Source organism: Chiloscyllium punctatum, chromosome 8, assembly GCF_047496795.1.
Source record: "Chiloscyllium punctatum isolate Juve2018m chromosome 8, sChiPun1.3, whole genome shotgun sequence".
Lineage (NCBI taxonomy): Eukaryota > Metazoa > Chordata > Chondrichthyes > Orectolobiformes > Hemiscylliidae > Chiloscyllium > Chiloscyllium punctatum.
The window spans coordinates 50,944,043-51,163,069 of NC_092746.1; the positions used below are offsets into that span (position 1 = coordinate 50,944,043).

General features: G+C 40.7%; 1 protein-coding gene across 2 annotated transcripts; it reads right to left on the bottom strand.

Annotated features, from left to right (window-relative positions):
- Nucleotides 1-6,310: 6,310 nt before the first annotated feature.
- sema5a (sema domain, seven thrombospondin repeats (type 1 and type 1-like), transmembrane domain (TM) and short cytoplasmic domain, (semaphorin) 5A) lies at nucleotides 6,311-215,917 on the bottom strand. Of its 2 annotated transcripts, none has more exons than XM_072575518.1 (22): nucleotides 215,727-215,917; nucleotides 140,642-140,857; nucleotides 129,842-129,941; nucleotides 126,936-126,981; nucleotides 101,880-101,942; nucleotides 100,820-100,918; nucleotides 97,915-98,128; nucleotides 93,848-94,133; nucleotides 92,077-92,212; nucleotides 91,688-91,892; nucleotides 82,939-83,146; nucleotides 78,295-78,412; nucleotides 75,263-75,444; nucleotides 74,848-74,991; nucleotides 47,703-47,850; nucleotides 30,668-30,896; nucleotides 29,479-29,697; nucleotides 22,139-22,309; nucleotides 18,809-18,964; nucleotides 12,826-12,867; nucleotides 12,513-12,724; nucleotides 6,311-11,329 (listed from the first exon to the last, which is right to left on the bottom strand). In XM_072575518.1, the coding sequence occupies exons 2-22, from the start codon at nucleotides 140,793-140,795 to the stop codon at nucleotides 11,210-11,212; spliced, it is 3,252 nt and encodes a 1,083-aa protein (XP_072431619.1). In that variant the 5' UTR covers nucleotides 140,796-140,857; nucleotides 215,727-215,917; the 3' UTR covers nucleotides 6,311-11,209. The 2 variants fall into 2 exon arrangements, with proteins under 2 accessions (XP_072431619.1, XP_072431618.1); XM_072575517.1 differs by having other exon boundaries at nucleotides 12,826-12,870; nucleotides 215,727-215,916.
- Between the last annotated feature and the right edge of the window lie 3,110 nt (nucleotides 215,918-219,027).

The following is a 219,027-nucleotide window of genomic DNA, read 5'->3' on the forward strand; positions in this document are numbered from 1 at the left end:
CAGCAGTGAACACACAGCTCCTGTTCCGGATGAATTGGAGGGCCAATGATGTCAGAGAGACATTTAAGACGTTTGAGCAGTAGTGAAATTTGACATTCTGTAGTTTTCTAAAAGGCACCAGTGAAAAGGAAAAGGTCAGCTGTATCCTTTGTGTGGACAAGAGAGAAAAAGGTTCAGATCTTTACAAATATTGCTAATTTAAAATGACATGCTGTTGAAGCTTTTTTTCTTACACTCATCAGGACAGATGCAAGAGTGCATTTCAAAGGGAACAATATGTACTGCATTAGAAACAGTGTGCTGATGTTTTTAGCAAGTACAAAACAACCTTGATTATCCTAATGAGATGGGCAGGGGGTATTCTGTTTGGATAACTGATCTGATCATAAACAAAGGAAGCCATACTGAACATTCAAACTGAACTTTCTGTCCACTCAGGAGCATCCTGTGTTTGTGCTAACTCCTGAGCAACGACTGATATCAAATGTCTTTCACCCCCCCTCAACATTTTGGATTGGGACAAGAGAAAACTGAAGGTTCGTTGACTCATCCATGGAGTTGTGTGTGTTGCACAACGGTAGAAGACAAAGCTAGCAAGGATAAAGCAACTCCTGTTCGGGTGCAACGAGCAAATGTCAGACCTGGCCCCACTCTCTTGGTGAAAGTGACCAGCAGAGAGAGGGAGAGGAGAGCACAAGCAACCAGGGAGAAAAAAAAAATCCAGCATTAGTCTGTGTGACATTGCAGATCGGAACAGGTACTTAAGATTCTGGAAGAATTGGAAATACAGGTTGCAGCTCAGTTTTTTTTTGTATTGTTTGCTGTTATTGTTAATGTGCAATTACAAAAGAATTGTTTTTGTTCTAGTGGATGTCCTGTGTGTGATTGTGGGTAAGTGTCTCTCTCATAGTGTGTGTTTTTATATAGAGTTCCTAACAATTTACCTTGAGATCTAGTTTGCATAATCCAAACTTCGGATAATCGATGCTTGGATAACCGAGGTTGATCTGCACTTTGATTGCTTGAAGATTCATCCTGGAGAGTGTACCAGGGAAAGCTTTTGTGCCCCGAAGCTTTTGATTAAATTCAAAAATGGCAAATTCAGTCAAAACTTCAATGAGTGATATTATTTGACAATTACTTGATATGACAAAAACTTGAAGAAGAATGACAATACTGAATCCAGGCAGAAAATTAGGAAGCTAGCTGTTTAATACTATGTTCTGAATCTCATGGTTTTTTGGCTAAGTCAGAGGTGCATCAGATTTTTGGAGGAATTTCTGCCACAAGACTGCAAGTTTTCTCACCCTATCTTACCAAACTCTCTTCAACTATCTATACTGCCCAAATGGAGTCTGTTATATCCAATTCCAGGCCCAACCTGCCACATGCCAATCCCAAAACAACTAGCCATTTAGCAGATACACTGGAATTCACCAGCATCTTCTGTACCCACCCCACCTTTAAAAGCCCATTATGCGACCAGACAACCACTGTCAGATCAGAGCTGCCCTGTACAATTCGTGACATTTGCCCTGGTCATAGCAGATGGGTAAATCTGTGCTCTGTATTAAGGTCAAGGACCTGGAGACCCTGCTTGTCTGGCAGTGTAGATGCAGGACTTTGTCTTCCGAGGACCAGCAACTGAAGCAACCGCATCATGCCAGGCTGGCTCAAGGTTGCCACCCAGGTTAAAAGTAGTCTCAGCTGTCTGAAAGAATGCACAGTGCTGTAGATCAATGATCTTCTCCACTCTGAGAGCATAAGTGCTCCCATCTTCTCTCCAATACCTCACATTTATTCTATCTTTGCAATTGTGCCACCTCCCAAGTCACATGTTCTACAATTCTTAATAATACTTATGATATCTTCCATTACTCATTCTCATCCACCTCAAACCCCGACAACACTAACACTGAATGCCCTCTGCACTAGCTACTGAGATCATCTCCTCATCTGCACCAAAAGTAACAGTAATACCACCCACCTTCACCTCCTGTGATATCTGTTTTTCTCCAATTCCAGGAATGAAGTAACTGTCAATAAGGCAGAAAGAGTCAAGAAGAGTGAAGGACTGCCTGACATTCGGCTCCTCACCCCTCATACGGAAGCTATTCTGCCTCTAACCATCCCAAGTGACTGACTGACCATTTCTAAGTCCCCTGGGCTGGTGCTGACTTGACTTACTATACCCAAACTCTCTAACTGCAGGCCATACACCATGACTGAGGTCTGATTTAGGGACTATATAGTCATCTGTATATGTACACAAGTTAATATACAAAATATCACATCAGTGAGCAACAATATATCTGTCTGTAGCACATGGTATAATCTAAGAAATATATGTGATGGCATAGGAAGAGACCCTTCCGTCCAACTTGTCCATGCTGACCATTTAGGGTGAGATTATTTTTAACTTATAGGAAATACAATGCAGAGCGTGCCTGGCCTTCTTTTGAGTGTTCTTTCTCTGCTGTAATTCTCTGCCATGCTGCGGTTTGGGCAGTACCATTTTCTGATGACGGGCCTTCAGATTCCTGTGAACACTGTGGAAAGATGTCGTACCACTTTTCCAACATTGAACAGGGTTCCCCAAGTGTGAAGTGAAAATATTCTGCAAAGTTTAGGTACAGTGGGTACCAGGAGGATGTGGGTGCAGCTGAATTCAGGTCACCAGCAAGTCACAGGGGCAACATAAGCTCCAAAATAGAAGCTTGGAGATCTTTGATGCGTGCCAATATCTCAGTTTGCTCTCCGCAAACTTCCAGTGTGCAAACAGTCCATCACCCCCTGCCCCCTCAACTTGCATACAGTCTACCTTCATGTCACCCCAGTCCCTTCCCTGTCCCCTCCCCATTCATTCAGCCCTCCCCCCAGTGTCCTTCTCCTCTCCCCTCCCACTCTGCCCCTCCCCTCTCTACCCCTTTCCCCTTCCTCTCCCTCCTCCCCTCTCCACTCCACTACTCCCCCACCCGTACCCGCTCCCGCTCTCCAATCTACTACCCCCGACTCCCTCCCCATTAAAACAAAGAACTGCAGATGTTGGAAAAGTGAAACGTTCTGACGAAGGGTCGCTGGATTCTACAGATGCTGCCAGATTTGCTGTGTTTCTCTAACAAGCTGTTTTTGCTCCACTTAATGGACTATTGGCCCAGTTTTAAAGATGAATATGAGGCCCACAACACTGACCCCTGCCCATCCAATCTTGGCCACATGCCCCCTCACACCTCCTCATATGCCCCATGCTCCCTATGTATCCTCTAAAGTCACCCCTTATGCACTACCCACAGTAGGGAAATCTTAAAGTTATGTCTTCAAAATTAACATTAAACATAAACTAAAAATCCAACACATCTGTCATTCAAACACTTATTTAAATATTCATTCAAAAATAATCCAAAAAATGTAAATCCCCTTAAATTGTCAATCAGTTGCAACAACAAACATCTATTTATTAACTGCAAAGACTGTTAGATGTTTAATACCCTCTTAGAACTAATAATCAAAGTATCAACACAGATCCCCACTGGTAAGTGGTCCTGTAACCTTTGAAACTCAGGGAAGTATTCAGAATGGGCTTAGCTGTAATAACAAAATATTTCAGATCACAGAAATTGAAACCTATGGAAATTGCAAGAATAGGTGTCTATGTATTCAGCACTTCCTCTCATTAGACTAGGTTTTCTTTTCTCTGAATGAAAGGTGCATATTGTTTGTCCGTTAAGTTTTAGAGGATTGGGGATTTAAATCACTTCAGGTCTTGAGACTTAACAACTGCCAAGTAGTGTTTACTTAAGTTTTGAATACATACTAGCATATTCCCAGGGTAGAAAGTACTCTAAAGCATCCTAACACTTGCATAATGCCGTTAAATGTGGTGTTACTCTTACCTTTTCAGAAAAGGTATAACCAACTTTAATCAACCTATGATCAACTAATGGAGTAAAAGTACATCTAATTTACAATGCAGCATCTAATTTTTGAAAATGAAAGGACTTTGTTTTTGCATTTTGAAAACTCAACGAAAACATTCAAAAAGCTGATGACTTTTTTGGCTCCCCATTTGTAAATGTGGTCTCCCAGGAAATTCAGTGTGAAACAAAATATCTTTCTCAATCTTGCCCATGGAATTGAGCCAATAAAGGCAGTAGTGCTCCATAGAGGAGTGCTTCCAGCACCCCTATCCTCTGCTGGCAAAGACTGACAAAAACAGGAATAAAATCTGAATTTAGCTATCACCTACTATTTTTAAAAGCACTGCTGAACTGACCCAATTTGGCAAAAATCCAGGTAAGAGTCATTAATTCAATGTTCTGGACAATGAATCTTGTCAGGGATGATGTGCGTGTCTTGGCAGATACTACACAATTACGTTAACTATGGTTTATGAAGGATAAAATAAAGTAAGCCAGCAAAGCCGAGGACTCAAGAAACCATTTACAGAGGTACTGAAGTCATAAGAGTAAAATAATGTCTACCAAATACAATTGGTGCCAATTGTTTTGTCACAGATGAGTCACAGATGTTTAAACTAACGTTTAAAACAGATTTCAGTCAATCCCTAACCATAGCACAGTAATGCTGGGTCAGTGTGAAGATGTGAGTCAAGATTGAGAAAGATATTTTGTTTCACATTGAATTTCCTGCTGGCCTTTAAATTAAAGAAGGCTGTGTTGTACGATGCACCCTGTCTAAATGTCACCCCCGTATCATCCTCGCTTTCATATTCCACAACTTAACCTGGTAGTTGGTGTCTGTTACTGAAAGATAATGGCAATGTTGATAATGCTAACCACTTTGAACAGTAAGTAAAAATAAATTACATTGCTTTAATAAAATAGTACTTATAAAGGTGTAATCAGGATAACTGTTATGAACAATTCTATTTGCATATGCTCCTGGTTGATCTTTTCTGACATTACACAAAGACATAAAAAATACCTATTTCTGTTCCATTCACAAATCCATTGGTTAAATATAATAGCATGTTAATGATAGCAAAAAGCTTTTCACTGTGCTTCGGTACACGTGATAATAAATTAAGTTCAAATTCAATTGATGATGCATGTCATGTTTGTGGAAATTGGCCAATAGATTTGAGAATTAAACAGTATACCAAAAGTTGCAAATGTTCTGATCATTTTACATGACTATGTTTTCTTTAATATTCATGGCATCATGCCTCTTCTCTCAAAAATTGAGAGGTTTCTGAATTTACACATTAACTGCCCTTTATACCGACTGCAACATTGAGTCTTGCATAAGCAATCTTTGAATGATATAATAGTTATGAATGCAATACCAATCAATTTGTTTGCAACTGTAGCTGAATAAAATGAGTTGCATGTCTTCAGATAGTAAATTGGTGTTAGGGATTTTATATATGTCAAATTTTAATTTAGTCTCAACTCAAATTTGCCCTTCTCAGCCAACCATCTAATAAGTAGGCATGCTAAGATGTTGCCATACCCTGAGTCCTCAATGTCCCACTGATCATATTGATGCCAGCTCACTCTCAGTGGGAGATCATTGGACTATTGAAGGCTTCTGTCCATTCTGAGGATCCTCAGACATCTGGGAATAGTTTTTAAAGGCTGTTTTTGAACCTTTCATTAGGACGTTGAGGCAGTCCAAAGGTCTCCCCATGTTTGAGCAGAGCTTACCTCTCTTAGTGGGGCTGCCAAATAGACATCGCTGCAGTCTTTTCCGTGTTTCTGTTCTACCCACCAGGACTGATTGTCCACTTTGTGGAAGTTCCTTATTGCCATTGCGCTATTAACTTAGGGGATCATGATCCAAAAATCATCTGAAAGCCTCAAAATGTTATAAGTGCAGTTGATTCTGGCCCATGTGACAGAGCACCAATAAAACAAACTCTTTTATTCCTATTCTTTTGCCTACATTCTAACCAGTTACTGATGCATGTCACAAGGTTACCTCCAATTCTGCGTGTTCACACTTTTGCTGTCATCAGCATTTTGTTAAGAATTTTCTACACGTACCTTTACTTGAAAAAGTATAGAAAATTATTCGAAAATCTAGAGTATTGTTAGGTAGCTAGCATTCAAAAACAGAAATTACTGGAGAAACTCAGCAGATCTGGCAGTATCTGTGGAAAGAAAACAGAGTTAACATTTCAAATCCAGTGACCCTTCTTCAGAGCTTTTCTGAATTTCTGTTTTTGTGTTTTCGACCATCAGCACATCTTTTGTTTTGTTTTAATTTTTAGCACTGTTGTCCTTTGACATCCACATTTCATTTCTTTCACATCTGACTGCTTCTTGCTCATGAGACAATGATATATATTTACAAACACTTTTATTTCTGATGGTCACAAATGTTTTTTGTTGAAGAAACAGATTATTTACACTGAGCTAAAGTACAAAAATATAATACAATTATTTTACATTATGAGGACCTGCTGAAAAACACTGAATACATATTACATCGTACACAAATCACACTCGATGGACAGAGTATTTACCATTTTTCAGTAAAATTTTCCAGTCACCCAAAGTTCTTTAAATATAGCTCTCATGGTATCTATTCAGGGGAAAAACTATTTCCTCACTCAATTCTTTCCCACAGATACCTGTTGGGTCTCTGCTGCTTTAACCATTAATGAATTTCCTTGCTTAGCTGGGAAGGTGAGTTGTCAGTGCCATAGTTGGAGAGTACATCTGCAGGATAGGGTTATATCTAGAATCATCACTCAAGAGCTGGATTTGGCCACTCCACACTGCCTGATTCAGTATTCTGGCACCGAGTTAGCAAACTTCACCCACATACGAGAAATCAAGCTAAAAACAAACATCTTTATTACGATTCTAAAATAACCTTTATGAATACTGTCACCTGATGCTCAATTGTTGCAACTGCTAGGGTGCCCACAGAAAACAATCTAGAGTAGTGTCTTTTTCAAGGGAGTTTTTATATTGGAATATTACATCTGAAAAACAGCACAGTGCCCTTTCATATGAACTTGTTGTTGCTTTTGCTCTAATCTTTTTTCTTCAAAGATCTGTTCTAATGTCAGTGCATTGTCTGTTCACGAGTGGCTTTGTTTCTGAACTGTCAAAGAAAATGATAGCTCATTTGACATTTGAGAAACAGGATGCTTGAAATTGAAAACTATGACTTTTGGAACAAAAGCTTTGGATTCTGATCATTTTTCTTTTGAAAATGTGATTTCAACACGACATTAGCATTATTTTGATGCTATGAAAATTTACCAGTATTTAGAATTTTATAGTCAGACTGCGAGTAATTGTTATGATTTCAAATCAGTCAATCTGAACAAAGGCACCAAAAGCGTTATTTTTGGTATGCTCATTATGTTCACACAACTGTAAACTGGTTAGAATTTTTCTCCAATATATTTTAACATTAATGCTGTCACTCATAAAAGCAAAACTTCCAGTGTCAGTCACAAAGTGATGGCTTAATATACACCCCTGTCCAATTTCACTTTCTACTGACATCAGCTTCCTCCTACCAGCTTAATGTGCAATGCTGAAAGCTAACTTAGCCCACTAAGTAACATATCATTTTCCACTTAAAGTTCTAATAATAACCTGAGCACAGGACAGCTAATGTAGCACATTTTATTTGTAGATAATTAAATATCCATAACAAAAGAGTTCTAACCAAGAAAAATGTGTGGCATTAGAAAGCAATTGTAAATCTGTTGTTCAGTGGGAACATGAGAAAATCTGAAATCACTGTTCCAATATATTCAGGCAATTGCAGCTATAACATTTAATGGAATTGAAATGTTAATTAATTTAATCTAATTGTGGCCCTAATTAAAGATAGATTAAAGAATTGCCTCAAAATTAGTCACATACAGCCACCAATAATAATTGTCAACACCTTAAGGTTTGGCAGGACATCATGCAATATCCATGGATTTAAGTATTTATATGTGTGGCATTTCAAGCAGAAATGCCTCTATCTAACCCCTACCAATAGCTTCCATGAGCGTCAACTCATTAGATAACTACTTGCCCCAGCAAGAGTTCTCCAAAAATATCTATAGGCGCTTTCTTCATTTACACAGAAACCATAGTACTTACAATGGTTAACTTAATGATAACATTTAATGAGGGGTAAAAATTAAGATAAAAATTGAATTGATTGGTGACAGGAATTTAAAATATTAAATAGACATTTAAAAGAATATTAAAAACTTTTAAAAATAACATTTGCTCAGTCAATTAATCATGTTCTCCCTACTTTCACCCACATTATTGTTACCTTTGTATCATATCCTTCTGTACAATCTTTAGCTTTTTGTAACAGCTGTTCATGTAAAATTATCCTGAAGCTATTTCATACATCTTAAAATGTGAAAAATTAGCATCTAAAAGTTCTTAGTCATATTAATGGGAATTAAACTCCTGTTTATTTTAGTAAAAAAATAAACAACTTCTTACTTAGTAACACTAATGAAATTGTAGGAATACACAACTTTGAAATGTCATTTCTAGGAATGTTTTTAGCAAGCAGATGTTAAATAAGACTGAAGCAAATATTCTTTTGTCTTCTATTAATAAATTTTACCCCCACTGATACCAATATTTTCCTTAAGAATTCTGAAAAGTATTAACTAGGTCTCACTAAAATATCAAAACTAGAATTTTCCTTCTGCATCAAAATGCACCACAGTGAGATAATTAATTTGTCTAGTTTACTTCAGCATCTATAAAGGTTTGAATTCCCTCTTTTAGTTTAGAAATATTACTGACTCATGTCTAATTCACTCGTAATGAATGATGCTGTAATGAACCTGAGAATGTAGGACTTTGAAGGATGCCAACATCACCGATTGGTTCAGAACAGGAAGGCCTTTCAGCCATTTGCCTTGTCTCAATCATGATTACTAAAACCATATACTAGCTGCTGACTACTCTCTGCATAAAAGGATTTTTTTGGCATCTGACCTAAATTTCACCTTTTCCAGAACACCTTTACTCCCACCCCCAATCACCCTGAAACTCACAAATCTTGGACAAAATACACCTTGCAGCCTTGTTTTTTGCTTAAAGGCTATTTGCAGGTTAATTGTGTTCCTGTGCACTGTGTATAAGGTCTAGATGGTCCACTTGGCCCATACAGATAGATTTTAGAAACTGGTGCTAATAATAAAATTTAATGAGAATTGAGGTGTACATTGGGAAAACGTGTGGAGGTCATCACTCCCAGGCACAGTTTTCTTTCTTTAAAAAAATGTACAGGTCTCAGTAATGTCTGAGGCCACTTCTAATACACCTCCCATTGCATGCTTGGAGTGCTACTTTCTAACATTTACTTCAATGTTAAAAAACCATTTAACCATGACACTAATAAACCATGCCAATAGTAAAGCTAAAAATAGATCATTGAAGCTGCATTTGTTGCAGCAGAAGAGAACAATCAATGCAGATCACTTTTTTCAAATACACTTCCATCAGTTACATTTTCAAGTATTCAAAGACTGATGAAAAATAAAACCATAAATTTTAGAAATTCACATGCTGCTCAACCAACATACAGAAGAGAAAAAGGTAGTTTAGAGATAGATTAGTATTCTAGGATGTGACTTTTCTTAATTTTAGAATGCAATTTTATTAGTGGATTGTTGCTGAAGGAGGGCAAGAAATGTTACTGTCTGAACTTGTAACGAAATCGCCCATTTTATCCCCTTTTGCACTGCAGCATTTTTAGGGAGGAAAATGCCGTAACATATATGTATTTCTGTTACAGTGAGATAAATAAACAGCAGCCTGTTTCAATTGCTGCTGTAATTATGCTGACATTTGTCTTTTCAAATTATGACAAATAGCTTAAACTTTGATATCTGGCAGCATGTTGCCTAATACTTTCACATAAAATATCCATATGAATTATTGAAAACATTTATTAATCCAATTAAAATAAACATGTAACAAATTGCACTAATGTATGGGACTGTGATGTGAATGCTTTAAGTAGTGTTAATTGAAGAAAGCAAACATTTGCAAATGGTCAAATATCCTAGATAGTGGATGATGAATGCCAAATGATATCTTGTGGTTTTCAACATCAGGTAATTCATTTGTTAAAGGAACTGAATCTTACAACCTGCTCTTGGCAAAATAACAGCAAACAGCTGAGAGCAGCCTTACGAATCTCAACAATCAAGCAGAAAATAACTTTAACTATTGTAATATATCATATGCAAAAGACTTCAGTTGTGAGAAACCATTCAAATCTGCAATTAGCAAAGGAACTCAACATACAAAGCAACAACAGGATAAATTAACAGTTTAAATCCTGCACAAACTGCAAGTATTCACAGCTGATGGGCTCTGTACAAAAGCCATTGTTTTTCAAAATTGCTGTTAATAATGCTGTTGACAGTGGGGCATTGAGTTGCCTAATGAGCTAAACATACCTAGTTAATCATTTGTACTATTCATATGTTCAGTCAATTATTTACAGTTTTGTAAATCTCACACTGAAAGTATTTCATGATTGTCTGAATTTTCAAACAGCAAAGGTAAACTGGTCAATAAGTATACAACAGACAATGGAGATTACCTAGGAAAAAAAGTAACACAGATGCACTTAAGGTCTACCTTCTAACTATCTTGAAAGTAATGTAAAAAAACAGATTCTGCTCTACAAGTTGCAGTTGGCTGGGTCTTTGGAATGGTACGAAGTGACGGACAGTCAATACAGTTGAATATTCCTGACCACATACAACATAAAATGCAACAGTCTCATTGGGGCAGCTCTGCAAGTCACTCAGAAACTCAATTTGTTAGGACTTGATTCCCAGCCCTATACCACTTACATCTGAGTTGAGTTTTACTTTTCAAATGTTCTCATTGCTTTAGTAATAATTGGATAGGACTGGTGAAAACACAAACACACAAATTCTTTAAATGACGATCTTCTGTCCACAGGCACTGTTTGTGTTTTTTTAGTCACTGTAAGATAAACTTCTTTAATAGAAGGTACAGTCCTTAGTTCTAGCACAGCAGAACAGAACAACTAAATTCCAACATAGCTGGAATCCATTTCTGTGTTTGATCCTTTCAAGTGTTGTCATTGGCATTTAGTTTTAGACAGGCAAAAGGTAGGAACGAAAGTTGGTAAGTATTAGTGCAGCCTCATCTCCAATCCAGAATGAAAAGAGGGATCTTTAATCAGTAGACTAGTCTGCTTTGAGCAATTTACCAATCTAATAGTCATCGTACATATTGAAGTCTGTGAAATAGGTATTGGAAAAGGACTTTGCATGAAGATGTGGATTGAAGTATTTATTTCGTTCCTCAAGGATTAAATTGTTTTTGTTGAAAGCCTGGAAAATAAAGTTATTACTTATTAATACATCTATAAATATTATATCATTTACTATATCAAACTTCCTGGGGTTTCAGCTTTAACTCTTGAAATGACTGCACTGTTCACAACCAGAAATTCAGTTTTCAATCTTGGTGCTGAAGCAGATCTGGAAGGCAAGTGGCTTTGCTCAAGGTATAAAGGCACATGAAATTTCGGGACCAGCCCTAACTATTTGTTCATGGCTAAAGTGATCCAACAAATGTATTGCTACCATAGAGTTGATCTTACACATACTAGACCGTAGACTCTTTCAAAATCCCTTTGTTTATGAACAATCTTATTGCCTGCATAATCCCTGCATCTCTTCTTCACTACCAACTGATTAATGCATTTTCCAATCAAAACTTTGAACAGTAATCTAGTAAAACAGATTGATATCTGTTTCAGGTATCTAAAAATAATTCTCTTCATTTCTCTAATAATTACAGGAAGAAGAATTTTCAACTTCAACCATCTGAGACATAATGTGGCAGAGTAGAGAGATCATTCATCATTTTAGAATTTGTCTGACTTTCAAGACATTCATTTCCATGGCATGTTAACATATACGCGAGATAACAGGAAGCTGATTGGTTCTGCCACATTACTATCCAGGTAGTGAAGTTAAAAATTACTGCCATGGTACTATAAAGAACTAATTTAGGCAGAAGTTGAATCAAGCTTCCTGTAATAGACATTATTAGAGTTTTCAGTGCTACTGTTAAGTTTTGCAAAACATTTCCAATCAAATGATTTTCTTATCAAGATGAAATGCATATTTTAGTTTTTAAAAAATCACCTCTTCTGCTTCATTGCTACCAATCTACAAGCATATGGCTTTAGTAATGTAGGTTGCAATTGGTATATGGTTTGTTAATTAGGAGAAAGACAAGCATTTTCCCATTTTGTTCATGGTGGTTTTCATGCTTAAGAATTTCTGATAAACCTACCTACTCCAGTAATTCTAATATTATTATGTTATTTTTTAACCTCATGTTAATGGAAAAATGTTGACATTAGCTGGTAAGTTTCACAGACTCTACTTTTTAGTAGAGTCCACTTGTCTACTTGCTAAATTATACTTCTTTAGTTATGTGACAATATGTATACTAGACAATAGTAATAAATTCAACTTATGTTTTAAAGTTATAATGTCCTACCTTAATGGCTTCCACCGAATCATATTTATCAAGTTTATTGACATGGTTTGTGATGCTCGTGTTGAGGGGAACTGCAGAAATTGGATGGATGACAGTGGCATCATGGGACTGCCGCTGATATCGCTGGCAATAGGTATATACAAGTAATGTTAAAAGACAGCCTAAGATAGAGCAGCTCAATCCCACTGCAATCATATGGAACATGTTGAATTCTGCAAAGAATTTCAGAAACAGGGAAATAAATACCCATTAAGTAAGTGTGAACTTAGTCAAGAATCTTCATCAAATGCAGGATTAGAGAATCAACACTTACCACCACATCTTCTGTCACCCAAGCTGGACTTAGCAATATGCACTTCTAAGGGAATAATTTTTTAAAAAAAGAAGTTTATGTTAATTAAAATGCTTACTGAAAATTTGAGTAAAGAAAATGTTTTGGAATATTGTCAACTCTCGTAAGTTTATTTAATTGAGCCATAGAATCATAAGACCTAAACCTTGATCTATGTCAACCCACTAATCCCAAACAGGCAGCTGGTGAAACATTGCTCTCAACATTCGAAATTGTAGTGTGGATATTTGGGCAACATCACCACTCCTGTTCATTCTCCAATGACACTTTTTAAAATGAAAGAATTTACTTAATGTAATGCCTTTCACAATCTTGGGGTGTTCTAGAATGGTTTACAGCCAATCAAATACTTCTAAACTGTAGCAATGTTGTAACTTGGGTAAACATGGCAACCAATTTGCTCACAGCAAAATACTTCAATCATCTGTGAGGCTGTGGCTTTAAGATAAGCTATTTTGTCCTTTTTTTGAAGAGAGGTTGTAAGGCAGAGGTGCTGAGCAGTTTACCAAAACCAATAGAATAAAGAGATTGTGAGGCCTTGGAATTTTGTTTAAGTTGCAACAATAGAAGCAGCCTGGATGGGTGTGGCCAGCTGTCACAGACCAGGATTTCTAGATTTTTCATAGTTTTTAGGCTTAGCTTTAAGCAACAGGTGCTGTTGTCTTGAAGAAATGGAAGCTATTTTCCCTCTCTTCATTACAGCCAAAAGCTGGAGGTTCTCTTCATAACCTGCTAGATTGCTGTTTTTTCTGAATTTGCCTTTTTGCCGAAGGGTGTGTTTATGGGATGTTACTATATTGGAACTGTTAATTAGTAATAGTTACTGTATCCCTTATTTTGTTACATTTTCCAGTAGAGTTAAGTTATCCTAAAGTCTCCTTTCTTTGGTCGCATTTTAACTGTAGTGTTTAAATAAACTATGTTTTGCTTAATGTCGAGTAATTTGACCAGTTGCAATGCATCTGAAACATGGCACGTCACATTTGCCTTTAAAATAAGAAAAACGTTAGGATCTAGGCTATTTCTTAAAATATTTGGAGGATGCTTGGTTTGGTCCATAACACATCAATGAGATTGTGACAACATGATTTTAATTTTATAGATGTTGGTTATGGCACAACTATTGGCCCATGCAAACTTTGGGGAAAAAAAGTCTTGTTTGAATACTGCTAAAGTAGGAATGACAGAGGTTACTATTAGTAGATTCACAATAATCTTTGTTACAGTTATTCGTTAAAGCTCAGACAAGGAAGTTGAGTTACCCTTGGAAACTAACAGACCCAAGGCTGGAGGTTGAGATAATAGTGAGCCAACATGGGGTTCAGACTTATGAATGTGGTGCTGGAAAGTTCTCAGATAGCAAAGATAAGCGTTTTCCTTACATATGCTCACATAAAATATTTTTTTGCTTAAACCATGCAGATCCCAGGGTGATTATTTTCACAACACTGCATTGGGATCTTTTACATCTTGAGGTCTAAATATGAGGACATTAGGAGAGAACAAATTTGGGCTTGGCTGTGGTAGGCTGCTCAAACAATCTGGTGGCAGTGCTAACTGAGAAGGTGCACACATTAACAGTAGTCATTTAGATGTGGTTTGCGAATATAACATCATATCCCAACAAGAAATGAACACAGTTGAGAAGTGGGCAAATCAGTGGTAAAGCTGCCAAGAAAATAAAACTAGACCAGGAACCTAACATTAAGTAAACTTTATTTTATGGTTTTCATTCTCTAATACACATTTACTAATAATTTGTTTTTGTTTTTAAAGAGTTGCACCAGAAAAAAAAGTATAACTAGCAATGCATATCCTTCTTTGCAGAATGGGTGTTCCATGACTGTATGAAACTTGATTTATTTTGTCATCATGAATTAATTTGTTGGTATGTGGTTACAAATAAAGATTACTAAGTACAGCGGAGTTATGAGTTGTAATTCACTGAAATAGCAAAACAATTGTTCATAACCAGGTTGGTTGAATCAACGTTTGCCAAGTTACAATTAACCTGAGCCAAGAAAAGATATATTTACACTAGAAATGTATTTGTGTAGGGTTTGAACTGATGTGGATTACACTGCAGTCACTTGAGAGTATTGAGTTTAATGATCAGCAGCATTACTTTGTAGTTAATTCAACATTAACAGAGACATGAAAATGAAAAATTCTCGAAATCACAGCGGGTCACAGAGCTCTGATGAAGAGTCAGCTAGATTTGAACTATTAGTTAGCTCTGACAAGTGGTGTTCCACAAGGCTCAGTGTTAGGACCACAACTTTTCACTTTATACATTAATGATCGAAATTAATGTATTAATACATTAATGAAAAAACTGAGGGCATTCTGGCTAAGTTTGCAGACAATACAAAGATAGATAGAGGGAGAGGAAGTATTGAGGAGGTGGGGAGGCTGCAGAAGGATTTGGATAGGTTAGGAGAATGGGCAAAGAAGTGGAAGATGGAGTACAATGTGGGAAAGTGTGAGGTCGTGCCCTTTGGTAAGAAGAATAGCAGCATGATCTATTTTCTAAAAGGGGAGAAAATCCAGAAGTCTGAAGTGCAAAGAGACTTGGGAGTTTTAGTCCAGCACTCTCTCTGGATAAGCTTGCAGGTTGAGTCAGTAGTTAGGAAGGCAAATGCAATGATGGCATTTACTTTGAGAGGACTTGAATATAAAAGCAGGAATGTACTTTTGGAGCTCTATAAGGTTCTGGCAAGACCACATTTAGAGTATTTGTGCACAATTTTGAGCCCCATATCTCAGGAAGGATGTATTGGCCCTACAATGGGTTCAGAGGAGGTTCACAAGAATGGTCTCAGGAATGAAACGCTTAACATATTAGGCACATTTGAGGACTCTGCGTATATACTTGGTGGAGTTTAGCAGAATGAGGGGGGATTTAATTGAAACTTACAGAATACTGAATGGCCCAGACAGAGTGGATGTTGGGAAGATATTTCCATTGGTAAGACAGACGAGTACCCAAGGGCACAGTGTTAGAGTAAAGAGAAGACCTCATAGAACTGAGATAATGAGTAACTTCTGTCAGAGTGGTGAATCTATGGAATTCATTGTCACAGAAGGTTGTGGAGGCTAGGTCATTGAGTATATTTAAGACTAAGATAGATTGGTTCTTGAGTATCAATGGGATCAAGGGTTACAGGGATAAAGTGGGAGAATGCTGTTGAGAAACTTATTGGCCATGACTGAATGGCAGAGCAAACTCAATGGGCTGAATGGCCTAATTTCTTCACCTATGTCTTATGGTCTCTCTCCAAGGGTGCTGCCTGACCCACTGTGATTTCCAGCATTTTGTTTTCAGTACAGATTTCAGCATCTCCAGTAATTTGTTCCAATATTAATGAGATATCTCTACTCTGCTAGTGTTCTTATTTGCACTTGTGTGGATAGATTGCCAGATTTAACTGAAGATGATATTATTGTATGTAGATAAATGGAACAGGTAATTGGATGCCTGATGCTGTTTCCTCTTTCTGTGTAGCTGCAGTATTTTTCTTGTTTCTTCATTCTTCCTTTACATTGTCCTGTGGATTTCAAATTAAATGCCATCTACTAGTTTAAGTAAAATATAAAAAAAAATTCTTGGTTTCCATATTGGCTAATGAAGAACCACTTCAATCCTTGTATCTGTAAATCCCGATTTCTGTATTCCAAAACTTTGTCTGTCTGCAGTAAAATTACCCACACAACAAAATGTGTATTTGTGCATACCACGTGATCGTTTGCTAGTAGTACACTACACAGGTAAGCATTTCTGAACTCTGCTCTTAAAGTAACCACAAATTACTTTAGTAGGAAGTCGAAATTTCTTGTCCACATTTCTTGTCTGAAGTGATACCCAGCTATTTCTCAACTTCTCTCCACCATATCATGGCTATAATCAAGAATTCAGCACCATAGTAGCAGCAGATGGGTGGGTCTTAGGAGAAGGCTTTGCTGTGGACCAGTATTATTCTTTAGTCGGATTTGGTTAAATACCAAATTTTAACAACTTTCTTTTTTTAAAAATTGTTTTCAGAGTGGAGTAAAGAGCAAGAGCATTAAATGCCAAACTTAGTTCATTGAAAAAGTGTTTTGGGTAATTCATTGTCAGGATATTTGTGTCACTGACCTTTCATGCCCATCCCTAGTTCTCTTGAGAAGATGGTGGTGGTGTTCCCGCTCAGTGAACATTTCAGCATGAGATAATGATACCTTCAGGCATTGGTTGGCAAGGAATAAAAACAGATCATGCTAGAAATACTGCTCAAGACAGGCAGTAACCGTGGAGAGAATCAGAGTTATCATTATCAACGCTGACTTGACCAGAGTTCATGGATTAACACTGACCTGAAACATTATGTTCGCTCTCTTTGTAAACTCTCTCTTTGCTCCTCTCTTTTGCACTTTCCCTCTGAATTTTCTCCATTCAGTCTGGTTTGCATTTTTACTACAGCCTCCTGTTAGTACAATGCTTTTATGCTCCCACCTTAGTCACAGTCCTAACTCTGGCTTTGCTTGCTTTATGTTTTTCTTATTCTGAATATACCTTGACTGTGTCTGTATCTGAACCATCTTCACTTCTTTATGATACTTTGTGACCAATGTTCTTGATATGTTCCCCAGCAGCTGCTTCATTCATTTGACCTATCCCATCAGCCAGAATTTCCGGAGAGAAATAAATCAAAACTCGGTGAAAAGTTCTTCACGCCTGACTGAGTTTCAGTACTTGTTGATAAAATGTTAATTTTCTCTCAGACTGTCTTTGTTTATCTCACGTTGGTTTTCACGAGCTTGTCTCAATCTGGTCAGGTTGACGCTGCGACCATTTGAAGTCAGTATTCTTTCATTTCAAAAATCCTTTTCAGTCCAGTGAAATCTCAGATAATCCAGTCAGATAACAGGAGTTTAAAATTGATTTTTTTACCACTATTGTGCCAATATGGAATACATAAACTTGACTAAGACTTCTGATTCAAAACAGACCACCTGAGTTCAGCACACATAAGAGTTAATTGTGTATTCTGATCTGATACATTAACACAAATTTTTCGACCAATTTGCACATAATCTTTCTAACCATTTGGTCAAAACCATTTGAAGCTTCAGTGTTAATACCCAATGCATGTTTCAAGTTATCAACATAGAATTTGAATATTACCTCTGTAATGTCAGCTAACAATCTAGTGCAGAACTGTGGTAGGGTTGCATTGTTGGAGTTGATATCATTCGTAATACTAATATGCTGCCTGAAGGTTCAGACTAATAAGCAATTGGATTGTATAGTGTAATTTGAACTGTAGGATATTTTCACCAGACAAACACTATTGATTGTGTCTCTTTGGAGCTTTGTATAGTACTGAAAGAGTAATTCAAAGGCCTGGACTAATGATCACCAGACTATCAGCCTACATCAGCAAAGGGTCCAGACAAAATCAATACAATTAGACCTAAGAAACAAGAGGACTGTCATTACATACCAACTACTAGAAAAGATACAGAGGAGCAAATGTTATGGAAATTAGAATGCAAAAACTAAGCCTTGCATTTTCAATCTCATGTGAGGAGATTACAGCCAGGGAAAGTTCAGCATTGAAAACCAAATTCCTGAAAAAAACTTCCCCTGATGTTCAGGTTTTCATTTCATGATTTTAGGTGTGAATGGAAGTGAATTGGGTTCTGAAAATTAATCAGAATATTTGCTGGTTGCGTATTCTGAAGTAGTACACAGACTTTGGTGTAAAGGAAAATTGAGTGAGTATAAATGCGAAGGAGGAGATGGTCTGTTTTGTATACTAGCCAAAGCTGAATTTCACCTCTCAAAGTTTAGACAGTTCAGAATGATACCATCATTCAACATTAACAGAGAAGGCATCACAAAATATTTATGAGCTGTGTCTGCAGTAAACCCTAATCAGTTCTATTCAATGAGAATACATACCAGGAATGAAGTTGTTATCAAAGACACAGGTTCGGCTCTCACTGCTATTCTCAGAGCACTGGTAACCAACAGGAAATAAGATTTTACAGTGACGAGTGCGATGCTGTGAACCTGAGACCTCACATTCTGACCACATGGACCACTCTGACCAATTATCTGTATTAAAAAATAAAAATTGTCAGCACTCTCTCAGGATGAACACAATGTCTTCAAAAGTACAATAATTAATCATAATTTGAGTACTGAAGTTGTGAAACCTTTGTCTTCAAGCATCTTCAGGTATCCCGCCTTTTTATGACTGAACAAAGTGGAAAAGACTTAAGATAGGTTTAGGGTTATGCTTTCACAAGCAAGAATAGGAATTGAAATAATACAGATGAATGTATGAATTAGGAGCAGTAATAAGTCAATCAGCAGCTCAAAGCCTACTCCGCCATTCACTATGATCATGGTTGATCCGACAACTCCATATTCCTGCTTAAACACCTTAATGTTTCAATCAAAGCAGTAATTGCTGACGAAAATCAACAGGTCTGGCAGCATCAGTGGTAACAGAAACAAAATTAATGTTCCACTGCCAGTGACCCTTCTTCACAAACTTAATATTTTGCCCACTTAAAAAGAATCTATTTACTTCTAACTTAAAAAATATTCAAAGACTTGGCTTCCATATTTTTGAATCTGCTTTTTTAAGGAAAAGAACTCCAAATTACAATATTGTAAAAGATGATCCCTTTAAAGATCGCTGGACATGATTAAACACAGTCATCATGGTTTCATGAAGAGGAAATCTTGCCTGACAAATTTATTAGAGTTCTTTGAGATGGTAACAAGCTGGCTAAAGAGATGCAGTGGATGTAATACATTTGGATTTTCAGAAGTGTTTGATAAGATATCATACATTAGGCTGCTTAATAACAGCCATGGTGTTGGAGGTAGTATATTAATATGAATAGAGGATTGACTAATGAACAGAAGACAGAGAGTTAGGATAACGGGATGCATTTTCAGAATGGCGAGCCTTGACTAGTCAAATTCCACAAGGATCAGTGCTGGTACTAGAATTATTTACAATATATATTAATGATTTGAATGAGGAGATTGAATATGCTATAGCCCAGTTTTCAGATGACATAAAAACAGGTGTGAAGGCAAGTGGTGAGGTTGACACAAAGAGGTTGCAGAAAGATACGGGTTAAATCAGTAGGCAAAAGTTTATCAGATTAAATATAACATAGGAAAATGTGAAGTTATGCATTTTGGCAGGAAGAATAGGAGCTGAAGACAACTTAAGTGGAGAAAGACTGCAGAAAGCTACAAAACAAAGGGATATGAGATTCCTCTTGCATGAATCACAAGAATCCAGCATCCAAGTTGAACAGGCAATACAAAAGGGAAATGGAATGTTGGCTTTTATTACAAAGGGAATGGAGAATTAAAGTAGGGATGTTTTCCTAAAACTAAACAAAGCACCAGTCAGGCCACAGCTAGAATACTGTGAGCAGTTTTTAAGGAAAAATATACTGGCATTGGAGGGAGTCCAGCAAAGGAGTACACAGTTAATAGTAGGTAAATGAGGAGAAGTTGAGGAGTTTGGCCTGTACTATGAAATACATAATATGATAACTTATATAGATACATTATGATTCAATTTTATTCTTTCTGCCAATCTAGACTGTTTCGTTTTTTTCCCACATTCTACTCTACTTTCCAGTTATTTGTCCACTCACTTAACCAATCTACAAAGGAACCTTGATTATCCGGCATTCGATTATCCAAATTTCGGATCATCCAGCAAAATCTCAAGGTCCCGATGCTTGGCTAAACTATGTTATCCGGCATTTGATTATCTGAACGAAATACTCCCCGCCCGTGTCCTTCAGGTAATCGAGGTTCCTCTGTATATCCTTATGTCCTCCTCACAAATCACCTGCCTATCTATCTTTGTGTCATCAGCAAATTTACCAATTTAGGATAGGACCCTATCCTAAGGGATGTGACCACTTCCTGGATTAAAGTGTTCAGATAGCTCTCCTCCCTTCCCTGATGTACTGCAGTGTCGATAGTTCAGCCTCCAATCAAAATCTGAGCCAAAGCTGATTGAGCTGCAGATACTGCAAATGTGTTTGTCCTCGGTCACACCGCCTTCCAGGAGATCCCACATGTTTTAGAGGAATGATACATCTCCTATCCTTTTGTTTTTGTTATATTTTAATTAACTAATTATCTCATTCAATTAGATAATTCACTTTTTCTACATTTTGTGAATCTTAGTGGCAGTTTCTGCAGTATTTTAAACCTTAGGAATAGACTAGGCCTTAACTATATACTGACCAACCAGCTAGCTTCTTCCATTTAGTAGCATAAGAGCCAATTCCTACAGGAAGAAAAGGTTAAAGAAAAGATTATCTCCTTCCCCTAACTTGCTTACTCACAAAGTTCTCAGTAAGTCACACTCAGTGCTAAGTTGCACTGAGATGCCTCTGTTTATTTACACCAAATCCCAGGTACAAAGAAAACAGTTTAAGGTGGTTTCTTGAATTTTCTCAAGTAAAGAACTTGCGTGCACATGCGTAACTCTGATTCCATTGAGAATTTAAATGTTAAATTACAGTTAATATTAAATATGAAATATAAACAGAATTAGATTTTTAGAAAAAACAAAGAAACCCTCGTCACCCAACTCAGTCCTCTATTCAACACATCTCTAGCAGTGAATTCACTACTCTAATTTGATCACTTCAGTCAAATTGACCAGCTACAGGTTTCCACTCTCCTTCCTAGTTGCTTGCTTCCTAACTGAAACTAATTTAAGTCATGCCAACTAATGTCCTATTTATATTCTGGTCAATTTGAGAGTCATCAGGCTAAGTACTATAACTAGAATACTATCTTACATTTTCTAGTCATTATAATTCAATACTATTCTTACTATAGCAAACACTGTGACCAAGTAATGTACTTAATGATCTGTCATTATGTTTTTAAAACCAATGACATATCAACAATTATAAAGAATTATGAATCTGGTTAGTTTTAGCCGATGATTAAGCAGATTTAAAAAAGCTGCTGTTAGAAGGTTTTTCACTGGTATTGAAAATTAACACTTAACAAGAATATAATTTAGTATTCCTCCTCGCTACAGGAGAAACACAGAAATAAGCAAGCTATGAGCTAAACTTGCCCAAGAAATTTGCTAGGAGCACCTTTTTTTTGCAAATGAATTAAGAGGAAATAAATGCAATCACTTGACAAGGGAATTTTAGTTCTAAACTGAGCGCTTAATGTATGCATTTATTTCTGTTAAAGTCCAAATTCTGTCCTCCATACCTGGACAGGCTTGTGTGTTGCACAATGCTTCTTCAGTATGAAGACCCAGACAGATGTCTCCTCCATAGGCAGGTGGAGGATTGTTGCAGGAGCGTGTCCTCATGTAATGTCCACCCCCACATGTGACTGAGCATTTCGACCAGGAAGACCAACAGGACCAACCACCATCCTCTAAAAAGGAGAACAGATAATAACTTACCAGGCCTTTTTCAAAAGGTTTCTGGTGCATTGATTTTACATATCCAGCTGGGTTAATGCTTTTTCTAATCTTCAATTCACAAGCAAAATATTCAAAAGCTCAAAACGAAGTTATCTGGTTGGTGCAATTTACATATATAGTTAATTCATTCACAGTTATTTTACTCAATCCTAACTGTCCTTGAGGAAATGATGATGAGCCACCTTCCTGAATGCAACTGAACAGCTTGCCAGCTTATTTCAGTGACCAGTTAAGAGTCAATAACATTACTGTGGTCTAAAATCCTATAAACAGGTCAGGAAAGCAGACTTCCCTCAAGGATATTAGTGAACCAATTAGATTTTTACGATGATCCAGTAGCATTATGATCAACATTCCTGTTACTAAATTTTTATCCTAGACTTTATTTAATTAATTTAAATTCTTCAGCTGTCTTAGTGGGATTTGAACTTTGTCTCAGAATATTTGCCCAGACCTTTTGATTACCAGCCCAGTAACATCACTGCTATAATGCTATACCTACTTGCCCACATTTAACCTAACTTAAATTAGTTTGCCACTTTAAAAAGATATTTTTAACCCTAACCAAAGCATGTGTCCCTAAAAGGACTATTATTATATTATGGAGAAGTTCTGCTGCTAGCACTGGGCTAATACTGCTTGTAATATAAATGCAGCAGATCTAATGTCTTCCAACACATGGCAAATCAATTCTGAAGTGGTATCACCATTTGCTACAGAAGCAAATGTTAAATGACGACAGGAAACCATCACAGGCTATCAAAAAGGAAACAAACCTGGAGGCCTAAATTTCTCAGGTGTCTTTACACACCTGTAGTACCTGCAAAGATCTTTCTCCAACATAGGAGTTAGTTAATTCAGCTAGGTGGATGGCTGGATTGTGATGCAGAGAAAAAGCCAACTGTGTAAGTTCAGTTTCCACACCAGCTGAGATTAGCAAAAAGGACTCTTCTTCTCAATCTCTCCCCTCACGTTCAGGTTAAAACCACTATCAGTCATCCCTCTCTAATGAAAGAGCAGCTCCATGATCTAGTAAGACTATGGTAACTTTACTTTGCCAACATCACAAGGGTTCAGTTCCTCAAAAAAAAATCTAAAATCACAACTACACAAACACAAGTCTAAGTTACTTTAAATCTGTGATTACAGCATCTGAAAAACCATACGCCATGAGTACTCTGAAATCCATTCCACAATGGAAACAGGGCAAAACACAATGTTCCGGCAGTTTAGCACATGGTAGAAGGAACTCCATGATATAAACAAAGCATAATGTGCTCTTTTATTATAAGCAGGCATTCAGGGAGGCAGGCAAGGGTTACACCACAACAACAAAAATTTAAAAGCAGCCAAAATGCTCAACAAAGGATGAGAATTGGAAAGATAAAAGCATCTTATAAAGTGGGAGAGAGATGTTTTGTTAGTCTCAGCAAATCTGGAAAATGACTCATTCTTTCTGGTGGACATGTAGAAACTTTCCAAAAATAAATTGTTATAATTGGTTCATCCCGAATACCAAAATAATTGGCATCTAAACAAAGCACCCATCTGTACGCATATGTAAATCAGATACCCTACATTGAATCCTTCCTTACCAATCTATGATGCAATGTCAGATTACACACTATTCATTCTGAAGACTTTTTATTTCCTCAAACATTAACCACCCTCACCAACTTTGAAGCTATGACACAAAATCGTTCAATTTTTTTCCCCTTAAGTTGCTGATAAATTTTCAATTATTCATATAGACTTGGAGCTGATTTCTAAGTTTATTTTTTGATATTTCCTGGTAGATTCAGAATAGTTTGACTCTACAGAATAAATAAAACAGCAATATAAACAAAAACTGAGGACTAAGTGACATCTGGGAGCCAGTTTACTCAAACTTTAATGTAACTTGTGTTGATCGAAGAAATCGTGCTAAACATGCACAACCCCGAAGGTCACCCGATGATAGACCTCAGGATTATAGATCATGTCAGTCTGAAGTTAAACTTCAGATTACAATTAATTGTGTTCCATTCTGTTTCAGTGTCTTACTATTAAAAAAAATGTTTGGGGACTAAGTTCCAAAACACAAACAGAAATTGCTGGGAAAACTCAGGTCTGGCAGCATCTGTGAACACAAAGCAGAGTTAACATAACCAGTAACCCTTCCTCAGAACTGACTGTCGTAAGGAAAAGGTTGATTAGATTCCCTATAGTGTGGAAACAGGCCATTCGGCCCAACAAGTCCACACCAACACTCTAAATAATAACCCATCCCCCTAACCCGTTACCTTACATTTACCCTGGATTAATAGACCTAACACTATGGGCACTTCACCTGATCTGCACATCTTTGGACTGGGGGAGGAAACTGGAGTACCCAGAGTAAACCCATACAGACACAGGGAGAATGTGCCCAGGGCAGGAATTGAACCCAGGTCCCTGGTGCTGTGAGGTAGCAATGCTAACCCCTTAAACCACTGAAAGGGGAAGAAGGGAAGAATAAATGATGGGTGGAAATGGAGACCAGGGAGCAACAAAGAGAGAACAAAAGTTGGGCAGACCAAAGGAATAGATAAAGTCCATCTGGGAGAAAGAATAGCTGCTAATTGGGACCAATAGTGTCTGACAATGGGTTGGTTGTGGTAGCAGCCCAAATGATGACAAGGCCTGGTGTGTGGGTTGGAGTAAGGTCATGGGAGAAGGTGGTAAGGCCCTAACATTATTGAACTCTATATTGAGTCCTGAAGGCTGCAGGAAATGAGATGGAAAGTGGAAAATGAGATTCTGTTCTTCCAGCAACCGCTGGACAAAATAGCAAGCCTGAGACAGAAATGTTGGCCGGGGAACACAATGGTGTATAGAAGTTATTTCTGCAGACAGAACATAGCTGTTCTGTAAAGTGGTCATCCAGTCAATGTTTCATTCCCCAGTATAGAATAGACCACATTATGAGCAGCGAATATTGTTGACTAGATTGAGTGAAATGCAGGTAAGTTGCTCCTTCACCTAGAAGATGTATCTATGGCCTTGAATAGTGAGGAGGGAGAAAGTAAACAGGCAGGTGTTGTACTGACTGCGATTTCAAGAGAAGGCACTGTGGGAGTGTGGGGAGATATTGGAAATTGAGAAGGAATGGAGCAAGGTGTCCCAGAGGGAATGGCCCTGAAGAATGCTGACGAGGCAGGAGATGGAAACATGTGTCTGGTGGTGGCATTCCGCTGGACATATTGGAAATGGTAGTTAATGATCCTTTGGTTGTGGATGCTGGTGGGGTCGTAAGCGAGGAACAGGGGACCCTATCATTGTTGTGGGAGGGAAGAGAAGGGGTGAGGGCTGAAGTGGATGAGATGGGTTGACATGCCTGAGGGCCCTATCAAGCATGGTGGTGGGGAATATTTGGTTGAGGAAGATGCTGAACATATCAGACGGTCCTTTGCAGAAACTGGCATCATCGGAACAGATGCGATGGAGGTGGAGGAATTGGGAAAATGGAATGGACTCTTCACACGAAGCAGGATGTGAGGATATTTAGTCCAGGTAACTGAGGGAGTCAGTGGGTTTGTAGTGGATATTGATGGCCATCCTATCCCCAGAAGCAGAAACAGAGACCACCTTATTACACACTGTTTGAAATTTGTCACTGGCGAACATACTGTAATGATAAATTTCTTTTATAAATAGGCTTAATTGATTAGGCACACATTCTTGAATTTTAGGTAAGACTTTAAAATTATCTAATGGACTATTTTAACATGAGGGAGATCAGGAGTCTCAATCATCAATCAAACTATTAACAAATAAGTAATTTCCTCTCTTACATAAAGTATTTTATAAAATTGGGTACGATAGTTTCCTTTTAATTGTTTTTATAGAAGATTGGTCACCAAACAGCTGCCTTTGAAACTTGTTGAAGTGACCAGTACGGAAATAGCTCCACAGAGGCCAGTATCCTGTCACCAAGTCACCCTTTATTTACATGTGCGGAGTCCTTGGCACTGATCCAGCTCCCTCACAGCCAGGTCTACTGGTGAGCAGCCATCCTGACACTCTTGTTTATATCCGTCAGCCAGGACTACCTGATTGGATAAAAGTAACAGCCCCAATCGGGGGCATTTTAGCATCAGGTCAGGCTACTCCAACTCTGCCTCTAATACGGGCAGTGTGTAACACACAGTAGCTTGTCTCTTGCGCCCAAAGCATCTCGGAAGGAAGTCATTCCCTAGCTTGGGCAGCAAAGGCGTTGGAGTGGCAATATCCAAAGTGTCCACCAGAGATTCTGAGGAACCTTCATTGGTGAAGGAGAGGGAGAACCCAGGGTTCCAGAACAGTCAGAAAGGTGTTGAGGAGCTGGGCACATTTTGCTCCCATACTATTTGTGGGATTGCAGCTTCCATGTGGTTCATGTGCTTGTTCAGGACCTTTGCACCCACCCAAACATCATACATTAGTGGACCTGACCTCACGTTGGCCATGCCTCCTACTCATGCAAGGCCATTCCCATAATACCTATACCAAACGTCAATCCTTAAGTAAGTTGTCTCCGACTTAGCGGAATCTTGTGTTCAGCACTGGCATTCCTGATGCTAAAACATCCTCCCTCCTCCTCACCTAGGTCTGGGAAGATCAGATTTAACCTCGTGTAGAGTCTTCTTCCCATTAGCAACTCCGCTGAACATATCCCTCTAGTTGCAATGAGGGGTGGTCCTATAATCAAATAGGACATAGGGTAGTTTTGTATCTACTGAAGCTGTAGGCTATTTCTTTAAGCCTGCCTTCAAAGTTTGGATTGCTCTTTCTGCAAGAACATTGGATGATGGATGGTATAGAGCCATCCTTTAGCTGCCCACAGCTGAATTTGCTCTGAAGCTAAGGGCAGCACTGCCTTCTCCTCTTTAAGTAGACCTAGCGGGGGTTTATGGTCTGTTATTATTCCCAATTTATGTCCACAAAGGTATTGGTGGAACTTCCTGATTCCAAATATGATTGCCAAACCTTCGTTCTCTATCCAGGCGTATTTACACTCTGCATCAATCAAAATCCTGGATGCATATGCTATTGGACATTCTTCTCCATTAGGCCACCTATGAGCTAATGCCACAGGGTATTAGTCGCATAATGCTGTACGGGGATGTATCACTTGGGATTCTAGTGTGCCAACAGCTTAGAGGATGATAACTGTTCCTTCACTTCCCTGAAGACTATGGCTTGGCCATGCAACCAATTCCAAGGCTTACACTTTTTTGAGAGATGATGCGAAGATGCCAGGATGGAGGCCGGGATATCTATGAACTTTCTGTAATAATTTACCAGCCCAAGGAAAGACCAAAGCTCCAATACTAACTGAGAGCCGAGGCACCTTTGATCACCCTCATTTTACCTTCCAAATGGTGTGACCAGGTCTTGTTGATTCTACAGCACAAGTAGGTCACTTGGGATGTCTGGAACACCAGTTTTTTCCTTCCAAGACATACACCTACTTGAGGCAAACATCCAAGGACTATGTCCAAGTTCTCTAAGTGTTCCTTATTGATCTTTCCTGTTATTAACCTGTCATTTAAATAAGTGGTAACATGTGGCAGAACTTGTAAAATATTCTCCATCGTCTGCTGAAAAATTGCACAGGCCAGTTTTTAGTGCCTGTCTGAAGTCCAGCTGGGCTTCAAGTAGTAGGTGCTTTTGCATGGTTACATCATTAATCCTACGTATCAAATGGTCTCACAGTGTCTCAAGGCTAAATCAAAGTTACATGCCTCTGCCAGTCACTTTAATCTAGTCAAACATCTCCTGTTTCTCGAGTTACTGAGTAAAACCGATACCATCTCAGAATTAGAAGAGAATGTTCCTTTTCTTAATCCAATAACTCTTGAAAGGTTTTAGTATCTGGTGCTTCCGGGAAAGTTAGGCTCCCAATAACCAAAAAAGCTGCAGGTCCACAAACTGGAGAATTACTTGTTACTTTTCATCTGCCCTAATGTCATTTGCCTAGAAAGTATAACTTATTTTTTCCACATATTGGCCCCAATCTTCAATAGCAGGATCAAATGAGTTAAACTTCCCAAATAATTGCATAGTGCCAGAAAATGTTGCCTCAACTCAGGGACATCTGTTATGAGCGATTTTCTTCAGCAGCATGTTTTGCTCTTGTCACTACTGAAATAATTCCACAGAGGCAAGTACCCTGTCACCAGTCACCATTTATTTACACATGGAAAGTCTTTGACACTGACCCAGCTCCCTCAGAACCAGCTCTCAGAGTGAACAGAACCTCTAACATTCCTGTTATATCTGTCAGCTAGAGCTACCTGATTGGATCAGATTAACAGACTCAATCAAGGAGCTCATATTCTATGAAGTCCACCTGGCTGACTTCATTACAGCCACTATACAGACAAATACAAGAATACCAAATTTCAAAGGATGTACATTCTTCACTACACATCCCGATCATAGCAAACATTTTTCATGCAAATGCTTCTTTTGAAATCTAGCATTCTTGAGTCTGTCCTAATGAGTGCACAATGAAAAGCTTTGTGCTATACTCAAGTTCTGTGCTATCAAATGACAATTTAAATGAAAGTATCTAATATATTTTATTCATCTAAGCTATTAAATATAATGAGAGAAATATTTTAAAAGCTGTTGTACCTTCTACAGCGGGTATTTCAATGGCCCAAAGCCACATGCCGTTTAAGGTTATTAATCAGTTTAGCAATATGTAATAAACAATTCGTGCTGATCATAAGTCTATTTCGTATAATGTAAACAATCATAGGTCAACTGACTGTGTTGTAGGCCAGAGTCCTGAGTTTGTATCCTGGCTTGATTTCCTTAACTCCTCACCTTCTAAAATGGATAAATGTGAATTCTGTCAGAGGAGACTTTATAAGGAACATGAACATGACACTGCCACAAGTAATGGGTACTCATGTTGTCAGAAATAGAATTAAAGATCAACATTCATTAATACTAAAATCTGTTTCCTCACTTTCCCTCCTCTTCTCTTTATTTATAATGTGTAAGAAAGAAGCATCCTTATATGCATAAGACCAGATATGTTCCGTTTAATTACCAACAACAACTGTACAATGTCCAATTGCTACGCACCTCGAAATCCTCATTTCCGTACCTGGGCAAGGCATGATATTACATTCCTGATATTCCAATGATTGTCCTAGACAGGGAAGCCCTCCATTCCTTGGCGCAGGATTATTGCACATTCGCCTTCGACTTCGAATTCCCCGGCTGCAGTCTCGGCTACACTGTGTCCATGATAGCCAGGCAGACCAAGCACCATTGACCGAATATGCAGACGTTCTTCCATACCGTAAGATATTTCCAGAAAACCCTGTTGGAAACAAGAGAGTAATGTCAAAGATCTGAAGTACTGAATTCAGAAAAAAAACTGCTTTGCTCTGAGTAAAAACAAAACTGATGGTGGAACTTATACTTTATTAAGTCAATGAAACCTTTTCTACTCATTGGGCAAAGTTTCTAAAATAATAAGTTTCCAACTATGTAAAGTTATGTTCTTTCCACATGTAGAACATTTTAGCCAGAGATCAAACTTGACTAAATACTGTTTAAGGAAAATCACTTCCTCGTGTAAGATCCATTTTAGATGGATTCCTAACTGAAATTGTAGTGAAAAAACAAGATCAGACATTGGTATCAGTTTAATATTATCACAAATGTTCAGTATGGCTTCAGTTTAGAGTTTAACAATGTATAGTGCTTTAAAGAAGACTCTATTTCCCACCATTAAAAGTAGAAAATATTTCACGAGTTACATTTGATCAACGAGCACAGGCTGGATTCTACAAATAACATTTTTTCTAAAAAGTAAGTATTTTTTAAAATACAAATATAGTCAACAGTTTCTCCTAGCCTTTAATCAATTGTAAATGAGTAAATGAACAATTAAGTTTAAACCAAAGAAAAATGTCACCACCTTTACAACAGCAATGGTTCTACATAAGAATGCAGTGTTCAGAGGGAACCGCTTAAAGAAAATGCCATTTTAACTAGCATTTTCAGACAACTATTAAAATTAAGGAAATAGATGCAATTTTTGGAGTAGATGTTATCAGAATGTCAAGCTCAAGCATGGCACTGCCATGGTCATTTCTGGGTCACCCTGCTCTAAATATCTCCTTAGATTGGCCACAGTATCATGTCCAAAGGTTACAGAATAATTTTTTTTCAATCTGTGATCTTGTAAGCAAACCTATCCATCTAATATTCCTAGCATTACCAATTAATTTTTTCAATTGAAGAACCAAAATATTTCCAAAACCCAACATTTTGTTTGTCCTCACCACCACTTGCAGAGCAGCCAGTTGATCCATCACTAGAACAGTAACGCATTTCTATTCTTTGACGGCCAACATCCAGGAAGTTTGGGTCAGCCAGGCGGGCTTTGCATGTGTATCTAAATCTCTGCTCATAATGACCTCCATTGTCCGAGATATTAACAGGCGTCCAAGGGGTCCAAGGAGTGGTCTTCTTGAGTTCAGGGCACAGGTTAGTATTACAAAGTTGGTATTCCTGTACAATCACAAAATAAATGAGAAGAGGAATTTGAATGTTATCACAATATTCTGTTTCTAGAAACAACAGTGAGTAAAGCATCAATGTCCATTTAACTTCAAATCTGTGTACTGTTTGTGCTATTGGTTATAAGATGCAACTTTTTCAGGTTATCTGATTCTATTCCTCTTAGAAAGGGAGAAGAAAATAAGATCACTGCAGAGGTTACTGAGTTTTCAAAACTAAAACAAAAAGACATGCAAACCACTTGTTATCTTCACTCAAGTTGTCAAACTCAATTAAAGAACAGTTCGAGAAAATTGACTTAATTGTAATTGTTACAGGGATGGGCATTCTACCTTGGCAACTTAAAGCAAATGCAACACCAAGAAAAATCAAATGATCTTAATCGTGCTGCACTGTACTACAGTTGCTGATATGAATTCCTGTCACCATGCCCCACAAAACTATTGCCAAACTGATTTAACCAATCTCAAGCAACTACAAATTAAAATCCAATATGAACAACCGAAGAACAAATCATAACTTTAGACAACTGAAAACATAATTATAATCTGGCATTCTTACTTTCTGACAAACAGTACCTGAAAACTTAACATAACACAATTTCCCACATATCTAATAACAAGTAATGTAAATTAAACAGAAATTCTAACTGCAAAGACCTGAAAATAAGTTTTCACCAAGTTAAATCTTGCTAATCCCTGCAGAATATAGATAGCAATCCAAAGTAGACAACTTGGAGCATTTTTAGGATGCTTATCCTCTTAAGAAGACTTTATGTTACCCCATCATGTGGCCCTCCCTGTTCTCTGCCCAATAATATTTGTGTGCCTCAAAAATTAACTAGATCCTGCTGAATGGCATTTCACTGAAACAACAGAGGTCTATTCTACTGTGCCAGTATTTTTTGTGTCTCTTTGTGTTGATGCAGTCTATCCCCCTTAATAAGCATGAGCATTGATTATGTTTCCTGAATATCTTTGCTCTGCAATGCCTTTGAACATCTGCACAATGATATATCTGTTCTAACACTGGCTTTTGTAGTACTGATCATATGAAGGAATTACATTATTTTGAGCTAAACTGACTAAGTTAGATATGAATTCAAGAATAGCACTTGAGACTCCTCGGTCCTGACATCATGGGGAATTTTTTATGATGGACTGAAAGTAATGCAGGCTATAAATTGAGACCGAGCTCCCAATTTCAAATATCAAAAGCCTTTGCATTACATGATGTTCCACCTTAGGAGCATTAAATTGTAATATCGACTCAAGTACCTTATAAGCTTTGGTAACCAAAGAAGGTCGGTCACTGGATTCTGTTGCTGAAAGCAATCCATCAATCATTTTCTTGTTTGTGGGAGCTAAACTGATCCTAAATAACCTCATACAAGTTTTAAAAATATGCAAGTGTTGAGAAACCATTTTAGTGATCAGAAACTCATGGGCTGTGATGACAATCATATCACAAATACAAAATGAAAAGTATATCCTCTAATATACTGGAAACTAACAACCGATCATTCAGCATTCATAAAGAGGAGACAGGTTAATATTTGGGTAAAGACTTTTACACCAGATGACAGGTTACGTATAGCAATATTTTTCTCCTTTCTGCACAGATACTGACCAATATATAATTCACTTTCAGCAAACATTCTTTGATTCAAATATCCCTTGCAAATCTACATCTTCTCTTCCTAATGATGTCTGCATTTGCTGCAATGTTATATTTATAGTTTTGTTATATTTATAAATGAAAACTTGTAGGTATTCTAGATGTTATAATGGTCAATATGGTCTCTTGCTATAAAGCTGCAGACACGCCGGCTTAACAGAAAAGCTGTCACTCAATATGAGGGATCTGTGATAATTTTGCTTATGATGGTCTAGCTTTATAACATCAATTTCCAATAGCAAGACTCATGATGGTCAGGGAAGAAACATATATACACTCCCTTCTTTCACATTTTATGTACCTGCTTTTCAAATTTGAATGATGTAGCAGCATTAATTAATTAATAGCAAATACTATGAAGATGTGTTGGAAAAATAGCCCACTAAAACTGTCCTCCAAGGAAGTTAGTCATAAATTTCTTTGCAACTATTTCGATAAAAAATTTCAAGGCAGTGAAAGGATTAGAATACTTCCAAGTGGAAGGCGAATTGAGTTGGATAGGTTGGAAAACATAGGACTAACTTAGATATCAGTTAACTTATGTTGAAGATACAAGACTCTTCCAATGCATCACCAACTCCACCACATGTCAGGAAACTATTTTCATTGCTTATACATGAGATCGATGCTCCCTGCCTGATTGAAACCCAGGCCTCTGGCATTTTGACCTCGGAGTTCCTCAGCTGACAGCAGTAGTTTCTTGACAGAAGGGCAGGTGACTGAGGTGTCAGTGGGGCAGCACTTTGGGGCCAGCGACCATAATTCTATTCGTTTTAAAATAGCGATGGAAAAAGATAGACAGATCTAAAAGTTGAAGTTCTAAATTGGAGAAAGGCCAATTTTGACGGTATTAGGCAAGAACTTTCGAAAGCTGATTGGGGGCAGATGTTCGCAGGTAAAGGGATGGCTGGAAAATGGGAAGCCTTCAGAAATGAGGTAATGAGAATCCAGAGAAAGTATATTCCTGTCAGGGTGAAAGGAAAGGCTGGTAGGTATAGGGAATGCTGGATGACTAAAGAAATTGAGGGTACAGTTCACAAAAAGGAGGAAGCATATGTAAGGTATAGACAGGATATATCACATGAATCCTTAGAAGAGTATAAAGAAGGTAGGAGTATACTTAAGAGGGAAATCAGGAGGGCAAAAAGGGGACATGAGATAGCTTTGGCAAATATAAATGAGGAAAATCCAAAGGGTTTTTACAAATACATTAAGGACAAAAGGGTAACTAGGGAGAGAATAGGGCCCCTCAAAGATCAGCAAGGCGGCCTTTGTGTGGAGCCGCAGAAAGTGGGAGAGATACTAAATGAGTATTTTGCATCAGTATTTACTGTGGAAAAGGATATGGAAGATATAGACTGTAGGGAAATAGATGGTGACATCTTGAAAAATGTCCATATTACAGAGGAGGAAGTGCTGGAGGTCTTGAAACGGGTCAAGGTGGATAAATCCCCAGGACCTGATCAGGTGTACCCAAGAACTCTGTGGGAAGCTAGGGAAGTGATTGCTGGGCGTCTTGCTGAGATATTTGTATCATTGATAGAGGCAGGTGAGGAGCCGGAAGACTGAAGGTTGGTGAACGTGATGCCATTGTTTAAGAAGGGTGGTAAAGACAAGCCAGGGGACTATAGACCAGTGAGCCTGACCTCGGTGGTGGGCAAGTTGTTGGAGGGAATCCTGAGAGACAGGATGTACATGTATTTGGAAAGGCAAGGACTGATTAGGGATAGTCAACATGGCTTTGTGCGTGGGAAATCATGTCTCACAAACTTGATTGAGTTTTTTGAAGAAGTAGCAAAGAGGATTGATGAGGGCAGAGCAGTGGATGTGATCTATATGGACTTCAGCAAGGTATTCGACAAGGTTCCCCATGGGAGACTGATTAGCAAGGTTAGATCTCATGGAATACAGGGAGAACTAGCCATTTGGATACAGAACTAGTCTCAAAGGTAGAAGACAGAGGATGGTGGTGGAGGGTTGTTTTTCAGACTGGAGAGCTGTGACCAATGGATTGCCACAAAGAACGGTGCTGGGTCCTCTACTTTTTGTCATTTACATAAATGATTTGGATGCGAGCATAAGAGGTATAAGTTAGTTGTTTGCAGATGACTCCAAAATTGGAGGTGTAGTGGACAGCGAAGAGGGTTACTTCAGATTACAGCAGGATTTTGATCAGATGGGCCAATGGGCTGAGACGTGGCAGATGGAGTTTAATTCAGATAAATGCGAGGTACTGCATTTTGGGAAAGCAAATCTTAGCAGGACTTATACACTTAATGGTAAGCTCCTAAGGAGTGTTGCTGAACAAAGAGACCTTGGAGTGCAGGTTCATAGCTCCTTATAAGTGGAGTCGCAGGTAGATAGGATAGTGAAGAAGGCGTTTGGTATGCTTTCCTTTGTTGGTCAGAGTATTGAGTACAGGAGTTGGGAGGTCATGCTGCGGCTGTACAGGACATTGGTTAGGCCGCTGTTGGAACATTGCGTGCAATTCTGGTCTCCTTCCTATCGGAAAGATGTTGTGAAACTTGAAAGGGTTCAGAAAAGGTTTACAAGGATGTTGCCAGGGTTGGAGGATCTGAGCTACAGGGAGAGGCTGAACAGGCTGGGGCTGTTTTCCTTGGTATGTCGGAGGCTGAGCGGTGACCTTATAGATGTTTACAAAATTATGAGGGACATGGATAGGATAAATAGGCAAAATCTTTTCCCTGGGGTGGCGGAGTCCAGAACTGGAGGGCATAGGTTTAGGGTGAGAGGGGAAAGATATAAAAGAGACCTAAGGGGCAACTATTTCACACAGAGAGTGGTACGTGCCAGGAATGAGCTGCCAGAGGAAGTGGTGGAGGCTGGAAAAATTGCAACATTTAAGAGGCATTTGGATGGGTATATGAATTGGAAGGGATTGGAGGGATATGGGCCGGGTGCTGGCAGGTGGGACTAGATTGGGTTGGGATATCTGCTCGGATGGACGGGTTGTACATGTTGTACAACTCTATGACTCTAAGTACAGATTCGGGTCATAAACATCCCTCCTCCCACCTCACCGTTTGCTCACTGGTGCTTGATACATATTTTTCTGCTAAAGTCTCTCTCTCTGTTTGTGTTCAGGGGTGAAAAGTCTTCTGATGGGAAGCAGCCTGATTATAGAACATGAAGAGAGCAAGGTGGTGACTCATTGGGCCATGGATAACATTCCTGCACCTTTTGTAAAGGCATTTTACATATATTCAGATCTTTCATCACTTCTAAGCTGTCAAATTTCACAGAAAACCTATCCTCCCGTCGTTAAAAAGAGAAATGGCTATTAAAATGAAGGTTGAGTTAGATGATAGTGCAACTAGAGAAGACAAACTTCCTCGCAATGTGATACACAATCTGTGATGTCAAAGCCGATGAGTGAAGAGTTGATTATTAAAATACAACAGATCCATGTTACAGCTGAAGCAGTTTAATGAAATCCTCTCTAAATTGAAGTGTCACGTTAGCCCGAATAGAAACAACCTTTTGCTTGCAAGGTTATACTTAACTGTGCAATTATTTCCCAGACTGCGAACATATTCACATGTGTTTACGCTATATAATTTCCAGCAAATGCTGATTATGTATGGAAAATGGCAAGACTATCACGCAGGGGGTGAGGTGTCACGAACACTGAACTTTGCAAGACAATTATGTTTTAAAATGTAACTTTAACTCAAAATAAAAACAGTGGCAGTTTGAAGACATTTCATAGTATCACACAGAAAAAGACAGCTGTGGCTGAGACACAGGAACAAACAAGCTACTGCTGTGGAAGAGCAAGAAGAATAGTTTTGTGTTAATGACCAAGCTGGATGCTTTTAAAAGCTGGGTGACTGTTGGAAGAAATTAAACAGAATAGGCTCTTGAAGATTTTAAAAATGGACAGTCATCAAGAAAGTGCCTTGCTGCTGATAATCACATCAGGAAAACTCAGGAGGAACAGAAGAAAAATGAAAGTTTTGACCTTGGATGGCAAGCAGAAGTGAAGTCAACTCATGACTTTGGGATTGCCTCTTTAATATTACTTATCTCAATAGGGTGAAATATAATAAAGGATTTTGTGAGGCATATTGCATGAGTTAGTTAATGCAAATACATCTTTAGTTCGATGTATTAGTTGTCTGTTAATTAGCATTTGACCTTGTTCATTTTAGACTGTTGGCTGCAGTAAAAAATTTTTAAAAAATCTTTCAGTTCTTTTGTTCAGTCACTGGGAAATTCATCTCTATTTAAAAAGGTTATTGGCATCTGCAGCGATTGAATTGTATTTTTTTGGCACATGGAAGTAATTGATAGTCAGCATCGCTGGATAGACTGCAGTTTGCAATAGTTAGCAACTGGAAGCATCAGGCAGTGAAGACCTAGAAGACAGTGATGAGGACCAGAAAAGGGGTACGAGGACCTGGGAAAGGCTGATGGGTGCCTGGCAAGGGAGAGGGTGGTGAAGGCTCAGGAGAGGATGGCTGGGGACAAAGAGGTCAATGGTGACCCAGGGAAGGACGATGAGGACTTAGCAGAGGCTGACGAATGCATGAGAAGACAATGAGGGCTGGGGAGAGGGTGATGAGAGCTCGGGGAGGGATATCTGGGATACAGGAGAGGCTTTGGTGTGGGGAAGGGAGCGGGCCAGCAGCAAACAGGATATACTGCAGAATGTGGCTAAGTGAGTGCAACATTGGAACCAGCAGATAGCCACATGCATATGACATCCGAGATAGGAGAAAACACACAGACACCAGACGGTGTAGTGCAAGCCCTGTGTATTGGCACAACCGTCCATGATCAATCAGCATGTGAAATGAATGTATACAGAATCGTTATAATATCTAAACATCCAAATCACTCCCTGCAAGTGGATTGATTGCACACCCTTTGGTGCATCTCTGTTAGAAGCAGTTTCACATGGGATTTGGTTCTTGTTTCAGGTTTTTTTAGCAATGTAATCTCTTACATGATCCCCAAACGACCTAGTTTTAGGAATTAAAAGTCAGCTCGCCCATTGTGAACACCCAATTCAGCTGCTACCCGTGGAAATAAATTCCATTTGGAGGAGAAACACAAACAAAGGGAAGAAAAGAATATAATATTTTCTAGGATTGCATTTGTGACTGGAGAATGTGTGCTGCACATCTGTCATGACAAGTTGAAATAAAAACAGAAAGTAGTGGAATGCCTTTGTCAAATATTATGATACAGAGATATACCTTGACTATCAATTTTATATCAAGTATATAAACTTCTGTACATTATATCCTATTCAACGTGCTGCACACACTTCAATTCTTCAGTCATTTCCCAGAAATTCTGCATACTTCAGTGCAATTACTATTTCTGTGTGATGCCTGGTGTAAGGCAGAATTGATTGGAACATCAATCATAGCTGTTGCGTGAAGCACAAATATTCCCACCTGCCACACTTTGATAGACATATGAAATCAAACTTTAAACAGTGTTAACATGAATTATATTGTGAAAATTGAAATATGGGTAGTATACATTCAGCTGGATGAAGGTATAACGTTTTTCTTTCCTCATATGCAGCAAGCTACATTTGACAGCCCTAATAAAATAAATAAGTAAAAGGATGCTCAACCATTTTTAATATATGATCTGATTGATTCAAGACGGTTATGTAATGCACTGTCACGAACAATATCCTTGCCATAACCTTTCCTAAATCCAAGAGGGAGTCATTAACATTTTAGCTGCAGATACTCATGGCAAGAGTTATTGCAGTTTCTGAGCAGTTTCTTCCCACTCCACTGATGATGGAGATGACTCTGCTATAATTCTTTTGCACTGAAAACAATAAAAACATCTAGACTCGAAATATTAGCTTATTCTCTCACCATGGATGCTGCCTGACCTGCTGTGATCTCCAGCATTTGTGTTTTTTTTCAGTACAGATTCCAGCATCTGCAGTATTTTATTCCTCCATAACTCTTTTGTATCTCATCATTGTCAGGTCCAGAATCAAATCAGAGGTTGATTACTATTTGATTTATTTTCTGCACGGCGCTCACTAATGTCTCAATACAGCACCTAATTCCTACAAGTATGGCTGTCACTGAGCATTATTGGTTAGATTTCTGAGGGAGCCTGGCAATTCTTCTAGACAAGCTCCCAAGTCAGGATTTATTGCGAAATTCATAGGGCAATGTCTAGATAGATTCATAGTCATAGAGATGTACAGCATGGAAACAGTCCCTTCGGTCCAACCCGTCCATGTCGACCAGATATCCCAACCCAACCTAGTCCCACCTGCCAGCACCCAGCCCATATCCCTCCAAACCCTTCCTATTCATATACCATTCAAATGCCTCTTAAATGTTGCAATTTTTCCAGCCTCCACCACTTCCTCTGGCAGCTCATTCCATACACGTAACAGCCTCTGCATGAAAAAGTTGCCCCTTAGGTCTCTTTTATATCTTTCCCCTCTCACCCTAAACCTATGCCCTCTAGGTTTAGGGTGAGAGGACTCCCCTACCACAGGGAAAATATTTTGCCTATTTATCCTATCCATGCCCCTCATAATTTTGTAAACCTCTATAAGGTCACCCCTCAGCCTCCAATGCTCCAAGGAACACAGCCCCAGCCTGTTCAGCCTCTCCCTGTAGCTCAAATCCTCCAACCCTGGCAACATCCTTGTAAATCTTTTCTGAACCCTTTCAAGTTTCACAACATCTTTCCGATAGGAAGGAGACCAGAATTGCACGCAATATTCCAACAGCGGCCTAACCAATGTCCTGTACAGCCGCAGCATGACCTCCCAACTCCTGTACTCAATACTCTGACCAATAAAGAAAAGCATACCAAGCTCCTTCTTCACTATCTTATCTACCTGCAACTCCACTTTCAAGGAGCTATGAACCTGCACTCCAAGGCCTCTTTGTTCAGCAACACTACCTAGGACCTTGCCCTGAAGAAGGGCTTATGCCCAAACCGTCGATTCTCCTGCTCCTTGAATGCTGCCTGACCTGCTGCGCTTTTCCAGCAACACATTTTTCAGCCCTTACCATTAAGTGTACAAGCCCCGATAAGATTTGCTTTCCCAAAATGCAGCACCTTGCATTCCAGCCTACAGTCTGTATATTATCATGACATTCAATTCTCAGGGATTGTTGAAGTATGCTAAAGTTCTGACACGTGATACGAATTTCAAAAAGCAGCTCTCAATAAGTGTTAGTTCCCAATTTTGCATATTAAAGGAACCAAATACCTGTTTTAAGTCTTTGGTTTAGACACCAAAAATGTGTATCCCATTAAGTTAGGAGTCAAAGAACAAAGAAAATTTACAGCCCAGGAACAGGCCCTTCGGCCCTCCAAGCCTGAGCGGATCCAAATCTACTGTCTCAACCTGTCACCCAAATTCCTCGGCATCTGTATCCCTCTGCTCCCCACCTACTCATGCATCTGTCCAGACATGTCTTAAATGAATCTACCGTGCCTGCCTCTACTACCTCTGCTGGCAACGTGTTCCAAACGCCCACCACCCTCTGTGTAAACTACTTGGCACATGTATCCCCCTTAAACTTTTCACCTCTCAACTTGAAAACATGACCTCTCATTATTGAATCCTTCTCCCTGGGAAAAAGCTTATCTCTATCTACCCTGTCTATACCCTTCATTATTTTGTAAACCTCAATCAGGTCTCCCCCTCAATCTCCTTTTTTCTAATGAAAACATGTCTAACCTACTCAACCTCTCTTTATAGCTTGCACCTTCCATACCAGGCAAGAACCTCGTAAAGCTTCTCTGCACCCTCTCCAAAGCATCCACATCCTTTTGGTAATGTGGTGACCAGAATGTACACAATATTCTAAATGCGGCCGAACCAATGTCTTGTACAATTTTAACATGATCTGCCAGCTCTTATACTCAATACCCCATCCAATGAAGGCAAGCATACCATATGACTTCTTGACCATTCTATACACCTGTGCAGCAACCTTCAGGGTACAATGGACCTGAACTCCCAGATCTCTCTGTTCATCAACTTTTCCCAAGGCTCTTCCTTTTACAGTATAATTCACTCTAGTCATACCTGCACTACTGGGCACAGGCTGCCCCACTGTCAAATTGGGATGACAGTGTGTCTATTTAATACCTGAAAAAGGGACACAGCACCACCCAATTGCTACCCTAAATGTTTTCAGCACTTGCTACACTAGTTAATTTCTTTGTGGTCATCTGTGAGAATCTACGATCCAGGTTTAGACATGTGTTTCCCAGCTGCTTTTCCAAAAAAAAGGAGCTGAGTATAGAATGTTTATGGCACATGGGTGACACTACTTAAGTCAATGTTTTCAGCTTTCTGAACAAGACTAAAAGCCATTCATTTCGCTTATTATTGTAGGAATCTATGAAGGAACATTTGCAAGATGAAAGAGGCTTGTAAAAACTTTTTCATTTAGGTTATTACAGGAGCCAATTGTTCTGTTCTGAATTTGTCTTGAATGATTGCCAGTTAATGAATAGTGTGCATTTAAATATTCCAGTGCTGAAGGTGGTTAGTATCTAACTGTGTAAAGGTGACTTTATGGGGAAGTAAGATTCCTCCTGCCTTACTTTTGACTACTCTGGTGTCTTATGTATGAACAAAGTTCAAACAGATGACAGCGAGCTGAGGTGGTATATGAATGTTCATCTTGTTAGTCATTCCTCTTTCATCATTTTAATGATAATAGTCTAAAAGTTGCTATCAGCAACATCACTGTATGAACATGTCATTTACAATAATTAAGTTTGTGAAAAACGAATTTACTACAAATAATTTGATGTTTGTATTACAATATAATTATCTGTAAGTTCTATCCCAATGAATGGAAAAATTAGTCTGATTTTGCAGCAATTTGCATCTGAGAAAAACTACAAGAAATAGAGGAATAAGGAGCAATGGTAACATGCAATAAAAACAGAAAATGCTGGAGAAACTCAGCAGGTCTTGCAGCATCCACGAAGAGAGAAACACAGACAATGGTTTGAGTCCAATACGACGCGTCTTTAGTGTTACATTGGAAATGTTAACTCTAACTGCCAGTCCAGATGAGTTTCTCCAGCACTTTCTGTTTTTATTTCAGGTCTCCATCATCTGCAGATTTTTCTAACATCAAGTTTCCTCATCGCTTTCTTGTCTCTGTGGGGCTTCCAGGGTTTTCCTTGAGGACAGGTGAATTTATAAATGAAAAAAATGGGGCTGCAAGAAGATTCCTGACTTTTGTGGATAATTTTCTTGTTTCTTCCCCAAGTAAACATCCACTTTGCTAGGGAGTGGAAAAACTGTAACTCAGACCCTACATTTGGCTCCTCTTCAATCAGAGAGGAAGAAGGTAACCATGTTTTTCCCTGACAAGGTCATTTAGCTAGAGATCACTTGGAAAACTTCTGGCTGCTCTATTCTGGGATAGCTATAACAACCTGCATTTACTTACCACCCACAGTGTAGAAAAACATTCCACGTACTTCAAAGGTGTAATTAGAATCATAATATTGTTACAGTCCAGAAGGACATTGTTTGGTCTGTCATTTATTTGACAATTCTGCACAGAAGCCAGTCCCACTCCCTCATATCATTTCTCTGTAGCCCAGTCTTCATTTTCCTTCAGCTGCTTATCCAATTATCTTCTGAAAGCCATGACTGAATGCATCAAACCTACAGGCATTGCATTCCATATTGTAACTAATCTCTAAGAAAAAAATGTCCTCGTTTTGCCTTCAGTTCTTTGGGAATCAGCTTACATCAAATTCTTCTGGTTCTGGATCCTTTCAGCAGTGGGAAGAGTAGCTAACCCTAGTCTGTATATACCTTTCATAATTTCTGAACACTTATGAAATCTCCTCTCAAATTCTTTTCTAAGGATAACAAGGGGTTGATAAAGTATTGCACTGGAAAAGCACAGCAGGTCAGGCAGCATCCAAGGAGCAGGTGAGTCAACGTTTTGGGCAGAACCCTTCTTCAGGTCTGGGGAGTGGGAAGGGGCTGAGAGATAAATGGGGCTGGGAGAAGGTGGGTGGGATGGCGATAGGTGGGCGAAGGTAGAAGGTGATGTCATAGGTTGAGGGAAGTGTGGTGCGGATAGGCAGGAAGAAAGATGGACAGGTAGATCAGGTCAAGAGGGTGGATCTGAGTTGGAGGGTTGGATCTGGGATGGGGTGAGGGAAAGGGAGATTTGAAAACTGGTGAATTCCATAGTCATGCTGTGTTGTTGTAGGTTCCTGAGGCAGAAGATGAGGTGTCCCTCCTCCAGATAACAACCCCAACTTCTTCAGTCTATCAACATAACTAAATTCCTTCATCTCTGGAACTATTATCACAATTCTTTTCTGCACTGTCTCTAAAACTTACATATTGAAGCTAAAGTTTGTTGTCCAAAATTGAACACATGCTTCATTTGAGGCCAAGCCAGCATTTTATAAAGGTGTATTGTAATATCTAGACATTTGTACATTATTTTTCTATTTATAAAGTCTAAGAGTCTGAATTTTTAATGTAATTTTTAAACACTTTCTTAAACTACATTTCAACTTTAATGATTTGTTCATGAAAATTGCAGAGTTTTGTTTTTGCACCCCTTTAGAATTTTCTTTTATATCCAGTACGTTCAGTCTGGTTCACTAATATCCTTGAGGAAAGTAAATATTTGGGAATTCATATAACCTATACCAACTGTATTAGCCTCATTAATCCTGTCAGTAATTCATCAAAAATTAAATCAAGTTAGTTTAAAAAAATTTACCTTCAACAAATCCTTGTTTTCTTTCATTAATTAATCCATATTCATCCTGTTATTCTTGGCCTAGACTATCTTCCCACTTTTCATCGAAGAAAGATTTAATATTGGTATTGTCCACTCCTCTGGAAACACTCTTCACTCCACATCTAAGCAGCGTTAAAAGATTTGGCAAATACCTCTTGCAAGTGGCACTTTCACTTTCCTCAGGATCATGATTTGCATCCCATCTCGATCTGGAAACCTATCAACTTCAAGCACCGCCAGCCTTCCTGACATTTCCTATTTATCAACTTTCAATCCATCAAATATCTCAACTGCCTTTCATTGTGATTTTTGTAGCATCTTCTTCCTTGGTAGGCAAATGTGAAGTATTCATTTAGTATTTCCTCCATATCATCTGTCTCCATGCATGGCCCCTAAGTGATGACAACCCGCCTCTTCCTTTCCTTTATCATTTGCAAATCTATAGGAGGCTTCTAAATTTCCTTTTGTGTTAGCTGCAGTTCTCTTCTCATCCACCTTGCATCGATTATTTTCTTTTTCAATTCCACTCTGAACTTTTGATATTCAGCCCAATTCACAATATCAACCTGATATCTGTCATCTGCATCCCTTTTCTGCTTTAGCTCACTCTCTACCTTTTTCACTTGCCTTATGTTTTTTTCATGAGAATATAGTTCAATTATACTCAAACAGTCTCCTCTCTAAAGGCAACCCATATTAAAGTTTTGCATAGCAGTCTTTGATTCCAGTTTATAAGGGAGAGATATGTTCTCAGCCCACTGATACCAGAGCTCATCCAACTAAGTATTTTATTCTAGGTCCCATCTTGTTTTTTTTTTCATGCTTAATCTAAACCTTATGATAACTGTGATACCGTGATCACTATTCTCTCAATGATCCCCTAGTCAAACTTGATTCAATTCACCCATCTCAGATCCAGTAATGTGATCTCCTCACCAAAATCATACTGATCAAGAACGATCTTCTGAACACTCTTCAAATTCCGTTCCCCCTTTCTGCCCTTTACACTATTACTGTTCTAGTTTAGAACATGATAACTGAAGTCCCTCATCTTTACTAACTATGCTTTTTGCACTATTTTGTTATTTTCTTGGAAATACCCTTTGAACCTAATTTAAACTCACCCCAAAATCACCAGCAAACCATACATGGTCTGGTCTTTGCTGGTCTCACAATGGTGTCTTCTGTGTTGAGTTGCAAGCTGACTGGATTTGGCCTAGTTTGTGTACTAACTCATCGTAAACTGGTCTTAATGCCCTAGGAGTTTATATCCCATTTGCAAATCTATAGGAGGCTTCTAAATTTCCTTTTGTGTTAGCTGCAGTTCTCTTCTCATCCACTTTTGCACCATCTCGCCATCCATACTTTTAGCGACATAGAATCTTAGAGATGTACAGCACGGAAACTGACCCTTCGGTCCAACTCATCCATGCCAACCAGAAATCCTAACCTAATCCAGTTCCATTTTCCAGTACTTGGCCCATATCCCTCTAAACTCTTCCTATTCGGACACCCATCCAGATGCTTTTTAAATGTTGCAATTCCAATAGCACTTCCTCTGGCAGCTCATTCCACACACACACACATGTGAAAAAGTTGCCCCTTAGGTCCCTTTTAAATTTTTCCCCTCTCACCCTAAACCTATGCCTTCTAGTTCTGGACTCCCCTACCCCAGAGAAAAGACCTTGTCTATTTACTCTATCGATGCCCCTCATGATTTTATAAACCTCCATAAGGTCAGCCCTCAGCCTCAACTCTGCAGGGAAAACAGGCCCAGCCTATTCAGCCTCCCCAATAGCTCAAATCCTCCAACCCTGGCAAGATCCTTGTAAATCTTTTCTGAACCCTTTCAAATTCCATCCTTCCGATAGGAGGGAGAATTTATCTGCAGAATCACCATATATCTAGCCTCACGAGGACGTTTCACCAGAAGCAGTCCTGAGACTAATACTCATGATGCTCTGCATCTTAATCTTATTCCCCTTCCTTCAAGATCACTTCCCTCTTTCTGAAAACTGTAAAAACGTGCATGATATTATCAGCAGAAGATGATGCATTGCTATTAAGATGGATGCAGGCAACTTTTGTGACACACAGTAAAGACAGTTTGAGGCTCTGGCCAAGAACCAGGGCAGAGTCTGTGGAACAGGGATTCAGTAGGCCAAAAACAATAACAGCTGGCTTCTTTATGTTTAATACTACAAGCCCTGACCATTGTGGTCATCACTTTTTCATCAGGCCTCTCAGACTGCACTAGCAACTAACTTTCCTCCAGGTTCCAAGTACAAGAGCTTGCCAGGAGCAGACAGGCACCAGGGAGTATCTGAATAATTTAAATAAGCTTATCTCATAAATAAAGTTGGATAAAGTTAATTTTGTGCACTTTGGTTGCAATTCATTTGTTTCAAACCTAAGTTCAAGGCCCAGGGAAAACCTGACTCTTACATTTTTAAAACACATGAAAGCAGTCTTTGATATTTTTGACCAAATGCTAATTTTTTCAACATTCTTGATTTGCCAGTCAATTTTATGTTAAAATGAAGGATTGCTGACATGTTATAGAGTCATTGTAAATGAGAAGCAGCTCTGTCAGCCCTAAGGCACCCAGATCTATAAAATTTTTTGTCCAAATGTAGCATTAATTTCACAGCCCTCAAAACCAACATATTTATGCAGTTTGCACATCAAGACTGAACGTTTGGTTTTTGGAGATCTGGTGGTTCAAAGTTTGTGCAGGACTTGATGGTAAATTATTGTTACATGGGATCGCAAGCAGCAGCCCAACTCCATTTGTCTTAAAATACTGTTATAAAATCAAGGCTCCCTGCTTCCAAATAAATGTTCACAGATTTTATTTTAACACTGATCAGTTTTTAATTCACTCAAATGTTTACAGTTTTATACTGGGCATGCCTAGACTCTTGACAACAATATGTTTGTTGACTCTCAAAGCCCATGCTTAACTCAGTATGAGTAAGCACAACATTACCAACCAACTCCCTACTAGTATCAATGGCAGATGTTTAAGGTTAATGCTATGTCTGAACAATGGCCAACACAGAATCAATAAAACTCGTAAGATGAATCACCAGCCTCGAACAGGTCTGGAATTTTCAACAGGAATCCATCAATCAAGTATTCAATCACTGCTGTTCTGAGCTTTGTGATGAGCAAAGAAAATAAGTGGATCTGGGTTTATGAATTTCATACATACATTATGCTGCTGGTGCTGCAAAAAAGGCTTCAAAACGTCATTAATTGTGTCTATTGAACCAAAGTACAAAGGGATCTTGGAGTGCTAGTTGAGGATTCTCTAAAGGTCAACATGCAGGTTGAGTCCGTGATTAAGAAAGCGAATGCAATGTTGTCACTTATCTCAAGAGGGTTGGAATATAAAAGTACCGTTGTGCTACTGAGACTTTATAAAGCTCTGGTTAGGCCCCATTTGGAGTACTGTGTCCAGTTTTGGTCCCCACACCTCAGGAAGGACATACTGGCACTGGAACGTGTCCAGCGGAGATTCACACGGATGATCCCTGGAATGGTAGGTCTAACATACGAGGAACGGCTGAGGATCCTGGGATTGTATTCATTGGAGTTTAGAAGATTAAGGGGAGATCTAATAGAAACTTACAAGATAATACATGGCTTGGAAAGGGTGGACGCTAGGAAATTTGTCTCCGTTAGGCAAGGAGACTAGGACCCGTGGACACAGCCTTAGAATTAGAGGGGGTAAATTCAGAACAGAAATGCGGAGACATTTCTTCAGCCAGAGAGTGGTGGGCCTGTGGAATTCATTGCCACAGAGTGCAGTGGAGGCTGGGATGCTAAATGTCTTCAAGGCAGAAATTGATAAATTCTTGATGTCACAAGGAATTAAGGACTACGGGGAGAATGCGGGTAAGTGGAGTTGAATGCCCATCAGCCATGATTGAATGGCGGAGTGGACTCGATGGGCCGAATGGCCTTACTTCCGCTCCTATGTCTTATGGTCTTATAATGTATATCTTTCTAATTGCCATGTAATTTTTGTGTGTCATGGAAATTAATTCAGCTGACACCTCGATTTTAACACTGGTGCCTTCCCTTTACTATATGATCTCAGAAAGGTTTCATGTTATTGGAGATTTTCTTCAGAGTGAAAGTAACTTTGCAGCCAATACACTCCATGATATTTGCGTGAGAAGTTACAAGTAAAATCATGTTTTCATGTCATAAACAATGGAAGGTATTTTAGGCATGTACCGAAACCTTTGTGCATCATATAAACTCCAAGCAACAACATCAGATTTTCCTATTAGAAAGGACACATAACGCCTTTGGTGACCCTCAAAGTTATACTCACCATCTTGCAGCCTGGACAGTCATTACCATTCTGACATGTTCGCCTGCGGGCCTGGACACCTCCCCCACACTGTGCAGTGCAGCGTTCCCATGGGCCCCAAGGCGTCCAGAATGTGTGTGATGGACACTGAAGATGCTCATTGCAATACCTAGAAAAGCAGCAGAGTGACTAGTATAAACATACTGTGTAGTAGCAATCACAGGAAAATATTGCCACTGGTCTGGATTTTCTAAATAGTGGTAATCTCACAGACTAATGCCCCAGCCTTTTTATTTAAAGGAAAGGGAGATTGGAATATGTGAGAGGAAATTCAATCAGGGCTTCTTCAGGAATGCAAAGACACACCTCCATTCTGAGAATTCTTGTGCAGTGCAGAATTGCTGATGGGCTGACAAACCACACCATCTAATGGGTGCAGTCAATTATTGGACTCTGAAATTTATAGACCCTCATAGCCACTTTGACACCTGCTATCAAACTGTAAGTACATAAGGTAAGTGTGATATTAGGGTGCCAGGTGGATAGGGGAAAGATTAGGGGTAGGGGTATGCTGCCAGATGGGTACCTTGCTACATGGGTGCAGATAGAATGCCAGGTGGCAAGGGTGCCAGGTAAGTGATGTAGTGTTAAGATAGGTCAGAATAGGGGAGAAATGGGTCCATCGGGGGCAGCGAGGGTGAGTGTTGGGTCCCAGGTTGATAAGGGATGTGTCAGGCACAATGGTGGTTGTGTGGGTCGGATCCAGCTGTGGAAGGGTGGAGGGAATGGACAGTCAGGCCCAGCAGTGACAGTGACAGGACATTGTGTAGTGGGATCTGGAAGTGATGTAGTTGAGGGTGTGAGGTAATTAAGGGGTCTGATCAATAGTTATTCAGGACTAAGACTGTACTTAAGAGACTAACTTTTCCTGTATAACTACTTTTCTTAATTATACTGGAACCTTCCAAATTCTCTGATTTAAACAGAGGGCATGTTCCAGACTTAGAGAAATTGCCCAGTGGAAAATTCAATTTCCTGGGTAATTCCTTCAGAGTCTGCAACAATGGGAATTCCATATGTCCCCATGCACAATTCCGAACAACATTAGATTAATAACTGTCTGGCCATCGGGAAACCTCGGCTTGTGTGAGCATTAACAACATTTTTGACTAAGACCTAAGATAATGAGTAGGATTCACAAAAATATTACAAGATGGACATGTCAGAAAAATAATTTATGTTACAGGTCTAAATGAAACCTCATTATGAAAAGAAGACATACTTATTTCAAAAACATTTCACAACCCCAGGAATTAAACACAACAGTAAAAGTGCATTACTACAGTTGATTAAAATTTCTAATGAATGAATGACAACCATGCATTTCTGCTGGGAACAGAGGACTGCTTCAAGCTGTATTTCAGCACCTGCAATACCATAACAAGTTGGCTACATTTAGGATTTTGCTGACTGCTGTGCGTGACATAACTTAAGTACATGATATCTGATTGAATACAATGGTGGCGTGATAATCAAATGAATCTCTAAAAGGAAATTTCACTGAACCTGGCAGCATTTTATGAAAGTAATTCTCACATACATTTACAGTGCTCAGCTGTGAATGCTTCTGAGCGATGTTTAGATGACAGATTAACAAATCATTGTGCAAACTCAAAACAACCATATGACCATGCCTCCACTAGAAATGTACTGTTAGTACATATTAAGCGTCCCTAATTGTTAACTATTTTCAGATGCTTTTTTCTTTGGTTTTTCCTTCACTCCTACCCGAGTTTTCTAACAGCACTTCTAACAATACTTTAGAGTAAGGCATCAAGTCTACATCAACTCTCCAAAGAACATTCCACTCTCCAACCCTATACCTGTAACCCCGCATTTACCATGGCCAACCCATGGTACAACCCTGGACACTACAGGGCAATTTAGCACAGCCAATCCCTCTGATGTGCACATCTTTGGGCTGCAGAACGAAACCAAAGCACCCATCAGAAACACATACAGACACAGGGAACACTTGCAAACTCCACACAGTCACCCAAGGCTGGAATCAAAACTGGGTTCCTGGCACTGTAAGGCACCAGTGCTAACCACTAAGTGACTGTGCTATCCCTAGTTCCATTAGGAAGGTGTGTTGCTTGGATGGGATATTTCATGGAGTAGGGGTGTTTCCATGTGCCTTCCGCCCTTGTTCTTCTCGGTGGTAGAGGTCACAGGTTTTGAAGTTGCTGTCAAAGGAGAATTGTTAAATTTCTGCAGTACGTCTTGTCGATGATACACACAGCCACCACTGTACATTGATGGTGGAGGATGTGACTATTTAAGATGGAAGGTAATGTGTAAATTGCACAGACTGAACTGTAATCTGCACTCATGCAAACAATTAGAGAATGCAAACACAGTCCTAACGTGTCTCAACACAGTGGTGGACAGGCTAGTCAGGGGTTAATTTCTTGCAGCAGAATTCCCAGTCTCTCACCAGTGTTATATCTACAGTATTTATACTGTTGCTCCTGTTCATTTTCTGGTCAATTGCTACCCCAGAAGGCTGACAGAGCAGAATTTGACAATGATAATGCCATTGAACATCAAGAGAAAATTTGTGGTTCTACTCTGTCTCTTACTGTAGGTAGTCATTGCCTGTCACTTGTGTGGTATGAATTTCACTTCCCATTTATTAGTCCAAATCTGAATATTGTTTAGCTCTTGGTGCATGTGGGCATAGACTACTTCAGTATCTTAGGACTTCAGAATAGTACTGAAAAGTGTACAATCATCAGCAAACACTCCAACTTCTGACCTTAAGGAGGGACATTCATTGATGAAGTAGCTAAAGATGGTTGGATCCCAAACACTAGGAACTTATGGTGAACTCCTAGGGCTGAAACTGTTGACCTCCAATAAACACAACCATCTTTGTTGATACAAGATATAATTCAAGCCAGTGGACTGTTTCCTCTCTGATTCCCACAGTTTTCAGTTTCTCTGGGTCTCTCTAATACAGTACTTGGTTGCCCATCCCTAAATCTCCTGGGGTAGCTGGTGGCGAATTTCCTTTTTGAACCACTGCAGTCCATATATCACAGGTACAACCGCAATGCTATTAGGAACAGAATCAGAAACATTTGTTCCTCATGTTAATGGCAGTTACTCACATCTCATCTTTGAATTAACTTCATCTTTTTGTCCATGTTTGGACTACGACTGTAATGAGGTCTGTAGCTGAATGGTGGAACCTATCTGAGCAGCAGCAAACAGTTCATTGCTGTTCATATGCTGCTTAGTAGCTTGGTAGTATTGATGACACCTTCCTTCACTCTGCTAGTAGCCTGAGTGGCAGTAATTGGTCTGTTGGGTTTTGTCCTGCTTTCTGTGGACAGGACATGCCTGGGTAATTTTCCATAATTTTATGAAGGTGACAACATTGCAATTGTACTGGAACAGCTTAGCTAAGGAATGGCTAGTTCACGAGTACAATTCTTCAGCATTATTGCCAAAACGTTGTCAGGACCCATAAGCTTCAATAGGATTGAGTTTATTTTTCAACAATTAGTTGTAGTTTAGTTTTGTGTCATGATTAGTGATATAATATTCTGATCTGTTTTATTGTGTTCAATGTGAGGTGTTGACATCACTCGATGAACTATTGTCTGTCGCTGCAGGATGTCAGGCTGCATGCTGTCAAAGCTGAGATTGACCATCTGGTCCCAGACTAACATAAACTCAGTGCTGGGGAAAATGTACTTTTATAGCTTGCTTGATTGTGGCTAACAAATGTGAAAACTCTTTGAAGTGAGACAGGCTTAGTTTGAAGCCATACAGTTTTGCATTATAATTGGCTTAGCTTTTAATTTAGAGAGCTTTAAGGATAAAACAGCATTTTCTTGTAAAGTCTTTAACAGGCCTATGTATATTGATGTCAGTGGAATGAAGTTACAGTTCAGTATTGCGATCAGGTTCGAGTCTTGGTAATGTGACCCCTTATTTCTTTGGGAACAAAAGAAGGTAGTATTATTCTTTCAGAGTGACTTTTTAGTTCACTTGTTCCAGGCATCTGCAATCACTGTAAAGCCACACCATAGACATAGAAAACTTAGAAGATAGAAGTAGGCCATTCAACCCTTCAAGTCTATTCCACCATTCAGTATGATTCTGGCTGATCATGGATGTCAATAGTATAATCCTGGCATCCACCCATATGCATTGATCCGTTTAACAACAAGCATTATATCTACCTCCTCCTTGAAAATGCAATGTTTTGGCCTCAACCACTTTCTGTGGTAGATTAGAGTGATGCTGGAAAAGCACAGCAGGTCAGGCAGCATTCGAGAAGCAGGAAAATCGACATTTCGGGCAAAAGCCCTTCATCAGGAATGGAGGCAGAGAGCCTCCAGGGTGGAGAGATAAGTGGGGTGGGGGGGGGGGGGGGGGGTGGGAAGGCTGGGGAGAAGGTAGCAAAGAGTACTTGGGGGTTGCAGTGAGAGAGAGAGAGAGACTCACTGAAATTCTTGTGGAGAGAGGAGGAGAACTTCTTCAAGGTAGGCATCTTTGCACAAGGATTCGCAGTAAGGTTAAAATCAACTAGGCAAAAGTGAGGACTGCAGATACTGGAAACCAGAGTTTAGATTAGAGTGGCCACTTACTCTCCACCCTGGAGGCTCCCTGCCTCCATTCCTAATGAAGGGCTTTTGCCCAAAACATTGATTTTCCGGCTCCTCCGATGCTGCCTGACCTGCTGTGCTTTTCCAGCACCACTCTAATCTTGACTCTGATCTCCAGCATCTGAAGTCCTCACTTTTGCCCACTTTCTGTGGTAGCCAATTCAACAGGCTCACTACTCTTAGTGAAGAAATCTTTCCTCATCTCAGTCCTTCAAGGTTTACACCTTATCCTTAAACTATGACCACCGGTTCTGAACTCCCTCGCCATCGGGAATATCCTTCCTGCACCTAGCCTGTCTAGCCTAGTCAAAGTATTATAGGTTTCTATGAAATTACCCCATCATTCTTCTAATCTCGAGTGAATAGAGTCCTAACCGACTCAATCTCTCCTCAAATATCAGTCCTGTCATCCCAGAAATCCATTTGGTAAATCTTTGCTGCACTCTCTCTACAGAAACAACATCCTTCCTCAGATAAGGAGACCAAAACTGCAGGCCATATTCCAGACATGGCCTCACCAATGTCCTGTGTATTCCAGTAAGACATCCTTGTTCTCTTGATTGCCTCAATTGAACCTGCCTCCACAACATTCCAAACCTTAACTACTTGCTGTATGAAAAAATATTTTCTCACATCACCCTTGCTTCTTTTACACATCGCTTTAAATCACTGCCATCCTGTTATTTTATTCTTTTTTAAGGGGGAATAGTTTCTCCCTATCTACTCTTTCTAGCTGCTCATGATTTTTAAAACCACTTTCAAATCTTGAACTGACCTTGTACTCACCAAGACATTTACAAGAATACCAATGTAAAGAGGAACAACATTTTACACAGTATGAGAATAGCATGTTGATTGGTTTGCATGTGGATTCTGATTGGTGGCATTTCCATATAACTTGTATGATGGCTGACGATTACTGCCAGCTCTTTTAAAATTTTAAATCAGACAGACTGACTCAGGACATTGTACTGAGGACTGTACCAGATAATGGCTGTCACAGATTTTATTGCATTAAATAGATGCAATGTGCGTACACATTCTTTTTATCTGCAAAGACATTACGCTACAATGTTCAAAATATGTCACTACCCCAGACCATGCGGTCAAATTAACTTTACAATCTGACTAGGGACTACTAACATTTGTGTTTAAAGTATACGAATTGAGAGATTCAGAGGACTTAATAAGGATCTAAAGTCACAAAATTCCACAGTTTTGAACAAACAATAATTTTTACCAAACAATGTAAAACATTAATACAAATTAAAATTTAAGTTACACATGTATCGTCACTACACAATTAACATGTGGTAAATGTGGATTATAGGGTGTGGTCAAACACTCCACAGCACACATCAAATTGCAAATACATTCAAGATAGATCCCATTGATTTGTCAGCAATTCTCGCCCAGACATTAATGACACAGTGGGTCTTCAAATCGTCTTAAACTTTGCAAGTATAACACTTCTTAATTTTTGTCAATCTGACAATGAGTGCACCTCAAGAGCCGTTCTATTAACTGCCTCAATGACTGCTTCCATTTGGGTCAATCACTCTCCCCTATGCTCTCCATGGACAATTCTGCTATCACAATGGTCCACATTGTCGCCTAGTTTTATACTGCTAGACCTGTTCTGAAATCAGCCCATTAGACACTGTGGTAGTACGACCATCAATTTGATTATGTAACTTGGTCTTCAAAGAGATTGCGCAGTGGTCACAGCTACCAAAACTGTCAAAGACACGCCTGTGACAGGTAAATTCATCCAACAAGATCAAGGTGATTTTTCCCTCTTCTTGGTTCTTTCATTATTGGTTTGCAGTCCAGTCTGGCTGATACATCCTTCAGGACTCAAATACAGAAACACACAGAAATATCAACAAGAATCTGGACTTCCCAATCCACAGAGATCTTCAAAATATTCAAACGCACCCCACAGCTATTCAAAACTGTTTCTGGACACAAATTAAGAACCTCCAACTTCGCAGTACGGATGAGAGTTGAAGGAAGCTTAGGTAGAAACATCTCTCGCAGACAAACACATTGGGTCAAATTTTCCAACCCTGAACCAGCTAGCAGAAATCAGGGAAAGTCTCATCTTTGGGCACATCTTCAGAAAATACCAGCTGCAATCTTGCTACCCTACCTCAAGAAATGTTCAGACACAGCCACATAAATCTATGAAGACAGGTTATTGAAAAGGCCCAACTCTGGGCTACAACAAAGAACAAAAATATCCTGCAGGACTCTCAAATTTTCCCTGTTTTATGCATGTCACCCCATGTCTATTAAACATGCTGCATGGACTCTTTTGCCCACCCCATACCAAGGTATGTCACCTCCTTGCCCATGCTGTAATGAACCTTATTGTTGTTGTCAGTTAGTTGCTTGGGTTCTCAACTGAACTTTATCATGTGTACATGGCTGAGTGCCCAGACAACCATTAGAATACTGAAGTATCTAAGCCCCTGCTTGATTGTCAGCTCTGGCCGTCTGATCTCCATCAATATTACAATGTCTGTTTACAAAGATTTAAATGATTTCAAATGGCTTGGGGTTTCAGCTATTGAAAGGGTTTGGATTACCAACAATTTTGTCACATTCTAATAGAGTGATACATTATAGATTAACCACTTTTTAAGTTATTTTTAAACACAAAATTGGCACTTTAACTCTCATTCCTTCTACACACAGCGAATGGGTATGGAAGTTGGCATTGGGGGAAGCAATAGGGGTCAATAAAGAGTGTCAGAAGGGATATACCATTGAATTGGGATCGTGAGGGACCAAGGGTGTGTTTGTGAGCTACCCTTGGCATTGGAAACTTGAGAATGACCTTGTGAATGTGTCTTTCATAAGGTTCCTTCATGCAGCCTATACTTGAGGTCATTTCTGAGGAGCTGTGAGTGACGATTCTTAAAAAGCTGACCCAACTCCAGGGAAACTGTGGGGGAGTAGGTCTTCACCAGTGAGACTGGGATTGCTGATTGCAAACTTGTGTCCCAGCCCATCCCATTCCTTTGAAAATAATTTCTGAAAATTGCAAAACCTGGGAATGGGGTTAGTAATCCCAAACAACATCAACTGTTTGAAAATCTGGCCTTTGTCTTAAACAAAACATCTGAACAAACAAACTTCACTCTCCCCAGAGCATGGCGATAATCTTTAATAGAATACAGTCTGGACATGGCCAATTTGGTGTAACTTGGTATAAAGTGAGACTTCGAAACTTCATCTGGCTGTGGCTGTGGAAGCCCTAATCAAATCATGGAACACACAGTAACATTTTGTCTAGATTCAAATTTAAGGGCAATATCCCACAGTTATAATAGTTGTGCATTTTACATTAAAACTGTGGCAACAGTTACTGCTCCAAAAGCCATATGAAAGGAGAAGTAAGGTGCATTTCCTTCCAGGTTTGCAGATACAGATTCAGTAACCTTTAAAAAGTAATTGGATAAATACTTGAATGAGAAAAAATATGCTGGGACTTAGAGAAAATGTTGGGCCATAAGGGCCAACTGGACTGTTCTACAAAATGGCCAACATAGATTTGAATTATTCGGTGGCCTCTTTTGCTGTTGTCCTTTTTAATGATTCTATCTGGAACCAGAAAGAGGCAGCAGTGCTATTTTGAAAGAAGAGGTTTTAATTTGCTGAGTGCCATATGGAATGACTTGTTCCTGCTTATCTCTGTGTCAACATATTCTTGCCTATCTCAATTTTAACAAAACTATGTTGGTTCTTGCATGAACCTTTCTCTCATATACCAAAGGCATAATCCTTCCGAAAAATCAGAAAGCTCGGATTACAAGCGGCACTATTATTACGTCCCTTTTTATACTTCTGTACAGTTTACTACAGACCAGTGATATCTAATTTCATTCACAGGAGTTCACTGAATCTGAGAGGGATCTATGACACCCTCAAGTTAGAAACATGAATTACTTTAGAAAAGAAAAATGCTGCAAATTTAATGTTCACTTTACATAACATGTTTTAATGGGGCAGCCATTGTAATAATTCAGGAATTCATATGCTCAGCAGAATTCTATTGCTTTATCCGCTGTCAATTTGGTACTTAGAATGATGCTTTAAGTGATACAAAAAAAAGGTCAGCTATGTACATCATCCTGTCCACCTACCATATGCTGCCCATTTTAAGGGTAGGTGCTTATATATGAAAATTGTACAGCTCTGTTCATTTTAATAATGTCCATGTATGGACAATAGAATAGTAAGAATAACTAGCAACAGAAACAAAAACTTAGAGCTGACTTTTACCAGCTGTTCAATCTAAATGACGTAGAACAAGGACTAACAATCACAGACTTTGGCAAACGTCACTATTCAATTGGTCCATGGGGCCTCAATGCTGTATAAACTCTGCTGTCTGTTGTGGTTTATGTTTTGTCAATGTGCCAAGCAGCTGCACGCAAAGGCTGACTTAATTTTGCTAATCGTGTTGATCTGACATGTGGAAACATGGTATAGTACAGGTCTTTTAAAACAGAATCATCGTACTTTACAGTCTCTTCAGAGAAAAAAAGTGGAGTCTTCATTACAAACAATATTGAAATCGAAATCTAATCAGGGAGGATAGCCTTTTAAAAAATGCATGAAAAAACTCCAGTTTTTAATGTGTCTTACAAAATTTGCTTTCTTTCAAGCTGCTGAGCTAGTCTTTTAAACAAGTTCAGCTTTATTTCAAAAATGTCTAGGAAAGCTCCAAAAACGTCAGGTATGTTTTTTCAGCTAGGACCTATTGCTGAACAAGTTAAAAAGCTGTGCTTTAAACTCATGAACTAAGGCCAACTACTGGCTCTATTGGCAGCACTTCAAGATAGACTTCAGTGCATGCTCTTTTCTCAGTCCTAAACCTCTACTTCTCCTGTCCCACTGAAATACACTTATTTTCTTAAAATCTGTTAAATTTATTGAATTCAAGCATGGGAATTAAGTGGTTGGTTTTGTGCATTAAAAAGTGACTGCTTCCTTTCACTTTATGAGGAGAGTTCAAACAAAATAGTCATGCACAATGTAAGCTACAAGGAAGAATTCTCCCCAAGCTACTGTGCTTTTTTTATTAAAAGGGAATTTGACCTTCCAAAAACAAAAAAATAATCAGTAGTAAGTCTCAAAGGTCTGTTATCAAAAAATACTGCTGTGTCCAAAGCTCTGCTGGCGCACAGCTGTATTATGAAGCGAACCACCTGGGCTACCATTTTTCACCACCTATTTTATGTTTTTTTTCCTTATTATTGACAACTTCTGCAGCTTGACAAAAAGACAGGTTGTAAATATCCAATGTACTGAAGTTAAATAGCTTGAATAATCTCTCCCACCTTGGTCTATTTATAATTGTCAATCTATCTCGAATTAATCAAGTACAGAAGTGGGTGTGCCCAAATTGGCAAATACTTAATTTTGGCATTTTGCAAAAATTAACTTAAATTGGGTAGTCATACTTAAAAAAATTTAATACATACAGTCTATCATTGTACAATTCAACCAAACCTCCCTCAGAATGTTAGTATTCTGAATGCTGTTACTTTTCCAATTGTCTTCTGTCTTTGCCTCTTAATGTCAATGAATCCCGTTGGAACATTAGTCAATAAATTCTGAGAGAATCCTGCTGCTTTTTAAAGTATGAGTCCAGGCAGTGAAATTCAGTAAACTATTTGACAGTAGTATTTGCAGGTACCAGTGAATAGGAAGTTAATCTCATGTTCCATACAACACACTAACTGGACGTGTTATTCACACAACATCTTTTTCAGCAAATCCTGAGCCACTAGCTCATAGATGAGACAGCCACATTTATCAAAGCAATATTTATTCCGCAGATTCTTCATACGTGAATTTTCAAGAACTTTGTAAGCTGTGTTTTATGTCCTCTCCTATGATGAGATATGATTAGGGAAAAACATTTAAGTGGGTGAGATGATGGTTGGTACATACCAGCCACCTTCCCTCCACCACTCTGATTTAACTCTGAGACCCAGGGGAAAGCCCATGGACGGACCTCCCACCCTGGTGCCAACCAGGGTTCATAGGGAGCTATTAAAGACTGCTTCCTGTCAAAGCTGCATTAACCCAGTTTTGGCCAGGCCTGATGACATGCAAGGAACACAAAATGTAAACTCGTGAGTTGCTTCCAGTCAAGTCTCCTTCAAAGTTGCAGCGTCTGATCAAGGGGCCCAGCATCGTATGTGGGGCAGGCATACCATTGAGACTAACCTAGCTGTCCTTCCATGTTGGCGTTCCTGCATCCCCCTCACTGCAACTACCCACCTGCAAATTGTTCTCACCATCAGTTTTCTCTAGCCTGAATTGCTCTGGGAACTTGAGCTTCTGATGCATCTCACTCCAGCAGCAACCATTTCCCCAGTTAAGGACAAAGAAACTGCAGATGCTGGAATCTAAGGCAGACAAGCAGGAGGCTGGAAGAACACAGCAAGCTAGGAACCATCAGGAGGCTGGAAGAACACAACAAACGAGGCAGTATGAAGAGATGGAGAAGTCAATGTTTCAGGTGTAACCCTCCTTCAGGACTTCTCAATGCTGCCTGGCTTGCTGTGTTCTTCCAGCCTCCTGCTTGCCTACCACTTCCCCAGTGGCACTGTTGAGCAAGAGAGCTGCCAGCCTCCGAGTGGTCATTCTCAGCATGTGGGATATGATTCCTGCCCCCAGATATTTGCTCTTATTACTTCCCTATCTCCAACAAACTTTCTTCTGTACAAATTCTCTAAGCTCCCAGAGTTGCTTTTAATATTAATTCTACATTCCAGCCTCATCACTAATTCGCTGAACCATGGAAATAGGCTTCACTACTTACCATCATAATCCTTTCAGGGTTTGTATATCTGTAATATTCTCTCTGACCATGACCGCAATCACCCTCTACATTGACCCTGGAGAAGGCCCATCAGTGACCTCTCAACTGTGTGACTGGCAAGTAATATATCAATAGGCCTTCCCAGAGAAGGCAGTTTGGAGCTTTAGCTGACACTTCAGCCATTGGTCTAGAACATGATCACCACCATAAAATTCCTATATTTATCAAAGGGATACAATGTTGTGGGTAAATATGAAATAGTTGCACCAGTTCAAAGACATGAAGACAACATGTGAAAGCCACTAAGGTAAATAAGTCAAATTATTAAATTAGCTCAATAACCATATGATGTAGGAACAGATTGAGGCCATTTGATCATGGCTGACATGTTTCTCAACCCAATTCTCCTGCCTTCTTTCTGTAACCCTTGATTCCCTTACTAATCAAGAACCTATCTATCTCTATCTTAAATGCACTCAATGCTTTCTTTACTTATTGGTTTCAAGTTGACAGTTCCCACTGAAACATAAAAAATTGCACATCACCCACAGCCACTCATGAATCAGTTACATGACTTTCATATAACATACACAGGAGGGAGGCAAATTATTTCCTGAGTCCAATTTTATTGCTTCTAAGTAGCACAAAACTAGATTTTGTAACCATCAATGTCATTACTATTTGAGGATACTGGTACCAAAAGTGTAGTATATTTGCCATAAAACTCCCATGACAAAAAAAACAGAATTTATATTAACGGCTTATGCTCAGAGACTCAGTACAAATTTTCAGACAGTGTCAACTCCAAAGAGACTTATAAAATTCAGTGAAACTACCGAAGATATTTCAGGTAAAATTTAAAAGTGAATGAAACACTGCAGCAGCAAGTTGGATAAGGCCAGTTGTACCACACAGAGGAAGAAAGAATGGGTGGCATAAGATATTCAAGTATGGTGCCAAATTAGCTGATCTCATTGGGTGACTCAACACTCAACTTGTCCAATCACTGTAGTTTGCCAACTGACAAATTAAAGAGAATTATGAATTATACGGTAACATTTCCTCTGAAATGCAATTACTAATAGATATTTGCTCTTATTACTTCCCTATCTCCAACAAACTTTCTTCTGTACAAATTCTCTAAGCTCCCAGAGTTTCTTTTAATATTCCAGCCTCATCACTAATTCACTGAACCGTGGAAACAGGCTTTCACTACTTACCATCATAATCCTTTCAGGGTTTGTATTTCTATTATATTCTCTCTGACCATGACCGCCATCACCCTCTATATTGGGTCTGCTGTCGTGAACAGAGACTTAGTATACTGGTCTCCAGACACACTCCTCTGGATGAGTCTAAGGTTTCAGTGAGTGGCACAGGGAGGGGTGGGGATAGGCAAGTGGATTCTCATTTGTATGTGCTGTGTTAAGCAGCCAAAGTTGCAGGGCAGGATCACACAATAAATCATCCTTGGTATCACTCTGATAAATCTGTCACTAATATTTTCCAGAGCTTAATATTCTTTAATATACAGAACAACCTCAGTTATCCAAACATCAATTATCCAAATTTCAGATGATCTAAACAAGATCTCAAGGTCCCGTAAAAATGTTACATCAAAGAGCCCTACCAACACTGGTGCGACAATCATGTGTTTTGTTTACAATGATTAAAAGTGAATTCGGAATACCTGTACTAAAGAACATGTGAAAACGCTGGCAAAAACAACAACAAAAGCACTTCAAGCAACAGCGACTTGATCATTTTTTACAAAAGGGTTAGTTACACAGCCCAAAACAAAAGTAAATGCTTCATTCACTTTACTGGGCTGTTCATGAAAAAAAGTTACAGAGGTAGTAAACACATGAGTGAGGCAGTGCTTCTGTCTTTCTATCACGACATTGTGTTCATCAGAAATTGACAAATGCTCTTGTGATTTTAGAAGCTGTTTGGGACCTTGTTTAATGCTGGGATTTCTATATTTATGTGATGGTGAGGGTTTAGTCCTTCTCAGTTCTCCTTGCAGCCTGGAACGTTGCTCTAGTTATTGTTTCTTGCCAGTAAAATACCAAGTTACTTCTGAACAAAACATTTAAAAATCTACAATTTACAGAATGCAAAGATGAGCTTATTTAAATAGCAGATTCATCAAAATTACAGTCGAGAATGCGGTGCTAGAAAAGCAGAGCAAGTAGCATCCGAGGAGCAGGAGAATTGATGTTTCAGTTCCTGATGAGGGGCTTATGCCCGAATCATCGACCCTCCTGATCCTTGGATGCTGCCTGACTGGCTGTGCTTTTCCAGCAACACACTCTACAGTCTAATTTCCAGCATCTGCACTCACTTTCTCATCAACGTAATTATAGATTTAAACAAACTCTCCAGTAAAGCATAGCGTTAGATCCTCAAATTTCCTCTGGAAATACAAAGAGTACTGAAAGAATATTCGAGGATTTGGCCTCCACCTCAATGAATTTTATTTACACAAAAAGTGATTTTGTTTGTAAAATATAATGTATTTTTAAGTAATACCCAGTGTTTGTACACATTTTATCGAATGAATGAAATAAAACATGCTTTTTTGACATTTTGTGTTCAGTGTGGCTTCCTTTGTTTACGATCAGATCAGTTATCCAAACAATCAGTTATCCAAACAAAATACTCCACACCTGACTCATTCAGATAATGAAGGTTGTTCTGTAATGGGGGCATGAAGCTACACAGTTCACCCTGAATATGTCTGTGGCCTACGGGAAGACCCAGGGACAGATTTCCTGCTCTGGAGCCTTTTGAAATCTTAAGGAACAATTAAAGGCCTCTTCCTGTCAGATGATGGCCAAGTCTTGGCAATCAAGTAGCACAAAATGCAAACTTATGTGAGTGTCCTGCAGAGGGCAGGGGAATGGGGCTCCTCGTTCAAAGTCACAGTGTCTGATTGCAAGACCCAGTGTCAGTAAGTGGAGGAAGGGAATGTAGAGCCAATGCTTCCCCTTATGGGTCAATCTAGAATGAGAGTGTAATAATTCCACAGAGGCCAGTATCCTGTTACCAAGTCAGCCTTTATTTACACATGCAAAGTCCTTGACATTGATCCAGCTCCCTCAGAGCCAGTTCTCAGTGTGGCAGGATGTCTGACTCTCCTCTTTTTATGTCAGCCAGGACTCCCTGATTGGACCAGATTAACAGCCCCTATCAGGGAAATCATATTCTATGAGGTCCATCTAGCTGACCTTGTTGCAATCACTACAGAAAGGTCATAGTTTTAGAATAATGGGCCACGAAATGTGGTCTCACCAGTGTTTCAACAGGAAGTCATAACAGCATAAGAACTAAGAGCTGGAGTAGGCAATTCAGTCCCTCCAGCCTACTCCTCCATTTAATACAATCATTGCTGTTCTCATTTTGGCCTCAACTCCAATTTCCTGCCCACTCCCGATAATCCCTTTATTAATTAAAAATTTCTCGCTGTTCTGTTTAAATTTATTCAGTATCTCAGTATCCATTGCAATTCCAGATTGATGACAGATTAAGAGAAGCAATTCCTCCTCATCACCATTTAAATCTGCCACCCCTCAGCCTAAAATTGTGTCCTCTCATTCTAGATTATCCAATAAAGTAAACCATCCACTCTACATCTACTTTGTCAGTCCCATTTAGCATTTTATATACCTCGAATAGAGCTCATCCTTCTAAACTCTAGCAAGTATAGGCCTAAACTGTTCAAGCTCTCCTTATAAGACAAGCCTTTCACTTCTGGAATTAATCGAGTGAACCTACTTTGAACTGCCTCCAATGCAATTACATCAGTCCTCAAGTAAGGATATCAAAACAGTACTCAGTACTCTAGATGCAGCTACACCAATTCCTTGTGCAGTTACATTATTAAGCTCCATCTGCCAAATTTTGGCCCATTCTCCTAACTGAGGTTTCGACCTCAGTGCTACAGCGGGCGCACAGAGAGGGGAGCCGGAAGATAAGCGGAGACCAGTTTAAATTAACGTTTTTCTTTTCGCAGTCTGTTTTTTTTCAACTAGGAGCAGGAACCCGGAAGTCGTCAACAGAGGCTTCTGGGAAGGTAAGAAGTTTGAGTGGAGAAGGAACCCAAGACACTACATGTGTAGTGTCTCCCACCCTCTCTCCTCCTCTAACCTAAAAAAAAGGACTCAGTCGGCTGAACAGCTAAGCTACTTAGTGTTCTTATTTTGGAGACTAAGTGTAGAGTTATGACAGTGCAGGCAGTGGAATGTTCCTCCTGCAGGATGTTTGAGGTAGGGGTGACCACTGATGCTCCTGCCAACTTCACCTGCAGGAAGTGCAGCCAGCTCCGGCTCCTCACAGACCGCGTTAGGGAACTGGAGCTGGAGTTGGATGAACTGAGGATTATTTGAGAGGCTGATAGATAGAAGCTACAGGGACATAGTTACGCCAGAGAACAGAGGTAGCTGGGTAACAGTTAGTGGTGGGAAGGGGAGGAAGCAGGCAGTGCAGGGATCCCCTGTGGTCGTTCCCCTCAACAATAAGTATACCGCAATACAGGGGTAAGCTGCAGTGACCGGGTCTCTGGCACGAGGTCTGGCTCTGAGGCCCAGTAGGGAAAGGGGGAGAGGAGGAGAGCGCTAATTATAGGAGACTATAGTTAGAGGGACAGACAGGCGGTTCTGTGGACATGGGCGAGACTCTCGGATGGTTTGTTGCCTCCCGGGTGCCAGGGTCTGAGACGTCTCAGACTGTGTCTTCAGAATCCTTAACGGCGAGGGTGTGCAGCCAGAAGTCGTGGTGCACATTGGCACCAACGACATGGGTAGGAAGAGGGGTGGGGAGGTCATTCAGGAGCTCAGGGAGTTAGGCTGGATGCTAAAAGCTAGGACGGACAGAGTCGTCATCTCTGGGTTGTTGCTGGTGCCACATGACAGTGAGGCAAGGAATAGGGAGACAGTGAAGTTGAACACATGGCTGCAAGGATGGTGTAGGAGGGAGGGCTTCAGGTATTTGGACAATTGGACTGCATTCTGGGGAAGGTGGGACCTGTACAAGCAGGACGGGTTGCACCTGAACCAGAAGTGCACCAATAACCTGGGAGGTAGGTTTGCTAGCACTCTTCGGGTGGGGGGGGGGGGGGGGGGGTTTACTAATTTGGCAGGGGGATGGGATCCGGACTTGTAGTCCAGCAAGTAGGTTAGCTGTTTTTCAGGATGTAGGGAGGCTGTGGAGAAGGTAGCACTGACAGGGAATACTTGCGGACACAGAGATGGGCTCAAGTGTGTATACTTCAACGCAAGGAGTATCAGAAATAAGGTAGGTGAACTTAAGGTGTGGATCGGTACTTGGGACTATGATGTTGTGGCCATCATGGAAACGTGGATAGAAGAGGGACAGGAATGGTTGTTGGAGGTTCATGGTTACAGATGTTTCAGTAAGATTAGGGGGGGTGGTAAAAAAGGAGGGGGGGGGTGGCGTTGCTAATTAGAAATGGTATAACGGCTGCAGAAAGGCAGTTCGAGGGGGATCTACCTTTGGAGATAGTATGGGCTGAAGTCAGAAATAGGAAAGGAGCAGTCACCTTGTTGGGTGTTTACTATAGGCCCCCCAATAGCAGCAGAGATGAGGAGAAACAGATTGGGAAACAGATTTTGGAAATGTGCAGAAGCCACAGGGTAGTAGTCATGGGCCATTTCAACTTCCCAAGTATTGATTGAAAGCTCTTTAGATCAAGTAGATTGGAAGGGGAGTGTTTGTGCAGTGTGTCCAGGAAGCTTTTCTAACTCAGTATGTAGATTGCCCGACCAGAGGGGAGGCCATATTGGATTTGGTATTTGGTAACGGACCGGGACAAGTGATGTGCTTGTTAGTGGGTGAGCATTTTGGTGATGGTGACCACAATTCTGTGACTTTCACCTTGGTTATGGAGAGAGGTTTTACAATTGGGGGCATAAGACTGTTTTACTGAGGAGCAGAAGGCTGTCAGGGAAGGATGGCGTTGAAATGGGGAACTTTTTCAAGGAACAGATATGATGCGTCCTTGATATGTATGTACCTGTCAGGCCGAAAAGAGATGGTCGTGTGAGGGAACCTTGGTTGACGAGGGAGGTTGAATGTCTTGTAAGGAGGAAGAAGGAGGCTTACATAAGGTTGAGGAAACAAGGTTCAGACAGAGCATTGGAGGGATACATGATAGCCAGAAAGGAGCTGAAGAAAGGGATTAGGAGAGCTAAGAGAGGGCATGAAAAATCTTTGGCGGATAGGATCAAGGATAACCCCAAGGCATTTTATGCGTATGTGAGAAACATGAGAATGACAAGGGTAGGTCCGATCAAGGACAGTCGTGGGAGACTGTGTAATGAGTCGGAAGAGATAGGAGAGGTCTGTGAATGAGTACTTTTCTTCAGTATTTACAAATGAGAGGGACCATATTGTTGAAGAGGAGAGTATGAAACGGACTGGAAAGCTAGAGGAGATACTTGTTAGGAAGGAAGGTGTGTTGGGCATTTTGAAAAACATGAGGATAGACAAGTCCCCCGGGCCTGACGGATATATCCTAGGATTATGTGGGAAGCAAGAGAGGAAATTGCAGAACCGTTGGCAATGATCTTTTCGTCTTCACTGTCAATGGGGGTGGTGCCAGGGGACTGGAGAGTGGCGAATGTTGTGCCCCTGTTCAAAAAAGGGAATAGGGATAACCCCAGGGATTACAGGCCAGTTAGTCTTACTTCGGTGGTAGGCAAAATAATGGAAAGGGTACTGAGGGATAGGATTTATGAGTATCTGGAAAGACACTGCTTGATTAGGGACAGCCAACACAGATTTGTGAGGGGTAGGTCTTGCCTTACAAGTCTTATTGAATTCTTTGAGGAGGTGACCAAGCATGTGGATGAGGGTAGAGCAGTGGATGTAGTGTACATGGATTTTAGTAAGGCATTTGATAAGGTTCTCCATGGTAGGCTTATGCGGAAAGTCAGGAGGCATGGGATAGTGGGAAGTTTGGCCAGTTGGATAGAGAACTGGCTAACCGGTCGAAGTCAGAGAGTGGTGATAGATGGTAAATATTCAGCCTGGAGCCCAGTTACAAGTGGAGTTCTGCAGGGATCAGTTCTGGGTCCTCTGCTGTTTGTAATTTTTATTAATGACTTGGAAGAGGGAGTCGAAGGGTGGGTCAGTAAATTTGCAGACGATACGAAGATTGGTGGAGTTGTGGATAGTGAGGAGGGCTGTTGTTGGCTGCAAAGGGACTTAGATATGATGCAGAGCTGGGCTGAGGAGTGGCAGATGGAGTTCAACCCTATCAAGTGTCAGGTTGTCCATTTTGGAAGGACAAATAAGAATGCAGAATACAGGGTTAACGGTAGGGTTCTTAGTAAGGCGGAAGAGCAGCGGGATCTTGGGGTCTATGTTCATAGATCTTTGCCACTCAGGTGGATAGAGCTTGTAAGAAGGCCTATGGTGTATTAGTGTTCATTAGCAGAGGGATTGAATTCAAGAGTCGTGAGGTGATGTTGCAGCTGTATAGGACCTTGGTAAGGCCACATTAGGAGTACTGTGTGCAGTTCTGGTCGCCTCATTTTAGGAAAGATGTGGAAGCTTTGGAGAGGGTGTTGAGGAGATTTACCAGGATGTTGCCTGGAATGGAGAATAGGTCGTACAAGGATAGGTTGAGAGTGCTAAGCCTTTTCTCAGTGGAACAGCGAAGGATGAGGGGTGACTTGATAGAGCTTTACAAGATGATCAGGGGAATAGATAGAGTAGACAGTCAGAGACTGTTTCCCTGGGTACAATAGAGTGTTAGAAGGGGACATAAATTTAAGGTGAAGGGTGGAAGGTATAGGGGGGATGTCAGGGGTAGGTTCTTTACCCAGAGAGTGGTGGGGGCATGGAATGCACTGCCTGTAGGAGTGGCAGAGTCAGAATCATTGGGAACCTTTAAGCGGCAATTGGATAGGTGCTTAAGCTAGGACAAATGTTCGGCACAACACCGTGGGCCGAAGGGCCTGTTCTGTGCTGTATTGTTCTATGTTCTATGTTCTAACCTACATATGTCTATTGGTAAATTTCTTATTTTCTTTCCACCTATTTAACGTCATCTGAAAACGTGGCTATTGTACTATGTATCTCTGCATCCAAGTCATTAATATAGATTGTAAATAGCTGGGGCCTAAGGACCGAATCCTGTGGCACCCCACTGTTACAGGTTCCCAATCAGAGAAAAGAAACATTTTCCTCATCTCTCTGCTTTCTGTTGGCTCGCCAATCCTCTAACCAAGTTAATATATTACCCCTACCCCATGTGATTTCATCTTATATATCAAGCTTTTTGTGACACCTTATCATGTGCCTTTGGAAGTCCCAATGCACCACAGCTACAGGATACCATTACCCACTTTACTTGTTACATCTTCAAAGAACTCTGGCAAATTAGTCAAACTCAATTTACCTTTCATAAAATCATTCTGACTGATGAATTTTATTTTGACTTTCCAAAAGTCCCATTACTGCTTTCTTAAGTAATGGATTCCAACAGTGTCCCAATGAGAAATGTTAAACTAATTGGTGTCTAATTTCCAACTTTTGGCCTCCCTCCTTTTTTAAATAAGAGTGTAACACTATAATTTTTCAAATCTGCTGGAACCTTTCCAGATTACAGAGATTTTGGAATATACAACCAATGCATCCACTATCTCTACTTGTACTTCTTTCATTAACATCAGATAAGGCCCTCAGCACCCGTCTGTTTTTAATCCCAATAGTTTACTCATTACTTTTTTCCCTAGTGATCATGATTGTTTTAAGCTCCTTCTTTTCTTAAGTCCCTGCACTAGTTGTTCCAGTTGGGTACAGTTTCTGAATTACCTGTTACTATTGTTGACTACTGTCATTGTCACTTTATCTGAACCTAATTGAATTGAGCAATTTTCTGGACCATTTCAGAGAACAGTTCAGAGTCAACTACATTGTTATGGATCTGGAGTCACATATAAGCCAAGTAAAGATGGCAGCTTTCATTCCAAAAATAATATTTTTGTGAACGAGTTGAAGTTTTCATACCAATCAATGACAGTTTCATGGACATGATTACTGAGACTAGATTTTAAATTCCAGATATACACTGTACACTGAATTTAAATTCCAAAGGCCGTCACTGTGGAATTTAAACCTGTGTTTCTACAGCACTAGATTAGGCCTTCATTTCACCCTAAATTTAAAGACACGGTTCCAAAGCATGATCTTATTACCATTCATGCTCTTCTGCAATCATTTCATTTAAAAATAATAGGGATCAGAGTATAATTATAATAAAATCTATTTCTTTCAAACATTATGTTGAACATATTCATCCTGTCTTGCCCTTTAGTTTGTGCTTTGTGCAAACTCACTGCACAGCCTACGAAATGAAGCAGTTAACTTTGTTAATGGTGCAAAAACCAATGCAATAACATTTACAAATTTATTAACTGCAAATGAAAGACCCTACGGATTTCAAAGAAAAATGATATTGAATTCAAAACATTAACTCTGTTTCTATCTGCACAGATGTTGCCAGATCTGCTGAGTTTCTCTAATACCTTCTGTTATTATTTCACATCTCAGCATACTTACTTTGATTTTATTTCAACTTATGAGTGAACCTGATTCAAGCAGCTTCAGTGCTACAGTTAACATGAAATTGAAGCAATCAAACTGCAGGATCTGGACTACAGATTAAATGCATTGCATCCAAAAATCTGACAGTATTTTGTTATTTATTGGATTTGCAAACTAATACTTTTGTCATTTTCCCATTTGGTTGTTCAAAATATTTACATATCCATCAAGAACGCAATTAATTTTAAATGCTCCCAAAATTGGAACATTGTTGAGAAACATGAGCAGGTCATGCTGCTTTTCTGAGGTTTGTTCCCAGTTAAGAAGCTCTGTGCTGAATGCTAAAGAATGCTGAAGAGGAAGGTTTATCTACTCCTGAGTGAAAACTGAAGCTTTATTTTCTTCATCAATATAGCAATTAAAAATACTTCAGTACTTCCACAGTTTACAATGTGGTACAATTATTAGGTTTATAAGATCGTGCTTTGGAACTTTAAATTTACGGTGAAATGAATGAATATGAAAGTCTGAAGTCTGAAACAAAAACAGAGTGCTAGAAAATCAGCAGGGCTGGCTGACAGCATCGGTAGAGAGAAAAACAGAGATAATCTTTCAAGTCTAGGGACCCTACATCAATACAGACTTATGAAGGGTCTCTGGACCCATAATAGTAACTCTATTTTATCTTCCAACAAATGCTGCCAGACTTGCTGTTTTACAGTCGCAGAGATGAACACCACGGAAACAGATTCTTCGGTTCAACTTGTCCATGCTCACCAGGTATCCTAGATTAACCTAGTCCCATTTACTAGCATTTGGCCCATATTCCTCTAAACACTTCCTATTCATGTACCCATCAAAATGCCTTTAAAACTGTACCAGTTTCCATCATTTCCTCTGGCAACTCATTCTAAACGCAGTTGTGAAGAAGTTGCCCCTTACGTCCCTTTTAAATCTATCCCCTTTCACCTTAAACCTAAGCCCTCTAGCTTTGCACTCCCCTACCCTGAAAAAAAGACCTTGATTATTCACCCTATCCATGCCCCTCGTGATTTTATAAACCTCTATAAAGTCACCCATCAGCCTCTGAAGCTCCAGGGAAACCAGCCCCGCTGATTCAGCCTCTCCCAATAGCTCAAATCATCCAACCCCAGCCACGTCCTTGTAAATCTTTTTTGAATCCTTTCAGGTTTCCCAACGTCTTTCCTATAGCAGGGAGACCAGTACTGAATGCAGTATTCCAAAAGTGGTCTAACCAAAGTCTTATACAGCCGCAACATGACATTCCAACTCTTCATAGTCAGTGCACTGACCAATAAAGGCAAGCGTGCCAAACATCATCTTCTCTACACTGTCTACCTGTAACTCCACTTCCAAGGAACTATGATCCTGCACCCCAAGGTCTTCTTTTTGGCAACACTCCCCAGGATCCCACCATTAAGTGTAGAAGTCCTGCCCTAATTTGCCTTACCAAAATGAAGTACCCCACATTTATCTAAATTAAACTCCATCTGCCACTCCTCAGCCCATTAGCCCATCTGATCAAGGTCCCATTCCACCCTGAGATAACCTTCCTCACTCTCCATTTCATCACTAATTTTGCTGTCATCTGCAAACTCTGTAATCATTCCTCCTATATTCACATCCAAATAATGACAAAAAGCAGCAGACCCAGCACTGATCCTTTTCCCACATTGCTTCTTCAGCACACTGTTTTCGTTTCAGATTTTCAGCATCCACAGTTTTTTGTGTTTATTTTCATATACTTAATTCCTCCTGACAACAGTGTGAAAGATGGAGCTGATGATTTTATTTTACAAGCCAAGATTATTTTACTGAGAAAAGGGTGCAATACATTTTATTTTATTGTTTTTGTTTTAAGAGTCGATAATGATGAAAATGACTATGATGTTGGTAAATGTACTGTGAGTTTCCAAGATCTACAGAAACATTAAAATAGTCCACTTACAAAAAAGTACACTTTAAATTGTCTACTTGATTTCAGAATAGGATACAGTTGAGGTTTAAAGAATACATGATCGGCATTTCTACCCATGTCATCGCTATGTGAAGGTCATTATAAAGATTGGGATAAAGACTGTCTAAAACATCATTGAATATGACAGACAGTGGGTTAGTCTGTTATGATCCAGGCAAGTAAGAGAAGCTACAGACAGCAAGACGCCTTGGTTCATCAGGCAAATATCTGGTTGGGAGCTTGGACTCAGATAGAAAAACAAAAATCATGAATTTCAATAGTGCTGGAAGATTTGCCTAGATTTAGCCAAAAGAAGAAGTCACAAGGAAAATTCATACCGAAAGAAAGTTCTGGAGTTAAACATTTCTAAGCTGGGTAAAGAAAATTTTGGAAATAAAAATTGGGAGCTAAGAACCATTTGGACTGAATCTGGAAGAATTACGTGCTTACTTAATGCACATGTAACAGATGGTAGGTTTTTCAGTTGTGTTAAAAGTTGTCCTGTTGAAAAGTATAAATTGCCTAAAATGTGACATATAAACAATGGTTCTTTGAGTTTGTTTGTTGCAGAAAACATTTTAAATTATTAAAATTTGTTGTGTCATTTGTTCAGTTATAAACTGAAAGTTCACATTTCGTTTTCTGTTTTTGGTCTTCTGTGGAGATCATAACAGGGTTATTAAATTGGGCCAAAATTTGGGAGTAGGCCACAGGTCCAGCCATGGGGCCTGGAAGCAGGAGTGCAATTGCTTGGATGGGGATTAATTGCCAAATTAAGGGTGGGTGGGCGTGGAGTCTGACCATTAAAGGAGTAAAGGTGGGTCCAAGGCGACATTATATCCAGTGCTACTGTCATGTTTGAAAGGCTGTCAGCACTCCATATCGTGGAGACAACTGGGACATCTTCAGAGACAATGGTAGGTGGAAGGTTGAGATGGATGTTCAGCACATTGCAGGCCACCATGACACGTGAGACACATACTGGGGCATATTGAAGGATTCCACAGGGTCAGTCTAGGCAGCTGAATTATACATTCAGAAACTAAGTAACCTGCTCGATATTCACTCAGATGGCCTTGTGGCAGATATTATTCTTCAACACTGCATCCATTCATGTATTCTTCATTGACGATAGTCACCATGTCCTGAGTGGATAGTCCTCATCTGCAATTAAACGTTCCTTAACCAGACTGGTGAGTAGTTGGAAATGTTGCATCACCTGTGATTCCAAAGCCTGTACGGGTCCCGACTGCTTTCCGTCAACTGTGCAAGCACCGAAGGATCCTTCTGCAATGGTCACAAACCAGTTGGACATTGATAGAATAGGAGCCATTCCTGTTGAGAAATGCTAGTTGCTGGTGTACCAGAGACTTTGCAGCGACATTTATGCAGTCAATCACACATTCCCCTGTAGAAATTCACCAATGATCCAAAATTCAATGGTTCTTTCAGCTTGACTACCAGTCAGTCTAGGAATGTGTACACTTACTGGCCCGATTGAAGATCTAGGACATTGGTTACCACCTTATAGCATCGATGAGTCATAGACTGTGAGATCCCACACATCTCTGGTAGATCCCTGGAAAGATCCAGAGGTGCAGATGGACCCATGCAGATTAGTTCATCCTCCACCATGGCACAAATCAATGACATTCCAGGAAAGATCAAATGCAACTCCTGTTTCCTACCCACCCCTCCATTTCCTGTGCTCAATCATCTATTTCCAATTGGGACCCCATCGGCATTTCCCTTTGGTGGTATCTTTCCCTCTCTTTCAGTAACACTGCCGTTTGGACATTTCAAGGGAACTGACTTTCTAATGGTAGGTCACCTCTGTTCTCAGGAAGCAATTTGCAGACCCTCTTGTATTTTTCCTTGATCTCTTAGCTGAGGCAGATCTTCCTGTCAGCCCTGAGGTTGCAGCTGTTTCCCTGTCTGTGTCTGCATTCCTCTTTATTCCTTCTCTTCCTCACTAAAGGTTCTGAATGTTGGGTGAATAAGGCTCAAAGCATGTGATCTTTTTCTGTTTCCAAAGCCTCACATCCAAATGGAACTCCTATTTCCTACCCAATCCTCCATTTCTTGTGCTCAATGGTCCATTTCCAATTGGGATCCCGTCAGCATCTCCCTCTCTGTCAGTATTTGTTTGCCAGTGTTTTCACTGTTCCATTCTCCCTGACAAGGCACACTCATCCAGTTCCTGGAAAAAGCCTGCACTAAGCTCTCACTCACATGCCTTCTCCATTTACCATTTGTAAAGTGGAAAAATTTCCATAAATTTGCTGTCAATGGGCTAAATAACAAGCTTAATTATATTTCTGTCATGTCAGGCATCATATCTTCCCTCCAGGTCGGTCGGTCGCTGTCAGGAATATTTGGCTTTGATGCAAAGGCATCAGGCTTTAGGCCCACTTCACTGTCACCCTGCTACTTCTCAGAGAATACAGAAAGTTCAGGCTTCAACTGTACACAGTGGAACATAACTATAAAATTACTAGGAATAAAGTGTAAAACTAATGCCAAATCCAGTTTAGTGCATTTGCAGAAAGGCAATTTTTGGAGAAATAAAACATATGGTCAAGTTTGTGAAGCATCCAGGTTAGTAAACTGATTTATAAAGAACAGTATATAGTTTCATTGATCAAATCAAGGATTAACACACATAGATAATTCAGGGATCAAGTATCAGTGAATGTTAGGTTCAATGTCTTCCTGAACTTTACAAAATCCAGCAAATTCAAACACTACTGTTTCTGCCTCCCATAAAGTAGGAGACCTTCACATCATTAGTGTACTGATACCTTAATCAATACAATTTTCTCCTGTCATGCACAGAATAAGTAACTAATTTAAGTAAACACTGGGATTGTACTGTAATCCAGAGTTTTAAATAGTGGTGATATCAATCAGATATATTTTAGCCCTGATAAGTGGGCCATAGTTTCTCCTTCCACTTATGCATTGATATCACTCGCTACCAGCCTAATTTCCTTATAACCTATCATTACCTTTGCTGTGAAGGCATAAAACAGAATCATAGAATCTCCATTCTTTATGTCTGTCCCATTTATATCTCTCTAAATCCCATTCTTTTTCTGTTATTTCAGTTTCAATATGTTTTTAATCCAATTTATATTACTTGGTTTAGGTTCTGCACGACTCAAGTCTACATTTACGCTATGACAGAGACCCTCTTCACCATGACAGAAGAATTGGATATCCTGAGTCTCGCCCCAAACCCAGCATTTTCCATTTTGAGAGGGACAGGGTTAGGGGGCAAGCTATTGTTCACAAATTTGTAGTTCATGGAGATAGCTGGCCATTAAATGATCAGCTGCCTCCACTCAATATGGATTTCAGGGTCAGTGATGTGTGGATCCGACAGCATGGAGATTAGAGCTTTGATTTGTTTTGAATAATCAGGGATCCATTTGGATAGCTCTGGATGCAATCTCAGGACATCTTTCAGCTGAACGGCAGGGATTCTCTGGAGGGAGCAAGTTAACTATTCTTTGGGAGTGGGTGAGAATACTTACTGGGGAAAAGACTGTGCATAAAAGGCATATAAACCCCTGGGAACTGTCCAACTTGTCAAGGCATGAAAGGTACCTTTCAAGAAATATCAAACTTGTCAAAGAAGTGTTGGATTGTTAAGACATTTCAAGAAGTGTCAAAAAGGTCAACACTTGCCAAATTAGATTTTATGAATGAGAGTACTTTTCTTAATAGTGTAGTCTGCAATACATAATAAAACAGTACTTTTTTTTGCCTCTGTGTATGGCTATCGTGGATAGTAGGTAAATTGACGTTTTAGGTGAAGGGGAAATGTCATGGATGGAAGTAGGTACTAGAGAGGCATAGCAGGTTTTTCATGGATGGGGCATTGGGAGTGTGTGGGTGTAAAGTGAGTGTGGGAAGGTGAAGCCTGGAGGAATGTATATTTTGTACTTTTAAAAGTTTCTGGACACATTGCTGGAGCCCCAAGATAGGCCTTATGTCCTGACTTGAAATGCAATGAAACGCAACCCAGAACACATATACGCTAACTACTTTTTCCTCAATATAGTAAACCTGTGGGAGTGTTTTACATACCGCTCTTCACGGTTCTGTCCCACGCAGACACGCCCACCATGCCGAGGAGTTGGGTTACTACAAGACCGCTGTCGGACCTGAAATCCTATTCCACAACTTGTACTGCAAGGAGACCACAGCGTCCAAGGCGTCCAGCCACCATTCCTATTAAACAATGTGATTAAATTTCAGCTTTCTAGTTTGAACAATTACAGTCAATAAGCAGAAGACTGAAGATGTGTATCGCTGTTTCCAATATCCTGGTCTGTAACATGTAAGATATAAATCAGTTATCTCTTACAGAGAACGATCTGTACTCATACATCTTAGGTCACACACTAGGACAAGATGACGGACATTTAAGAGGAATGAGTCAAATAAAATTTGACTGGAAAATAATACCTGAATCATGGTTCTCCCTGTTCTTTTTGCTTACCTAGAACAGTTTGCAACCTCCATGCTGGCACCCTCACACTGTCGTCCTCCACACTGTGGAGATGGACTATCACACAGACGGGTTCTACAGACACATAACCCAATGGTGTTACCATCAGCATGGCTGCAGGGTTTCCACGGCAACCAAGATCCAAAATTCCCATCCGTAGTCATGTTTCTTGTCTAAAAGACAAACAACCAGTAAAATATTAGGGCACTGCAAAATAAGATTGAAGTTGGTTACTTTTGGTTGCTCATTCCACAAATACTGCCAGGTTGTTTCATACTTTGAAATCAATACACTTCTGTCTGTGTATCACCTACATTATGATTAGTGATGATGATCATTGTGGCTAAATTAGACAAATGTTTGGTCAACAAGGGGTTGAGGGTCATGGGGACAGGCAGAAAAATGCCTGAGCATTGAATGGCCTACTCGTGCTCCAATTTTTAATGCTCTAATACATTCCAGTGATAACATATTGGCATAAACGCAAGGTTTTGTATTCAATCATTCACTGATGGTGGATATTGTTTCTGATATAACTCTGAAAATAAAATTGCTGGTTCAATCCTACAATATGCAGAAAGTCTGTTCTGAAGAAGGGTTACCAGACCTGGAACATTAACTCTGATTTCTCTCTACAGGTGCTGCAAGACCGGCTGAGCTTTTCCGGCAATTTCTGTTTTTGTTGTAGAAGATTATGTTGGGAGAAGGATAAAATGACATTGTAAAAATTTGTGACAAGGTCAGCCAGGTGGACACCACAGAATATGGTCAGCCAGGTGGACATCACAGAATATGGGGCTGTTAACCTAGTCCAATCAGGGAGCCCTGGCTGACAGATAAGAACAAGACTGTCCACACTTGCACATATACAACATAGGTGCGAGGGGAAAAAAACACTACTATAGTTAGGCGGTAGTGTAGGGGTAAGGAAATAAAAACAAATGTTAGAGGTTCTGCTCATCCTTAGGGCTGGCTCTGAGAAAAAAAAGAATAAGACTGTCAGACATCCTTTTCACTCTGAGAGCTGCCTCTTAAGGAGTGGACCAATGCAAGGACTCTGAATGTGTAAATAAAGGGTAACTTGGTGATGGGATACAGGGCCTGTGAGGAGTTATTTAAGGCATCTTTCAATTTAGCTTTCTCAAATTGAGTTACAATAGGAGTAACTAAGATGAAGACATAAGACAGGACTAAAGTGAGCAGTATGGAAAAAATAATGACAAAACTTCCATTTGTAGACTCTGTGGATTAAATGTCATAATAGCACGACTGTAGGCTTGGATTTTGTAGTCAGCAGCATGTAGTAATGCTCACCTCTGACCTTGAAGAAAGCTGTTCACAAACATCTGGTGATCTCTGTGGTATAGCTTTCCTATTTCCTGATGTTAATTGGAATCTGGTGTCAAATCAAGATGATCTCCAGACATCCAGGAACAGTGACATCATCAAAATGCCATCAAATTACAGTTACAACTTATTCAACAAGATGTTACTTTTTCAAGGCTTTTTTTCATATTGAAATTCATAGAATAAAAATTGACATTCTTGTCAGTTCAATAGTTTCTCATTGATTGCAGTCTGGAGGTATTTCAACATCTCACCATTTGGAGAAACACAGAATCACTGAGAGTATCTTCTGGATTTCCACATTAAATGGCACATAAGCTGATTCCATACGTTGCAATCAGTCTCAGAGATACAATGACAGCAAACAACAACAGCTGTGTCATTATTAGTATTTTGAAGTCTGGGTCATAGACTCGAAGAATGCTTCCCAGATAACTCAATTTTCCATCACATTGAAAGAATTGCTGTTTGATGGATTGACAGATCAACAAAATATCCCAATTAATGAATAATGCTGAATGCTCTGCCTTTCTCCAGCCACTCAACTTAGACATTTCTTGTAGCACTCATCTTCACCATTGTTGCTGTAACCTCAACTGAATTACTGCATCAGACAAATTGCTTCCTTACTCACAATCCAAGATGCCAGGGCTGCCACTGATTTCCTGTACGTAGGTACATGTGACTATAATAAATCAAAAATCAAAATCAAACCAGTGTCTTGTGAAGTCTAGAATACTCTGTCTCATTAAAATCTCTCACTATCTCTCATGTCACCTTTAATGACTGATGTACACACACCCATGTTTATCTGCCCCTCCACACTCTTTTAAGCAAGGGTAGTATTCTTAACTGCCTCTCCATGTTTTTTGTAACAAAGTGCATCACCTCACAAGTTGTTTTGTGGCACTGTTTAGAACACCTTTTGGAATTCCATGTACGCCACATCAACAGTCTTCCCTTCAATGAGACTATCTGTTAGATCTTTAAAAAAACGCAGCAAATTAGTTATATATAATTTTCCCTTAAAAGAATATATGCTGACATTCCCAAAATACTCATTTAATATCTTAGCCATGCTAAGATACCATAGTCTAAATGCCCTTTTGGTCCCTAACTGCCCCTAAAATCAAAATTTGGTCCCTAAAATCAATCTTTTACTATTGATGTGCTTATCCAAGTTTTTCTGATTTTCTGCTATGTTAGCAGCCAACCTTTTCTCATGAATCGTCTTTACTTCAAAACTAATCACTGTGCTGCATGCCTGTTTGATGCTGCATTTTTATTAAATTTTTCTTGAAGTTCGTAGATAATAAATTCCTCTTCGTATTATTGAAGAAAGCCTTGGTAATTTCTAGCAACTACGTTTTATTTGAAATGTGATAGCTACACACTAAAAGTAACAAAACATTTGATGCGACCAACCAACGGGTTTAGAAAGAGGTCAGACAATTTTCTCACCTCACCTGGTTGTAACAGTGGTTACAGTGCATTATAAAATTTAAAACAGTTCTCCGCATTAACGATTGATAGAAATCTTTACTGAAAAAGTAAAGAACAATAAAGAATCAGCAACATGTAAGCAATGGTTTGTATCATCCAATTCAATAGTCTGTTTCATCAGAAATATTCGATGTTTTAAAGAAAGTGGGAATTCTGAGATTGAACATACTCACTGGGCACAAGCTGATTTCTTGCTCCCACTGGGTCATGCTCATGCTTTCTTCTAATGTTGTGCATTTCTTTAAGACCAAGTCCCAGCCACAGTAAGGGTCTCGAGCTCCCATACATGAACTGTAAGCACAGGATAATGAGGTCAAATCTCAACTTTAACCCATTCATACAACTGCACAGAACATCACTAGATCATATTCTATTTTGCAACATTTGTTATCCACTTATGCATATCTGCATTTGAGTCAACTAGAATTAAATTCTGTCTTCTGTCTTTTCTCAGGAAGCCATAAGGACAGAAATTTGAGACAAAAGCAGTCCATGACAATCTAGAATCCTCATTTGTTTTTACACTTGGAGTCAACAAGAGCAACACATACTGCGAATGTTTATTCTGTTTGCTTTTGATAATGGCTTATTTAACAAATTGATCCAGCATATCTATGAACATAGAATCCCTACAGTGTGGAAACAAGCCCTTCGGCCCAACAAGTCCACACCGACCCTCTGACGAGCAACTCACTCAGACCCATTCCCCTATCCTATTATCCTATATTTACGCCTGACTAATGCAACTAACCTAAACATTACTGAACACTATGGGACAATTTAGCATGGCCAATTCACCTAACCTGCACATCTTTGGATTGTGGGAGCAAACTGGAGAACACGGAGGAAACTCACGCAGACAAGGGAAGAATGTACAAATGCCACATAGACAATCGCCCAAGGCTAGAATCAAACCTGGGTCCCTGGTGCTGTGAGGCAGCAGTGCTAACCACTCAGTTGCCGTGCCACTCCTGAGGTCCTAATCCCAACAGTTACACTGATTGTGCCCTCTTGTGACCTCCATCAGCCAGAAGCCTGGACTTCTGCATAGCCAATGACGTTCAAGTGAGGAAACTAGATGGATGGATAAGTGGGCAAAAATTTGGCAAATGGAGTACAATGTGGGAAAATGTGAAGTTTTTCATTTTGGAAGGGAGAACAAAAGAACAGAACATATTTAAATAGAGAAAAACTGCAGAGAGCTACAACGAAAGGAACTTGGGGCTACTCATGCACATATGCTAGCACACAGATGCAGCAAGTAATCTGGATGGTAAAAGGGGTTTAGAGTATTGGAGACGGGAAGTCTTTGTGGAACTATACCAGATGCTGGTGAGACCACATCTGGAGTACTGTGAGCAGTTTTGGTCTCCTTATTTAAGATATCATTTCATCGTAGGCAGTTCAGAGAAGGTTCACAAGGATGATCTCTGGCATGGAAGAATTGTCCTATGAGCAAAGGCTAAACAGATTGGGACTCTACTCACTGGACTTTAGAAGAATCTGTTTGAAACATATAGGATTCTGAAAGTGTTTGACGGGGTTAATGCTGAGAGGATGTTTCCCCTCATAGAAGCGTCAAGGACTAAAGGGCATTGTCTCAGAATAAGGGGGTGCCAATTAAAGACTAAGATAAGGAGGAATTACATTTCTCAGAGGGTTGAGAATCTTTGGAATTCATTGCCTCAGAGAGCTGTGGGGGCAGAGTTATAGAATCATAGAGATGTACAGCACGAAACAGACCCTTCAGTCCAACTCGTCCATGCCAAACAGATATCCAACCCAATCTAGTCCCACCTGCTAGCAGTTGGCTCATATCCCTCCAAACCCTTCCTATTCATATACCCATCCAAATGCCTTTTAAATGTTGCAATTGTCCTTGTGCATTTTTAAGGCTGAGATAGATCTTGATCAGTAGGGGTATCAAGGATTATGGGGAAAGGGCATGAGGAATCTCGGATCAGCCATGATCCTACTGAATGTCGGAGCAGGCTTGAGGGGCCCAACAACCTGCTCCTGCTCCCGCTCCCATTTCTTATGGTCTTATGGATTTCAATGGGAGCTAGCAATTCCTCCTGGAGCTACTTGGGGTGAATTAACGAAAACCTAGTCAGAATATTTCAGAATACTTCACAGTGAAAGGAAACTGTTCAGGTTAAATCATTATATTGATCTTAATGGCCAATGTTAGATCAGTGGATGTGTACACATGAAGAATGGGGTGATACTGGTATGATTTAATACAATGCAATGTTAAACTTGAATGGAATTGTAGCTTTGAGAATATCCAAAATAAACACTTTGAGGTGCAGATTCCATGGACCCTTTGAACATGGGGCGTGTATAGAAGCAGAGGTTCCATCTATTTCTTTCATGCACCATGACCTTGGCTAAATCCCACAACCATTGCCATTCAAACAATAAAAGTGAACACCAAACCTGTAAATGCACAACAGAGAATTTCACTCCATTATCAGCTGGAGTACTGGAGCATTGCCTAGCCATGAGGGTGACCATTAGCCTGTCAAGTCAAAGATCCTGAAGCAGGGAGACAATTTAGTTTGTCTTCAAGAATAATTGGCAAGAACATCTGTACCAGATCTTTAACATCTACCTTGTCTGTGCCGCAGAAGGTCCTGTTTGGCTTATGAAAGACCCCCTTTCAGAATTCCAATGTGACAGCACTCCCAATATCACTCCATCCCCAAAACAGGTATTGGCCTGAAAACAGGAGGCTAGACCCACATCCCTCCACTGTTCCCTCTTCCGCAGATTGTGGTTCACTGTCTTCTCTGTGACTGAGATGGTAATTCACCAGATCTAGAGCCTGCTGCTGCCAGAATTATCCCAGAATTGGGCAGTGTCATTTACTTTCTGCTGTTTTTTTATAACATGATCATTAATGTTAACATGGCGGAATGAATTAATGGTCTATGGTCAACACTGCATATTTATAGCAATATCTATTTCACAAAAACAGAGTCAGCAAGCAATCTCCATTAGTGTAACAATTACCATGGATTCAACTCTTGCTGGTATAAAACTAGCTCGTTTTCTCATTGGTTTAATTAATGCCTGCACCAGGACAATAACAAAATGCATTACGTAACAAAAGTGCGAAAGTTTCAATGGAATAAAAGCTAGGAAACTCTAAACACAACCTACAGTATTATCAAAGATTTTATCAAGGTGCAGTAGTACACAATTATCTTATCTTGGTTATTTCTTATTTTAAAACTACCAAATAATTCAGAGATGAGGTAATACTCTACAGTATTAAGGCTACTTTCGACAACATATGAAATACTGCCATTGGAATTCTAACCTTTGTAAAGTTTGTTTTTCATAATTCTCTCACTTAATCTATAGTCTTAACAATTCTGCTGATAAACTGTGTTAGCGCAGTCCAGACAGAGCCTTTGTGATCCTTGCTTTGAAAACGCTAATCCAAATGAGGTTTAACTGCGACAAAACTGTCTGACATAGAAAAGACAAAATGTGGACTGCGATTAAAAACCTACAAAGCTGCTTTGATAAGAAAGTGGCTGGATAGGTGAAATTTGATGCAAGATCGATGACTTATCACTATATCATTAAGCACCTTTGTGCGCTGGCTCAGTCAGAATGTCCTGTTGAGTGGTTCCTGACTTCAGCTTCCAAATAGCTGAGAAAAATTGAAAAGAGGGAAATTGAAATCATCAACCTCTGGTTTTAGTGTTTTCCACTCAATACCCACAATCCCCTGAGCAAACAAATGCATACAGTGACTGTCAGTATTGATCCATAGCAGACAACAAAAAACAAGATAAACTCACCTATTACTGGAGCACCAGACCCTTCAATATACCGCTGTGTAACAACTGCAACTGCACTACTTAACGCTACTGTCATTGCAAACTGCCAACACCTCTGACCATGATTTAGGCAATGCTTGCAAAGAACTTCCTTTCCCCCGTTGCTATTGCAATAGAATGGCATAGGTTTTCTGTGAGTAATTTATTTTTCCATCACTGATGCACACAATTTACTGTACTTTCATTTTTGGAGTGATTGGGATAAACTGCAGAGAACTTTAACATTATAACCCCTGGATATGAACCATATAGTTTATGGAGACATACAGAGCAAGGTTGAGGTGGGCTGAGCAGGGACTTGGGGAAGGGAGCTTTGCACACAAAGACTTACAGCCTTCTTGTATATCTACACAGCATGCATCTAAGGCACTGGGGTTGCTCTCATTGTGCTCACTCTCTTTTCGCTTACTTGGAGGTGGCTTGCTTCTTTGTATTTTACATTGTTTTCGTAGTGCACACTCACCGACTTCAGCACTGACATTTTTAGTTCATTCATGGGATATTGGGTGCAGACTGGTTTGATCAAGTGGGATGGCCTCCTGTGCAGTCCACAGGAAAAAGGATGGTCTTCCTCTTTACCACTCCATCCACCAGCCCCTCCGGAATTCTGCCCCCAAAGTGGGCCATGAGCCTTTCCTTGATCTACGCCATATTGGTCAAACACCATAGTATGAAGGGCAGTATGTCGCCTGCAGTGGTATGCAGTGAGTGATATTTCCACCTCTCCTGTCTCATAGTTCCCAAAAGCCAGCTGCTGAATTAATGAGGTAGAGAGCAGCTTGTGAGATACGTCACTCCAAACCATCATGGACTGGGTGCCATGAATCTCACTCAACAAAATACTCCCTGAGAAAAGGAATATTGTACCTTATGTATGATTTGTCATTAGTCAGATAAGGTGGATACAATTCTATCACAATGCAGCCAAGACCTTCTTCATACTCCAATGTTCAATCATCTTACCTCCGACTTCTGTAAAAGCTGCAGCGTTTCAGAGGGAGTCTTATCACATGCTCCTGTAGTCCAACAAACAGAACACTCTGACTGTGTAGGATTTGAAGGTTCCTTACACGGTCTCTCTGATTGATTGGAAAGAGTTCTATTTCCTCCAACAAACAACCACTCCCACTTTGATTCAAAGGGGCAAGAACCTTCTTAATCGTTCCATAGTCTGAAAGGGAGAAACATAAAGAAGCTGAACATAAGGCACAGCAGAAATAATAGCTGGCTAGACAAAGATATTACCTCACTTTCTTTTGTAAAAACACTTTAAAACCAATAGTCTTAGAAGTATTACGTATTTTTACAGGCAAAATTAAATAATATGTCATTAACTAAGAGACCAGGATACTCAACAGATAAGATTTGCACAATCACTTAATGACAGTGACTAAATAAATCCAACATAAGAATAATGGATGAGAATGTGTATTAGGTGATAAGACATAGGAGTAGATGTAGACCATTCAGCCCATTGAATGTGCTCTGCCATTCGATGAGATTATAGCTGACCTGATAATTCTGAACTCCATTTTCCTGCCTTTTCCACATAACCCTTTATTCTCTTACAAATTAAAAGTCAGTTTATCTCAGCCTTGATCATACTTAACAAGCCAGCCTTGGAGGCTCTCTGTGATAAAGAATTCCAGATTCACAACCCTCTGACAGAATAAATTCCTCCCCATTTCTGCATTAAAAGTGCAACATTATGCCCTGTGGTTTTAAATGCTCCCATAACATTTCCACATCCCTCCTGCCAAGTCCTCTAAAATGGTGTAAGTTTCAAGAAGGTCACCTCTCATTCTTCTGAATTCCAGCAAGTACAGACCCATCCTACTCTACCTTTCTTTATAAGGAAGTCCCTCCATAGCTGGTATCAGTGTAGTGAAACTTGTCTGGTCCACCTTCATTGGAAGTATATCTTTCCATAATCAAAACTATTCACAGTACTATATTTTTGCAAGGTTTGTAGCTCAGGTTGATGTTTAGGGTGTAGGTTTGCTCACTGAGCTGTAGGTTTGATATCCAGATGCTTCATTACCTGGTTAGGTAACATTATCAGTGGCAACCTCCAAGTGAAGCGAAGCTGTTGTCTCCTGCTTTCTATTTATATCTTTCTCCTGGATGGGGTTCCTGGGGTTTGTGGTGATGTCATTTCCTGTTCGTTTTCTGAGGGGTTGATAGATGGTATCTAGATCTATATGTTTGTTTATGGTGTTGTGGTTGGAGTGCCAGGCCTCTAGGAATTCTCTGGCATGTCTTTGCTTAGCCTGTCCCAGGATAGATGTATTGTCCCAGTTGAAATGATGTTTTTTTTAAAATAACAGAGAATGTTATTTATCAGGCATGATTTTCCCTTCATGAAGCTATGCCAAAACTGTTTGATCATATTATGTATTCAAACTGCTCTGCAATTACATCCTTTATAATGGATTCATAAATTATAACATTTTTCCATTAACAGTGTGAGAGTAAGCTTGAAGGAATATATAAACTGATTGTAAAGGGTCCAAGGCCTGATTTATGAAGTCAAATGAACTTCTCCCACAGTCAGAAAGAGAGAAAGTGAGAATGGGGAACAAATTATTTACCTGAACAAAACAAACTGATCAGAAAATTCACAGGTGACAGTGACTTCAACTAAAAATATCTGTTATATTATGTGGCTGGTTGCGACAGGTTTTGCTTAACATTAATCCTCCATAGCATTGCAGAGAGGCAGTTAAGGTTAAGTAGGTTCTGCAGTTGGAAATGGGTTAGAAAGCACAGGAAGTTGGAGAATAGAGCCTAGTAAAGCACACAGGTGAGTTTGTAGCCAGGAAAGAGGGTGAGGAACGAGAAAGTGAGAGCATAGGACTGAGACTCAGACAATTAAAGCAGTAAAATCCAGGCAGAAAGAAGCCAGAGGGATGGTAAAGGAGGAAATGCCAAGAGGGTTACAGAGTTGGATAAGATAGGTGAAAGAGAAGTGAAAGAAAGAGGCAGAGAGAAAGAAGAAGGAACAAGAAAGGGTCCAGAGGGATGAGGATGGGATAGAGAAAACAGAGGAGAGGAAGGGAGAGAAAGCAATCGGGGTCGACTGGAAAAGTAGGGACAGAGTGTGCAGCAATCAGCATAAAACTTCAGGAACTCAGAGAGAGGCATCCAAATTTTCCAAAATGGCACCGACAGTCCTACCAAAGGTGGGAGACAGCAGGAGGGATGTCCTCTACTCACTGTAGTAAAGGAGGTCACAGAAGCAATGGATACCATACATGAGGGAGTTGACAATCAGGAACCGTCCACGTGCCACAAGGCATTTTATAACTTTACATAAGTGGTCAAGGTGAGATCCCCACCTCACAGAAAACTTCTCAATTTTACCACCATTACCAGAACCACATCACAAATCAGCTTTCATTTACCAATACAAGGACATTCACTCTCCTTACACTGTTACATCTTCACAAGCACTATTCCATGCCTCAGGTACATTTCACAAATCACATAACAGAAATATCCCTGTGAATATGCTAATCATCATCACCCACTTCCTGTTACAGAAGCAAATAACATATAACTGGCAGGAGGTTTAGCCTGGGAAGGTCAACCACACCATCATGACATAATACTTTCAGGTGGACAGTGGGAACTGTCATCAGGAGGCTTTCATCAGGAGACCTCTGGAAGACACTGCACCAAAGGCACAGTAGGAGGGGTACTACCAGAGGGATGGCAGCACTGCAGGTTCTTTATAAATCCACAAATATCACTGATCCCACAAACCAATCCTTACTCCCTTATCATGTCTGTACTCATCTACAGTCCACTTGGTATCTGAGGGTTCCTAGAGGTAAAAGAGGAGGAAGTTGGGGAAGAATGCACTGACTCAATGACTATCACTGCTTTAGACAACAGTTCAGAGTTTGGAACCAAGAACAATATAAAAGCTAGAATAGAACAAACATCTTCTCTCGTAAGCAACAAGCATACCAGGTTGTTGGGAGCAAGATCAAAAATGTGTTCCATAGTAGCATAGCCAGATGAAAACCTCATGGAACCAAGTTTCAGAAGGACAGAGGAGTCACATCCAACTTAGGCAATGCCTTGATGAAAAGTCTGGAACTGATCATCTCGAGTATGAAGAGACTGGCTAATACCCCCAGTGACCTGGGAAACCCAACGTTATGCAGCATGTTATGACTGAGATTACAAATCACACTGCAGCCACAACAGCTTCTACTGAATGACAAAGTACTGCAATGGAAGCTCAACAAACTGCCATGTAAGACTACCATCAATGGCCAAAGGAATGTTCCAACAGATCACAAAGTGGACTCAACAAACACACCCAGACAGTGACCCAGGCATCATGGAATCAGAACCTACTGGTCTCTCTCCACATACTTCTTTTCCTGCACCCTTGGCCAATGTTTCATGTGGCACTGCCTGTCATTAATGAGGGAGATGGTAGTGTCATTAAATGTCAAGGTGAGGTAGTTTGGCTATCAGTTAAAATGATTATTGCTTGGCTCTTGTGTGACATAAATATTATTTGTCAGTTATCAGCCCAAATGGTGTCCAAATTTATTTGCATGCAGACACAGTCTAATTCATTATCTGGTTATGAGTGGAACTGAACACCATGGAATCATCAGCAAACATCTTAATTGCTGATTGTATAATGGAGGTAACGTCATTGATGAAACAGTTAAAGGTGCAGGATTAGGCCATTTGGCTCTTGAAATCTGTTCTGTAATGTTCTATATCAGCACCCACTTTTCTACACTTTACCCATATTCTTTGATTCCTTAGGTATCAAAAAGTTTATTAATTATTATCTTGAGCATGCTGAACACCTAAACATTCACGACTCTCCATGCTGGATGACTATTTGTGTAGAAGGTACCTCCAGTGGGAACAACTCAAGATTCAAGTGCATTCACAATGCTGAAAGGTTCATGAGCATGGATTTAGCAGGTTAAGGAAGCATAGACACAGCGCAAGTAGGTAACCTCCAGAGAGAAGAGGTATTCCAGGCACGTAGTGAGTGAATACCATGAGTGCATCTCACTCGCAAATTTTTTTTTGGTTTGGAAAATAGTACGGTTGACGAATCCTCAGTGGAACCAAGCCAGACCCAAGACCGTGGCACTTTTTTATTCAACTTATTTGGGCATTTTAAGTTGGGCCAGCAATTATTGCCCAGCTTTAGTTCTCTTGAGAAGATGGTGGTGAGCTGCCTTCTTGAACCACTGCAGGTCATGTGCTGTAGGTGGATCCACAATGGAATTTGGGAGGGAATTCCAGGATTTTGACGCAGCATCAATGGAGGAACAATGATATATTGCCAAGTCAGGATGGTGACTGACTTGGAGGGTGATCTTGCAGGTGGTGTTATTCCCATGTATCTGTTGCCTGTTCCTTCTAGCTAGTAATGGTTGTGGGTTTGGAAAGTGCTATATGAGGATCTTTGCTGAATTTCTGCAGTGCATCTTGTGGATGGTACACACTGCTGCTCCTGAGTGTGAGTGGTGATGGGAGTGAGGTGCTGCCAATCCACCTGCATGCTTTGTCCTGGATGGTGTCAAGCTTCTGGAGTGTTGTTGGAGCTACACCCATCCAAGCAGGTGGGAGTATTCTCATAGCAACCTGACTTGTGCCTTGTAAGTGGTAGGAGGCAGGCTCTGGGGAGCCAGGAGATGGATTACTCACTGTAGGATTCATAGCTACTGAGTGCTCTTGTAGCCACTATGGGAGATCCCAGTGCTCAATGTAGGGGGTGTGTGGAAGATAAAGGTTTCATTAGTGAGAGGAGTAGACAGGTGCTTTTGAAACTGCAACCTTGTAAGGTCAAGAGTGTCACAGAGCATTTTCAAATGGGAGGGTAAATGCCCAGACATCATGGTCCGCATTGGGACCAATGAGAAGAAGGATGAGAGGAAAGAAGTCCTGCAAGCAGGACCTTCAGGAGTTTGGTAGGAAACTGAAAAGCATAACTTCAAAGGTATCAATCTCCAAATTACTCCCATTGTCACATAGTGGTGTACAGCAATAGACGGATAGAACAAAAGAATGTGAAAAGAACAAAATAAAGTATCTCGAGAGCTGGTAATGAAGACATTTTTTTAGATTCTGGAGAGATGGGACCTGTAGTATTTGGACAGGTTACATTTGAACAGGTATGGGACCAAAGTCCTGGCTGTGAGATTGGTTCTTACTGCTGTCAGGAATGATTTAAACTACACTGACAGGTATCCTGACAGATAGTTCAGAGAGGGAAGAAAGTAAGATGGAATTAGAAGTTAAAATACTGTTAAGTAAGTCTGGAAGGCAGAGGGAAATTAAGTTAGATATCAAGGAAGTGAATTTAGCAAGAGGAAATGGAATATATTTTAACAAAAAAAGGCCTGAGGAATAAGACAGGTGAGGCATATGGGACTACGATTTTATAGCTATGACTGAGGCTAAAAAGTGGAAAGGATTGGGCAGATCAACATTCAGGTGAGGTAGAGGATAGAAGAGGAGGGGACTCACAATATTGATCAAGGAAACAAGTGTCGGAATGAAATGATATCTTGGAAGGATTATCAAATGAGGCCATACGAAGAAAAGTTAAAAGGTCAAAATGGGCAAACATTCTGCAGGATATATGCTTTAGCTCGATGATCAGGAAGAGGTAGATCAGGGAAAGAGTGAGGATGATACATGCAATTAGGTTTCAGAGATGTCTAAGAATAATAAGGCAGCAATAGCAGATGATTTTAATTACTCCAAAGTGGGGAGGGAGCAAGATTCTTAAAATGCATCCAGGACATTCTTTTTTTTAATCCAGTGCATAGAAAACCAAACAAGGGAGGGGCCAGTTCTGAACCTAGTATTTGCAAATGAGTCTAAGCAGGTGGAGGGGGTAGGGGAGCATTTTGGAGATAGTGAGCATAACTCACTTAGATTTAGGATATTATGAAAAATGATAAGGATGGATCAGGATAAAGGTTCTATATTAGGGCAAGGCTAATTTTACTAAGATGAGATTTGGCTCAAACTGAACTGGGAACGGTTATTTGCAGATAAAACTATGTCAAAGCAGTGGGGTGTATCCAAGGAGGAAACAACAAACATTCGAGGAAAATATGTTCCTGTAAAAACAAAAGACAGAACCAAGATGTAGATGTCAAAAGGTTAGGATCAAGAACAAAAGAAAAGCTTATGGCAGATACCAAGGACTCAACATGGCAGAATCCTTAGAGGATTATAATATGTTCAGGCAGAATCTTAGAAAGGAAATTAGAAAAGCCAAGCAATGGAGTGAGAAATCATTAGCTGGCAGAATAAAGGAAAACACAAAGGGGTGTTTTAAATATATAAAGAGAGTCTACCTTTAGCTGTGGGGAAGCTATTGGAAAGAATTCTGAGGGGCAGAATATATCTGCAATCGGAGAGATGTGTATTAATCAGAAATAGTCAGCATCAATTTAATAAGCAAAGCTCATGTTTGATGAATTTTATTTAATTTCTTGAGGTTGAACCTGGCAGCATTGATGTGGTCTACATGGATTGTAAGAGGTTTTTGATATGGTCCCTCACAGCAAACTGGTCAAGAAAAAAAACAGTTCAAGGCAAAATGGCACATTGGATCCAAACCTAGTTGACAGGCAGAAGCAGAGGATGATATTAAAGAAATGTTTCTGAAAGTCTGTTTCCAGTGGGATTCTACAGGGCTCAGTGCTGGGGCCTTTGCTGTTTGTGGAATACATTGATAATTTTCAATTAAATGTTGGGGTATGATTAAGAAGTTCACGAATGTCATTAAAATTGATAGGATGATAAATTGTGATGAGAATAGTCATAAGCTGCAAGAAGATATCAAAGGACTGATCAGTTGGGCAGAGTGGTGCTAAATGAAATTGGGAGTTGAGGAAAATGTATCTGAAACCCATTGCCTCAAAGGATAGTTGAGTCAGAAACTCTTGTAACATTTAAGCAGTAATTAAAATATTCACCTATGTTGACATTGCCTACAGAGCTATGTGCCCAGAGCTGGAAAATGGGATTAGTGAGTCAGATCTTTGTTGATGGGCGCCAACACAAGCAGGCACATGCCCAACTACTGTGCTATAAATTTTATCTATAAATCTGTCAAACACAAAAAGTTCCAAAGATTCCCAACACTTTCAATTAAAACTTTTTGAAAAAGAGCAAACAAGTTCTCCTAGTGTTCGAGCTAATATTGATTTCTCAGTTATCACAATAAGTTATCAAGTCATTACCCCATGGCTGTTTGTGGAAGTTTGCTGTGTGCAAACTGGCTGCTGCATTTTCTATATTACAACAGTTGTTTAAGACATCCTGGATCTTTCTCTATTCTAGTGAAGACAAGATGCTTTTAATTTGAATTTTTCTGTTTCACAAATTAAACTATTTGTAATCAGGCATGAATCTGTTTTGCTTGGGCTGACGCATATAAGAATCTTTAATCCAGGTGATGTAAAACTGGAGATTCTACTCTAAACTAAATCTGCTGTAAATTTACATCCTTCTATAAATGACAAAGTTTTAACTGCAATTTAATGTTTTGCTTTACCCTGGATGTACTGAGCAATGTTCAAACAGAAGATTATGATGGGATTGCAGCCATAAGTAAAATACATTGGGGTAAATGTACAGTTGGATAATAAAAATGACTGGTCTTGTGATTTTGACAAAACTAGCAAGACCAGGGCTCATTTTATCTTTGACTGATAATGTAAATGGGCAATACTGCAAAATTATCAGAAGAGAAGCATAATCACAACTGAATCAATATCTCCTTTTTTCCATAACTGGCCGAAGTTAAAAATATTCTACCACATGTCATGCCACGTTTTTCCAACCCACAGCATTTTATGGAACATTTTCTTGGCTCATGCAGAACAGACACGGTCACCAGTGATGGAGCAATTAAAATCAAAAATCAGGCAGTCAGAATTAAAAGATAGGCAGAAACTTCAGAAGATTTTGGGCTGGAGGAGATTGCATCGAATGGGATGGAGGAGTTCAAGGCAGCGGAGAGATTTGAAAAAACGATAATTTTATTTTTGTATTGTTGCTTAACTAGGAGCCAATGTCAATCAGCAAGGCCGGAGATAATGATTGAAGAAGACATGATGCACTTATCACAGCAGAGCTTTGATGCTGTCAATTTTATGGAGTGTAGAATGTAAGAAGCTGGATAGGAAGGTGTCGAAATTGTCAAATCTAGAAACAACAATAAACGAATGAGGGTAAGGTCGTGGGAGTAAAAATAGCTGTTTTAGTGATCACATAGATATGTGGTTGTAAGCTCATCTTGGGTAAAGGTGACAAGAAGGTTGTGTGCAGTCCGCTATAGCCTCAAAGACAATTGCCAAAAAGAGGAAAGTAGTCAGTAGCCAGAGGGCAGCGTTTATAGTAGGGACTGATGACAATTTCAGTTTTCCTAATGTTTAATTGGAGGGAATTTCTGCTCATTCAGTCCTGGTTGTAGGAAAAGTAGTCTGATAAACTGGCAACAGTTTGGGAGTCTAAAGTGTTGTTAGAAAAGGTCGAACTGGATTTCATCAGCATATATGTGAATACTACTGTTGAGTTTTGTACTTCAACAGTTCCATGTTTTACAGAAGTTTATTAAATAATATTAATGCCAATCATTGATACAGTAACATGAACTCAGATCATGCATTTTATTCATGCACTGAGAATTAACATATGTTACCTGTGGCCAAGTACATAACATGGAAAAGCATGTCCTTTCCTTGCACAACATCCACCACTATGTGGGAAAACCGACTGTTGTCTTCCAGGAAGAAAGGCATTGGAAAAACGGGCTGTACCACTTCATGCATAAGAATAAACTTTTGAGCGTCCTGGAGGCTCCTGTCTGTGAGATTCGCATAAGGACCAGAATTGATAGTACCACACTAATAAAGCATAAATTTAATAATGTAAGTATGTGTTGGAAATCACAAATAAAAGAATAATGAGAAATCAGTGAAATACATTAAGAATAAAAACTAAATCTCACAGAATCTTCCAGCAGAATCTGAAAAATGATACTACAAAATCATGGAAAGTTTCATATCAAAAAATGAGAGTCATCAATACCTGAAAATTAGGATTAGGATTGGAAAATGGCAGCCACGCTGAATGAGAATTCTCCTGGAACTTGAATGGCCCAGCAAAAACTTGAGTAATGGCACTAAGATTAAACATGCAGACAGCTGAAGCCGCTATGCTATTCCTGTAGGAAATATGCCCAAGTATAATTAGATAATCTTGACAAATATCATTTTATTTTAGTCTATGCCAGTAAATATGGGTGCAACATCTGAAAGATAAAGATGCATCATAAGGAAACACAATGAAGAGTAGCTACGACACACAAAAACAGAAACCATTGGAGAGACTCAGCATCTCTGTCGGTGTTTGTGGAGAGAAAACAGTTTACGGTTCGAGTCCAGTGACCCTTCTTCTGAGTGTTTCAGATCTCCAGCATCTGCTGTTCTTTGTTATATTTTAAGGAGTATCTTCAGTTGTCTGTTATGAACATTAGAACTAAGAGCAGAGGATGCAATTTGGCTCTCAAGTCTGCTCTGTAATTCAAAAGATCAGAGCTGCACTTTCCCTCTTGCCATCCATAACTCTTGACTCCCTCATCAAGTAAAAATCTCTCCAACACAGTCTTGAATGCATTTAATGTCCCAGCCTCCACTGCTAATTTGGGAAAACAACTCAATATACTAACAATGTTCATAGAAGATATTCCTCTTCATCTCTCCTGAATGAGAAACCCCTTGTTCGCTCATTGCAGATACTCCCACTGCATGAAACCTTCATTCAGCATTTACTGTCAAGGCCCCTCAGAATCAGATATGTTTCAGAAGATTCCTTTGCATTCTTCTGAACTCCAATGATTGCAGGTCCAACATTTCCTCAAACGACAAACCCCTCACTACAGGAATCAGTGTAATGAACCTACTCTGAACTGCATCCAATGCAAGTATGACTCCCTTTAAATAAGCTGATCAAAACTACATATAGCACTCTAGATTCAGTCTGACCAATGCCCTGTAGAGCTGTAGCAAGACCTTCTTACTTCTGTATTCCAGCCACATTGCAGTAAAGGGTAAGACTCCATTTGCATTCCTGGTTACGTGCGTGCTGATTTTTTTTTAGATTTATTTATAACAGCATCCAAATCCCTCTGTACTTCAGAATTCTGTAATCTCTCTCTCTAGTTAAACAGTCTTCTGCTTTACTATTCTTCCAGCCAAAGTGAACAATTCTGCTTTCTCACATTTTCCCATATTATACTTCAACTGCAAGAAACTTGCTTTAAACTTAAAACAACCTATAATTCTTTGCAGACTCTTTGTACTCTCCTCACAAATTCTTCCCTACCTTTGTCTTGTACCTTTGGTTACAATACTGTCTGTGCCTTCATCCTTAGTCACTAACGAATGATAAATAGTTGAAGCCCCAGCCTTCCATTCGTTACAGTTTACCACACTAAATAATGAAGCATTCATCCCGTTTCCTGCTGGTTAGCTAGTCCTCTATCAATGCTAATATATCACCCAACACTATAAGCTTTTGTCTGGTGTAATATTTTATGCAGCACTTCGGCAAAAAGCTTTCTGGAAATTCAAACTGAATACTTTAACCTATTTATTACATAAATACAGAAAAATCTCAAATAAGTTTATCAAACCCAATTTTCCTGTCACAAAGTCACATTATCTGGGACAGATTGTGTTAGGTCTTTCTAATTGTCCTACTATTATGCCTTTCATAATGAATTACAGTATTTTCCCAGTTACAGATATTGGGCTAAATATCCCCACACAAATATGGTGAAGGCTTTATAGATACTTACACATTAGTAGTGAAGATTCCATACAGCATGTCTTGCTCAGGTAAAAAGAAAGTGCTTAGCAGCTCATTGTAATCAAAAGGAATTTCACCAGGGCGAGAACAATTTAATCGAGCTTTCATGAAAGTTGTCCAGGTATCCTCCAGGAGAAATCTCCCTCCAATATCGTTTTTACACACTCTGGCCACTCTGGAGAAAATATTTTTTCCACAGTCATGTTCCACTGCATTCTCCCGAAAAAAGAAGTAGGTGAAGTTTCCAATGTCATAGGATGACACAAAATTTGGCTCTGAAAAATTGTAACAAAAATCACAGTAATGACACCTTTTTGACACAGAATCCCTACAGTGTACAAGCAGACCATTCAGCCCATCGAGCCCACACCAATCAGAAAAGCATTCCAGCCAGGCCCTACCCTATCCTATCCCTGTAACCCTGCTTTTCCCATTGCTAATCCACCTTATCTACACATCCTTGGACACTATGGGCAACTTCGCATGGTCAATCTACCTAACTTACACATCTTTGGAGTGTGGGAGGAAACCGGAGCACCCAGAGGAAACCTACACAGACACTGGGAAGCAAACTCTGTCACTAGAGGGTGGAATCAAGCCCAGGTCCCTGGCACTGTGAGGCAGCAGTGTTATCCACTGAGCTACCTTGCTGCCCATTATAATTTTGGTTTTTTTTCCATTCAAGGAACAACATGAGGAGGCTAAGGCCTAGTGGTATTAATTGAAAGACCCAAATCCCTGCCAAGACAGATGTGAAACTCAAGAAGGTGATAACATATGCCGCAATTAGCCTTTGACATCTTTCTGGGATTCTGCAAAAGTAAAGAATTCTGCTAATTGAAAACTTTATGGCCACTGTGCTTAAATAAGCACAATAGGTAACCTTACAACTAAACCATATAATTTAAAATAATATTCCCAGAGGGGGGTATTAGTTCTTTTTTTTAATTCACTAATGGGACGTGGGCATCGCTGGCTGGCCAGCAGTCATTGCCCATCCCTAGCCGCTCCTGAGAAGTTTGTGGTGAGCTGCCTTTTTGAACTGTTGCAGTCCATAAGCAAGGGAGGGAATTCCAGGATTTTGACCTATTTGACTCTGTCATGAGTCTAACAAAAGCAGCCAGCTGGACCTCACAGAATGTGAGTTCCCTGACCAAGGCTCTTAATCTAGTTCAATCAGGGAGCCCTTGCTGACATAAAAAGGTTGACTGTCAAGAGATACTGACACTCCAGAGCTTGACTTGATATGAGACTGCACTACAGTAAGGGGCTGTTCATGTGTAAATAAGGGGTGACTTGGTGAAGGGATACCAGCCTCTGCAGAATTATTTCGGACACTGAAGGAATGACAATGTAATTCCATAGCAGATGGTGAGTGGCGTGGAGGGGAACTTGCAGGTGGTGGTGTTTCCATGTATCTGCTAACCTTGTCCTTTTAGGTGCAAGTGATCATGGCCCTGAAAGGTGCTGTCTAAGATTTGTGGAAAATTCCTTAAGCACATCTTGTAGATTTAACACACTGCTAATACTGAGTGTTGGAAGTGGAGGGAGTGGATGCTTGTGGTTGATCTACAGTCAACTCACTTTTGACTTATGCCTTTTAGATGGTGGACAGGCTTTGGGGAGTCAGACAGTGAGTTAGTCACTATGGTATTTCAAGTTTCTGACCTGCTCTTATAGGGACAGTGTTTATATGGCAAGTCCAGTACAGTTTCTGGTCAATGGTTATCCCCAGGATGTTGATAGAAGGGTATTCAATGATGGTGACATATTTGAATGTTAAAGGGTGGTGGTTAGATCATATCTTATTGGAGATGGCCATTGCCTGGCCTTTGTGTGGCACGAATGCTGCTTACCATTTGTCAGCGAAGTCTGGATATTGTCAGACCCTGTTGCCATTTGAACATGGGTTGCTTCAGTATGTGAGGAATCATGAATGGTGCTGAACATTCCCACTTTTGGGAAGGTCACTAATGAAGCAGTTGAAGATGGTTGGGCCTCTGATATTACCCTGAGGAAGTCCTGCAGTGATGTTCTGGAGCTGGATGACTGACCTCCAACAACCGCAACTAACTTTCTACGTGCCAGGTACAATTCCAACCATTGGACAGCATTCCCCCGATTGTCACTGACTCCAGTTTCAGTTCTGGCTCCTTGATGCTACACTTCATCAAATGCAGCCTTGATGTCAAGGGCTGTCACTCTCACCTCACCTCTGGAATTCAATCTTTTTGTCCATGTTTCAACCAAGGCTGAAGTTATGGTGATGAAGTAAGAAGGCCCCCACAGATAGTAATCCCAATATTAATTTTAAGCATTCAATAGTGTCACTGTACTTTTGTTAATTTGCAGCACCATGTTAAACTTGGGCAAGCTGAGCAGTCTGTACTTGGCCACTGCCACAGACATGTTGTCTGGCCCTGACAATACACGCTGCAGTGACTCCAGAAAATAATGTGCTGGATGCAACAGAAAATCTGCTAACTAACAAAAAAAATGAAAGAATTTACAGATAGTTGAAGCAACTATGCCTAAAATCTTAAACTGAAGTGAAGCAAAACTTTCCCACTGCACTAAACCCACTGTAAACTGTGATTTTCAATCTAATTAACAAATGAAAAAATGGCTTTGGAGTAAAAATGAAAACTTCTAATACCCATGTTAGTAACATCCACCACAAACTGCAGTCATTCAACGCCCTACTTAGCTGATGCCTTCTTCCTATGGCAAAAATAATGAAGATGTGGTTGCTTGATACAAGTGTATTCTGTAAACCACCCAATATGGCAGGTACCCCCTCTAATAAGTTGAAAAGATGGAATGGCATGAAAGTTTCAAGTTGCAGTCGTCTTCCTTTCAAAACAAAGAACAGTCCCTATTCTACATACTGCCTGCACAATAGATGATGTGATTTGACAACGGCCACTTTTCAGATGCAAAGATCATGAAACACTCTAAAAAAGCAAAATCAACTACTGAGTCACTCAAAATGGAACTAAAATTGCAAAGAAATTATAACACAGACATTTTGAATTGAATTGAATTAGCTTTGTTGTCCGGCTGATTAAAAGAGCTACATCTGATACAGTTGTAAAAAAGAGGAAAGGAATTAGTGCAACTTACTTCCCCGATGCAGTAATTTCATGAGATGTAATCATTATAGAAATGAAATTTCTTGTCTAAAGACCTTTAACAACGATACTGCCATTTTAATCAAGTACCAGGATTATATTGACAGGGTGCATACAGACTTCCGCTCAAAGTTGGAACATTCACTCTGATTATTTTTAAACTTAATTTCATATTTATTTTTCATATCGAAGTAAGTCTTGTGCATGCTGGAATGGGCACATATTGGTTCCCAAACCACTGGGCGTCTCGCTGTTCAATTACAGAACATAGAACAATACAGCACAGTACAGGTCCTTCAGCCCTTGATGTTGTGCCGAACTTTTATCTGACTCTAAGATCAAACTAACCTGCATATCCTACATTTTACTATCACCCATGTGCCTATCCAAAAGTTGCTTAACTGCCCCTAATGTATTTGACTCCACTACCACTGCTGGCAGTGCATTCCACACACCCAGTACTCTCTGTGTAAAGAACCTACCTCAGACATTTCCCCTAAACCTTCCTCCAATCACCTTAAAATCACCCTCATGATAGCCATTTCCACTCTGGGAAAAGGTCTCTGACTATTCATTCTATCTATGCCACTCATCATCTTGTCCACCTCTATCAATTCACCTCTTTTCACCTCAATTCACCTCAATTCACCTTATCAATTCACCTCTTATCCATCTTTCCTCCAATGAGTAAAGCCCTAGCTCCCTCACCCTTTGTTTGTCAGACATGTCCTCTACACTAGTAGATTTGCACTAATAAATTGCACTAGTTCACTGGTGAGATGGCCTCAGAAAAATGATCCTTATATAAACTTGATATCATTTTCCAATCAGTTTTGCACCAGTCATATTCAAAGGCTTTAAGGATCATTAGGTTCATATTCTCTTTGTTATAATACTACAAGAGCATATCCCCGCCCGTGCTCACCATTCAGCCATTTTGAGTTGTACTGAGCCGTGCGCAGAGGAGGAAGCCCACCCAGGCTCCGGTAGATGGCAGGGTCTCTCCCTGGGAAATCCATGGCTGTGGCAGCATACAGTTCTCCAGTGGATGTAATTAGAGCAGTGGAATTGTGTTGAGGATTGTATGGACAGCGAGCCATGCCACTGATGCGATCATGGATTTCTGTCAAGTCAGTTAGCTGCAAAAAGTAAACAACCCAATTAAGATTTAAGAATTGACCACTTCCAAGACAATGATAATACTTTTAACATTCTTGATCATAGCAGGACCTCTCCACAATGGACATGTTCCAAAATGTGAATGCACACTCCTTTATAACATTTCAGATAGAAGCTTATATACTAAACTTCTAGCCTTCATACTGTTGTGTACAAAATAGATGTTACAACAGAGATTCCACTAAAGCACAAGAAAATACACTTTAAAGAACAGCAGCTGACCAAAGGTCTCTGACTACTGGTTTCAGTCCGAGGAAGGGGTAGGAGGGAGCATGGAAAGGAAGTGAATCTTTTGGGAATCTGTGTTCTGTTCCTGAAAGGAAGTGATCAGTAGTAGCTGTGCAATGAATTAGCTGGTCAGAATGATGAGAAAACGATAAGTCCCATCGCTCAAATATGCTCTCATTTACTGCCAATTTACACTTGCTTTTGGGCAGGACTTCAGAGACAACTTTTATGCATCGTGCTTGTTTACTTGCCAGAGTAATTGCAATCTTCAATTACAATATCGTCTTTATGTTTAAAAGAGTATTGATTAATTAAACCTTAAATAAAAGTTTCTGTTACATATCTGCATCTGTTTGTTAGGGATGGGGTTGATAATTTTGATGGACACCAAAGAAAAGAGCACTTGCCCGATTTGTTCCATTTGTAGACTATATCAGTCATGTCTATCTTCAGTTTGGGTCCAAATTCAGAAAGGTACATAATTAGTCCATGCTGCAATCTCAATTTGCAAGCCAACCATGCTAATGGGCATTCTGTCTGATAATTCAAGACAATCTTGTGTTACGAAACTATCCAAACAAGTTTCATGTTGTACTTCATGGATGACACAGAGACCAGATCTTCACTGCTCTATAAATGAATCTGACTCCAGCTTCCAGAAATGAAAAGTATGTTAACTAATCTCTCAATCACAATTTGACTTTCAACACAGAGAACAGTATGTTAAAAGATAGCCAATAATTAAATATATGTCTTCAAATAAAGAACTCTTTGAAACTGCATTGCAGGACAGATAACTACCCAACTTATGATTTTATTGGTTAGCTTTCTGATTGAAAAACTATCCTAAAATGTCAAGTTTGCTAATTAAAACAAACATAGTCCCAGATCCACCTCAATTTCATCAAGTACCTTGCATTCCTTCATGGCATATTAAATTACATTACCTGGCTTTTTACTATTGCTAATCCCTCTTGTTCCAGGCACTGAAGTAACTCCACAGAGATCGGTATCGCGTCACCAAGTCACCATTTATTTACATGTACATAGTGCTTGATACCAGTCTGGCTCCCTCAGAGCCAGCTCTCAGAGTGAACAGAACCTTGAACACTCCTGTTTCTATCTGTCAGCTAGGACTCACCGTTTGGATGAGGTTAACAGCCCCAATCAGGGAACTCATTCTATGAGATCCACCTGGCTGACCTCGTTACAATCACCACAGCCACATTTCATCATATTACATCATACATCATATATACAGCCACATTACATCATTAAAAGACACACACAGTCTTTTTGTTTTACACTTACCAGGACTAATCAACCTCTTTGAAAAGGAACAGCAATTTACAGCGTGAGAAGTCGCTGTTTGTCAGAAACTTGGGGAGCATGGAGAAGAAGCTGGATCTGTTAACTGATAATTTTAGCTAGCTGATTACTTCAGACAAGGCAGGTTGCCACTGAATGGTCAAGGTGTTGCTATGGGGAACATAGCAGGGATTTGCAGTCTCTTTGATCCTTTCTCAGTGCAATGTACTTACAAGTTCCTTTTGCCTACACAGAAAAGGGCCCTGTGTATTTTCTGCTACTAAAACACCAGAAGAAAGAAAGTTAGGCAGACAAAGGGATAGTTGATAGTAAGCCAGTGAAGGAGTAAAGCTGATAACAGGAATAATGAGTAGGTGAAAATGGGTTAGCTGTGCTCAAAACAGCTCAAGTCATGACAGGGCCTAGGGTGTGACTGTGGTTATAGGACGCAAAAGATGGTGTTCAGGCTTTAAGTCATTGAACTTGATATTGCGAACTGAAGGCTGCAGGGACCCTTGGCAGAAGACGAAATGCTGTGGTAACCTCAGCTATTGCAAGAATAGAACCCATACTGTTGGTGTAACTCTGCTTTGCAAACCAGGCATCCAGGTAAAAACAATGACTGCAGATGTTGGAAACCAGATTCTGGATTAGTGGTGCTGGAAGAGCACAGCAGTTCAGGCAGCATCCAGCCAATTGAATTCACCAAGCTCCTCCTAAGGGGCTACATGTATCACACAAGGGACCCTGTTTTTTTTTCACTTTATAACTAAATGTACTACACTTAATAATTGTATCACTAATGTCTATATCATCCCATAAGACACTTCAACTGTTCTGTCATGGATGATAACATTATCAGATGCCTAACTTATTAAATTACTGTCATCTGCTAATATGTTCTTGCATCTTTTTAACCTGTTAAAACGGTACACAATTAAAACTTATTTGAATTATATTTTACGGAAATTACACAAAGGTACAAATTAATCACATTCTGGAAAGATTTGTGATATATTGGATAATATTTACAGAATTTTATAGAATCCCTACAGTGTAATTTAATTGTAAATAATGCAATTAAAAAATGCAGAGAGCAAATTGATCGTAATTACCGTCCGATTGGTACATATTGGAGTAAATGCATTTGTACCACAGGTGAAGATCCTGTTGCTGTTTACGAGGAGGACACGAATATAATTCTGACATTGCTCCTGAAATGAAGTTTTAATACAAAATAATTCACAAAAACATAAAGCTCAGCATGCATTGCAGTCTTTGAACAGTTGTATAATAGCAGACCATAAATGATAATTATTGTTGAGCAATTTAATAGACTGAAAGAATCACATGTCAGTTATTGGCATTGACTGATCATTTAAACTCTAGTGAATATGAGTCTAATCAGCCAAACCTTTACTCATATGACAATCCTCCATCCCAGAATTTCTTTCTTTCATATGCTTTTCCTGGGATAAGGATGGCCTGTATACCCCAGGCTGTTGGCAGTTCACTTGTGGTGGGCATAAATTTTCTAGTCAAAGAATTTACATGGTAGTGAATTCAAATAACTGGCTTTTAAAAACATGGCATACAATGTGCAGAATCATAAACCTTGATTTTGAAACTGTCACAGTTCTTCCTTTCCTATATCTAAAACAGCTTCACCCAGCGCACAGTCACAAACTGAGTTTCTTTTAAGGAGTGAAGTATTGCTATCCAAAATGATGAAGAATCTCGGTTTGAGGGAAAATCAAGAAGAATAACAAGTACTACTTTCTATAAATAGCTAATTACAAAGGCTGAGATATTTAGACAACAAATGTTACATGCCAGTGATAATTATTTCAATACAGACCTGTAACCACCATACCCAGATTGGAAACTAACTCTCACACCAACGTATTAAAAAACCATGCAACATGGGTACCCTGTAACAGGTGCTGTTATGTTTTTTTCTGAATTCTAAAATTTCAGAAATGTTACAATCATAAATTGTTGATATTCTTGGTATTAAAATGCAGTGTGGCGCCTTTCTAAATGTGTCCCGGTTCTGACTAGAAATCGTTAAATGGCTGCTGGCACAATACCAAACTGTGAAGAAGCAGCCTGAGCTCCCACTCACCTCACAGTACAAAATCTTGCCTTATTCCCTACAGCATAATCACCACCTACCTCCGTTTTTCCTTTACTGAAACAACTCTTTTTTGTTGTTTCATCTGAAAGCCATTCCACTCCCTGAAGAGAGGAGGAAAAATACCACAAGGTTATAATTAAGGCAATATCCAGTACAGTAAGACATTTCTCAGAGCCTCCGCTGAATGTACCCTGACCAATGATTGTTGTAATTATGAAATATTTCATTGTCTTTGTGAAAAGTAATGCCACAAATTTAAGATAGCCACACACACACATTGAGAAACACTCCAAATTAATTGATGCAATGGTATGGTGTGGCAGGCTTAATTTATTAACTTCAATAAGCATATACTTCTAACAGATGTTTTTTTTTAATTCTGACACAGATGGCATAGCTGAGTTTTGCAAGGGAAGTCAAACACAAGTGTTGATGCATATTCATTGCAAATGTACATAAAATAAGGTTCTATACACTTCCATAACTTTTCCATTCTGAAACACTAACAGCCACCACTTACATGTGCTCAAAAATGGTGTAAATGTTCTTACTCTTTTTGCTTTGGGCTTTGTGGACAGTTCAATATCCTCACAAAAAATTGACAATGAAAATCTGACATTTTGAAGAGTATTATCTATTGAGGAATAAGCTTCAATTTGACTCAAGACGTTAAGATTTATACACATATTACATTTCACCTTCATTAAAATTCCAAAATTTATCAGTGATGAAATCGCTGATGGTTTTCATTCAAACCTCTCTGGCAGGACCTGGTCTGGACCCTTCAAGAAGTAGCCCAGAGTCAGTAGCTTCAGGCCTTTGCCAATTCCATGTGTTCCCCACTTATACTGTAAGGGTGAGACCTCTGCTGACTTCTTATTAGGCAAATGAAGCACAACCTGAATGCATCTTCTTTAAGACAATCAGTCCCTGGCATTATCAGAGGAAGCAAGTGAGATGAGATAAACTGCCTCAACAGTGGTTCACGTACCTTTCTGGTTGAAGGGCACCTTTTCAAGTGGATTAGTGATAATGGGCTGCCCATCTAAATTACAATGCTATACAATATTCATAATACAATAGTGTTACACATACAATGTACTTTAATAGTGTTTAAAAAAAGGCATGTATTTAAATGTATCAATTTAAGTCTAACTCAAAGATCTAGATGATACAGACCAAACAAACCAGAGATAAAGGATTTAAGTAATTTCAATAACATTCCAGTACACAGTAATTAAAAACTTTTAATGAATATCCAATCATAACCAATAGGACCAGTATTAGCAGTCTTATCCCTTGTAGATGTTATTACATGAAGTTTAAAAAAAACTTTGGATAAACATCCAAATGTCCCGTCCCCTCCAATTTAATTACAGAGTTGCTGACATGAAGGTATTACTATCAAGAATATTTTATTGTCTTGTGCAAATCAATCCAAATTCTAAGTGTTATTTAATAATTTGAGGAAATAGCTTTATTGCTACATGGAGAAGATTTTAAGTAGCCCAAAATGACAGCTTTGAATATAGACAGAAATACTCAACAGGCTAGGCAGCATTATAATGACAACTGCTCACTGCAGAATTCCACATTCAGTATCATAGCAGCCTGGCCTCCCCTCACCCCCAATGGAACCGGAGATCAATGTAAGACCCACCACTAAAAGCCTGGGCATCTGAGGTGCTCACTACCAAGAGGAAGTCAGAGTATTTGCAAGCTTTGAGTGGACTTCTTGGTATTACTTGTGTGGGTCCATTCAATTCTATTAATTCATACAAAGATTGTTGTATTTTCCTTCTCCTTTCCCCACTTTCTGTTTTGTTACATTTCGTGATCAGTGTGAATATTGAAAGTCTCTGCAGACCCACTGCTGTAAGAACTGGGGGAAGCTGGCTGAGGAAGCAATCTAGATTCTCCAGAAAAATGTACTCAAAAAAATTATTTAAAATATTGGTTCCTATTGAGATCACAGAGTGAATTAACAAGAGTTGAGGTTGGCCTGGGTAATACACCTTCCTTCAGAGAAATGCGCACCTTGCGGCCCCATCTGACCCAAGGCACCCATCCTCCTGCCAACTCCACACCATCTGATGGGATCGGCCCTGGAGGACATCAACGGACAAGATCCCAATGCAGATCCTCAACTTACCAATTTCTACAGAGTCAGGATTCTGAGCCATTTAGTATTGTAATAATTTAAGAGCAGTAATCACCATGTTAAAAAAAAAATAAGTGTTTCAATGAAGAGAACTAATTCAGCCACATTGCTGATGCATTGCTGAGTGGCTGCAAACCTTACCAAGGGCCCAGAGCCATTGAGCTAGTGTGAAGCGAACACTATGAACATATAGCTAGCCTTCATGATCTTATAACTAGGCTGAGTCACTAGAAAACAGTCCCAGGTGGCAGCTCACTACCAGCCTACCACCAAGAACCAGGATGCTGCACGTAATGTCCTATCACATGTCACTAAGGTGAGTCAATGCATACTTACACGCCTTATCTATCCAACTGCACCATTAGCCTCATGTACCACTCTATTCACCACATCTCCTTTACAGGCCAACTAATTATAACTCAAATCTCCCATTCATATTTCACTTCTTATATATTTAATATTACTGCAAGCTACACACTCACATCCCACAGCTTAGACACTGACAATACATTCAACTATGGCAAGCATATCACTGGTACCACACTCATAGAGTCTGGAGATATACAGCACATCTCCAGCAGGAAGCAGACCATGCGGACCAACTCCATTGCCATACATCCTCTCTCTCTAGGACTACGTCAGCCATAATACACAAGAGCAGTAGCAAAACAGTTTGGGAGGAGTGGGGAGGACAGAAGGGACAGGCACGGTTGACTGTACTGAGCCCAAAGCAAGATATGGTGTTTGGAATAATGAGAGCAGCCAACACTGAGGCAGTGACCAGCAAAGTAGCTAAAACTGTCAAGGATGATGGAATTTCCTGCCTAATTCACTTTCGCAAATCCCATTTCACCCTCAGCTCATAATTTATGTATGGTGCGGCCATTCATTCAACTCTTGCATTCTGCATCCTTCCCTCACTCCAAACCTGTCATTGTTTAGTTATGTTTTGACATCCCCAAGTATTGACACTTAACCAAGCAGTGATGACTGAGGATGTCAGCCTCCTCCAGGAGAACAGATATTTATTTGGAAACTTGAGCCTGGTTGTCTTTCAGAGTGTCAGAGCTGAGCAGTAATCTGTCCTACAACAACTTATTGGGATTACTGAGATCACCGCACCCACAGGAGGCTGACACTGCCTCTGTGAAGCACCAACCTGCTGCTCTCTTACAGAAGGCCAGGCCTTGTGTTCCCAGCACTTTTAGGAACATAGCTCCCAGAAGAGTAGCTCCCAGCTACTCTTCATGCTCTTGTTGTTCTGGATTAGTGGTGCTGGAAGAGCACAGCAGTTCAGGCAGCATCCAAATAACTTCGAAATCGATGTTTCGGGCAAAAGCCCTGATGAAGGGCTTTTGCCTGAAACGTCGATTTCGAAGCTATTTGGATGCTGCCTGAACTGCTGTGCTCTTCCAGCACCACTAATCCAGAATCTGGTTTCCAGCATCTGCAATCATTGTTTTTATCTCTGTGCTCTTGTTGTTGCCTGGCACCTAGTGAGCCCGTGTCAAGGCAGTACAATCTAAAATTAGACACTCAAGATCAACTTGTAGGTGTCCTGTAAAGCCACTTGCTGTCTCCACCTGTAAAGGTCAGCACCTTCCAGGACCCACACTGTAGGCACTGAAGTAACACACCACAGGAACACTAGGACAGATAAAGACACCTAAAATACAGTCACAAATGGAAGGTACAAGGGCAATTAATTGGGCACTACTTGGAACATTAGATGTTGTTGTGGAAAGTTTGTTTAGTCACAGCTTTTATGTCAACATTGTCACTGTGGGGAATAGAGCAATGGTCCATCACAGGAAGATGGATGAGTGGAGAAATAGTGAACAATGGTGCTCTGGGTTTTCATGAGGGAGAACTGCAGTTTAATGGTGTTCTTGTGGAATGCCCATCTGAAAAGTGGATTCCTCAGCTGCCTCCTCCTCCTCCTTATGTGCAAAATGCTAGTGACAAGGCAGTGCCCTCACAGTAACCAGGTTTTACAGAATACAACACACCACCAGGAATCAGGCCACATGGTCCAGAGAATCCTGGACTGCTTCTCCTGAGCAGTGATGACAACAAAGTTGTTGCTTCCTGCCTCTGATGACCTGCTTAAAGGTGCGCCTTGTTGCTGGCCATATATGGAGAAATTGTGGAGCTGATTCATCAACCGGCTGGACAGTGAATAGCCCTTACCCATTCAGCTACCTTCCAGTTCAGCATTCTGCTGGAAGGATTACTGGATCAGTGGACTGGCACAGAATGAATGTATCATGACTGTTTCCAGGATAAGGTGCATTCTCTAGCATGATATGCTGGATGTGGTCATACAACAACTACAAGTGAGTGGTACACTCTGTGGTTTCAATACATTTCCCATTGAGATGCAGCTGCCATAAAGTAAAGGAGGTCCAGGTGATAGCTCCTCGTTTTGTGGGGAAGTCTGTTCTCTTGAAAACATCATGTGTATACTTTGCCTGCTTCTCTCTGTCCAGAGAAAGCCCTTGTCTGCAATCAAAGCTTTGATGATCTCTTGCATTCGGCACCAGCTGAAGGTCTGGGGATGTGTCACTTGCTCCAATCTGAAAGGATCCACTGGTGAAAACAGTCTAAGCCATGGTCAATGTGCTGTCCTCATACTACTCTGTAACCACATGTTCCAAGGGGCAGGACAGTTCCATAAGCACTTTCCTGGTCAAGAATAGGCACAATGGCATTGCCTTAGGTGCAAGGAGGAGAAACACTGTCTAAAGACCCTCGGCAGGTAAAGCCTCCTGCTGAAAGTTCTCCCTGTCCTCCTCTGTGAAGAGATTATTTTCTTCTTACTCTCTACTCCAGATTTCTCTCATGTTGCAGCCAAGTCCCCTTCATGTCCTTGCAGGCTTTTCAGAATCACATAGCACCCACTCAGCACTCATCAGCATTCACTGCAAATTTAAGCAACTCTGTGGAACTCTTCCAGAAATCCAGCACTTCCACTAACACAGTGAAAAGTAAGTGGATGGTAGAAAGCAATTATTCTGTAATTTGGATGGGATAGTTTAAATAATGTTGGTGGATGGGGGAGTGGCTGAGTACTTAAAAGAAGGCATTCACGAGAGAGATGTAGTCAAAACTGACAGGTCAGACCTCAAGGAGAAAGTGAGGACTGCAGATGCTGGAGATCAGAGCTGAAAATGTGTTGCTGGAAAAGCGCAGTAGGTCAGGCAGCATCCAAGGAGCAGGAGAATCGACGTTTCGCGCATGAGCCCTTCTTCAGGAATAAGGAAAGTGTGTCCAGCAGGCTAAGATAAAAGGTAGGGAGGAGAGACTTGGGGGAGGGGCGTTGGAAATGCGATAGGTGGAAGGAGGTCAAGGTGAGGGTGATAGGCCGGAGTGGGGGTGGGGTCAGAGAGGTCAGGAAGAAGATTGCAGGTTAGGAAGGCGGTGCTGAGTTCGGGGGATTTGACTGAGACAAGGTGGGGGGAGGGGAAATGAGGAAACTGGAGAAATCTGAGTTCATTTCCTCTCCCCCCACCTTGTCTCAGTCAAATCCCTCGAACTCAGCACCGCCTTCCTAACCTGCAATCTTCTTCCTGACCTCTCCGCTCCCCCACCCCCACTCCGGCCTTTCACCCTCACCTTGACCTCCTTCCACCTATCGCATTTCAAACGCCCCTCCCCCCAGTCCCTCCTCCCTACCTTTTATCTTAGCCTGCTGGACACACTTTCCTCATTCCTGAAGAAGGGCTCATGCCCGAAACGTCGATTCTCCTGCTCCTTGGATGCTGCCTGACCTGCTGCGCTTTTCCAGCAACACATTTTCAGCACTGACATCATAATTTGTCAACTTCTACAACTCTGACGCTTACAACTAACAACATTAAGAGGCTGTTCAAGTGCTGTGGTAGTGCCAATAACTCTGAGCCAAGAGACCTGGGTTCAAGTCCCACCTGCTCCAGTGGCATGTCATAGCACATCAGAACAGGTTCAGTAACAAGATCTTAAAAGCACCCACTGTAAAGTCTTCAACAACATGATGTTCAGCAAATACTAGACTGAAGGTCAACAAGAGTGCCGTAGACACCATTTTCATCTAAAACAGTTTCCCCTATGCTGTAACTACTGGTGCTCTGGAACCAAATAACATTTCAAACACTGTCTGATTGAAGACTGTAAAACAGTTCTGAAGAAGAGTAATTTTGGACTTAAAACATTAACTCCTTTCTCTCACCATTGATGCTGTCAGACCTGCTGAATTTCTCTAGCATTTCCTGTTTTAATCACAAAAACACTTGCTCATCTGTGCATATATTGCATATTAAAATAAAGGAAGGACTGAATGCGGGGACTTCGCATTCTTGGTCGAGGGAGTTTAAAAAATCAGCCAGTTCTCCTGCCCCTCACCACTACTTAGTGCTCCTGCTAGAATGTTTCGTTGGAGTTATTCTGGAGTGAGAAGTGGAAAAAGGACAGTATAGGTTTTCTGATAATTACAAACACATACTTAAAGCTAGAAGATGTGAACATGTTATGATATGATTGGATAACATAATCATGTGTTCTGGTTTGAAAATGATTAGATAATATGGTCATGTGCACTAATCTGAAATGTGGACTACATGAACACAGCTGAATAGAGATATGGGTGAATAAATGTATGATATACTGATTGGATGCTTGTTTTCTGCAGACATAATATAAAACCATTGCTTTTGTAGTATAGTTTGTGTTTTGTGCCATCTTTGATGGAATACGCCACCCATGCACACATCAACAAAAGTTTTAACAAAGGAACCTGAGTTTTGGTTGGTCTGAAAGAGGGATCAAAGGGTTAAAATCACTATTTCAGAAGGAGTCCTCCTCCAATACAAGTCACAAATCAGCAGTCTGTTCACTATCTAGGTCTACATGTGAATGGCTAGCTGCCTTCAGTATTGGAAGCTGTCTATTGCCCGAGAAAACTGCAACCCAGTACCCATCAGGAAAGGACAGGAGAACACAACCTGAAGAAGTTCAAAGCTTTTCCCATCTTGAATTCCAAGAACATTAAGGAAGGTGTTGTTGCATCAGTTTTACACTGATCTGTGGGTTATCAGTGAACTTTAGTGTATCAATTACTGTACCAAAAACATTACATTTTTCAAACTTTGCACAAGTGTCAAAATATATAGAAATTACATCATTGAGATTTTTTTTAAAAAAGACAACACAAAAACATTTTTGTGAACACATTTACTGAACTCATGAACAGTATATCAAATGCAAGACTTTCCTTTTTATAGACGTATAGATACGTAACAAATGCATAGAATTCATGTCTGCTCTGCTATTCAATACAATCATAGCTGTTCATCTAATCCTGTTCCCACTTTCTCCTTAAAGTTTTGATTCCTTTAACTCTTAACAACAATACCTAGCTCCTTCTTGAAAACATTCAAAACTTAGAACTCAACAGCTTTCAGTTGCATAGAGTTGCACAGGATCACCACTCTCTGGAAGCAAAGAATTCTTCTCATCTCACTCCTAAATGGCCTATCCTGTATCCTTAGACTGTGACCACTAGTTCTGGATTCTATGTTCATTGGGAGCATCCATCCTGCAATTACATTGTCTAGTCCTGTTAACATTTTATAGGTTGCCCCCCACCCCTCATTTGTCTAATCTCAATGAATATAGTCCTAACTAATTCAGTGTCTCATCATATGTCATTCTGCCATCCAGAAATCAGTCCCTCTGTAGCCAGAACATCCTTCCTTAGGTAAGGAAACCAAGACTGAACACAATATTCCAAGCATGGTCACATCAAGGTTGCGTACAACGTCAACAAGACATCCCGGTGCCTGTATTTGAAACCTCTTACTATGAAGGCCAACAAACCATTTGCCTTCTTCACCACTAACTGCACAGGTCTCATTGTACCTCACCCTTACTCAATCTATAATAATCTGCTGTCTTGTTTTAAATCTCACATTTATCCACATCATACTTCATCTGCCATGCATTTGCCCACTCAAGTTGTCCAAATCATACCGAAACATATCTGCATCCTCCTCACCCTCATCCAGCTCACTCTCTGATATAGGTTTGTGTCCTCTGCCTACTTTGATTTGATTTATTATTGTCACATGTGCCGAGATAGCAAAAACTATTGTTTTGTACACTATCCAGATAAATCATATCTTACATAAGTACTTAAGAGTAATAGAACAGAATGCAGAATATAGTGTTATAGCTACAGGGAAGGTGCAGAGAAAGATCAACTCTGATATATGAGTGATCCATGTATAAGTCTGATAACTGTGAGGAAGAAGCTGTTCTTGAATCTATTCGTACATGTTTGCAAACTTTTGTACCATCTGTCCCATGGAAGAGGGTAGAAGAGAGTATAACCATGGTGGGTTAATTATATTGGCTACTTTGCTGAGACAGTGAGAAGTATATACAGAGCCAATGGAAGAGAAGCTGGTTTGCATAAACAGTTGTTGCACTTTCTCCATCGTTTCTGAAATGTTTGCCATTGTCTATTCACCATCATGCCTTTAGATAACATCCCTCAATCTATCACAGCTGGCTTGTATCTCACACAATTGCAGTTTCCTTTATTTAAATTCAGCACCCTAGTCTCAGAATTAACTACGCCATTCTCCATCTTAATGAAGAATTCTATCATATTATGGTCAGCCTTCAGCCAGGGCAATTGCCAATCATTTCTTTCTCATTAGCCTAGTTCTCTAGTTGGTCCAACATATTGTTTAGAAAATTAGCCCATACACGCTTCAGGAATTACTGATTTGATTTGCACAATCTATACGCAGACTAAAGTTGCCTTTAATTATAGCTGTACCTTTATTACTTGTATCTCTAATTTCCCATTTAATGCCTCCCCCAACGTTGTCACTAAAGCTTGGGTGTCTACATACAATCCTACCATCATTTTCTGCCCCTTTGTATTTCTAAGTTCTATCCATAGAGGGATGTTGCATTAATTTTCTCTTTAACCAGCAATGCTGCTCCACACATTTTTCCTTTTTATTTGTCCTTCCTTAAAACTGAATACCAATGGATATTCAGTTCCTATCCCTGGTCACCCTTCAGCCAAATCTCCAAAATCCCCAATTATTTCACACCTGATCATATCTATTTATATGTTTGACTCGTTCAGTTTATTGCGGAGCTTGTCTTTATAACATTCTTCATTTCATTTGCATTCCAAAGCGATTCTTGCTCTGTGAACCGATCAGTGTTCTGGGCTGTTTTTTTGGGCCCAATCTGACAAGAGAGATTTACTGCAGCTTGATACACAGGGTCGTAAAAACTGAGAGCAAGGCTCTACAGAATGAGGCCGGTGCACAGCGTGTGCTGTACAAACTGCACTAACTGCTGGAAGTGGCTACCTGTGAATTCAACAGCTGTTTGAATTACACAGAATGCAATTGACTTCAACAACTGGCTGTCAATAACACATTGATAACTGACTTCCAAGAAGGTCATATCATAAAAATATTAACAATAATATTGTGGATAATGAAACCGATCATACCATGTCAATGTTCCTACATCTTTCAGGGAATGTCAGGCTTGCTGTAGTCAATCCTGTTCTCTTCACAGCTATGTTGCTTTTTTTTGTCAAAATGCCACAAATTCAGTTTATAGGTGTATGTTGCCTTTGGTATTTTAATGCCTTGTCAATGTTAAAAATTACCAGCAAGTCAAAAAAAATGAAAACCAATTAATCTACTTTATTTTCTCTGAGACACTCATATAGCGTGTAGTTCACTACAGATCGCTGCAATCCTTACTGCCATCATTATACAGAAACATAAGAACAGGAGAAGGCCATTCAGCCCCATCAGCCTGTTCCACCATTCAAAAAGATCATGACTAATCTGTGTCTAACTCCATATATCGAATTTGGGCCCATATCACTTGACACCCTCGCCTCATAAAAACTTGTCTATCTCAATTTTAAATTTCACAGCTGAATTATCATTAAATGCCATTGGAGGAAGAGAGTTCCAAATCTGCACTGCTCTTAGCATGTAGACATGTTTCCTTGCATCTCTCCTGAATAGCCTGGCTCTAATTCTCAGACTATGCCCCCTGATTCTAAAATCTTCGACCAGTGGAAATAGTTTCTTGTTATCTACCTTGCCTTTCCCTGTTAATATTCTGAAGACTTTGATTAAATTACCCTTTAGCCTTAACTCAAGATAATTAAAGCGTAATTTGTCTAATCCCACATCCTAACTTTACCTTTGCAGGCCAGGTATCATCCCTGTAAACCTGCACTGAACTCCCTCCAGGACCAAGACATCCTTCCTAAAGGGCAGTGCCCAGATCTGCTCACAGCAATCTAAATGGGATCAACTATGGTTTTGTATAACTGCAGCTTAAAGTCTGCATCCTTATCTTCCAGGAGAAAGTGAGGATTGCAGATGCTGGAGTATAAGGATCGAGAGTGTGGTGCTAGAAAAGCACAACAGGTCAGGCAGCATCTGAGGAGCAGGAGAATCAACGTTGCGGGCATAAGCCCTTCATCAGGAATGAGGCTTGTGGGCCAGGGGCTGAGAGATAAATGGGAGGGAGTGGGGTGGGGCTGGGGGCAAGTAGCTGAGAATGTGATAGGTAGATGAAGGTGAGGGAGAAGGTGATAGATCCTCCACCCTTCGACCTATCACCTTCTCCCCCACCAACGACCTATCACATTCTCAGCTACCTGCCCCCCAGCCCCACCCCCTTCCCATTTATCTCTCAGCCCCCAGCCCACAAGCCTCATTCCTGATGAAGGTCTTATGCCGAAACGTCGATGCTGCCTGACCTGCTGTGCTTTTCCAGCACCACACTCTCGATCCTTATACTCCAGCCCTTTAAATTTGAAGACCAGCATTCCATTTACCTTCCTGACTATTTTCTGCACCTGTTCATGGCATGTTGAAGAGCAATAGACCTGAATCCCCAAATCCCACAGGGCATCCACTGTACTTGTCCCTTATAAAAGAATGCCCTATCTAACCTTTTTTGGTCTGAAATGAATAACCTCTTACTAGCTTGTCTTATAATCCATCTGCTGCAGCATTGCTCATTCCCCTAATCTATCGATTTCCTGTTGTAATTCTCTGCTGCTGTCATGCTAACCAATTTTGAGCCATCAGCAAATTTGGATATTTGACTTTTCTTGCTATTATCCAAGTTGTTAAGGAATATTGTGAATAAATGAGATCCCAACACAGATCTCTGTGGGACACCATGAGTCACGTTCTGCCAATTTGAGAACTTACTCATTATTCCAACTCTTTCTGTTTTTTGCCACTCGATCAATTTCCTGTCCATCTCAGTAATTTCCCTTCAATTCCCTGGGTTTCCATCTTAGCTAACAGTTTTACTGAAGTGTATGCGGCTTCCTTTACAGCTTAGCGCTGCACAAGATTGTGATCTTAACATAGACCAAATTAATTAGAGGCAAGGGTATAATTAAATATCTTCATGAACTTCATGAAATTTCAAATTATGCCATTTAATAGCTGTCATTGTAAGAGATGCTATTAGTTGTAACTGTCAGAAATTGCCCCATAATTGCTATTCTTTGTATTCTCTCCACCTGCAATGCTGTTTTGATACATAACAAAAGTTTGAAGGTACTCAGTTCTGTTAATCTGCTCCCGGCACTCCCCAACACCACCCCCACCATCATCAATTGAAATTAATCAGAAGCATTTTCTCAGGTCAGTACATCTGTGCAAATTACTTCCTTACGCTTCTGTCTCTATCTCTTGCCTGACATAATTTATTTTCTTGCTCATTATTTCTGCAGTGGTTCTCATGAACTTGTCTGTACTCAATACACTCAATAAAACTGTTTTGGAAGAAATTGTATCTAGGGAGGATCGAATATTTCATTTATATAATTAGTTATCTGTCGTCCATTATACTGTAGAAGGATCAAATATAATTTATTAAATAGAGCATAAATAACCATAATGCATTGGTGATAATTTGTTTCAATTTCCACCTATTTAGGAACATATTACATCCTGATTGTATCAATAAACATTTGTAGACACAATTATAGTCACTTACAATATTTAATGCAGCACTGACCTCATACATATCAAAATGCAAACCCCTCAGCCAAAAGTTAATTAAACATCACATAAATCTCTCCACCACTGACTACATTGAGTAAACATGGTCTGATAATGTTTGTCACCAACTCAGTGTGAATGCCACTATATTTGTGATGAAGGTTGGTTCTTAGGCTGCTCTCAAGTTAGCATACATTAGAATGAAGAGGCCATCTGCAATACAGACGGTTACAAATCATCCCAATACATGTCAATGGCAGGCAACAAAAACAGGAAAGATTCCTGGTCAGCCACATGACAGAAAGAATGTACAGATTCTGCTCTGTGTTCATAGACCCAGACTGCGACACATTCAGAAGTGTAGGCTGACGCAACAACTTGAACTCCTTGAGTGATCTGCAATTCACCAACATAGTCCTTAGAATTCCATCTTCACTACCCAGTTTAAATTAGTGATCCTAGTGGCAAATCTTCCCAAAATGCCAATTTTAGGGAGTTTCATGAAGGGTTTCTCTCTGTGAGCTCTAGTGAATTATCTCACACAATTCTCTGCTGCTCACCTTATTATGTATGTATCATACCTTTATGCTGTCTTGCTTGCAATTTCATGTACTTAGCCCAGCAGAGGGAGTGGCTGCCACTGACAGGACCTTTAGCAATTCCTAGCACCAGTGCCATATGTGAAGCCCATCTGTGCACCAGGTCAAATACTCCCAGCCACAAATAACCCTTTCACAGTACCCATGGGAGGCAAATGAAGAGAAACGCTTCTGAGAGCACAACAGTGCAAACAGAATCTCATATTCATGAATGCATTGCCATTTCACATCATCATTGTCCAATCAACTGTCTTTGTAACTGCAGCTATAGAATCAAGCCACACTAGCTACCTATACTTAATGCCATTGCCATGTTGGAACCCTGTTTGAAAAGAGTGCAGAAAGTGAGGACTGCAGATGCTGGAGGTTAGAGCTGAAAAGTGTGGCGCTAGAAAAGCATAGTTGGTCAGGCAGCATCCAAGGAGCAGAAGAGTCAACATTTCAGGCATAAGCCCTTCATCCGGAATGTCATGTTGCTGCCTGACCCGCTGGGCTTTTCCAGTGCCACACTTTTCGTCTGTTTCCTTAATGCCCAGCATAATATCTCATCATTGTTCCGGACTTATCATGGCTCACCACCACCCCCCCCCCCCACCACCCCCGATGGACTCAGAGTGACTGATGAATGACCAGGCTCCTGACTGATCTCTGTGTGGATCCCAACGAAACTCCTGTCAGGTTGCAGTAGACGTGCAGGCCTGAGCATGACCCACTCCTCAGACTGTAATGGTATAGAACCCCTGATGCTGACTGCCTCAAGTTCCCGACTGTCTATATCCAAATCCCTGGACTGCTTGTGAATGATTCCATTAACTTACTGTACCTGCTATAGACTTCTAAGGTGTAGTATCAATTATCACAGATGGTTTAAACACTGACAGAGTCAAATCCTTTTCCTGGATGAAGTCAGGTACTTTCTCTCAATGCAGCGTGTGTATATTTTACAGTGCCCTGCTCATGGTGGATGTTAACTATGTTGAGAAAGCCTAGTGCTCAGGCTACAACACTAACCTCCTTATGAGGAAACAAGATGAAGCAGTGTGGTCTGACACAAAGGCATTGGTAACAATCTTGTTACTTTTATAAGCTGAGGATTGAGAGATCTTATAAGGGTCTCAAATGTATCCTTGGAAGCAGCCAGTTGCATAAACGTTGAGCACAGCTGTCACTTTGACAGCCACCGGAACGGGAATGGCTACCCATCCCTTCAGGTCACAGGTTCCAATCCAGGAGATGGCACAGTTCAGTGACAGTGTTCTGGGACATCTGAGCTTTGTGACTGCGCTAAAATGCAAAGCAAGACACAGCAACTGTGGAGCAACAATGTGCAAAAGGCAAAGCAGAGACACAATGGACATCCAAATAAGCACAAAGTGAGGGAGAGCTAAGAAAGCAAAGGAAGAGGTTTGAGATGCAATGTTTCCTCATTCATGAGATGAGTGCCTGTCCCTCTGCACAAACGGCCTGGCGGCAGCATTACAGTGAAATATATCAGTGACCTTCAAAGTGCAGCACTGAAGTGATGAACTGTATTCTGAGTGAGTTTTTTTTTAGAGTGCCATAATGGCGTGATATGTCTGACGCTAACCTCTGTGGATGCAGGTTGCAGGCAGTCACTGCCCATGAAGCATGCCCAGGAATGCTGGGGACTGCCGACCAAGATGGGGGTCCAGAGGAGGATCAAGGAGCTGAAGGCGTCAGGCTCCTGTTCTGACTTTCATGTTAGGAATTGTTGCCATCTACTTTCTCTCCACTATACAGGAGAATAGGAAAATGTGGATAAACAAGGCCAGAATAGGTAATATTGAGTCATAAATGCATGTAAATAGGCCCCTCCCCACTCACTGGCAAAAGTCTCCTCTTGCCATTACACTTTTCAGTGAAAATTCAGACTATTTCTCTCAATGTTAAGAATCTCATATTTCTTGCCATTTTTTCCAACAGACCCATTATTACCCACTTCATTGAGGGGTTGGGAAGATTCTGCGTATTAAGTTAAACAATAATCAAACAGCCTGGTGAATATAGTTTAAGAAATTAAGATCATTGGACTGACATTAAACAATAATATTAATCTATTTTATTTCTGAATAGTTTTCAACACCCACAGGTATTTCCATAAGTTCAGGCTTTGGAGAATCTATGAGGGAGCAAGATGAGGGCAGCTTAACAGAAAATTTCTGGTCCTATTGCTCTTTCCTGTTCTGAGAGATGGAAAGCTCCTCCATTAACAAGTATTTACCTCGCAGCCTATCTGACATCTACTAAAATACATTAATCAGAAAAAGAATCCCAAATAAGCTGCTCTTATATAATTCCCAGGTTAAAATGTTTTAAAATGATCGAATAAGCATGGAATACCTTGTTAATCGGTAGACCAAAAATAGCAGTGACTCACAGAAGTGGTGAGCTGAGTCAAAATATACAACAAAGCATGAGTAAGTCTGTCCACAAAGTCATTATTGGATGCAGGAATTAATGGCCATATACAGCTCATTGGAAGCCATACGAGCCAATATCTTATCCTTAATGACTGTAATTTTCTCCTGCACAATGTGCCCCTGAATCCTGGGCTCTTTTTGAAATGTAATGTTTTTACCTACTTAGAATGTCTGCAGAAGCACCAACCAGTGAAAACTATGCTGATTGCATGAGCTTATCCTGAGACAGAAGAAATATACATGCTCCAATTGTTCCTTCTATATACCCTCACCACATATCGACATCAGCTACTTTGATTCCCACATGGAATAAAAACTTGAAATTGTTAGAATCAACCATATTCTGTTATTTGGTGTTGGCAGTTTTAAGACTATTAAGGATACAAAAATTGACATTTATATTAACCAGGAACATGAGTGTCATTTCTATTATGTAAAGTGAGGCTGCTGTGATAATAAAGGTTCTCTTTTGACCCAGTTTTATCCATTGACTTAATTTCCCCTTTCACTTAAGCTACTGGTTTATCACTATCTTATGTTGACCATAATTCTTACAATTACCTTCACATTAAGAAATGGAGATGAAGAGCCTTAGGGCACTATCAACACCGTAGATAGCCACAAGAGAAGTATAATGAACAAGTAATGAACAAAGAAGATTGGGCTGGGATATCTGGTCGGCATGGACGGGTTGGACCATGCTGTACATCTCTATGACTCTAAGTAATCATGAGGTGACAAAAACTAAAGTTAAAGAATTAATGTAGGAAAACAAATATGTGAGGTCATTATAAAATTGGCAATAGTAGACGTGATCTATATGGACTTCAGTAAGGCATCTGACAAGGTTCCCCACGGGAGACTGATTAGCAAGGTTAGATCTCATGGCATACAGGGAGAATTAGCCATTTGGATACAGAACTGGCTCAAAGGTAGAAGACAGAAGGTGGTGGTGGAGGGTTGTTTTTCAGACTGGAGGCCTGTGACCAGTGGAGTGCCACGAGGATCGGTGCTGGGCCCTCTACTTTTTGTCATTTACATAAATGATTTGGATGCGAGCATAAGAGGTCCAGTTAGTAAATTTGCAGATGACACCAAAATTGGAGGTGTAGTGGACAGCGAAGAGGGTTACCTCAGATTACAACAGGATCTTGACCAGATGGGCCAATGGGCTGAGAAATGGCAGATGGAGTTTAATTCAGATAATTGCGAGCTGCTGCATTTTGGGAAAGCAAATCTTAGCAAGACTTATACACTTAATGGTAAGGTCCTAGCGAGTGTTGCTGAACAAGGAGACCTTGGAGTGCAGGTTCATAGCTCCTTGAAAGTGGAGTCGCAGGTAGATAGGATAGTGAAGAAGGCGTTTGGTATGTTTCCTTTATTGGTCAGAGTATTGAGTACAGGAGTTGGGAGGTCATGTTGCGGCTGTACAGGACATTGGTTAGGTCACTGTTGGAATATTGCGTGCAATTCTGGTCTCCTTCCTATCGGAAAGATGCTGTGAAACTTGAAAGGGTTCAGAAAAGATTTACAAGGATGTTGCCAGGGTTGGAGGATCTGAGCTACAGGGAGAGGCTGAACAGGCTGGGGCTGTTTTCCCTGGAGCATCAGAGGCTGAGGGGTGACCTTATAGAGGTTGACAAAATTGTGAGGGGCATGGATAGGATAAATAAGCAAAGTCTTTTCCCTGGGGTTGGGGAGTTCAGAACTAGAGGACATAGGTTTAGGGTGAGAGGGGAAAGATATAAAAGAGACCTAAGGGGCAACCTTTTCACACAGAGGCTGTTACGTGTATGGAATGAACTGCCAGAGGTGGAGGCTGGTACAATTGCAACATTTAAGAGGCATTTGGATGGGTATATGAATAGGAAGGGTTTGGAGGGATATGGGCCGGGTGCTGGCAGGTGGGACGAGATTGGGTTGGGATATCTGGTCGGCATGGACGGGTTGGACCATGCTGTACATCTCTATGACTCTATGACTCTAAATAATCATGAGGTGACAAAAACTAAAGTTAAAGAATTAATGTAGGAAAACAAATATGTGAGGTCATTATAAAATTGGCAAACAATGCATAAAAAGGAAGAAAGAGATACAGTAGAAAATGTTGCATCAGAATATAAAAATAGTATCTTCAGGTACAATTGATACTTAATCTTCTTAACTAAACCCTCAGACTTGAAGACAATTTTCCATCCATTCCAGTTCTATAGGTTCTGAAAACCTCTATCAAATCTCTCAATCCTCTCATCTCCAAGGAGAACAGGCCCAATTTCTCCACTGTATCGACACAATTGAAGCTCCTCATACCTGAGAAGATTCTTGTGAATCTTTTCTGCAAAATCTTGAATGTCTTCATATTCCAGCATTGCTGTGTCCTGTTCTGGACTCAATTTTTCACTTGAGAGTTAAATAGTTTTTTTTCACTCTTGCACTCTATTCCCCTCATGAATAAGCCCAAGATGCATTTGCTTTAACAGCTCTCTCAACCCGTCCCACCACCTTGTGACCAGGTCCCTCTGTTCCTACACAGCCTTTTTAATTGTACCTAATATTTTCTCAGAATCCAACTGTACTCTTCAACCAGTTAGTCATTTCACACTTCTCTGCATGAAGTTTTATCTGCCATTTATCTGTTCATTCTACCAAACTGACTATGGCTTTTTTGAAGTGATACATTGTCCTCCTCATGGTTGGTAATGTTTCATGTCATCCACAAATTCTGAAATTGATCCTTATGCATACATGTTGTAGGTCAAAATATATATCACAAACAGCAAAGGATCTCTCTTTGGTCCCATTCTAATTCTAATTTACATGATGCCCCCGGCATCGTATTTCATAAGCGAAGCATTAATTTTCACAAGTATACTAAATACATCTGCTTCAGCTCACCACCAACCACTGTTGTGAAGTTTCCAAGACAGCTTATCCAATATCCAATACTGCACAAACAAATGTCTTTTGCATATCTGTTTCCAACTTTGGTGTCATATTTGAAGCAGAGGTGAGCTTCTAAACACATATTCACATCATGACTAAGCCCTTCTCTTTCCACCTCTGCAATAAAGCTTGATTTATCACTGACTCAATTCATCTGCTATTGAAGCTTCATTCATTTCCAAACATTACTATTTCAACACACTCCTGGCTGCTCTCCTATATTCTACACTTAATAAATTGTAAAGTTACCAAACACTCTGCTATACACATGTTAAATCGCACCAAGTCCTGTACTCCTATCATCCCTGTGCTTGCTGACTTACACAATTGGCTACTGTTCAAGCAATGTTCATCTATATTTCAAATCCTTCCATAGCCTCATCTCTCTCCATTTCTGTGCTATCTTCAAGTGCCACAACTTTCAGGAATTGTGTTCAACTAACTCTGGCTTTTTTAGCATTCCCGATTTTAATTGCTCCGTGACTGGTGATTGCCATTTCAGTTACCTTCACTCAAGCTCTGGAATCACCAATTCCTCCTCTACATCACTCCCTCTTTCCTCATTAAGACATTCCATAAAACTTGTGCCCTTAGCCAAGCAGTTGGTCATCTGTCCTCTTATCTCCTTCTGTAGTTGTGCGTGAGATTTTGTAATGCTACTGTGGCCATCTTGAAATATTTTAATACATTAAAGACACTTTATAGATATAGGTTGCTGTTATTTTATATAATAAATTCACACAAGATTAATGAAGATTAGGGAAGTAATTTATATTCTCATATTTATTCCTATTTTGACTTGGTCCAAGTTTTGCACACTAACCTGTCTAGAATAGAACATAGAACACAACAGTGCAGTACAGGCCCTTCGACCCTCAATGTTGTGCTGACCTGTGGAACCAATCTGAAGCCCATCTGTTCTACACTATGCCATTTTCGTCCATATGTTTATCCAATGACCACTTAAATGCCCTTAAAGTTGGCGAGTCTACTATTATTGCAGGCAGTACATTCCACACCCCTACTACTCTGAGTAATGAAACTATCTCTGACACCTTTCCCATGTCTATCAACCCTCAATTTAAAGCTATGCCCCCTCAGGTTAGCCATCACCATCTGAGGAAAAGGGTCTCACTGTCCACCCTATCTAACCCACTGATTATCTTGTATGCCTCAATTAAGTCACCTCTCAACCTTCTCTCTAATAAAAACAGCCCAATGAATGTTTACACAGACTAATATATGATGTTGAGGAATGCTCAATCATATTTTCAAATATATCAAGGAAATTGATAAAGACATATATTTTGTGACCAGGGACTGGGACTCAGAAAATGGAATGTTAACTAGCATTTGGATTTAACATCTTCACACAGGAAGTGAACAATCTGTGGAATACAGTCTACATTTAGTGAGTTTTGAGAAGATTTGTAGCTCAGGTTGAGATTCTGGATGTAAGTTTGCTCACTGAGCTAGAAGTCTTATTTTCAGATGTTTCGTCACCATACTAAGTAACATCATTACTGAGCCTCCGGTGAAGCACTGGTGGTGTGGCCTGCTTTTTATTTAGGTGTTTAGGTTTCCTTGGGCTGATGATGTCATTTCCTGTGGTAATGTCATTTCCTATCAACAATACCCTTACTAGCATAAAATTCACTAAAGAGGAGGAAAACAACAACAAACTGACATTCCTAGATGTCACAGTAGAGCGAAAAGCCAATGGGGAACTTCAAACCAGCGTCTATAGGAAAACAAAACATACAGACCAAATACTGAATTACAGAAGCAACCATCCCAACATCCACAAACGAAGCTGCATTAGAATATTATTTCAACGAGCCACCACACACTGCAGCACAGACGAACTATGAAAAGCAAAGGAAAATCACCTGTACAGTATAGTCAAAAAGAATGGGTAACCAATGAACACAGTCCGCTGATTTCTCAGCAACAATTGCAAACAAGCTGACAAAATGCATCCAGAAACCCTAGCCACTCTCCTCTACATCAAAGACATCTCGGGAAATAACTGCCAGAATACTCAGATCTCTTGGCATCATGGTAGCCCACAAACCCACCAACACACTAAAACAGCAACCAATGAACTTGAAAGACCCTATACAGACAACAAGCAAAACCAATGTCATTTACAAAATACCTTGCAAGAACTATAACAAAAACTACATTGGACAAACAGGGAGAAAACTAGCCATCAGGATACATGAACATCAACCAGCCACAAAAAGACATGACCCACTCTCACCAGTATCTACAGATAAGGAAGGACACCACTTCAACTGGGACAACACATTCATCCTAGGACAAGCCAAACAGAGACATGCATGAGAATTCCTAGAAGTATGCTACCTCCAACCGGAACTCTATCAACAAACACATTGACTTGGATCCCATTTACCACCCCCTGAGAAAAAGAACAGGAAATGACATCATGACAGTAAATTACATCACCAACCCAAGGAAACCTAAACACATAAATAAAAAATGGGCCATACCACCCATGCTTCATAGGAGGTTCACTGATGATGTTACTGTGTATGGTGACGAAACGTCTGAAAACACACCTTCCAGCTCAACGAGCAAACTTACATCCACACTATAAATATAGACAAAAGGTTGTTAGATAGTTCAATGGTAAAGTAAGGGGTATAATAGAGAAGAATATGTAGGTTGTTTCCACCTTGCCCCTTTCATTTGCTTAAAATCTCTCACATCATTTATCCTTATGCAAGGTCATTGATCTGTAAAGTAAACCTGGTTTCTCTCGCCACAGATGCTGCTTGCCCTTTTGACTACTCCTGGTATTTTCAAATTTCCAGCATTCCAAACAGGTAATATTTTGATGTTGTTAGAAAAATACAGTATGTTTTCACTTAACACAGGCCAAATAACTGAATGGTTCACATGACTTTTTCTGCTTCTATTTTGAGATAAATCCAAAAAGAATTTAAAATTTTCATTGTGCCAAGAGATGATTTATCTGCAAATATTAACATGACTCTGATGATTTAAAGCTGTCATTACAAACCTGAACCACAGGGGTGGATGTAAAACCAATTTTCCACCTACTTGAGGGAATGTATTGAGCTAACAATTCAGACTCCAGATTCAGTCACAGATATGCATCAGACCCTGGAACAGTGTGACTAAGATACATAGGGTAAACAAAAAACCTATTAAGTATTTTCCCTTTGAATGAATTTCTCAGATCTACCAATTTTTGTTTCCCTTCACCTCACTCAATTCAGGACTGGCTTTGAAGATTGACCATCAGTAACAGGTTTGCATGGAATATAGTTCTGAATAAACTACAACATGTCAAGTGCTGTTTTTGTCTGAGCAAACAGAAATAAAATTGGCAGACACTGGATAGGAAAGCACAAACTCTAACAAACTAAACCCTTTATGGTAATGTGAATTTCTTGCTTCCTTTAATCATTAGGGAACAGTAATACGTTTCAGTGATAATGTATTTTGTGATATTCAGTCAAGCAGACAAGGACTGTCCCGGGTTTGACCCTTGGCCTGTGCTCACTAATCTTTAAAGCATCGACAAAATTGCTATCACTGTGATTTTGTAAATAGGCAGAGATACTGAATGTTACGTATTTTTGTCAATTATTTAAATTCCTTGATAATAACTGTAATAACAATTGATATAATTAAGAAATTATTGTAATATCATTTGTGTGTGGTGATTATTGCTTGACTTGAAGTCAGCTCCATTGGATCTTCATGTAAGGAATGAAAGTGGAAAAAACGCTGCCATCTAATGGATAGCTGTCTTCACAGCACAGCCAATAACTGGGTGAATTGCTATTACAGTCATAGTCATAGAGATGAACAGCATGGAAACAGACCCTTCGGTCCAACCCGTCCATGCCGACCAGATATCCCAACCCAATCTAGTCCCACCTGCCAGCACCCGGCCCATATCCCTCCAAACTCTTCCTATTCATACACCCATCCAAATGCCTCTTAAATGTTGCAATTGTACCAGCCTCCACCACTTCCTCTGGCAGCTCATTCCATACACGTACCACCCTCTGCGTGAAAAAGTTGCCGCTTAGGGCTCTTTTATATCTTCCCCCTCTCACCCTAAACCTATGCCCTCTAGTTCTGGACTCCCCAACCCCAGGGAAAAGACTTTTTCTATTTATCCTATCCATGCCCCTCATAATTTTGCAAACCTCTATAATGTCGCCCCTCAGCCTCCAATGCTCCAGGGAAAACAGCCCCAGCCTGTTCAGCTTCTCCCTGTAGCTCAGATCCTCCAACCCTGGCAATATCCTTGTAAATCTTTTCTGAACCCTTTCAAATTTCACAACATCTTTCCGATAGGAAGGAGACCAGAATTGCACGCAATATTCCAACAGTGGCCTAACCAATGTCCTGTACAGCCGCAACATGACCTCCCAACTCCTGTACTCAATACTCTGACCAATAAAGGAAAGTATACCAAACACCTTCTTCACTATCCTATCTACCTGCGACTCCACTTTCAAGGAGCTATGAACCTGCACTCCAAGGTCTCCTTGTTCAGCAACACTCCCTAGGAGGGTATAAGTCCTGCTAAGATTTGCTTTCCCAAAATGCAGCACCTCGCATTTATCTGAGTTAAACTCCATCTGCCACTTCTCAGCCCATTGGCCCATCTGGTCAAGATCCTGTTGTAATCTGAGGTAACCCTCTTCACTGTCCACTACACCTCCAATTTTGGTGTCATCTGCAAACTTACTAACTGTACCTCTTATGCTCGCATCCAAATCATTTATGTAAATGACAAAAAGTAGAGGGCCCAGCACTGATCCTTGTGGCACTCCACTGGTCACAGGCCTCCAGTCTGAAAAACAACCCTCCACCACCACCCTCTGTCTTCTACCTTTGAGCCAGTTCTGTATCCAAATGGCTAATTCTCCCTATACTCCATGAGATCTAACCTTGTTAATCAGTCTCCCATGGGGAACCTTGTCAGACGCCTTACTGAAGTCCAGATAGATCACATTTACTGCCCGGCCCTCATCAATCCTCTTTGTTACTTCATCAAAAAACTCAATTAAGGTTGTGAGACATGATTTCCCACGCACAAAGCCATGTTGACTATCCCTAATCAGTCCTTGCCTTTCCAAATACATGTACATCCTGTCTCTCAGGATTCCCTCCAACAACTTGCCCACCACCGAGGTCAGGCTCACTGGTCTATAGTTCCCTGGCCTGTCTTTACCACCCTTCTTAAACAGTGGCACCACATTTGCCAACTTCCAGTCTTCTGGCACCTCACCTGTGACTATCGATGATACAAATATCTCAGCAAGAGGCCCAGCAATCACTTCTCTAGCTTCCCACAGAGTTCTTGGGTACACCTGATCAAGTCCTGGGGATTTATCTACCTTTAACCGTTTCAAGACATCCAGCACTTCCTCCTCTGTAATCTGGACATTTTTCAAGATGTCACCATCTATTTCCCTACAGTCTATATCGTCCATATCCTTTTCCACAGTAAATACTGATGCAAAATATTCATTTAGTATCTCTCCCATTTTCTGTGACTCCACACAAAGGCCGCCTTGCTGATCTTTGAGGGGCCCTATTCTCTCCCTAGTTACCCTTTTGTCCTTAATATATTTGTAAAACCCCTTTGGATTTTCCTCAATTCTATTTGCCAAAGCTATCGCATGTCCCTGTTTTGCCCTCCTGATTTCCCTCTTAAGTATACTCCTACTTTCTTTATACACTTATTATTAACCTTTTGGTTTCAACACTGCTTATGTCAGTTAAAATACAAGTATCAAGTAATGAAGTATTGACAGAATGAAAACAAAAGAAAACCCTGGGAACAATATCAACACATTCCTGATTTTAAAGCTGGGGTATTTCCTTCAGGAACCAAATATGTAACAACTTTATAGAAGAAAATGCAATTTTGATCATTCAGAAAGCTACCAAAACAAGAAATAACACCTGGGGTTGGAACTTCATTCTCTGGACACAGCAGGTTCAGAATGGGGTGTACCATGAATTTTGCACTACTAGCTGGTGTGCCAGCCAGACTATTGGCACATTACTGTCACTGGTCTATTTTTAGTGAGATTACTTGGTAGTGAGTGGTAGCTTGCTGCCAGCGACAGATAGTCATTAAGATAAACCAAAATACCAATTGAGGGCACACATCATGTGGGCCCCGCCAAGGCTGCAATGTGCTATGGATGGAGGCAGCCTCCCAGTGACAGTCGCAAGAGGCACGGAGGCCTCCTTTAACTACCTCTCCTTCCATCCCTCCAAACCCTTCCCTACTTTCCCATTGATTGCCTGGCAGCTGTGGGAATATTTTATTTTTAAACTTCACAAGGTCTTTAAAGAGCATTCCCTATCTATATTAGCAACAGCCCCCTTTCCTGATGGGTTTTCCAACTAACAACAGCATTGGGTATTTTCATTGGCTCTCTTGGCTGCACAGTTCGCCAGCTATCCCAAATTGGATGAGGTTTCCAGCAAGTTCACGTTCTGGAAAATCCCCTCCATAGTCTGACCATAGCCATTTCCAGGATGCCAACCTGGTATATAGGATGGTCTTGGAATAGGACTCTGGAAAGAAAATCGAGCCCTAGTCTCTTTAATGTGACTTGTGTAGGCCCAAAATAAGATGGAACATACTGACTGATGCCTTGAAGTCATATTTATGCCTTTTCAACTTGTTGTCATCAATGATGGGAAACATCTCTGGTGTGAGAACCTACTTGGAGATCAGAAGCAGGGGAATAAATGCTGCTTTTCTGTGAAATACTTGTCCATTGACCAAAGTACTTGGCAAAAATGTTACCTTAACATCAAACATTACTCCTGCTCAAGTAAAACACAAACACATTTCACACACCTGAATTAATGTCAGATCCTCCAGTTTTAGCCTGAAGAGGTAGTTTCTGCAAGAAATAAGATTTACATGATGAGTGGTCTTTTTGAAAGTGAGGGACGCTCAATGAAACTAACATTTCTGCAACACAAATACAGATTCAAATTAATTCCATGTACTAATCACTTCATTGCAACTAAATTAACTCTGAGGCAATAAAAGCAAAGTTTCCAAGAACAGCAAAATCCCATATCAAAATGTTCATTTTAAAATGCCCATTGAAAAATCAGACTATTTCTTGTTACTCTAAGAGAGGGGCTTTGCCACAGTGGTGTACCTTGTGTACTTTAGTTCTGATGAAAGGGATATTGAGAATGGAAAATTAACAGTGAGTAGAAAGAAATGGTTATAATGGAAAGTTTAAAAAAAATTGGAGCCTTTTTCGCTGAAGCAGAGGCATTTCAAGAAGATCAAAGAGATTTCCAAATTATGGAAAGTTTTGAGGTGAATAATGAAAGATTGCTTCCATATGTTGGTAAACAAGGGAATACGTACTCAGGATTATAACCAGAGAACAAGGAAGAAATTAGAGGAAGTTTTGCATATAACAGATTATTAAATCTACTAATTTTTGACTGCAAGTGATCTTTGAAGCAGGGTTTATAATATGATTTAAAAGGGAACGTAAAGTATTTGAAGAGGAATGATGCAAAAGGATATAGGGAACAGGGAGGGAAAAGAGGTTAGAGTCAACTGACCATATTGAATACATACTGATGGCAGAGACATGAACACTTTGTTGCATATTCAATGACCTTGACATTAACTCCCCAAAGATGTAGGTAGAAAGATTTGGGTCAGACAAGTTTTAAAAGTGGTGGATGTCAATGAGACATTGGCCCCCCCAATGGAGAAGTAGGCTGTTTCATTAATTATAGGTCGTTCTGCTTTAACGCATGTTTCGTTAATGCGAATTCACTATAATGAGATTGGTGAATTACAAACACTATTTCAATTGCGCAAACTTTTAAAGCATGTATTGGTTATAACGCCATTCTAGAAATGGTGATTTTCTTATGACATGGAATTGCACGAGAACAGAATTTCAGCGTTATAGCAGAACTGATTGTAATTTAAATTGCTCTGCTAACCACTGTCAATCTTTCCAATTCACAATCTGCCACACTGTTCCCCGTCTCTGATTCCCAACCTGTGCTCTCCTCCCCTCCCAATTGTCCAAGATCATCCCCAAGTGGTCCAGCTATGGATTCCCCTTGCTTGTGTTCCTATGGCTAAGCTGTCCTTTTGGACTGCCAAGTGAAAGGTAGGCATCAAAATGTTCTCGAGGATGTACTGACAAGATCAGCAGAGCCTCCACTTCACCAGGACTTCAACTGTTTTCAGTCTCCCCCAGATCCTCCCTACAAATATGAGTGCCTCTGATATAGGTGTCCAATTAACTAAATTGCCACTCTACCTTCATTTAATCTGAATAAACATATTCTTGGAAATGTTCTGACATCTACTCATGAAGCCTAAATAATATAATTGAAAGTGGAGCAGATTTCGTCACATGTAAGTTTGGGCTGATCAATCTTACTTCCTTATTTGCATTTAACAGCAAAATGTTGTAATACTGCTGTTCAAAATAATTTCAACAGCACAACATATCTGAGCATGTAAAGGCAACATGGTTTCTTGTCTCTTAAGATTAAATGAAAGATGCTGTTTATTGGCACACATTCTTTTGTTCAATGGGATATATGTTTAGTCGTTTGCCACTCCTACCTTTTGGTAAGAAAATAAACATTTTGACCAAATTGGGGCATCTTTGCAGCTTCACATCTACATTGACATCATGGAGACAACAAATTTTATGAAGTAACTTACACCTCAGTTATTTGGAGAGCTAGCAGGCGACCTGAAATGTGACTGACAGCTTTAAGTGGCTTAGAATCCTACCCCAGGACACCCCATATATAAATCCTCCAGTTGAAGACAACTTGAATCATATTTAGAGAATTTACTTTCTTCTCACCCATACAGAGACTTTGTTTCATTGGGTGGAAAGGTGTGGAATAAGCCCAGGACGGAAAAGGTTGAACTCGTACATTTCCTCTCAAAAATGATTAAGGTCTCTAATTGATCCTCTAGGTAAAGCTCATTTCAGAGTCTCAACACACCACATCATTTAACCAGCAGCAAACAGGGCCACATCATGTGTGCCAGGTATATCCTGCCAAGATAGTGGGAAGGTCCCTTCTACTTGAGCAATCCATTCCCAAAGGGGATATCTGCTGGAGGTGATGACATTTCCCTGCATTAAATTATAATCCCACCATCCCACCTCAATACGACCTCCCACTTCCAATGGTCATTGGTCTTGATGACGCTGCTAGTACTGAAGAGCAGTGAGTCTCTGATTGGAGGGTCCTACTCCCGATCACCTCGGTGCCTGAGTGGTACTAATTCAGGATGGGACTGAAGCAGGGAATGACTACACAGAGAGGATGCCAGCTGCTGTTCAGCCAATGGATGGTCCAGCATCTCGCACATCAAATCAGCTCATTATTCCCAGACTAGAAGCACTATTTCCCAAGCAAGTGAAAAGACAGTAATAACATTGTTAAGTCTGTTATACTAATTATCTTCTTTAGCATTAAAGGTGTGATGCTAATAGAAAAAAGTACAAATAGATTGTCAAAAAACATCGATATCCAAACTCTGAAAGCACAGAAGTTACTTTAAATAACATCTTACAAACATTCAAGACTGAACTGGGTTGAAAAGAGTAGTTAAGTGAACCTGAATGTTCTGAGAATTGAAATAAATGGCATTCAAGATGGAATCTCACAAACCTCAGTAAAGTCATCTTTCTAAAATGTCAATGACAGTCTTAAGTAAGAAAATAAATAAGTAAAGCAGTTTACTTTGCTCCAACGATGAGTTCTTTTTGGCTCGGGTCAAAGATCAGCTGTGAGTAGTCTGTTACATCTGCAGCTTGAAATGTGTGCAGCCACGGTGCAATATCTGAGAAGAAAGTAGAAATATCCGTAACCAAGCTGGCAACAAATTACATGGGAGGTGATCAATAGACTCCTGTCAATATCTGTAATTGAAATGCAGTGAACTGAATTAATAAATCCTGACAGGAGACCTCTGGATACAAGGCATGTCACTGAATGTGCCAGAACCGTGCCCTAAGTTTACATCAATCTGTTACAGAAGTGTCTGTCCTGACAGAATTACATCAACATTATCACCCAGGCGCCAGCTCCATCAAACCCCGAGAGACTGTATTTAAAGCTCAGTGGGACAAGCAAAGGAAAACTTCCAAATGTACTACAGCTGAGCAAAAATTCAACAGACAAGATTAAAAGTGTATTTTTTTTTAATTCCAACCAGTTTCACGATTTCCAAATCAATTTCTTGGAACGTTTTCCTGCCTTTCTTGGAACATTTGTGAGAAAGCCACTAGGAGGATATTCTTCAGGACTTCTTAAATTACTGGGTAGACCGATTTGAGAAAATTATATGATGGTTTTGAACAAGTCTAAGCATTTGTAACCCCCAATTTGAACTTAATTTCAAGCACTGTTTGTCTGACTAGGTATAACATTCAACTTAACAGCTATACTGTTGGCTGTAAGACTATCTATTAGCAGTAGAGATCTGCCAGTTTCTTTTTAAATGCTTTCTGTAGCCCACGACTTTGAACACAAGAGTCTTTGCACTACAACTGAATTAGATTAGATTACATTAGATTAGATTACATTACAGTGTGGAAACAGGCCCTTCGGCCCAACAAGTCCACACCGACCCGCCGAAGCGTAACCCACCCATATCCCTACATTTACCCCTTACCTAACACTACGGGCAATTTAGCATGGCCAATTCACCTGACCTGCACTTCTTTGGACTGTGGGAGGAAACCGGAGCACCCGAAGGAAACCCACGGAGACACGGGGAGAACATGCAAACTTCACACAGTCAGTCACCTGAAGCGGGAATTGTACCCAGGTCTCTGGCGCTGTGAGGCAGCAGTGCTAACCACTGTGCCACCATGCCGCCTATAATACCACCGTGCCGCCCGTGAATTGCTCTAGACAAGGTTGTTTCTCCTGCAACAAGACATATTTTTGCAATTAATCTGAGCCTCCAACTGAATCTGTCTTACTTCAGGTCTCCTGCTGTTTCTATTTCATCAGGTTCATTAATATTCTTGTTTGAAAAGGAATACCTCAATCCTATCTCCAGGGGTCCATCACTGTCAGTTTGGTACATACTGGTTATTTACTGCTCAGTTCATAGTTAACTTTCCAGGTAATGCTCAAAATTTTGATTCAAACTCTAAGGTTTCTTATATTATCCCAAAAACACCTCTCATCTTTTTCATTGAAATTAGAGCAAAAATAATGGCTCTATCAGCCATTAAAATTTGGGAAAGCATTACTGACGGAACTAATTACAGATTAGAATATCAGATTCTAATTTTCTTCCAATATTTCACCTCAGGAAATTTAAAGTGGAAATTGGGAGTTCAGTAAACATGCAGGAAAGAGACACAAGAGAGAGAAGGCTTCAAATTCCGCTTTGATCAATCTCTCAACTTCAGACATCCCACTGACAGGACCATAAGGCAAGTGAAAAAGGAAATACCAACCTAAACTCTACATGAAGACAATGTACTAGAGATAAGCAATCATTTGGAGAAATATTTACAATCAAATCATTCCGTAGAGCATGAAAATAATCACAAATGAAACTCAATACAATGATTAGGCAAGCTCTCTGGAGTTCTAGTCACCTGACTGAAAATAAGCTTGGAGTTCATGCCTGGATTTTCTTTTTGCAGAATAGCAATGAAACAAGTGAGAGATTAGGCAGTGGTCAAGGAGGTGGTGGAGGTGGGTACAATTATAACATTTAAAAGGTTTCTGGATGGGTATATGAATAGGAAGGATTTAAAGGGACATGGGCCAGGTGCTGGCAAATGGGACTCGATTGATTTAGCATATCTAGCCGGCATGGACGAGTTGGACCAAAGGGTCTGTTTCTGTGCTGTACATCTCTATGAATCTATGGTCACTTCCCCAACCCAACTCTAATATCTCTCCCATAAGCACTCTGGTTGGCTGGCAAATACCACTTCTTTGCACTTTCCAGCATGTGCAAATTATGGAAATGTGACAAAACACACCAAGTTGCCCCAGCATTTTTAAAAACGCACAACAAAAAGCTTCCTTCTACTGCTGCTCCTTCACTTGAACTCTGATGATAAGAATCACTGGGGGAATAATAAAAGGCTTCCTGGTGTCACTCTTTGGGCAAGAGGATCTCCACCTGAGATCAGTTAACTATAAAGGGGCTCTTCTGGTGTGGTAGCAGCATCCCTATCTTTGAGCCAGGAGGGCTGGGTTAATGTCCCACCTGCTCCAGAAGTCTGAACAGAAAATATCTCAATTTCCATTGTCAGTCTGTACCTATATAATTGATTCCAGCAGGAATAGTAAATTGGCCTCACTATTCCCAATTGGAAGGGATAAAAAAAAACATTTCCACCTCCGGTGCTTCTACTGGAAATTACTCCAGATGAAGGCAGGATTGTACTTCACTATGCTGAGTAATTTGGCTTTAACTATCTTGCTTTACATGAATCATGAAGTAATGGATACCCACAATTATAGATAAGGCACTCTTGTGTGGCAGCTGTGATGCTGGGGACCACTGGATGAGGCTGAGATGGATCGTCCACTTGGCACATCTGGCTGAAGATTGTAAACAAGGTTTCAGCCTAATCTTTTGCACTATGTGTTGGGCTCTTCTGCAATTGGGGATGGGGATATTTATGGACCTCCTCCACCAGTGAGCTGTTTAACTGTCCACCATTCACAACTGGATGTGGTAGGACTGCAGAGTTTAGATCTGATCTGTTAATTGTGGGATCATTTAGCTCTATCACTTGCTGCTTATGCTATTTGTATGCAAGTACTCCTGTTTAGCTTCACTTTGTCGACACGTCATTGTTAGGTATGCCTGGTACTGCACCGGACATGCCCTCCTACACTTTCATTGAACCAGTGTCAACTAAAACAATGGAATCTTGTGATTTCGTTCTCTAAGTAATTTCCTGAAATCTCAAACTTTGTCAACTGTGAAGAAAGGTTACCAGGCCTGGCCAGACTGTAATATAAATTTAGTAATCTTGTCAGATATCATAACAACCTACCTGATCATCACTTGTAAGAGCAAAGCAAGCTAGAAAAGCACTACAATACAGACATTGCCTGGTATTTCTTGTGCATGTCACAAATCATCCAGGCTTTAACATGTGTTACTGCTTCCTTTTCTGGATGGAGCCTAGAATTCCCAACCTGTCAGCCATCGTGTAAGCACAGTTAACAGAAGCTCAGCAGCTAAAGGAAGGCTCTCAGAGAAAAAGAAGATGGACAATCAATGTGGCCTCTCCAGCAACATCCAAATTCTGAGAACAAGTTAAAAAAAACACCTTTACAAAGCTGTTCATCTCAGCTTACTTTGTCAAATTCTGTTTTCAGTTGCTTTTGCTTTTAGGGACTCTTGGCTGTTTCCCCTTTTCCTTCTTCAAACATATTTTCAGAGATCAAGTCTCTCTGGGTTGAGGGGAAATATAATCAAATACAGTCAAATGCATTTTTAAATGATCATCACTGGAAATTGATAGATCTGGCAGGTATACAAAAATATGCTCAACAATTGACAATTTTCAACTCAGCTACTGCAATCTTGCTATTTTGCAGACAATGACACTCTACCACATACAGAAATGTGCCACAGGTCCAAACCAACAATGTGCTTTAAGTTATAGCCACAATAAAGATCAAAAAAGGGGCAAATCATTCTAAACAAAATAAACATACAGACATATGATCTAGGAGCAGGAGGAAAGCCCTAGTTCTCTCAAACCAGTTCCATTATTCACTGATATCATGGCTGATCTGAAAACTCGATATTCTTGCGTACCTTTCACCCCTTTGCTTTGTTAAGAATCTAACTATCACTCGCATAACAATACTCAAATATCCTGTTTTAACCAACGTTGGAAGAAAGAGTGCCTAATGTTCATCACCCGCTTTGAGAAAAATGTTCTCTCTGATACTTAGAACATTGAGTACAATTTTGGTAGCTCTTCTACGGGAAGGATGTTGTTAAACTTGAAAGGGTGCAGAAACGTTTTGCAAGGATGTTACCGAGACTGGAGGATTTCAGTTATAGGAAGAAACTGCACAGACTGGCGCATTTTTATAAAATCGTGAGGGGCTTAGATAGGGTGAAGAGTCAAGGTCTTTTTCCTAGGGTGAGGGAGCTCAGAACTAGATGGCATAGGGTTAAAGTAAAGGGGGAAAAATTTTAAAAAGACCTGAGGGGTAACTTTTTCATGCACAGGGTGATGTGTGTATGGAATGAGTTCAGAGGAAGTAGAGGAGTCTGGTATAATTACAACATTTAAAAGGCATCTGGATGGATATATGAATAGGAAGATGCTTCTGGGCCAAATGCTGAAAATTGGGATGAGGTCGTATTGGGATGTCTGGTCAGTCAAGTTGGACCAAAGGGTCTGTTTCCATGCTGTATGACTCGGAGACTCAATAACGAAATGACAAAGCTCTTTTTTTGCAACCAGTGACACCCTAGTCCTATTTTCCCAGAAGAGGAAATATCTTCTCCACATCTAGCCTGAGAAAACCCCTCAGGATTTTATAGGTTGCAATCAAGATGAGACTTGCTCTGCTAAACTCCAGTGAATGCAAGCTTTGCACATTGCAGTGTCTCAGTTGCAGACTTTATATGAACTAAGCAGTTTAGCCTCACTCTAAATTCTCCCTGTCATTTCTCCAGATAATGCTTCATTGCTCTGGTAGACGGTTTTAATGCATTTAAGCAAAGTGCATTATCTCTGTACCAGGGTGAAGCAATGTGCATCTATACAAGGTTGCAGGGTTCTTCTCATTAATAAATGATCATTTGTCTTTTTATTCCTCTTCTCTCTTGCTGCTTACATTGCTGAATAAATGGTAAGCAATTTGTTTCCAAATCTCTGCCAGCTTGGTAAAATGCCATTTCAAATTTCCTACCATGTGATTGTTCAACTTTTCCTGCTTAATATTTAAACATAGACCAAACGATCACAGCTCCACTTTGCTCACTCTGGTGTTATTGCTACACAAATGGCTAAGTTTCAGATTAGCTCAGTTGATTCACCTCCAACAACTGAATCAGAAAGCACTGACACTGCTGGGAGCCAAAAGCTGCACTGATTGAACAATAACTCTTTGAGATGAGACCTCAAAGAATAGCAGGCAGTTAGTTGTCTGATTGTCACGTGATTGTGTCAGGTCCTCCAAAAAAGGTGGAAGTGAGGACTGCAGATGCTGGAGATCAGAGCTTAAAAATGTGTTGCTGGAAAAGCACAGCAGGTCAGGCAGCATCAAAGGAGCAGGAGAAGCGACATTTCGGGCATAAGCCCTTCTTCATTCCTGAAGAAGGGCTTATGCCCGAAATGTCGATTCTCCTGCTCCTTTGATGCTGCCTGACCTGCTGCGCTTTTCCAGCAACACATTTTTAACTTCCAAAAAAGGTCACAACAAGTGACTTTCTGGCCAGTGGATGACCACCGACACTGCCATTAAACTGGGCCCAATCTTTCAGTCAGTGATCCAGCAAGTCAACAGAGAGAAACAGATAGAGTAGTTAACAGAAAGGGTTGCAGTCAGGAGAAAAGAGGAATAATGAAGTAGAATAATGGAAGGAGACAACAGCAGCTTGTTATCTCAGTGCAACTCGGAGCAGTGTGCCAGGAACAGGATAAGAGAAACTTAATCTCTTTCTAAAAGGCTTGGTTGTATTTCCCCTTTAACACATATGTAATTTACTGCTTAATTTCTAAATTACATCCTAGCTTTAACAGAGATATTAAAGTTGTCTACATAACTTCAGTTGAGGTTTATTACCTAAACAAACTAGCTTAAACTGTTCTTTGTCGACCTGAGCTGAGTTGACTTGGAGAGGCATCTCAGTGAGACTGAGCACTGAATGTGACTTTGAGCAGTTGGGAGTTTGATAAGTAAGGGAATTCGGAGAGGGGGATGCTCCTTTGCTTTTTCGAACTTTTTCACCCTGTAGAATTTGTTCTTACTCTACAAAAAGGGACATTGTGAGTATTTAGTAAGTCATCAAGATTTCTAAGGTTTAAAGTAATACTGGAACTGGTGGTAAAATTAATAAATAGTGTAATAAAGGGCAATAAGTAATTGAATAAAATAATTAATTAGTACATTAAAACACACTAAGCATCGTAAAACAGATGATATGCCCCAGTTGTAGCAAATGGGAGCTCCTGGATGCTTATGCAATCCAAAGCAAGCCCATTCTGCAGTAACTGTTTTCCATTTGTTGGAGTTGGAGGCAGAGCTGCAGACACTGCAATATATCAGGGAATGTGACTAACACTTGGATATTTTGTACCAAGAGCTGGCCACATCCCTTAGGATCTCTTAATTTGGTCAGTGATAAGGGGAGAGTGGCAGCAGCTGAGGTGAGTAAGGGAGTGCAAAGGGAAAAAGTGCAGGAGCTCATCATTTGCAGTTGTCCAACAGACTTGAGGTTCTTTTAGCTTGTGAGGGTGCAGAGTGGACGAGTTAACTAACCTCGGTACCCTCATGTAGAATCTATATTAGAATGGTGCTAGAAAAGCACAGTAGGTCAGGCAGCATCCAAGGAGCAGGAAAATTGATGTTTCGGGCAGAAGCTCTTCATCAGGAATGAAGGCAGGAAGCCTGCGGTGCGGAGGCACTGGGAGGGGGGTGGGGCTTGGGAGAAGGTAGCAAAGAGTACAATGGGTGAATGGGGGTGGGGATGAAGGTGATAGGTCAGAGGGGAGGGTGGAGTGGATAGGTGGGAAGGAAGATTGGCAGGTAGGACATGTCATGAGGATGGTGCTAAGCTGGAAGTTGGAACTGGGGTAAGGTGGGGAGAGGGGAAATGAGGAAACTGGTGAAGTCCACATTGATGCCGATGCCCTGGGGTTGAAGTTTTCCGAGGCAGAAGATGAGGCATTCCTCCTCCAGGCATTGGGTGGTGAGGGAGCAGCAGTGGAGGAGGCCCAAGGCTTGCATGTCCTCAGCTGGGGAGTGGGGGAAAGAGAGTTGAAATGTTGCGCCACGGAGCGGTGGGGTTGATTGGTGCAGGTGTCCCGGAGGTGTTCCCTAAAGCGCTCTGCTAGGAGGTGTCCAGTTCTCCCAACATAGAGGAGAATGCATCGGGAGCAACAGATACAATAAATGACATTGGTGGATGTGCAGGTGAAATTTTGATGGATGTGGAAGGCTCCTTTGGGGCCTTCGATGGAGGTGAGGGCAAAGGTTTTGCAATTCCTATGGTGGCAGGGGAAGGTGCCAGGAAGGGAAGGTGGGTTGTTGGGGGGCGTGGACCTGACCAAGTAATCATGGAAATGTCGATTTTCCTGCTCCTCGGATGCTGCCTGACCTGCTGTGCTTTTCCAGCACCACTCTAATCTAGACTCTGATTTCCAGCATCTGCAGTCCTCACTTTTGCCCTCATGTAGAATGCCAGTCCAGTGAGAGGACCATAACTGGATGCAATGGTAGCAGGGGAGAGGGAACTGAAGAAGGATTGACAGTGTTTTCTGCAGAAGAGAGTGAGAATCCAGAGACTGTCCAGTGCCAGGGTTTTGAGCTTTTACTCAGGGCTGGATAGGAACTTAAAGTTGAAGGGGAAAGATTCGGTCATCTTGTTCCATGTAGGCACCAATGACATAGATATGACAATGAAAAAGCTTCTGCTTAATCAATTGAGGAGGTTGCACTAACATAAGACAGAGAACCTCCAAGACAATAATGTCTGGATTATTATATTAGTCACATGCATATTGACACAGAGTAAATGACATTACAAAAATAAAGGTGTAGCTCAAAGACTAGTGGTGTAGAAGAGGGTTCAAGTTCAAGTGGCACAGGCACCAGTACCAGGGAAGTAGGAGTTGTACTGTTCTGGCAGTCTCCACATGAACCATGCTGGGGTTGGTCTCCTAGCAAGCCAAGTAACTAGACAAATAGAGATAATTTCAAATTAAATAGGGCAATCGATCAAATTTGGGAAGATGTGATAAATCAAAGCATAGAGTCAAGGCAAGCAGAAAAGTATGAAACTGATAAAAGGACCATGATAGAAAACAAAACAGTTTGACTGATAACATAAATAAAAATGAAGAAGTACAATTTGATAGCAATCACAGCCATATATGCTGCCAGATAACATAAACTGGGACCTGAATATGGAAGGGCACATGTCATTTAGGAAGGCATGTCTTTGTTAATTAATTAAGGTATTAGCAGATAGAGTTGAAAGGTAAAGTCACTATAATCCTATCACACCATAGGGCTGGTCTCTCATTTAGGAGAGACAACTGGTGGTGGTTTATCTTGAGGGTCACCACATCTAAGTTGAGGGGAGAGACTGAGAAGAAAGTCTTTCATGATAACCTCAGCCATGGGAACTGAACCCGTACTGTTGGCCTTACTCTATATCACAAACCATCCACCCAGCTCATCACCCTATATCACAAAGCATCCATCCAGCTATCACTCTATCTCACAAACCATCCATCTAGCCATAACTCTATATCACAAACCATCCATCCAGCTGACATAGTCGACGGCAGGTGGCAGAATTTGAATTCAATGAAGAATTAAGAGTCTAATAATGATCAATTATCAGAATAAAAAAAACCATCTGGTTCACTAATTCTCTTATTCTTACTCATCTTCAGAGAAGAAAATCCATAATTTTTAGCTGGTCTTACCTATGTGTGACCACAGAGCCAGAGCAATGTGATTCGGTCTTAATTAGGGTGAACTATACAGGTAGAAATAATGGGTGTTTGTCAGAAAGGTACAAAAACCTGAGACCTACAGATTGAATGGAAAAATCAGATGGGCAAAAATAATCTAGATGAGTGGTTCAAAAAATATTTTCAGGATAGTTTCTCATAACAGCACACACTGATGTCAATCAGACAGGAGACTTTACTAGACCTGAGATTGTGCAACAAGATAGTTTTAAGCAATGACCTCTTGGTGAAGGGACCCCTAGTTAGCAGGAATCATAATATGATCCAATTTTACAGTCAGTTGAGGAAGAAAAGATTGAGTCTAAAATAAGTTTTTAAAAAATAAATAAAGTCAGTTGTAAGGGCACAAAAGCAGAGCTAACGAAAGTAAACTATCAAATTCAGTTCAATGTTTGGTTAACTGAGATACAGTGGCAAACATTTACCAGGATATTTCAGATATACAGGATAGATTCATTCCAACAAAAATGAAAAATTCCAAGGGAAAACCCTCCATCCATGACTGATTTAAAAAGTTAAAGATAGTATCAAAAATAAAGAAAACATAATTGTGCAAAGAGAATGGCAGGTAAGAGGACTGAACAGAACATAAAAAAAGACAAAGAATAAAAGATTAAAATTCCCATAGTGCTACACTATAAAATCTGCCTCATTAGTAATTTAAAAACATGGGAAAAGGAGCATGTGTTGGCCATTCGGCCCTTCGAGCTTGGTTCACCATTCAATATGAACATGGATGAACATTCGAATGTGTACCTTGTTCCTGCTTTCCCACCATATCTTTTGATCCATTTAGCCTTAAAAACGATATCTAACTCCTTCTTGAGAATGTTTAATGTTTTGGCCTCAGCCACTTCCTGTGGCAAAGAACTTCACCACACTCTGGGTGAAGAAATTTCTCCACCTTCAGTCCTACAAGGGTCACTGTTTAAAAATACGAGGTCATCTATTCTAAACAGAAATGAGGAAAAATCTTTTCTCAGAGCATGCTGTGAGTCATTGGAACTCTCCTCCTCAAAAGATGATGTAAATGGAGTTCTTGAATATTTTTAAGGCCAAGATAGATAAATTCTTAATAAGCAACAGGGTGGGATAATTGGAACTAAGCAACCAAAAGCATGACTACCAACAGTAGAATGAATGAGGGAGGGATGCAGAACAATTGGTGAAATATAACATTTGTTTGCAGGCTGGTATATAGTGCTTGAAGAATTTGCAATATAAGGAAGGGTGAGATGACAGGAATAGTAGTAGGCTATTCAGCTCTTGTAACCTGTTCTATCATTCAATTAGGTCCCAGCTGAGCTGTACATTAATTCCATCTACATGTTTTGGTTCAATTTTTACAATATCCAGTATGTACTCATCGAATCAAGAAAGATTTACAACACGCAAGGAGGCCCTCCAGCCTATCATAGCCATCATATCCTCCAGCCCATCATATTGGGTTCCTGTGACAGCAACTCAGCCAGTCCCGATCCCGGTCTTTTCCCATAGTCAGCAGAAAAGTAGGCAATGCTTCCCAGCTGGAACAATTCCCAGAAAATCGCAATTAGGTGGTTAAATCAAGAAAGTAATCTGCTTCTAAACTGCTCTCAATACCTCATTCAAACAACAAAATAAAGCATCAACATTTTAGTCTCGACTGTCTGCAGAAAGTGGTTTTCCTCTGTCTAATCCAGCTTTCATATACATTTTAACTTTATTCGCTCTATTCAATAGAAAATTCTATTCTGTTTGATAGACTTTCAAGGAAATCAATTCTGTAAATTGTATCATTTGAGATCCCATTTACTCTGCTGATGGAACACAGCATACTCACCTCTATAAGTTACAATAGGATGTGCTGCTTGCTTACAGCGCTGGTGATCCAGTGAAACAGATGACCCATTGCTTCCAACTCCTCCAATCACCACAATAAATCCCTGAGCTCCAACAAAAAAGGCCCAAAACCAATTGGTCTTTATTGGAGCCATGGGATAGTGAGCAATTTCTTCCTGACTGGCTTTACGTTTTTTCTGTGTGCATCTGAAAAGACCTGTATTGAAAAATAAACAATAATGAATTCATTTTTTGTCACATCTAATATACATTAGCTCTAGCTTTTAATACTGAACATTCTAACTCTGTTCATTGACTAATGGCTTTATATTTATTTTTATTTATTCATGGGATTTGAGCACCACTGGTCAGACTAGCATTTATTACTAATCAGCCTTAAGAAATAGAAACAGGGAGTAGACCCCTTGGCATCTTGAGCTGGCTCTACCATCCAGTAAGATCATGGCTGATCATCCTCAGTTGCTCTTGGGAAGGTGATGGTGAGTTGCTTTCTCAAACTGATTCAGTCCACTTCATGTAGGAAGATGCATAATAGCATTTGGGAAGCCGTTCCAGGATTTTAACCCAGCATCAGTGAAAGAACCGCAATACATTTCCAGGTCAGGATGGTGAGCGGCCTGGAAGGGTACTATATGTACATTATTGATATTAATTATACTATTTTGAAACAACTTGGTACAAAAACCAAAATGATGCGCTAGTAAATGACAGATTAATACAACAGTTTTACTGTTGCAACTGTCTCCAGAAGGTATAAATCCACATTAGCTTCTTCTTACCTTCATTTTTTAGTCCAGTAATTACTGACAATCTCTAACTGCCATTCACATGGTAATTCTCAAGTGTTTTTTTATATAAGGTCAGCTTGCTCTCAAGTATGAAATGTCTATTCAGTTCTTTACATTGTTTTGTTACTTTTTGCAAACCTTGGAATTAGAAAAAACAAGAAAGACACTTCTCCTGTTTCACTGGAATTGGCCTTTTCAATATGACCTCTGCAGCAGCATGTTCCCATCTACCTGCGGCCTGATTTGGTTTCAACACCAGTATTTTATTTTAGATGGCATCAACTTTCCTAATGTGGCCTCTTTATCAACTGTCACTGGCATCAACAACGACTGGAAACCTACCATTATGTTATACTTCTTGATTACTCAGAACTGACAAGTTCCTGAATGAATAACTCTTCATTTTGTAAGCTTGAGATCCTTTCCAGGGTTCAATGTTAATGGTACCTTTACTAATTGTTCTGCAAAATGAGTGAAGCTCAATAGATATGTTTAAGTAGTCTGATGAATGCAGTCTTGGGGACTCACAAATCCAAACCTTGAACTGATGATCAGATTTCACTATTATCCAGTAAACACAAAATTTCTGACCAAGGTTGTTACATTGCTGGTTTTCATGGAACACCAGAGAATTCAACAACATTTACCTTCAGCTCCCATAATATGTGTTGTAAAAGGATCACCATTGTGTAAGTTTCATCTGCTCTAAAATTAACTGCATTGTCTAGGAGATTCTCCACTTTCACTGAAATGTTAATTTTAAAATTTAAGAGCGCATATTCATCTTTACGTACTATAGTCTGGATGTACAAATTGTATTGTACATTAACAGTTTGCCTTTTCTACTCATTATTGAGTCACTGAGTCATACAGCAAAAAAATAGTCCCTTCGGCCCAACTCATGCATGCCGACCCGATTTTCTAAACTGAACTAGTCCCATTTGCCTGGATTCAGCCACATCCCTCTAACCTTTCCTATCCATTCACCTATCCAAATGACTTTTAGATATTGTAATTGTACTTGCCTCTACACTTCCTCTGGCGGCTTGTTCCATATATGCACAGCCCTCTTTGTGAAAGGGTTACTCCTTGTATCTCTTTTAAATCTTACCCCTCTCACCTTAATCCTATACACTCGAGTTTTGAACTCCCCTACTCTGGAGAAAAGATGTTACTTTATCTATGCCCATGATTTATAAACCTCTATAACGTCACCCCTCAGCCTCCTATGTTCCACGGGGAAAGGTCCCAGCCCATTCAGCCTCTCCTTATAGCTCAAACCCTCCAGTCTCGGTAACATCCTTGTAAATCTTTTTTGCATCTTTTCCACTTTAATAACATCCTTTCTAGAGCAGGGTGATCAATAATCCAAATGTTGTCTTACCAATGCCTTATACAACCATAACATGATGTCCCAACTCCTGTACTCAGTGCTTTGACTGATAAAGGCAAGCACGCCAAATGCCTTCACCACCCTGTCTACTTGCAATGCCATTTCCAAGGAAGTATAAATCTGCACCTTTAGATTGCCCTACTCGACAACACTCCTCAGGGCCCTACCATTAACTGTGCAAATCCAGTTCTGGTTTGCCTTACCAAAATTCAACATCTTGCATTCATCTAAATTAAACTCCATCTGCCATTCTTTGGCCCACTGGCCCAGTTGATCAAGATCCCATTGTACATTTCTTCATTATCAACTATACCACCGATGTTGGCATCATCCAAAAAGACATCTAATAATCAACACACAGCTTCATTAGCTAAAGGCATTTCTGAAGGCTGGGTTGCATTCTGAACAAGAAAGGGCACTAGATTTCTAGTTCATTTCCGTTATTAATATGCCACTGTCAATGTTATGAACTATCCCATTAGCTCATATTAAAATCACTGCACCCATTTTAGTTATCTCCAATGTAACAACTAAATATGTTATGGGTCATTTTTCACTTATGCACCTGCAAACAAGTGTCCAAACCCTTTTATTTTGTTGTGTTTCTATGTACACCAGATGCAGATACAATGCACATCCATCGTCATCCTGATTTTACATTCACTCTTACATTACATTCTACGATACATCTCATTTTTTTTTAGGTTCTGATTGAGCAAGAGAGTGTTTACCTCTTGAATCACCTGGCTGGCAACATTTATTTTCTGATTTCTTTAAATGATAACCAGCTACAATGCACAGGATAATTGCTGAAAGGCATTTCCTGTTACTTTGACATTTTCACTTTCTTTCCAAAAATAAATAAAATCTTTCAGAAAGGGATGAAATCACAATTCTGTAAGAAATATTATTTTTATTTTTATACCAACATTTCCACACATAGTGATAACAACTAGGAGAAAGTGATGCCTGCAGATGCTGGAGATCAAAGTCGAGAGTGTGGTGTTGGAAAAGCACAGCAGGTCAGACGTTTCGGGCATAAGCATTCCTGATGAAGGGCTTATGCCCGAAATGTCAATTCTCCTGCTTCTTGGATGCTGCCTGACCTGCTGTGGTTTTCCAACACCACACTCTCGATAGTGGTAATAGCCACCACAGTGGCTCAGTGGTTAGCACTGCTGCCTTCCAGCGCCAGGGACCTGGGTTCGATTGCAGCCTTGGACTACTGTTTGTGTGGAGTTTGCACATTCTCCCCGTGTCTGCGTGGGTTTCCTCTGGGTGCTCCGATTTTTCCTCCCACAGTCCAAAGATGTGCAGGTTAGGTGAATTGGCCATGCTAAATTGCCCATAGCATTAAGTTCATTAATCAGGGGTAAATGTAGGGTAGGGGAATGGGTCTGGGTGGGTTACTCTTTGGAGAGTTGGTGTGGATTTATTGGGCTGAAGAGCCTGTTTCTTGAAGAAGGGCTTATGCCCGAAACGTCGATTCTCCTGTTCCTTGGATGCTGCCTGACCTGCTGCGCTTTTCCAGCAACACATTTTCAACTGAAGAGCCTGTTTCCATACTGTAGGGAATCTAATAAAAAAATTGTACCCATGTCTGTTTTTGTCATTTTGTGTGTTTCCAAATGACTATATGATTAGGTAGCAGTGCTAGTATCAAGTTCAATGTTCCCTCTCCAAAGTTTCACAATGAGTGACCAGATGACAGGACATGAAAACTGCAACAGTGTACTGCCCTCCCTGTAGGCAGTTACTTTACTCTTTTCGAGTGCTGAAAATTAGTTCAGATGATTTCCATGAAGCATTTCAGTTTGATTTGAACCTTTTTTTTGTCTCAAACTGTCAATTCAGAATTTTACATTCAAATGTAAACGGAAAGCTATTTGCATTAACTTTATATCCATATTTAGGTATGTGTCTTAGAGAGAAAGAATGGAAATGGAAAAAGGAAATAGACAAAATACTTCAACTCTGCAGCCATACTATACTTCAAACTTTATTTATGTTAGATCACTGTTTACTACTGGCAGCCCAAACTTCAAACACAATCCAGTAACAGAAATGTAATAGCACTAGAACCTCTTTCAGTATAGAGGCTGATCAAGAGGGGATATTTCCCTCCCTTTGGCAGAGGAGCAAGGCCATTATCAGCAAACATCAGGCACCTTTGGTGACACTAGTTATCCAGCTTGTTTTTTCAATAATTTTACAGGATCACAGAATTCTTACAGTGCAATAGAAGTCCATTTGGCTACCTTGTGTGCGCACTGGCTCTCAGTTCAAGTGAAACAACAATTTTTACCTACCATTCATCTCACCCTTCTACAAACTCCAGGAAGATGCAGAAGTTTGCACCCTATGTGTGGTCTTACCAATGCGCTGTTGAATTACAGCAAGACTTCACAGAAACACAAAATTGTTATGATGTAGAAGGAAGCATTTAGCCCAATGTGGCTGCAGTGGTTGCCTGAGCATTTTAATTGACTACCAGTGTCCTGTCAGACTTCAGGCTTCAGCAGAGAAAGTTTCCAGAACAAGTACAAGGACAGAGAGAACGAACAGAGTCAAGAACCTACCTTCGGGCACAGCAAATGAGGATCAGACTGTGAGAAGAGGTGCAGTAAACACAGGCCTGAGAGTATTGTACTTAAATGCACAAGAAAATGAAACAAGGTAAATGAGTTTGTAGCACATATTGAAATTGGCAGGTACGATGTTGTGGGTATCACAGAGATTTGGCTGCAAGGAGATCAGGGTTGGGAACTAAATATCCAAGGATTTCCATCCTATCAAAAGGTCACACAGACGGCTAGAGGAGGTGGGGTTGTCTTGTTAGTAAGAAATGAAGTTAAATCGATGGCAAGAAGTGATATAGAGTCAAAAGGCATAGAACCTGTGTGGATAGAGGTGAGGAACCACAAAGGAGAGAAGACTCTGAAGGGAGTCTGATGAAGGACTTCGGCCTGAAACATCTATTTTCCTGCTCCTCAGATGCTGCCTGACCTGCTGTGCTTTTCCAGCAAGACACTCTCAAATCTGATCTCCAGCATTTGCAGACCTCACTTTCTCCTGGGAGGCGTGTACAGGCCAGCCAGCAGTCGTCAGGATGTGGGAAAGGAAATAAATCATGAGATAGAAAAGGTATGTAAGAAAGGCACTATTACAACCATGGGGACTTCAATATACAAGTGGACTGGGAAAGTCAGATCAATTGCGGATCTCAAGAAAAGGAATATGTGGAATGTCCACGAGTTATTGGAGCAGTTTGTGGAACAGCCCAGTAGGGATTAGGCAATTCTGGATTTGGTGATATATAATGAGGTACATTAGGAAGTTTAATGTGAAGAAACGCCTTAAGGGTAGTGATCATAGTATGATCAAATTTACCCTGCAGTTTGAGAGGGAGAAGCTGGAATCAGATGTAACTATTATAGTTGAGTTAAGGTAACTACAAAGACATGAGGGCGGAGGTATCCAGAGTTGACTGGAAAAGAAATATAACTGGGAAGACATGGAACAGCATGGCAGGTGTTTCTGGGGGTAATTTAGGTGAGCAGAAATGCATCCCCAGGAAGAAGAAGCAAATCAAGGGGAGGATCAGGCAACCATTACTGACAAGGGAAGTCAGAAACAGCATAAAAGCACAAGAAAAAGCATTCAATGTGGTGAAGATTATTGGGAAGCCAGAGAATTGGGAGGCCTTTAAAAAACTAGCAGAGGATAAAGGAAGATTGCAAGAGATTCTTTAAATATCTAAAAGGTAAGTGGGGCACAAGAGTGGTTTTGGACTCCTGGAAAATGAGGTTGCAGAAGTAGTAATTAATAACAAACAAGTGGTGGAGGAACTGTATAGGTACTTTGCATTAGTTTTCACAATGGTATATAACAGCAGTATATCAGAACTTCAAGCAAGTCAAGGGGTGGAGATAAGTGTAGTGGCCATCACTAAGGAGAAGGTGCTGGGGGAGCTGAAAGATCTGAGGGTGGATAAATCACCTGACCTGATGGAATACATCCCAGTGTTCTGAAAGAGATTACGAGGAGATTGTAGAAGCATTGGTGTTGATCTTTCAGATATCACCAAAATCAGGAAGGGCCCCAAAAGACTGGAAAATTGCTAATGTATTATCCTGTTTAAGAAGGGAAAGAGGCAGAAGACAGGAAACTATAGGCTGCATAGCCTGAACTTGGTCGTTGGTAATGTTTCAAAGTCTATTAATAAGGATGAGATTGGAAGTACATGGTAAAATAGGTCTGAGTCAGCACTATTTATCAAAGGGAGGTCATACCCGACAAATCTGTTAGACTTCTTTGAGGAGGTACAAGCAAGTTAGACAAATGAGAACCGGTGGACATGATCTATTTGGATTTCCTGAAGGCCTTTGACAAGGTGCCCATGGTGTTAGGGGCAAGGTTATGGCATGGATAGAGGATTGGCTGACTAGTAGAAAGCAGCAGTTAGGGATAAAAGGGTCTTTTACAGGATGGCTGCCTGCAACTAGTGGAGTTCTGCAGGACTCCATCTTGGGATCACAACTATTTACATTATACATTAACCATCTGCACGAAAGAACTGACAGCATTGTTGCTAAGTTAGCTATTGACACAAAGATGGTGGGGAAGCTGCAGAAGGACCTGGACAGGCTAAGAGGGTGGGCAAAGAAGTACACATGGAATACAATGTGAGAGGTGATAAACTTTGGTAGGAAGAATAGAGACGTAGACTATTTTCTAAATGGGGAAAGGCTTTGGAAATCTGAAGAACAAATGGACTTGGGATTCTTATTTGGGGATTCTCTTAAGGTTAACATGTACATTCATTTGACAGTTGTGAAGGCAAATGCAATGTTAGCATCCATTTTAAAAGGACTAGAATACAAGAGAAGAAATGAACTACTGAGGCCGTATAAGGCTCTGGTCAGACCACATTTATTGTGAGAGGTTTTGGGCCCATATCTAAGGAAGGATGTGCTGGCATTGGAGGGGTCCAGAGGAGGTTTACAAGAATGATCCTGGAGTTGATGTGCTTGTCATATAAGTGGCTGAGGACTCTGGGTCTGTACTCGATGGAGTTTAGAAGTATGAAGGGGAATCTGATTGATACTTATTGAATACTAAAAGGCCCAGATAACGTGGACATGGAAAAGATGTTTCCACTAATAGAAAAGTGTTGGAACCAAGCGCATAGCCTCAGAGCAAAAGGATGACTCTTTAGGATTGAGATGAGGAGGAATTTCTTCAGCCAGAGAGTGATGAATCTGAGGAACATATTGCTGCAGAAGGCCAACTGATTGAGTGTATTGAAGACAGAGATACATAGTGACAAAGATAGATAGATTCTTGATTAGTAAGCAGAATTGATGAGCTTAGTTCTGCTCCTTTATCTTATGATCCTACGGTCCTGTCTTTTCCCTGTGAGCTTTCACATTGGATGATATTAAATAGAAACAATGTCATCTTGAATGCCCCAATTGAACCCATCTCCACCACACAGCCATTCAATGCACTCCATACTCCAACTCATTGCTGTGCAAAACTACTTCTTCTCACATCAAATTTGCAATTTTTGCAAAATACTAACTGTGTCTCTGGTTTTCGATCCTCTTACAAAGAAGTTTCTCTCTATTTACTCTGTCCAACCTCCTCATATTTTTGAAAACTCATCTTAGCTTTCTCCTCTCAAAGTCCCAGCATCTCAAACTCTCATACATATCTAAAGTATCTCAACCCTGGAACCATTATCATAAACCTCTTCAGCACTTTTTTCTTATTCAATCACATCCTCCCAAAACTGTACATAATACTCCAGCTGAGGTCTAACCAGTATTTTATAAAAGCTCTGATGTGGAGATGCCGGTGTTGGACTGGGGTGGACAAAGTCAGAAATCACACAACACCAGGTTATAGTCCAACAGGCTTATTGTAATCACAAGCTTTCAGAGCACTATTCCCTCATCAGGTGAAGTGGAAGGAAGTGCACAGGCTCAGAATTTATATGCGGAGAGATAATGGCAAGATAATTCCAGGTGATTAAAAGTATCAACAGGTAATTGCAAATAGTGAAGTGATGACAGGCTGAAAGCCAAAGTACTGTGTACTTTATTGACAGCTCTTGCTACCTGTTCTTTGTTGACATAAAAGCTCCATAAAATCATGCGGGGCTTGGATAGGATAAATAGACAAGGTCTTTTCCCTGGGGTGGGGGAGGCCAGAACTAGAGCGCATAGGTTTAGGGTGAGAGGAGAAAGATATAAAAGAGACCTAAAGGGCAACTTTTTCACACAGAGGGTGGTGCATGTACGAATGAGTTGCCTGAGAAAGTGGTGGAGGCTGGTACAATTACAACATTTAAAAGGCATCTGGATGGGGACATGAATAGGAAGGGTTTAGAGGGATATGGACCAAATGCTGGCAAATGGGACAAGATTAGGTTAGGATATCTGGTCGGTATGGATGAGTTGGACCAAGGGATCTGTTTCCATGATGTATATCTCTATGACTATGACTGTAAGACATATACATCCAGGTCTCTCTATCCTGCACATCTTTAAGATTTGTACCCCTTGACATTATTCAAGAATACCCATACAATATATTTGCCAAAAACGGATACCCCCACAATTTCATCAACAGATGCCTAAGGGAAAGACAACGGAACGAGGACATGCTGCAACCCAAAGGACTAGCCACACTACCATACGTCAAAAGCATTTCCGAACTGACAGCCAGACTACTGCGACCACTAGGACTCATAACAGCACACAAACCAACAGCCACTCTCAGACAACAACTCACCAGGACGAAGGACCCGATACCCAGCATGAGCAAAACCAATGTAGTGTACAAAATCCCATGCAAGGACTGCACAAAACACTACATAGGACAAACAGGAAGACAGCCAATGATCCACATCCATGAACACCAACCAGCCACGAAACGACACGACCAACTATCCTCAGTAGCCACACACGCAGATGACAAGCAACATGAATTCGACTGGGACAACACTACTATTATAGGACAAGCCAAACAGAGAACAGCCAGGGAATTCCTAGAGGCATGGCACTCATCCACAGATTCAATCAATAAGCACATTGACCTGGACCCAATATACCGGCCACTGCAGCAAACAGCTGGAACTGACAACCGGAAGCGGCAGATTCAAACCACTACAAATGCCGGAGGAAAGATCATAGAAGCGCTTCACAGGAGGCTCCCAGGCATTGAGGATGTCACCTAGACAGGGGACGAAACGACTGCAACACAAATTCCCAGCTCGGCGAACAGAACCACAACAACGAGCACCTGAGCTACAAATCTTCTCACAAACTTTGGACATTATTCCCTTATGCCTCATTTGTTTTATAGCCTTCCCTCAATTCAATGTATCCCAAAATTTTTCCCACTGTGACCCCACTTAGGGATTGAAAATTCTGATCGTGTCAATTGTGCAAGAGGTCACTTGGGAGACATAGGAGAATGGACAGAAGGTTTGTGAATTTGGGTGAAAAGAGGACAGAGTTCTTCAGCAACCACTGCTGCCTTGGAGCTTGTGAGCTGCAAGTTTCAGTTTGCAATCCTACTTGCAGATCTGACTGATACTTTGGGAAGCCCTACCTTAAACACATCAAGGTATCCACCTCAACCACTCTCTATGGTACAGATTTCTATGTCCTCAACACTTTCAGATAAAGAAGTTTCAGATTCAGAAGAAACTAAATTCCCACTTTGATTTCTCGGTCCTCATAAGTGAAAATGCTTGTGTGCCTACATTATCAATGTCTTTTATCATTTTAAAGAACTCCTTTAGATCAACCTTCAGCCTCTCTTGTTCAAGAGCAAAGTGACCCAGCCTGTTCCTTTTTTCTTGATAGGTATAACCTCTGAGTTCATTCCTGCAAAACTGTTTCCCAAGCTCTGCAGCACTTCCATATAATTTGAATAATATGGCCACCAGAAATGTACATAGTTCTCAGTGTAATCTAACCAAGGTCATGTACCATCTCTACTTTTCAATTCCAATAACTCTAGAAATATATTCAAATGATCTGTTTTTTCTTTAAATGCTATTACCCCGTGTTTTTGTACTACCAGATTCCTTTGCACTAATATTACATTTGCTCTTTATTTTCCAAGCCACATGCAAGTGGATGCAATTTGGTGAGCTTTACAACTTCCATTGCCTTCAGTCTTAGAGTGTTAAGGCCAACCAACGCTCACATTGCTTTCCTGTGTGAAGAGCACCTTAGAGTGTTGAAAAGGGCAACCATCTCAAATTATCTCTGTGTATATTTTGTCAGTTACTGACTTTTGGAAACCAATATTTTGCTCCACATTTTTTTACAGACATTGAAAGCAATAATTTTCATTCTTTGAGCAATTTTTTACTCTACTTGCGCAACCACAGTCTTTAAGTGCACATTGGCCTATTAATGTTCTCACACTGCAATAGTTATCAACATTCAGTTTCTCACCATCTCATCCTCTCATTAATAAGCTCCAATGTCGAGCCCAATAGGATTAGGAGTGTACCAGTATAATTCTGAATACATTAGTGCAAGATGAGTAATCTTATCGTACTATTATTATTAAATGAAAGGTAGGACAGAATTTAATGCTTCCCTCTGTTCCCAACAAATTCAGATAAGGGGTGCTGTTTTATGAGGCAGGAATGGGGTCCCAATTACTTCCCGTTTCACCACGGCAAGCTCTGATCAGGAAAAGAGGAAGTCAATTGGGGACCTTAAGTATTATAACGCTAAGCATTAAGTGTAAATCAAGAAATAATTGGGGCTTGGAAGACCTATACTGCAACAATGGTGAACGATTTTAATCTTCACAGAGCTGGACAAATCAAATTGACAAAGCCAGCTTTGAAATTTAGTTCATAGAGTGGATTCAGTTTTTTAGAATAATAAGCTCTGGAATTAACTAGGGAAGACGTTATTTTACAGCTGATAATGTGGGACAAAGGATTAATTAACAACCTCAAAGCAAATTATCCTGTACGTAAGAATGATCATAACATGACAGTATTTCACATTCAGTTTGAGCAAGAAACATGTATCTGATATTAGGGGTGGAATCTATTTAGGCATTGAACAATTTGGGAATTGGTGAAAAAGTTGGGAAAATTGCATGAAATAGCCTAATGAGGGGCCACTCAATGCAAGAATAAAATGTCCCATTTTCTAAGCAAGTTTTGGGCAGCACAGTGGCTCGCACTGCTGCCTCACAACATCAGGAACACAGGTTTGATTCCAGCCTTGGGCGACTGCCTGCTTGGAGTTTGCACATTCTCCCCATGTCTGCGTGGGTAATCTTTTTAGTTTTGAAGAATGAGAGGCAAACTTACTGAAACACATCAGATTCAGGTCAGAGATTATGAATTCTGCAGCGAGTGTCACACTTCCCATTTCCCAAAGGCCTATCAGGCACAAGTCAGGGTGGTGGAATTTCCTCATTTGCCCAGATAAATACAACTCCAACAACAGTCAAGAAGCTTGATATTACCCAACAAAGCAGCCTTCTTGATTGCGACCCTATCCATCATCTTCACTATTCACTCCATCACTGATTCTCAGCAGCCCCAGAGTGTATCATCTGGAACATGCAATTCAGTCATTCACCAACACTCTTTCAACTGCAACTTCTGCAGTCTCCACCATTGAGAGGTTAAGGGAAGCAGATGTATGGGTACACTGCCACACCCTGATTTGAAACTCCAACATCGTTCCCTTACTGTCACTGTTAAGTTTCAGACATTCCTTCCGAACAGTTTTGTAGACATACCTCCACGCAAGGACTGCAGCAGTTCAAGAAGGCATCCCGCTACCACCTTCCCCAAGGTAATTATGGATGGGCAATAAATGCCGGCTCAGCCAGTGATGCTCAGATCTCATGAAGACTTCCAAAAAAAGCTGAGATTTTATTGGTAATAAAGCAGAGAGACAAATGGCTTCCTTCTGCTCCTATTCTCTAAGTTCTTATGTTCTAATGGGTGGGAGGACTCAATTTAATTATCTTTTAAATTTACTGGTAACTATTTGGTGACTTTCTCTCTTACTTGCTGGCCATATCAGTGATAAAAAAAAATCTTTAGAACACCAGAGCATATTTATTTCTTTTATATGTAACAACTACATTTGTCACCGCTAGGACCAGAAAATAGCTACAGTGAGTTCTATATAATTAGTGCTCATTTGGGTCGATCCACTGGAAAAGTAGCAATATTAGTAACTATTAATACTGACCCATACAACAGCTAAGATCTGTTACAAAACTAAACTGCAATGATTATCATACTCAAAGGTCACACCACTGACAAACAGAATTTGTTTACTATCATGTTAAATGTATGATCTTCCATGAGTGATTGCATAACAATCTACACAGATAAAAGTCGTGACACGCTATGAATATCTTTACTCAATACATTGGATGGTGCATGTACTATGCTTTCTTATCCACTTTAACACTCTGACTTTTTGAATACCCCCATATCTACACTGATTCCAGCCTGGAGATTAATCTGGCATAATATGCAGGCACTTGTCTGAACTAACAGGCTCATGCATCAATGAAAATAAGCTGTTGGGTCTCAAAAACACTCTCTGTCTGAGCAGAGCTCACCTACACAGACAGCTTATCCAAGCAAATACATCAATGTCAGCAGCTGTTCTTCAGTGAATCCCATGAGAAGAGAATACAGCGGCTACACAAAGGGCCGATCGTAACCCCTAGGAACTCATTGAGAGCACTTCTGGACATTACGGCACAGTAATTTTATTTTAAACTTGCCTGTTAGTAGAAGCCCTGAGAGGTGCTAAAGAATCCTGAGTGTGGTGCACTGAACAATAGGAAATGGAAATAATAAAAAATTAGCCCTTTTAGGATTATCTGGAAAATTAGATTAACCTATCAATCAGCCCAATTTGAACCATTTCTGGCTCTGGCTAACATCCTGTTTACAAAACTAGCTCTACAATTTACTGCTTTGAAAGACATGGCATTAATCAACTCCAGCCTTCTCATTACTCTTGACCCACTCCAATTTATCTATCAGGCCAACAGATTCACATCAGATGCCATATCACTTGCACTTCGCTCCTCCATAGAACACCTTGACACCAAGAACAGATACTTAAGAACCCTACTGATTGACTACAGTTCAGCCTTCAACACTATTATCCCCTCGAGACTGATTACTAAACCTAGTGATCTTGGACTAAGCCCCATTCTGTGCAACTGGATCCTCAGTTTCCTGACCCACAGGCCACAATCAGTGAAGATTGACAACAGTATTTCATCCTCACTAACACTCAATGCTGGAGCCCCCAGGGGTGTGTGCTCAGCCTCCTATTTGTACTCACTGTATACCCGTTGCCAAATACCAGACTAATGCCATCTACAAATTCACTAATGACACCACCATAGTCAGTCGAATCTCAGATGGCGCCGAAACAGACTACAGACGGGAGGTGGAAGATCTGGAAAAATGGTGCACTGAGAACAACCTAGCTCTCAATGCCAGCAAAACCAAGGAACTCATTATTGACTTTCGGTGGGATGTTACTCATGCCCTCCTACACATTAACAGCACAGAGGTGGGACGAGTGCAGAGTGTTAAGGTCCTGGGAGTGGTCATCCACAACAAGCTTTCTTGGATTGTTCACATGGACGCACTGGTTACAAAGGCCCAACAATGTCTCTTCTTCAGACAACTGAGGAATTTGGCATGACAGCAAACACCCTGGCCAACTTTTATACATTCACCATCGAGAGCATTCTGTCTCGATGTATCACTACCTGGTATGGCAACTGTACCATTAAAGATCGGAGATGGTCACAGAGAGCGGTGAACTCAGCCCAGACAATCACAAAGGCCAACCTACCATCTAAAGAATCTTTCTACCAAGCCTGCTGCCAAAGAAAGGCCGCCAGCATTCTCAAAGATCCATCCCACCCTGGCAATGTTTTTCCACAACCTCTACTATTGAGGAGAAGGTACAGAAGCTTGAACATATGCACCAGCCAGTTTTGTAACAGCTTCTACCCTACTGTTATTAGAATACTGAATGGACTCACAAACTCTTAACATTCACCTGTACCTGTGTTTTTGTTTTTGCCACTGTTTACCTATTATTTATATATCTATGTTACTTGATTATGTAATTTGCCAAGATTGCTCGCAAGACAAAGCTTTTCACTGTGCCTCGGTACACGTGACAATAAATTCAATTTAATTCAATTCAATGTTGTGCATTGAGAGTCACATTATTCATTTAGTTTAGCGATTGAAAGGGATAGGTACATGCCACAGGTCAAGAGTATTCAATGGGGCAAGGGCAATTATAACGCGATTAGGCAAGAATTAGGATACATAGAATGGGGTGGGAAAATGCAGGGGATACAGACCATGGAAATGTTGAGCTGGTTTAAGGAACAGATATTGCGTGTCCTTGATAGGTATGTCCCGGTCAGGCAGGGAGAAAGTGATAAGGTAAGGGAACTGCGGTTTACTACAGAAATTGCATCTCTTGTAACGAAGAAGAAGGAGGCTTATGTGTTGATGAGGCAAGACGGTACAGATGAGGCAATGGAGAGTTACAGATCAGCTTGGAAGGATTTAAAGAGAGAGAGTTAAGAAGAGCAAAGAAAGGACACGAGCAGTCTTTAACAAATAGAATAAAAGGAGAACCCTAAGCTTTCTATAGGTATGTGAGGAATAAAAAGATGATTAGGGTAGGAATAGGGCCAATCAAAGACAGAAGTGGGAAGTTGAGTGTGGACCCTGTGGAGATCAGAGAGGTGCTAAACGAACATTTCTCATTGGTTTTCACTCAGGAAAAGGAGAATATTGTTGAGGAAAAGAATGAGGTACGACATATTAGACTAGAAAGGATCGTGGTTAGTTACGCACAGGTGTTATCAATTCTAGAAGGAGTGAAAGTAGACAAGTCGCCTGGGCTGGATGGGATTTATCCAAGGATTCTCTGAGTAGCTAGGGAGGAGATAGCAGAGTCTTTGGCTTTGATATTTGAGTAGTCATTGTCTACAGGTTTGGTACCAGAGGACTGGAGGATTGCAAATGTTGTGCCCTTGTTCAAGAGGAGATGACCCAGGTAATTATAGACCAGTGAGCCTTACTTCTGTTGTAGGAAAGGTTTTGGAAAGGATTATAAGAGATAAGATTTATAATCATCTAGCAAGCAACAATTTGATTTCAGATAGTCAACATGGTTTCGTCAAGGGCAGGTCATGTCTCACAAACCTTATTGAGTTTTTTGAGAAGGTGACCAAGCATGTAAATGAGGGTAGGGCAGTTGACGTGGTATACATAGAAAAGCTTTTGATAAGGTTCCACATGGTAGGGTGTTGGAGAAAATGCAGAGGCATGGAATTGAGGGTGATTTAGCAGTTTGGATTAGAAACTGGTTTTCTGAAAGAAGGCAGTGAGTGATGGTTGATGAAAAATATTCAGCCTGGAGTCCGGTTACTAGTGGTGTGCCACAAAGGTCTGTTTTGGGACTACTGCTGTTTGTCATTTTTATAAATGACTTAAATGCAGGCATAGGTGGATGGATTAGTAAATTTGCAGATGACACTAAAGTCGGTGGAGTAGTGGACAGTGTGGAAGAATGTTACAGGTTGCAGGGAGACTTGGATAAACTGCAGAATTGGGCTGAGAGGTGGCAAATGGAGTTCAATGCAGCTAAATGTGAGGTGATGCACTTTGGGAAGAATAACAGGAAGGCATAGTACTGGGTCATTGGAAAGATTCTTGGTAGTGTGGATGTGCAGAGGGATCTTAGAGTCCATGTACATAGATCCCTGAAAGTTGCCACCCAGGTGGATAGTGCTGTTAAGAAGGCATATGGTGTGTTAGGTCTCATTCGTAGAGGGATTGAGTTCTGGAGCTGCAATATCATGCTGCAACTATACAAAACGCTGGTGCAGCCACACTTGGGATATTGTGTACAGTTCTGGTCCCCATATTTCAGGAAGGATGTGGAAGCATTGGAAAAGGTGCAGAGGAGATTTACCAGGAGGTTGCCTGGTCTGGAGGGAAGGTCTTATGAGGAAAGGCTGAGAGACTTGAACATGTTCTCATTGGCAAGAAAAAGGCTAAGAGGGGATTTGATAGAGACATACAGGATGATCAGAGGACTAGATAGGGTAGACAGTGAAAGTATTTTTCCTAGGATGATGGACATCAGCGTGTACGAGGAGGCGTAACTACAAATTGAGGGGTGATAGATTTAAGACAGATGTCAGAGGCAGGTTCTTTACTCAGAGTGGGAAGGGCGTGGAATGCCCTGCCTGCTAATGTAGTCAACTCTGCCACATAAGGGAGATTTAAACAATCCTTGGATAAGCACATGGTTGATTTTGGGATAGTGTAGGGGGACGAGCTGAGAATAGTTCACAGGTCGGAGCAACATCGAGGGCCGAAACGCCTATTCTGCGCTTTATTGATCTATGTTCTATGTTCATCAGTGTTCCACAGCCATTGGTACAAGAGAACATTTTCAACCTGCTGAAGTAACATTTGTTCAGGCTACAAAACGTTCACAAAATTAATGGCTACATTCTTTGAATTTATAGAAGTATCTGAAAATATTGTTTAAATGCCGTTGATTCATGGCACAGTATGTTTATATACTTCATACCAGCATTTCAATGAAATATAACCACAGAAACCTGCCTTGACTCGCATACAAAAACAGTCCAGCAGCAAGTTGGTACTTAACACCAACCAACATAGAATATAAATATGCAGTTATAAATTATATTTACAGTAGAAATATACAATTTATGTTGTATCTCCAACGAGTGTACAAATATTTTCGCAAATTATAAATCAGGCTAATTTTATTCAGATTCTTTGAATACTTTAACTTAAATATTGAGTCTCTCATTGCAACTCTACCTTAAGAGCAGATTATAAAGATATTGTAATGTTCAAAAAGCTTTCACTTTATCTTTCTGATTTGTATCATCAGTTTTCATTTCTCTGAGGGGTGTTTTAACCTGACAATGTGGAAAAGTGTATGAGTAGACAGCAGGTTAAAAGGGTCGATCAGGAAGCCAGCAGCAAGCCGATTTCTGTTTTAAACCTGAGCCTACAATTGCAACATTTAAAAGGCATGTAAATGTATATGAATAGGAAGGGTTTGAAGGGATATGGGCTGGGTGCTGGTAGGGGGGACTACATTGGGTTGGGACATCTTGTCAGCATGGATGAGCTGGACCAAAGGGTCTGTTTCCGTGCTGTACATCTCTATGACTCTATGATTTGTTAAACCGCATGAAAATGGTTGGACAGCAATTAAAATATGTAAAATGCACATTATCAGCTTCTTTAACCATGATTCTGACATTAATGATGCACAGATTTTCCATTTTTGGAGACTTCTTGTAGGACAGTGGCAGTTGAGAGGGCTGAACAAATGACAAGTAGGAAATGCTATAAACCCTGAAACCTCAGATTTGCCTCCTTGCATGCATGATGGATGACCGTTGCTCACAGGACTTCCTCTAAGGGTATGCTTTAATTGTTTTGAAGGTGATTAGCACAATACTGGGTGTCAATTTTACTGCTTTTTGATATCGTTTACTCTTACTCTTGCAGCTATCAATCTCAGTTCAACATGGGAACTTCAAATGAGGAACATGAGCAGCATCCATATCAGCTGTAACAGCAACAGCCTCCCCCTCATTATTCTATAGGGAATAGGGATGAGCGCAGAGCCCCAGTTTGAAAGACACAAAGCCCAGACACAGAGACTGCAAACAGTTTCTTGGACATGATTAAACAAAGAACTTTAGGAGACAGGTGGTTGCAGCTATTTGCAAACATTGGAAGAAATCAGGAGGGGATGTGATGTCAGTGGATGTCCAAGTCTCATTGGCCCTTTGTTTCCTTGCCTCAGGCTTCTTCAGGGGATCTGAAGGTGATATTTGTAAACATTAACCAGCTGCTGCCCTCAAGCATCTTTCAAAGGCAACCAACATCATGTTCACCTTGTGCATTTCTCAACCAATGGAGTCAGTTTCCCTAATCTGACTGACCTCCACAAGTCCAACACGTGACAATCAAGGTGCTCCCAGATCAGCCAATGTTCTTTCATCAACCAAAAGGAAACCACCTCCCTCAATGTGCAGCTTGTCCATAAACACAAAAAGATCATCAGGCACGCTTGTGTGTGAATCCAAGAGAGCTGCCATGATGTTTTTGCCCTGTTCTAGTTAAGATTCACTTAAATCTTCACACCTCAAAGCAAACTAAACAGCTGGTTCAGTCGAGAAAGCAATATTGTGAATGGCACCTGCAAGGAGCCCAAATAATGAGGCGCAGAAAAGATACAATAGGCATCTACACATTTATGCCACTAGATCTGTGATGAAGAAAACTAATGGGATGATTGTCATGCAATTTGCATGCCTAAACAGGACATTAATCAGTCCATACCAGCCTAGGTATTCAGAATGGTAGCGCCTTGCACTAATAGCATTGCATTAAGACTACAGCTCCAGAAGCAGGAAGACACTGATCACACTGCCTCTTCCAGGACTTACATGAGGAGCATGAGGATAAATAGGAATGTGATGTAGTGAAGGCACCAGCAGTCACATACATAGCTGCCAGTAATGTCTAGCATGTCCTGATTCAGACACTGTTCACTTAGTCTGAGGATCCGCTTGACTCAAGCCCAATCGCCAATGTGTTTAACACCTTATTCAGTAGACCTTTGTATAATTATACCTTAAACTTTTGATTTTGGCTACTTCTACATAGCCCTACCTTTGTGAAGTCAACAAGTTTGGAGGTAAGTGGCTCATTTCCCTTCTCTGGTGTTCAGATGCTCTTTACTGGCATACTCTGGCTTTTGGAATCCGTTAGAGCCCGTAATACCCTACTACCATTGGTGTGGAGGTAGATCTTACCACCAGGAGAGTTGGATCTCTAACAGGAAAAGGCAAGGGCACAGAAGTGCTTTATCCTCTGTCTCATAGCCCATCCACATTTTGCTGCTTGTCAAGAGCTGAAAATCACTTCGCTGCACTTCAGTGAAGCACTGAATAACTAAAGTTGGGTTATCAGCTGCTTAAGTGGGCAGGCCATTGGTGCAGACCAGCATATACTCAGGGGCCTGTTATATCTGATGATCTGTGCTGTAGGCCCCATGTTCAATTGAACACCATCAGAGAAGCCTGGGACATCAAGGCACTCTTGCTAGAGATAGATACCTCCAGTCTCTCTACTATAGCTGGAAAAGCTAATAGGCCCTCAAACATATTCTGTCAATGCTCCAGAATTCTCCTATTATTAACACTTCCAACTTCAATATCTGCATCCAGCTGATCAGAGCTTGCTGGGTCCTCCAACTTCTGATGGAACATCTCCACTTCATCCAAACCCTGTTCCTATTCACTTGTGGTTTTAATTCTCCATGTTAAAGCCCAACCACCAGTCAGGTCAGTGCCACTGAGTTGCATGTTCGAACTGATGGACAATACATGATGGTGAATGTGTCACACTCAGAATGTGGAACCTCCCTCTGAGAACTATGTGTCCTCCTCCAGCACCACTCTCACTAGCACTCTTCAAAGCACCAAAGGAAAAGAAAACATGATTTAAGAACTGACAAGGAAAGAGGATGTTACACTTTTGGGGTGCATGTTGCTATTTTTTTCAACGTATGTCAACATTAACTCAACCTGTGTGAGTGTTGTAAGCTGTGTGACAATGTGATATTAGTTCTGTCACCAGTTCACCACCTTTCCATCTTCAAAAGTCAAACATGCTCACACTCTACTTATTCCAGCACCACTGATGGTCACCACTGATGCTTTGCCTCTTCCTGGTGTTCTGTGCTTACCTACAAGAAGGAACTATGAGAGAGAGAAATGGAATTTTTAAGGGATTGGAAGAAGAACATGTAGCATATGACTGTGAGGGACAGAAGTGGCATTGCATGAGGTTAAATGTTAGTGATGGATGAACAGACAGGGGTAGAAGAGGAGAACAGAGAAGGGTGGGTGTACTTGCTGGCTGTGAGGACTGATGTACACAGGAAGGCAGAGTGAGGGGGATGTGGCATAAAACACATGTCAAGACATGCTACGCACCTTTCCTAACCTGAATAGATTTGGCACTGCATCTGGAAGTACAGCACCATGTAGTTGCTGCTGACCTCCTGAGCAACTTCCAACCATATCCTCTCAGTTTTCTGTGGCAGGAATGTTTTTCTCCTGCCAGCAAGGACCAGAATCATTATGCATTCTGTAAAATCTATGAAGTATGGTGCTGCTGTGATGTACATCCATAGATCAGGGTTTGGCTCTGTCGAATATCATGAACCCCAATGTACTCATGGACACATCAAACGTTTAATTTCAACATCTGATCTTTTAAAAAGTGGAAGTTAAGGCAAATGCATTGACTGCACTAAGAAGCCACTGACCAACAGTGCTGAAACTTTATGGTTCACAATGCTAAGACTCAGCCTTTGTATGCTTTCCAAAACATTTTAGCACAGGACATTTATCTTGCATCTTTTTATTTCTGTTTTCAATAAGTCTCATTACTACATTTTGGACCTTAATGTGGGCAAATTGGCTCCCACATTTCCAACATTACAATTGGCTGTGAAGCACTTTGGAATTCAGAAGTCATCAGCTGCACTATATAAATGAACAGAATGAGTTACATAGATGGAAATCATTTGACTGCATCCATATTGTTTCTTTGCTACTTGCCCTACTCTCGTTTGAATTTGCAGATTCAATCCACTCCATTAAGTTTCTGTTCCTTATATTCACTATCCTTTATGTAAATTCATCAAATTTAAACTGCCTTTTCAATATCTGTCTTCTACGTCTGTCTCTATAGTCACTAATCCTAAGTAATGTTTAGTCCTCAAAGATCTTATTCACACAATATGGTCACCCAAAAGATGTACAGTTCTCACACAACAGACATGTGAGGAACATTATTGGTCATGGAGTAAAAGGGTTAATAGCAGTGTGCATTTAAATTTGGCTGAGTGATTGGAATCAGACAGTACAGGTCAATGGGTATTTTCCTTACGAATTTACTGGAGTTCCCCAGGGGTTGGTACTGGGACCCTTGCTTTACCTGATGTAAATTAATCATCTAGATCTTGGTGTGTAGAGAGCAATTTCAAAGCATGCAGATTACACAAAACTTGGAACAACTGTAAACTGTGAGGAAGTCAATATGAAACTCTGGAAGGACATAGACAGTTGATGGAGCAGGTGGATAGGTGGCAGATGTATATCAATGCAGGAAAATGTGAGGAAATGCATTTTAGTGGGAAGAACTTACAAAGACAATATAAAATAGGAGATGCAATTCTAAAGAAGGATGCAGGAACAGACAAACCTAGGGGTATATTTGCACAGATCATTGAAGGTGGCAGGGCTGGTAGCAAGAGCACTAAGTAAAGCAAAAAGTAGCCTCAGCTGCATTGATAGGGGCATAGAACAAGGAGGTGATGTTGAACTTTTATAAGACACTGATATGACCTCATCAGCAGTACTGTGTACAGTTCTGGGCACCACATTGTAGAAAAGATGTGAACAAACTGGAGAGAATGCACAATCAGTTTACAAGAATGGTTCCAGGAAACAGGAACTTCAATTATCAGGAAAGATTGAAGAAGTTGGGTTTGTCCTCTTTGGAGAGAAGTAGTCTAAGAAAAGGTCTGTTAGAGGCTTTCACAATCACCAGTGGGCTGGACACCGCAGAGAGGGAAAAATTGTTCTCACCCTTAAAGGGAACAAGAAACAAAGGGCAGAGATTAAAAGTGGGATTCTGCAAAACAAACAAAAGTGAAGTGAGGAAAAACATATTTTACTCAGTGAGTATGTTAGGGTATGGAATGCACTGCCTGAAAGTATGCTGGAAGTTCATTCAATTCAGGCATTCAAAATAATGTGCAAGGGAAAAAGGAGATTGACACTTGGTAATGATGCTTATTTAATGAGCTATTGCAGACACGATAGGCTGAATGGCCTCCTTATCACATAACAAAGAGACCTTGGAGTGCAGGTTCATAGCTCCTTGAAAGTGGAGTCGCAGGTAGATAGGATAGTGAAGAAGGCGTTTGGTATGCTTTCCTTTATTGGTCAGAGTATTGAGTACAGGAGTTGGGAGGAGGTGACCTGTTGCAGGGGTGTTGGACTATGAGGTTGGAGGCGATGGATGGGAGATCCCCTGGGTGATGAGGTGATGGATTCCTGAAGAAGGGCTCATGCCCGAAACGTCGATTCTCCTGCTCCTTGGATGCTGCCTGACCTGCTGCACCTTTCCAGCAACACATTTTCAGCTGTGGAGTTGGGAGGTCATGTTGTGGCTGTACAGGACATTGGTTAGGCCACTGTTGGAATATTGTGTGCAATTCTGGTCTCCTTCCTATCAGAAGGATGTTGTGAAACTTGAAAGCGTTCTGAAAAGATTTACAAGGATGTCGCCAGGGTTGGAGGATTTGAGCTATCGGGAGAGGTGGAATAGGCTGGGGCTGTTTTCCCTGGAGCTTCGGAGTCTGAGGGGTGACCTTATAGAAGTTCATAAAATCATGAGGGGCATGGATAAAATAACTAAACAAAGTCTCTTCCCTGGGGAAGGGGAGTCCAGAACTAGACAGCATAGGTTTAGGGTAAGAGGGGAAAGATATAAAAGAAACCTAACGAGCAACGTTTTCACGTAGAGGGTGGTACGTATATGGAATGAACTGCCAGAGGAAGTGGTGGAGGCTGGTACAATTGCAACATTTAAAAGGCATCTGGATGGGTATATGAATGAGAAGGGTTTGGAGGGATATGGGCTGGGTGCTGGCAGGTGGGACTAGATTGGGTTGGGATATCTGGTCGGTGTGGACAAGTTGGATCACAGGGTCTGTTTTCGTGCTATACATCTCTATGACTCTATGACTTTAATTCTGTGATTCTCTAGGCAGGCAGCACTGTATTTGATCAGCTTGTTCCTCGCCACTTTGCAATGATCTGCATCTTCCAATAATGTTATGCCAGGAACTGCAATCTTTGAGCTGTGGCCTGTGAGTGTTCAATATAATTCAATGTCATTTTCTTGCTTTTATTTATTCAACAATGAGAGAATACATTCATAGTATTGTACATCTATTCAAGAACACAGAAAAGCACAATAGCTGTGAATACATTTCTGGGGATAGTTTATCACATAAACTAAAAAAGAAGTTATAGAAACTTCTGCTCTTCCAGAAAAATTGATGGATGTATTAATATGGTCATCAAGTAAGGGTTCAGTTGACTAAGAGACAGGACTTTTAAATAGGGGCTGATTAACCTACAACCAGGTGCCTGTGGAATTTTGGTTAGAATGCAATGAATCACTAATGAGTCACACACTAAGTAGAGTGAGTCAGCAAAGGGTAAGCATATATCAACCTGTCTCAAATCCTCCCTCAACGCATTAGTGATTTACAGCTAGAACAACAATGAAATAAAGTCTTGAGCAATAAGACATACTAATCCCTCAGCCAAACACATCTCCAAAACCAAATACATTTTAATGCAGCCATTATCAGATTGAAGCATTACTTCTCCTTCGACAAAAATTCCAAAATTTGAGGAAAGCCTGAGGTCTGAATGGATTTGAATTGGTGCTTTTACAATATATATAAAAATAAATGTCTCTCTCATTAAAAAAAACAACAAAATGAGATCTAACGAACATTGCTTGTCTTTAAGTGCCTTTGCTCCCACACTGGACAAACAAATAGCAACTTCATCATTAGCTTTTCCCAGATTTGAAGAGGAGGTCTTCACAAGGTTGTGAATTTCCACTCTGGGTCTTCATGTGGATGAACAGGATGATTCTAGTCCTACAGATGTTTCAGCATACAGGCCATGTTGACCAATGAGGTCAACTGCTTCCTTTCTTGTTCTCTCTGTTGTGGTTTTGCCTCACTTTAAGGCATTATGAGAAAAAGCATCATGCACCTTGATGGGATGTTTTCACCATTTTGAACAACAGACAACAAGGTCTTCTCAATCACCAAAGCCAATGCAGCCATGCTGAAGGACAGCTTTAGGCTGTCTTTGAAGTGTTTTCTTTATCTTCCTCTGGAAAGTTGGTCACTTGAAAGTTGAGGAAACAGGGCACAATGAAACATCTCATACCATGTACTATTCCAATTCTGATGCCATCGGGCAAGAAAGCCTCCAAGCAGCTACTAACTACTGAACATCAAGCAGCAACATCTCAATAAAATCTTGGGTAATGTTCTGGCTCTTGACATGAACAAATTTTTATATTCTTTTAGCCAGCCACCATTCCCAAGCCAAGACCAAGAGTATGGCCTAGCCTCGGCACATTTCTACCAGTATCTCACATTACATCTCTCTGAAAGAACAGCCAATGCACTCAGAGGATGCACCATCAAGGCTGTCCACCCCAACCTCACCAGCTCAGAGACATTCACCTCACTAACCAATGTATCCAAAACTGGTTCAGGGTCATATCATGGTGAGCACAGTCCTGACAAGAGCCCACAGATGGAGGAACAAGAAATGGCTCAGGTCTTTTCATTCCTACAGTTTAGGCCTGTACTCTCTGGAGTTGAGATGAATGAGAGGAAATCTAATTTAGGAATGTAAGATGCTAAAGAGGATTGACAAAGTAGACCTGGAGAGGATGTTGCCTCAGGTGAGGGATTCTAGAGGTCATTGTTTTAAGATAAGGGGTAGTGGATTTAAAACAGAGGTGAGGAGAAATTGCTTCTCCAAAAGGTTGTTATTCTGTTGAACTCACTACCCCAGAGTGAGGATGCCAAACTTTGAGGAGATTTAAGAAACAGATGGACAGATTTTTAATTAGTAACAGACTGAAGGGGTTCCGGAGAGTAGGCAGGAAAGTGGATCTGAGGCAATGATGGAATCAGCCATGGCCATATTAAATGGCACAGCAGGCTCAAGGGGCTGAATTGTCTACTCTTGCTCCTCATTCATTTTGTCTTTAGCTGCTGGCGACTGTCTGCAGGTTCTATACTCTCCTGCATTTTCAGATGCAGGCGACTGTCTTTGTGTGCTCCTTTCTCTTGTTCCTACCTGCTTACTTTTATGCTCCATGCCCTTTGCATTAAGACCAAACTTTTGGTTGACTTCTTAATCACTTTCTGTACCTGCATGTTGATATTTTGTCACTCGTGCACAAGGACAGGAAAATCGTTCTGCAACGTAGTGTTCTGTAATCTAGTTCTCTCTTCATGCTAAAGTGGAAAGCCTCACATTTTCTTGCTACTTTGTTCCATCTCCTAAATGTCTGCCCATTTACGTAACCTACCTAATCGAGAGAGATTGGGCAAACTAGTCAGTATTCTCCAGAGTTTCGAAGAATGAGAGGACATCTCATTAAAACTTACAAAATAGTTAAAGGTTGGGGGAGTCTAGAACCAGGGAGCAGAACTTAAAAATAAGGATGACGATACTTAGATCTGGCATGAGGAAGATCTTTTTACTTAGAAGGTTATGAATCTTTGGAACTGAAAAAGAGGGGCGGTGGAAGACCACAGACCATAAGACCATAAATTAGGTGCAAAATTAGACCATCTGGCCCAATCAGTCTGCTCTGCCATTCAATCACAACTTATATGTTTCTCAACCCCATCTCCTGGTCACTCTCAATCCCCTTACTAATCAAGAACCTATCTATCTCTGTCTTAAATACACTCAATGACTTGGCCTCCTCATGGCAATATGTTTCATAGAATCCCCACCCTCTAGTTGAAGAAATTCCTTCTTATCTCAGTTCTAAACAGTCATCCCTGCACTCTGAGGCTGTGCCCTCAGATCCTCGTCTCTCCATTTAGTCTTTTCCATGTCCACTCTATCCAGGCCTCTCAGTTTCAGCATGTTTCAATCAGATCCCTCTCCTCAGCTTCCTGAACACTAGCGACTACAGACTCTAAATCCTCAACTGCTCCTTATATGACAAGCCATTCATCCCCAGAATCATTCTTGTAAACCTCCTCTAGACCCTGTCCAAGGTCAGCACATTCTTCCTCAGATATAGAGCCCAAAACTACTGACAATATTCCAAACAGAAACTCAGTGTTTTGAACATGTTGAAGGTAGAGATTGATAGATTTCTTATTTCCATGATGTACAGGGTTATGGGGATAGAGTAGGTAAAAAGCATTGAAACGTTTAGTCTGCCATGATTGTATTGAATGGTGGAGCAGGCTTAATAGACTGAATAACCACATGTGTTATTATGCACCTATCTCAAATCTCTTTGCAAACTTTTCGTATTGTCTTCATAATTTGCTTTCCTACCTATCTTCACTTTGTCAGAAAATATGGCTACAATACAGTCAGTCCTCCATGACATTCATTGAGATTATAAACAGATGAGGCCCCAACTCCAATCCCTGTGACACTCCACTAGTTACAGTCTGTCATCCTAAAAATGACCCAACAGTTCCCCCTTTCCCTAGTCCTGTACCAGTGATCCATAAAACAAAACACCATCTTTCAAACCAGTCTTTCAGACACACAATTAACCTTCCAATCTCTTTATTCCTATGTCAATTATTATGCCACTCAGAATAATCCAGAGATTATAACCTTGCAGGTTCTGCATTTTAATTGAAGCCCTAATTACACAAATTCCCTCACAGATGGTCATTCCTGGTTCTCCAGATATGCTGATTCCCATGTTGGCCACAACAACTGGATATTCCTAGTCTTACTCCAAATTCTTCTCCACACGTTATCTTTAGCCCTGACATTAGGCAGACAACACAACCTCCTAAACTCAAAGTTGAGCTGCAGCTATTTCTGTTCTCCTTATCATACTGTCCTTTATCACCACCAGTATGTACTTATCCTTACCTGCCTGACTCTTCAACACACTGTCCTGTCCCTGACCAGTGACAAACTCTAAATATTTAACCAAAGATGTATGTGTGCCTCATGAAACTATAAACTGGATTATAAACAGACACTGGGAGAATGTGCAAACTCCACACAGTCAGTCGCCTGAGTGGGGAATTGAACCCGGGTCTCTGGCGCTGTGAGGCAGCAGTGCTAACCACTGTGCCACTGTGCCGCCCATTTAGTGGCAGCTCTGAAATTAATTTGGGCTCTGATCAAGGATCATGCCAACAGGAAGGGTGAGAACTATGAAAGTCATCCCATTGCCCTATCCTTGAAACCCTCTTCCCACCCATGCCCCCACCCCACAATCCCCATCCTGTTTTTACTTGCCTTTGGTCTGGGTTCTTGCCAGGATCCTGGGCCTCTGCTTGGTGCATTACCACCATCGGCCACCATTCTCATCAGGAGCTGCTCACCTATTAGGGACCGCAATCGAACTGAAAGGCACTTACTTTTGTCAGGCTTCCCTTCACAGGATTGATGGGAATACTCTGACTACTGTTCAAAACCCCTCTCAGCTGGCAGCACCCTGGCCAATGCCCTGGTAACCTAGCTCTCTCTGACACTCCAAAGACTGAAGCTCAGACTGCAGCTGAACACACTTGAACTGAATTTACTCGAATAACAGAAACGTACCACAAATATCTTGGGATCATAATGTTCTTCACAGACTTCCATCTGCGGCATCTTGGCACACTACCTGCCTATTTAACACTTCTTTTTCCATGAACTAGTTAATTTGTTTGAATTGAATTGAATATTTCATTCTTTTAATTATGGATGATCCAGTTTAAATCACTAATTTTGAAAAATAGTAACAAGATAGTTTCTTAGTTCAGAAGCAAAACAAAGTTGTTCTTTTTGAATCTCTGCTCTGGTTCTCATTTATTACTTAAATTTTCACTGCTTACTCACTTATCTTCTCAGATTCCCTCACCTCCAGGCTCTCTTTACGTCAAAGAAACAATTTACTTGCTGCTTATTTACAAATTTACTCACCCTCAAAGCATGTCTCCCAGAACTCTGACAATCCTCAGCTGTTCGCTTCTCCCTCAGTACCCAGTTGTCTGTGGACTCTGCCTCACTGATGTTTCATTTTAAACTGGCTGAGCTCTTTGCAGTGACGCTATCTCAAACCCACTGACTCCCACAGCTACCTGGACAACACCTCCCCCACTCCTCCTCCTATAAAGATGTGATTTCTTACTCCCAACTCCTCCGCCTCCACCATTTTTGCACCCAGGAGGAGCAATTCCACTCCAGGACATGCCAGGTGGCCTCTTATTTCAAGGACCACTATTTCCCCTCCCACGTGGTCAACAATGTCCTCCAGCATATCTCCTCCACTTCCCAAACATCATTGAACCCCACCCCTCCAAATGTAACAAGGATAGCACCCTCATCGTCCACATCTTCAACCCCACTAACCTCCGGATACAGCACATTATCCTCTGCCATTTCCACCACCTATAATCAGACCCCAGCACCAAAGATAAACTTCCCTCCTAACTCCTATCTGCATTCAGCAGAGATCATTTCCTCCGTGACTTCCCCATTACGTCCACGGCCCCACCAACTCACCCTCCACGCCTGGCACCTTTCTTTGCCACCCGGAGAATGAGTAAAATCTGCACCCACTCCTCCCCCTCACCTCTGTCCAAGGCCCCAGATGATCTTTTCACATCCAGCAGAGATTTTCCTGCACATCCACCCACCTCATCTACTGTGTCCGTTGCTCTTTATGTGGTCTCCCCTACATTGGGAAGACAGGACGCCAACTTGCGGAATTTTTCAGGGAACATCTCTGGGACACCTGCATCCAACAGTCCCATTGGTCTGTGGCCAACCACTTCAACTCCCCCTCCGACCACCCCTTGGACATACAAGTCCTGGGCCTCCTCCACCGCCAAATCTAAGCCACCTGCCAACTGGAGGAAAAACGCTTCATCTTCAACTTTGGGTCCCTTCAACCACATGACATCAACTTTGACTTCACTAGTTTCCAAATCTCCCCTCCTCCCACCTCATCCCAGATCCAACCTTCCAACTCGGCACTGCCCTCTTAACCTGTCCCACCAGTCTATCTTCCTTCCCTCCTACCCACTCCATCCTCCCCACTGACCTATCACCATCACCCCAACCTGTATCCACCTATTGCCTTCCTAGCTACCTTCCCCCCCCATCCCCACCCTCCTAGTTATCTTTCAGCGCACCCCCCCCCCATATTCCTGATCAAGGGCTTATCCCTGAAATGTTGACTCTTCTGCTCCTCGGATACCTAGCTGATCTGCTGTGCTTTTCCAGCACCACACTTTTCGACTCTGAGCTCTTTGCAGCTTCATACTGACTGGTGCATCATTGCTTGATCCAGATATTACAATGAGAACTGAGTGTCAGAAAAAAGGGGACATTTGCAGCTCTCAACATCAAGGCAACATTTAAGCAAGTATGTACAACCAGTGCTAACAAACCAGATATCAATAGGGAGTCAAATAACGTACCATCCAGTGGTTGGAGCCATAACTATTACGAAGAAAAATCATTGTGGTGGTCATCAGAGGCCAATCACTGCAACCCTGCTGTAGCTAGGTATTTCAGGGAAGTATCCTAAACTCAACCTCGTGACCTCCCTTTCATCATACTATCATGAGTAGGGAGTTGCAATAAATTATACAATTCATGATCATTAAGATTATCTACATAACACAAAACTAGATTGTGATGGATTAATTAATATCTCCCTGAATGGCTACTATTACAACAATGTTTTAAAACTTAGCCCAGCCCAGAGCAAAGCACTATGCTTATTTTGAGCCTTTAGCAGTTAACTCATTACTTATCCCCTCCATCACAACAGCTGAAATGAAAATCTCAGATAATGCCTGAATTTTGTCTCAACACCTAAGCATTTCTACTTGTTTAAAAGAATTTTTTTGAAGTTTGAAAATGAAACCTGTTTGATATGCAGTGATGACAATAACAATATGTAAAATACAGCTTGCTTCTCCAAATTCCCCCACCCAATGCACACTAGCCAGTGCTCTCCCTGTGAGCTGGCTATACAATCTCCCAGGGACTGAGTTCAGGTGAGTTCATAAAGTCGACAGCCTTCTTTTCCAACTACACCTGACAGCAGTGTGCTATCACTGTGGCATGGTAAAGCAAGGCAAATTATAAACTTGAGCAGGATTATTCAGCTAGAAATTAGGAACTAAATACAACCAGATCTGTCTCAGCTACTTCTCACTGGGCCAACTACACTCAGGGATCTACAAAGGATGAGGCAGCTCAAGACTGATCGTCAATATCCTTTTTTGGGTTAGATTTGGAAGTTTAGGATGTGCTCTCCTGGCTCCTCAATGGTCCCAAAAGCAATTGACCTTCCCTCCAAACTCACTAGAACCTATTCAAGGGGCAACTGTCAGGGAAGCAAGGGATACAAAATGCATTTTGAAAGGGGTGGTTTGCCTCTGGAGTACTAAATAGTCCCAACATCTTTCCCAAATTATTGAGATTTGGCCCAAGTGGAGGCCAGGAAATGGTGTTAAATCAGTGTCCAATAGCCAAGCTAAGGTTGGGGGTAGGGACACTATGCAAAGGTCAGGGGCAGAGCCACAGTATTCAGGTCTGAGGTGGGGCTGCTGTGCTCAGATCGGGGCCCCAGGCTAATCACCTGGGCCTGTGATTCTGTGACTGCACCAGGATCAAGGCACAAGCTTGGTAAAGCTTTAGCTGTCCAGATGGGCAAAAACTGCTTCAAAATATTTTTATTATTTTCTAACATTCGGAGGGGCAAGAACATTTTTTATGGCTGTACAACACAAGCTGCTATAACCCCTCCTTCATCCTCTTTCCCTCTAAATATCCTACCTGATGCATACCACCCACCACTCCCCACAACCCCAAATGCTTCCTTCTTATAAAAACTTAAAGAACTGCTGATGCTGTAAATCAAAAACAAAAACAAAAATTGCTGGAAAAGCTCAGCAGGTCTGGCAGCATCTGTGGAGAGAAATCAGAGTTAATATTTCGGGTCGAGTGACCCTTTCTCAGAACTAGTTCCTGCTGAGGTTTTCCAGCAATTTCTGTTTTTGCTTTCATCTTATGTCTGACCCCTGAGCCTCATTGTGGGATAACATTTGCAATGACCCATCCGGAAAGCAGTGTCTGGGGTATCCCATTAATATCCACAGCTCACTGCTTTACTCTGATCATTTACACCTTTGATTTGGACATAGTGTGTCTGTACCTTGCAGTCTCTCCCATCTTCCTTATAATAACATATGGAGAGAAAATACTTTTAAACAAGATAGCATGTAAGACTTCATTTAAAGAAAAATAGCATAATATTCAATATGAGCATTGATGAGTTGTGAATGCACTGTTTAAAAAATTGATTATGAGAAAGCTGATGAACCTGTGTTCAATAACTGTAATTATCTTAAAGTAAAAGGTATACAGAACAGAAATTAGTGCTGACATCTTTCTAGTTGGCAGTGAAAGAATTTTGACTGTAGAAAACCTTGCAGGAAGAAAATTGACAGGAAGGTAGCATAGTGTTGTAATTTACTGACTGAAGAGAGTTGATACTCTTACAGCTTTCAATAAAATATCAGGCTTACTAAGTTTGGTAACGAATCTGACAACAATGTAAAAACTGGTTATGTGTTTCTCTATTATGTAAAAACATAATTATGTGTTTATTGTTGATTAAACACATTAAAGTGCTTTTCACAATGTCTTTCACTCTGGTCTCAGTAGAAAAAGGGCTCCTTAATTCACCAAGACAGAAGACTTCCACTTTCAGTCTTAGAGACACAGAGTCATAGAGATGGACAGCACAGAAACAGACCTGTTGGTCCAACTCCTCCATGGCAACCAAATATCCTAACCTAATCTAGTCCCATTTGCTAGCAATTGGCCCATATCCCTTTAAACCATTCCTATTCATATATCCACCCAGGTGCCTTTTAAATGCCTCCACCAGCTCCTTTCGCAGCTCATTTCATACACATGCCACCCTCTACATGAAAACGTTGTCCCTAAGTCCCTTTCACATCTTTCCCCTCTCACCTTAGACCTATGCCCTCTCGTTCTGGACTCCCCCACCCCAGGGAAATCCATTTACCCTATCCATGTCCCTCATGATTTTATAAAACCTCTGTAAGGTCACCCCTCAGCCTGCGACGCTCCAGGGAAAACAGCCCCAGCCTATTCATCCTCTCCCTATTGCTCAAATCCTCCATCCCTGACAACATCCTTGTAAATCTTTTCTGATGTCATTTTGGTGTCATCTGCAAACTTAATAATTATTCCTCCTTTGTTCACATCCAAATCATTTATATAAATGACAAAAATCAGTGGATCCAGCACCAACCCTTGTGGTACTCCACTGGTCACAGGCCTCCAGTCTGAAAAGCAACCCTCCACCACCACCACCCTCTGTCTTGTACCTTTGAGCCAGTTCTGTATCCAAATGGCTAGTTCTCCCTGTACTCCGTAAGATCTGACCCTGCTAATCAGTCTCCCATGGGGAACCTTGTTGAACGCCTTACATCTACTGCTCTGCCCTCATCAATCTTCTTTGTTACTTCTTCAAAAAACTCAATTAAATTCATGAGACATGATTTGCCACACATACAGCCATGCTGACTATCCCTAATCAGTCCTTGCCTTTCCAAATACATCTAAATCCTGTCCCTCAGGATTCCCTCCAACAACTTGCCCAAAACCAACATCAGGCTCAACGGTCTATAGTTCCCTGGCTTGTCCTTACCACCTTTCTTAAATAGTGGCATCATGTTAGCCAACCTTTAGTCTTCCGGCACCTCACCTGTGACTAACAATGATACAAATTTCTCAGCAAGGGGCCCAGCAATCACTTCCCCATCTTCCCAAAGAGTTCTAGGGTACACCTGATCAGGTCCTAGGGATTTATTCACTTTTACGCGTTTCAAGACATCCAGCACCTCCTCCTCTGTAATATGGACATTTTTCCAGATGTCACCATCTATTTCCCCACATTCTATATCTTCAATGTCATTCTCCAAGTAAACACTGATGCAAAATACTTATTTAGTATCTCCACCATCTCCTGTGCTCCATTCATAGGCTGCCTTGCTGATCTTTGAGGGGCTCTATTCTCTCCCTCGTTACCTATTTGTCCTTAATATATTTATAAAATCCCTTTAGATTCTCCTTAACCCTATTTGCCAAAGCGAACTCATGTCCCCTTTTTGCCAAAGCGATTTCTCTCTTAAGTATACTCCTACTGCCTTTAAACTCTTCTGAGGATTCACTGGATCTATCCTGTCTATACCTGTCATATGCTTCCTTCTTTTTCTTAACCAAAACCTCAATTTTTCTAGTCATCCAGCTTTTCCTATACTTACCAGCCTTTCCTTTCACCCTGACAGGAATATACTGTCTCTGGACTCTTGTTATCTCATTTCTGAAGGTGTCCCATTTTCCAGCCATTCCTTTACCTGTGAACATCTGCCCCTAATCAGCTTTTGAAAGTTCTTGCCTAATACCGTCAAAATTGGCCTTTCTCCAATTTAGAACTTCAACTTTTAGATCTGGTCTATCCTTTTCCATCACTGATTTAAAACGAATAGAATTATGGTCGCTGGCCCCAAAATGCTCCCCCACTAACACCTCAGTCACCTGCCTGCCTTATTTCCCAAGAGTAGGTCAATTTTTGCACTTCTCCCTCCCAACTCATTTCCACTAAAGGTACTGGATATGAAGTGTTATTTGAAAATCAATACTCTAATGTTTTCTTCATTTCAGAGCTCAAGAGCATAAATTGACCAAGCTGGTGAAAGAAATCTATGAATTATTGACATATGAGAATAATACAGTTCCAAACACAATTTCATCCTTCACAAGCCCATTCCAGCATCTTTAGCTTTTAGAATTGTTGCTGGCATATCATGCAACTCTTTACAATTTTTCAAGAAAGTCAGAACACAGTTCCACCATAAGTGACAGATAGATGGTTTAGATGAGATGATGGATCAATATCCTGGAGTTTGCTTTATTATTTATGCAGAATTGCAAGATTGATGCAGATGAAGAAGGCTGTTCTGTTCAACTCAGTTCCAAAGAAAAAAATCTACAATCCCACAAAACAGCATCCAGCAGTTTCTTCATGGCAGTTGTTGCCTGCATGACCTTCCCCAAAACCTGCTCTCTCAATACTGATCACTCTACATGATGAAAATTTCCTGAACGTCCTAAATTTCTCTCTCTCTCTCTCTCTCTCTCTCTCTCAAGGCCTTGTCCTCTCATTGTATTTTAGACAGAAGTTGTATTCCATGTTTAAATTATCTAAAATATGTTATCACCTAAATTAAAACCTTCCTTTCAATGCTGAAAACAATTTTATTTCTCAAGCATTTATTCATACCTCTGATTTTCTGCTTCTACACTGTACTGATCCAGTAAACCAGTCTGAGCCTTTCCACAAGGATATAAGCAGTGTAAAGATTTAACATGTCATCTTCCAATTCACTGTCAACTACACAGACTACATCACCTGGCAGTAAAGCATCATTTTTGATTCCATTACCTCAGTAGGTAGATTATGTTGCTCAAGTTTCACTCCAGGATTTGAGCACTTAATCTCAGCTATAAAAATAGTGTACCTTTCCAAATACAATCAATTTAGTTACCATGGATGAAACTGGACCCTGCCATGCCATTTTTAGGCACATAATGTATCAATATTGAAGGCCATGTCCCACACTCAAATGGCACCTGTAGTACGGTGTATACAGATCAGGTAATATGTAGATATTCCTCGCAGTTACATGAAGCTGTTGTTATGTAGTCTTAATGATGGGTGCAATGCCCATTTAATGCACCACCACTGTAAATGTCAGCAGCATCAAACATACCATACAGCTTGCTCTGCTCAAAATTTTTCTGCAACATAAACAGTCATCCTTAAAAGGACCACTAAAAGTCAGCAGCTAAACAGTACAGTTGACAGTTTCCACAGTATTTCAGAATGCTGCCGTCAAACAAGCTTAAAGCTGTTGAACAATTGGAGACCCAGAGTCCATTGTCCAAGACTGAGGCTGCTGGCTGAAGCCAGGAAGAGTGGGATTAGCAACAAGGTAAGTGGGGAGGGGGGAGAAGATGATAAGATGAGGGTAAGGAGGTTAGGGCTGTTAGAGGCAAGGGCAGTGGAATGGTCAACAGCAGCCAGTCACCCTGTCCACATCCATGTCCTAACCTCCCTCAGATTTGGCAAACTGCTCTCCACACCTATCCCTAACCCAACAGGAAAACCACCCCATTTGACCAGTCATTTATCTCACCACCAGGTAATCAGGGCAATAGTGTGTTCTCACCCTTAAGAGTCACTAATTGATAAGTTAAGAGCCTTAATTATCACAGGTCAGTGAGGTTGACCATGGACACTCCTATCCAAAATGTAACTGCCTGATGTATTAAAATTTGATCACCTCAGTGGAAGCAGGCTCATCCGCTGGGGAGGGAAAAAATTCCAGATCTCTTTTCATTTATTTCAATACAAATTGAAAACAGTCCTAAAGGCTCAAGCCTTAAAATTTGTCATGCTTAACGAGTCCATTTGAAATTCCTCTCTGTGCTAATTTAACAAGATATTATCTAATTTAAAAAGAGATTAATTCCTTCATTATAATAGCTCTGAAAGGAATTTCAGATAAATGTGTTAAACAATTTGGTGTATATTCTGTTACAACAAATATTCAAATTGAAAATGTGAGCCTAAAAATGATTGTATCCACTAAGTTCCACTAATTTTGTTATCATACATATTTCTGTACTTGAAGCTGATGATATACTAGAGTTCACCACATTGGTAATAAGTACAATATTTACAATTCATTGAGATATTTCTGGAAATATCTGAGAGAAAACAATGTCCTCATTACAAAAAGCATAATAGGAATTCTTCACTGGATAAATCAGTAATTAAGTGATTACAAGATTATTTATGAATTGAATTGAATTCATTGTCACATGTAACGAGACACAGTGAAAACTTTTGTCTTGTGAGCAATACAGGCAAACCACAGAGTTAGGTAGCATAGATAAGTAAATAATAGGTAAACAGCGGCAAAAACAAAAACACAGGTACAGGCAAATGCTAAGAGTTAGTAAGTCCATTCAGTATTCTAATAGTAGGATAGAAACTGTTTCGAAACCGGCTGGAGTGTGTGTTCAGGCTTCTATACATTGTCCCCAATGGTAGAGTTTGTAGAAAAACATTGCCAGGATGGGATGGATCTTTGAGAATGCTGGTGGCCTTTCCTTGACAGCGGGCCTGGTAAATGGATTCTATAAATGGGAGGTTGACCTTTGTGATCATCCAGGCCGCGTTTACCACTCTTGTAACCGTCTCCAATCTTGAATGGTACAGTTGCCATACCAGGAAGTGATATATCCAGACAGAATGCTCTTGATGGTGAACTTATAAAAGTTGGCAAGCGTGTTCGCTGTCATGCCAAATTTCCTCAGCTGCCTGAGGAAGACGACGTTGTTGGCATTGTAACCAGTGCATCCACATGAAGAGTCCAAGAAAGCTTGTTGTGGATGACCACTCCCAGGAGTTTGACACTCTCCACTCGTTCCACCTCTGTGCTGTTAATGTGTAGGGGGCGCATGAGTAACATCCTGCTGAAAGTCAATAATGAGTTCCTTCGTTTTGCCAGCATTGAGAGCTAGGTTGTTATCAATGCACCATTTTTCCAGGTATTCCACCTCCCGTCCATAGTCTGTTTCAGCGCCATCTGAGGTTCGACCAACTATGGTGGTGTCATTAGTGAATTTGTAGATGGCATTAGTCTGGCATTTGACAACGCAGTCATAGGTATACAGTGAGTACAAATAGGGGGCTGAGCATGCACCCCTGGGGGCTCCAGCATTGAGTGTTAGTGAGGATGAAATACTGTTGTCAATCTTCACTGATTGTGGCCTGTGGGTCAGGAAACTGAGGATCCAGTTGCAGAGAATGGGGTTTAGTCCAAGATCACTAAGGTTAGTAATCAGTCTCGAGGGGATAATAGTGTTGAAGGCTGAACTGTAGTCAATGAGTAGGGTTCTTACGTAGTTATTCTGGTGTCAAGATATTCTAGGGAGGAGTGAAGGGCAAGTGATACAGCATCAGATGCGGATCTATTAGTCCAATAGGCAAATTGAGTGGGTCAAGAGTAGTGGGGAGGCTGGAGTTGATTAATGCCATGACCAGCCTTTCAAAGCACTTCATGACCACCAAAGTTAGGGCCACTGGGCGGTAATCATTGAGACATGCTGCATGAGCCTTCTTAGGCACAGGGATGATGTTGGCCCTCTTGAAACAGGCAGGGACCTGCTGCAGGGAGAGGTTGAAGATGTCTGAGAAGGCCTCCGTCAGTTGATCTGTGCATGCTCTGAAGGTACGGCCTGGTACTCCATCTGGTCCCATCACTTTCCTTGGATTCGTATGATGAAAACTGATATGACCTCTGATGTAGTGAATGCTGGGATAGGTTTGTCAGGACTTGTCAGAATAGGGGTTACATCTCTGCTGAAAGCGAGCGTAAAAGGCGTTGATACAGTCTGGGAAGGATGTGTCATCGTCTGCTATCTTGCACTGTCTCTTTTAATTGACTCCCCGGTATAGAATAAGCAGAAATTATTTAGATTATGCCTCTCAACAACTATTCATTTAATGCAATAGTGAATTAGTTATGCAATTCATGCATAGTTTATCAAAACATTGCACTGTCATACCCTGCACACAAATACTGCTGTACTTCATTTGAATCTAGTGTTAATTTTACAAACAGTGTTCCGCCTCTCTCTCTCTCTCTCTCCCCACTCCTCCCTCTTCCTCTGCAAGTAACAAGTTAAATACTATCTGGAAAGAGTCTCAAACACCCAAGAACTGTATAATTCCAAAATGCATCGTGCACATCAGTCAATAAAACGTCATCTCAATTGAAACGAAGCAACATGCAGGAACCATGCAAGGATCACAAAATGACATCAGCTTACTGTCAAAATAATATATGGCGGTAGCTTAATTTTAACCATCAATAACTGCTCTCTGAGCAGAATTTTGTTTTGAGACAAAGTGGGAAGGAACTGCCATTCAGGGTCAGGATGGGTTTTTTCCCATATGATTACATCCTTCTTGACTCTATTCACGTGCAGGTAAACAACGAATCCTACAGGCAGGACACCAGGCCCTTCCGGGCTCCAACATCCAGGTGCATTGTCTAAAAGGCACTTCACTTCCAGGAGAATCACTCCTCCTCTGCTCGTCACTCCACCCTCACCCGAGATGTCACAGATCTGGCAAAAAACAGTGCCATGCTTTAGCAACATTTGTCTAGAGGTTTTGTTAAAGGCTGTCCATGACAGAGGGAAAGGTTATTTTTCAAAACAAGCCCACCCCAACTGACGAACGCAGCCTGGTCAAAGATGGTTGTGAGGGTCAGCATCTGTGACTAGCTCAAGAGAACCTAGCTTCAGCATCTTAAGAGAGTGAATGATCTGCTGTCCTACACAAGGATGTGTCTCACTGTCTACTCAGTCTTCATGCCCCTATGAATTTGAGTTAGAATGGTAAGGACACCACTGCAGCAACTGTCATATGGGAGGTTGGGAGCCAGGATCTCCAACTGATGCCTCCGTCACGTGCAATCAGTGTTTGACACTCCACTGTAGTTTCCAATGTACTAGTCCTGGCATCACAATGGTACTGCCACTCACAAACCTGCCAGGAGTCACACTTAAAACATAAAAGGAGCTACAATGCTCAGAAGCTCATGTACTGACTTTTTGTCATAATTAACGGAGTATACACATCCAAAATCTGCTCACCAAAGGCTTGCGTGCGACAAGGACAAAACCACAACAGCTGGGTATCTGTTAGAAGGGGGAAAAAAAGTTGGTGCAGGAGTGAAGGGAAAATGATATGGCATCTGACGTGGATCTGTTGGTCCGATAGGCAAATTGGAGTGGGTCAAGAGTAGTGAGGAGGCTGCAGACATCCCCTGTGGTCATTCCCCTGAAAAACAAGTATACCGTTTTGAATACTGTTGGATGGGACGACTTACCAGGGTATGCAGTGGGGCCCAGGTCTCTGGCAGAGAGTCTGTTCTTGTTGCACAGAAGGGAAGGGGAGAAAGGAGGAGAGTGTTAGTCACTGGGGACTCAATAGTTACAAAGTCAGATAGAAGGTTTGTTGGGAATGAAAGAGACTCACGCTTGGTGTGTTGCCTCCCAGGTGCCAGGATCCGTGATGTCTTGGATTGTGTCTTTGGGGTCCTGAAGGGAGAGGGTGATCAGCCCCAAGTCATGGTCCACATAGGTACCAATGACATAGGTAGCAAGAGGGTTAGGGATGTAAGGCAAGATTTCAGGGAGCCAGGGTGGAAGCTGAGAGCTAACACAAACAGAGTTGTAATCTCTGGTTTGTTACCCATGCCACATGATAGCGAGGTGAGGAACAGGGAGAGATATTAGCTGAACATCTGGCTGCAGGGATGGTGCAGGAGGGAGGGTTTCAGGTATGTGGATAATTGGGGCTCATTCTGGGGAAGGTGGAACCTGTACAAACAGGATGGTCGTCACTTGAACCAGGGGGGTACTAATATCCGAGGTGGGAAATTTGCTGGTCCTGTTCAGGTGGGTTTAAACTAGCTCAACAGGGGGATGGGAACCTGTGGTGTAGTTCCAATGCACAGAAGGATGTGAGTAGGGAGGACATGGACAGGATTTCATGGTCACAGGAGTGTGCTGGCAGTCAGCAAGCTGGTTTGAAGTATGTCTACTTCAACGCCAGGAGTATCCAGATTAAGGTAGGTGAGTTTGCAGCATGGATAGGTACCAGGGCCTTCGATGTTGTGGCCATTTCAGAGACATGGATAGAGCAGGGTCAGGAATGGATGTTGCAGGTTCCAGGGTGTAGATCTTTCATTAAGATCAGGGAAGGTGGTAAAAGGGGGGAGGTGTGGCTTTGTTAGTCAAGGACAGAAGAACAGTGGCTGAAAGAACTTTTTACAAGGACTCGTTTACTAAGGTGGTATGGGCTGAGGTTAAAAACAGGAGAGGAGAGGTCACATTTCTGGGAGTTTTTTAATAGGCCTCTGCAAAGTTCCAGGGATGTGGAGGAGAGGATTGGCAAAACAATTCTGGGTTGGAGTGAAAGGAACAGGGTGGTCATTATGGGGGACTTTAACTTCCCCAACATTGACTGGAAATGCCATAACTCTAGTACGTGGGATGGATCAGTTTTTGTTCAGTGTGTCCAGGAGGGTTTCCTGACACAGTATGCTGAAGGGCCGACAAGAGGGGAGGCCACACTGGATCTGGTGCTTGGTAATGAACCAGGCCAGGTGTTTGACTTAGTGGTAAGTGAGCACTTTGGAAAGAGTGACCATAATTCGGTTACTTTTAGTTTAGCAGTGGAACGGGATAGGTACATGCCACTGGGCAGGAGTTATACATGGGGCAAGGGCAATTATAATGCAATTTGGAGGCACAGAATGGGGTAGCAAAATGCAGGGGATACGAACAATCGAAACATGGAGCTAGTTTAAGGAATACATATTGCGTATCATTGATAGGTATGTCCCTGTCCGCAGCAGATAAGTTAACCGTGGTTTACTAAAGAAATTGTGTCTCTTGTTAAGCGGAAGAGAGAGGCTTATGGAACATTGAGACGAGATGGTTCAGATAAGGCGATGGAGAGTTACATATTAGCTCGGAAGGATTTAAAGAGAAAGTTAAGAAGATCAAGCAGGGGACATGAGCAGTCTTTAGCAGGTAGAATAAAGGAGAACCCTAAATCTTTCTATAGGTGTGTGAGGAATAAAAGAATGACTAGGGTAGGAATAGTGCCAGTCAAAGTCAGAAATGGGAAGTTATGCGTGGACCGTGTGGAGATTGGAGAGGTGCTAAACAAATATTTCTCATCTCTTTTTACTCAGGAAAAGGAGAATATTGTAGTGAAGACTGAGATACGGACTATTAGACTAGAAAGGATTGAGGTTAGTAAGAAGGAGGTGTTATCAAGTCTAGAAGGTGTGAAAGTAGGTAGGTCCCCTGGGCCGGATGGGATTCATCCGAGGATTCTCTGGAAAGCTAGGGAGGAAATGGCAGAGCTATTGACCTTATTCTTTGAGTCGTCATTGTCTACAGGTTTTGTACAGAGGACTGGAGGATTGCAAATGTTGTGCCCTTGTTCAAGAAGGACAGTAGAGATGACCCAGGTAATTATAGACCAGTGAGCCTTACGCCAGCTGTAGGTAAAGTTTTGGAAAGGATTATAGGAGATAGAATTTATAATCAACAATTTGATTGGAGATTAGTCAACATGATTTCGTCAAGGGCAGGTGATGTCTCACAAACCTCATTGAGTGTTTTGAGAAGGTAACCAAGCATCTGAATGGGGTAGGGCAGTTGACATGGTGTACATGGACTTCAGTAACTTTTGATAAGGTTCCACACGGTAGGCTTTTGGAGAAAATGCAGATTTGATTAGATTACTTACAGTGTGGAAACAGGCCCTTCTGCCCAACAAGTCCACACCAATCCGCAACCCACCCACACCCATCACCATGGGCAATTTAGCATGGCTAATTGACCTAACCTGCACATTTTTGGACTGTGGGAGGAAACCAGAGCACCCAGAGGAAACCCACGCAGACACGGGGAGAATGTGCAAACTCCACACAGTCACCTGAGGTGGGAGTTGAACCCGGGTCTCTAGCGCTGTGATGCAGCAGTGCTAACCACTGTGCCACCATACCGCCCACAAATTGCATGGGATTGACAGTGATTTAGCAGTTTGGATTAGAAACTGGCTTTCTGTAAGAAGGCAGCGAGTGGTGGTTGATGGAAAATATTCAGTCTGGAGTCTGGTTACTAGTGGTGTGCCACAAGGATCTGTTTTGGGACCACTGCTGTTTGTCATTTTATAAAGTACTTAGACGCAGGCATAGTTTGCAGATGACACTGAAGTCAGTGGAATGGTAGACGGTGTAGAAGAATGTTGCAGATTGCAAGGGGACTTAGGTTAAACTGCAGAATTGGGGTGAGAGGTGGCAAATGGAGTTCAATGCAGAGAAATGTGAAGTGATTCACTTTGGGAAGAATAAGAGGAAGGCAGAATACTGGATCAATGGAAAGATTCTTGGTAGTGTGGATGTGCAGAGGGATCTTGGAGTCCATGTACATAGATCCCTGAAAATTGCCACCCAAGTTGATTGTGCTGTTAAGAAGGCATTTGGTGTGTTAGGTTTTATTGGAAGAGGGATTGAGTTCTAGAGCCATGATGTCATGCTGCAACTGTACAAAATGCTAGTGCGACCACACTTGGAATATTGTGTGCAGTTCCAGTCGCCCCATTACAGGAAGGATGTGGAAGCATTCGAAAAGGTGCAGAGGAGATTTACCAGGATGGCGCCTGGTCTGGAGGGAAGATCTTATGAGGAACGGCTGAGGAAGTTGGGTCTGTTCTCATTGGAGAGAAGAACGCTAACAGGGGATTTAATAGAGATATACAAGATGATTAGATGATCAGATCGGGTGGACAGTGAGAGTCTTTTTGCTTGGATGATGACGTTGGCTTGTACAAGGGGGAATAGCTGCAAATTGAGGGGTGATAGATTTAAGACAGATGTCAGAGGCAGGTTCTTTACTCAGAGAGTAGCAAGGGTGTGGAATGATGAAGGGCTTTTACCCGAAATGTCGATTTTGCTGCTCCTCGGATGCTGCCTGAACTGCTGTGCTCTTCCAGCACCACTAATCCAAAAAAAGGGTGTGGAATGCCCTACCTGCCAATGTAGTTAACTCAGCCACATTAAGGTCATTTAAACAGTCCTTGGATAGGGATATGGATGATGATGGGATAGTGTAGGGGGATGGCCTTAGATTAGTTCACAGGTCGGGCAACATTGAGGCTGAAGGGGCTGTTCTGCGCTGTATTGTTCTATGAGTTGAGCCCCCGCCTTTTGAGTTCAGCCCTGCTTGCCCACCGTGGCAGGTTTATTTATGCTAACTAATGTGACTGCCCCACTTGGGAAAACGTGAGGCTTCAAGCTTTACTGCAAGTATTTAACAACAAGCTACACTGCACATGACTGAGAGCTTTCACGAGACTTCAACAAGAAGATGCTTCACCCCTAGCTTCTCTGTAAGCAATCACACAAATAAAGGCTTTGTTTATGAAAGAGCCTGGTCAACTGCAGATGCCTGCTCTCATCAGAGCTTGGAAGAAGAAACCCTCATCAAGTTTATCGGCACACACAGTCTCCATTTTTGGTTCACAAGATAGTACCCATAAAAGGTAATTCCACAGGATGGGGTGTAACTGAAGCTAAAATAAATGACAATGAATACAAAACAGGCCATGGCCACAAAGGTCGGGATCTCTTAATATCCATTTTAATTTAGTATCTTCTTCCCTGACCATCCATTGCTTTTTATTTAATACCGGTTTATTTTTTGAATTTGTTTCTTGAACAATCAACCATCTGAAAAGGTTTGAAAGAAGCAACTGAAATCTTGCCTTCTACCTAATTAAGTACCCCATCTACCTGTCCAAAAGATCTGTGCAGGTCTGGAAATTTCCATCCAGAGTAAGGTTTCTGTTTTCTTTTAGAATGAGTTTTGGCTTCCTTCCACAGTCAATCTGGCCTCAAAGGTTTTGCCATTATTAGCGAAGTTGCATATTTGAGTCAGGAAATTCATACTGCTGCAGCAATCTCGACTAAGAATGCATAAACTAACAAAGACTCTTACATCTACATGAATCTGCTTACAGGTAAAGTAGCAGAGACTAATAAAATGTTTGCAGTGAAATTAGTATCTTGATTGCAATGGTGCTTCTTTCAATCTGACCCGTTATCCACATTTCCCAAACTGTTCCACCCCTCTCATCCTGACCTCCCAACAGCACTCCATCATCATCCAGAGTTCAGTAACAGAAGCTGGAGAGCAAAGAGATCTGGAATCCAGTAACTAAGGCCATGGACTAGGATTGGAAGCTATTGCCCAAGGCGGGAAAGTGGTAAGGATTGGGTGCCAGTTCCCAACTGGTAACTCTAGATTTTTTTTAATTCACTCACAGGATCAGGCTGACCAGCATATATTACTCGTCCCCAGTTGCTCTTGAGAAGGTAGTGGTGAACTGCTTTCTTGAACTACTGCAGTCCATATGCTGCAGGTGGACCCATAATGCTGATAATGAGAGAATGCCAAGATTTTGACCCAGCAACAGTGAAGGAACAGCGATAAAGTTCCAAAGTGATGGTGAGTGATTTGAGGGGAACTTGCAGGTGGTAGTGTTCCCATGTGTTTACTATTCTTGATGATAATGTCATGGGTTTGGAAGGTGCTGTCTGAGGATCTTTGGTGAATTTCTGCAGTGTGTCTTGTCGATAGTACACACTGCTGCTACTGAGAGGCGATGGTGGAGGAAGTGGATGCTTGTCCATTTGGTGCCAGTCAAGTGGGCTGTTTTGTCCTGGATGATACCAAGCGTCCCAAGTGTTGTTGGAGCTGCACGTAGCCAGGCAAATGGACAGTATTCTATCACACTCCTGACTTGTGCTTTATAGATGGTAGACAGGCTTTGCCAGAATTTCTAGCCTCTGACCTGCTCTTGTAGCCACAGTTCATCCAGTTAAGTTTCTGGTCAATGGTAACCCCCAGTATGTTAATTTATCAAAATCATGCAAATTTGTCACATGACTGCACCAACCAATTGTAGTGAAGCCTGACTACGCAAAATCATGAAACCCTACACGGATTGCTGCAAAATGGTGTTGCTCACATCCTGAATGCATGAAACAAAAGACATTTTTAATGCAGATGAATAGGAATGTTTTATGATTTTTAAGCATTTATTTATGTAAGATGGGTATTGTTTGCTTTATTATCCAAACCTAATTCCCCATCCCCAGTTAAGATTGCTGTGGGTCTGGAGAAATAAGTGAGCCAGACAAGGTAAGGAAGGCAGTTTTCTATCTGTCAGGGACATTAGCAAACCAGGTAGAATTTTATAACAACTGACAATAGTTACATGATCTCATCAGGCTAATTTCTTTTTATTCCTGATTTTATTGAATTCAAAATTAACCATCTGCCAATATGGGATGTGTATTATTAACATGGTCTTCTGGATTACTACTAGTATGGTCACTAAACCAGATCACTCTTCATTATTTAAAAATGAAATACGTAACACTAGAAAGGGAAGAAATGCACAGGTCATAGCAATGGTCTGCTCCCATATGGATGGGACTGAAATCTGCTGCTTCTTTTAATTGGAAATTCCAAAAAGCTACAATACAAAAGTCAAGATACTAACCATGCAATATGAAGCCAATAAAAACCACCTGGATGGCCCCCAGCATTTTTATGGCATGGAACAGGAAAGCGGACAAAATGTATTAATGGAAGAAAAGAAAGATGATGACCCTGATGACCCTGAAGAATTCAATAAATGACCCCTTGCCCAACTCACTGACCTGTTTCCCTAGTTGATTCCACAAAGGCCATGGAGATGCCCCAAGATTTCCCCCTGCAGCACAAAACCACAGAAAACATATTTGACTGCCTTGACAACATGGCAAACCTGTCCAAAGGCAGCATGTTAAGCAGAAAAAAAATCACTGAATCGTTCAAGCCCTAATTCCCAATGTTGAACAATACGTTTTACTGTACCAGGTCAGGGCATTGTCATATTTGAGTATATTGAAAAATAAAGGCACTTTTCACACATTTGCTGCATCATTGTGCTTTCATTCATTTTCTTTGACATAAAATGCAGTTGTGACAAAGTTGGATTACATAGGAGCCTCCTCAGCTATATCATAGCTCTACGTAAGAGGAGTGTTTTGTGCAGTCCTAACAGATTTACATTGATGAAGCCAACAGCTGACATTTGCCAGTCTATCAAAAGTGAGTTATGTGAAAACCTTAACACAGTTTACACAAATACTGATTAAACTAGTTATAAAGATTGACAGCACACACACTGATATTAGATCACACAATAAACTTCCTCAAACATTTATGTATTAAAAAGAGACAAGCAATAAGGAAATTAGAAGGGACAAGTGATCGCTAAAGAAAGACAGGCAGATTACCAGAAATGCAACTATCAAAGCATTATTGAAAAGATCGAGTGTGTTACATGGCAACAAAGATGGTAAACCTGATCGCCCTCTGAACAGCTCTCTAGGAGCTGACTGGCACAGTAAAGCGGAAATATCTTGCCATACCACAAGTCTCAACAACATGCTTTTAATCATACAAATTCACACACACATACACACCTCTGATTACATCTTCCCTCCACCACCCTGGTCCTGCTCACAATATCTGCCCACCCACCTCCGCAAATCTACCCTTCATCGCCCCCAATTCTACATCTCCACCCCAGCTATCTGCCAACATCACTGGAACTGAGGAACACGGATGTTGGGAGGCAGTGGTGCACAAAGCTGATCATGACACTAGGGGGTGAGATATCAAGTTATTAGCAATGCCAGGGGTTTGCAAGGGAGTGGGGGGGGGGGTTTAGTCAGCACAAATCTCCATGTTGACAAGATCCTGCAAAACTCATCTGTCTAGGAATAAAGAATTGTTAAAGAGATTTTTTTCTAGAACACAGGGGAATGTCAGGGATCAAATAGCAAAGGCTCTGACCACAATATTTCAAATATTCCTGAATGATTATTAACATTATTTTTCTGTTCAAAATCAGAGAGATATAAGCAAATTAACAATAGACTAATGTCAACAGTAGGTGGTCTGCTTCTAGAAGCCAATAAAATGAGTTAACATCAACACAGAGTTTAAAAAAAATTTGATTGAAGGCAACCAAAAAGAATTACTAAAAACAATATGTGATGGAAATGAACTGGATATCAGATATATGGATTTTAAAAGGCATTTGAAAAGGCACTCCAAAGTATGCTTTTTTGATAGTACTATGGAAAAAAGTGTTAAAGAAAATGTGACAACGTGGATACAAACTGAGCTAAAGCAGACAGTTGCAGTTAACGGATACAGTACACAGTGAAATAGCACAAACATTGGTAACCTCGCAGTCAGAGATTGGACCATTACTCTTCTCTTTGTGTATCTATGTAAATCAGCACTTCAACACAGAGTATATAAAATGTGCAAACAATAGTGTGATTTACTGTGTAGAGGCTGTAGGAAACTTCACAGACACACAGATGTGGGGAGATTCAGGGAAATAACGAAATAGCTGGTTTATTCATCTCCATCATTTACATATATTCATATTTCAGACAAAGTTTGAAGTGGGAAATGAAAGGTAATGTATTAATAACAAAGAATGAGAATATATACTAAATGTTCACACTTTAAAAGAAATAGAAATGCAGAGATTGGTCAGTAATTTTTGATCATCTTTGAGTGTAAATGGTGATAAAAGTTGTAAAATGAGGATCCTATGTTTTATAAATGAAGAAATCAAGCACAATACCAGAGATCATGCCAAATTTATACAAATCATTAGGTAAGCTACAGTTTGAATGTGGAGTCTAAATTTGAGTGCCACTTTGTTAGCACTGGAAACAGAATGCTCGTTAGCGGCAATGTGACATAGAACAAATCTATTAAAGCACAGAGACACTTCAATTTGTGAGTGAATCAACTTAATATATTCTAATCCATCCTTGATATATCCCACTAAAATCTGCAAACTGGTTGATACAGACTACTTCAAATAAGGAAATAAGGAATAGGAGCATGTGTAAACCATACAACTCCCACACCTTCCTCTACCATTCAGTACAATCATATCAATCTTCTGTCTAAACTCGACTTGACTCCTTGACTCCCTGAGCAATCAAAAATCTATCTGCTCCAAATATACGTTCACTTAAAATTGGGCCCAGTGTGATGTGTTTCAGCAAATGACTGGTGGATTGCTCACAGATATGAAGGTCAAATCCGTTAGCTTGCTCCATTTACTTCATATACTTTGGGGATGACATGACCTGCTTGTGAGTTTAACATTCTATGACTCTTTAAGGAACCTTATTTTCTGCCTCACTCCACTCCTACCAATACGGCCATCTAAGTCACACTCATGCACCCTGTAGGTAGCACTGGAAAATGCATGGAGATTTCTGCCTTCCTTCGCGTAAAGCAAGATTCTGGTTGGTGATGTGGGTGGTATATAAACAGTAAATTAACAAATAGGATTGGCCTCAACAGTCAATTAAGGACATTGTTTATGCTGAATCTATGTTACCATCAAAAGTATGAGATTCCAGAAGGCAAGGTTTTATACTCCAGAGTGAATTTCATATCAGATTCAATTACTTTGCATTAAATTTCATCATTTGCATGGAACACTAAAAAAATCACAGTTGACAGAAACAGGGATCACAAATGTTTTGTGGTAAACATTTTTTTCTTTCTGTTTCATACTAGCTCAGAGTTTATGCCCAAACATTGATGAAATCTGCCACTATATTCTCTATAATACAAGGTATATTATCACAAATAGTCATGCAAATCGCACAGGTCACATGATACATTAATTTTCATTAAGAATGCTTCCAACATGCAATTTTGGCATAATTTAAAGAGATCTATTTCCTTAATTTACTAATTCAGTAAAAAGTCAGCAAGAGAATAAAGAGGGAAAAACCAAAATATATTCAGACTGATACTTTGGTAACATTAGCAAACAAAAGAAAGTACTTTTAATCAGTAGGAATTAAACTAGCACACACTATAAAAAAAAGGAAATAGCAATCTATTAACATTTTTGTATGCAGCATAAGGTCCAGCTAGAAACAATATTGTTATATCTAATTCATATGGTCAGTCAGGACTCTTCATCTCTGCATTATTGGGTATAACCAATACTGAAAGAATAATATATAAAGTTTTGCACAGTAAGTAGAAATATTAAATCCAGCAGTCCCTTGCAAAGCTGGTTCTTTTTGAAGTTCCACACTTAGGATCTCTCTGTAGATTCAAAATTTCTACTTTCTCACTTAATTTCTACTGTGATGGAAACTAAAAAGTCCTGCCGCACAATTGAAGTGCTACACTATTTTTTAGATTTAGCAATTTTTTTCTAACCAACCTGTCAGAAATGTTTCTACGCACCTTTAGAGCAGGTAGGATTTGAACCTAGATGCATGGAAGGGATTTGATCACTGTCTTAGAGGAGGGCTCCTGAAACATCACCTAAACAGGGACTTGAACTCTAGACCTGCAGATTTTAAAAAAAGCCAAGTGCTCTACAGACGGAGCTATCCAGGCACACAACTACAGCTACAGCTATTTTATTATGATGACATAATTTAATATGTCTGCTTCCTACCATCATATACATTGGTTGGGACAAGATCTGAAATCCAAGATTACTTCAGTACTGCCTGCAATTTTCTTTCAGGAAATAGCTATTATAAAAGTGCAAACTGAATGTGAGTTAAGTAATTCCCAGTCTACAGTAAAGTGTGCCACATCAAACTGAATTCTGAGTAACCAATTTGAGACACGTACTCTTAAATGTGACCAATTGAGATTTTTTGCACTTATGCAGGGCTCTGTTAAAAACATAAAATGAGTTACAATAAATTTCTCTTTGAACATTACTACTTGATATTTTTTATCTTCACATAACACCTATATGTTCAATGTCTTTTGTGAAGCAAACAGACTAAAAACTCAGGAATTTACACAAATGTACTAAATGGTGCAAAGTACATGGAAGAAAATAAACCGACAACTGTCTGTTTCTGGAGTTGCAGCAATACTGTATTGTTAAGCAGACCTTGCCATTTTTCTCAAACAAAATGATATATTTGTCATTTCAGGTGAATATTATAATACCATTTTATATAAGAACAAGGTGTTCTGAGTGTTAATGCCAACATCACTCCTCATTTTTCTTCAAAAAACACCTCAAAAACATGACGAGCACTGCGACTTGTGCAGCCCTGCTGCACGTGATTTGGCTGCCAGGTTTGCCAACATAGCCAAAGTGACGACATTTAAGTTATTAATTTTACATTGATTTCCACTTTGGATTTCCACTGAGATACATGATTAGGATCTGTGTGAATTTGGGTGAGCTATTTTTCCAGGGCTCTCCCACAGAAGGCAAACAGATGAAACTGTGTGCAATTTCACCTTTGTGAAACTATTTTGTAGATCTCACTTTAAAACTAATCATTCTCACATATTGCTGAAAGATGCAAAATAACTAAAGTGAATTTGTCAAAGGTGGCCTTTTTGGCATCTTCAGCAGGTTGAGAGCAGGTCCAGCCTCCAGCAGCAGGAGGTGGATCCTTGGGGAGAGTGAGCCCTCGGAGAACTTGCAACAGCAATGAGTGTGTGCTCAGCACTATGTTTTTAACAGAGCCCTGCATAAGTGCAAAAAATCTCAATTGGTCACATTTAAGAGCCTGGTGACTTTGACCAATTTGAGACATACTCTGAAATGTGACCAATTGAGATTTTTTGCACTTATGCAGGGCTCGGTTAAAAACATAAAATGAGTTACAATAAATTTCTCTTTGAGCATAACCACTTGACATTTGTATCTTCACATAACACCTGTACGTTCAATATCTTCCGTGAACCAAACAGGCTAAAAACTCAGGAATTTACACCAATGTATTAAATGATGTGAAGTACATGGAAGAAGATAAACACACAATTGTCTGTAGCTGAAGCTGCAGCAATACTGTACTGTTAAGCAGTTTTCATGTTGGCAGTGACAGCAGGGCAGCCTCTGCAGTCGGCAGGCAAGGCAAGGCAGCATCTGTAGTTGGTGTCAGAATAGGGATGTTGGGCTTCAGGTAGGTCAATACGCTACGCCCAAATACGTATTCCTGGCAGATCAATGGGAGCAGCAGTTGCATCAGCAGGAGCTTGGTAGGGTCAGGTCTGGTGTTCCTGGTGAGATAGCAGTAGGAGCCATGGTGGCCCCAGAGCAGGACTTCTGAAATGGACTGTGATAGGAGGGCATTGGTGGGCACAGAGTCCATTGTGGACCTCTATCCTCCCCCATGTTGAGCAAGAGCGCAAGAAGGGAGGAAGAACTCTGGTTGTAGTTACATCTTAATATCTTCTTTATCTCAAAATGGCACCAGAGTGTGGCAACATATCACACTTTTCCCTAATTTATTTGTTAAATACAAATAGCAATGAATCGTTCAACTTCAACTTTTATAAAACAAAGTGTTTAAACCTTGAAATATTTGTTGCCTGTATGATATCTGGTTAAATTATTCCAAATTCCTAGAAAATCCTGCAGTGCCTCAGATAATGTAAATTAGTTTGAAATGCAGTGACTGTTGTTATCCATCAATATATATTAGCAGGTCCTCACATGAGATTGTTCCTTATGCATCAATTTCAGTAGATGAACAGTCAACTGTTTACTATCAGTGTTTATCGAAGAAAGATTGGCGACCAGGGAACCGGATTAACATCCTATCTGCTTTGGTGAATGTCGTGTGAATTCTAACAGCCATCTTTGCTACCAGATTAACATGATGACGGCTTCATTTTAAACTCCCACATGAAGATTAGCACTGTAACAATCACTGTATACTCTTAGAATAGGGCTTTAATATACATAAACAAAGGAAGGAAAACTATCAAAAGAGACAATGGGGAGAGTAGGCTTCATTTGACTAACACATATCAGAATAAGACAAAGGTGCCATATTTTATGCAGTACAGTAAAATAACATCTGCAGATTAGGTAAAGTCCAGGATTCTTTACCTAAGTACTTTAAAATCTGCCTTTAATATTATGCATTAACACCAAAAGCAATTCCTTAACAGTGCTTGTTCAACTAGAGTGTCGAAGATTACATAATTGATAGGTCTTCAAAACTAAATTTACAAAGGACAAACTTCACAAAAAAAAGACAGATATACAATTTTTAATATTTAATAAGTAAACAAATACTCAAGTTCAGTACTGAAAGATATTTCTCCCATTTCCTTTCTTCTCTTCATATGTTTTTACATTTTTGTTTAATTCCATAATTCTGCTTTACAATCCAGACATAGTGCTTTGAAATGAAGTTTTTGTTTAGTTCTACATCATTGCATAGATATGTATGTATTGTATACCTGTTTTTTGAATCTTTTAGACAAACCAGTTACTAAAATTGAACTTTTCCAGAGGTTCCTCAACACAAACTTCATTGGAATCCACTGCCTCAGGCAGATTCAACACCTGAAAGCTTAGTCACACTGATAGAGCTAAGTAGTTCATAATTCACAACCTATGACCTCAGAAGTTTTTGTGCTGAATAGTTCAGTGCTGACCTTTGCCTCAAGTACTAAGTAGTCCCCAGTCCCTGCACACTTCTTTATTTAGACGGTAATCATTGCAAAATCAGATTCACCCTTTGTTAAGTAGTGATCTTTTCTGAAAGACAAAGTATATATGTCCTTGTTTCACCTCAAGAATATATTGTAAATCACAAACACCAACAAAAGTTAGAGGATAGCTCCTAGTAGTACTAGATCCAGTCTTTAATGTTTATAAAATTCAAAAATCATGCTGTTTAGGTTGGTCAACAACACAAGTGAGAATAATTATTGCCACTTTTCCCAACTGGTGAAAATTAGTGCATGGTTCCTGCAGTAAATTCCACTGTATTCGTTACACTGTAACCAATAGTAACAATATATTGTAATGAATACTAACAACACTGGAACAAATTACAACCTTACACTGTAATTTGTTTAAGGTTTCTCTTCTCTCTCCCCTACCCCATGGAAAGGAAAAAAAGTGTTTTTTTCAAAAATTTCATCTTAACTGAAACAGCCTACTTGAATCAAACGCAAACTTTCACTGAAGTCGAAGTCGGCTTCCTGCATAATCATTAATGAAACAATGGGCTCAGGCACACAAAACCAGCATTTTACACATCGCTTGCGTTACCATGACAGCTTCTAAGCTTGCATAATTTGTACCAATGGAAGTGTGGAGAAAACGGTCAAACTTTTATGTTATAGATTTCGTTTTTTCACGTCCCACTGGCCTGACATGCTCTAAGCCCTTCAGTGATTTCTAATTTTTTAGCTTGATACAACAGAGGCAGGAGGGGCACCTCAAGTCATCTTGATTGGAGTTCTATCCTTACGGGCATTCTAGTAGCCTGTTAACAAAGAGGTAATGCCACAAGAAAATGTTCCAGCTAAATACAATACATTTATAAACAAGCAGCACTTCACAGTCATATGCACTAGGCAAAGAAATCAAAAACATACTTAATAAAGCAGTAAACATAGTTTCTTCTCACATTAACATACCATTGTCAACAAGGCTGCTCTCTAGTTTGAAACCAAGAGCTAGACACTCACTGTGACAATTAATTCATTACAATGTTGATTCTGAATCCCTCCTGTGGTCAACATTTTAGCATGGATAAAATAAAAACTAGATAATGATGTACCTAACGAATATGTACCCTATAATCTAAATTTAAAATGTAGCCTGATTGGGAACTACCTACTAAGAGATAATGAGGACTGCAGATGCTGGATAGTCAAAGTGGATAAAGAGTGGAGCTGGTTAAAGTACAGCAAGTCAAGCTGCATCAAAGGAGTAGGGGAGTCGATATTTCAGGTTGAAACCTTTTATCAGGACTGGGGGAGGGGAAGGGGGCTGCAAAATAAATAGAGGCGTGTGGGGCTGGGGGAAAGGTGAGTGGGATGGCAAGAGGTGGATGCCGACTGGAGGTGGATGTGATTGGTCAGTAAGAAGGACGGAGCAGATGGGTGGGAAGGAAGATGCACAGGTTGTGTCAGGTTAAGGGGACGGGGGTGGAGAGGGAGGGCTGAGCCTGGGAGGAGATGGAGACTGGGGAGATTTGGAAGCTAGTGAATTCTATGTTAAGGCCGTATGGTTGTATGCTCCCGAGGCACAAGATGAGGTATTCTTCCTCCAGTTTGCATGTGGCCTTATTTTGATGGTGGAGGAGGTCCAGGATGGACATGTCGTTGGAGGAGTGGGAGGGGGAGTTGAATTGACTGGCAACCAGAGCATACGGACCATACATGTTCCCTGAACCGATTTCTGAGTTTTCACTTGGTCTCTCCGATGTAGAGGAGACCACACCAGGATGCAATAAATCAAATTACAGGAAATGCAAGTGAATCTCTGCCAGACTTTTGGGACCTTAGATGGAGGTGAGGGGGTAGGAGTGGGGCTGGCTTTGCACCTCCTACAGCTGCAGGGGAATGTTCCGGGTGTGGAGAAGGGCTTGTTGGGGAGCATGGACCTAACAAGGGAGTCGCAGAGGGAACGGTCCCTGAGAAAAGTGGATGGGCTGGGGAAGGAAATATCATTTTGCTGGTGGGGTTAGACTGCAAATGCAGAAGTGTCAGAGGATGATGCGTTGGGCTTGGACATTAGTGGGCTGGACTGTGAGGACCCGGGGGACTCTAGCTAGACAATTTGACAGAGAAACTCTAAATTCTACAAGGTGCCCACTTTTACTACAATTGTTCATAATATGGATACCTGTCATGTCCAAGTAGCCCTACAGAAATATTTTTATTGGATCGTGATAGTAATGATTTAAACAGTATTCCATACTACATTCAGACACTCACACTTATGTCTGTCATTGTGTATTGATTGTAATGAGGTCATCTAGATGGACCTCACAGAATTCCCTGACTGGGGTTGTTAATCAGGGAGCCCGAGCTGACAGATATATACAGGAGTGTCAGAGGTTCTGTTCACTCTGAAAGCTGGCTCTAAGGAAGCTGGATCAGTGTTAAAGACTCTCCATGTACAAATAAAGGGTAACTTGGTGATGAGCTACCTTCCTCGGTGGATTTATTTCACATAGGTTTGTACCTTGGATCAATAATGTCAGTTGCTCCCTTAGAAGTTTGGAAGTTGACTCCCAACGTCCTGGCAGGCACAGAAGTAGGATTCAGAAATTTTAAGTTTAAAAAGCATTGAGATTTGAACCGATTTCTGCCTTAAACATTCATAGTCCTTCAATCTCTCCAAAGATAGATTGAGGTATCAGTAGTTAAAATGTCTTGTTCAATTTGTAGACGGTTTTACTTCTACTGTAAACAAAACATACCTAACAATGACTATGATGAAAGCCATGTGATACAATCACTGAAACTTTGATATTCTGGAAATCAAGATCAAGGTGACGTGATCCTTAAATCAAAGACATGTTCTTCAAAGCTGAAATAAGAAACACTTCTTTACACAATGGATGCAGGATCTTTCTCACACAAAAGAATATAGATATTTGGTAAATTACAACTATCACAACAGAGTTTGATTTTTTTTTGTGAAAAGTACCAAAGAATAAGCAACGGTAGGAAAGTAGGGCTGGTGTACAAATAGCCATGATCAAACTGAACAGCAGAACAGACTTAATAGCCGGTGCACTGCTTTGCACTTCTATTAGGGTAAGGAGTCCAAATGTGCACATGTTGTTCCAAATGTGGTCCCACCAACGTCCTAGATCACTGCAGGAAAACATCTCGTACTTGAATTCCTTTGATATGAAACCTAGCTTACCTGATTTCCTAATTACTTCCCACATTTACGGGAGGACAGTCAAACTAGTGTTGTTCTTGAAGTCAGTTGTGCAAGCATCCCAGCAATACCTGTACATGACATTGTGCCCAGATAGCTGAAAAGCATCCCCCCCCCCAAACCAGGTCCTCCTGCCTCAGCTCTCAAATGGCCAGTGTTCCAGGGTAGGAAATAGAAAATGTCACAATAACACCCTGAAGCTCTCTTTGAAGCACAGCAATATTGATAATAATCGCTCATTCAGAATAGCAACAACTTGGCCATCAAGGTGCATCATGTTTTGAATCCAAATGACAAGACAGAGCAGTGAAACAGAAGGAAAGAAAAGGCAACCAGTCCTAGACTCCAGATCCCAATAATTTGTGGTATGTCTTGTCACATGTGCTCATAGATCTGCAGGTTGAGAATTCATCTGGTCAGTCAGATGGAGGCACATGGCAGATACTCTTGACTGTGAGTTGATGTCATTTTCGAATCAAGTAACAGCCAACACCAAACAGGCACTTGCAATAATTGTACAGTAATTTTGTGATTCATGATCAGGGACACCCAGTCACTCTGACGACCAATATTTGAATCACATTTCTCTAACCATTTATATAATAGTCTACTGTTCTTTTTGTCCCCAAAGTAAATAAAGTCACATGCCTCACATTACATTCAATCTGTCCATGTTATTGTTCACTTAGTTAACCTCTCTATATGCTCCTGTATCCTCTTTGTGTCCCCTCACAGTTGACTTACCTACCTAAGTTTATATCCAAATTTGTTGACAATGCACTACACCAACTCATCTTAAATCAGTAGCAAAAATAGTAATAACTAAAACCCAGTTCTGCTCCTTGTGGTATCCTGCCAGTGACAGCCTGTCAACTCAAAAAATTTCCTTATTTACTTCTTGTCCATTAACCATTCCTCAATCTATGTGAATAAATTACTAACCCCCACCCCACATTCTTCAGAGTTCAATGGACCCAAGTTTGATTCCAACCTCAGGCAACTGTCTGTATGCAGTTGGCATATTCTCCCTGAGTCTGCGTGGGTACCCTCTGGGTGCTCCGGTTTCCTCCCACAATCCAAAAATGATGGCAATGCTCTGAAAGCTTGTAAACCCGCCCCCACACCTAACTCCACCCCCACACCTAACTCCAGCCCCACCCCCACTCCCAGTTCCAGCCCCACACCAAGTCCTAGCTCCCAGCCCTGCCGTATTTTCACCATCCTTCCAGACCTCCCCCTCTCTGAGGATGAAAGATCAGTCCTCAGCAGAGGCCTCACCTTCATTCCCCTACACTCCCTGATTAACGAGTTCAACACGCGGCGAGACCTCGAACAATTCTTCCGCTGCTTTTGCACCTGCTTCTTCAACCAGGATTCTCGCCCACCCTCTGACGACCCCTTCTCCCGCCTCCAACACACCCACCTGGACACCCCGTGCTGGTCTCTTACCCACCCTCGATCGCTTCATACCAAGTGCTGCCGCAACATTAACTGCCTCAACCTCTCCACCCTTCTTACCCACTCCAACCTCTCAACCTCGCAACATGCAGCTCTCCACTCCCTCCGTTCCAACCCCAACCTCACTATCAAACCGGCAGATAAGGGAGGCGCGGCGGTAGTTTGGCGCACCGATCTTTACATTGCTGAGGCTAAACGCCAGCTCGCGGACACCTCCTCCTACTGTCCCCTTGATCATGACCCCACCTCTCACCACCAAACCATCATCTCCCAGACCATCCAGAACCTCATCACCTCAGGGGATCTCCCATCCACCGCCTCCAACCTCATAGTGCCACAACCCCGCACCGCCCGTTTCTACCTCCTGCCCAAAATCCACAAACCTGACTGCCCCCGCCGACCCATTGTCTCAGCCTGCTCCTGCCCCACCGAACTCATCTCTGCATACCGCGACACGGTGCTGTCCCCCTTAATCCAAGAACACCCCACCTACATTCGGGACAGCACCCACGCCCTCCACCTCCTCCATGATTTTCACTTATCCGGCCCTCCAGGCCTTATCTTCACCATGGACATCCAGTCCCTATACACCTCCATCCCCCATCACGAAGGACTCAAAGCCCTCCGCTTCTTCCTTTCTAGCTGAACCAACCAGTACCCTTCCACTGACACCCTCCTTCGACTGACTGAACTGGTCCTCACCTTGAACAACTTCACTTTCCAATCCTCCCACTTCCTCCAAACCAAAGGAGTAGCCATGGGCACCCGGATGGGCCCCAGCTATGCCTGCCTCTTCGTAGGATATGTGGAACAGTCCATCTTCCACAGCTACACTGGCACCACCCCCCACCTTTTCCTCCGCTACATCGATGACTGTATCGGCGCTGCCTCGTGCTCCCACGTGGAGGTTGAACAGTTCATCCACTTTACTAACACCTTCCACCCCAACCTCAAATTCACCTGGACCGTCTCAGACTCCTCCCTCCCCTTCCAGACCTCTCCATTTCTATCTCGGGTGACCGACTCAACACAGACATTTACTATAAACCGACCGACTCCCACAGCTACCTAGATTACACCTCCTCCCACCCTGCCCCCTGTAAAAACGCCATCCCATATTCCAGATTCCTTTGCCTCCACCGCATCTGCACCCAGGAGGACCAATTCCAATACCGAACAACCCAGATGGCCTCCTTCTTCAAAGACTGCAATTTCCCCTCAGACGTGGTTGACAATGTTCTCCACCGCATCTCCTCCACTTCCCGCACCTCCGCCCTTGAACCCCGCCCCTCCAATTGCCACCAGAACAGAACACTACGGTCCTCACCTACCACCCCACCAACCTCCATATATATCGTATCTTCCTTTGTCATTTCTGCCACCTCCAAACAGACCCCACCACCAAGGATATATTTCCCTCCCCTCCCCTATCGGCATTCCAGAAAGACCACTCCCTCCTCGACTCCCTCGTCAGGTCCACACCCCCCCACCAACCCAACCTCCACTCCCGGCACCTTCCCCTGCAACCGCAAGAAATGCAAAACTTGCGCCCACACCTCCCCCCTCACTTCCCTCCAAGGCCCCAAGGGATCCTTCCATATCCGTCACAAATTCACCTGCACCTCCACACACATCATTTACTGCATCCGCTGCACCCGATGTGGCCTCCTCTACATTGGGGAGACAGGCCCCCTACTTGCGGAACATTTCAGAGAACACCTCTGGGACACCTGCACCAACCAACCCAACAGCTGTTTTTTTTAGCTGAACACTTTAACTCTCCCTCCCACTTCGCCAAGGACATGCAGATCCTTGGCCTCCTCCATCACCAGACCATTGCAACACAACGCCTGGAGGAAGAGCGCCTCATCTTCCGCCTAGGAACCCTCCAACCACAAGGGATCAATGCAGATTTCTCCAGCTTCCTCATTTCCCCTCCCCCCACCTTATCTCAGTCCCAACCCTCGGACTCAGCACCACCTTCTTGACCTGCAATCTTCTTCCCGACCTCTCCGCCCCCACTCCCTCTCCGGCCTATCACCCTCACCTTAACCTCCTTCCACCTATCACATTCCCAACGCCCCTCCCCCAAGTCCCTCCTCCCTACCTTTTATCTTAGCCTGCTTGGTACACCCTCCTAATTCCTGAAGAAGGGCTTATGTCCAAAACGTCGATTCCCCTGCTCCCTGGATGCTGCCTGACCTGCTGCGCTTTTCCAGCAACACATTTTTCAGCTCTGATCTCCAGCATCTGCAGTCCTCACTTTCTTCTAAACCTGGTGTCGTCTAACTTCCGACCTTGTCCAACATAGAGTCATAGAGATATACAGCATGGAAACAGACCCTTCAGTCCAACCTGTCCATGCCAACCAGATATCCCAATCCAATCTAGTCCCATCTGCCAGCACCTTGCCCATATCCCTCCAAACCCTTCCTATTCATATACCCATCCAAATGCCTTTTAAATGTTGCAATTGTACCAGCCTCCACCACATCCTCTGGCAGCTCATTCCATACACGTACCACCCTCAATGTGAAAAGGTTGCCCCTTAGGTCTCTTTTATATCTTTCCCCTCTCACCCTAAACCTATGCCCTCTAGTTCTGGACTCCCCAACCCTAGGGAAAAGACTTTATCTGTTTATCTGATCTATGCCCCTCATAATTTTGCAAACCTCTATAAGGTCACCCCTCAGCCTCTGACACTCCAGTGAAAACAGCCCCAGCCTGTTCAGCCTCTCCCCATAGCTCAAAGCCTCCAACCTGGCAACATCCTGTAAGTCTTTACTGAACCCTTCCATGTTTCACAACATCTTTCCGATAGGAAGGAGACCAGAATTGCACACAATATTCCAACAGTGGCCTAACCAATGTCCTGTACAGCCACAACATGACCTCCCAACTCCTGTACTCAATACTCTGACCAATAAAGGAAAGCATACCAAATGCCTTCTTCACTATCCTATTTACCTGCGACTCCACTTTCAAGGAGCTATGAACCTGCACTCCAAGATCACTTTGTTCAGCAACACTCCCTTAGGACCTTACCATTAAGTGTATCAGTCCTGCTAAGATTTGCTTTCCCAAAATGCAGCACCTCGCAATTATTTGAATTAAACTCCACCTGCCACTTCTCAGCCCATTGGCCCATCTGGTCAAGATCCCGTTCTTGTCTGAGGTAACCTTCTTCACTGTCCACTACATCTCCAATTTTGGTGTCATCTGCAAACTTACTAACTCTACCTCTTATGCTCACATCCAAATCATTTATATGAATGACAAAAAGTAGAGGGCCCAGATCCTTGTGGCATTCCACTGGTCACAGGCCTCCACTCTGAAAAACAACTCTCCACCACCACACTCTGTATCCAAATGGCTGGTTCTGTCTTTATTCCGTGAGATCTAACCTTGTTGTGGTTCTGTTCGCCAAGCTGGGAATTTGTGTTGCAGACGTTTCGTCCCCTGTCTAGGTGACATCCTCGGTGCTTGGGAGCCTCCTGTGAAGCGCTTCTGTGATCTTTCCTCCGGCATTTGTAGTGGTTTGAATCTGCTGCTTCCGGTTGTCAGTTCCAGCTGTCCGTTGCAGTGGTCGGTATATTGGGTCCAGGTCGATGTGCTTATTGATTGAATCTGTGGATGAGTGCCATGCCTCTAGGAATTCCCTGGCTGTTCTCTGTTTGGCTTGTCCTATAATAGTAGTGTTGTCCCAGTCGAATTCATGTTGCTTGTCATCTGCGTGTGTGACAAGGAACATGAATTCGACTGGGACAACACTACTATTATAGGACAAGCCAAACAGAGAACAGCCAGGGAATTCCTAGAGGCATGGCACTCATCCACAGATTCAATCAATAAGCACATCGACCTGGAGCCAATTTTTTGGCCACTGCATCCGACAGCTGGAACTGACAACCGGAAGCAGCAGATTCAAACCACTACAAATGCCGGAGGAAAGTTCACAGAAGCGCTTCACAGGAGGCTCCCAAGCACCGAGGATGTCACCTAGACGGGGGACGAAACGTCTGCAACACAAATTCCCAGCTCGGCGAACAGAACCACAACAACGAGCACCCAAGCTACAAATCTTTTCACAAACTTTGAAGATCTAACCTTGTTTACCAGTCTCCTATGGGGAACCTTGTCGAACGCCTTACTAAAGTCCATATAGATCACATCTACCACTCTGACCTCATCAATACTCTTGTTACTTCTTCAAAAAACTCAATCGAGTTTGTGAGACATGATTTCCCATGCACAAAGCCATGTTGAATATCCCTAATCAGTCCTTGTCTTTCCAAATGCATGTACATCCTGTCCCTCAGGATTCCCTCCAACAACTTGCCCACCACTGACATCAGGCTCACTTGTCTATAATTCCCTGACTTATCCTTACCACCCTTCTTAAACAGTAGCACGTTAGCCAACCTCCAGTCTTTTGGCACCTCACCTGAGACTATCGATGATACAAACATCTCAGTAACTGGCCCAGCAATCAATTCGCTAGTTTCCCACAGAGTTCTTGGGTACACCTGATCAAGTCCTGGGGATTTATCCACCTTTATGCGTTTCACTTCCTCCTCTGTAATATGGACATCTTGCAAGGTGTCACCATCTATTTCCCTACAGTCTATATCTTCCATATCCTTCTCCACAGTAAATACTGATGCAAAATACTTGTTTAGCATCTCCCCCACTTTCTGCAGCTCCACACAAAGGCCGTCTTGCTAATCTTTGAGGGAGCCTATTCTCTCCCTAGTTACCCTTTTGTCCTTAATGTATTTGTAAAAACCCTTTGGATTCTCCTTAATTCTATTTGCCAAAGCTATCTCATGTCCCCTTTTTGCCCTTCTGATTTTCCTCTTAAGTATACTCCTACTTCCTTTATATTCTTCTAAAGATTCACTCGAAATGTCCTGTCTATACCTTACATATGCTTCCTTATTTTTCTTAACCAAACCCTCAATTTCTTTAGTCATCCAGCATTCCCTATACCTACCAGCCTTCCCTTTCACCCTAACAGGAATATACTTTCTCTGGACTCTCGTTATTTCATTTCTGAAGGCTTCCCATTTTCCAGCTGTCCCTTTACCTGCGAACATCTGCCCCCAATCAGCTTTTGAAAGTTCTTGCCTAATACTGTCAAAATTAGTCTTTCTTCAATTTAGAACTTCAACTTTTAGATCTGGTCTATCCTTTTCCATCACTATTTTTAATCTAATAGAATTATGGTGCTGGTACTAAAGTGCTCTCCCACTGACACCTCAGTCACCTACCCTGCCTTATTTCCCAAGAGTAGATCAAGTTTTGCACCTTCTCTAGTAGGTGCATCCACATACTGAATCATAAAATTGTCTTGTACACACATAACAAATTCCTCTCCATCTAAACCCTTAACACTATGACAGTCCCAGTCTATGTTTGGAAAGTTAAAATCCCCTCCCATAACCACCCTATTATTCTTACAGAGAGCTGAGATCTCTTTATAAGTTTGTTTCTCAACTTCCCTCTGACTATTAGGAGGTCTATAATACAATCCCAATAAGGTGATCATCCTTTTCTTATTTCTCAGTTTCACCCAAATAACTTCCCTGGATGTATTTGCAGGAATATTCTCCCTCAGTACAGCTGTAATGCTATCCCTTATCTAAAAACGCCACTCCCGCTCCTCTCTTTCCTCCCTTTCTATCCTTCCTGCAGCATTTGTATCCTGGAACATTAAGCTGCCAGTCCTGCCCATCCCTGAGCCATGTTTCTGTAATTTCTAGGATATCCTAGTCCCATGTTCCTAACCATGCCCTGAGTTCATCTGCCTTCCCAGTTAGGCCCCTTGCATTGAAATAAATCCAGTTTAATTTATTCGTCCTACCTTGTCCCTGCCTGCCCTGACTGTTTGAGTCACTTCTGTTCTCAACTGTACCAGTCTCAGATTGATCTCTTTCCTCACTATCTCCCTGGGTCCCAGCCACACACCACCACCACCACCCCCCCCCCTTACTAGTTTAAATCCTCCCGAGCAGCTCTAGAAAATCCTCCTGCCAGTATATTACTCCCCTTCCGATGTAGGTGCAAACTGTCCTTCTTGTACAGGTGACTTCTACACCAAAAGAGATTCCCACATGGGCAACTCCAAATTTTGGCTATCCAAAGATGTGCAAATTAGGTGGATTGGCCATGCTAAATTGCCCACTGTGTCCAGGGATGTACAGACTAGCCACGGGAAATGAAGGGTTATAGGGATAGGGTAGGAGTTGGGATGCTTTTCAGACACTAGGTGTGCACCCAATGGGCTGAATGGCCTGCTCCACACTATAGGGATTCTATCATTTGATACATTTATCTCTGATTTCATGAAATGAACTCTCCTCAACACTAAGTCAGTGTTTGGGAATATGGGGCTTCCAATAAACATTTCCACCAATGTTTCCTACCCTGGGTCTACCCAATCTCAATCTGCATTATGATTCTGCAAGCTCAGACACATTCTCTTTTATCTTCACCCCATTCTTAATTAATTTTTCCCTTTGTCCATCTTTCCTAGAAGTCAGATATTCTGAAAGCTTGGTTCCTAACCTTGGTCACTCCGTAACTACATCTCCTGAAAAAGTAATTGAACAATCCAATTTATTTCTAAAACTCAACATTGCACATTTTGGTGCAGTGTCTTTATGAACTCTCTGGTACTCAGTTATTTATTCCCTGGCCTGCACTCCTCATTTTTAGAGAAATGGATGTTCTGGTTCATAGACATTCCACTTAACCTGACCCCAAGATCCCTCTGTTCCTCCACATTGCCAAGAATCCTGTCTTCAACCCTGTATTGTGCATTCAAATTCGACCTTCCAAAGTGAACGACTTCACACTTTTCCAGGTTGAACTCCAACTGCCACTTCTCAGCCCAGTTGTGCATCCTGTCAATGTCCCATTGCAACCTACAACTGCTCTCCACCCTATCCACAACTCCACCAACCTTCGTGTCATAAAAATCGCAAAGAGCATAGGTCCCAGCACTGATCCTTGTGAACACCACTGGTTACCGAATTCCAGGCCGAGTACTTTCCATCTACCACCATCCTCCGTCTTCTATGAGCCAACCAATTCTGTATCCAGACAAACAGGTTTCCCTGTATCCTATGCCTCCTTAATTTCTGAATGAGCCACCATGGGGAACCTCATCAAACGCCTTGCTAAAATCCATGTACACCACATCCACTGCTCTACCTTCACCAATGTGTTTTGTCACATTCTCACAGAATTCAATAATGTTTGTGAGGCATTACCTGCCCCTAACAAGCCATGCTGGCTACCTCTAATCAAACTATGGTTTTCCAAGTAATCATAAACTCTGTCGCTCAGAATCGTCTCCAATACTTTGCCCACTATTGACATAAGACTGACTGGCCTGTAATTCCCAGGATTATCCCTATTCCCTTTTTAACCAAGTTCCTTAAACTTGCTCAGCAGCATCTCACTTGTAATTCTACCAAGTTATTGGACCACAGCAACTGGGTTCTTCTTCAACTATGAGAACCCAGGCTCCAGGTATGCAACACAACCTACAAGTCTCTTGTTCATGGCTGCTGCAGAGAAGCATTCAATATCTCTCTGACTGTACTGTTCTCTATCATTGCCATGTTCCTTTTCACTTTCTCCATATAAATGGTCAACTGTATCACAGTGTCCATCCATTCATCCCATAGCCTTTGTGTCAAATGTGTCAAAAACCTAGGACCTGTTAGACAAAGAATACAATATCTCAGCACTGTGCTGGAATGCTATAACCTGTCCTTGTGTGTCTGAATACTAATTATTCCCATGCCTTATCTAAACTTTTGTTGGGGGGGGATTGGGAGGTGTGTGTGTGTGTGTGTGTGTGTGTGCGCGCGCGCGCCACACAAATCAAACTGTCTACACAACTCTCTTGGTTCTTGAAGCCCCACAATAACTGCAGCTCAGATCCCAGCTCCACAACTCCATACCAACATTCCTCAACTTGAAGACCCTACCTGCAGACGTACAAGATCCTTGTACAGGATCTTGCTGGTCTCCAATCTCTCTAATCATTCTGTATATATTTAAATCAGTTAAAAGGTTTTCATTCACGTGACATTTTAGTTCAATTAACTAAAGTAGTTGATGCACCTCAAGCTAATATTTTAGTTTAATGTATGGTCCTAGCTTAAAGTGCAAAAATAATTCAAACTGACCAACCAATCTCTTTCTGGTGGCTGTGTCAATTGTTAAAAGTCACTCTTCCAAAGATGAGCAAAGATTAAAGGAACCTGTCAACATTAAAGTGTTGGATGTCGCCTCAATGACTGAAATTCTGTTTTTGAATGCTCCATGGGTCACTGTTGCAAACTCTTTCAAACAACAGCACATTTGCATATCACCCAGCTGTCAGTGGCTTAGCACGTAGAGCTGAATATTTTAATCAAGCTTCTGCTCAAACCATATTTTGAGACTGCTTAAGTTAGAGCTGTACCTGTGAAAATAATGGCAACAGAATCCCAAACATGTACATGTGTTTCTTGCCCGCAAATGTTAAATGCTGTCAAAATTCCTATTCAATTTTTACCATGATCAATGATGCATCAACATTTCCCATTTAGATTTTCCTTGTCAACTTTACACATGAGCCACTAGGTTAGCCCATGCAGCAAGTTTCTAAATTCTCCTTCCCAGCCTCCATCAACATTTTACATATTAAAAATACTGTCATTAACTGTTCTTATAAAGTTATTCTTTCTTTACTAGTATTAAATAAAAATAAAACATTCTATATTTGTAATGCCTTTCTGGCCCCCTGGTCAGTATGTACTAGTTTCAGTAGACTAGAGCTTTCTATCCCACTTCAGAGAGTGCAGGTAGTGTTCACTACAGCATGGGCTCCATTTTGACACCAGCATTGAGTTTCCCTCTGAAAACAAAATTATATATTGGAACAGGGCAATTCTTCTGTGTTCAATGAATAAAGTATACCATTTTGGAAGCATAAAAACTTAACACAACATCTAGTCTGCTTCACACCTAATCAGAGTATATCTGATGCTGAAAATGGATGCAAAATGTAAAATAATGCTCAAGTCCTCGTCATTTCAGTGATTATCTTAATGAATACAAAGTTCAACTCCCAAAAAAACTATCAATCCTTGATTTGAAAGCATAAGGCATAATGAACTTTTATTTCAATCGTTCATATACTACACATTATGTATCAATTCTGTTGTGATTATACTTGGGAAGTCAGTGGTAAACTGATTTTTTTTATGACATAATACATGGCAGCAAATTTTGTGTGGTTTATTGAGGTGAGCTAAATCTCAAGGCAATGTTTTGTGCATTTATTTAAACATCCATCAGCCATGCATTTCATATTGCAGTCTCATTTAAACAAGAATACTATAAGTGTTAGTTAAGAGTTCAAAATATACTGTTTATAACCTGCAAAAAGTATAATCACAAGATTGCTGATATTAGAATACAAATTATAATTTTTAATTGCAAAATTAATTAGTATGGTTAAGGAAAGAACTAAAGAGCTGTCTGTCACAAAACCCACACTTGTTAAATGCTCTACTGCATTTTGTTTTCTTGATTACATTTTTAAATACCCATTGAAAAATGTGCACATAATTATTGATGCACCAAATATCTTTTAACACTTTGTATCCTGAACAGCAACAGAAAACGAAATGAAGACTTCTCTCTCTGTACATTATGTATATCAAGAAAAGGTGCAAATGTTGAAAATCTTAAACAATTATATCTGAACTCTGTGAAAGAAACAAAGTAGATCAACCAGAACTTGCGAAAGAAACAGTTAACACTTCCTCTATAGAATCCATGCTCATAATGAACATGGAAAGATAATCAAGCCCCTTTGTGGAAGAGGAAAAGAAATGGAAGTCAAGGAGGGAAATGCAACAGATGAAACACCACAAGGAGAAATAAAAGATGAGCTTCCATCAACAGCTTCGCAGAAGAGCGAGAAACGTTCAATGCATAAAAGTCATTTTAGTGAGGTCAGGAAAAGGCAAAAAAATGTACAGAAATCACGTTTAAAAATTACACCACAGGAATCTTAAAACAAAAGCATCCAAGTCTAAATCTGCACCATAGGCTCATCAATCCCAAAAAGAATAAAGGAACAACTGCCCTCACTGCAGAAGACACCGCTAGAGCTATGTTCAGATAAAACACAAATCCTCAAATTTTTCCCTATCCCCACAGATGGTGACAGGTCTACCCCACATCTCCTGATCTCCCTCCTGAAAAGAAAATGGTTTGAAGTTGCTCAAATCATATCCAGAAAGATCCAAAGTATCCAAACATTAGCATGAAGCACGATCTGAAGTCTAAAGATTGAGAAGAGCTGAAATTAAGGAAAAAGACAATAGGATGGTAGCTAACCAAGGAGCTATTATTCACTTTGTGGCAAAATTCAAAGTTGGGGACAAAAATAGAAATTACTGGAAAAGTTCAGCATCTGTGGAGAGAAATCAGAGTTAACGTTTCAGGTCCTGCGACCCTTCCTCAGACCTTCTGCACTCGACCTGAAACATTAACTCTAATTTCTCTCCACAGATGCTGCTAGAGTTGCTCAGCTTTTCCAGCAATTTCTATTTTTGTTTCTGATTTACAGTATCTGCAGTTCTTTTGGTTTTTATTAAAATTTGAGATGCCTGGGTTGGAAAGAGAGACAGAGAAATCTGGGTACAGAAGAAACTAGTTGACAAATTAAACTTTTAATAGTAAGGAACTGATATATTGAAATTTGCAAGATCATAGTAAGAGGCTGCATCCACAGTATTATCAATATAATAGAGGAATAGAACAAAAAACAGAAATTGCTGGCAAAACTCAGCAGATCTGGGAAGCAACTGTGGAGGGTAAAGCAGAGTTAATGTTTCAAGTTTGGTGACTCTTCATCATAACAGAGGAATAGAACAGGCTGATCCTGCAGTAGAGGGCAAATACAAATATTCTGTAAATCCTGTAAGGGAGCCAAAATTTACCCATAAGACCTTAGCATATAGGAACAGAATTAGATTATTTGGCCAATCAAATGTGTTCAGCAACTCGATCATGGCTGATATGTTTCTCAACTTCATTCTGCTTCCTTTTCCCCATAATCCTTGATACCCTTCTCTCAACTTCATTCTGCTTCCTTTTCCCCATAATCCTTGATACCCTTCACAATCAAAAAAACTGTCCAGATCTCTCATTGAGACGCAATCAGTTGGCCTCCATAACCTTCTGCAGCAATAAGTTCCACAAATCCAACACCCAGAAGGAGTGAGGAGAGTACATACAGAAGTTGTTTTGTTTAAGCATCTCAGTTCAGGTGAATACTGAGAAATGAAGCCCTGATTGATTACTCTTGAAGGAATCATCCCAATGAACCATCGAGATGCAAAGGGATTTTCGCCATAAACCGTCCCACAATTTGAAAAGGACACCTATTCAAAGTCTCAAGTTTCTGCCATGGGTCATTACGTGACTGGACAGGCTGTTCTTTGACCTGTAGATCTTTGGCCAATGGGAAAGTACATCTTCAACGTGCAGAATTTATTTCCTGTTCTTGGCTTCTCTGCTGCTCCTTTCTTTCAGTAATTAAAATCTTGGGAGTCAAAGCTTGATGCCACTCGATGGACAAATTGTCGTCATCCTGAAAAATTCACAGCTGGCTCCTCCCATTCATTACTATTAATTACACTATGTTTTAAGAACAGCTCAGAGAGTTGTGAAATGTTTTATTCTCCCCTGGAACATTGGCCAATTGATAATTGAGGATTTACAGTTTCCAGCCATTTTGCAACATATCCTGTCCATCAAAGTTCATATTGCAGGAGATATTCCTAAATGCTCATGGAGCTGGCTTCAGAAAGGACACTTGCATTTGTTTCATGGAATTCCCATTGAATTGAACAAATGTGTAGATGCATTGCTGATGGAATTTCTTTCACACTCTACACATTCTTTCACTCATTGCAGTCTGGGCTTCACTGCAATACAGGAGTGTGACGAGGAGAACTACTCTGTACACCAGGGTTTTTATCAACCTTAAGTGGCCTTTGTTCTTAAAGACTCAACGCAATCATTTGTCAAAGGCTGAGTTGGTGCAAATGATCCAGTGTTGGGTCTTCTCCTCAATGATGGCCTTTGGAGAGAGGCTGCCAAGGTATGATAAACGTTTAACATTTTCCAGAGTCTCTTTCAACAAGGTGAGACAGATCAGGCTTATATCCATTGGATTAGGTGAACGTAAGGACTGCAAACGTTGGAAATTAGAGTTGAAAGTGTGGTGCTGGAAAAGCACCTCAGTGGCTGCCTGACCTGCTGTGCTTTTCCATCACCACACTCTCGACTTATATCCATGAGAGTTTAGTGGAATGAGATGTGATCTTATTGATGCATATAACAACCTGAGGAGACCTGACATACACCTTCTTGGCCACCCTATTAACTTGTGCTGCCACTTTCACACAGCTAGATCCCTCTGTATGTTAATACTTCTAACAGTCAGCCAGCTACTGTGTAATTCCCTCCTGCATTAGCATCACCTCACATTTATCTGGATTAAGTTCCATCTGCCATTTCTTCGCCCAAGTCTCCAGCCTATCTGTTGGCAATTCTCCTTACTATCCACATTCAAATCTTTTTGGCATTCACAAGTTTACTAATCAGACTTCAGACATTCACCTCCATATCTATTTTATATGTTACAAACAATAGGGGTCTCAGCATTGATCCCTGCAGAACAGCCCTGGTCACAGATCTCCAGTCAGAAAAACACCCTTCCACTGCTATTCTCTGTCTTCTATGGTGAAGCCAGTTTGTATCCATGTGACTTCACCTTTTGTATCAGCTTGCCATAAGGAACCTTGTCAAAGGCCTTTCTAAAGTCCTGCAGACTACATCCACCACTTTGCCCACTTCAATTATCTTTGTCACTCCCTCAAAAAACTAAATGAAATTGCAGATTGGCTGCAGTGCAATTGGTGGCCCACGGTGCCTCATAGATGCCCAGTCTTGAGTTGCTAATGCTGTTCAATGTCTGTAGTCTTTAGCATGGCGGTAGTGCTACACAACACAATGGGAGGTATTCTGAATGTGAAGGTAGGAACTCATCTCCACAAGGCCTGTGCGTTGATTGCTCTTATTTATACTGTCATATTGATGTAGGTCTGTCTTTTTGGCTCCCACCACACTTGATGTGGAGTGGTGTACCTCAAGATTTCTAACCAACTACCCCCCCCCCCCCCCCCCCCCACTCTGAAGGAGGGAAATGTCTACGGTGATATAGTGTTTCCTGGCCTGGGGCTAATTGCCATTACAAGCAATACATAGCAAGGTTGAAGGTTGATGTGGTATCTACTGAAACATGGGAGACTCAAGTAGCTCTCACCTATTCACAGTTTGCTTTCAATCGTAACATAAAACTCTACTCGTCTTCTCTCTCTCAAAAATACGAAACTGAAAACTCACGTCAATTTAAGTACATTGCATAGTTCCTGTAAGACACAAAACCAGGGCCTCACAGCACAAGGGCCACAGGTTCAATTCCAGCCTCGGGTGACTGTCTGAGTGGAGTTTGCACAGTCTCCCTGTGTCGGTGTGGGTTTCCTCCGGGTGCTCCGGTTTCCTCCCACAATCCAAAAATGTGCAGGTCAGGTGAGTTGGCCACGCTAAATTGTTCAAAGTGTTCGCTGTGTTAGTTAGGGGTAAATGGAGGGAAGTGGTTCTGGGCAGGCTGCTCTTCAGAGGATCGGTGTGGACTTTTTGGGCCAAGTGGCCTGTTTCCATACAGTAGGGAATCTAATCTAAAAAAATACCAATGATACCTGGTGAAGAGTTTAGATTTGTTTCATATGGCAAAAAGTCTAATTGTTTTATAAATTATTTTTATAAACAATCTTGCTCCATCACAAAATAAGTGGACAATAACTCCAAACGATATTTAAAATCATTGTTTTGTGCCTGTAAATAGTGGCTTAGTCTGTGAAAATATTGATCGACTCATGATGTGAATTACATAAGGAGAAAGATAATGATGAATGAGCTGACTGGAATGACTCATGGCTTTAGAGAATTATTTTACCCTCTGCATTTTCCCTCATTGAAAATCCACTAAAATTGTGGAGCATATTTAAAAAGGCAGCAGAGCTATCAGTCATCCATAATAACCTTTAAGCTAACTGAGTCTATACGCTCTGCATAATTTGACATTTATTGCAAAACATTGATAGTAGAGAACAACTTGCTGACAAGAGAGTTCAATTGTTCCATCTAGTTAACTCAATTTGTCAAAACCAGAGGTCAATATATTGCACTATTTTATTTAATATTTTATACTAGCCAACTGAAAATGTAATAAACCTCTATAATGGAGTGACAGAAGAACTAAGTTTCCACACATTTTTTGCTGTGTTTTACCGAGGAAGTGTGCACCAAAATGGCCAATAAATGCCACACATAAATCTTTGAATTTTAATCATATTTCTGAAAATACTGTTTGTTTTGCTTCAACTTCTATAGTGTTACATATAGATCTTGATGACAATTTGTTTAAGAGTTCATTCCCCACTTACAAGCTGGTGCAGCAGATTAAGGCCGACACCAACTCAAATTTAGCAACTGCTGGGTGGCAATGCTGACTTTCTTATGCACCAAACTTTTTGGCTCCATCAACTATCAGCTGTGCTTTAGGAGTTAATTCGGTTGTACTACTTGTGTAAATGTCTTTGTAATTTACAGATATAAGAAGATTTGACTGTTCATTTTAGATGTCAAAAAATAAATGAAGGAAGATATTTTCCAACTAATTAGAGTGCAACAGAGGAATATTGCAAATTAAGACAATTCCAAACATTGTTAAAAACATTTTAAGTATGTTAAACATTTAGTTATACTTTTGTAAAATATAAGTTTCTTAATAAGTATGCCATTAAGTTATTTAATTGTATAAAATTCAGGGAATTATCAACAAGTTTGCATATAAACCTAATTATGTGATATGTACATAATAAACGTAAGTGTCTACCAGAAAATACTGCTAGCTCAGCTGATGGGGTGGCAGCTGGAGACTGACAAGGAGAATTAAAGTTTATGTTCCATGAATTCATCTGCAATGTAAACTCTGCTTCTCTCTCCAAAGATATTTCCTGATCTGTTCCATACTTCCAGCATTTGTTATTATTTCAGATTTTCAGCATTCCCATATTTTGTGTTTACCCTCCTTTTTCAACTGCAGTACATACTATCTGCAACTTATTAAAATATTTTTAAAATTTTTTCAAGGAAAATGGAATTATGAATAGAACAAGACAGGAAATATCTTGTGTTGAAAAATGTCATACTGGAAAAACACAGCAGGCCAGGCAGCATCCGACGAGCAGGAGAATCGACATTTCGGGCATAAGCCCTTCTTCAGGAAATATCTTGTAATGGGTATGGCGTTTATTGATAATGATGGATAACAATGCAAATATAATTAATGCATTTGAACACTTTCCAAAATTAAGTCCCATAAATATTATTTAAGTCAATGTTGTTATTCAACATTCACTTCAGTGGCAGCAAAAATCCCTAATCAAGAAAGAAAATAGTTTATACTTGCTTTGATCACTCACTGTTTAAAGTTATGAATTATTAAAAAATTAAAAGTCATGTCTTCATGACAGACCTTATCAGAAAAATAAAGTAACCCCAGCAACAGAAAATCAAAGAACCAAATTTATACAAGGAAATCATTTGGTTATTCTGACACTTTGTGAGAGAATTAATTATTCTGATTTGAGAATAAATAACTTTGTATTTAATACAACTGTTAGCCATCGATTTTTTTTTAAAATATGCATCATAAAGAATTCAGAGGTACTCTGCAACATTTGTTTTATTGTTTTAAATCAGATGTGTAAAAATAGTTAAATCAGGACATCAGCGTACCAACTGCTCCAAAATGCACCCTGTTTGAGCACAAAAATTAATTCTTAATGCTATAATGCATTCAGCCAACAACACCACTGCCAGAATAATGTGAGCAATTCACTTATTTGTAAACTGATTGTTTCTAGTAAATTGTCAGGGTACACATATAAATCCTCAGCATACTGGAATGTAACAAAGCAACAAGTCATTGAAAGATAACTTAAGTAGTGCAAGACATTTATTTTCAGATCCAATCCATTACTTATGTCAAACTGCATATTATTGTGTCTAAAAAAAACTTAAGTATTGAACTTTTTTTTCACAATCTCACCCTCTTCTATGAAATACAACTTCAGACAACATTGTTACAACATAAACAATGTTGCATGCTGGAAATACTAACTGTTTCTCTGCTCACAGATGCTCCCAGACCTGCTAAATTTCTCCAGATTTTTCTACATTTGTTTCAGATCTCCAGCATCCACAATATTTTGTTTTTAATTGTGTTGTAACTCTAACACTTTCTGGATGAGTTATCTTGTCTTTGATATGGAAAATCAGTAACAAGGTATAAAGATAAAGTTGTGCAGGACTGACTTACAAGTTAAAACAGAAAATGCATTAGTAAAAATAATACCTGTCACAAAAATTGAAATTGCTAGAAAATCTCAGCAGGTCTGGCAGCATCTTGGGGAGAAATCAGAGTTAACGTTTTGGGAGCAGAACCCTTCTCCAGTTCTTTGTCAATTAAACAGAATATCTGAACCCCATTAAATAATTAAAACCCATACAAAATAAACCCCCCACACACTTTAAGCAAAGTAGTTTAAATCACTATTGACAGGACGAACGCAGGGGTTATCCTGTCAATGTCTCTCTTCGAGCGTCTCCAGTTTGTTATCTCATCGTGTTCAACAGCGCCCCCAAGCTGTCACTACGTCAAATGTAAATTATCTGTTCCCAATAAGGAGTCAAATGTGGATTACTTGCACATTCAACAGAACGATCGCGTTCAACTTTCCATCATGTACTGCAAATCTGCACTCAATAAACTATGCGCATCACTTTAGAAGTGCACACAGAAAACATTGGCAATACTTATCAAACACAAAAATAAACCCTAACCCCATTGAAGGTCCGTTGAATATCATGACTGCTAATGACAGTAATTGTTGAGAGTGAATCGCGAAGGTCCAAAATTAGAATGAACGCACAAGTGCGATGGCAACAGATTCCTTTGATCCAATTTCTTAACGCCGGGGGATTTTTCACTTCATTCATGAAAGGTCGCATCCAGATTTAAACATTCGAGACAGATAAATTAAAGAGGTTAAACTTCCCCCCCCCCCCCCCCCCAAGTCCGCGAAGATGTAAATATTGGAATGTAAACAAGGTGCATCTTCGTTAGAGATGGGAATTTGTCTAAAATACAATCTCAAACACCGTCAAACTATTAGACATAATCATTGCACAATGCACTCTTCATTCTCCAGAAAGGAACCAATTCTGCATTTTAGTCATGTAGTCAGTGCATCCTTCTTTTAAAGTAAACAATATTTTACCTTTGTATTCTCCAGAAATTCACTCAATTTCGACACTAAATTAAAACCGCAACCCTAGTATAATCAACTCAAATTGTTGATAACCATACTTACATTATCCTTCTTTTGCATGAAAATAGCACGTCTTAAATTAACCCGATTTCTAATACAACTGCAATGTCCAGAAAGACAGCAGGCTATTTGTGTGCGCTTTTATCTATAAATAACAAACTGACCACCGAATGCAGTTTGCTCGGGACTGTGATCAGACTGCACACATTCGCGCGGAGTCTCTACGTTCTGTTGTTGTTGCAGAACTTCCCCGCACAATACAAGCAGCTCAGAACACATTCTGCAAGATTATGCGTCTGGTTAATGAAACATGTACTTAAACGAACATATTCTTGACTTACCGAGTAAATACTCCAACTTCCCAAACACATCTAGTTATTTATCTATAATGCAAACAAAATCTTTCGTGAGGTCAAACTTGCGGATGAGTTTGGAGTAGTTGTGACCACTGCTTTGAGTGAGCGTTCTCCGCTTCTATCCTCTCTCTGAAGATCAGGATATCACTGCTCTGCTCTCATCCCAGCTCTGTCTGTGCTCTCTGACGCCCCACGCTATTAAATGGTGCCGTCCCAAAACGGGGGTGTCACAAGTCACATAAATCAAAACATTTTCAGCAGTAATGCCACTTATAGCTGAAAAATGCTATGTCACCTTCATCTTGCTGCATATTATAACACATAGCAAAATTTCACTCAGGGATTGAGTTGCTAACAGTCCAACACTCACCTCTTGATCCCGTGAGATTCCGATCTCTCCCCTTCAGCTTCTCTTTAGCACATTCCAGCAGTTTGCAGCTTCTGAGACGTGGCATTGCTCCGTCCCCTCAGTCTAAGTCAATACTTACCGCAGGTACAGTCATTCAAACTACACTTGGGAAGAATTTATACAAAACTTTGGGTAATTATTAATCATTTGTAAAATAATGTATGTATTAAATTTGCACGATGATGTAATTCAGCTAAAAGTTTAGCGATAGTCTACCGTTACAATTAAACATCTGGAAAGTTTTGCTTTGATGGATGTTAACTTCTGGTTTATTTGTTCTTTTACTATTGTATGTTTTGTAATTGCAAGCTATTATTTTATATTCTATTGAATATTTTATATGGCTGTATTGTCTAAATATCAATTTCTGAAACAGTAATTGAAACCAGATGCCGTTTTCAACAAATTTTTAAAACTTCACAAAAAAAAGACCAAGCTTTATAAATGTTAAAATGTGTTTTTTCAATTGGCAAACGAACTGCTTGGATTTGTATTTGTCACCCACTTCAAGTGTACGTTTTTAAAAAGTTTTAAAATGTAACGTTCGACTTCAAAAAATTAAACACCAACAGTACTGTCATTTAATTTTTTTGGAATCACACGTACTTCGATGGTAGTCCTGTCTTGACATTTTGACATTCTCGATTTATTTTCATTTTACGATTAGTTAGGGAGCAAGATAAACTAACAGCTGGTAGAGCAACTTGAAACCTGATGTTTTACTACAAACACTATTCATGATTGCAAGGAGCAAGATGAAATTGAAGATTAATACTACAGTGATTGCGAGGGTCGAGTTGGAGTTACGGTGAGGATTTATAATACAATAGTGATTGTGAGCCACCAATTAGAGTTGAGGTGATGATTAATACTATAGTAGTGATTCTGAGGGCCTAGTTGGAGTTAAGGTGAGGATTAATAATACATAAGTGATTGTGAGCCACCAATTGGAGTTAAATTGAGGATTAATACAATAATAGTGTTGGGAGGGTTTAGTTGGAGTTAAGGTGAGGATTAATAACACAGTACTGATTGTGAGCCATCAATTGGAGTTAAAGTGAGGATTAATACTACAATAGTGATTGTGAATCATCAGTTGGAGTTAATACTAAAATAGAATGAATACTGTAATAGTGTTGGAGACACCAGCTGGAGTTGGTGAGAATGAAGAGTGAGGCAGTGCAGTTCTCACCCTGGGCCGAGGGTGGCGCTGCTGCCGTTGGCGAATGTGGCCGCACGCGCTCTCGCGCGGGTCTTTTCCGCGGGAAAAGCGGCAGCCTCTGCCGCAGGGACACATGGGAAATGGAGTTCCAGATGCAAAGTGCCGGCATATGACAATGAGTAATGTCCCAGAGAAACTACAAAACCCACAGTGCAGCGAGCCTCCCGGGGCCACCAAGCTTCCAAGATTGCCATTATCTCTTAATCAAGTATCTAAATAAAAATGCCATTTCAAATCAAGCTACACACCATTTGACATCGGTTCCAAAATGCAGTATCCTACCACATATGAGAGAGAGCCAAGCCCAGTGACAGTGTTTTGTCATCTGTCTTTCCACCCACTGAGAGGAGAGAATTCCTGCTTTTCCACTCATGGGATGATACTGAGACCTCCATGTACTGACAACCAAATAAATTCAGTCATTTTACTGCTGTCCTGTTACCAACACTGTAAATATGTTCTTAATGCTTCCAATTTTCTGCGGCTATTTCATATCTCATCCTCTCTCATCTCCTCAGGTACCAATAGCATCTTCACAGTCTCAACCACAAATAGGCCAGCTCCACAGCAATAATCGCTTCCTCTACGCCTGAGGAAAAAGGCATAGACCCCTCAGAAAAGACACCAGCAAGACTGCCTCTTGCACCTTCCACACCAGATGGCCTCTTTCTTTAGAGACCGCAATTTCCCTTCCCACGTGATTAAAGATGCCCTCCAACGCATCTCGTCTCCATCCCGCACCTCTGCCCTCAGACCCCACCCCTCCAACCGTAACAAGGACAGAACGCCCCTGGTGCTCACCTTCCACCCTACCAGTCTTCACATAAACCAAATCATCCACCGACATTTCCGCCACCTCCAAACAGACCCTACCACCAGGGATATATTTCCCTCCCCACCCCTTTCCGCCTTCCGCAAAGACCGATCCCTCCGTGACTACCTGGTCAGGTCCACGCCCCCCTACAACCCAGCCTCCCATCCTGGCACTTTCCCCTGCCACCGCAGGAAATGTAAAACCTGCGCCCACACCTCCTCCCTCACCTCTATCCAAGGCCCTAAAGGAGGCTTCCATATCCATCAAAGTTTTACTTGCACATCCACTAATATCATTTATTGTATCCGTTGCTCCCGATGTGGTCTCCTCTACATTGGGGAGACTGGGCGCCTCCTAGCAGAGCGCTTTAGGGAACATCTCCGGGACACCCACACCAATCAACCACACCGCCCCATGGCCCAACATTTCAACTCCCCCTCCCACTCTGCCGAGGACATGGAGGTCCTGGGCCTCCTTCACCGCCGCTCCCTCACCACCAGACGCCTGGAGGAAAAACGCCTCATCTTCCGCCTCGGAACCCTTCAACCCCAGGGCATCAATGTGGACTTCAACAGTTTCCTCATTTCCCCTTCCCCCACCTCACCCTAGTTCTAAACTTCCAGCTCAGCACTGTCCCCATGACTTGTCCGGACTTGTCCTACCTGCCTATCTCCTTTTCCACCTATCCACTCCACCCTCTCCCCTATCACCTTCATCCCCTCCCCCACTCACCCATTGTACTCTATGCTACTTTCTCCCCACCCCCACCCTCCTCTAGCTTATGTCTCCACGCTTCAGGCTCACTGCCTTTATTCCTGATGAAGGGCTTTTGCCCGAAACG

Coding starts and splice junctions, on each gene's coding strand:
- sema5a (XM_072575517.1), bottom strand. CDS start 140,795: ATGGCTCCAATAAAGACCAATTGGTTTTGGGCCTTTTTTGTTGGAGCT. Junction 83,147..91,687: donor TGTTATGTACTTGGCCACAG/GTAACATATGTT, acceptor TCTCCCTTTCAG/ACTATGGAACGATTAAGAAG. Junction 74,992..75,262: donor GAGGTTGCAAACTGTTCTAG/GTAAGCAAAAAG, acceptor ATTGTTTAATAG/GAATGGTGGCTGGACGCCTT.